General features: G+C 46.0%; 2 protein-coding genes and 1 pseudogene across 2 annotated transcripts; 2 read left to right on the top strand and 1 right to left on the bottom strand.

The window, feature by feature from the left end:
* Positions 1 to 15220: 15220 nt before the first annotated feature.
* LOC142572936 (rifampicin phosphotransferase-like) lies at positions 15221 to 124759 on the top strand. Its single transcript, XM_075682395.1, has 40 exons — positions 15221 to 15382; positions 23149 to 23333; positions 24032 to 24282; positions 27812 to 27877; positions 29566 to 29676; positions 30573 to 30685; positions 32068 to 32120; positions 33300 to 33352; positions 33724 to 33839; positions 35016 to 35163; positions 35430 to 35485; positions 39903 to 40033; positions 43000 to 43106; positions 43731 to 43769; positions 44260 to 44375; positions 44454 to 44524; positions 44599 to 44663; positions 46294 to 46441; positions 46981 to 47098; positions 47968 to 48068; positions 50183 to 50254; positions 50337 to 50443; positions 56357 to 56429; positions 57332 to 57436; positions 59418 to 59576; positions 64987 to 65121; positions 68869 to 68953; positions 75102 to 75187; positions 79259 to 79321; positions 79942 to 80034; positions 82193 to 82252; positions 85719 to 85810; positions 95967 to 96030; positions 98240 to 98403; positions 99424 to 99502; positions 101793 to 101838; positions 106337 to 106413; positions 113272 to 113374; positions 117124 to 117198; positions 123698 to 124759. The coding sequence occupies exons 1-40, from the start codon at positions 15289 to 15291 to the stop codon at positions 123769 to 123771; spliced, it is 3954 nt and encodes a 1317-aa protein (XP_075538510.1). The 5' UTR covers positions 15221 to 15288; the 3' UTR covers positions 123772 to 124759.
* On the bottom strand, positions 119792 to 123139 carry LOC142571063 (uncharacterized; annotated as a pseudogene).
* A 6905-nt stretch (positions 124760 to 131664) lies between the features above and the next one.
* Positions 131665 to 270842, top strand: LOC142572935 (rifampicin phosphotransferase-like). Its single transcript, XM_075682393.1, has 40 exons — positions 131665 to 131803; positions 142573 to 142757; positions 144162 to 144412; positions 150167 to 150232; positions 151150 to 151260; positions 154516 to 154628; positions 156702 to 156754; positions 157818 to 157870; positions 159609 to 159724; positions 163923 to 164070; positions 164290 to 164345; positions 164610 to 164740; positions 169990 to 170096; positions 170819 to 170857; positions 172077 to 172192; positions 172272 to 172342; positions 172427 to 172491; positions 175109 to 175256; positions 176634 to 176751; positions 177376 to 177476; positions 178032 to 178103; positions 179431 to 179537; positions 182123 to 182195; positions 199548 to 199652; positions 210601 to 210759; positions 224703 to 224837; positions 225413 to 225497; positions 232054 to 232139; positions 236055 to 236117; positions 237029 to 237121; positions 240656 to 240715; positions 241269 to 241357; positions 243375 to 243438; positions 245681 to 245844; positions 253947 to 254025; positions 260726 to 260771; positions 261898 to 261974; positions 262333 to 262435; positions 263622 to 263696; positions 270554 to 270842. Exons 1-40 carry the CDS (start codon positions 131713 to 131715, stop codon positions 270637 to 270639), a joined length of 3960 nt encoding a protein of 1319 aa, XP_075538508.1. The 5' UTR covers positions 131665 to 131712; the 3' UTR covers positions 270640 to 270842.
* The last annotated feature ends 17516 nt before the right edge of the window (positions 270843 to 288358 follow it).

Raw genomic sequence — 288358 nt, 5'->3', positions numbered from 1 at the left:
CATTGGCAAAATCAGTTGTGTTACCGATGCGGCGGTATGTTCGTTATTAGCTGGCGTTACTTCTGCAGTAGGCGCGTAAGGTTCCTGAGTAAAATGTGCGCGAGTACTGGAGCTTTCTTGCGAATTACTTTCTGCCTGTTGTCGTCTGGGTTTCCGTAGCATTGATGCATAAGACTGGGCGCTTGACTGTGGTCCTCTTGACTGGTCTCTTGATTGCACTGTTGGTCGTTCTCTTGAGGAGGAATAGCTTGTTGGTTCTCTTGGCTGTGGTGGTGCCGGTGCCCGCTGAGGTGGGTGATCTTGCACTGGATGAACAATCTCAAGGTTCGGGGCGGGTTCATTGCGTCGCGGTTGTATTCCATGGATAAGTTCATGTCGACGCATTTGTGCCGCTGCCTTTTTCTGAGGGCAGCCTGAGAAGGAGGCGGCATGGTTCCCCGCACAGTTCGCACATTTAGGTTGAAGAAGTGACTTGCACTCCTTGTGGTTATGATCTTTTGAGCGGATTTTGCATCGACGTGTGCTACGGCAGGTTTTCGCCGTGTACCGAAATCTCTAGCAATTATAGCAGCGAAGTGCTGGTCCTAGGTATTCCTCGATAGGGTGACTGGTGAAACTTCCTGGAATAGGGCGATCGTCTCTGAAAGTCAGAATTACCGTGTGAAGTGGATGTGACCTTGCCGCTCCATCTTCATGGCGGGAATACCTTACCTGTGTGCTTTCCGATATAACTCCGGCGTCTTTCAAGAAGTCTAGGAGTTCGTCTGTATACTGCAGAGGCACATGTACTTTCCCAACGTTTCGCGTGTATGACTCCGGCTTGGCTTCCAGGCCGCCTACACTTGAGAGCATCAAAAGGCGTTTTGCGGATGCTAAGGAAGTAACGCTCACACTGAAACTTCCATCTCTGGTCGTCCTGAAAGACTGCCCTTTGGCAGCGGAAACTATTTCGGCAGACACTCGGTTTGGATTTACTTGCCGAAAAGTAGTACCTTCACTTGTTGGGCGAAGGACAACAGGCATGCCTTCGGCGCGCTTTTGCTTATATGTGACCAAAGTAATTGGTGCATCTTCACCCATCTCTTCTTCATCACTTAGCTCATAATTCGATGTTGTATCATCGTACTTGCTGTCTTCTAGGCGAGGTTTCTTGCTCTCGGCTTCACCGTCAGCCATATTTCCTGAAGCGGCAGGGCAATAGCCAGGTCCTCAAAAAAGAAATGACGTGCCTGTAAGGCGCCTGGCTCGCTGAATCTTCACCCGACGTCTTGTTTATCAATCGTCGTCAATGGTAACCTTAAATGTCCAAAAAAACCAGAAAACTCAGATAAGAACAGCGACCGAACAGACACATTTCTTCTTCTTCCCCAGCCGATAGGGTTGATAGGTAAATTATTGTTTCATGAAATTTCTGTAGAAGCTAATTAGCATAAATAATTATTTACGAAGGGCTTTAATGAAAATTCGAATACTATTTAGCCCAAAAAATATTAAGGCTGCTGCCCAAAAAAGAGACCGTGGCCCACCCTTGCTGGTGATTTCTCAAGTGGTGCTTTCACTGTGCAGTCACGGCGGCAGTCGCGGACGGTGGTTCAGGACGAACTGCCGCGGCACCTCACTACACACTGGACGGATGAACGCCCCCGAACTTTTCACCACCGGCGTACCCCGTCCAGCGCTCGTGGGTGCTCGCCAGACCACACAGCTTCACCCGCGCTTCTATGGTTCCTTGTTGGCAGACAGCACCACATAACGACACAGCCTCCCGGCGCAGTGGGTGGATACCCTGCAACATCAATGTGCTACGTGCTGCACACGATCAGGGTACCGACCCGCTGGCCTACCATCACTGCACCGAGCGTTTTAATGACTCGGTCACAGTCCTGGTCGGGGATGAAGGTCTTTGTGGAGTATATATCACTTTAGGTGCTGCGCAGTCATAAAGCCAGAGCGAATGATCCACACGGAAGGCTAAGCATGGTGTGGCTTCTGTTAAGGCATGACAATAAAAGAGGTGCAACGTGAAAGTCTTTTTAAAAGCGATGTATTCGCTGCCCGTTCCACCCACCTTGCGGGCAATGTTTCGTCAAGTATACAACAACTTGGGCAAGTGAGCGTCTGCAAGTGGGCATGAGGCATGAGGCCAAAAAGTAGTACCTTCACTTGTTGGGTGAAGGACAACAGGAATGCCTTCGGCTCGCTTTTGCTTATATGTGACCAAAGTAATTGGTGCATTTTCACCCATCTCTTCTTCATCACTTAGCTCATAATTCGATGTTATATCATCATACTTGCTGTCTTCTAGGCGAGGTTTCTTGCTGTCGGTTTCACCGTCAGCCATTATTCCTGAATTCGCCAAAGTTGATTCCGAGTTGTTGAGAACCAAACGTGCCGGTTTCATGAGGCTTTGTGACGCTTGCAAGGCCCCAGGCTTTTCATTACGGCCTGTAGCATCATTCATATGGCTTGCTACACTTGGACGAGCATACGGCTGGTGACGATGTTCTCGGCTTCCGACCGCCGTAGTGGCAAGGTAATATCCAAGTCGTCAAGAGAGAAACGGCGTGCCTATAAGGCGCCAGACTCGCTGAATCTTCACCCGACGGCTTGTTAATCAATGGTCGTCAATGGTAACCTTAAGTGTCCAAAAAACCAGAAAAATCAGAGCACTACACAAAGGCAGCGACCGAACAGATACACGTCTTCTTCTTCTTCCGTGTTGTCCCTTTCTTCGTCTCGTGTGTTCCTTGCAGTGTCTTTCCAAGTGTCTTCCCAACTGGCCCACAGCCACACTCTTCTAAGCATTCGTAGTATAGGTTGCTGGGTCATTAAAAAATTACTTATTCCTCTACACGCTACAAAATTTATGAAATGGACGGACTCTCGTAAGTACTGTTTCTCAGTGCGAAGTTCTAGGACGTTACGCAGGTAGTGCCGTCGCCACATTATGACGTCATTTCCCTCGAAGAGCGCAAAATTTATCTTCCGTTTGTGAAAGGAAAAGGCGATAATATTAAGCAGCCTTTGCATCGTTTGTACGCTCATTTTATGCATGTTCATGTTGCTGCCGCTGGTTGCATCTTGAGCGAGTTTTGCAGCTGTCGGAATTTCTTTTTGCAGTAAGTACTGAGGCACTTTCATTCGCAGAGCTGCGAGGGAGAAGCTATCATCAAGTTGCAGTCTTGTCCTCCCGGTTTTCGCACGGGCATTTACGGCTAGGAGACGAAGGCGCTTGCGCTTCGGTGTCTTTAGGGTGCCACTGTTTACGTCGAGCTTGATTCGAAAGACGCATTCGCTAACAATAGTAAGCTCACTGACCTACCGACATGCGGCTCTTACAGACAGCTGCAGTTCGCTTTTCCTTATTTGCACGTAAACGTTATGCACCGGTTTCTTGGCCTGTAAGGAGAGCTTTTGGTTTGAGAACACTTGATACGGCTGCAAAGTTGGTGGACCCGCGAGACGCGGCGGACTTCCTCCGTAGGCGACGTCGACGAGCTGCAACCGGGGGATTCCATCTTTGTTCGAAAGTGATCGAAAAGCGCTTCGGGCGCCAGATAACCACAAAACCTGAAAGTGTATGAAACGGAATGGTTACTACTTCACAGCATTTTAAGTGACTAATTGACGAAAAAACCGTATAAAAACTAGAGTCAATGGTAAACTTTCATTATACCCTGAATAGCCTACAGATGCTTTCATTAGGGGCCTACATGCTGGGGCGCAGTAAAACAGGTGTGCTTCGGCTCCATAGTCTTGGCCATGCTGCCGCAGAAAGTTGTCGCCAGGTTTATGTGTGTTGTGCTCAATGCAGCGCATTGGGGGCGGGGGGGGGGGTGATTACTGGATAGAGCGGCCGCTACATCTACAAGCGCGATAAGGAGCGGGGAAAAAAGTTTCAAAGGTGACAAATAATCGATCATTGGACAGCACACTGAAACGTGAGTGTAATAAAAATAATCGTAATTCATCGTAATAATAACGGATTTATGAGGGAAATAGTTGCAGTGGTATCTTTGAGTACTTATTGCATCATGCCTTACAGGGATGCAAAAAAGGCAGCTCGTGTTAGTCATCGGTATAGCTCATTCCGCTTACTCATTTTGTCGTCTTATCTTTTATCGTATGAATCAATCAATCAATCAATCAATCAATCAATCAATCAATCAATCAATCAATCAATCAATCAATCAATCAATCAATCAATCAATCTGTCTCAAATAGCCCACTACTGCGCACTGTTGTAAGGTCCGGAGGAGTGCCCGCCACATTGGGGAAATGGGCAGCATGTCAATCTAATGTAGTCGAACGCTTTACTATAAAAGCGTCCGGACAGACACGCACACTTTAAGTTGCATGGTGAAAAAGAAGAGAAGTTTATCCAAATATTTACAAATACTTTACGAAATAGCAGTGAATTAGCTTACAAGGCCAACTGGATAGACTAGGACCGAATCGCGGAGTCTCTCTCCTAACAGAAATTATGGCAGAACTCAGCTCACAATGTCTGTGGAAAGTAATGCGCATAGCAGTCGAGCTACGTAGCGACAAATAACATTTATGAAGTCACGTTTACTTAACACGTGTAGCGGTAAATATGAGACTTTCGTTGCTTCGGCTATATGCCACGTATACTACTGGATATCTTCTCACTTTGCTATCGCACTGGCTTGGACTGGAGAAGAAGAAGGAGTTTGGTTCGACACAGTCGCATTGCTGTCTCGCTTCCTAGTGTTGTTCTATTTTTTCGACGTTTTGTCAAATAGAATTGCCGAAGACGTCGGACGACTCACCAAGATACATTCCCTACCGGAGGCTGGGGGGGGGGGGGGGGTCCGCATCGCGTCGCTTCGATAGGAGCCTGCAGAAGAGCCCGATCTGGTATAGCGGCGAGAGCTCCGTCATGACTACGTCTGACCTGACACCATGCCAGAGGCCACCGACTGACCCTGAGAGCAACCGTGAATGTAAGCGATATAAGGCAACAGAAACAGACGACGAGTCTACGCTTATTGGTGATAATGACATAGCTGACATCACAGATGTGGACGATGAAGGCTTCAGGCTTGTGCGTTACCGCAAGGCGAGGACCGTCGGAATCCCAGTGATTATTACCCCTGCCACAGAAGAAGCCGACCTGAAAAAAGTGAATCCCATTGTTTTGTCTACGGAAATTGAGAAAATTCTTGGCGCATCGCCAGTTAGGAGCCGATTTACTGCTCAAGGAGCGCTGCTTCTAGATGTATAGACAGAAGAGGATGTGAATTTTCTTCTGAGTTGAAAGTGAATCTCGGGGACTGCAATCTCAGCACGAGTGCCCGATTCGTACCTGCAAAACACGTGCATTTTTATAGGAGTACCGAAGTGGTACACTGACGAGGAACTGTTGGAATACCTAAAGCCACAAGGTGTTTACCATGCAAGGAGAGTCACGCGACGCGTTCAAACTTCCGAATCCAATTGGGAGTCCAGGCGAATGAGCTCCGCGGTTCTTACGTTCGCTCCAAACACAGACCGTCCAGAAAAGGTCAACATGGGCTTCACAAGACACGAGACCATTGACTACGCTGAGGCACCACCTCGGTGCTTCAAGTGTCAGCGCTAAGGACATGTGGCCAAGTACCGCCGTGGGGAGCAGCGGTGTAAGAGATGTGGAGGACCGCATGAATTCAAAACATGCACGTGCAGCGAGAACGTTTTTTTTGTGCAAACTGTAGTAGTGGTCATCCAGATAGTTATAGCAAGCGTCCTACGCGGGCAGCGGCATTAAAGCAAAAGAAAACGTTTATCTTGGGGCCAACAGGAAAGGATGAAAAAAATACGATGAAGAAAAAGAGCGAGAGTCGCAGAGCAGTCAGACGAATTCGAATGGAGCTCGAAGAGTGAAAATGATTTCCCAAGCCTGAAGCCTTCTCCAGGAATCCAGGACACAGTGGTGCCATCACGCAGCGGACCGGCTAAAACAGTCAAATTAATGAACGGAGGCCCCGTAGACGAGAAGACTGCTGAACAACCGGAACAGCGAAGTTACTTGTCTGCACTGCAGCGACCCCAATCGCGTTGCGATGAAAAAACACCACAGGAGGACTGTCAGCAGGTACTACGTGCTCTCTTCAAGGCCTTGCGATCACTCATAGAGAAGATGCCGGCGAGCTCGATGAAGGACATACTCAAAGTAGTCCTGGCTCTCCAGTCAATCATTCTAAGCTCTGCCTCTTCTTAAAGCACCTGGCAATATGGATGCGGTCAGGACACAATGTTCCCCATCTCACCCAAAGGTGCCACTTATGCAGCGGAACTGTGCGGGTCTTGCGTGCCATTTACCTGAACTGTCACTTTCTTACGCAACATACCTGTGCCAATATTGGCCCTGCCCGAGGCTGGTATTTTAAGTTCCAGATCAATTACTGGTTATGTCGCTCATGAAAACCAAAGTATTCCGACATTTCCGAATGGACGCGCCATGCTATATGTCAGACGTGAAATACCACATTACGTTCTACCAGTTCAAGGCCTTTGCAGCAGTGCTTTGGAAGTCACTGCTGTACAAGTGCGGCTGGGAAAACGAAGCCTCAGAGTGGCCTCTGTATATGTGAGCTCTTGCCTGAAGATGTCGATGGGAGAAATTATAAGAAACCTCTGCAGCCGCTGCCCAGTTCCAAGGATCATATGTGGGGACTTTAACGCGCACCATACTCTCTGGGGCGACAAGGTGATTGATGCACGTGGGAAGCAAATTGTTATTTCTTTAGACACCGAGGGACTCTGCGTGGCAAATGACAAACAGCCAACGTTTTTTCGACCACCGGCCTCTTACAGTGTCATTGACTTGACATTACACTCAGCAGACATCCTCGCATCGCCAACGACGAGTAAAGATAGAATGGGCAGCGACTATTTTTCTGTCTTCGTTAACATTGCTGAATATAGAAACAACGGCCGAAGGTCCTGTCCTGTGACGCATTGGGATATGTACAGGGACGGCCTAAGCAAATCATCTGGGAACCTGTTCACGGACATGCTGCGTAGCAAGAGACTATAGCTACCGCTGAGCTGAAGCTACCCGACCACTTTGCCGCTCCGGATCTAAAGCTTAAACATCAATGCGCAGCCCGTAGAAGAGGGGAACGGAGGCTGATGAGGACAAATGGCGACCCGCCAATGAATACCACATATAACAGGATTAACGCAGTGATTCGACGGTACACAAGGAAACTATGAAGATATCAATGGGCAACATTTTGTGCAAGCCTATCGGTCTTCACGCCAGTTCCAAGGATATGGCAGGTCGTTAGTAACCTTGCTGGAAACTTTCTACCAAACGAGCCATTTGAAGCCCTCGCATTGAAGTTAGGCAAGACGCTCGCTTGTCTTGCGAATGCCTTTGCTGAAATATGCTCTTCCGGCAGGTCAGCCGGCACAACCAACCCGCCTCCGCTGCTATCGTCGTCTCTAATGGATGCTCCTTTCACACTCAGAAAGTTGGAACTAGCTATGAGCAGCCTCCGACGTCGCTGTGTGATGGGACCTGACCTTATCAGTAATCAGATGCTGACTAAGCTACCGGTTGAAAAACAACGTGATTTGCTGGCATTTTTTAACCAAGTGTGGGTCAGCGGGGATGTCCCACATTTATGGAAGGTAGCATGAGTGGTACCGGTTCTGAAGCCTGGAAAGAATCCTGCAGCTCTGGACTCATACAGACCGGTATCGCTGACCTCCTGTGCAGCGAAGCTAACGGAGAAGATGGCGTGCACAAAACTCACTTGGTATGTCGAGCAGGGTCGAAAACTACCATCGTGCTTGACTGGGTTTCGGCAGCTTATAAGCGCTCAAGACAATGTGCTGGACCTGCTAAGCCACATAGAACATTACAGTGCGGATGGCCTGTCGACACTTGCTGTTTTCATGGATGTTTCCAAGGCTTACGACTGCGTGTCTCAAAGAGGCATCATCAGCCAGTTACAAGTTATAGGCGTCGCGGGTCATCTCTTGCACTTCATGCATACGTTCCTCAATGATCGTCGCATCAGAGTTCGTCTTGACGACACTTTGAGCGATGAAATACGTATATTTCGCGGCGTGCCACAGGGGAGTGTTTTATCTCTCCTATTATTTAACACTGCCATGACTAGCCTCCCAAGAGTACTAAACCATCGAACACCAGTGAAGATATCTATATATGCCGATACAGACTGCATATGCCGACTGCGTATGGGTCTCCGGCTACCAGCATCGCCCTCTCGCACGAATAGCCCAGGGAGCAGTAAATGCCATTCAGGGCCACTTGGTAACGATTGAATTATCACTATCAGCAGAGAAATCATCACTCGTACTATTTCCTGCAGTGAAAAGAAAATCTACACGCTTGACGTTGAACTTGGACGGATACCAGATTCTACAAGTCACCAAAGTTCGATTTCTTAGACCACCTTAGACCACAGGCTACTCTGACGCCGTGGTGTTGACCACGTTCTGGAGTCATCATCACGCAGGCTACATGTGCTCAAGCGAGTCGGTGGCATACGCAGGGGCAGCCGCCCGTCGTCGATGCTACTGCTACATACAGCGTCGGTTACCAGTCGGATTCTGTATCAGCTACCTATGATGTCACCCTCAGATAGCCTATACGAGAGCTTAGAAGCCATCCACAGAAAAGGTATTCGGCTTTGCCTTGGAGTCCATCAGCTAGCGTCAAACAAGAAAGGGCTCTACGGAGCTGAGTCACGCCCTCTGCGTCTGCAGGATTCCCAGGCTCTGACGATCCAGCTACTACGATGAGTGAGTCTACACCCGGCAAAGCCCTGTTACGACGTATAGGTAACAGGCCGCGCTCACATTTTTATGCAGCACTGAACACGCTTCGCATATTAGGATTGCGCTGCTCGAGACAGAGGGAAAGGATAGAACCACCCTGGACATTCGAGGACATCACATGTAACTTAAGTGTACTACGATTGCAGTGCATTCTATCTGCAGCAGCCAAGTCATTTGTCCTGGAACATTTGAACAGGACTTACCCAAACCACCTACAAGTATACACAGATAGCTCTGTCAAAGCAGACGAAGACCGCTGCGCCGCTGCATTCTATATTACCTCTCTAAGATATACGTGTCTGGCCTACTGGACTGTATAGCCTCGTCGACAGTTGTGGAAGGCGTAGCAATAGCTTCTGCTCTGCGCGAACTAAAGGATTTGCCTCCGCAGAATGTACTTGTCCTTACGGACTCAAAGGCCGCGTTACAATAACTATACCGTGGTCTGTCATCTCTCAAGTTCCCGCGCAAATCGCTAGCCATCGTGAAAAAACTCAACAACAAAGGCTTCACAATAAAATTTCCGTGGATTCCGTCCGACATTGTTATTTCTGGCAACGAAAAAGCTGATGCGCTTGCATACGCAGCGCTCTATCATCCTCCCAAAGTCAAGGCTCCAAAGAGTAATCAAGCGCGAAAATTTCACATACATTCGAGATCACTTTGGGTCGCTTTGGGTTCCACCGCATATGCCCTGCGTAACCAAGAGATTGCACCGACAGGAAGCCTCACTTCTATATCGAATAAGGACAGGATCTGCTAATACATCGGCCTGGTTATTTAAGACGGGGCGAATCAATTCTCCGAACTACAAGACAGGAGACATTGAGAACTTTTTGTGGTCCTGCCAGAAATTCCAAGATGAAAGGGATGCTCTCCTGAAGAATCTGCAAAAAGAAAGGACCTTCCGCATGCACGCCTGCAACACCTTATATTTCCCGAGGGATCAGTTATAGCCCGCAAAGAAACTTCACGTCTCCTTATCGAATTCTTAAGAGAGACTGGGTTGATGGACATACGGTGAAATCCTTCAGCGGTATTGTAAGAGACGCTCGGGCGGAGCAATTGCCGGCCTTGATCGCCAGGCTAAACCTGCCTGTTGCTACAATTCACCACCACCAGTGGAGGCAATGATAAAAATTCACCGATGATTACGATACTTCCTAATGCGAAAGTTGAGCGCTGCTCTTTGTGGGTCATCATTTCGCGATATAATAAAGCAAAGAATTTGAGAGAGACATGTAGGAAAGTCGGCAATCGTCAAAAATGTGATCTGCGGGTCAAGTGCATCGGCTTTTATACATGACTCGTCGAAGGCTCCAGTGTAATCGCTGGTGACGCGGGGCTTCCAGAAAGTACAGAAAGTACAATCAGGGGCGCTATAACGTAAAACTATTCCAAACTTTTCTATGCCAATTCTGCAATCAGCCTATCGTGATTGGTCAAAAGCTTTTCGGGACCACCCCCACTTCCCCTGTCTGTCACGCGACGTCACGAAAACCGCGATAGCTCACCATCTGTCATGACGTGTACACACTGATTATGGATAACTTGACCAAACAAAACAAAAATAGTTATTTCTGATTCGACGCCTTTTTGCCACTAGCCCTCGGCTATTGGTCAAAAGTTTTCGGGCTGCAACCCACTTCACCTGCCTCTCACGCGACGTCACAAAACCGCAAATACTTACTGCGTCAAAGTGACGCGTACGCGTTAAAAATGCATTAATATGCCGTACAAAACTGAATTTTCTTCTGAATAGCCGCAGGCTGCCCCGTTACGAAAGGAATAAAAGATGGCTGCTGCTGATCGCTGCTGCACTGGCTATTAGCCCCTACCGGAGAGCGTGGGTTTATTTGCGTGTAATGAAACTTGTTGCGTGGCCGTGTAACGTATTTGAGAACTTTCAGCACGTTTACGACGTCGTTCTGCCAACTCTTCTTTGCTGAGGATCCGTTTTAGCATAATTCTTAAGCTTCCGTTGCATACAGCCGCGATTGTCGACGAGCCACCGCAAGCTAAGTAAGAGAAAGAGGACCAATCGCAGACGCCGGCACCACCCTCTTCATCCGGTTATCGATATTCAGTGCAGTGGCTCGACCCCATCGAATCCTCTCCACTTGAGCATGCTCCTCGCCTCCTGTGAGCCAATTAGATAAGACAAGCCGCACAGTGCAGGCAATGTTATTCGTCTTTCAAGCAAACAAAAGTGACCTCCCATGCACAAGGGGAGCATTTGATTGGTTTGTTCAGACAACCCTGCGGGTGACCGCCCGATGCTTGCATCGGCGGTTAGGCAAATTTGACGTCAGGAGATTGGAATAAAAGCACATTGGAATAGTTTTACGTTATACGGCCCCAGATTACAAAACGATCGGAAACCATGAAAATCTAAACAAGCACGAACGAGACCTAACCAAGCAAACTAAACAAGCGTCATCGAGAGCTGGCGCGAGCAGGCGATAGTACGAAACGAGCGATCTAGCTGAGACCAGTTACGAGTACGTATCGAGCGGTTGGAGGGGTCCGCATGGTTTTCCGACGTTTCCCTATGATCTCATCACGTGCACCGTGGAAATGCGACGCCTTCATGCCACTGGCGGCACTTCTCCGCACGCCAGTGTTCTGAGGCGCCTGCAGTGGAACAAGATATAAGTCTTGCTATCACTTTCTATGCTTCACCTTTGGGAATTCTAGGCAGGAGTGGCAATGTTTGTACAGAGAAATCATGGAAGCATATTATATCCGAAAGAAAAAAAGTGCCTATATTAGCAATACGTCGACTGTTTTGCGTAGCAAAGAAAAGCAGTGTTTTAGAAATGATGCTATAATCTAAACGCTTCTTGATATGATGCATTGGTGTGCTTGATGGGCAGTGCGCTTGCGCAATCCTGGTTTGCTGTGTACTTAAGTAGGCGAAGTCTTCAGAATAAAATTTATAGCGCTTGCCTTGTGCTTCTGTGTCTATCTTCTGTCTCGTCTTGGAATTGCGCTTACCGGTATTCAGTTGTTAAGTCTTTGGGCGGAATTGCCACGCTTTTTGCTCTTATACGTGAGAGGTTCATATCTTTTAGAGCGCAGCTCTTCGGTGCCCGTGCCTGTGGCGAGCGTCGGCGCTGGCGGCGCCGTAACGGAGCGAACGACCACAGTGAAGGTTGAAAGCCGCGAGGAGGAAAGCCAAGAGGAGGGTGCAGCGGAACTATGAGGAGGAAAGCGGAGTAGCGTATGAAGCATGGTAATGAGAAAGCGTGAGAAGAAAAGCGTCGTGCGGCGATGACCGCTACGAGATGGCGCCAGAGTAGCGCACGTCATCTGGGAGGTCTTTCGGCAGCGGCTGCTGTGAATCGCACCCACGCGTCACCCACGCGCTGGCTCTCGCGAGATTAGCGAAGCAGTCACGCCACACTTAGCTCCATTTGCAACGTGCCGCACGAGACAGATTGACCGTGCCAGCCAATATATCGCAAAATGAAAACTGCACTCAAATTTTGCATTAGGGAGTTCGTAATCGCCAGTGAATTTTTTTATAAGACCACCTTGCTTCGATGAGAAGTCGTTCACGTCGAGGAGCGTAAACTTTATTTTCAAATCAATAGGATTCGAAAAAAATTAAATTATGGGGTTTTACGCGCCAAAACCATTTTCTGGTTATGAGGTACGCCATAGTGGAGGACTCAGGAAATTTCGACCACCTGGGTTTCTTGAACGTGCACCTAAATCTAAGTACATGGGTGTTTCGCATTTCGTCCCCATCGAAATCCGGCCGCCGTGGCCGGGATTCGATCCCGCGACCTCGTGCTCAGCAGCCCAACACCATAGCTACTGAGCAACCACGGCGGGTAATAAGATTCGAGTCCGGCGTCTCTTTAGTGGGTCTGGGCACCCGCCGCGGACGCGGTTCCGAGACCTTGTCTCGAAGCGCCTTCCTCGGCTCACTGGAGGGTCCAGAGTTGTGCTGGCAGGTTCGAGCTGAGCATTGCGGTCTTCCAGCGCGAGAGGAGGCTGGCGGTGGAATAGACGCGAGGGGTCGGCACTGGCCGACTTGTTTGTTAACTCCAGACACTCCCATAAGATGTGATTAAGTGTGGCAATCTTGCCACACGATGTCATCTGTTTGTAGTGTACATGCCTGGATACATGGCGTGCGCATGAGTCTAGGGTTTCTATAAGAATCCGTTTATAATTGTCTGAAGTGTACTGCTTGCATCCTGTCTAGCCTAGCGCGAGGGAATGTGTATACGCGTCTTTGTAACTGGTAGTGTGTCGTGAAGTCGTGGAACCTGGTCATACGATCCCCCCACGCCCTCGGAAATGTTAAATTTTTTTTACCTTACTTTGTGCAATGACAGCAATGGATCAACTGCTCCTTCAAGAAATGTCTTACAAAGATGACACAAGCAGTATATAAATTATCTGGTGGGGCACCCGCCTCCACGCACCATATTTTAGGAAGTGTGGTCGATGCAACTGCTCAGACATGGTTTCATACAACAGAGATAAATTCAATGAGGGCTAATCGTGGAGATTGTCTTACTGTCATGTGAGTGGACAGATTTGGACATCATTTGCCGCAGATATCTGGTTAGACACTGGTGAAATTATCGAGAGGCGCGTCTCCGTTCAAGCACAGATTCTTTCGCAAAGGTTCTCGCAGGATTTTTGCACGTGCATGACTTCCTAATTAGAATAGTGTAGGTTGTCGCCTTCGCGGTGATGCGGATCGGGTGTGTCGACTTACTTGCGCTTCAGAGCAAAAAGGAATACCTTAATGATAGCACTTAGAAGGCTGTCACACATAACGCTGTGGGGCTCAGCTTGAAGTTACACGTAAGATGTGTTGGAAACTCAGCCAACAAGCCAGAGGCTGCACGCAAGTTAATATTTTAAATATACTGCGCTATTCTGCAGGATGTTGACGACGACGACGACGACGACAACAACAACAACAACAACAACAACAACAACAACAACAACAACAACAACAACAACAACAACAACAACAACAACAACAACAACAACGACGACGACGACGACGACGACGACGACAACGACGACGACAACGACGACGACAACGACGACGACGACGACAACGACGACGACAACGACGACGACGACGACGACGACGACGACAACAACAACAACAACAACGACGACGACGACGACGACAAGGAATGTTTGCGTTTTCCAAGTGCTTTACACGTGGCTCAAAGGGAACCCCGATGTTAACGCTATAGCCCAACTTAAGAGGAAGCTTTAGCTCGAGTGCTCCTATCTAAATACATGTAAAACGAGAATTCGTTTTTCTCGGCAACCACTGCACCAAATTTGACGAGGTTTGTTGGATTTAAAAGAGAAACTTAAAATCTAGTGACTGTTGGTTTTGAATTCTTGAGTTAGGTCGTTCATTATTTATTAAAAATTGGCAAAAATCCAAAATTTTCAAAAAACGAAACTATCAAGTTTACAACTCTGTAACTCAACCACTAAAAGAGATAATACAATTCTGTGAATTGCATCTGATAGTACATCTAAAGCGGACAAAATTGATATGTTACACATGAATATAAAAAAATTTAATCATCGAGAAATACAACTTTTGCAAAACCGTTGTAACCAACGTAACAAATTCACATAAGATGTAAAATGACATATTGAATTTGTCCGCTTTGAATGATCTAATGGATGCCGTTTACAGAACCGCGATATCCGTTCTTTATGCAGAGCTATGAATTTGTAAACTTCGTGCTTCTATTTTTTTCAAACGGTCAAATATTTGAAAATCGTTCTAAGAAAATTCAAGCGCAAAATCGAAATTCCGCTTCCAACAGTCACTAGAATTTAACTTTCTCTTTCAAATGCAACAAATTTCATCGAAATTGGTCCAGGGGTTATCTCATAAAAACGTTTTTGCGTTTTGCATGTATTTGAATGGGCCGCGTCAGAGTTTGGCCCGAGCTAAAGCTTCCTCTTAAGTATTCCCATTGCAAACACGTGGGGAGTTCGCCGGTTACCATTGTCCCTCTTGATTTGCACCATCCACAGAAACTTTCTTTCGGATATCTTCTATAAACTTTGTGCAGCCATTTTTTCGGAGTAGTTGTGGCGTAAGGGCTGCGGCAGGCATTCAAGGCGCGTGGACACCTAATGGCGAAAGCGCTGGCAGCGGCGGGGGACGCGCGGAAACGACCCCTTCAATATCACCAGTTTGCACGGAGAGCGGCGGGAGAGGGGCACACACGGGCACCATAGGCTGCACGGGCTGCCTCGTCCTGTCGCCGAGACGGCGCATCCGAGGCAGCGTGGCGCAAAAGCATCTCGTCCTGTGCAGTCCAACGCAATCGCTCCCAGCGCACGCGCATATCCGGCGGGCCTCGGCTAATCGGTTCCGTGAAGATCGCGGCCAACTGTCTTATCGATTGCGCAGGGGGACATATAGGCGCCGATAAGGGATGCCGTGGTCAGACGTGCTCGATGATGGCTGGGACAGCCGCGGCTCTCACCGCGGCTCTGCTAGCGCTATTTGGTGAACTCTACAGGCGAGGAATAAAAATATGGCTCGATCACGGTGAGTTGGCGGTTTCGTAATTTCACTCGACCCTCTGCGAGCCGTTCCGCTGGCTGTTTAAAACTCGACAGAAGCAAGTGTCTTTTTTGCTAATAGGGAGCTTTAGTGTGTCAGTACGAACGTATCAACGTTTGCACAATACCAGCGTACCGGCGAGGTATACGGCAACAGAAGCTTTGCTAGCGACATCCTGTGACGCGGAGTTTTACCAAAGCGCACTCAATGGTAATACTGCAGTTATGTTCGAATTTTATCGATTCCCGTTGCAGTACACAGAGAGAGAGAGAGAGAGAGAGAGAGAGAGAGAGAGAGAGAGAAAGAGAGAGAGAGAAAGGGAGGGAGGGAGGGAGGGAATAAACTTTTTATTCTGAGCAAGCGCAGTGTGGCGCCCTAGGTGGGCGGCCTCCTCATTCCAGATAGCCGCGGGCCATGACCACCTCCAGTGCACGTTCGATCAGGCTGCGCTGTTTCTTCGGGTCCGGGCCAGTTAGCTAGGCCTCCCACTGCTCATCAGTTAGTGTTTTGATGTGTACTGTGCAATGTTTTCGCACACATCCCCGTACCATATGACATAGGGTGTTTGGGACATCACAGTATTTGCAGGTGTATGAGTGCTCAGATGGTGAAATTCGGTGAAATAAGATAACGTGAACGAAAGTATTGGTTTGCAATTTCCTGAGTGTTACCGCCGCCTCAAAGTACCGGGAAAGGGACTAAGCGAAAAGCCACAAAAGCTGGCTTGAAAGTGTTGGACCTTACCATGTTCTACTTAGCTGCTGGTGTAAAGCGTCGGGAGCTGCAGAAACGTTAACGCAGAGTCCATTTATGATTTTCCTTGGACGACAACACTCGTGGGACACAAACATTTTCTTTCTACAAACGGGCTGTAGTTGGACAAAGTGTCGCAATATGTTATTGCCAGCTTTTCTGCTGCCGCCTACGGCCCCGGGTAAGTGAGTAAATCTGTAAATGGTAACAATTTACGGAGAACCTAGGCCTCTCTGACGGTGGTGATTAGACAGGTTCTGACATCTCACGAGTTCTCATCTCCGCTGTCCAGCGTACTTGAGTGAGGGGCGCCCTAGTAATTTCGAGAGCCTAGGACGTGTAGCTTGCGCAGAAATCCCTTAGTCGTCGAGGAGCAGTCAATTTTCGGGGATTATGAAATTTGCTTTCCAGGGGCGCCCTATTATGCTATAGCAAGGAATAAATAATGTAGCCAGTTGCTCCCGAAAGACGAAGCAATGACAGCGAAAGCAAAGTTCAGCGTTGCAAGGCTTGATCTCCTTGGAAGGCGTTCTTTAGAAGTGCATACTACGGAAGTGCATTCTTCCAACTCGCCCGTCTCTATGGAAGTGTGCGTGGGTGTGACGTGATGACGCGACGCAGCATGTCATAACGCCGGCGCGTTGAGGAGCATCGCCAGGGACCGTCGCAGGCATCGCATCCCGATTGCGCACGAGACGAGGCCGACGTGAAACCGTCGGCGCTAGTCAGCGCTGCCCGTTGAAATGACGTTGCCTCGACGTTTGCTGTCCTTTCCAGTCACAAGAGCGCCTACCCACAGCACCTTAGCCTGACGCTAGTGTGCACACGGTGCTCAATTTATTAAATTCCGGAGTTTTACGTGCCAAAATCACGGTCTATGAGGCACACGTAGGGAGGAGAGGACCCCGGTTTAGTTTTCGGAGTTCTTTAACGTGCACGCACCCAACGCGCGACACAGGGGCGTTGTGGCATTTCGCCCCCATCGAAATACGGCCCGAGCGGCCGGTATTTGATCACGCGAGCTCGTGCTTAGCAGTTTGACACCATAACCACTGAGCCACCACGGCGCGCGCACAACGCTGGTGCCAGCAGCGGAAGGCAGATCGCTGTCTTGGCCCAGTCGACTGAGTGCAGCGTTGACGGTGCGTCCGCCCGCTGCATCGCTTTTGCGTACAAATGAACCCCGCGTCCCTGGAAACGGTCTAGCTTTGAATGCACGAGCCGCGCACGCGCTGTAGAAAGCGAGAGAGCACGACGGCGGCGGCGGTGACGCCGACGGCAAGAATGCGCCGCGGACGCCTGCTGTCGCATAAAATGCTGCTGCCCGTGGTTCGCGATGCATGCTAGCAATGGCAGCACACAGACGCACGACTCTGGCAAGTAAATGCGAGCCAGCACAAGGAGGCACTACATGACCACCAGCGCAACCAAATTATGCAAAAGAGCACCTATTCACTTACAACTTGCATGTGAACTTGCCGTGGTAAGCATCATATTCGCTTCCAATCACATTTTGTCACCGACACATACTGAAACGCTGTCCAGCGTTAAACTGCACGCACGCATGTACGAAGATCGCCGGCAAGTCGCTAGTGGCGCTTCAGGATCCTCTAACGAAAACATTACATCCATAGGGGAGCCCCGAGACACAGGAGTGACACATGGTGCAAGTACGCGTTGGGCCGGCACGTACTCATGGGGGGGGGGGGGGACAGGCGCGCCCACCCCCCGAAATTATAGCGGCGTGACCCCCCCCCCCCCCCCCCCGTCCACGCCACCACTCCTCACACACATTACTCAAGCGCCGACAAATCAATCTAGAGACTTGACGGCTATTCGGCGGTCAAAATTTTGCTGTCTTTTTCTCTGATTTCGGATGGCGGTTATCGGCATCTCCTGGAGTATGAAGGCTAGTTCTCTTATCGATTCGGCGCCCGCGCGATTAACTCGAGATGCGTTCAGTTGTCGCTATCTATTCAACGGTCACGCGCATCGCTGTTGCTTCGTTAGTTCAACCTTCGTTGTTTAGACTGATACAGGGGACCAGGATAAGGATTCAGTTCGTAGTCAGCTCGTTTGTATGCGCGTGGAACGAGTTGCGGTCGGCGAAAACGCCAGTTGCGTTTAACTTTTCCTTTTGCTTCATTATTTTCTCGAGTGACGGCTCGCCGCGACGCTGGCAGATCCTTGGAAACCGTGATATTAGATAAGGTGGAAAATAAAATAATGCGAAACATCGTCCATCATCAAACTCTGCAACAACCATTAAACCCATGAGCAATATAAATGTCACCCGTTAACTCGTCTGGTTTTTACCTAATTGTTCATCACCTTTCGTGCAAAATTGGCAACTAGAATAAGCAAGAGCAAATCAAGCGATCTACTAAAGGAGAGAGTTGAGGCATCAGCCAAACAGGAAGCAAAAGCAAGAAATTAACAAATTTAACCGTTGTTTGTGAATATATTTATGGATCAACATCTCTTTATTTAAAAAGGAGGTAGAGAACACGCCGCCGGAAGTGGAGAATTATTCCTTGTGTTTTGAATGACGCTTCTACAGTTATCAGTCTGTGATGTCTACAGTTAACATCTCTGATGTGCTTATGTGGATGTTTTACTTGAGCGCAGTACGTCTGGAACCGCCGCGCCCTGCACTCTACGCGGTTGTACGGGACTGGTATCCACGCATCGTTACGAAACTTCCCAAATAACAATACGAGCCCGTCTTGGCACTAAACTTGATAGAGCAGTAAACGAGGGATCCAGAAGAACAGTGATTATTCCGCAAATATATATTTATCTATAATTCTTCCAGAGGTAATTCAAAAATGCCACTAGAAATCTTCATTTTAGACTTTCGCTTTTGTTTACTCCTTCTTGGCAGTGCTCTTCCTGCGCTTATTGCCTGGGCTAATCTATTTGATGTGGTTCCTTGTTTGCCAAGTAAAGGAGAGGTGTATCTCACAGATACGCCTGTGAGATACACAGGCGTATTTCCTTTCTCTCTTGCGGGTTTACGCGTATTCATGGCGAACGATGGGCATTATTCACATTTGTACTAGTAAAAGTACGCCCTCCTCTCTTCTTTTGCATAGAAAAGTCACCTTGGGATGCCGTCCCCCTCTCCCCTCCTCCCCGGAAAAAAAATCCAGGCTACGTGCCTGGCGTTGGGGCTGCAAGCAGGCAAGCCTTGAGGAAAAGTCTTCAGCAATCTCAATCTCTTGTCGACCTTGGTGCAAAGCGAGCGATTTGAAAGGAACACGCTGTTGCGGTGATACGCCCAGTCCACGCACGGTTCTCCAGATATTAGATTAGCGCTGATGTGGATCCAATGACTCACAGCGTCGTTTCCATCTCTGAGATCGTGGAAGGATTTAGTTCGCCTATATCTTCTTTCAGCTTGCCACCGAATCGCCTGTTGTCGCTGCAGTTCAGCTTACACATATTTCGGGAAAGGCTGAAAGCCGTGCGTAGCCTCTTGCATGGCTTTTTGAATTTCGTGTGCCAGACTTGAATGGTTCCCTTCCTGACATACTTCCTCTATGTTATGAAACGCCGACTAGTCCTCCATGAAACACCGACCAGGAAATTCGTTGAAGAGTCGTAGAGGAGTATTTAAACAGTCTCTTGAACCTCAGATATGTGGCAATATGATCACTTCCATGTGATTTGATGACTTGGAATCATGGTACGTTTCTTTCAAGACGCCGAGAGACCAGGGTCTAATCTAGGCAGCTGCTGAGATTTCGAGCTGAGCATTATTTGGAGTTCTGCAAGGCATTACAAGATAGAGAAACATATTTGTATAAAGGGGGAGGCTACATGAAAGAAAAACGCTTGCCTCGTCTAAATTCCGTTCCACGTGGAGCGATTTTACGGCGAAAAAAGTCGCTTTCCCGCCGGAAAGGCGAAGCATCCATTGCGATAGCAAATTAGTACATAGCTGTACGAAGTAAGGGTAGTGGTTTTATCAGCCTTATAGACTTGTAAACATTCCCTTACTAATTAAATTAATAATGGTAGAATGTGTAAGCGTGACTCAACGAGGACGTAGAAACAGACACACGGAGACAGCGCTGTCATTGTGTGTCTGCTTCTTTCTACATTCTTGTTCAGTCGCGCTTACACATTCTATCATGGTTTCAAACCAACCAGCCCATCAACGTGTTTTAACTGAATTAACCAGCACAGTGTCACGCGCGCACAGGTAAACATGAACACACATCGCTTGATGACAGCGGAAACGGCTTGTGAAAACGCTGGAGTTATTAATCACGGACGCAGCGGCTAGCCAATTGACCTCCGTGCATCTCTAGCTTCAACGCGCACGAAACGTTGAAAGCACAGCGCATACGAAGCTACCAGCACTACGCGCACTCTGCAAACATCGTAGATCGCATTGAAAACGAGGTCCGCGTGGGCGCGCACTTTAGCTACGTCGGAGACCGCTTTCAAGACACACGAGAGCCGGCAACGCGTCCCTACTGCGTCCGCCAAAGGTATCTACTACGTCGTCCGCGATCCACTTGGCCAACGCCGTAGTAGACGCCGCGGTTGCCTCCACTCTGTACGGAGCGGCGGGCGAGGAAGCCATCGAAGCACCGTAGCAGCCGCTGGAGGAGAACGCCCCTCCTTCCTCGCCTCACCCTTTGCCTCGCGCGCCACAGGAGAGGACACGCATCGGGGCTGCGTTCCTCGCTCGAGTACGCCTAATTGAACCACGTTCGCGGCTTACCCTCACACGCTTTCACTCACAAGGAAGCTCACGGCGATGGCGACGTCGAAGGGGACGGCAGAAATGCGCCTGGAATGTCCATATAATTTCTATCGCAATAAAAGGCAGCGGCCGGACGCCCAGCCTATGGCCCAGCGGCGTCCGCCTGTAGGCCGGCGGCCAAAACGTGGCGGTTCGTCGCCGATGAAACCGAGCTTGTTATGGTATGGCGTGTGCCGGCAGTGCGAGAATGGATGAAGACGAGGTTGACTGTTTCCGATACTGTGGTTCGGAGGCCAGGCAGGTGCGTTTAATTAAACACCGGTGCAGATCTCCTACGCCGCCACATTTGGTGCAGGTGCGGGGTATGCTCGCTACGACGCTGCGCTGGATCTCCGTAGTGGAGGCCACATCGTTTCCGTCACGATGTCTTTACACGACGCCGCCCCGTCCCATACACCCATGCTTCATCACATCCAGTGCTATCGCACCCTCGTGACCCAAGGATTTTCACCGGCACAAATGACACGGACGTAGAGGACTGGCTCATCTGGTATGAACGCGTCAGTCATCGTAACAGATGGGACGCGACACTCGTGCTTGTCCACGTCATCTCCTACCTCCAAGGCACGGCTCGCGTGTGGCATGACACACACGAAGAAGACCTGGCCCTGATAAGTCTGCAAACAAAAGATGCGTCACATATTTGGAAAGCCTTCCGGACGTCAGCCACCAGACATCAGACAGTGACTAGCTGCCCGGTGGCTAGCTGCAGGCGGGCAGGGCGGACCAAACAGTGCTCGACCGCATCCATCGCGAAAGTTTGACGCGCCTAGGTGTGGCCACGAAATCCGCGCGTCAAAGCACAGTGTGAGCAACTCGATCGATTTCTCCGCCTTCTGCAGTCTAGGTTCTGATGGAAAAAAGTAAAAATTGTCGAATCAACGTGAAAACATCAATAATAGGCCTTTCTCTATCTCGCCGCTAAATTATAAATGGCTTGCCTGTTAAAACAAAACTGTTTTTGTTTTCACTTTACTGCGCAATAAACCACGGCGCTTGTAGCAACACTGAAATCATGGCGGCGGCCGCCTGTTTTTGTTGCGATGTATTTGCAGCACGACGAAGGCACGCCGCCGGAAGTTTGTCAAGATAGTTCGCCCCATGAGGGCCGGCCCACATGGAGCGAACATAGAGCCACATGGAGCGAGCAATGTTACGCGAACGTCTAGTGCGACGACAGCAGCAGGGCGACGACAATCGCATGACGAATGATTCATCGTGCTCCGGAGAAAAACCGGTACAAGATACTCCGTTACAATATAGGACAATTTCGAAGGCAGCGCAATGTCACAAAGCGTCTGAAAACACTAGCTGCCAGCATAAAAGAATGCGAGAAAGCAGCGCGCTCTCACTTTCATAAATAACCTGACGCACGCGCCAAGGGTGCTTGGCGCAACTGTGGAGCACGTGAAACTTGTGCACGAGTTTATCGACGTGAACGACGACAGTACCCTTCGCATATTCCTTATAGCGGCATAAGTGATCTCGCGTGCTGTTAACGGTGTTCGCGTGAGAATTACACAGGCTTAGTTGTAGATGAAGTTTCAGTTATCGCTCCCCGCTCATTGACTTCTATAGCAGTCTCCGCATGTGAGAAAAGCGAGAATCCCTGTAGCGTATAAAGCTCAGAAACGTTGCTGTAAGAGGCGTGTTTGCAATGTGCTTTCCGACGATACGAGGCTGCGCTAGAGATGTCGATGGGGTTAGTGTGAGGTTAGACTTGAAAGATTCATTCCTGCCGCGGGATGCGTCACACTTTTTTTTTACTGTTTACAAAGAGAAAAAGGTTCTTTGTGGACTTTTGAATGGAGTGTTGGAGAAGATTCCGAAACCTCGCACGCCGGGTACGAACCGACCCCCTCCTTGCGAAGAGGAAATGTCGAGTCTGGCGACAATAGCATATGACTACGTAAAGAAAAATTTTACGACATATACGTGTTGATACCAAACGAGCTATTGCGCTGCAAATCATCTGCGACGAAACTCTGCGCTTTATAAACACGAATATTTAGCTCGAGTCGTCTCACGTAAAAATCTTATTGCTGCACTGCAGCAACTAAGCAGCTGCACCTGCAGCAATTTCAGCAACAATCGTTTGCTGAAAGCAATGTGGTTGTGGCTGTGGCGTAAGATTATGCATGGATAATGGGAAGGAGGACGCACGTATGTGGTTCAATCACATAGAAGTGACAGTGAAAATGCTTTTTTTTTGTTTACGCAGGTTTCATCCATCTATTCCGCTATCAGTTGGCCGTGGTCAAACTTACATACCTGCTGCATAGAAAAGGTCGGCGCTTCCGGTACTTGGAATCCGAACACAAAGATGACGTTGTGAGCAGCGGAGCCATCAGCGCACCACTGGAATGGACACAGGAATGTCCGAGGAAAAAAGAAGAACTGGACAAGGCAAGCAGCGTCTACTAGTTTGTGCAAGTAAATAGGAATGTCTGCTAACAGGCTACGCTGGACAAATTGGCCGGATAAATAACTAGAGCTGGGCAAACTGGTACGTTTGGATCATGCAGCATGTAGCGGGGGACTATAGGGAATTGAAAGCTTTTCACTTTAAGCGCTTGACTAATGCATGTGTCAGTACTCCGTCTGCAGTGCTACATGTCAGTGAATTTGCTTGTCTTATGAAACCTTGGGGCGGCGGGGAAGGGCGGGTGCAGTTTTTATTTCGGATTCAGTATATAACTTCTCTAATTTTTAAGCTCACTACACATTGCCTGCAGAGTGGGTGAGGTGCATGGAGTGTTTACTCACTTTCCTGGCACACATGCCTGAAGACATTCGTTAAGTGGGACGCTGTGGTCAAACATTCTCAACACGTCCAGCATTGTGCATTCGCTACGAAAAAGTTCCGTGCGGTTATACTTTGACGTCAGTGTTAATTTCGCTCAAAGCTCGTGTGAAAGGCAAATATAAAACTGTTCTGTTAAGTCATTGATTTCAGCATTTGCGTTACCCGAGAACGTCGTTATTATTTAGTACGAACGCAAAGGGTTGTATTTGCCGATTTCATTGTCGGATTGGATCGTGAATTGGAACCGGCTTGTCTGCCCAGGTGCCCATTTACCAAGCATTTTTTTTTTCGCTCGCAGGGCCAAGACCAGGTGCTTTTCTACGGTGTCAACACGGTAGGTGATCGGCTGGTGGTGAACGTCTCTCGCTTTCGGAATCACCTGGCCGAGTTCTGGGTCGCCCTGTACACACCCGATGGAGCACAGTACTCGCTGCCAACCTCACTCACGCTCGACCGCAGCGCGGGAAGTTGCTTCTCGGCGGCCGGCGTCCGGCTCCAGTGCTTGGCTCCCAACCGTCGGTGGCGCGTCGCATTTAATGGGCTGCTCAGGTCAGGCTCAACAAGTGGTTTCAGGACAAGTATTCGGTACAGTAAGGACACTCAGAAGTAGGAGGTTTTTTTTTGTCATGGAAACTTTGATGTGCTACAAAGAGTATAATAACCCTGGACAAGCAAGGGATATCTAAGGCCGGAGCCTATGGCTTGGAGGAAGGGGCTTGTTCGTTTAAGGTCAAGTTTCGACAAGTACCAATTTCGAAACTCTTACTCGAAGCCGGAGGCTTCACTTGTTCATCATCATCATCATCATCATCATCATCATCAGCCTGGTTACGCCCACTGCAGGGCAAAGGCCTCTCCCATACTTCTCCAACAACCCCGGTCATGTACTAATTGTGGCCATGCCGTCCCTGCAAACTTCTTAATCTCATCCGCCCACCTAACTTTCTGCCGCCCCCTGCTACGCTTCCCTTCCCTTGGGATCCAGTCCGTAACCCTTAATGACCATCGGTTATCTTCCCTCCTCATTACATGTCCTGCCCATGCCCATTTCTTTTTCTTGATTTCAACTAAGATGTCATTAACTCGCGTTTGTTCCCTCACCCAATCTGCTCTTTTCTTATCCCTTAACTTTACACCTATCATTCTTCTTTCCATAGCTCGTTGTGTCGTCCTCAATTTCAGTTCAATAACAGTTCAACCACTGTTAATGAATTCGACTCTCAGTGATACTGTAAACCTCTGTCTTGCAAAGGCGATGAGTCAGCATACCTGCTACTGGCCTTTCCGGGCAAGCTATACTGATATAAAAGAACTGTCTCTATTTGTATATTTGATACGCAGAAATGGAAGAAGTGATCGCTTACTTGAATTCCGACGGTGTTTGGAGTGGGTTCACTAGTGAATTGTATTTCGCTAAAACCCTAGCTGTACGGCCGTTGTCAGGTATCGTTTTCTCAACGTGCAAAACAATCTATTATCTGCAGTCCTCGCCCTTCTCGAGGTATTGTGCACGATAAAAATATTACAGTGAGTCAATTCTTTCGCAACTACACAGCAACACTGTGGGTGGTATAGGCCTTCACGTGCTGGTGGTTCCCAGCTTTCTGCACAAGACACTTGGGCGCCTTTTCAAACAGTAAATTCGCCATCGATGACCGTAGCCTCTACACCGTTTTTAATATTCACACTGAGACAAATGATAAAGAGAAACACGCCAAACTCCTTGAGGATATAGTTTCGTAAAACGAAAAAAAAGGCGCTCACTGCGCCCCGCGTCTGCTTGGGAGGAACGACGCTCTCTCAATACCGACGCTGAGGGCCATTTTTTTTTACGAGCGCCCAGTGAGCAGCGCTGTTTTTCCATATCACCAAGCGCCATATTGCTATTCCTTAACTGAGCCCTCATTGGCAGGTGGAGTTTTTAATGTGATTAGCATTCTTTGCCGGTTCAGGAATTTTGATCCTGCTTAGGGCAAGCGTATTTTGCCTCCACGTCTGGCTCAACATGCTTGCGAACAGCTGCGCAGACTTCGATGTGGTTTTGAGTTCGATCAGCTTTTTAATGCAATTAGTATTCATTACCTAATCTATCTATCTATCTATCTATCTATCTATCTATCTATCTATCTATCTATCTATCTATCTATCTATCTATCTATCTATCTATCTATCTATCTATCTATCTATCTATCTATCTATCTATCTATCTATCTATCTATCTATCTATCTATCTATCTGTATAATATATGTGACATCATAAGAAGCCAAGAAACATTGACACCAAGTACAACATAAGGGAAATTACTTTTGCTTAATAAATGAAATAAAGAAACAATAAATTAATGGAAATTAAAGTGGCATAAGCACCGCAGGCATCACGTTCTCGTGATGCCTGCTGCAGTAAGGATGTTCCACATCCACCGCCGAAGTCTGTGAGTGGTGGCGCTGGCTAACATTCCCTGTGTTCTACTAGGAAACGTAAATACCCAAGAAAGTGGATGTGAAACGGCGCCATGGTAGCTCAATTGGTAGATAGATTGCACGTGAAATGCGAAGGTTGTCGGATCGCTTCCCACCTGCAGCAAGTTGTTTCTTCATCCACTTTCATTTCCATTAATTTATCGTTTCTTTATTTCATTTATTAAACACAAGTAATTTCCGCTATGCTGTGGTTGGTGTCAGTGTTTGTTGGCTTCTTATGATATGATAATAAAAATCGGGCCCTTCGGTTAACCCCCCTTTTTTCTCGTTTATAATATATGTGACGACCCATTCGTCACATATATCGTCGACATATATGTTGTCGACGTATATATTGTCCCAGTCATTCTTTTTAAAGCGATAGCTTTACTGGCCGCGAACTTGCGATTTCGCCGTGGCCGTGCTCCGAGGAGGCACATGACGTCACACCATGTTCCTCGTCGTTGCGTTCGCCTCCGCTCGCTTCGCCAGCTTCGTCGCATGCCTGATAACATGTCGGAGGATTGAAAAGGAGAGCTCGCGTGCGCCGCAACCACAGTTGAGGCCGCAATATGGACGGCGACAATTCTGATAAGTAGGAGGAGGCCTGGAATTGACATCGGAACGAGATGAAGAGTATCGCCCAGGAAACAGGCAAACAGCGTGCCGAACGACTGGCTAAACGCAGCAACATAGCAGACAGCCAGACTAACCTGGACTTGCAATCAAGATTAACCAAGGCAGACCTGCTATGCCTTAGCTTTCGCTACGTATATCCTTGCATAGCCGAGCTAAGTCACTGCCAATGTTTTTCTTTTTTCTTTATGCGAGGCTATAATAGGTGCGAATAGGCGCACGTTACGGCGCCAGCCTTTTTCCTATCTCCTGCTCGCGATCGCAATGATAAATTATGTATGCGATCTCCAGGAACGATACGCACAAAGATAATCGGTAAGAATGAAAATTTAATGCTGACGTTTTTCGTAATCTTGGGGTTTTACGTGCGAAAACCACGATTTGATTACAAGGCTTGCCATTGTGGGAGATTCTGGATAAATTTTGGGCTTAGAGGTTCCTTTAACGTGCGCCAAATGGCCGGTACACGGGCGTTTTTGCATTTCGCTCCCGCAGAAATGCGGCTGCCAATGTTGGGAGACGAACCCGAGACCTCGTGCGTAGCAGCGTAACTCCATGCCCGCTAAGCAACTGTGGCGGGTCAAACTTTTTACCGCTTTTACAACTTGTTCAGAAATTGTCCGGTACTAAGTATCTGGTACTAGCTACACGAGCTGTTTCGAATGATCAAATCCTCACTAATACGTTTTTGCAGGAACCATCGGAACATTCATTTGCAAATGTTATCGACCTAGGCATGAACATGAATAGGAAATGATAAATTGAATGAAATGGATAGAAGACTATGTGATTTCATAAGTACGAATTTGTGCTTGCAAATAATGAAGCTTCAATTTCAGCCCAACAACGGAATTATGATATAAAATGTGTTAGAATGTGCTTGCATTCTTTATGGGTGTTTTAAATGTATTCTTGAGAATGTTGAATGACTGCATCAACTACATATTGCAATCTAGGTGTAACATTTGCTTTTTCTATGCAGGAAACAACGACAAACGGGAAGTTTGAGTTCACAGGAAACGGAAGTTCATGTGAAGTTTGGATTTATGTAAGTTTTTAGATAACGACTCTAAGGTACCTTATGCTTTAAAAGCAGAAAGTAAAAGGAAAGGTGTTCCACTCATGATGCGTCTACGTTTAACTTCCTTCTTCATAGCTAAATTGTTAAACACAGAATTATACCAAAATAATAAACACGCCTTCAGAAAATATGGTCTGTGAAAGGACTGCAGGAACGAACAGTATCAGTTCTAAATTTACTTTCTGCAACTTCCGAACCTCGAATGGCAGTAATAGTGACGTCATTGTAAGAATGACTGAGAGTGTCGATTGGTCCCTTTGCATATTCCAGGCAAATCACTGTGTTCGAGAGGATTCCGTATTTTGTTGTCTTGCTGACACCTCCATTAGAACAAAGAAAGATAGTTGATCAGAAATGAAATTTCGGCACCCGCAGGCGAATATTTCTAATTTAGAAGGTGGCGCTAAAGCACAAGTTTTGATTACAAGAATGCACGCGAACGACGTGCTTCTAGACAATGTGTACGCAGTTCTTTCGCAGCACAAGGTGATATGCAGGAAAATGTTGTTCCTGTGGTACGTCTGTTCGTCAGCATTGTGGACGCCACCTCAGACACGCTGTTCTTGCATGATGCGACACTAGAGACAAACATTGAATAAACCTAGACGCACCGACTTACATTTTAGCAGCCTTGCAATGTTTGTTTCGTTATAAGAAATGCTTTCTTTAGGCCGCCTCGAATGTTCTATCTATCAAAATATATTTTTTCACCTGAAAAGTGAACTTTTTTATTCTTAGTAAGCTCCGCTTTTGTCTGTGGCCGACCTTCTATTGCCGGACATGAGCAGTTCTGTTTTGTTATAATGATTACATTCCTTGCATTTATCTTGCCATCTTTGCCTACCGTAAGTTTCAGCGCTGAAGCAACGTGTGCATCAAAATAAACATTATATCACCTTTTGTTCTCTGCTGACAATGTTTCAACTACGTAGCGTGTCTTTACTGAATGAAAACCTCAAGTGGAGAGAAAGCGAGCAAGTTGATGGTGGTGTTATAAATATTTGCTTATGCTTTATTTTTCTTCTCAATAATTAATTTTCGACAGATGAAGAACTTGCTGATGAGTACGCGCCGAGCCAATATGGTTAAGCAATTGGCTGAGATTTCAGATGATCGTATTAGCCATCTATTCAGATATCACATACCTGAAGCTTGCACCTCAGGAAAGCTTTATGGTCGCACAATGATGTATTCTGGGGCATATATAGCCACGAGCGAAAGTTTCGAGACCAATGGTGCCAGGACAATTTGTTTTTGTTTCTTCGTAGCCAGAGCATGCCGGTTGAAATCCAGTTGTACAGCATACGTGTGTGTGTTGGATTAAGGAAATGCATCGAATAAATCATAGGTTGCGGAGCTGTGCTAGAAGAAATTCTAATTCATTGCTGACCTCGCAATCTTCAACCTTTTGCTCTTGAATGTACGCGGTGTTGTGGCACAAGGAATGAAGACGAGCTCTAAGAGAACACTGAATAAGCAAGGGAACATAATGCCTTTGTTTTAATTATTGGACCTTCAATTTGGTAGCGCTTTATAAAAGATGATTTTGGAAAACTGGAGCAGTTTCATATGTGACGGAATCACACTTATTGTTTCATAAAAAAAAAGAAGGTGAAGGCAAGTTCTGACATGTGCTTCGACAATTTTCCGTGCAGCTGGTCCACCGTCTCACACACACTGGAAATGCCAGCTGAGTTGGCTCCAACGCTGCTGGCCGAAAGCTTAGCGAAAATGCCGCTCATTGGCATGCTCCGTGACGTTAGCAGGTGAGTAATGCCTTCATGGTCCACCACTTCGTTCTCTTACTCTGGCATCCGCTTTGCAAATTCAGCGATACACGATAACTGGAGGAGCGCAAAGAGGAAGTTTTGCTGTTCGTTCTCGCATCGGGATGCAGGGTACTTTCCAGCGCAGACAAATATTATCGCACAGCGAAGCCTGCAATGTACAAGCTCGTACCATTCAATGCGTCAAAACTGAGTAGAACACCACCAAGGCACGAATTTTCCGCACTTCGAGGTAATTTTGCAAGACTACAGAAGCGGGCCCCGGCTACACTGCCAACGTTGCTTCTCTTCGCTAGAGCCACGCCCTATTACCTTTTCCTTGACCAAGCTGATTTTAGCTATATATAGAAGTCAATGCACCTTTGATGCAAAATTCGTACAACAACCTTATTTAGAACGAAATGCTAAGCGAAGGAGGGGCGTTGAATAGGCTTGCAAACACCGGCTCTGGAAGACCGGACCCTGGTGTTGTTTGTCAGGCTGTTCTGTGTCGCTCGTTATTTGGTGTTTTTTTTCTTCAAAATTAGTGCTGATCATATTTCCCGGATTTCAGTCCCTATATAAGAAAACAAATTCAGCTTACATCGGCCATCGAAAAACATTGGTAGCTGGCTGACAATTTTCATGTTTATTACAAAAGTAGCACTTGGATGCTCTATATGAAAGTGACATATAGAGCTAGCATTGGTGATGTAACTATAATTTATTTAGCTATTCTGCGGAATGGTGTTCGATAGGAAAAAACAGCAAGATTTAATTCAGTCTATTGCCAGAAAACAAAGTGATTATTTCAATAATTGCTCGTGCGTAGAGGCAGCGAGACGTTATCTTAATTGACGCCGATGACTGACAAACATTTTCTCGCTCTGTCATAGGCTAGTGAGTGAAATGGATTCGCACGATCAAGCTGGCATGATGTCTGGTGAGGTGACTGTGGACGGCGAAACCAGAGAGGTGACCCTCTGGGGGTACAAAATCAGGAGTCAAGGTAAACGTATATTGGCTGATAAACTTGGTAGCATCCATTTCGTTATGCGCATGAAAGACTGCGAATCCCGGCTTCCGACTCGACAATTTTGTCTGTTGTCGCTGTTGGGGTTGCAACCTACTCCACCTGTTTACTTACTAAGTGGTCTTCCTGTGATTACTCTTCAAGAGAATGACAATACGAGCACTGACAAATATATGAACACCTAGGCCTCGAAGGTGTAGAAATATACACGCCACTTGAGCACTTTGTTTGGACGTTAACTGCGCGCGGTCAATGCTCGCAAAATTTATTGCGCTTTCTTGTACAAGCTGTTGCGGCTAACCTTAGCGAAAGTTTAAAGTAAGCCATCTAGGAGGATGCGACGAAACAAAGTGTATGTGTGTAGTCGTCGCATAGGGGAAGTCGCACTCTCTTTGTATCCTGTGGGATGAGTCAGGATTATTTAGTAACGTCTCAAGCATTCCGTTAAGACCACATCTTCCATTCAGAAAGAGAGAGAACGTCCGAGAAAACATTTAATCAGCAGATTCTAACTACCTAATTGTTGCGTACTCATTTTTTTCTACGCCTGAAAGGACACACGCGGAAAGGATTGATAATACTGCAGGTGACATGCCCGCTTGCGCCATACCATTGCAGTGTTTTCAAACATGCCGCGTATGAGCAACAGCGCGTTTAATCTCGCGCTGCATGGCTTGCGTATTGTAATCGTGAACCGCCATGCGGGAAGCGCATCACTGGCGGTAATCGGGCAGTCGACGCCTAATTTTCTGCTCTATGATTTCCTTAAGCGGCAAAAATTTTCAAAAGCGTAGTAGATAATAGCAAGGCAGGTTCAATCGTTTGAATAGTTGCGGTCGAAGGAAGTACAATGAGAAAATAAAAAAACTATATTAATAACAATAAATAAAACGAACAATTAGAATACAGACAGGGAAAAGTAAATATGAAAGCCACTCCTCACTGGCATAGCGAGATGCAATAGTAACGCCTATACATATGTTTGGCAAGTTGATGAAATGATTATGCAAAATAAAACAATGCAGCTATACTCATATACATGTATATATATATATATATATATATATATATATATATATATATATATATATATATATATATATATATATATATATATATATATATGAATATATATATATGCTGTGAGATGTGTAACTATAGTTGCCGTTGGCATCATTGCATACCACCTAGCGCATGTGTGTAACTCCACTGACTAATTTATTTACTGCTTAGCACTGCTCTCACATTGTCGGCTTTCATTCGTCGTTATGTCCACCTTCGGTGTGTTTTGTGCGCATGCGCAGAAATCGTATCTTGTCAGTTGCAAACATTGACACAAACTCAATCGTTTGTTCCAGGAAGCCTACCACGCGGAACTTATGAAGAGCACCATCACTTAGGCTACCTTGAGGTAACCGCTTCTTAATTACCTGTCGTACTTATTGCTGATAAAAACATGGCACGTCACTGCTATATCTACATCGGAAAACGCGGAGCTTCATCTTAGCCCACCGTTTATGGCTCATAAAGTCGTAGAAGCATCCGCCATGCAATACCGAGAATTGGCGTAATTTCATACTAAGGACGGCATTTGGTCTATAGCTTGGCGCTGGTATGTAATCCGTTGCACCTTTCTTTTGTCATTATCTAGATAAATATTTCAATTGTTAAAAGAGAGTGATACGCGCGCTTGCAACAACCTACACACGCAGTGTTACGTTGTAGCCAGAGAAGTGAAAATTAGGCCAACATATTAAGACTATAGCTGACTGGTCTGTATACCTTAATGCTGCCCACAACAGGAAAAATTGGCAAGGAAAGTGTCAAACAGATATTAGATGTACCAGTAGTACACTTAACATAACACGCCGCATATATTTGGGTTCAAAGCTTATATTCAATTGAAAAACAAGGGACACAATGCTCAACAATGAGCTCAACCTGTAAGAAATACAGCCGAGCCAAATCTGGTAGTGGATGTAAAGAACAAATATCTTAAAAGGTTATTAGAGTTAGACAAAGAAGATGCTTCTATTGAATCTGCATGCGTCAGCGTCTATGCACCTGCTGTCCTGAACTCCTGTATCTACTGACGCACGAGACTAGGACTGCAGTCGAAAAATTCTACGACATTATAATAATTAGCATATGTTTCGTATGTAGTTCTAGTCTTTATCTTGACAAAAGTTCTTTGTTTCAATTCATAGGCACACATCAGGCAACTATAAATATGCAGAGACAGTTATTTATCCCATTTAATCACATTATACGTATATCCATGTTGCTAGTCCATTTCAGTAGACTATATGTAGGTATTTTGGTAGAAAACGGGACTACATTTTTCCACAAATTTGCTAGGTTACTGAAGTTCTACCTATAATAGTAGATTAGGTCCTTCTCACGCAGAATGGTGCGTTCTACGTTTCATCAATACATGTGGCTGCAGCCATAGTACTAGTCCTATTAGAATGATTGTACTGGAAATGTGTTAATTTCTGTAGTGGCTAGACCATGAGCAGGGAGAGTATCATTTGTATGAGGGGGGGGGGGGCGAAGTAGCACCTAAGTTCACGTTATTGATCTCTTACAGAATGGCGACATGTATCATTTGGTTCGCTCTACGAACTACGGAGGAGAAAACGGGTGAGCTGACACCTAGGCGATAGACGGCAGAGTGGTTACTTCGTGGCTTATGCCGCAGTACATAGAGGTCTGCGCATTTAGCGAAGGATCAAAGAGGACCTTTGATACTCGCAAGTTTTACTTTGACGGAAATTAAACGCCCTTCTGGCTTAAGGATGTTACAATTTACGTAATACTACTGTGCGAATTAGCTTTTTTTTGCTTTTTGTTGTCGATATATAAGCGACCCTAGAATATTGAACTAGAGAAACGAAAAAAGTTGAACGTCATTTATACTTGTTGAATGCTGCCAATAATAAAATATATGTGCGTACTGTGTGCTGCGCATAAATGATTGCGTTAAGGAAGATTGTCACTTTTATTTACCGCAGTGTTTCTTACGGGTCCATATACGCGCCTACGTCCATGATGCGGCCGATTGACTGCAGCCTTGTTATGATGGACGAAGCGTTGCATGCAGAGCGTAGCAAGACACATATAGGAAGCGGTGAGTTTCTACGCTGGCGTGGGAGCCTTAATCCTAGCCCGCATGTACACCCGCGAGAAAAAGTGCACGGACCTGGGATTGTGCGATGAAACTCATTTTCTCCTCTGTGTGTGAATGCAACTTGAAATTAAAGACTGCAGTCCCAACTTGACATTACGAATTTTCTAGTGCACTCGTAAGCTTCCGCTTATGCGTGCTAATTACGAAGGAATTCAGGTTCTTCGGCGACCCTGTGGTCCGTATACTTTTGCTCATGGGTGTACACTTGCCGAGGCGCGCAAGCTCGCGCATCCGCGCGTTTCGTTCGTCGCGCCTCGCCAGGAATGGTGGCTTGTATCGACGAGAGAGGCACGCTCACATAGCTCGCTCACATACATTTTCACGAGCACCGTTTCGTGCTTTGTTATTGACGGCGCTCCAAAAAAATGTCCAAGTAACAATAAACGCAATTGTTTTATTTTTATAGTCGTTCGACTGGCGCAGAACGCCAAGAAAAAGCACATCCTCGAGCGACGTAAATCTGCTTCGCTGAGTGTTGATTGTGCGACGCCGTAGCTTCGTATAGCGAGGCGCGCGAAAGACGCGAGGCAGCCAAAGCGCTGACATTTGTCTGGAACGGATATACGCGATCGTTCCGCGCTTGGACGCGTACGGCCTGTCCCGCAACGTGTGCTACTGCGCCGGCGCGTGCGTAACGCGGTTGCCGTTCCGTAATCTTTTGGTATGCAAATCCGAGCATTTGCGAGCGAAGCTACAGCGCTGGGGCGGCGCGTTTCTGTGCAGCTCAAGAACGCTTCTGAATTGTGAGAAGCACAGGCTGCCGGCCGGTCTGACACGCACGCTTTTGCCGGCGTAAAATGGCACTCCAAAAGTTACTCATATCTGCATGCGTATGAAAAAAATGCATAAAATATGCTCAACACAGCGTCGCCTAATCCGAACGGACATTTTTATATTCTCTTGGCACCTTTAAGGGCATCTCAATCTCCATTTTACTAGGATAACTATTCGAAAAGTGACTTCGCTAAACGTACGTTTGTTTATCGGTACGGCACGTCAACAACTCAATTTCTTTTGGCCTACTATACTATGTGCTCTACTATGCATTTGATCACTTAGTCGTGAATGCAATAGCACGACGAGCACTATGTAGTTGCATGTACTGCTTTCCCACAGGCCAGGTTTTTCTACCAGTCGACGTAAAACGTGCGGCACCTTTGTTGACATTGGCCAGCGACGAAAGCTCTTCTGATGTCCATCTCACTGCGATCGACCTCAAATGTGAGAAGAACAACGGGTCCGGCTTTATACTTTCTGTGAACGGGTAAGTAACAAGCACACTACTCTTGTTTACCCGCTGCCTCCAGCAAGTCTAAACGGGCTATGGTGTTTAATCTAGATAGCATTTACGAATATCGTGATGTTGTTCTCAAGTTTGTCTGTAATTCCACGACGAAGGAGCTAAATATGGCTGCGAAAACCGCAAATCAATCCGGCCGTACGCGACAGTGTAGCAAAATAAGTAGCAAAGAACGGCAAGCATTTGCCACTGAGAAATGACAAACGTTGCCATTCCTCTTCTGCACACAGATCCGAGCGGATGACTGACCACATTCCAGAACATATTAGGCACAAGATAATTGAAGGTGAGCGATCCAAAAGAGTTCTATTTAATGTTGTTGGTGTATTCTCTACAGTTTGGCCGCTCATTATAGCGTGCGTTGGAAACAGTCATGTGCTCGGGCCGAACGAGCAATATCCAAGGAAAAAAGAGCGGAAGGCTTATTGCTTGCTGGCTCTGACGTACATAATATAGTAACGTAAAAAGCCACGACATGCTGGGAAAGACGAACAATTAAAAATACAGAATGGTTCTTGAATGAACATGCGGAAAACAAATAAATTATTATGACATTACATAAAAAATGTGAGCTACTACAGCCTTCTTCGGGGGCCCGGTAAATTGATTATTGCCTATACGGCTGATGATAAATCGCTAAACAGTGTAACGCTGTTTTTCTTAGTAAATATTCTATTTCTTCAGTAAAGTGAGTTAGCGACGTCCATAGCTTGTCATTGTGTCTAGATCGATGTCAACATCAAACCATTATGTGCAGGCTGCGCTTTGCGTACATTCAGTGCGCAAAGCGACAATGGTAAAATGGAGCGTTGTTATGTTAGGCATTTCATCATATGAAATACCAGTAAAAGGTAATCGCACTGTTAATCCCCATTACGACAACTTCAAAAGAGCGGTCACGTTCGTTAGGAAACTCCACAGAATCATAGCATAAGAGCTAAAATTTTTTCGAGTTGTAATATCGTTTCCTTTAATGTACACTCTCTTATACGGGAATATTTTCTACTACGGATATTTTACAAGAAATTGCCCATTAGAGTAGACATTTAGCCTATAAGTCACTAAAATTTGATGACAAAGCTTACTGCTGGTGGCCAATATTATGCATGATCCTTATAAATTCTTCGCCCAAGCTACATGAATATTTCATTCCCGCTGATATTTGGTGGGTGCTCTCCCATTTGCTTCCTAAAGATGGCAGTCGGGGTACTGGTGGTGCTGCAGCACGCGCGGTTAGTCTGGCATGCTTAGCCGGCACAATGTTCCGCCTGAGCCTCTCATGCGTCGTTAACAAGAATGCGCCACCTGACGTTGGCCAGCTCCGTGTCTCGATGAAAGGCAACCAAAAGTTGCGAAACTCTCTTCCTGATTACCGCGGGCATCCTCGGAGAACACAGCGTCTTTGTAGCTGTCGTGTGTAAGGCCTTTATTTTGTAGGTTGTAAAGCGATGCCTTTCTTTCCGCGGAAAACTGCGGGCATAACCACATGAAGTGTTTTACGTCGCCGATCTCACCAGATAAGGCACAAAGTGGGGTCGGGAATCATCCAGTCCTAAATAACTTAGCCTGAGCGTCAGCGAGGTTAGTTCTAACGCGATAAGGGAGTATGGCTTCTCCGCCTCGGACCACAGTCCTTGGAGCACACAGGTTTTATGCGAAGTATCGTGAAGTGGCCGAAAATAACTGTGCATTGATTCCATTGTTAGGAGCAAATTCTTTGTGCCTCCCTATTTAGGGGCATATGACTGCGCTACGCGCAGCAGCGTCAACTCTTTCATTATCTCCAATACCAACGTGCGACGCGACGCTCTGAAAGTTCACCTCTGATCCTTTGGTCCTGAGATTTTTAAGCAGCGCCAGCGATTGCGGAGTAAAATTTTCGCCAGACAGGCTACGATGTAATCGCTGTAGCGCTGGCCTTGAATTCCTGAGTACGACGAGGTCTCGGGCAAAGTAGACGCTTAATTTTCCCAAAGTGGGGCTGAACGCAGCGCTTTCTACCGTCGTAGCCGTGTCTAAGCGACCCAGTCGACCAGACCGTGCACATAACGTTAAGGGAAGCTATGCAGAATGCCGCTGCGCAGTTTTCTGTATGTACGCACGCCGAGCCTTTCTAAAGTGTTTAGAAACGACGGAACCTAGCCTTTAAGACGCAAACACCAGGAGAGAAGTAGACAGACACACGCTGAGACTGGCAACAAGTTTAATGAAATTAACTACAGAAGTTTGCAAGGCAGCTAGAGCGCGCATGCGTCATGCATACCACGTGGGTATCAACAAAACCCAAAATGACATCTAGTAACCACATTTTTCTAAATAAGCTATCTCTTTCTTTGACAGCGACAACGAGGGTACACTAACACATTGATTGTAACCATGTTTTCGGATATGGTACGCTTCAATCAGTTCTCGTTCGTATCGTGTGGTTCCCCTGCCAATAATTTGTGTGTCTTCTAGAACAGGTGAACAGCTGCACACTCGGCAATGAGTAGGCAGGTTTGCCCCTCCTCCTGACGGGACGGCCGTTTCGTGTTCTTTTAAGCGGGCAACAATACAGGGCCCCGTCTGGCCTATATACACGCGACCACACTTCAATGGTATGCGATAGACAACATTTTTTTATGCAGGTTGTGAACTTATGGCTGGTACTGCAGGAACTCCTAGGTTTACGATTTCGAATCCTAGCACATATGCTTGACACCTCGTAGGTCGCCGAGAACACAACCCGAAAGCCGTGCCTTGTGGCGACTTTTTTCACATTGTGGGAAACCTTGTGGATATAGGGCATGACTTAAACTCGCTTACGGTCCTCAGTGGCAGTGCTAAGTGCCCTGCCTTCTGTTTTTTTTTTAACTTTGTCTCGGTGTTTTGAAAACAGTGTCAGGAAAGCCGGCCAGCTGTAAACGTTTAATCTGCTCATGAAAACTTTGCTCCATTGAATGATGGCAGCTTCTATTGAGGGCATTGTTGATGCAGACGGCGGCTATGCCACGCTTCACTAGTTTAGAGTGCGATGACTCCAATGGTAAAAGCTGTTTATGGTTACGAGGCGCATACATCCAGCAGACGTGACCATTGTTAGAGAAGGTTAGTTTTAAGTCTTAAAACCTAATTGCATTGTCTGATGCCAGTTGTTTCGTAAACTTTAGAGCCTTCGTGCACGCTCTAAATGAGCTAAATATATCACTTGAGGCCGATTCTAGCTCCAAAGGGTCTTTGAGGTCCAACAAGATAAAAAAATCCTCAAGATACCTGAAGACCTTACCTACCCTATCGTCATTTAAAGAGCTGCTTAGGGCTTTGTCAAATTTTGAAAGAAAAAATGTGGCATAAGACGTGTGCTACACTGGACCCTATGAAGATACCATTCTTTTGCTTAAACAATTCATCCAGAAATGATTTTGAAATTTTAGGATGAATTTGTTTGCGCAAAAGGTATTTTTTATGCGTCACATAGTGCTAGGATTTCTATTAGCCTTCATTTAAAATGGCGTTCATTTCTCTTTAGACTCGCGGTTATTTCTTTATTATTGATTCTCCTCTGAGATCATGTATAAAGGAGAAAGGTAGCATTGTACGCTTCATTGTGTCCAAGCGCATTCAGGTATCAAGAAAAGCCTTGAGCATGCCACTCACAGGGCGTCTATACAGCGGCGCGACGTCCCTGTAACAGGTTTGGCGAGCGTCTAGCAATCCTGCGAGATACAGGCCGGAACGAGATTTCACGTGCCTGTGAATTTTAGTGCGCGCTTGATCTTACTTTTCTTTAACTTCGTGCTGTATTGAACATGAAGTAGCACGCAAACCCTACCGCTAAGCTAAGCTTTGAAGTCACGTCAGCCCCGCCCCTCAACCCCGTCCCTTTAGGCCAAACCGTCGCCTTGTTTCAAATAAAAGAATTCTTCATTCATTCGTAATTAAAATCTCTCGCTGTCTCTTTATGTCTCGCAAGTCCAATTATGAGTAATTATTTTTCCCGAGTGGCATTGTGCGTTGTACACGGCTAGAAGCCCCGTCTGGAGATATAACAATTGTAGCCTAATTTTGTGCTTTTACAGCTTCGCCAGTAATCCAAGCGTCGCTCAGCCTACGTTATCGATAGGTCGGATGTCAGTGCTTTATGCTAAAAAAAAACAAACATTACAATCGAGCGAAATGAATCCTTTATATCATATCAAGAAAGGCAATCCCGCAGCGGTCTGGAGGACGACGTATTGTGCATTGTCAAGTCGTTCTTGTGAAGATTGTGCGCCTTGAGAGCAGGCTTTTTTTCGCAGTAAATGAGTTCACAAATGGCGCAGTCGCTAAAGTTTGCTGACTCCTTTTTCTGTTTTCTCTAATGTGTCGGTGCAGCAGCTTGGTACCTGTACATATACATTTCCTTTTTAAGCCTATCATATCGACACGCTTTAGTTCATCCAGATTTTATGTTTACTACGAATTTTATTACGTTAAAGTAAGTGTCGAGTGCTCAATTTTTAATCTGCACAATAACAAAGCAGTCTTGCCCAAAAGCCGTCATGTTTAATCGTATGCCTTTACTTTAATCACGCGCCCACACTTTCGGTCCTCCTGGCATGAAAAATAATAAAAAAAGCTAGTGCTTCGGAAAAATTTGTTACTTCAGTCTACAAATACTGCAGGCAGTTGTCTATTTCAAATACTGCTTTTACAGGGCTTCTTTTTTTTCTGGTGTTGTGCAGAGCACGAGCTGCCCAAGGTGTTTCCACTTGTATCTGACATCAGGGACCAGTGCAGCAGAGTTCCTCAATTGACGGGGGGCAAAGGATCATCGCTAGCTGTGCTGGATTCAATCGCCACAGAAGTGCAAACGGTGCGTCGCTGTAAGCATAGGAAAGCGAAAAAAAAGGACACCTACTTTATTCGATTTAGTAAAGCAATGAAGGGGGCTCGTTGTTGAACGTTCATGGTTATGTTGCGCTTAGTTTTACAGTGATGATATTAAGTGAAGGACAGCTAGACGTGGACGTACGTAGCGCATTGTACGTCCACGTTCTGTCCTTCATTTAATATCGTCACTGTAAAACTAAGCGCAATATAACCATGTACTTTATTCGAGACGCATAAAGGAGAAGTGCGGCGCTGTTGTTCGTCAAAGTCTTTTACCGAGCGGAACCGCTTATCTTCCGCCGCCATTGCGCTAGTTCTGTGGCATTTGTTTTCCTGTGTGTCCATTATTTAGTGACGCTGTTTGATCATATTTCTAAAGATGAACCAACTAGCCCTCGCCAAGATGTTACTATCGCCGTTCAGCCTCCGCAATGAGGAATGAATTACGTTTTGTTAATGTGTTGAAAGGACACAGGCGAACGAGCGTGAAATAAAAGCTACATCTAAGGCAGCTATGATTGTTTGGAGTGTTTGAGGCGCCCTGATTTCAAAATAATTATGGTTGACAGCTCTTAGTAGAACAGCTAAGCAGAAACGTGACATTGAGATTAGAATATGTTGTATGACATATGCCTACGATGCTTAAACGATATGATTAGGAAGGGTTGATTTATTAATTCATTTTATGATATGCGATGGGTTGTGCTTTCATTGGCGGGAATTGCAGGATGTATCGGCGTGTGGCCGTTTTCTTTATTGACCATTTAGGCAGGTTTATGAAACGCACTTTATGGCCGCAACGTTTTTCACATCATCTCATGTCATCGTCATCTGACCATTGTAAAATGTATCGGTTGTGGCGCAAACGGTGGCACAGTGGCTGACAGCATTTCAAATTTCGCACAAATAAATTGTTCAGTTTCAGTTAGGAACTTCTAAATGAGTAACATTATAATGAACATACCGGGTGATCTCAATTTTCTCTTCATTAGCATCAAACTACGAAAGGCACTAGGGAGAAGCGCCAGGCTAACATCTCGAGCATTTTACCAAAGCTTGTTTCTCTCTCGCTCACAGAAAACATACTAAAAGAAATGAAAGAATTCGGGGTGAAATAATTGATTACAGTCATCATGTGTAAATACATGTATAGAACACTGTGTGCAATGACCACCGTCACGAATTGAACAGTGTCACGGTAATTATTTCTTAATCAAGCTCGAAAATAGAGAGTGATATGAAGGAATTTACAGCTTAATTTATTGTTCTGCACATGATCGTCACCCATGGCCGATATACCGGCGGAGAGGAAGAAATTGCGAAATAGAAAACAAGCTCCGTCTGTATAAAACAGAAAAATGTGGATGCTTGCCCCGTCAAGAGAAATTCAGTCGTAATGAAGGAAACGGTATTTCTAGGAAAAGCCTGTTTGTCACACGAATATTCTTGACAAATTATTTAACGGACACTGGTTGCTATTGAACACGTAGTACATGAAACAAGATGCTGAGCACGAGGTCGCGGGATCGAATCCCGGCCATGGCCTTTCGATGGGGCGAAATGCGAAAACACCCGCGTGCTTAGATTTAGGTGCACGTTAAAGAATCCCAGGTGGTCGAAATTTTCGGAGTCCTCCAATACGGCGTGCCTCATAATCAGAAAGGGGTTTTGGCACGTAAAACCCCAGAATTTTATATATACGAGAAGAAGGGGGGTTAACCGAGGGGCCCTATTTTTATTAGTCATATCATAACAAGCCAACAAACACTGACACCAAGGACAACATAGGGGAAATTACTTGTGCTTAATAAATGAAACAAAGAAACGATAAATTAATGGAAATTGAAGTGGATGAAAAAAGAACTTGCCGCAGGTGGAAACCGAACCCACCACCTTCGCATTTCGCGTACGATGCTCTACCAATTGAGCTACCGCGGTGTCGTTTTCCCATCCGCTTTCTTGGGTATTTATGTGTCCGAGTAGAACCCTAGGAGTGTTAGCCAGCGCCACCACTCAGAGACCTTGGCGGCGGGCGTGGAACGTCCTTTTTGCCGCAGGCGTCACGAGAACGTGATCTATTTGGGTGAAGGCAACTGGCCAATAAACCCACATATGCTACCAGAAGTCATCAATGTTGCCGGATTCGAGACCCTCGTTATGTAATCAACGATAAGAAAGGGGGTTAACCGAGGGGCCCTATTTTTATTAGTCATCAAACACTGACACCAAGGACGAAAGCACGATATATATATCGTGCTTTCAAGAAAGCTAGATGGGCAAGATGGGCAGCACTGATGAAGCAGCAGGATACCGACCGACGTGACGACGTTCTGTGGCCCATTGAACATCGGTTAACAATGCAATATGCTATTAACGCTCGGACGATATTGCGAGTACTGTGGAAAAGAAAGAACTGCGGCATTGCGTTTTACAGCCATTTCAAGTATCGCCTAATTATCACACAATCACGAGCAAGGTATTGCAACCATGGCAACGAGGCGTCAACATGGCGGACAATTGGCGCAATAGCAGCCACCTCACAGAAGCTGCTTTGACCATAGAAGTGACGTCACTGGGGACGGCGCGCCTAGCCATAGCAGAGGCCATGACTACACCTTCAGCAAGCTGAGCATGCTGGAGAAGCATGGCGGGCCAATGTTGTTAGGCGGCATCAACGTCCTCGGCTATTGGGCGCCGAGCAAACACGTCACGGGAGAATGAAATGCGGCTCTACTACTACTGTGGTTACAGTTAAAAAACTATGCTGGTTTGGATGGGACGAGTTCTGTGTGATTCCACACGAAATTCTTTGATCCTTTGAAGATACTGACAGGAGAACTGTTATAAAAAGTTGCTTGATGCATAACGTCTTTAAGTATCATGCGTTTTGTTACTGCACTGTAACCGCTTGTTCATTCGCCTGTTCAGTTAATGGCCTTTCATATTCAGTTTTCAGTACCTCGTGGATTTATCATCACAACCAAGTCATACGAGCTTTTTTCTGCGAACGAAGAATTCGGTAAACTGGTGCAAGAAATTGAGACTGCAAGAGGCAGGTGAGCTTTTAAGATGGAATTATTCAATGAAAATGAGCGTATTAGCGCAGAAATAAATGTTTTGAACTAAAGTGAGAAACGTCTTTACTTGTGGAAGGTATGTTTGACTATTCTAGTAGGAAGATTGTGGCAGCTTACAAATTACTTTTGTGTGCTATTAAACATGCAGCTTCACTCGCAGGATTTCATGGAGCGTATGCGCTTTCTTGTGAAAAGGAACAAGAACAGCACAGCTTTCTTTGCATGCGGAGGCCTACCTGCATGATTTAACAATATTTCACCTCAGTGACGTCATGCGGGTGTTTCAGATGACACCAATACACAGACGAAAAAAAGCGACTGCATGAGAAGTTCTGAAATTACGCTGCAGCAGTAGACGGATACGTAATAAAAATTTTCGCACTGATGATTGCTTAACAATTTGGACCTTATAAGATGTCTGCGTGGGGACCGAACTTAAGCGATAGGTGGTGCGATTGAGAAAAACTAAAAGAAAGCAAAAGTGTCACGTTCGGTTTCTTATTTACACGATATAAGGAGATGTCGGCGCAAAAATACGGCGCCATTCGTTTGTTTCAGTGCGTGTTGACGTAGTTACCGCACATTTTTCAAAAATTTTTGCAGAGATGACTGGCAAACAGCGCTGAAAGAAGTGTGTTCCAGGTAAGTTTTATGCTTTGAGACATACAGAATTAAGCAAACGTATCTTAGAAGGGCTCAGGATAACGATTTTCTAAGAATAAAAAAACAAAGGGCGGCTTCATATTGGAAAAGTATGCTATCTCTGAATACTAAGAGGACACTGTGAGAACTACAAGGATGACAAAAAAAGTTATGAATCTTGGGTATATCTATGGACATCATTGGCACTTGTAGCGTTGATGACACACACACACGCACAGACACACATACACACACGTGGAACCGAGGAAACGCGCAAGCAAGAAAATAAAGAAGCAAGCATAATACTACAAATAGAAATTTATTACAGGCTCAAGCGCTTTAGGTTAAAGATGACTTCCTAAAATGTATGAAAAGCTGTGGTTTAAAAGATAGAAAAAGACGGACGCCCAGTGCTTAGGGGATAATAATCTACTTTTTACTGTCCTCTTCGGAGATTTCAGCTTCATCGTATTATCTTTATCGCGTGCAGGGTGGTAGGTGCTATTGAAGAAATGAAAATGCCTACAAAAGTTGCGCAAGAAATTTCTTTCCGCGTTTCAACATTTCACGACGGCACCGCATTTGCTGTGCGATCTTCAGCAATAGGTAAGATTTCAAACTATTGAAAACGAAAAAAAATATGTGTGGATACTCACACCTTCATCTGGCACTTCTTGATTGCAGGGGAAGACTCTGAGGACATGTCAGCCGCCGGTCAAATGACCACATTGCTTGGTGTTCGGGGCCAGGAAAACGTAATAAGACTAATTTTTTTTAAGAACCCAGTCGTTTCCCAGTTATCTTATGTTTATGATGATTTTGTTTGAAGGTCATCAGCGCTGTGGTGAAGTGCTGGGCATCGCAGTACAGCTTCACAAATGTGAACTATAAGAGGTGAGTTTGAATTACTAGCATCCAAGGCTGCGAACATTCACCATATCTTTATACGAATATTGTCTTTGTGCATTGTGCATGTATTGTTTTGTAAACCAAGTCCAGCCAGCAACAACATAAACAGTGTTGTGAAAGGAAGTTAAGCTTTGCAATTTTGCAAGATGATGGCCGATTTACGTTCATTTGTGAGTGGTTTCTGTAGCGCTGCAACATGAGAACAGTGCAGATAAACAGGAAATGCGTTCGGAAGTTGTCTTTCCAAACCGGATGCAGTGTAATGGAGGCAAAAGCACGGGGCAAATACACAGTAGCAGGTTAAACATAGTGGTCGAACGGCACATGAACCCTATACAGACATGTCAAGTGGATGGCAATGTATGTATGTATGTATGTATGTATGTATGTATGTATGTATGTATGTATGTATGTATGTATGTATGTATGTATGTATGTATGTATGTATGTATGTATGTATGTATGTATGTATGTATGTATGTATGTATGTATGTATGTATGTATGTATGTATGTATGTATGTATGTATGTATGTATGTACGTATGTATGTATGTATGTATGTATGTATGTACGTACGCATGTATGTATGTATGTATCACTGTGAGTTCTTGTCGGTGTGTCGGCGTTACTTTCTTTAACAATTTATTTGGGAGCCAGCGTTTCCGTTTTTGATTGACATTCTATTGTATACTGTGTGGGCACCCTAGGAATCTGCAACTGCTGCGCTCTTTCTCTCCTGAAATTGTCAAACGCGGAGCAATAGAGCTCACCAGTCCTGGTGAGCTCAACGGGAAAGTTCAGAACACGCAAACTTGCGGGCAGGGTGCATGAAGAGATACATGAAGGACGGAAAACGAAAGAGGGCTTTGGCTTCGAGAAGCACAAAATTACTGCTTCACACACACTGGCCTCACACAGCTCATTTCTTGCTCGGCAGTTAATTTCGGTTATTAAAACCTATGGCAGCAGTTAGACGTGGAATATATGGCATGCTTCTCAGTGTGCTGCATTCTTTCTGAGTGATTATAACACTGCCGTGTTTATTACGTAGGTATTTTATTGTAAATAAAGAAGTGAATGTCATGAATTCCATTCCTGCTTATGTGAATGCGCGCAAAGACATACGTATCATGCTGTCCGCGTTCCTAAGCTCATATTTTGCGCTTTCTGAAACGCTCGGTATACAAGAGTGGCACTACAGTTTGGAAATGGGTTATGGTATAATATGGGCAATATGGGCAGAACGAAACCAACGAGATGAGTCAAATTGCGAGGTCATTTCTCATGTACCATCAGTTGCACTGGTGTCTGTTCTTGCTAAAACTGGTTGAGAAGCATTTGCCTTCCTTGAGCTTTCCTTCACAAGCTTAGCACTGTGCTCGAAAGTAGAAATAATCTGAAAGGTACCAAGTACTGTTTATTGCTCGAACCATGCTAACAAAAGCTATGAAACCATACTGAGCTTTGCTTTATGACGCCGGGCACCCTAATGTTTCAGGAAAAACGTGTGAAAGGTCCTGCATTCTTCAGTTTGTAGTCTTCGACGATCGACCAATGGGTTTCTGAGGGTTGTATTATGTACTACTCTCTGCTACTTTGTCGCGTTATTTTGCAGGCAATATGGACAGCCACTGGACGTACCAATGGCAGTAGTGGTACAGGAACTGGTGGACGCAACTGCGGCGGGCGTCATGTTTACATGTGACCCGCTTACCGGGAGCCCATCGCACATCACTGTGACCGCCAACTACGGCATCGGTGAAGTAAGCGCTGCATCACATTTTATCATGTCGATACTCTCACGGAATAATCCATAAATGATTCTGAGCTACAGTTTGTCGAAGCTGAAATAAATTCATTTTTTCTACTCTCCTTCTTTTTGGCTGCCAGTACACTGGCAGGTATGTATGTGTTTGGAGGGTATGGGCTCGCATGGTATTCTATACATGCGAAGTCAAACTGCAACTGTGTCTTCTTTGCTGGGCTTATTAGGAACGCGTTCCGTTATTCTGTACATGCAAATAGCAAATTTTATGAAGTGTGACCTTTAGTAGTGTGAAAAGTTCGTTTGATATAATGGCGTAATGGCAGTGGAAACAATCATTAGAATATTTTGAGCATTAAATTATGATGCGCATTTACTGAATCAGTATTTACGCTTTCCAAACTTATGCGGCAGCTGAACCATTCGTTTGCCGAAAATTAATAAAAGAAGGCATGCGTGAGATGACAATTTTCACGAGCGTGATAGGTCTCTTTGTCCAAATTCCTGGTTAACACATCTGGGTCTGTTCTTGTGCAGTCTGTTGTATCGGCATCGGCAGACCCGGATACCTTTGTTTTGAAGAAGACGGGGACGCAGACAGTGACCGTCGAGTCAAAACAGATAGGCCACAAGTCAGTCTACACAACCACGTCCGGTAAGACTATATGTCTATGGCATCATGCAATTAGGGTTGCTGTCATAATAAATGCGCATTACAAAAGTGTGCGACACTTCTGTAATGTGAATTTATCGACAAATCAACATGTACATAAATAATTATGTTTGTTTTTTATAGGCACAGTCACCTGAAACAAAAGAAAAGCTAGGGGTTTTAACGGCGTACGATAGAGGCTCATCTTGAGGTTTTATTGGTCGAATGATTTGTTCACGGTCACAACTCTGCACCTACAAGTGACGTCGTAGTAATAAGTGTGGCCATCGGGGATTCTTTAAGGTCAACTTAAATCTAAGTACATAAGGGCTTTTGCATTTCGCCTCCGTCGAAATGTGGCCCCACCTCGGCTCAGAAAGAAACTCACTACTCTGTACTTGTCTACAGCAATAGCCACTGAGCCACCATAGTGGGCCAACAGAATTATAGGTCTGTAGGCCCAAAGCAGCTTCACACTTTTTGGATGCCATAAGTTTACCATAGCGCTTGCCATGAAGTGCCGTCAAACGCCGAATGTGCTCCAATGCTCAGGCAAAGCCTGCATGTTTGTAAAAGCAGCGTTGGATTTTTTTGAAGTTGGACGTTACACACTAACGTTAAAAACTTGAGCCTACTTCACTAGGATTGTTGTAAGCAGCCTATATCCTGCTCTTATGTCGAAAGAGAACACATATTTCTGAGGCGAAGAAGTTGTTTTACCTTACACCTGCCATGACAAGCCCGGTCCTCCGTATAGTGTGGCAAGTGTTAAGATTTGTTGATACTGCTTTTGTGCTCAAGTCGGATGCCACTACGAATGCCAAATCTATTCATAACCATCGTACAGCATGTGACTCGACATTTCATTGCAGAGAACGATGGTGTGGTTACGGTACCACTGAGTTCGGAGAAGGCCGAGATCCCGTCCATGTCTGACGAAGACGTCGAAAAGTTGGCCATTATTAGCTTGCAGGTAATGTCGTGATCTCACTCTGCCGGTTCATGTTATACGTAACTTAAACTTACATTCGGATAATGTCCAGTATGCAGGACATTTCAGAGAGAGCTTGAGCTCGGGGGCTGCTATCAAAAAACATGGAAAAGAAGAATTCGTTTTTCTCGGCAACCACGTCAACTAATTTGATCAAATTTGTCACATTCAAAAGAAAACCTTAAGTTGTAGTGACTGTAACCAGCAAATTTTCTATTTAGGTTGTAAATGTTTAAATACTTATTGTGGAAAATCGCTAATTCTTGCAATGCGAAGCTAGCAGGTTTACAAGTTTGTAAATGAACAATAAAAACGATATAACTATTCTGTGAATTACGTTTAATAGTAAATTTAAAGTGGTCGAACTTGATGTATTATACGTGGCTCTCAATCACTGCACTAATATGTGAGTAGGAATATTGCAAGACCTTGGTAAACGTTATAACAAAATGAGGTAAGCTAAATATTAATATATTAAATTTATTCGTTTTGTTTGTCCAAACAAATGTAGCTTACAGATATGCGATATGGGTTTGTGCACACAATTCTTTTTAGCAGAGAAAGGCGTTATTGCTACTATAAGTGCTCGGATAATTGTCTGCGAATTAACCAGTGTCTAAGGAGAACTAAATTAATATCATGCACTGAGTGGTGGGCAATTGTTCGTGCAAAAGCTAATGTGCGGGTTAATTATGGCCTTCGCCATAAATTACCTGTAGAAGTGGTGATTAAGGTGTAGACTCGTTAATTAAGTTTAATTGCCCAACACTTTAATTAGTGGCTGAGGACCCAAGGTATGATACGCAGATTTGTAGAGCACCTTGAGAAACCACCGATCGAGTGGTTTCCTTTATGATACGTCTCACGTATAGTCCTTTTTTCCGGGTTGCAAAGAAAGGAGTCCTCAGCCAATAATTAAAAAGTTTGGTAATAAATCTTAATTATTTAGTGAGTTATGGGGAAAAGAAACAAATGTCTGAGTTACTAAAGGCTATTGCGAATAGTATGCGTTCGGTTCAATTCGCTTCCGACGCACCTTTCCATTTTAAGTTCTTGGCTCAAGCTGCGTGGGACACCCTGCATAGAGTGTAGAATGTTTGCACACTAGCCTCAGAAGGCAAAGACGCAATGACTTCATATTTGGCGAAACTGAGGAGCACAAGAGTGGCCCGAGCACCAATTATCTTATACGGGGGTAAATTATGTTACATACAATAAATGACGCATTGCACCGTTCAACAGCTTTTGGGACAATAAAATGTAACACGAAGTTTACATTTGCCGTGAATACAAGGCTACGTCATAGGTAATATGCAGGCAAAAGTATGAAGCGCGTGTTTTATTTACAGATATCGAAAATTACTACTACAACTGCTCGAAAAAAAAAACGGATTTGCTGGTAATAGATGTGCCATCCTGCAAGGTCGAACGAACATGCTGGGTTTTAAGCACCCAATTAGTGGGCCAGAGCGTTGGTTTTTCCCAGCTAGGGCTAGATTGATAGGGGACATTCATGATCGATGAGGCTGGAAGAGTAGTTCGTGCGTATAAAACATCCCTAGAATAGTACGTGAACGGGAGCTCTCCTCAACGACGGTGTGATAAAGGTATTGTACATCCGACAGTGCCACAAGTGTGTGTGTGCCACAAGTGCCACACACACACAAACACACACACACACACACGCACACACACACACACGCACACACACACACACACACACACACACACACACACACACACACACACACACACACACACACACACACACACACACACACACACACACACACACACACACACACACACACACACACACACACACACACACACACACACACACACACACACACACACACACGCACGCACACACACACACGCACACACACACGCACACGCACACACACACAAAGTAATTAAGCATGCGTGTCGTTATAATGTGATACTAGTTGAACTCAGAGGGAATGCCTGTGGCAATCAAGAGGTATGGTGTAGTTTCCCGGAAATAATTTCCCATTGCCAATTCTCATAGCACTCGGAGCAGCCTTACACGTTCGCAAGCGCTTCCTTAAGCTTTCGCGTACCTTTTCACACAGATTGAGAAGACATATACAATACCACAGGATATTGAGTGGGCGCTCTACGACGGAAAATTCTTCATGTTGCAGGTAAACATGCAATTAATCGTTTGCTCATTTTTGAAGCGCACTTGCGCACGCATTGCCTTATTACCTACGCTATGGCTTGCAGTCTCGGCCTGTGACAACGTTCTTGAGAGAAACTGATTGCGAAATGATCCACGAATTTGACAATGGTTTGAAGTCGCCAAAAGAAATACTAACCAAAGGAAACGTATCGTGAGTATTAAAGTTTTTTTTTCAGAATTTTGCATGCTATATGAAAAATTTTCGTATGAGTGTTTAGAAAGATATGCTATCTCCACGAAATATGGTAAGAAGTTTCCACCACGTGGCGTTTTGCGGTTTCTAACCACCTGGCTTTCCACAATATGTCATAGCCACAATCTGCTATAGCTTACTCGTAATTTCAGACTATGTTGACAGCGTTTCTGTGCGTGCATCGAGTGTAATAGGTTTGCGCATGCGTGGTATGTTTCTGCATATTGGGTGCTTCCAGGAATAAAATTAGCAGCAGCTGTCTCAATATTGCTTTCTCCTCTTGATTATTCTATCGAATTTAAGCTTCGTGCCACGCATCCTTCTTAAGTACCACCTTATGTACACGCTGGCGGCTCCCACATAATAAGTAAGCGGCGAAGGCTACGACGATGGTCAGTAGACACAATTTGCAATCTTATCTTTCCGGCACAGTGTAATTCGAGATCTTCGCAAATTGCCGTTCAGCATTTATGATCACCGAGGTGTTCGAAATCTAGAATTCGCAAAGCACGACAAGACCACGAGGTTTTTTTGGTTGAGCAGATCGTACGTTATTGTAGATATCGGTGCTGTTGTCCACTTCAAGTTTGCACAAATTGCGAAAATTTGCACATATCTACCGGCCAGCGGGAGAAAGTATAAAAAAGAACTGATGCCCCAACGAAACTTGTCGCTGAGCGGGTTGGTTCATTGCTCAAAAACAAAGGCTACGGCGCTAAGCAGACGAGGATGAAGCGAGACACAACGACCAATAATTGCTGCCGTATATGCCGTTTGTGTCTCACTTCGTCCTCGTCTCCATAGCGTCGTAACCTTTGTTTAGATTGTTTACGGCTTAATACAGTCTTACGTCCACACGTTCACCATTGCGTGCCTAAATTGGAAGTGGCGTGTGGTTGTACCAGCAGAGCTAAGCACACTGAACTATGTAAAAGCTAATTAGTTCGCCCACAAAAGAAGGCGCACAAGCGCCATCTGCTACTATCATCCACCGGCGGAATATATAGCCTGAAGGTTCAATTTCCACAGGCCGTTTAACGTAAAATTGATAAGGTGGTGGTGGTGGTGGTGGTTGTGATGTTGAAGCAGGCGGGGTTAGCCTGGCATACATAGACGGCAACTGTTCCACCTAATCCTCCTTCGAGTTGAGATCAGGGGTGTGTCACCAGGTGTCGATGAGCCCCGTGTCTCGCAGGAAGGTTATCAGCAGTCGTTGCGCTCTCTTCCTGAATGCCGCGGGCCCTCCGGGGAAAACCACGTCTTCAAAGGTCCTGTGCGGGAGACCGCTTTTTTGTAGGTTGTCGACCATCGCTTTTCTTTCTCTGTCAAACTGCGGGCATAGCCAAATGGAATGTTCGATGTCGCCAATGTCACCACAGAAAACACAGAGTGGGGAAGTGCGAAGCCCAGTCTTGAATAACCAAGCTGGGGTGTACGCGGAGTCGGTCCTGATGCGTTATAAAAGCGTCGCTTGCTCGCGTGTAAATCCATGAGTCACACAGGATTCGTGTGGATTCTTGTGCATCTCTCTAAAGTGAAGGCGGATTGCACCCTTAGGGTTTCGAAAAGCTTTTGGAGCTTTCACTTTTGGGACACATATCAGCGCTAGGCGTGCAAGGGCGTCAGCTTCCTCGTTTCCATCAATTCCTACATGTGATGGAATCCACTGAAACCTAATGTTAAATCCTTTGCTCGTTAGGTCGTCGATCAGTGCCAGAGACTGCCTTGTAAATTTCTCTAGAGGTAGGCCCCGATGTAATCTCTGTAATGCTGACTTGGAATCCGTCAGCACCACGACATCTCATGCAGAAAAGGCCCGTAGTTTCCGCAAAGCCGTGGTGATTGCGGCGCTTTCTACTGTTGTAGAGGAAACTACGCGATCCAGTCGGCCAGACCATGACACATCAAGGGATGGTATGCAGAATGCCGCTGCACAGCTATCTGTTTGTGCGCACACCGAACCGTCTGTGTACACTTCTAGATGGCTTTGAAACACAGTTCTTAAGTGGTCCAGCCCAATAAACTTGGCTTCGGCAGTTGAAAAGGCTGCAGGTAACGTCCGGAAAAGACCATGGCGGGTCAAGGCGACTTCGTTTAGGCCATTCCAAACCTAAAAATCGGAAGGTGTTCAGCGCCTCATGGAAATGTGAGCGAGTTCTTGCTCTTAGCCGCCGGAGAAGCGCCGTGCCTGCGCGTGACTCGCCCAGCCTTAATAGCTGCGTCAGGAAGGCCTGAGATGCCAAGAGGCGGAGTGGAAGAGACGCTGCCTCATTAGTGACTTTCTTGTTTGAAGCCGCCGTTGGGACTCCCATCGCCAAGCGAAGTCCCTTTCTGTGCACTGCCTCCAAGCGCTCGAATTGACTCGATGACGGTGATATCAGAGGGAGCTGATAGAGAATGCGGCTTGTTATCAGTGCAGTGTTCAGTTTAAGCATGGATATAGGATTGTTTCCCCAACGTACACCTGCCAATCGACGAAGTGCGTTGATTCTTTGCAGGGCTTACTTGCAGCCTACCTACTTGCAGGGCTTCTGGAAGCCTGGCCATGGCAACGTTAAAAAGCAAGGGGCATAGGACACTTCCTTGTGGGACGCCGAGGGAAATTCGTCGCTTGTCACTCATTATACTTCCGAGCTTAACTTGGACACATCGATCACTGAGAAATTCATGGTCGAATCGAAGAGCATTTCCCGAGACGCCCATGGCTCGGAGTCCGTTGATGATCCCTGTATGAAGCACACAGTCGTATGCCTTGGCAACGTCCATAAAGATGGCGAGTGTGGAAAGGCCGTCTACGCGATGGTGCTCGATATGGCTTAGTAGATCCAAGACACTGTCCTGGGTACTCAACCGTGGACTAAATCCGGTCATACATGATGGCAGTCTATTTCTTTGCTCAAGATACCATGTTAACCTCGTACATATTAGTCTTTCCATCAACTTTGATACGCATGATGTTAGCGATACTGGCCGATATGAGGTGAGGTTTGCAGGATCCTTTCCGGACTTGAGCACTGGCACCACCCATGCTGTCTTCCACGCTTCTGGGATCTCTCCTGTGCTCCAGAAGTGATTAAATATGTCCAGAAGTGCACGTTTTCGTTCATATGGCAGATTTGTCAGCATCTGGTTGCTGATCGAATCGGGACCCACAGCACAGCGTCTTCTTAATTTGCTAAGCGCCAAATCCAACTCACGAAAGGTGAACGGCGTATCCATGGTATGGAATGCTTCAGACAACAGAGGGTTCGATACTTCTGCTGATCTGCCAGATGTGTATACGTCTGCAAAATCTTCTGCAAGGGTTTGCAAATCTTTTCCTCGCTTTAAAGCAAGGGCTTCGAATGGCCTGTGTGGGCGAATCTTTCCGGATAGGCTATTCATTACTCCCCATATCCTTTTCATGGGAGTAAACGTCGATAAACTCTCACAGAAAGCAGCCCATTGAATTCGTCTTAACCTTATTGTGTGACGACGGATAACAGCGTTTATCCTGTTGTATTCAGTTTTCGCAGATGGATTTCCCGTTTTTCACATTAGTTTTCGCTCCGCTCTCCTACGCGCTGCGCAGAGGTTCTTTAGTTTCAAATCAGGAGTAGGGAAATGATCTGGCAGTTTCAACATTGAGGTAGCCACTCTTTTGCTCCGCAGCATATCTTCGAACAGCTCACCAGCGCTTCAACGTCCAGCGCTTCAGTCCAACGCTTCTCTGTATGTGTCCCAGCGGGTCACAGCACAGAATTGTCGCCCAGCAGTGTGAAAGGTGAAGATTGATAAGTACTATACAATAGCGTAGATATTGGTTGCCTGATCCGCGAAGACGTGCGTTCGCTATATTTTACAGGGACAACAGATCAGGTTTGTTTTCACCACAGTCATGCAACACGGCGCTCTTGTGTACGTTGCGTTTATTGCGACAGCAATTAGAGGTACGCCTGAGATTCGTTTGCGCCGCCACCGCTGGCGCCACCGTTGGCATTGTCTTGTTGTCACGGTGTTGACGCGCATGCGCGGATAGCGCACGGAGGGTCAGAAGGTCGCCGGAGACTCGCGGCGTGTTCGGCAGCGAAAGGTAAGAGGACGCACCGCCATGTTGCACTCAGTCGGCTATGCTGAAGCCAGGACAGCATTCTGACTTTCGCTGCTGGCGTATAAGCGCCGTATACGCACACATATATTATTGCTAAGCAGCTGTTCGGAAATCACGTCAGCGTAACGGGCAGTGCACGTCGGGGTAAATCTGTCCGATCGTTTATTTGGAGGCTCACGAACGCCGACGGTTTCCTTTCGGTCTCATCTCGCGCACGATTGAGAATGCGACGCCAGCAATCCCGTTGGCGATGCTTCTCGTCACACAAGTTCTCTAAGGCGTTGTCAACGCCAGTGATAGACTTTCCTGTTGCTTTCAATGTTTCGCCTTCGAGCGAAACTGCCAATCCGTTTATTCTTCGCACGAGATCTCGCAGTGTTCGAAGCTAGGTGAAATAGGGAAAAAAAATTACCGACGATTACGTTACTTCCTAATGCGAAATTTGAGCCCAGCAAATAAGCTGTTTCACCTTTTCGATAGATTGAGGCAAAGAAATCGAGCAACACATGTATGCGCTATTACAGAATTTTTTTTTATTTTTCACACGTATTCCTTTAACAAAGACTCCACTAGGTAAGCTTCTGCTTCGGCGGCACGCACCTCTGGATTCTGACGGCGACGGCGCTGGGCCTCTGCTCTGGCAGCTCGTTTAGCAGCAGCAGCAGCAGCAGCAGCAGATGGAGGACTTCCATCGGTCGTCTCGCTCATGGCTCAGAAAGAACTGGCAGATAATTTCGCAGTGGCGAACGGCAGCGGCAATTTCGGCTCGGGCGGTGCACATATACAGATCCGCCGCCACCGATCTGGCTCTCTGATTGCCACCGCACAGGGCGAACGGCAGCGGCAATTTCGGCTCGGGCGGTGCACATATACAGATCCGCCGCCACCGATCTGGCTCTCTGATTGCCACCGCACAGGGGTTGCATTGGAGGAGGAGCGAAGAAAGGAATTAAGTTCGAGCCGGCGCTTTGACAACCGGAGACTGGCAGCAAGAGGGGGGAGGGGGGCGGCGTGTACACCCAGCGGCAAACGATGGGGGCAGAAGCGCGCGCAGCAAGCGGACAACACGATAAAGGGAGGAGGGAAGAGATAGCAGCGACTGACTGATGCCGCTGACGCCGATAGTGAGTCAACCCCAGCTTCGGAGTTGGTTTCAGGGACAACGCCGCCGATGCCGACACAAACAATATGATACCCTCGCTTCCGCAGCGCTAAGAACCAGGTCTAGCCGTGGGAAGGTGGTCACGTATTCGTCGACGTGCCGGGGCCTACGTGAAATAACCGGCGCGTCGGCAACTGAAGAGCACCCTATCCGCCACACAAGAACAGGGGGGGGGACCCTTTCCTCCTCTTTCTGCATGGCGGCGACGGTGTTCTATGCTGTCACGTTATCTTGACTCTCTAGCGGCGTCAGCGGCATCCAGCGGTATCAGTCGGTCGCTGCTAGCGCTGGGGGGATGAAAGGGGGGCGGAGCTGGTTACGAGGCCGACGACAACGCCGACGACGACGCGAAACCCAGGAACGGACGCCAAAGAGCTGCGCTCTAAAAATGAGACCGTGTACAGACGTAATCTCTAAGCGCTTAAGCTAATATAATTGAAGACATTATTTAGGGGTTCTGCCTTGGGAAACTATGAAGGCAGTCTGCGTATACCTACACAGCCCAGCACTTTGTTCATTATGTATGTCGAACAAATGGACCGCTTTTTTTGTTTAGCTGAAGTAACCATTCTTTCTAATCGGACACCTTCAGTAACAGATGTTTTGACCTCCTTTCCAGTGAAGTTCTTCCAGGAGCAATGCCACCACTGACTACATGTTTCCTCCGTGCTGCTTTCGATGTTTACATCAAGGTACGTCTTAATGCTGATTTCTTCGAATTTTACAGGATGAAGTGCAGGGATTATGATAGAATAAAATAGAATGTGGAGCCTGAAATGGGTCAAATTGATCAATTGGTTAAATATATATAAAAAAGAGAAATGTCAACATTGCGTAACCAATTAAAATTAAAAGGGAAGCCAGTGAATGGCATCGAGTCCAGTCACCTTGAAAGAGATAAAGAGTGCATAATGTTGTTCTGCACATAAAACCACAAACTGGGGACAACGAGTAAGTGATGTGAAATGAGGTACGCCATAGACAGTCAGCAGTATACACAAGAAGGAGTTTGAAAAGATAGGTGTTTTTCCACCATCACATTATAACTTCCGGGTACAACATGAAAGTGAAATATTTTGTTAGTCATGTTAGCACAAGAGGCAAAAAACGAATTGATCCAGTGCGCTCTCATTAAGTGGCTCAAATGAAACTGACGATGAGTGTATCTCTGTTGATTGCCCTGCACTTACCAGCACGCCAGAAAGATGACGCGCAGGTTTATATATTACCTGGAAAACATTAGCGTCGTTTTTGTCTGTCTGTTTACCTGTATTGCAGTTTCACAAACTATAAGTTTTGGCTCTCGCGTATGGAAACTCGAATGTGCTCTAAATGTATTACAGAGACTTTATTTGTCGCATAACGCTTAAATTTAAGTTGGTAACGTGTATTTTAGGCGGACAGGTATATGCAATAGCTCAAGTTTTTCGTCATATATATACCATAGTTGTATTGATGCTCCATTTTTTTTTAACGATATGAGGCTGGTGGTGTAGTTTGCACAATGTTCGAATAATCTCTAATACATCTAATGCTACTGGCTTGCTTAAACCATTTTCTATAAAGAAGGGCTCACTCGTATATCTGTTTTCAGGAGACTGCCATGCGGCTTTCAAACGCATTCGAGCAAGACCGAAGTCAGTATGTTCCCGTATGGATGCGGCTGCATCGCTACAACTATTTCTTGTGGTTGTCCAACGTGAGTATAGTGGTTAATCTGGCTTGTGCTAAGAATAGTCTGAAGACGACGTGTTCAATCCCAAACAAGGATTTCGAGCTTAGGCTACTCAGTTAAAAACTGTTTCCGGAGAAGCTAAGTAGGGCTAGAAATCGAGGCTTTTTAGCAGGCTCTCAGCTCGTGGCACATATTCATGTAAGCTAGTTCCCGCTGCATATTGTTAACCAGAAAAAATACATATGAAACACGAACACCCTCGCGGGATGGTGCGCAAAGTAACGACATTGATGTAAGGACGATTTGGATCTAGAAACAAGATAATGCAGGCTTAGTCAGCGCAGTCTATCACCAAGTGCTAAATTCTTTACTAAAGAAACAATAAAAAAGAAAAGAAACAAGAAAATCTCAAGAAGCACGATAGACACTGGAACACAAGCGCACAAAGAATATCTGCGGGGACCAGCACAGCGCCGGGATGGCACAGAGTATGGCGCAGTGCAGTAACTATAGGACAGCCATCTTTTAAACAGGAGTGAAAGAGTCCACACAAGCCCGCACAAACTTTGTGTGCATATTACAAATTCAAAATGAATAACAAAGGACTTTCTCACTCCTCGTCTTACGCACTGCTACCCCTTCCAAATGGAACACTGGCTAGCTCACCGACAATTCCTTTACGGATTGCGATTGTTCATCATAGGTGTAGCACTTCGAATCAATGAAAGGTGTTTTATACATAAGGCTGAAAGGAACAGATTTTGCCTTGGCTAAAGAAAGGAGGTGTCTCTGTACAGTGCCTACCCAGTGGGAAAAATCCTTCCCGACGATGTATTGCATGCCCTTAAACTTGCGTCCTTGTGACAGAATTGGTTCCATGGTTTCATGAAAGGTGAATTTAACGATGACGAGGCGACGACGGCCATGTGAATGACGGCCGAAGCAATGAGCGCGTTCTATTTCTTTCGGGCCAATGCTTATCTTTAGATGGTCGTGGCAATGACGGATGATTAGTTCCTTGGTCTGTGAAAAACTTTGTCATGGGAAAGCGCCAGCAAGGCCACAACACCCAGGTTAATCTTTCTCCAAGGATTTTCAGAATCGTCCACGCGAGCTTCAAGGATCCGCCCTAGACGAGCCGCCTGGCCGGTGTCTATTCGTAGGGAAGACTATTCATCTTGCAAAGGGCCAAGGTAATGGCAAAGGCTTTCCAGGACGGCTAACCGCTGACTCAGTTCGGTTAATGTTTCGTCCTCCGCTGTTAGTACTTGGGACCTTAGTTCTTTTGCCTCGTTGATTAGCGTCGTTTGATCTGAGGTGAATTTTTGTAATCAGAAAGTAAGATATCCGTATTTGGACGAGGGTTAGTTTCCATATCGCCACATTGCAAAAGTAATGACATAATGACATCGACACATTCGACAGAAATGGCAATGAAGCAATGGAGACCCGGTAGCTGCAGTAAAATGTAGACACTGGATTTCTTAGCGAAAAGCGTATTTTTCACTGACCTCGATGATAAAAGCAGTGGATGAGTCTGTGATGTGGCACAGCCACTGGACCAACAGGGATTGATCAGTTCATGAAGATAGCGATGGTTCGTTCTATGTATCGATGTGGTCTAAGGAGGGCGAGGGCGCTTCCATGAATAAATGAGTTGCAGTTGTCATGAAAAGCAGCCGACGAGTTGTCTGTGACGTGGCGCACGCACACACACACGCACGCAAGCATGCATGCATGCATGCATGCATGCAATTATGCATTATTATGCATTATGCAATTATGCATGCATGCATGCATGCATGCATAATTGACGAGCGGTGATTGCGGTCCTACTCACACTCACGTAGAGGTCAGCTCATGTATCATAAACAAAAAGAACACTTCCTGTTGATAACTCTGGCAAGGAAGCGACTTTGTCCCTGAGTCATCGTCACGCGGGTTCATGAAGTAAGTCAACATTGCATGAGTGAAAGTATGCTGCAACGTGTTATTTAAATTTCAGGGACAACAGAGAGTCGGAGCGGACGCGAGTCTCATGGAGAGATCAGTCATACACAGTATACTGGGACGTGACGCGGCCGAGGAAGTGAATGGAGCCGTGGAACGGGTCAAGAAGATGGTCAGGTGGAAGCTTCCTGCGCAGTTGTACTACACGGGAAAGGTGAGCCGTTTCTCAAACAGTCGCAAATGGAAATGAGTGGGCAAAGAGGACATACAGATTTAAAGTCTATAGTTAATTAGAAGTTTTCATCTATCATTATGAAAACGCTTAGTACCTCTTAGAACCGATTAGATGGCATATTATTATGAAGGAGTCACACCGGATTGTTTCAGTAATGAATGGGTATAAAATTAATTTACTTTCGAAGCCTAAGGCACTCGCGGTCGCGCACCTGTTGCCGTTAGCTCAGGCTGTATTTAGGGCGGTTGGAATATTGAAACTTTTGAACCGATAGTAGAATATGAATATTCCACAAAAAAAAACGACTATCCAATCGAGTACGAAACTTGAGCTGTTGAGCTTGTTGAGCACAACTTTGTCCAGGAATTTTTGACATTGCTCCTTTGGTATTCTTCAAGGCAACCCACCAGCGTAACCGAAGGGGAACGATTTTTAGGAAATTATATTTCAAAATGGGTGGGGGGCGCCGACTTTAGACAATTTTCAGCTGAAATCGCGGAGAGCATACTCTTTTCTAACAGAATATATATGCATTTGCAGTCGCAGCACTGATCTTGCGATAAAGCAGTGTTTTGTACAGGGACAGGCGCTGAAGTCACACGACGGGAGCCAATCGTTTTACAACCTCTCGGCAGAGGGCACATTGGGTTGAATAAGAAGCGGGGAATTTAAACGGTAGAGCTATTGATTATAGCTGGCGTTGGAACGGTGATAAAATAATGTCACTCACACAGTTTGCACGCGCAGGCTTTTGAGAGGTATCAGGGAGGGAGAGAGAGTGATTGTGCATGTGTGCTTCATGTGCGCGCGTGCGTGAGTCCGCGCAATTGAATTTTCCTGCGCGCGAATACGTGTATGGCCTTTGTGAGCATGCGCGCGCGTGCTTCTAAGTGTGCATTTGAGTATGCGTGCGTGTGGGTTAGTGTACGTGTGCGTGGGCGCGCGCTTATATTTATCTGTGCGAACGTGTGTGTTCGTGTTTGAACATGCACGTGCGTGAACATGCGTGCGCATGCGTATCTATACTTGCGTACTGTGTATAGGCGTGTGCGCGCTCGCGCGCGTGTTTGTGTGTTTGTGTGTGTGCGTGCGTGTGTTTGTGCGTGCGTGCGTGTGTGTGTGTGTGTACACGTGTGCGTACGCCCCGGAGAGCACTTCACATTCGAGCGCGTTGCTTCGTATAACTAATGCGTTGGTGCTTGAGTTTATTGAGTTTGGCTTAGCGTTTATCACAGTGTATGTGTCTTGAGCGCTGTGCTCGAGAGACGCCAGACTTTGTTGCATTGCGTGGCGTGAGTACACTTGAGCTGCTTTGTATGCACTGTGCATTCGCTGTGCTCGAGAGATGCCAGACGACCGCCGCCAAGCAAACATAGTAGAGTATCTACACAAAGCTTCACTTTGAAAATAAAATTGATGACAAGTGCTTGTTCTTCCTTCTGTTCTTGCTGTCCTTTCCAATCGAAACTTTCCGGATTGATTACAATAATTCCGTATGCTTTCCGTGCAAATGTTATAAAAAATTTTACAAGAAATTACACTTAATTTGTGTAGATTCCGTAAGGATTATACGGAAACACACGTAATTATTGGAATCACATATGGAACGTTTCAATAGGTTTTCATGTTTTTTTCGCGCTGTACAATTGGCACCAAGGCACAGCGATCGCATAAAGGCACGGCGACAGTGGATCGACACAACGCCGATTTTGGCCTGGCGATCGATTTCCCGTGACTGGTCTCCGTAGAGTCGGCACCCCTATCACGTTGCACCGACGCCGTCAGTCTCCAGACTGTCCGCCCAGAGTCTAGTCTGCGTGCAGTCGGTTGGAGCGGAGTCGTGGACCGACACTGTGACGATTTTGTCGTCACACTGCAACTACAGGATAGCCCTATCCAGGCACTGACACGGCTGCCGTCGAATTGCTGTTACTGATTTCTTCGTGTGACGCTCGCTCTTCATCAGTTTTACCAATGACCGAAAATTACATTACGCATATTCGCTGCAGGAAATCTTATATATCAACTTTCCGCTTTTGAACGCCGATATACCGGAATGACACATTTGTTTACATCGACGTGAGCCGCCATCACTCGTTGTTTTCTTGAAATACAGTGGTAACCGTGCAGCGCTAACACGAAACAATGACGAAATATCGGGCATCATGCAGATCTGCGCATACAATCTGCGTCTAATCAGACTGAGACTAGCCGATATGAGCGCCCGGACCCCTTCAATAAGGACGACTGGGAGAGCGCATGTAGAAGGGGGAGATGTGGGACTGTGAGGTTGCTGATTTGTATAGCTGATTCTCGATTTTCATGCTCGTCACTCTTTGTCAACTTAGCAATGCCATTGTATGTGAAAGAGGTCATCACTTGTTGGCAGTATTGCTTAAGAGGAAAACAGCGCACTTTGGTAATTATGAGATGCGTCGCCGTAACAACACCACGCGGATTTACCCCTCCACGCTGTCCCATATAGTTCATGACGAAAACCCAGGCGGGTGCGATTAGTGTAGCCTTCGATCGAGAACGGTGACGTACCGATGTTGGCAGCATGCCATGTCACCACTTACCGCTCTTTGCTTGCGTCCTTTACCAGAGTTGTTTTATTTCAGATTGCTATGGCAAGGAATAGACTATCGAATCACTTTTATTTGCTTTAATTGCTCATTCGTTAGTATCGGTAGGCAGACGGTACACGTGTGCGAATTTGTCGGCCATGATAGGCATAACATCCGCTGGACGAAACTGACACTGGCTCTACACTCAGTGTGGGCAGATGGCAAGGATTGAAAATTGTGTATTCCGCCTCAGGAAGCATGCTTCTTTAACCTGCACTTAAAGCACAGAACTGGAATGGCTTTACATCCAGCCACATGAGTATGCATTCGGCTTGCCCTGGACTTGCACCTTTGACCTCGTTCTCTGACCTCTGACTTCGTGCTCCGCAGTAGGAAGTCAGTGGTTACATATCTATTGAGCCAGCATGGCGAGTGGAAGCTAGAGATGAGCGCCCCCTCTAGGCTATACCAGTCCTCCTGTCTCTTCATTAAGACCGCCTTCAACGCAAAAATGCAAGGCGAATGCATTAAGGCAGTATGAGTGGCTAGTAGAAACGAGGAAACAAAACCGAAAAACACGAATTCCTATAGTTTACCACTGTCGTTGAACAACGACAAACCATGCTTTAGCGTCAGGAAATTTCAATGAAACCTTTGCTGTAACCGGCCTTTGGGAATTCAATAACGATTGCAAGATCCAACAGATATGGAGCGTTTGTATTGGTTGTTTATGAGAGCGCTTGCCACCACAGTTGCTCGTGCTTAAATAATTATTCAGCCACCTGACACGTTCAACAAAATTGCATCTGCCATTCGCGACGTCTGTTTACTAGAGCGTAGAAGGTACGCGCCTTGTGAAGCGACGTCCACTTGAGAGATTTATTTATTTATTTGTTTATTTATTTAAAATATACCTTACGGGCCTCAAAGTGAGGCATTGAGTAAGGGGGGCAGTACATAGAAAATGCATAGAATACAAGACATCTATAAACCGTATCTGTTTACAAACTACAACCGCAAGTGCAACCGAGATGAAAAAAGAATTATTTAGTTCACGATTCACTAGGGAATAGAAGAAGGCATAATATGATAACAAGGAATAAATCACACAAATTGTTTTCAGTGAAGTCGTGTAATTAACAAGATCAGAGTGTTAAACAGTAATAATGAAAAAAAATGACAGTAAAGTTACGGACGCGACATTCCAACGTAACGGTAAACCTAGCGAGATAACGGTAATAATGCCGCAATAAGCTGTAAAAGATAGTGCAACTACCGAAATCATTGTGCGACAAACGTAAAACTTCACATTTCTTTAGTCATGCATTCAGTCAAGGCATCAAGGAACGAATTGTAATTGGACTGGCATGCAATGCTGTCCGGGAGCAAATTCCATATTCTGGTAGCACAAGGAAGAGCAGAGTAATGGAATGCTTTTGTGGACCCGTAAAGGCATTGCATCAAAACCTGCAAGTTGACACCTTTTAATATGAACTGGATTGCTTTCAACGTAATCAGTAATGAAAGGAGTTCAGATGAGCTTAAGAAATGACAAAACGAGAGGTCCAAAAGAAAAGCTGCCAGAGCCGCAGAATTCTGCATTGCTTAAGCCGAAAGGTTGTCCTATAATTTCCAGCAGAGTTTCACCTATCCTGATATATATATATATATATATATATATATATATATATATATATATATATATATATATATATATATATATATAGATATAGATATTACTACAAGCAGTAATTCCTAGGCGGATTACTGCATAGGTATCATGAAAGTCATACATCTCGAAAAACCGTTCTACATTTTCTATGCTCAGCAGTTATTTATTAATGGACTTGCACAATCACACCTCCAAAAGCCCACAGAGCGATTATCTACATTTTCTTGTACTACAGACAGACATAATTGTCGATAACTCTCGCTTTGATAAAGCCGACATACATATAGAGGAAATAAGGGAAACACGCTATGGCACTTTAATTACGGCCGAAGAAGCTAGGAAAATTGGAGCAAAATTAACATTACCAGGGACGAAAGCGTTCAGTTTAATATAACCTAAAGAAATTGGAGAAAGAAATGAAGCAAAAATATCAGACACTGAAGAAAAAGGTACGTATCAGACACGGACCAACATTTTGGAGCAACCATTTTATAGCTTGCAACGAAGAACTGGACACAAGCATCTTATATTCAATGGCACAAAACTATACGTGCCAGCCTAGCAAACATGCATACACACTTGCTTACTACTTGAAAATCTTACCCTAAAGCAGTAATAATACTACAAACGTCTCAAAAATATTAGGGGACATTTCTTCTAGAAGAAACACTAAATGAAATCCTAAGAGATAAATAAAGAATAAATAAATAACTATACGAACGTCTGAAAAGTTGACCAGGAAATGAACGAGGCTCTGAAACAATGTTGACGAAATGTTGAGAAAATGCTGAAACACGGTAAATGCACTGCAAAATCCATTTTGAAACAGACCAAGCACGTATACAAATTGTCTGTTGAAGAAGCCGTATTGCAGTAAACCACTTTTATTACCATAGCGCATTTGGTTAAAATATTTCCCCGCCTGACTTCCAACACAAGCTAAAAAATAAAAATAAACAAAAATATTGTGCTAAGGTTTTTCTCGCTCAAAGACATCGCGCTGTTTTTTCTTTCTTTCAAAGATCGCAGTTAGTACCCGCAACTCACAGGGCGCAGCACTTTTCTGAAAGTGGTAAACTCCTTCATCATGTAGTTTGCAAGCACCCCTACTGCGTTCCGTGTGACAGCTTTCTTTCGTTTTCCTTTTCAGGCTATGCTTACGCTCACTGACGGTGTGGAGGAGACCTCGAGGAAAACTGCACAGCTCCGCCTCTCAGTGGATGGGACGGCGACCGCCGCGCAGATGTATGACTACATCAAGTGCCACGTGCACAAGCTTCGCGAGGTATGAAACTGCACGACTCACTCGGCTTCTGCTCTACCGAAGTGTCCAAGGCGCTTCAGATATGGTGAAGGTCAGCTGAGTGAACGTGGTACCGGTTATTTGCTTTAGTTCGCAGCAATCGTGTTTTAGAACGACGTGTCTAATTAATCACTTAAAGCCTTCTCTACCCGTACCTAGATTTTCTGAAAGAAGAGGCTATTGCCCCTTTGTAATAGAAAGCTGACATATGTACTCATCATATTTACTACCAACGCATTCTCACTGCTTTTGTTTTACAAAACAACCTATCGTGTGCATTGCTGCGTGTTCACTAACTCCGCTTCATGCACTCCGTACAAACAGGTCTTTTTGCTGCATTGAGCTATGACTCCCCCTTCTGCATGTTGAAACAATGTGTACAACCTGTTGCAAAAACTAAGCATTTCTGACTGAGCGAGTTTGATCGATTAGCGTAGGTGTAAAGGGGGGGGGGGGGAGTAGCGAGATGGGAGATTGAGGAGAGGGAGAGGCGCTATTTTCTGTTGCTCCTTAGGGAGCACGGCTAAGCGCCAATAAGCGCAGGCGTAAGGTGTTCGAACGGCCACACCACTCGAAGGCTCAAATCACTTCCTGTCATAACGCAGCGAAACATTTGAAGCCAAGGCGCGTCTGATGGGTCACATCTCAGAACGGAAACAGAGCAACCTAACTGGACAAGAAAGAGAGACCCACGAAGCACTGACTGGACGGCCGCAGGTCGAGAGCCACTCAGGCTACGAGATTCCTCACGATAACGGCATAAGCATGGCCCTAGGATGCAATACCTAAAGATCTCGTGAGCTGTACAAATGATTCTGCTGGGCCAACTATAGCGGACTTTCACAATCTGTTGCAGTTCTACAGAGCAACAAATGCGAAGAACATATTAATAGCTGCCAACATGCTACAAGACCTGATCGAACATATGTGTACAAGTAGTGACTTATGCATAATAGGTTCCAGAATTAGGTGTTAAATTTTGACAGAATGAGGGTCGGCACACTTCACTTCGTTTAAATCCACGCCCATAGGCCCCTTCGTTGTTCTAATAAAAAAAAAGAGAGAGAAGCGACATGCGAGCTGCGTAATGTTAGGGTTTTACTGTGTATGGCTTCTTTTAGGAATATCTTAGGCCGTATAACGTAAAATTATTCCAACCTGTTTTTAGTCCAATGTCTTGACGTCAAACATACTTAAACGCTGACGCATGCAATGGCTGGTGACCCGCGGCGTTTTCTGATCCACCCAATCAAGCGCTCTCCTTGTTTATGTGTGGTCACTTTTGTTTGTTTTCAAAGCGAATACCATCACCTACCATGGAAGGTTTTTCATATCTGACTGGCTGACCAGAGACGAGGAGCACGCATAAGGGGAGAGGGTTTCGGTGGGTTCAGCCTAGCGCAGTGAAAGTAGCTAACTGGATGAGTAGGGCAGTGCCGGCGTTTGGGATGGGCCCACTTGCCCTTCCTTAGCATGCGGTGGGTGGTGAAAAGTCGGAACGGAAGGTTAAGGATGCCGCTAAAGCGCACCCTCAGCAACGAATAGTTGACAGAGCGATGTCGCAAACGTGCCGAAAGGACTCGATTACGCTATAGGGCGACGTAAATATCTTTATTATACACGCAAATCACGACCGGCTTTATACTAATAACCTAATAAAGCCGGTCGTGACGCAAATAAATCTATTCTTTTCGGCAGCTCCGAGTATCCTCGGCAAGAGCAATGGGTGGCCAGACATTATCTATTCCTTTGGGAACGGGGCAGTCTGCGGCTACTTTTAAAAAAAAAAGCAGTTTTATTTGGCATATTAATGCATCTTTAATGTGTCCACGTAACTTTGACGTGGCGAGCTTCCGTGGTTTTGTGACGTCGCGTCACAGACTGGCGAAGGGGGCGGAGCCTGAAAACTTTTGAACTACAGCGGAACGTTATGGCAAAAAAAGTGTAAAATAGGAAATAACTACTTTTCTTTTGTTCGGTCAAATCATGCGTAATCAATGCGTAAGCGTCCTATCGGATAATGACTTGCCGTGGTTATTTTGACGTCGCGTGACAGACAGGTGAAGTGGGGAATAAGTCATCGTCGCAGCACCCCACGCTGGGTAACTCTACGCATTGGAGATATCGAGCGCCACCTGAAACTTAGGTTATCGTTGCACGTAACAAGTGCCACGAATCTTGAGAGAAAGAGAAAGGAAAGGAAAGGCAGGGAGGTTAACCATGTCACACCTGGTTTGCTACTCTACACTAAGAGAGGGACAAGCGGGCACAAAAGTAAAGGGAGAATGAAAGAAAGAACATGGGAAACACGCGCACACATCGCCGTGCAATCAGAGGCAGCCGCATGGCCCGGTCACCTTCAAAAAAGCGGAGCCGCGCTCCGGTGGCTTTGTTTGCGGATGACCGGTCGGCTTCGTGGTCACAGTACTTTTTTCCTCTGCGGGCGCTGTGCTTTCCACTCCGCTTAAAACGGCACGCGGAGTTCTGTATTTCACCATCAAAAGTAATATGAGGATGTGCACCGTGGTCTAGCGCTGCTAACCGCATTCGTGTGGGCAAAACGGACGGCACCTCGGGCCTCGTAACATTCATTCGCGCCGTGGTCGTCTTGCTGCAACACGTTAATTAACAATAATGCCACCTATAGCGAGCTTGCACCAATGGCTGAAAAAAAAAATCAATTTTAGAAACTTGTGTTAAAACGAGAGGCAAGGCGTAGTTTTACGTGACTGGACAAATATTACTTCTAAGCTTCGCAAAGCGAGTGCACTTGTCAAAACCAAGTGGCCACAGAAAACTGATTACGGAGAGAAATTGCGCTAGGACAAGAGACCATAGGTTGAGGGGGCTCTGAAAAACTCAATGCATCAACGGCGGCTTACCGCACTCCTTAAAGAAGTAGATCAGAATACCAACGTTTAGAAAATACTAACGAGTAAGCCAAATTATGGCGTGCGAAATAGCTTAGGACCACTAAAATAACGGCGTAAGGTTATCAAAATTTAATTCGCAAATTATACTGTGCGTCCCGCCCTCTGCATAGACACGCGGCGTAGAAAGACCAAGGACGAGTTGATGGGGCTAGTTCGTATCACATACTAAGTTAGCAGCGCAGGAAGAACAAGAGTATATACAAGAACGTGAAACTGGGGCCACAAGTGCCAAGTTTCGTTGGCTAGCGTTTCCGACAATATACCAGCCCAGAATGCCGGAATGAGACCACGGCAAGAAGCAACGCAAACAAATGTACTGTATGATAGCGCACCGCTGGACTGTTATGATATCATACTTGAGGTAACACGCCATAACATTGTTTGCGCTTGTGGTGCTTCTGCCTGATGCCCACTGTAGCATTGCGGGCCTGCATGTTGCCGGAACTGTCGGGCAAGAAAACTGAGCTGTTGGTTGAGCGCTCGGGGAGTCAGTCTTGCGTTCTTGTATCATCTGTCCTTCCTGCGGCTGCTGCATTAGAAGAACCAAGCGCGCTTGATAAAAGTTGGAAGAACTTGTTATTCGATCGAAATGGTGTCATTAAATAAATGTTCGTTTCACCAACTGCGGTAACCTTTAACGCCAACTATGCGCACTTACGATATAGTTATATCTTAATAAAGTTAGTTCACTTAATAATATGATTTCACTCTCTCACTCACATAGTTATATCTTTATTCGCATGTAAAATGTCGCAGAATCTGCGGTATTCGAGGTCACCGTTAATGTCTCTTGCAGCCTGGAATTCTTCTGATGAAAGTATCAATGGCGTCCTCCCTCTACAACGCTGTCATACTTCAAATACTTGGTGCTGCAGAACGAGGCGAGTATACGCTCCTACTCCGGTTACGGGCTTTTTCCATTGAACAGTATGTGATGTTGCTACAGGCTAGGCTACCGTAGTTAGTATTAAATTAATTGCTCAATATCGAATGGTCGTTGACAATGTTTGCAGGATCCCTTCGGACATGCCGCGTCACTGCTGACATTAGAATGTTTTAGCGCGTCCGTAAATACATTGCAGATTTCGGAATACCAGGTTGCCGCATAGGCATACGGCAGCAGCAACTCTGGTAGCGGCATCTGATGACGCACGGTCAAAGCGGAGAGCACGCAAGGCTATTACTGCAGTGGCTTACATATGCTACTTCGCGGCTGGTGTAAAGCGTTGGTAGTGAGGCAATCGTTAACTTTTTTTACTTTACCCGCCGTGGTGATATAGTGGCTAAGGCGTTGCGCTTCTAAGAACCAGGGCGCGCCATCGAATCCCGGTCGCAGCGCCCGCATTTCGACGAGAGCACTTATGGGTCACAAAGAAGTTTTGTACCTCATTGTAGTTCTATAAAGCGTCAAAATATCTCGCTATCAGCTCTCCCAACAACCACTAACGGCTCCGGTAGCCCAGTAACCCGCCAACGGTCAGAAGTTAACGGACAAACTAAGATTTCCTATTAGTGAGTTGTATAGGATATCCGTATTCGTATTACCATTTAGAAAATAGTCGTTCACCGGAGCCCTAAAGTTACGATGGATGGATGGATTGGTGTTATGAGTGTCCCATTTGGAACGGGGCAGTGGGTTGCGTCACCAAGCTCTTGCTATTATAGTGACTAATGTCTATACCTGGGTTAAAAAAGAAAGAAATAACACTGTGAGCTCGCTCAACCAAATCTAGTGACCCCATATTGCGCTCTTTGCTTTTGTACATCATCATCATCATCATCAGCCTGGTTACGCCCACTGCAGGGCAAAGGCCTCTCCCATATTTCTCCAACAACCCCGGTCATGTACTAATTGTGGCCATGCCGTCCCTGCAAACTTCTTAATCTCATCCGCCCACCTAACTTTCTGCCGCCCTCTGCTACGCTTCCCCTCCCTTGGGATCCAGTCCGTAACCCTTAATGACCATCGGTTATCTTCCCTCCTCATTACATGTCCTGCCCATGCCCATTTCTTTTTCTTGATTTCAACTAAGATGTCATTAACTTGCGTTTGTTCCCTCACCCAATCTGCTCTTTTCTTATCCCTTAACGTTACACCTATCATTTTTCTTTCCATAGCTCGTTGTGTCGTCCTCAATTTGAGTAGAACCCTTTTCGTAAGCCTCCAGGTTTCTGCCCCGTAGGTGAGTACTGGTAAGACACAGTTATTATATACTTTTCTCTTGAGGGATAACGGCAACCTGCTGTTCATGATTTGGGAATGCCTGCCAAACGCACTCCAGCCCATTCTTATTCTTCTGATTATTTCCGTCTCATGATCCGGATCCGCCGTCACTACCTGCCCTAAGTAGATGTATTCCCTTACGACTTCCAGTGCCTCGCTGCCTATTGTAAATTGCTGTTCTCTCCCGAGACTGTTAAGCATTACTTTAGTTTTCTGCATATTAATTTTTAGACCCACTCTTCTGCTTTGCCTCTCCAGGTCAGTGAGCATGCATTGCAATTGGTCCCCTGAGTTACTAAGCAAGGCAATATCATCAGCGAATCGCAAGTTACTAAGGTATTCTCCATTAACTTTTATCCCCAATTCTTCCCAATCCAGGTCTCTGAATACCTCCTGTAAACACGCTGTGAATAGCATTGGAGATATCGTATCTCCCTGCCTGACGCCTTTCTTTATTGGGATCTTGTTGCTTGCTTTATGGAGGACTACGGTGGCTGTAGAGCCGCTATAGATATCTTCCAGTATTTTTACATATGGCTCATCTACACCCTGATTCCGTAATGCCTCCATGACTGCTGAGGTTTCGACTGAATCAAACGCTTTCTCGTAATCAATGAAAGCTATATATAACGGTTGCTTATATTCTGCACATTTCTCTATCACTTGATTGATAGTGTGAATATGGTCTATTGTTGAGTAGCCTTTACGGAATCCTGCCTGGTCCTTTGGTTGACAGAAGTCTAAGGTGTTCCTGATTCTATTTGCAATTACCTTAGTAAATACTTTGTAGGCAACAGACAGTAAGCTGATCGGTCTATAATTTTTCAAGTCTTTGGCGTCCCCTTTCTTATGGATTAGGATTATGTTAGCGTTCTTCCAAGATTCCGGTACGCTCGAGGTCATGAGGCATTGCGTATACAGGGTGGCCAGTTTCTCTAGAACAATCTGTCCACCATCCTTCAACAAATCTGCTGTTACCTGATCCTCCCCAGCTGCCTTCCCCCTTTGCATATCTCCTAAGGCTTTCTTTACCTCTTCCGGCGTTACCTTCGGGATTTCGAATTCCTCTAGACTATTTTCTCTTCCATTATCGTCGTGCGTGCCACTGGTACTGTATAAATCTCTATAGAACTCCTCAGCCACTTGAACTATCTCATCCATATTAGTAATGATATTGCCGGCTTTGTCTCTTAACGCATACATCTGATTCTTGCCAATTGTACGCCTCCGTTTTTTGTCATTCCCCTACGTTTCTTCCATCAATCTTCCAATCGCCTCTTACTAATCCTTATTGTGGACATATTTACTCTTACACTGCTCTCCCTGAACCCAAGGGCTTCAAGGTGGCCAGTGGTGCCTAACTCGACCGCTGGGCAGACGTCTTCACATTCTAATAAAACATGCTTCATCGTTTCCCTTGCTTTACCGCAGCAAGCACATGCTTCTTCTTCCTTCTTATATCTCGCTTTATAGATGCGTGTTCTAAGGCATCCCGATATCGTTTCGAAAAGTAATGAGCTTCCCTTTGAGTTATCATAAATTGTTTCGTTCCTGATTTCGTTTTTTCCTCTTAAGTAGTTACACCTGGCAGCTTTCTTTTCCATTGCCGCCACCCATGAGATTATTTCGGCCTCTCTGAATTTCCGCTTGACGTTCTTTGTTGCTGTGTTGCCTATCCTACAGGCCACATACATGCTGGTAAGCTTCCTAGTTCATTTCCCCCACTGTGAATCAATGTTTTTCCTGTAGAGATAACTGAACGCTCTCCCAGCCTATTTACGTTCTTCCGTATTCCTCAGTCTTTCTTCATAATCAATTTTACTGTGAGCTTCCCTCCCTTCAAAACTAGTCCAGACCATATCACCCTCCAAAGCTTTATTTGTAGTCTTGCTGTGAGCGCCCAATGCGAGACGACCCACTGACCTTTGGTTCCCATCGAGTCCTGATTGTACCCCTGATTTAAAGCAAACAACCACACTTCCAAAAGTAAGTCCTGGAACCATTACACCTTTCCACATACGCCGGATGCCCATAGCGCTCTGTGATTCATTAATTATGGCTGCATTTCCTTTCGCCATTACTGTTGCTTTTTTTCCTGTGTTTCCATATACCTATTGCCTTCGTTTATCCATATGCCAAGGTATTTATATTCTTTTACTCGAGGTATTTCCTGGCCCTGTATTGTCACTCTCTGTTCACTGTTTTCATTGAATATCATAACACCTGATTTTCTAACAATAAATTTCAAACTTAAATTCTGGCCTTCCGGTCCACAGATATTAGCCAGACGCTGCAAATCACTTTGCTTGTTAGGTAGCAACACAATGTCGTCCGCATAAAATAAACCTGGAAGCTGCTGCTCTACTACTGTACCCGCCTGTTTGTATGAGAGATTAAACCCGATATTAATTCCTGCTAACGACCTCTTCATTCTCACCATGTACATCATAAACACTAGTGGGGATGAAGAGCATGCCTGCCTCAGTCCGTTGTTGACATTGCGTTGCGCCGTGTTGCTTTCTCCGTTAGGTACAAGTGCTCCCACTGTGGAGTTGGATTCGTTGTTCATTCTTGCAGGTATGGTGCGTACACATATCTGCTGTCACTGGCCTTGAGCATTGAAGTGGATGCCGAAAGTGCTTCTTCGTGCATGTATCGTGCCCACCCTTTGCGTACCAAATGGCTCTGAAGGAGTTGTTGCCTTTGTCTGACTGAACAGTGCGGGCGTCGTTTCGGAGAAGCATTCGTCGCCGCGACAACGCGATGCTTTCGAAGTCACAGAGAAATGCATAAAACGCCTAATTTTAGTGAGGCGGCTTTGGTAATGTGGCCAGCGCGTGCGGTCGTGTCACGGGAGAAAAAAAAAGAAACGGAAGCCGAAGGCAAAGCTCTGAAGCAATCGTTTCATTCGCCATGAGTAAAATTGCAATACATACAAATAAAGCAAACGAACAGAATTGGCGAAAGAATACAGTTACCAAGACAACTACGTGGCGATCCAGCTCGCGGGTACATACTTCAGACTTTACCAGAAAGAGCTTAAGTTTCATATACGTTGCGCTACGGTGTTAAAGTCGAGTTCAGATACGCAACAGAGTCGTCATACATGAATCTATTGCGCAATCGTATCAGAACGAGCGAGTTTATGTAAAAGTTATCATGTAATGTTATGAGATAATTGTTTACGAGTCCATTAATTATTAAAACGTTTGCAGTGAAGCCGTTTGTGCGACTAGGGGAGGAGGAGGAGGAAGAAATAAAGGGAAAAGGCAGGGATGTTAACCAGAAATGCATCTGGTTGGCTACCCTACTCTGGGGAACGCGAAAGAGGGAATAGGAAGATGAGATAGAGTGAGAAGGGGGAGGAGGAGGAGGAGGAGGAGGAGGAGGAGGAGATCAGCGCTGAGCTCGCGCACGTACGCGGAGGACCTTGAAGTTCGCAGAAAGGGTATGTGCTTGTGTTCATAGTTTCTTGAAAAAAAAAGTAGATTAGATCCAAAATTGATAATTTCTGCAAATTTTGGAAAAAGACATATAGGGGTGATATAAGGGCAAATCTGTGACGTGTCGGTTAATTAGAGTTGAAATAAAATTACCATGACCTTGTTCCTGGTTTGTTTAGAGGCCTATACTTTGTGTTCCACGTGACTTGATCTCAAACTAAAATAAAGTGCAAGTGCCACGAAGGTAAGCAGAAATGCAGGGTGATGAGTTTCAAGTTTTCTGGAATTCTTAAAGATTGTCTGTTTAAGGTAGGGCGATTATTGTCATTGAGTTCGGTTATTCGAAGAGGCGGACATTAGTAGCTCGAGAAATCGAAACACATATTGAACTAATTAACAAAAGTTCACTAATTAACTTCTTACTTGAGCACCTTACGGCCCGCATTGCAATGCACGAATTGTAGCCGGCGAACTTGCAAGACGTGTCCACTTGAAATAAATTTCCAGGACGACACCAGTTTCGAGACAACATTTCCGAATGTGTGGAACGAAATGCGTGGGCGTTCCAGTTACTTTTCTGCTTCAACGAAAAAAAAGATCATTTCGTTAAAAAAAGTATATTGGAGCAACAGTGCATTTTCACGGCAAGTTTGATCATTACAAGCGGATACGCCTTGCAAACTCACCGGCTACAATTCGCAAACTGCAATATGTACCTTGAACTAATTCATTCAACAGTTGATTAGTGGATATTTTTTAACCAGTTGAATACGTGTTTCTAATGCTCGTGCAACTAATGTCCACCCCTTTGAATAATACAACTCAAAGACTGGAATTACGTTATTTGAAACAGGCACTTTCTTTTTTTAAATTCCTCATAACACAAATATGATCACCCTGTATAACGAGGTTTGCTGTCGCTTGGCGCAAGTCAGACGGTAGTTTGTATTGGGCCTAATTACATAATTACACAATATGAGTTATTCAACTTCTCAAATAATATATTCAGAGCGAAATTGTCACTGAGAAAATTGTAGACCATCCTGAAAGATCAGCTATCCAGCTTTCTGTTGCTCAACACGTGCCACGTAGAGAGAGAGAGAGAGAGACAGAGAGAGAGAGAGAGAGAGAGAGAGAGAGAGAGAGAGAGAGAGAGAGAATCGTTTATTGATATGAAATTCATACAGGTCGGCCTGAGGTACATTCCTAGTGCCCCATAAAACTTTTTCCATGGTCCAAAGGAACACTGTAAAATGCGAAAGAAGTGCCATGCGATTTTTTCTTCAATGTATTTCCGAGATGTTATCTTCCTTAGACTTGCTTTTCTCCCCGTATATAAAGAAAATGTCCGTTCTTTTTTAGGGCTCAGCAATGATCTCTGGAGCGAGCTGTCTAAAATACTGTATGGCACAGAGGTGGAGAGTGCCGATGTGCCTAAAATGATTCAGGTGAGCGTAATCATGTGCTCAAATTTGAGCGCGATAATTTCCAATGCCGACAGCAGTATGTGCGTGATGTGTGGCCGGTTCTCCCCCTCCCCCCCCTCCCCCCCCTTTCTGACGCACCCACAAAAAAAAAAGAATACGTAGAAACGGTATAAAATTTCTTACCTGCCTATAAATCTTCCATCCGATATTTGGGCATCTTAAATGCGAACGAAGGTAAGGTAGTTAATAAATGCGCCTTTAATGTGTTTGATAAGTGTATGTGTGTGAAGTGTGTCGCGTGGTAAAGGTAGGGAGGGTATGGGAGAGTTTAGAAAAGTGTATCTATGTGTGTATGCGGATATATATATATATATATATATATATATATATATATATATATATATATATATATATATATATATGAGAAGAAAGGGGGTTAACCGAGGGGCCCGATTTTTATTAGTCATATCATAAGGAGCCAACAAACACTGACACCAAGGACAACATAGGGGAAATTACTTGTGCTTGATAAACGAAATAAAGAAACGATAAATTAATGGAAATTAAAGTGGATGAAAAAACAACTTGCCGCAGGTGGGAACCGAACCCACAACCTTGACATTTCGCGTGCGATGCATTGATTACATAACGAGGGTCTCGAATCCGGCAACATTGATGCCTTCAGGTAGCATATGTGGGTTTATTGACCAGCTGCCTTCACCCAAAAAGATCACGTTCTCGTGACGCCTGCGGCACAAAGGACGTTCCACGTCCGCCGCCAAGGTCTGTGAGTGGTGGCGCTGGCTAACACTCCCAGGGTTCTACTAGGACACATAAATACCCAAGAAAGTGGATGGGAAAACAGCGCCGCGGTAGCTCAATTGGTAGAGCATCGCACGCGAAATGCGAAGGTCGTGGGTTCGGTTCCCTCCTGCGGCAAGTTGTTTTTTCATTCACTTTAATTTCCATTAATTTATAGTTTCTGTATTTCGTTTATCAAGCACAAGTAGTTTCCCCTATGTTGTCCTCGGTGTCACTGTTTGTTGGCTCCTTATGATATGACTATATATATGTATATATATATACACATGCAGCTGCTCGTAATGCCTTGCACGTTTTGCAACATGGTTTCGCGCATGTGCTCAAGTATCCAAGGACTTTTAACGACTTTAAGTATCGCGAGAAACATTCACTTGGATATCATTAGCTGTATCAGCTGGAAATAATGCTCGTGAGCAGTGACGACCGTTAGGGATGCAGCGGTAAAAATTTTTCAGGCGCTGTCTGGCATCGTATTTTTTTCTAGTGCGTCTACGGTCTAAAAAAATCATATCATGTCTTGTCTGCAGCCAAAGAAAGGGTGCATCAGACGAAAATTCAACCTGCAAACTGCTGTTGTCCTTTAGTTCTTTGCTTCATATATCAATGAAAACGTCATCGTCGAATGTGCAGAGCGATTAAAATACCATTACAGCACTGCCATGTTTTTTTTTTGTATGGGCATGCGCCACTACTGACGTTGTCTGTCCGTCTTATTTTTAGATCTTGATATCAGCACACGTTCACAGGCGGAATAAAAATGTAGAAATTTCATATTTTCAGTAAACAGGGGTCGTTTTTTGGAAGGTACGTGTACCGTAAGCTTTAACTGTGTAAGCTACTTATGTGCATTGAAAATATTTGCTAGGTACCTCCTTTCTCCTAACATTTCAAAATATACCCTTACACAGGGTATTTAGTTGCTTTTCCCGGTATTCTCAGTAGTCTATGTGAGGCACGGTGTTTATATTTCGGTGTTTAGAAATTGCGTTCTCACTGGACGGGCGATAAATGTTTAATATGTACGGGTCTATTGCAGCCTTTGTAAAAAGTTACTCAATCAAGTCTTCCAAGGTGTCATCATCATCATCAGCCTGGTTACGCCCACTGCAGGGCAAAGGCCTCTCCCATACTTCTCCAACTAACCCGGCCGTGTACTAATTGGGGCCATGTTGTCCCTGCAAACTTCTTAATCTCATCCGCCCGCCTAACTTTCTGCCGCCCCCTGCTACACTTCCCTTCCCCTTGAAATCCAGTCCGTAACCATTAATGACCAACGGTTATCTTCCCTCCTCATTACATGTCCTGCCCATGCCCATTTCTTTTTCTTGATTTTAACTAAGATGTCATTAACTCGCGTTTGTTCCTTCACCCAATCTGCTCTTTTCTTATCTCTTAACGTTACGCCCATCATTCTTCTTTCCATAGCTCGTTGCGTCGTCCTCAATTTAAGTAGAACTCTTTTCGTAAGCCTCCAGGTTTTCCAAGGTGTCACACTGCCATTATTCAACATGTTCGCCAGACGACTAATACAACTGCACGAAGTAAGAACTTGAAGTTCCTTGCAAATAGGCAGACGTTTTAGTGCAATCGCGTTGCGTGAGTTTGACGTGCTTGCTTTAAACGTAAAGCTGTAAATAAAAACTGAACGCTCGTTCCCCCATTATTTTTGTTTGTTATACGAGGCTCGCAGTGTGTTTCTCCGGTGTCTTCGGTGAACTAAACAGCACACCTTGTTCATATTTGCGGAAAATCACGGGCACGGTATGTATAATTCGTAGGCAACGTGTCAAATGGGCGGGTAATTGCGCCTTTTTAAACAAAAGATTACGTATGCAAGTCGTCCGGAGCGTTATTAGTTTGTTTCACGAGCGGGGTTTAACTTAAACCATTTCCGTGGCGTAATTAGAGTTTGCAACCAAAATGAAATTTTGCGAACAAAGGAGTAATGCTAGGACAAGCTTGTGTGTGATGTTAAATGCGTGTCGATAAAATACAGCTCTTGTAAAAAAATAACAATGTTAAGCAAGTGTTCCAATGGGTCATGATGCCGTTACAGCTAGGTGTCGCAACATACCAAGAGAGCTCCGCATTTCACAAACTTTATCCTTAGAAGGAATGCGCGCAGCTTAAGTGCAATGCGTTGCGAAGGTTGAACGCTTCTGGCTTATTTAGAAGCGTTACTAATAAATATTTCATGCTCTTTTCTTTTTGTGTGGGCGGGGGGGAGGAGGGGGTTATGTGTGGTACGCATATTGGATACGCCTGGTGTCTTCGGTGAATAGTAAGGACGAGGTAACGTGTGATGTGTAGGCAAAGTTCAATCTGGATGGATAATTGGTGCTGTGGCAATCAATTACGTATGGAAGTGTTCTGGAGCGTTATGAGTGTCTGAATAATTTATCCCGATAGGCTGGCAGAACTACAATTGCCCGCGAGATTAAATTTAGCGAGGTCGGGCGGAACGCTGTGAAATATCTGTGTTCGAAGTTAAATGAGCTGATTCGGATTCAGCTTTTGTAAAAAAAGTCTTAGTCAAGTTTCAAAACATGTCATTCGGCAGCTATAAGCTATGCTTCCCATTGTGCCAACATGCTGTAGGTCACGACATGCTTGTATTTCGTGGAAATGGGAGGGGCGGTCATGGTAAGTGCCATGTTTGACAAATGCCTACGCACCTGGTCCAGTTAGAAGTGTTGGAAACAGTTACTGAACCCTCGTTTCTCTTTTCCCGGCATTCAAGCATCGTAAGTCGTTGGTAGTATGTTTCTGCGAGCTCTTCGGTGAACTAATGAAGACACCTGAGATATATTTGGCCAAAATTAGGAGTGCGTTATGGGAAATGTATAGGCCAAGTTCAAAGTGAGGGAACAAATTGCAACATCGGCAGTAAATTATGCATGCAAGCGATCCGGAGCTTTGTCAATGTGTTTTACGAACAATACAGAATTGATCCCGCTGCTCTGGGAGAAGTGGAAATCAAACCGAGATCAAATCTTGCAAAAATAGTAGGGGATGTTATGGTGAATGTTCTGGCGAAGTAAAATGTGGGAAGGGAAGCTCAGTCGAGGATGGTGCTGAACTTGGTCATGTGGTGAAATCAGGAAATTTGGAGGTATTTGTTGGTGGACCACTGGCTGAGTTTTAAAAGGAGCACATGGAAATCGACGCGACAGGCCTTCGTCCGGCAGTGGACATAAAATAGGCTGCCCACGACGATTATGATTATTATTATTATTATTATTATTATTATTATTATGATCTTTACTGCAGGAACTGGGCCGTGTGCTGAGAGAGTCTCCAGACAGGGAGAAATTTGTCAACATGACTACTGAGGTGAATGCACGCAAGACAAGCGGTTTTGCCTATACCTCCTTAGAAGCGTAACTGATCGGGTTAGTTGGTGTTGCATCATTTCTGTGTCAAGCGCAAACATTTAACGCAGACAAATATGCAAAGCGTAGCCTCGCTTACTCTTGTAGCCTTGTTCCTGTCTCCATTAAATATTAACGCTTCACGTAAGAACTGATAACTATACTTCCTATGAGGACAGGGCAAAAGAAGTTATATTGTTCAAGAGGGTGCAAAGAGCAAATATTAAATACTGTGCTGATACACTTTCATAAAAGAGGCTGACAGTCGTAATAGAACCGATTAGGCAATGGAGAAGGAGAATATCAGCCGTCAACACACAATACAAGATATTTGTCATACAATGGTTAAAGAGAACATTAAAAAACAAGGAAATGATAATAAAAATAATGAAATTGGTACCGTCACATTTTTTAGAGGTCAGTTAGTCGAAATGTGTGGATGAAGGTAGCAATTTATGAATACTGAGCGAATAATACGTGAATACAAGTTTAGCAATAGCTAAACCTTAAGACACTTTGCGAAATCACAGGCATAGGAATTCCAGACGAATTGCACTAATTTCGACTTTTTTCCTTTTGCAGGAGGCGACTGAGTGGCTGTTGAAATCCGAGAACGAGTGTGGTCAGAAATTTCGGGAGTTCATAAAGAAGCATGGTCATCGGTCGGTTAAGGAGGTCTGTCGGCTTTTCACTTTTACCCTTAGTTATATTTACTTACGAGCAATTTTGGTGGCATTTAATAGAGTATTCGTATAGTGTTTCGGGGCCGTTTGCATAAACACGCGCAAAAGAATCACTGCCCCTTACGCGTGCGCTGACGAGGAAGCTCAACTAGAGGGGTCGTCATCGAAAGCAAACTTGTGATACCATTCAGTAGCGAAACATTAACGCGCCATCTAAGGCAATGGTGGCGTCTATTATGCACTTAAAAACAAACAGCTGATTTCTCGCGTATTGACTGAACATGGCCAAGTGGTTACTTTAATTGATATAATGCTAAATAAACACCACTCATGCAATTTATTTACTTATTTATTACAGCGAACCTTTATTTGCCTTGTCACCCCATTTTTCGGGCGCTGAGCTGCTGTTTTGCATGATTTGCCAGTACCGGATACGAGGCAAACCGAGAGCGCACGAGGAGGCCAGGGGCAGCAGGTCATGCACGTAGGCGCGGGGGTTGGCTCCAACACAAACACGCTGTCGTCATTTTATCGCCTTCCTTCTATTGTGATCCTTTCTTTTTTGTCATGCCGTCATCGTCGTTCCGCCGTCTTCCCTCTGTCGACGTCACTACGTTGTCATATCGCCATCACGTTCCGTCGTCATGCCGTCGTCAACATAACTTAGTCGTTGCCATTCCGCCGTGGCCATTATTCCATCGCGATCATGCTGTCGTCGTCACGCCACCGTAATCGTACAGTCATGGTCTTTTTGGAGCCGTCATGTCGTAGTCATTATGTTGTCGTATTCACGCCGTTGTCATTTCGTCGTCGTCATACTATCATCGTCATACCATTGTCGTCGCGCCTTCATAGTTACGCCATCGTCTTCATTCCAGTGCCGTTATTTTATCGTCGTCAGGCCTCCGTCGTCCCGCCGTCGTTTTCATACCGTCGTTGTCATTTCAGCGAAGTCATCGCAATGTCGTCATGCCGTCGACATCACGCTGTCGTCTACATTTCAGAATTGCTACCTCCATTGTCGTCATGCCGTCGTCGTCGTATTATCGTCGTCATTCCGTCGTCGTGCCATTGTCGTCATTGCAGATTCGTCATGCAATTGTCGTCACGCCGTCGTGGTCATTCGATCGTCGGAATTTTGTCGTGGTCATTTTATGTTATCGTTGTGTCGGCGCCATTCAATCACGGCCCCTCCGTTGTCACCATTGTGTGATCATTACTGTGCCGTCATCCCATTGCCTTAACGCCGTCCTCGTTATACCACCGTCGTCATTCAATTATCTCCATTCTTTCGTCATCGTGCGTGGAATAGGTATTGCTCGAGTACCAGAAGCCTATATTCAGAGAGGAATTTCTCGGTGAAAATGTGTCTAGCTTGATCGTGTGGTTTAACCGTGCAGATGGTCGCTACACGAGAACAACGTTCATCACAAACACCAATGAAAGCTTCACCTAAACGATTCCCGCAACGCGTGGTATCCGCATATCTTTACTTATTTCGCAATCGCAACGAAGAGAAAGCAGTAAGGGCGAATTTGCATGGGAGATGACGCCTCGTGGCCTCGCCATATTATCACACTAGCTATGCAAGCCATGCGAAACCTACCGTGCTAAATGCTAAAACCAACGAGAAAAAAGAAAAGAGAGCGCGAGCGTGTGCACGTCACCCACAAAGCTTCAAGTCGATTTTCTCGCATGAGCACATTTACCTGCTATTTTATAATCGTACGCTACGGTATTGCATAAAGCTAATACTGTCCTATAGAAGACATGCTGCCTTCTTATGTTTTGATCGCCATTGTACGCGCCTAAGTCAGCGTGACGAGCAAATTGCACTCGTCGACTCTGCATCGACATTTTTGTTAACCGACTATGAGTAACCATTCGCTGAGAAATGACGCGAAACAATCGGTTCGCAGATCAATAGCCAAAATTCGTTCGTTTCGTACTTCATCAGTACATTTGGTTCCGATATTTTAACGGCTATACGGTAGCCTGGCGCAAAAGGGATGAAGGAGGCACATTAATTGCGGGGCGCCAATCTATCAATGTCTCCACGTGAGCACTGGCTTTGGCAAATTGACTTTAGCAAAGTATGACCGATAATTATACTAACCCGGTTACAACATTGTTTACTTCTTGCTTCTCAGTTCGATTTGTACACCAAGCCCTGGGCACTGGATCCTTCGTCTCTCGTTAAGTCTTTAAAGGTAAGTAAGCGCGCATTGCCTGAGAGCTAACATGACTGCTAATATTTGTGTACACGTGGATTTCTTTAGGTTAGTTTGCCCTCCGGTATGAAAAATTTCCTACACGTGCTTGTGAAACCCCGGTCTCCGGCATAGAGCTTGAAAAAAAAAAAAGAAAGAGCGGAAATGTGGTTCCTGAGCTCACATGAGCAAGTCTCGTCCCTAGTTGGATGGAACACCCACACGACGCAGACGACGTCAATGGACGGTTTGTAGCCAGGGACGTGTCCGCAGAACCTTATGCACGCCTGACGCCCACGTTTGTACAGGACAAAACAAGCAGCTCGAATAGTGGTCGAGATAGCTTCATGGTGCACATTTTGACAGTTGCGCTAACGCGAACTCTTCGAGAAGAAAGGAAGTTCATTAGCAAGAGTTAGTGCTGCAGAGTTGTGAAAGTGCTGAGCAAGATCGCACGTAGCGAGAATAGCTTGCTACTTCTGTGTAGAAAGATCTATCTATCTATCTATCTATCTATCTATCTATCTATCTATCTGTCTATCTGTCTGTCTGTCTGTCTGTCTGTCTGTCTGTCTGTCTGTCTGCCTGTCTGTCTGTCTGTCTGTCTGTCTGTCTGTCTGTCTGTCTGTCTGTCTGTCTGTCTGTCTGTCTGTCTGTCTGTCTGTCTGTCTGTCTGTCTGTCTGTCTGTCTGTCTGTCTGTCTGTCTGTCTGTCTGTCTGTCTGTCTGTCTGTCTGTCTGTCTGTCTGTCTGTCTGTCTGTCTGTCTGTCTGTCTGTCTGTCTGTCTGTCTGTCTGTCTGTCTGTCTGTCTGTCTGTCTGTCTGTCTGTCTGTCTGTCTGTCTGTCTGTCTGTCTGTCTGTCTGTCTGTCTGTCTGTCTGTCTGTCTGTCTGTCTGTCTGTCTGTCTGTCTGTCTGTCTGTCTGTCTGTCTGTCTGTCTGTCTGTCTGTCTGTCTGTCTGTCTGTCTGTCTGTCTGTCTGTCTGTCTATCTATCTATCTATCTATCTATCTATCTATCTATCTATCTATCTATCTATCTATCTATCTATCTATCTATCTATCTATCTATCTATCTATCTATCTATCTATCTATCTATCTATCTATCTATCTATCTATCTATCTATCTATACAGCCGCTAGTATGTAAACGAACTGCATCCTGTAGTGTTTTATGTGAGCATGACATGTTAATGCCACGTTACAATGGTATGTTCTGGCCATAAAATAACATCTTCTGCAAATTCAGTATTTATCAGTATTTATTCGAATGCCTTTGGTTCTCTCTTAAATGGGTATACATTTATTGCATATTTGATTATAGGTGGTAGAGTATTCCAAAGCGATATCGAGGAAAATTCCGCAGTTTGTTTACCATAGTTAGTTCGCACTTTAGGTAGACGGAAATTATTGTTGAGTGCAAATCTAGTGTGAATATGAGCTATCAGGTCACAAGGTGAGAAGCAGATAGATGGTAGTTCCTTAGTGATACAGTTGTAGAATAAAATCCCTAGATTATATTTGGTGAGTTCTGAAATGGTTTGGATGTTGTTTTCATGTAGTAGTGATTTTCTATTTGCAAAGCGTGAACTGCTTGCAATAATTATTATGGATTTGTTCTGGGTTACCTGGAGGAATGCCAAGTGAGTGTTATAAGTGTCATCCCAGCATATTATGCCGTAATTAATATGAGAGTGAATGAATGAGTGGTATAGCGAGATTAATGTATTATGTGTAAAGTAGGGACGATTTTTAATTAGAACGCGAATACCGTATGCTATTTTCTTTTTGATGTCAGAAATATGATCTTTATATTTCAAGTTGCAGTCAAGAGAAATCCCAAGAAAAGATGATCATGGACTGGGAGAGATAGAGCGTGAGCCAAAAGTTAAAGAAGGAAAGGATGCCGAATGTTATTGATGTGAGGAAAGTACAACAAATTTAGCCTTGGTGGCATTAATAGATAATAGGTTAGCATTAGACCAACTTAAAACATCTTTTAGATCAGTAGTTAGCTTGTCAATAAGAAGTTACATGTTTTGATCAGTTAGGTAGGTCATTGATATAAATAAAAAACAGTAGTGGTCCAAAGATGGATCCTTGAGGGACGCCCGTGTTAGTGGTTTGTTCTCTGGAATAGACATTAGACACAGACAGTATGTGAACTCTGTTTCATAAGTAACTTTTTAATAGTAGGAGCGCAGGACCACGAACACCGATAGCCTCAAGCTTAGCGAAAAGGATACAATTGTTTAAGCAGTCGAATGCCTTTGTTAGATCGATGAAAACTGAAGCTGCAAATAGACCATCGTCAATTATTTCTTTAATTGGTCAGTTAGATGTATGAGTGCTAAACCTGTGGAGTATCCATTGCGAAAGCCAAATTGGCATGAAGAGAGAATAATAAATTTAGTGAGATATTTGGTTAAACGCAATTCGATTAACTTCTCCAGAACTTTGCCGAAAAACATAAAATACAAATAGGGCAGTAGTTATGTATTAATGTGCTGTCACCTTTTTTAAGAACTGGAATGACTTTACCGCGCTTAAGCTCGTTAGGAAACACACAAGTTTTGAATATCGAATTCGTAATATAAGACATGATATCGGAAATCAGGTGGGCTATCATTTTAATGGTAGCAGGTGGAACTTCATCTATTGCCGCACTGGTGGCTTTTAGGTGACATATAACGTTATATATTTCTTCTGGCGTTGTGGGGAAAATGAGTGAGGGAGACGATTAAGCTCAGTTACTTGTGATGAGTTACTTAGGATGATGAGAGGAGGCGAAGGCATGACATGCCAAGCTATATTTACCGAGAAAGAAATCTGATGTATTGTTTCCAGAAGTCCAGGTATCACAGGTGATGGCTGGTCGAGTTAATTTTTTTTATTTGAGATAGTTTTTGGTTGTTCTGAGTCAAGGGAACACCAAAGTGTACAGGACAGAATGTGTTCACAGCACCTGAATAAATTCATGACACCTATGCAAGGCGTTCTGTGCTCCGCAGCCGCAACCACTTGCATGTAGAGCGGATAACCCACAATAACTACAACGACTGGGTAGTCCAACACGGAATGTAACAGCAAGAAATATCTTTTGAACAATAAGAAAGTAACACTTCATACATGAATAAAACGCAAACGCAAAGTACGAGCTATATAATCAACCTAAACAAAGTAATAATTCAAAAAACATTTTAAATAGTCAGGGGGCTTATCAAATTCTTATTGCTCGTAAGGAAGTATGGAAGTAAGTATCTGTGACATGAAATGTCTTGGTGCTTTCGTTTCATCTGCGATTTTCCAGAGACCTGATGTAATTATTTTGCAAGATGATTACGGTAATCGTTCATGCGGTTTCTTACTCCGTAAAAGTGTCTGTACATACTGATCTGTCACTGAAGAGAATCAGCTTCGGGAATATATAGATTTCTGTGCGCTGTCTGTTTTCGCTGCCATATTCTAGGCTGCAGCAAGGGCGCCCCAGGTCGAGGGAGAAGCACCGGCTGCTTCACGGGACCTTTCCACTGTAACTCGCAGGCTTTCTACCCTTCGGAGGTAAAAAAAAGTTACTCCGCGCATGTAGAATATATCGTGTTACCACTATATCGTGTTACCACGACATAATGACCGTCGTGTTTAAGGCAAGCTTAAACTCGACGGTCGTTACGCCTCGGATAAGGCAACAATAAATACACGACAGGGTCTCTTCATTTCTTCACAATGGAAACTAAAGAAAGTGTATTATTTAAGCCGCTTGTCGTTTCTCCAAAGGTGCTACATAAAGAAAGAAGAATAAAAAAGAACACGAATGTCCTAGGTTACCTTTGGGCTGCTTATATCTAATGTCGCACGTGTAATATCGCAGCGCACAAATGTTGTTCCTAATGAGATCTATTCTTATGAATATTTTATTTTGGAATAAGACCTGCGCATGTTTATAGATTGAGACGTCTCTTTCTCTACTTTTAAACCCCGATTTAGTATTTGTACGGAATGCATGTTAGTTATCTATGACATTGTTACTTTCTGTCCATAAATAGACAAAAATGATAAACCAAAGAAAGGGTTGCGTCTATAGTGACGCTATCTATGACTGTTTGCCACGCAGAAATACCGGTTGTGACACAGTGGTGCTGGGTTGTGATGCTAAGCCATTAGCTGCGTTTAATGGAAAGTGATGGCTGCGCATTGTCTTACGAGTGTATGAAAAAATTGCACATAATGTGTCAACAATCTGGATTCCATTTCATGAATGCGAAACACGTTTTGACTTGCGGTAGGTAGGTTCCTATCTCGTCTCTCTTAAAAAAAAAATAAAATGACGTGTGACCGCTATGGGATCCTTTGTGCCAAGCGCAGCAGCCGGGTGCTCTAACCATTAGGCTATTACCTTCTTTCTTTTAATGCCTTCTTTTACTGAACGACCAATTACACAATGTTAAAATGCGTCAGAATTTTTGTGGCTGACGCGTAATAAAACTTCCTGAGCAGTGCGAAGTCATCGAACAGGGTGATCCACTCTGGCCAATCGGGTTGATTCCTGAACTCCTCTCTCACACGAACAGCATTCTAAATGGCATTGGGACGCACAGAAAAGGCATTGGTGAACTCGTCCAGGGAACTAAAATTACTTTTTGCTGGAGCAGTGTTCTAACAGGTTATGTCTTCGAGGGTAATGTAAAAAAGAAACTCTCAACAACAGGGCGTCGAGCGTTTCCTAAATCCCGTTGGGTTCATTTTCCCCTGGCATCCAGAATTTGTTAGACGGTACAATAAGGTAGGGAGCATAACACCAAGAATCTGTTTTTAAACTCGCTTTTTTTTTCGACACTATGGACAAATATTCCGAACCATTGGGCATCCACGATTACCTATTTCCAGAGACAGCCGGCTCACTGGCGCACCCGGTGCGCGCACCCCGTGCCAGTTTGTCGTCTTCGGTCTTTGTGACAGCTCGCGTATTGGGGCAGCGTGTGAGGCTGCAGAATCTCCGGGACCGGCCTACTTTGCCCCTTACTTTCCTCGTAACCGCTTACGCTATTTGTGGAAACTGTGCGACATTGTACAAACTTCATGATCGCCTGAAGTAATCAAGTCTTAACCTTTCTTCGCCGTAGCACAAATGCCATAGTCATCTTAAAATACACCGCAGGATAGGACCGCCAGCGGAGCAGATAATTCACCCCTCCTCACTGTCATTCGGCCCCTTTCCACGAAAAAAGGAACCTACAGGGACACGTCAACCGGCGGATACACAGCGCTACCTCACATTCTTCCACCACCGTTGAAGAGCACACCTTTCTTTTAAATTCTACACCCTCGCCGCTAACACAAGCCCGGTCGTCGCCTCGCCAATCCGGCTTACCCCGTCTCCACTTTACAAGAACACTACTATGTGCACTGTGCCGAAGAAAGCATATGTAGTCGTGAAAAAGAGAAGTCCCGTTGTCGAAACTTTGGCTCCCGCTTTTACCTTGTTATCGTTTTCCTGACATCATAAAATCGGCATATGTACGATTGATTGCATAAAACGCAGTCGATGATGACGCAACAATTGACGTTTCTTTCACTTACGCGTGTCCACTACCTATGTAGAAGCCGTGCCGCAAGCCCGCATAGAACGACCGGCGCATGGAAATCACGTCATTGTGGTCGTACGATAGCCTACAATGAGGTTGTCGTCGTGCGGCTGTGGTCACACGCGCGTACGCCGGTGACTCGCACGCACAACTACTCAACACACAAGAACACGTTGGCCCATTTGGCATCGTTTTGCGGAACCCCAAGCAATACTGGATAGCCCGGTACCTGAAAAATGCTTCACAATACGTAGATTCCCACAGTGCGTGGGATCTGCACGATTTTTTCATGAAGCACTTGTGGCCCTTCCAGTGGTGGAACTGCTGCGTCACTTGCGTCAAACCGCTTTGACAGCGGGCCTTTGCGCCATCCTGCCCGAAAACAGCATTTTAGCGAAAAATTGCGCCGAGCCTGCCCCAAAGCATGCATAAGAGCGAATCCCTTTTTCCGTCGATGCTTTGCAGCTAGCAAAGCTGAAATCAAAACCAACAGCCCGCTATCATCATCCCCACCATCATAATCATCATAAGAGGAAGCAGATGTCCGTCCATAGAGTTCCTCGTTACATAGTTGGGGTGCAGTTGCGGTGCTTTACAACGTCGCCGGACACACACTTTCGCAATGCCGGGATGAGTCAATATTTTTAATAGCGGAACATTCGCCGCCCGGGGTCCAGTCATGGGGACAGGTTCTGGAGATCAAGGCCAGAGGGCGCGCCGTGGATATGAGCCAAGTAATGAGTGGGAATATGGTGAGCTTCTAAGTGTAATAACGACAGAAATACGGAAAGAGAAACAAAATATTCGTTGTAAAGGAAAAAAGAAACCGAAAAGCTGGTAGAACAGGGAGATACGAGAAGCGATCGCCGAACGACAGAAAGCTTCTCGAGAGCACAGGCAGGCAAAGAAGGCGCAGTTGCCGCAGGATGAAGTAACCAGTGAATGGGAAATATACCGGGAGAAAAAGACTATGGTTAAAATACTGGCGCAAGCAAAATTAAAAGGTGAAAGTGAACGTTGGTTGTCAGAAATACGTGAGAAAAAGAAGGCCGCACCTGGAGTATTTTGGAACCACATAAAATTATTAGGCAGGAAGTCAACAACAATACAACAAGGTATCCTAGATGAAGATGAAAACAGACTGGAAGGAGAAGCGGCAATAAATTACATCCGAAATTCAACAGCCGAATCTTTCCAAGGCAATGACGAGGTTGTACTTGAAGAAAAAAGAGCATGACTGAGACCCAAGTGGAAAGGGAGCTGGTGTTGACAAATTTCAACTGGAAGAAAGTGGAAGAGAAAATTCCTAAGCGCACAGCAACAGGGCTAGACGGGGTTCCCGTTAGGCTGATAAATGAACTAGGACCAAAAGGTAAGGAAGCTCTCGTAAAAGCAGTGGAATAAACTTTAAAAGATAGACGAATACCAGACAGTTGGCGACAAAGTAGAATGAATTTAATTTATAAAGGTAAGGGGGACAAACATAGAATTCACTCGTACAGACCGTTGACAATTGCATCGGTAATATACAGGCTAGCAATGCAGGCAATCAAATTAAAGCTTCAAGCATGGACAGAGAATAATGTCATTTTGGGAGAACTTCAGAATGGCTTCAGAATAGGTAGGCGTTTGGATGATAACTTGTTTGTTCTTACTCAGTGTATTGAAATATAAAAAGTAGAAAACAGACTGTTGTATGTGGCCTTTTTAGACATTACAGGAGCCTATGGCAACGTAGACCGCAACATTTTGTGGGATATTCTGGAAGGCGAAGGCTTAGGTGACGATTGTCTACAGCTTTTAAGAGAGATTTACCTAGAAAACACCGTTTGCGTTGAATGGAAAGGGATGAGGAGTGAGGAGAAAGTTAATATCAACAAGGGACTGAGGCAGGAGTGTCCTTTATCCCCGCTGCTGTTTATGATGTACATGGTGAGGATGGAGAGGGCGCTAGAAGGAAGTAATATCGGGTTTAATCTCTCATGCAAACAGGCGGGTACAGTAGTAGAGCAGCAGCTCCCAGGTTTATTTTACGCGGACGACATTGTGTTGCTAGCTAACAAGCAAAGTGATTTGCAACATCTGGCTAATATCTGTGAACCGGAAGGCAAGAATTTAGGCTTGACATTTAGTGTTAGAAAATCAGGTGTTATGGTATTCAATGAAAACAGTGAACAGACAGTGGAGATACAGGGCCAGGAAATACCTCGAGTAACAGAATATAAATACCTTAATATACAGATAAACGAAGGCAATAGATACATGGAAACACAGGAAAAAACAATAACAGTGAAGGGGAAGAGAAATTCAGTCAAATTGAAGCACAGAGCGCTATGGGGATACAATAGCTACGAGGTCCTCCGAGGTATTTGGAAAGGTGTAATCGTTCCAGGAGTTACTTTTGTAAATGCGGTTGTTTGCTTTAAATCAGGAGTACAATCAGGACTCGATTGGAACCAATGGTCAGTGGGTCGCCTCGCATTGGGCGCTCACGGGAAGACTACAAATGAAGCTGTGCAGGGTGATATGGGCTTGACTAGTTTTAAATTGAGGGAAGCTCGCAGTAAAATTGAGTATGAAGAACGGCTCAGGAATATGGAAGAAAGTAAATAGGCTGGGAGAGCGTTCAGGTATCTGTACAGGAAAAAACATTGATTCACAGTGGAGGAAAAGAACTAGGAAGCTTACCAGCAAGTATGCGGCCTGTAGGGTGGGCAACACAGCAACAAACAAGGTCATGCGGAAAGTCAGAGAGGCTGAAATAATCTCATGGGTGGCGTCAACGGAAAAGAAACCTGCCATGAGTAACTACTTAAGAGGAAAAAACGAAATCAGGAAAGAAACCATTTATGATAACTCAAAGGGAAGGTCATTACTTTTCGAAGCGAGATCGGGATGCCTTAGAACACGCACCTATAAAGCAAGATATAAGAAGGAAGAAGAAGCATGTGCTGGCTGCGGTAAAGCTAGGAAAACTATGCAGCATGTTTTATTGGAATGTGAAGACGGCTACACAGTGGTTGATTTAGGAACCACTGGTCTCCTTGAAGCCCTTGGGTTCAGCGGGAGCAGTGGTAAAGTAAACATGTCCGCAATAAGCATTAGTAAGAGGCAATTGGAGGATTGGTGGAAGGAGAGTAGGAAAACGACAAAAGGCGGAGACGTACAAAAGCACAGTTCGCAATAGGGGATCAGAAAGTTTGGGTGTGGTAGTTCATAGTGTTCTTTTTTTCTTTTTTTATTGTTCAGCCTAGATAGGACACTAGGCAGTATGATAGCAAGAGCTTGGTGGCGCAACCCACCGCCCCATTCCTATGGGGACACTCATAACATCCATCCATCCATCCATCCATCCATCCATCCGGTAATGCCTTTCAAGGAGCAGGGCTCCGCGGGGGTGGGAGCGGACCAACCAGAGGGTGCGCCTGCGGAGGGAGGAGGAGAGGGGTATAGGAACAGGTGTTTTTCCGGCGCGCCCTTTCGCCCCATGGATTCCCCTCGGCATGATCGGCAGCGGGAGCTCACACGAGAGCGACAGCGCCGAAGTGCGGCAAATCTCGAGCTTGAGAGCGAGTAGTGCAAGCAAAGCGCCAGCGGAGGGAAGCCGCTACCGCTTAGTATTGAGAACGGGAAGCGCAACCCAAGCGCCGGTGGAGGAAAGCCAACCCCTACTTCAAGAGAAGACAACCCAAGCTAAGCGCCAGCAAAGGCAAGCTAACCCTCAACGTCGAGAGTAGGAGGCCGAGCAGAGACGTCGACGCAGAGCGATTCCTCCCACGGAGGGTGCCCATGGACGGTTCAAGAGGGAATTACTCGACCGTGAATGCGGCCACAGCTGCAAGGTATGTGATAAGCGGTGGCTTGGTCACAAGCTCACGCAACTGAAGAGTGTGCGAAATCCGGAACCGAAGCTCGAATCTAGCAAAACATCGACGAGACAAAGGACTTTCATAAAAATTGCGCTATACACGAGTTCAAACTTAAGAAAATGACCAACAACTTCGCTGTTTTGACAGCGTTCACTGCGTGGAAACAACTTTACTTTTTCATAATCTCTGAAAGCCATAGAGAGAGATGTATGAAACTCCGCAGATTTTTCAGCTACCTGATCGATTGAGCCATAGATATGATCCATCGATAATAGCGGTTCCTAAAGCCAACCTGTTCTCATGGTTGACTGAAGTAAAGTGTCCTAATTATATTGGACATTACCTTGGCGAATATTTTACAAAATATTCACCACATACATCTACTTTTACACAATTCTCACTGTATAGTGAGAAACAATGGGCCCGTCGGAGCCGTCCGGCTCGTCATTCGCGCATTTTTCTCCGAAGGAACTGCTGCAATGCAGTGCCTCGGTACCTTCTTGCTGGCGCTTTGTTTTGGTGTTCATCAAACCTGCGTGGTACCCCGGAGCTTGCAGAAGGAGGATATAACATTCTAGAATCAGAGTTACGCTTTTTAGATGTTTGTGGGTGATAGCGGGGCTTTTCAAAAGAGCTGCTGTGATTATAATTGCACGTGGTGCATAGTTAAAAATGGTATTAGCGAATGAGGTCGTATGTGGTACACGACGAGAGGCGCCACTTCGATGGGTGGCGGCATGTTTGTTCAAGCAAAAGCTTTGCGTCGAGCTTGGGTCGGTAGGCCATTTCGGTGAAGCAGTCTGCGAAGGTAACGCAAAACCCTGTTCGGTCTCGCACATGCGCAGTGGCGCTGACAGTATTTTTTTTTCTTGCGGCTGCAGAACCTTTACGGCCCCTATTCTCAAACTGCCTAATGTGCTTGGAATGACATGAGTGTATTGTGTGATGTCATGTTCAGCGGAGGCGCGCGTACCGATCGGTTTTGTCGTGAGACTTTGCGCACAAACAATGACTGTCACACTGTGTTGCATCCTGGATTAAAAGAAAAAAGAGAAAAAAAACATACGTGTTTGTTGATCGTGGAGGCTTCTCTGCCCCGTATTGACAAACCCGGCCGTTGGACCCTTTGTGCCTCGTTGTGCCGAGGAGCGTTGCGTTCTTTTCTGACCGCGCTTGCAGGATAAACCTCGTGGAAACCCGGCTCCACAACATATCGAATATATCAATTAAAATTTGCATGGTATATGATAAGCACACGTGCATTGGTCCGCGCGCCAAAATTGTTTGCTGCTGCGCCAAATCAGCTTTTGGCCTGCGCCAGGACCTGCACCGAAAGGTGAAATGGCTGCTCCACCACTGTTGTTCGAAATTCTTCTAATTTTGAAAAAAAGCTTGTCTTAATCTCATCGGGTGTTGTAGTCAGTGATGCAAACTTTTTGACTGCGCCTCTGAACCGAAAGAATGAAATCACTAGTTTAACTAAGTTTCGCTGCTGAGTCTCTAAATCTCTTTTAAAAACGTTCGGCAGAACTTACCAGCAGGATGTAGAGGGCTCTAACTTTACTAACATACGTACAAAAACAACGAACGATAACAGCGGAAATTTGTTGTTGACCGTCAGATTGCACGGGGCGAATCTTATGCCATCTTCGGCTTGTCGTTTCTGAGCGCTCTGGAGCGCTCTCGTGAGCGGCGTTGCCTTCGGCTGGTTGAAAGAGGGTGCGCGCCCTGCGTTCGGCTGGTTCTTCTCGATCGCTTTCCTCCATCTTGGAGCGCTCTGAGGCGCTCCGAGCCCTGTCGTCGGAGCAGTCGTAAGGATTGTAACGTCATCACAGCGCCGCGTCACTGCTGTTGGCGAAGGCCCACCGTAACCTAGGGAACCTAGGCCACTGCATGCTGGCGTCTCGACGAAGGCTCGTACCGCCGGCGCGCCCGCCAATTTTCTCGGCAGCGCCGGAAGCTTTGGATAGGCGAAACATCGGACGTTTGCAGTAGTCACGTGGTTTCGGATCTGCAATTTCCTCCTCCGAAGGCGAGTCACTTGTTCGGCTTACGCGCTTGTCCTCTACCTCTGAGCTCGGGGAACGCCTGATCTTCGCGACTCTGCTCGGGGTATGGAGGCAACCCAGTCGAAGATACCATTAGTAACGCTCAAAATAACACTGGCATAGGCTGGCTTTCACAGCGCAATGACGCACCTGGTCGACGTTATGCCTGCAAATTTTCTAGTGATCATCTCGTGAAACGACAACTAGGCCGGGATATGGCCATGTTTCTATTCCAACGCGACTCGTTTGAGTGCTTCGTCAGTGGTATGAGCGGCGCTCCACCCACGTTATCGCCGGGATCATCCGGTCGCAAGTGGTGTATTAGAACGAAATAAGTAGAATCGAGCAAAATGAGACGTTACATTACGTGGGTAATAAGTTCGGCGACACTCGCTTGCACCCCCGCCCCCCTCCGCCCTGATCAATCTAAAATCTGCGTGCAGTTTTAATTTGGGAAAAACCATGAGAAACAGATGCGCTGCATTGAGCTTCGCGTGAACAGGTGAAGCCACTCCACTACGCACGTCTTTAATAAATCTGAGCAAAAAAATAATACAAGAATTACAGTTGACGTGTTTCGTTATTCACCAAATGGTTGTTTTGTTATTCGCCTCCTCGTTCTAGATGTCAGAATAAACGCTACTACAGCGTGTTTTGGTAGCTTTATTTACTGCTCCAGTTTCCAACATCCACCAATCGATAGTATTTTGCGAAAGAACCGGACCTGCCGCGGTAAGAACCATTCTAATTGATTTTGCATGAAGTAAGATAAGGTGAACTGTGTGAGCATGTGTTTCTTCCGGCGGAATTAACCGCAACGCATGCCCTACTTGAGAGAATACCACCATTGCTTTATCATGGTCACAGAGCGCACGCGTCGCGCAGTCGATTTTGGCCGCCTGCTTGTAGCTCTTGAATAATAAAGCACTTTGTGGAAAGCCGTTTTCGAAGCAACTTTCTTAAATTACAAGTCGCTGAACCGCCACCCGATTGTTCTGTCATGTCACTAAGAAAATTGCTGATCGCAGTACAAAAATGAGTTATCGCAACATCTGGCGACAAGATCGGTAAATTGACAACACTCATTGTAGTTCTATGACTGCCTTAAAGGTTGCACCATAGAAAGCGGCAACGAATTTTGACATGGCCGTAGGGGGTTCCCTACTTTCGATGCTCCGTACATCCGTGTCATATAACTGCGATGAGGTCGTAGAGAGAGAGAGAGAGAGAGAGAGCACCCGCACGACATTCTTTGACTGATACCGAAGATGTTGGCTGCAACCCCACCTGCCTAACAAGGTATCCCAGGTGGTAGATGGCGTCCCAAACACGTAGCCCAGCGAAAAGAAGCGCGCACACTCGCAGCGCATGCGAGTGCTTGGCCTAGGCTAGCGTTACAGATGGCGCTTAAAAGTGCCTTTACGAAAACGTTCCGAGGTCTAAAGCGCGTGCCGACAACTTTAGCATGGCTCAAGCCACCCCACGCGCCGCGAAAGTTGATGTGGCGCCAGTTACAGTTTCATCAAGCAAATTTTTGTACAGCTGATATTTGACGAATGTAGTGGAAGCCTGTACGGTGGAGCATTCCGTGGCCACGCGCTGTGTCTAAGCCATATCTTCGGTCGACGTTGTGAATTCACTACTTTCGCTTGGAATCACGCTATAGTGCGCACTGAAAGCACAACATGATGGCACGCTCGAAAGCTCGGCCATCCCTCTTAGTGGAAGGTGTGGAAAGACCTGTTCCGGCACGTCACTGCATGCGCAGCTCTAGAATTGCGGTTCGCCTTAACGCTGCCCGCTTGGAAGGATTGACTTTACCCCCCGTGGTTGCTCAGTGGTTACGGTGTTGGGCTGTTGAGCACGAGGTCGCGGAATCAAATCCCAGCCACGGCGGCCGCGTTTTGATGGGGGCGGAATGTGAAAACACCCGTGTGCTTAGATTTAGCTGCACGTTAAAGAACCCCAGGTGGTCAAAATTTCCGGGGTCCCTCATTACGGCGTGCCTCATAATCAGAAAGTGGTTTTGGCACATAAAACCCCGTAATTTAATTTAATTTGGGGATTGATTTTCTTCTATCCTCGAGAATTTGAATGAATGCTTGGTAAGTTGATTAGATAAAAATGAGAGAGTTAAAGCAAGCAAAATAAGTTATAATAAAAGGCTTCAGTTCCATTTCTTGCAGCATTTTAAAGTTCAAATTCTCCATTACAGGATCATGCTGAAGTTGGTGATGCCAAAGGCGCGAGGTGGCGTTGCTGCGCGAGAGGCGGCCAAGGTGGGTATCCCAGTATGGCACGTGGAAAAAAAAATTATAAACATTTATTCACAGGTCCATATGCACCATGACGACCCGCTGTTCTGAATTCATAGTGTTAAGCATCTGTAGGGAGTAATGGTTCATTGTAGCAAGAGGAAAACATATCCATCATTCGGAAAATTATTATGGACTTTTCCCACTTATGATCCTATGTGCGAGTTTCGCATGCCATGCAGCCGTAACAGGCGCAATAGGGCATGTCTACACAGAATTCTCGTAAACTAGGCAAACACAAACTATTTCCCATTGAAATTCAAACGCATAAGATCACCACTGTGCTCTGCATGCAAATTTGCGGGAAGATATCGACACGTGTTCTTGTTTACCTTTCTCCGGTGACCACTTTTTCTTCGGCTAACAAAGGTAAAATGTTGTCGCTCAGCACAGGACGCGTCTGCATGTGTGGCAAATTTTACGAATGGTATTGATGGTTCTATCCGTTGTCTTTTGTCACCTAACCTTGTGTAATCTCATCGTATGCGCGACGCGAATTGTGTAGTACTTTCTTGTGTAATCTCATCGTATGCGCGACGCGAATTGTGTAGTACTTTCTGGAAGGCACGCGGGCACCAGCAATTATTCTGGAACCTTCGATGACTCACATATAAAAACCGAGGTGCTTGCCCCGCAGATCAGATTTCCGCGATCGCCGACGGTATTTGCCGCTATCATTGTGCTTTGAGGGTAACTTGCTTTTGTGCGCATAGGTTCGTCCAACAAAAAGTTAATTCCGTTTTACACCGGTTTACGACTGTCTTCTTCATCGTCACTACAACGTGGCAATATAGTAGACACACTCTGCGCTTGCAGGCTGTATATACACTACAATGAATAGCCCTGTCCTAACTCAAAATTCACCAACTGTCATCCTTTCAATTAGGACCTGTCCTTGGCCCATGAACTATACCGCTGCCTGTGCGTCCAGTGCAACGAAAAACACTTTCTTTTTCTTTAGAGCAGTATCAATGAGACATTTCTTGAGCTTTAGGTGCTGTGGTTTGTGTATGTTGTGTACCTTTGGTATAAATTTGTCACATCATTTCCTTTTTCATCCTATCAATCTGGAGTAGCATGCCAAACATGCCACCAAGAAACTCCTTCCAGTATCCACTAAATATATCTATTGCCGTATCCACCGATACGCTATAAACATTGTTATTAATTACTATATTTGCGATTAAGGGAACACCAGCACCCCCCTTTCTCGCTATACGTGATTCTAAATCTAGTGCAATATGTTCACATACTATATTGTTCTCTTGCAGTAGGCATGACGCTTCTGTTTTGTCCTGTCTATAGCCTACCGCCGTCGCTGTCAATACCGCGACTTATTTGCACCACAACTCGGTGTTGGGCCTTCCCCACCGAAAGCGCTTGCCTTCTGCATTCTCTGACCTTTGTTCTGCGCCTCACTACTTCATCGGTAAGCCTTTTGGAAAGTTGTAACCTGACTCGTACTCTCAAAACACGGGATGGTGCACATATCTGCGAAAAGAAACAAAGAAGAGCAAACAAGCAGGAAGGAGCGTCGCGTGATAGTTCCTAAGCTGACTCATGATGAATAAACAGGAACTTATCCTCCTGAAGCCACTGGTGCATTCCTTGCGAGTTTTTCCACGCAGACAATTCGGCTGGGAGTGGAATTTTCTTCTGCAGCTCCATCTTGAGTGACGGGGCATAGCGTTCCGCAATAGCAGCATATCAGGTACGAGAACGTCCCCGTTACGCGCATCATGTGAAGCACGTGGCTTCAGCTCCTACGGACGGCAACGTGTCTTTTCCTCCAGTTGCGTTGTCACTTTTCCTTTCGTTATTATGAATGTCAAGCTTCTCGCAAAATTATTGCTTATCCATTATTACTTTAAATGTAAGTTAAACAGCGGGAAAGCTCATTTATGCCTTTCTCGCATTCATGAAAATTGAGCTTCCTAACGTCAAAACAAACTTGTGCGTCACAACTGACGCAACAATCAGCAACAACAAAGAAAGTATTGAAACTGAAACTATATCTGGAAGAAGCCCTTCAGTCAAGGAGGCTTCTTTTTTCATAGTGTAGAGCTGATATTGTGTGTGGCGACAACTGAAGATAACTTTTTTTTGTTGTTTCTGTTGTCGTCTCTTCGTCTATAACTGACACTCACGTGACACGGGTGCTTTTTTTTCACAGTCCGCTTCAGTGCGCGTCTTCCACCAGCTGCGTCTTGTGTGCCACCAGCTGGCGCGGCGCATGGTTCACGAAGGCCGGCTCCCTTCGGCGGACCTGCTGTTCTTCCTGACTTTCGAGGAGATTGGCATCCTCCTCCGGACGAGGAATCCAGAGCTCGTTCTAAAGTAAGCGTGCGAGTTACGGGAAATGTTCAGCCTTTCGGTAGCGTGAGTGAGCTCAGAGCTCTCATCGTCTTTTCCTCTCTTTAATGAACCCAACCATCGGCGAAGCGATACCCGCACAGATAATTCTTGGAGTGAGCGGCTAACGTTGTCGCCTTCAGCGCCGATCCCGTATGGTTTCCGTCCGTGCAAAGCGCGGAGGGAAACCATACTGAATCTGAATCTAAATACTGAATAATCCTGAATCTGAATAAATACTGAATACTGATAAATACCGAATCTGAATACTGAATCTCTGCGCCTCGACGCACGAGGCTGCCGCAAAACACCAAAACGTTGATTGATAGACGACAAAACCAGATCTTCACTGCCTGCGATGTGCCTATGCTGAAAAGCGCACAGATCTACCCAAATATACCTATTTATGAGGCCAGTAATTGTAGGTACTAGCATATGCATATCCTTAGAATTTGTCATTTAACTAGCACTTTAATGTAGGCTGCTCGTTTGGAGCAATATATCCTCTCTACTGAATCCAAACTTCTACAGTAAATGTGGAGTTGTTTAGCTTTGTTGTAAGCGCGCGTAAGTTATTGGCTGGTTTTGGGAAATTGGGGATATCATTCAATATGTAACGGCGCATCTCCGGACATGGACATAGACTAATAAGTAGACAAGGACAAGCTCTTGTCCTAGTCTGCTCGTTGGTTTTGGTCCTTGTACAAAATCGCGTTATTACATTTAGCATCGTGCAGAAGCAACTCGCCCAACCTTTGGCGAGATACTGCTAGCTAAACGAATATGCATATCTGTGCAGTTCCCCTTGCTTTACCGTGGTATGATATATTTATCAAGTGCAGTGACTGTTTCAGATGTAGCTTATAATGCATTATTCATGGATTTGACATTTGTGTCATCGTAAAGTATGGTTAATTTGAGAATATCCAGTTGACCTGAACATTACTAGACTTGGACTATGCACTCTTTTGCCATATTGTTTCACCTTTTGTTCCCTTTTCACAGATCTCAGCGGCGTCAGAAAATTCACGCACAGCTTGACAAAGACAGATATCCATCCCTATTTGTGGGAATCCCAAAACCGGCAAGTCCTTTCTTTTACTTTGAAGATGCAAAGTTGACGCTAGGATGACCAAAATAATATAAAGAAATGATTCGGCACAGCGCGCTGCTTCTGTGCCTATAGTCATGGATACAGAAGGGGAGATAGGAAGTGGAGAGACGGGCCTACTGAATGGTTATTAATAGTGGTATTATTTCGATGTGAACATCATACCACACCAAAATCTAGAAATGGAGCAGTAAAGACGAGCGTAGGTTCTTTCTGACACCTTCCTGGAATGGTGAGCACAAAAAACCGTTCACTACTTTCGTCCGCCATGGCCCATTTTATTTTGACAGTGCACATATTGCGGCATCACAGCTGTTACACAATGAAATATATGACAATTTCAGTGTAATACACGCTTGTTAAGAGACCGAAAAAATCATCATAACCTGTCTCACGATATCTGCCGATGATAATGAGTTTACCATCGAATCAATATAGCCGCACGACGTACTGGCACCGTCAAAACGAGTTACGTACGAGGCGCGTACTGCGGCGCGACTCCTCTTTCGCGCTTCTCTAAGAACGCTTGGCGCCATCTAGCGGAGACGCCGCGAAGACTGCGTATGTGCTCCGAAATGAATTGCGTGCCGGTGCGTGCGGACGCCAAGAAACGCGCAATGCGGCAACCAGGCTCCTCTCCCGCGCTTCTTTCTCAACACGCTGCGCCATCTAGCGGTGTTGCCGAGAAGTGTGCGCGTCGCGTTCGAGACGAGAAACGTGGGGAATGCAGAGAACTGTTTCCTCGCTTTCCGAACACTTAGAGGCGCATACTCAGTGACCCAATTTGGCGAGAGCTTCATTGAAGAACGGCCGATACCCAGTGTATTTATTCATGGCACCGCACGCTAAAGCGTATGTAAGGATATAATGGATAATATCTTAAAACATGTCATACGTTCCACGCGAGAAGAACATGTCTGAGTTCAGCTCTGGTAAAGCCGAATGACAAAAGCTCGTTTTTTGTAGATAATAAAAAAAAATATATTACTTTCATGTATTGTCTTTCGCACGAGAATCGTACGCGTGTAAATATACAAAGTTGGATTTAGAACTTTACGTACAATTTAAGTACAACTCCTGTCGTGTATGGCCCCTTGCATCGCAATTACTGTTTTTTGTTCACTACTGAATAGCTATTCTGCGCATCTCCGTCATCTAGTTTTTTGTCCGTCTAACTCCAAGAGGTATTGCATTGTATTAGTTTCTACACTAGCTTGTTTGTAAATTTATATTGATCTTGCTTAGAAACAAGCAGGCCAAAAATCCGCAAAATTTCAACTTCCTTGGTTCTTTGTCACTCCACCAGTTTGTGCGTAGTACAGTACTATGAGGAGCGTTCTGTGGAGTACACTGCAGTTTTTTGCGTTGTGATCGATTTGTTGCAAATAGGTATAAATTAAAATAAAGAAATGGACACATTTTGGTCTTTTGCACGTTTTGCATTAGTTCACAGTTCTTTCGCAGCATTTAGCGCACGGAATATGCTATTTCCTAATAAGCTAGCAATAAGGGCCCTCTCTCCAGTGAGGCCGAATGGGAAGAAGCCCTCAAAAGCCCGGATCTCAAATGCCAACTCAAGGCCGTCCAGAGGGCCCAAGAACTGGCGGAGCGTCACCACGTTCCCATCCCGACTTGGGCGTCGCCTACGGTTTCGGCCGGAGGAGTTCCCCGCCTGGGATCTTCAACGACTTGAAACTCCTCAGGACTTCACTAAAGTTCTTGACTGACTGACTTACTGCATCGAGAGGCGCAAGGCTATAAAATTTCAGGATCCACTTTACTGTTTTTAATGTAAACACACTTGCTGATCAAGACCGACAAAGTAAAATTTTCTGAGACGCTTCGGTCCGTTCACGACTGCATTATTTTCATGCGGGAACTTATTTCCTACTGAAATGTACAATTTAAAGTGACAAATGTATAACAAATGACTACTTCACTCCTAGGGTTGCTTCATTTGTAGGCTTCGCATTCACGGCAGCAGAATCCATGCCCGATTTTCCTGCTACCTTGTGAGCGATCGAAACGTTGCGGTAATACAATCTCTTTTGCAAAGGGCGTGTTTCTGACTGTTGACGAAGGTGATAACACCGTAGGGACCTGCAATTATTCATCGTCCTCTATTGAAAAGCAGGCAGGTTTAGTTTGACATTGTGAAGTACTTCTTCTATAAACAAGACAAGTATGCATTTCTTCAGCATCTTGAAGCACTGTAGGTTTCTATTATATCGTCCAATAAATTGTTTCCTATTTTTTTTTTCAGATTGAAAGAATCAAAAGGCACATTGAAGGGGACTTCGAAGTCAAAGGTAAGTGCTTATTTTTAAAGCAGCAAGCATTGCATGAACTAACTCCGATGTGTAAACGAGCATTACTTATGCGAATGACAGATTCGTCTCGTATGGCAATGTTTAGCACAAATTAAGACAAAAGTGCGGAGGTTGTTCAACGTACACAATACAGTCCCCGAGCGAAAACAAAATAATTTAATATCCTAACTTCTATATAGCATTGACATCTCGACAGCTAGGCGCGCTACTGGACGAACTGATTTGTTATTCTGCAGCCTCATACGGCAAACCCGCAGGCCAAATTGTTAGTTGAAAAAGTACGAGCAAAAACAAATACGGGAATCAAGGGGTTAAATTTTTTATGCAACTACCAGTATTCGCATCGTTGACGCACTTTCCTATATCTTTGTCTCCGTGTGCCTCCAACCGTTTACACCGACTCAGTAGCTCACGTTGTCTATGCTAGCTTGGGCCACTCGGTATGTGCGCGCGGTCGACCCGCTATCGTGATCATTGCGTTGCCGTCATTCGGGTTTCGCCGTGCGACTCTCGTCAGGCGATGAACGTCATTCGGTCGTCGACATTCCATTGTCGTCATGCCACCGTCGTCACGCTGTCGTCGTGCCATCGACATTATTTCAGAAACGTCATCCCATTGTCGTCAAGGCGTCGTCGTCCTACTGCCTAGCACGTTCAAGGCTATGTAACGTATATAGGTGGCCTATATGTCACAGTCACGTATACTACCGCTACTTATGTGCTGGTTAACGGAACTCGTGTCTTTGGTGGTGCAAATAACCTTATCCGAGGTCTGTATGAGGCGCGCCATGCAGAAATATTTAAATCATGGAGCTGTCTTTTCTGATACGGTGGGAACGCTTGATTGCTTCGTCACTGGTGAAGTTTGTAGAAATACGTTGGCGCTGGTGGCTGGTAGACCGAGGTTTAAAAACAGGACAAGGAGGAGGAGGAATAAACTTTTATTTGGAAACAGTATTCCGGGGTAAGCCCCGGTTCTACTCTCGGTGGGAGGTCTCCTTATTCAAGGAACCCTCTGGCCTTCGCTGCTTCCTTGGCCCTGGAGACGAGACGTCGTTGTTGTTTCAGGTCCTCGGAGACGAGCTTGGCCTCCCACGTTTCTATGAGGTCTTCGCTTTGTCTGGCGTTGCAACAGTCTCTCGGGGAAGGCAATGCGACTTTGTCTAGATGCCATGGACATTCGAGGATCAGGTGCGCTAAGCTGTCCGGTACGCCGCACATTGGGCAGTGGTATCCTTGTAGAGTTGGGTACAGTCTATGCATGATGATTCCGTCGATATAAGTATTACTTTGCAGTCATCTGAGTGTAGTGCTTCCTTCTTTGTTGAGCTTTGGGTGAGGTGGTGGGTACACCTTGCGTTCCAGCCTGTGATGTTGAAGGATCCCTGAGTATGAGATGGGTACGGTCTCTTCCTCCGCTGGCACAGACCGGACGTCTCGAGAGTAGGAAGGGTTGGCCCGGAAGGTGTGGCCTCGGGCCGCGGCGTGTACCGCTTCGTTCCCCTCCAGCCCCTCGTGACCAGGAACCCATGTCACGCAGGTATAGGGGATCGGAGCACTGCGGTGCTTCAATAGCTTCAGTGCTTCTGTCGACACGCGACCCTTAGCGTGGTAGTTGCTAGGGCGATCGCCGTCTCTTCTGCAGTCTCGAGGTTTTGTGCACGGACTGTGGCAGACGCTAGCTCTCTGCCCTGAGAATCTACGACGCTCAGGGTGTAAGCGTTTCTTTGCGGGTATTTGGCTGCGTCGGTGTATCTGGCGTCCGGATCATGCCTGTGTCTTCGCCGTAGAGCATCTACTCGGGCTTGTCTTCTTTCCTTGTGGTACGTGGGGTGCATGTTGCGTGGAATTGGGGGCTATGCACAGGGATTCGCGGAGGTTCGAAGGAATTCTTTCTTTTCGGTCAGTGGTGGCTTTAAAGGTTTCACCGTAGCTCAGCCGTTGCAGCACTGATCTTCCGGTGGGCGTGAGATTCAGTCGTTCTAATTGACTGGCTTTGTGAGCTTCAGCTAGCTCTTGCCAGGTGTTGTGTACGCCCATCTTGAGAAGTCTCGTAGTCGAAGCCGTAGATGGTAGGCCCAGGGCGATTTTGATGGCCTTCCATATTTGAATGTTAATTTTTTCTACCTCTACATTCTTCAGCGCGAGGTAGGGCGTGCCATACGTTATTCGACTGGTGAGGAGTGCTTGCATCACGCGTAGCGTGTCTTGTTGTTTAAGTCCGCTTCTATGGCTTGCAAACCCCGACGAGATGCGTGCGCTGTGATAGCGTTCGCTGTAGTCTCGGGAGGGTGGCCGCCCCGGACCCGTCTTTGTGTATGTGTAGCCCTAGAACTCGTAGGGTTTCCGCTTTTGGAATGGGCGTTCCATTGAGGGTGACGTTAGGATCGGGTTGATCGTAGCCGGGTGGTCTGCCTCTCGTTCTTGACTTGAGGACGAGGTGTTCGGACTTCTCAGGAGCACAACGTAGGCCACATTTGTGCAAGTAGCTCTCGACGGTATCTACTGCTTCCTGTAGGCGTGGTTCTTGTGTTCCAGTGCTTGACGCCCTTGTCCATAACGTGATATCATCTGCATAGAAAGCGTGTCTTACGTCTGGTATCGCGTCAAGGAGGCTGGGTAGTTTGATTATTGCGACCTTGAAGAGCAATGGCGATATGACGAAACCCAGCGGGGTGCCTTTGCTCGGTAGTCGGAAGCTGTCGCTGCGCAGGTTGTATATTCTAACTGTGGCCGTGCGGCCCGTGAGGAAATTGCCGACATAGTCGTATGTCCGAGAACCACAGCCCAGGTCTTCGAGGTTGCAGAGGATAGCTTCGTGGCTGACGTTGTCAAAAGCTCCCTTTACGTCGACGGCTAAAATCGATGATTTGCTTCTGGTACTCAGGTGGTCGATGAGGTCTTCCTTGAGTAGAAGGAAGACACCTTGCGTTGACAGGTTCTGCCTGAAACCGAACATAGTGTTTGGAATATATCCGTTGTCTTCGAGGAATATTTTTTGTCTTCAAAGATATTCCACAGGCCTTGAACTGAGCCTTGTCCCTGTAAGGCTGGTTCATGAACATGCCAATGTGATTCTGGTGTTGCGCTACTTTAAAAATGCACTCGTGCCTCATTCACAATGACACATTACCTCGTAGGCAAGAATGTTTCACAAGGTGAGTCGTCTATTTATACTATCAGGTCATCATGAAATCGTTATTAGAAGTAATGTTTTTTGTCTTCGCAGTTGCGTGTAGTAGAGTGTAAATGCAGTAGGTTGTTTTGTAAGCATTACGCTTATAGTTACAAGTGTCATACGGCGATGTATGCAATACGACCTAATAGTAACCCGGGCAGCGTTGTTTACCTCAATATTTGGGAACGCTAACTCTCTCAGTCATATGTGGCACTTGTTAAATTATGAGGTCTTACCTACCAAAACCACAATCTGATTACGAGGCAAGCCGTAGTGGGGGACTCCGGAATAATTTGCACCACCTGAGCTTCTTTAACATGCCCCTATATCTAACTGCACGGGTGTTTTCGCATTTCGCCCCATCGAAATATGGCCGGGATTCGATCCCGTGAACTTGTGCTTAGCAGTCCAACACTACAGCCACTGCATGTGACATTGGTCAGCCTCTCTAATAAAACAACAGAAGGTTAATGGTAGTTCATGTTTTCCGTTGTTCGCGTCTTCGGGGGTTCACGTCTAAGCCCGAGCACAGACTTTGACATTTGTCAGCCTGCAACTTGACCGATGTAATTTGGCAGCAACTTCTCAGCAGGTTTATGCTGACGAGAATGGGCGCTGCCATAGCTTCTTGTAGTGATGTGTCGATATAGCTGTCGACACCGAAATGTAGTTCTCAAGTGTAGGAAAAAATTGCCTACAGACTTTCTCGTATGCGGTTATTTTTTCCACTACTAATCCTGGGCAATATTGAATACACTTCTCCTGAGTAAATGCCATCATCTATTGGCGATTACCATGGTGACCGTCTTGAGGTAAAGCAGAACACTACTGAGAGAGAAGGCCACCAGAGTGTCAGCCAGTCCAAAAACTATCTTAACAGATGTTCATGTCAACTTTGTCACTGACAAATACCTTAATGGAACTATATTCGCATTTCTTTATTGGAAAGACAGAAACACGCCTATTTTATAGAGAATGTAGTCGAATACTATTAGTAGAATAATCTGTGAGTACACTCCTTGACGCTTCGCTTGTAAGTATAGAAATAAACCGAAGATAAATGCACATTTCAAAGCAAATGAAATGCATACTAACTCATTGTAAAAAAAAAGCACCACAGCCAAATCGGCTGTCCGTGTGCAATTATAAAGCATCAACTCAACTCTCAAAGCAGCGTTTCAAATAGCGTATCCCCCAGCGTTGTCCATGAGACCTATAGTATTTTATTTGTGCTCTCCCGAAACAAGTGGTAAATATTTGCTTAATTTTTGTTTTCTGCGCCATATTTTTTCTCCGCAGGAAGCCCGATGTCTCAGGGCGTCGTTGAAGGCAAAGCCCGTGTGGTGCCATCTTTTGAGGAAGCCCACCTTATACAGGTAATACGAAGCCATCACCTTATGCAAGCAGCGCTGCCAAAATGCGGCTGATAGTACGATAGTCATTTTGGCGGATGCGTGCACTGTAATTTTCGTGAAGACATTGTAGTGGTAGAGAAAAAATAACATCACATAAAGTGGTGTTCTCGTAAGAAATATGCCATCGCAAAAGATATCAGCCGTGCCAGAAAGTGAATGTACTCAAAACGTGGCAACAAGCATTGACATGTAACGCGGTCTTGACTACTGTCAAAAGTAGTAAGGTATGTTGTTGGACTAGTCGGTTTATAGATACCGCAAAATTTTCAACTGCGGGAGGAAGACTTGGTGTAAACAGAAACATAGACGTACACACAAAGAGCAGACTTCCAACTGGCTTTATTTCGTTAAGGCAATCAATTTATAACCGTTCACAACGGGCACTTTTATGTAAAAAACTCTGGTATTTGCATTGGTTCCTCGGTTGCTCCTGTGCTGTGTAACATGTTTTACGGCCTTTTTCAATAGACGCCTAGACCGAGAACTTTCTAAGCTTCCAGTGTTACATGTGTTTCTGATTGTCGAGGAGCTTTTAGTGATTTTAGGTAATTGTTTCAATAGTGATCTTGACAGTGTTGTCTCTGATGTTCTTAACTCTTTCTCCTCTGAGGGGCAAGGTTTAAGTTTAATCCATGAAATGACTAAGAACAATCACACCCACTTTTTATACCTTAAATTGCAGTTCACAGATGCCCACGTTCGTGGGTCGTGTAATCTACGGTCTAGCAAAAGTCTATTATCTTACAAAAATGCGTGTTCGAAACTTGTGAAATGAGGCATTATCATGTCTAGTTACCTCTCTGTTCTACAGAAATCTTGTGCACATACAGTGTCGTCTAGTTTCAAACGTCATGTTGAGGAACTGCTGTCTGCTGGCTACTCACATCACTTAATTCGCAGTGCAACCGAAAGCCTGCTTCAAAAACTAGTATCTCCAAAAAGTAAAGGGCAACCATTAGTACCAAAAACCACGTTTTGTCATGCTATATTTGCATTGTCTATACCATAACATTAAGAAGGTTGCAGAAAGACATGGGATTCACGTCGTCTTTTCAGCACCTTGGAAACGTAAGAAAGTGTGCCCAGTAGTGACTAAAGTAAAAAAAGGAGTATAGTTCATGCAAGAAGAACCATAAGAGCAAGTTCGCTAAATGCATCTACAATGTTATCTACGAGACACCTCTGTCGTGCGGCCGGTCCTACATAGGTCAACCTGGCCGTTGTTTCAATGAGCGTGCACAGCAACACAAGCGGTCCACGCGCATCGGCATGGGCAGTAATATCCCCTTGCACTGCAAGAGATGCGACAGCAAAAGCTGTTTGCCTTATCTGGAACAGACGAAATTCCCTTCGAAGGCACACAAAAAGAAAAAATCAGTGCCTTTCCATTCTCTGAAGAAGTATGACCAGCGAAGCAGTGAATGTGGGCCCCTTAAATGAAGAACTGTACCCCGCCGCGGGTCGGCCCGGCATTGCACTATCTTCGGGATCGGCCCACGTATGGGGAGTGCTTAACGCTTGCTTCACCTCCGCCGCGGGTCGGGCCGGTATAGCACTATCTTCTGGACTTGCAGCCCAGCAAGCCCTGCCCCAGCATGGATAGGCGATCTCCGAAACGTCGGCCGCGCATCCTCCAGTGGAATGTCCGCTCGATGCGCTGCCGTCACGCTGAACTCGCCGAGCACCTCTCACTACACGAATACGATGTGCTCGCGCTACAAGAAACTTACGCGCGTCCCGGCGAGTTTAACCTCCCCGGATTTGTGGCCTATCACAGTGCCACCGAATGCCAGTCGCAGACCTGCAACAAGACTCATTGCTGCGACCCGCTGCATTCGCCTGGACGGTCCCGCGCATCTCTGTATGTTCGCGCATGTCTCGCGCAAGCCGACGTAAATGTCACCGACATCGTGACCAGTGGAATCGAGTGCGTGGCCGTGACTGTGCGTGTTGGGGGTGCCGACACCTGTGTCGCCAGTGTTTATGTTCGGCCCGTGCGTCGGTGGGACACCTCGTTCGTGGTTGCGCTTGTCGCTCGCATCGGAGGTGACTGTGTGGTGTTGGGTGACTTCAACAGTCACCACACAACATGGGGGTGCCCGCACACCGAGCCGCGAGGTAGGGACTTGCTGAACTCCATCCTCTCTGCGGGCCTCCTACTTCTCAACACCGGCAGTCCCACATTCGTGCGCCGGGGTGCGCGGAAGAGCGCCATCGACTTGTCGCTTGTGAGCGAGGGTTGCCACTACGAGTGGCGACGCAGCCCCGACACTCAGGGCTCCGATCATTACCCGATCTCCCTCGAGCCGCACGCTACAGCCCATGGACCGCGGCGCTCCTATCGTGTTACCGACTGGACACAGTTTCGGAAACTCTGTGCCACGCCCCCTACTGCGAACACGGATTTCCTGACTCACGTGACACGTTGTGTCGACGCCGCCACGAAATGCTGTTCTGTGCCTGCGGGAACGCCGGTGCCCGACATCAAGCTGCTTAACCTTCGAGCTGTCCGGCGCCGCGCTGAATATCGAGCCATCAAGAGTGACAGGAGAGAGGATTGGACTCTCTACAATCGCCTTGATGCGGCGTGCCGCCGTCATGCCAGGCAGCGGCACAATCAGAGCTGGAGCAGTTTGTGTGTGTCGCTCGACGATACGCGCAACAGATCGCGCCCGTGGCGCATTCTCGGCGCTCTCCTTCGACCAAAGGTCCCTCGCTGTCCTGCACTTTCCATCGCGGTCGCACAGGGCTTGAGCGCAGAGCAGCTCGCGGACGCGTTCGCCGCCGCCTTTGCACCGCCGCCGCCGTTGCTTCCGCCCGATGGCCCAGTTTTCGAGCTTCCCGAGCTTCCTGAGCACAACAAAGCCGCTCTCCTCGCGCCGCTTCGCTACTTCCCGACGAACGGAATTCTGCAGCAGGTGAAGGCGCTGTGCACGGAGGACTTCACCTTGAGCGAGCTCCGCATCGTGCTCAACGCTCGTAGGCGACGTTCTGCGCCGGGCGCGGATGGAATCACCTACCAGACGTTGCGAAACATCGACGACGAGCAGCTCCCATCGCTGTTGGAGGTGTACAACCGCGTCTGGCGCACCGGCGTCGTCCCTCCCGAGTGGAAAGAAGCAACCGTGGTACCTCTCCTCAAGAGTGGCAAACCGCGAAGCAGCGTGAGCTCCTACCGCCCGGTTTCACTCACGTCTGTCGCCGGTAAGACATTCGAAGCTATGGCACTTCGTCGTCTGGAGTGGATTGCGGCGGCACTCGACGCATTCGCTCCCGAGCAGAGCGGCTTCCGCCGGCTGCGCGCAACGGCTGACGCCCTGGCCGAGGTTGTCGCTACTCTGGAGCAGGCGGCGAGCCGTTGCGAGGCCGGCTACCTCGTCCTGCTTGATGTACAGGGCGCCTTCGATGGGCTGCCGCATTCTACGATCGTCAGTGCGCTGCACGAGCTCGGCGTCACCGACCAGCTACTCGACTACGTGCGAGCCTTCTTGTCTGATCGCACGCTTCGGGTGCGGGTTGGAGGTGCGCTCACCCGGCCGCGCAATGTGTTTTCTGGTGTTCCGCAGGGCAGTGTTTTGAGCCCCTTTTTGTTTAATCTTGCCCTCGCGCGACTTCCGGACTACATCCCAAAAGCGATGTCGCACGAGGTACGGGTTGCAATCTACGCTGACGACATCGCCCTCTTTGCGACTGGCCCTACTCAAGTCGGCTATCAGGTGCGTGCATCTGTCCAGACTGCAATTGACGCGGTGGACCAGTACATGGGAAGCATCGGGCTCCAGCTGTCGGTGACCAAAACAGAGGCACTACTGGTACACCCGCGAGCAACGCGAGCACGTTCCGAAGCGCCACCGCTGACTCTGCGCCGTTGCCCGCTCCCGTGGCGCAAGAGCGTCCGTTACCTCGGCCTGCAGATCGACTGCCGAGTCAACTTCAATGCGGCCGTCTGCCACATCTGCAAGCAATCAAGGAAAGTCGCCAGCGCCGCGCGCTCTCTTCTCGCGCATGGACACGGATGCACGCCGCAACTCGCACTGCGCGTTTACAACTCTGTGGCCACATCGAGGGCACTCTACGCCCTCCCCACCACCAACGCTCGAGCGGCGAATTGGAATGCCATTGACATGGCGCACCGTACTGCGGTGCGAGAATTATACGGCCTCCCCCGCTCCTCCCAAGTAGGGGCGACACTCGCGGAAGTGGGCAACTGGCCGCCATCGCTTCGTGCACCAAAGCAGGCGCTCCACCACATTGAGCGCCTGCAGCGCTCACCACAGGGCCAGCGGCTCGTCTGCAGACTCCACTCCCTGCCGAACTCGGGAATGGGCAAGTGCGCCACCGAGTTCTCAAAGCTCATCGGGTCGTCGCCACAGTTCGTCTCCCTGCCGTACTACTCCAGTCTGCTCGACGTGAACATCGCGGTGCCTGGCGTCGCATCAAAGCGCCGAACTGCGGTGTGCGCCATGAGGCAGGTGACCGCCTCCCTACTGCACGAGCGACTGGCAGGACGACTTCTCGTCTACACCGATGGCTCGGTGACGCCGGACGGGTCTGGTGCTGCGGCTTGCACGGCACCGGACATCTCGGAAACGCGCCAGTGCCGACTGCGCTTTGCCGCGTCATCGACAGTGGCCGAACTCGCCGCCATCGATCTCGCTGCCGACCTTCTTTTGGAACATCCGAACATTGTGTCAGTGGCCATTCTCACTGACTCTCGTGCGGCGCTTTGCATGCTGGCCAGGGACTACGGCGGAGTGCCCCTTGTTGTTCGAGTTGGCTGCAAGCTGCGACACATCGTGAATCAAGGCTGCGACCTGGCGCTTCAATGGATACCCGCGCACATCGGATTGCCAGGCAACGAGGAGGCTGACTCCCTCGCCAAGGCGGCGCACGGTGAGCGCTTTCCCCTCACCCACTTGGTGACGAGCTTCGACGCTGCCAAGACAGCGGTTCTGCGCAGCCTCACTGCGCAACCACCCGATCGGCGCGTCGCGGCGGGAACGCCCCCGCGCCTGCTCCCGCGTGCGGGCCTCTCTCGGGCTGACTGCGCCTTCCTTCTCCGCCTGCGCATCGGCTGCTACAAAACAGCGGCGCGCACACACAGGCTCACGGGAACCGGCAGCCCCGTGTGTGGTAACTGCGACGACGTGGAGACACTAGAACACCTTCTGCTTCACTGCCCGGTCTTCGAGACCGAGAGGGAGGCTCTGTACGCCTCCTACCGCCGATATGGCTTGCCATGCACCACCCTGCAGTGCCTACTCTTCCCCAATGCTCACAGTTCCATCACCAAGCGTGCATTTTCGGCATTGATGGAATTCTGTGAAGCAACACACCTCAGAGCGCGGCTGTAGGCCCCGCAAACGCTTTGCTACATTGTCGCATTTTCTTTTTCGCTATTCCGGTCTCTCTCTCCTTTTTACTTCCGGTCACTATCTCCATCTTTTTCTCCCCACACCCCTTTCCCCGTGCAGTGCTGTTGAGGTGTCCTCCTGTGAGAGACAGTTACGGCACTGCACTTATCTCTTCCATTTCTCTTTAAAAATCACTTCACACACACTGGCCCACGTATGGTGATTGCTTAACGCCTGCTTGGCCTCCGCCATGGGTCGGCCCGGTATTGCACTATCTTCGGGACTGGCCCACGTATGGGGAGTGCTTAACGCCTGCTTCACCTCCACCGCGGCTCGGCCCGGCATTGTACTATCTTCGGGATCGGTCCACGTATGAAAGAGTTTTCGGCGAACAGGCGACGGATGGACGAATGGGCTAGCAACATAAGGCTTCGCTGTAAAACAGAAAGAGAAGTCATCGAGGCATTTCACATCGTAAAAGCGGTGACAGCTGTTCAGCTCACCTTCTTTATCACTATCAAGGAAATAAATATAACTCTTAGATGGGCACATCAGGACTATTCCGCGGTCTTAATGCACACGTAGGCTTGCTATTTTTGTCGCTGCCTCGTGCACAATTTCTTTTTGATTGTTCCTTGTTTTTATATTGTACACAACCTCAGAAATTCCCTGCATTCACGAAATAAACCACGTTGGAAGTCTGCGCTTTGTGTGTGCGTCTAGTTCACGTGCTGTCTTCCTCGGGAAACTTAAAATTATATTAAAGGTAGCTTTTACTGTCACATTTAGCACTTAATAAAGAGAGATGTATTTATTATGAGAGAAAAGCTGGGAGGTCGGCCAGCACCTAATAAAGGCAAGCAAAATGGTAAGGTACCTATTCGCACGCCAATTTTTGCACAGCAGAAGTGTGCACTTTCACCATGCTCCAAGACATTAGAACGCAAGTTATCAATATCGGAATGCCTACGTCTTTCTTATTTGCTATGCCAGAATGGCCGTTAACGTTTTTTTTTCTACATATCAAGAAATCCACGCTCTCCTCGTTCAAGAGAGGGCCGAGACTGTGGCCCTTCTATTGTTCAGCGCTAAGCAGAAGTGACAGGTTACTTATACATTACCCGCCGTGGTTGCTCAGTGGCTATGGTGTTGGGCTGCTGCGCACGAGGTCGCGGGATCGAATCCCGGCCACGGCGGCCGCATTTCGATGGGGGCGAAATGCGAAAACACCCGTGTGCTTAGATTTAGGTGCACGTTAAAGAACCACAGGTGGTCAAAATTTCCGGAGTCCTCCACTACGGCGTGCCTCATAATCAGAAAGTGGTTTTGGCACGTAAAACCCCAAATATTATTATTATTACCTATACATCGTTAACAACGTGAAAGGCACTGCACGTGTTTGCACTATGGAGCGAAAAAAAGGTTTAGTCCTTACTGCAGCGACCCTTTTTTTTTCAATGCACAGAAGGGCGAGATACTGGTAACGACTGCCACTGACACCGGCTGGACGCCGTACTTCCCCCTATTGGCCGGAGTCGTGACCGAAGTTGGCGGCCCACTGTCTCACGGTGAGTTCTGGATCCGCGGGGGGAGCGCATGTCAGAGCTACGTACCTTATAGCTATTCGGCAAATTGTAGTGAGTACGAACTAGCGGCTTGAAAGTAACCGCAGTGCCATCGCGTGGCACTGCTTTTCGGAAATCTTGCTACTGCGGGCCGTACAGTAGCAGTAACATCGCCATCAAGTAAGAGGCTGAAGCACAGCACAGGACGGGCCATGGCCATCTAGCTAGGGCGCAGAGCCGGCACGTCCTCGCACTGGCGCCCTGTGCAGGGTCCTCGCTCATTGAAGGACGAAATTGTACAGCGCTGGTTACGCAGCCGGTAAAGATATCAAGGTATGATGTTCCCAAGCACTGGAACAGGGACAGTTGTGAGCGAAGACAGCGTCTACACTCCTACGGTGGTGGTTGCCTTAGGACTCAGTGGTATTTGATGCGTGCAAATGGTGGCGGCCATATGCAGAACGGCTAGAAGCCGCTCCTCACACACATCATGGGCCGTGCTGTGGCCATTTGTCTGCTGCCGTGCATCACTGAAAAAGCTTGGGGACCTGCACTAGCCCTAATGAAGTCTACAAATTCAACTCGGGAGTATCCTCACCGTGCCATATCATCGCCTTTTACAACCTGAATTGCCTTCAACAATGTACCTACTCTTGTATGGAGCGTGCGACCCAGTTTGATGGGGGGCCGCTTTCCCATGCTGTGGACAGTGCGAAAGCAGATAATTCTCGCCTTGCGCGGCAAAGTGCTCGGTGAGGCTTCCCTTGTATTGAGGGATGCGTCCTGGTAGTCAGATACCGAGTATATGTCAGGGAAGGCCATACAGATTACCTAAAAAATAGCCTTATCAAGTCCTGAGTATCGTAAGAAAATGTCAGAATCTACTGCCACCGTAACAAACACTTTTGTATAACGCTGTCTTCTCTCCTCATCTACGTTACTGACGTTTAGTTTAGGCTACTCATACTAAAAAAGTTATTGCACAACTTAGTGATATTGAAAACGAACGCCTTGCATTGCATGCAGATCTACCTATAAGCAGGTACGTCCGAATTACTAAATTTTAAGGTTTTTAAATTTTCACCGAATAAGCGTATCGCCTTTTAAAAAAAATTCAGTCTGAATTAATTCAGCATGGCGACCACATACGCATTTTAGAAAATTAAAGCCGTTATCCCTCCACCTGCCTAACGAGACATACCTACCATCAACTCATACCAGTGCCACGTGCCAACTATGAGCTACCACTACTGCTGCATTGTCTCCCCTGCATATTAAATCAGTTGAAACAAACACCTCAAAGTTCGTTTGTATGATCGAATAATTCAAATGTTAACATGGTACCTTTTATGTTTTTTTTTTGCATTTCGTGATGTCAAACTTATGTGAAAACCATAGTTGGATAAGACCATTGTTTTGAATTGTTCTGTACCACCTGCTTTCGTCGTCTCTTTTCAAAACAGGGTGCGGCGGGGCTTTTCAATCTGCTAAAATACACCTTTTTTCTCGATGTCCTCATCACTTAAGCACATTTCCGTTCCGTACTGATGTACCTGATGTTGTGAAGTGAACCAAATCTCCAAATGTCAGATAGGTTAAGAGCGTGGGTGCACCTGGAAGACCTCGTTCTCGCAAGAGCCGCTCGGCGTCATGCTCCAGAGTGTGATTGAGCGAAATCAACCTAACCGGGGGGTGTCGTGATACAGGCGACCACCGGAGGCCGCGAGAGCCTTGACAGAGGAAGAGCCAGCGCAAAACATTATGTCCACCGAGCCTACACGTCAAGTTGCAGCAGCAATGATATCTCCACCGATAGATAGTTTGAAGTAGAGCACACAGGCACGTGCAGACTGGCCGTGACCGACAAGCCGGGATTCGGACGTGGCATTTCCCCACAGTGTTTAGATTACGATTCCTTCTGGATACCAGCGTAGCAGAAGCGAATCAATTGTTCGTCGGGACGTAGTACAGCTGCTGTTTCTGCGAGCTGTGTTAAACCGATATGACAAAGCGTCTTCAGGAGCGAAGATTCCGACACGACAGCCACATTTGTTGCTCGCGAAAAAAAAGGGTATTTTGGTTGCTAGTGCATCTTTTTTACACTTCACGAACGTGTTGTGTGTGCCCTGTGCCCAGTACTTCCCTTTTCAGGTCCCTTTGTCTCTTAAGCCTCCTACAATTCAGCAAATCACGCGAGAGAATGAGAGACAGAGAGAAATAAAGACATTTTATTGGGAGCTTGAGATCTTAGCCTGGCCGAAAAACCTATATTTCTACTCCAGATGATCTCGATGAAGAATAAAATATATATGAAAACAAAGCTACGCGATAAAAATAAAAATAAGCGCAAGAACAATCATTCATCAAAGAAAATAAATCGTGCAAGTTCGTCTGGTTTACTCTCTTTCCTCCTTTTTTTCTATATTGAAACGAAAATGGTTGAAAGAAAGTGTAAGTACCAGGTGTGGTTGTTAATCATTATCTCCCGATATTTTTCGCGCAACTACTTCAACATGTTATTGCCTTCTGAACTATGGAGTAATGCACCCAATTTTCCTCTAACCTCCGTTTTACGCAGTGAACGGCTTCGTGATTTTTAACAACAACGCGCGAGCATCGAGTGCAGGGCAAGTCAGCGTCTTACAACAGTGACAAGCGGTGACATTGGCGTTCGTGGCAGTGAACGCGGAAAACACCATCTAAATACTGGCATCGTCTGCTGCGCGATGAGGCCCCATCGTTCACGTGAATACATGGCAATACGTCGAGCCACTTGACTGATTTATGTTTTTCTTGTTCCTTTTATTTTTTTTTGCTCCATTCTCAAGCCAAGTAATGCAATAAGTTAGTCGTATCCAATTGCAACGCTTGAGTCGAAGCTTTAGTAACACTGTAATCGAGAGTTCGACGGAAGACCGCCTGGTCGGGATAAAACATGGGAAAAGAAAGACGTGCGCCGACCGAATAAAACTTTGAAACGCTAGGCGGTTCGGTGATTTTGTGAATTCCGAAGACGTGTGGCGGATTACGTGAACAAGGCTTCCGTACGGAAGCCAGAACATCTTACCTCTCAAAATTTTACTTCGTCTGTCAGAAGGTAACTACATGCAAGAAACAAATGCGATGGATACAATTGTATGTCTTTTCAGCGCTGTATATGTTGATTCTGCTGTCAGAGTTGAATGCGCCGGAGAGCATCTGTGATGCACAATAAATTAGCCCGACGCTCAACGTTGCTGGTACCAAGAACCTTCATCTGCGGCAGTGATGCTTAACACAAGCGTGGGGCCACTTTTCTCAGTTTCCAAAAGTTCAGTAACAATAGTTCCTCTTGGTGTTCCTTTCTGTTCATCTGTGAATGTGGCATTTAGCATACATTTCTTTCAGTCGTTCCGTGACATTTGGTCACACAGATCCCTGTTGAATTTCAAGTCCGCGCGAATAAGTGGCAGGGCGTGCACAGCCTTACAAACTACACTCGCACAGAAGATTGATTGATTCGTGCGCTTGCGCGTATTAGCCTCGATCGCACCGCTTACATACTATCGAGGTGGGCGCTATTGCTGAAAATTAAAGATGATATTAAAAAGCTGGCAGGCTGTAAACACAGTGCTTCGCCGAAAGGCACAATTCCCTGAATACGCGGTGAGTGCGGTGTAAACGCCGTGCAGCTCTTCGTTATCGTGTACCTGTATTCAATTCACGTAACACTCGCCGTCAGAAGAAAAACCAAACATGTTTGTTTCTCGCAGGTGCCGTCGTGGCTCGAGAGTACGGCCTTCCATGCATCGTTGGTGTCGAAGGCATCACCACGATGCTTGCTACAGGTGTGTGCTGTCACTTGGTTGAAAGGGTGATATTATGCTTCCAGCAAATTTTAACACAATTTCTCAAAGTCTTGTCAGAATGTCAGACCTCTCAGAATGCAACCTTGGAACGCTGTTTCTTCTGCATTTGTGTGTACGCGCACGCACGCACGCACGCACGCACGCACGCACGCACGCACGCACGCACGCACACACACACACACGCACACACACACACGCACACGCACACACGCACACGCACACAGACATTATATATATATATATATATATATATATATATATATATATATATATATATATATATATATATATATATATATATATATATATATATATATATATATATATATATATATATATGCGAGAGAGGCGCAACTGACCCCCCGTCAGTTGCGCCTCTCTCATCGAAGAGGCAGGAAGTCTGTCGAGTGACGGCAAGAACACTTTGGGAAGTGCAATGTGGTAAAGGCAGTTTAAATCGCGGATCCGGGACCTGAAAGAGGTGCGACATAATCCTAGCGCATTTTTCTCGCACTTATCGATAAATCGACACAGAGGTTTCTCAGACAAACACACCCAAAAATGTACGAGAAAATGAATACAGAATAAATGCAACTTCATGCAGTGAAATCGATTGGCACAGGCGTTCAAAAGTATGTGAGAGTAGGAAATTGTACGACGTATCTGTCAGCGTCAAAGAAAGGCAAACATACAAAATTAAGCAAACAGAACAGCAGAAACCATGCATCAGAACAGTTGCATCAAAATATTGATTTTTTGAAATAGCGGAAATTATTCTGAAAAGCATACAACCACAGTCTTAATACAAAATGGGGGTCCTCTTCTGCAAGGAAGGTTTCACAACATTTATTGTCGAATATAACTCATGGGGTTCTTACTTCGCAGGAAAAGAAACAGACTACAACAGATGCTAGAAATTGTGGGAGGGGTGAGACAAAAGCCTTGAGATCGATTTGAATAAAATGAATTTATTTGAAGTGCAACGATGGCATTGAAAGCTCAGCTGGTAGACTGACGTTGTTACATTTCGCTCCCACATGAACGTGGTTGTTGCTGCCGGGAATACAGCCAACGACCTCGGGCTCGGAAGCGGAACTTCATAGCCACTGAGACAACGCGAATTCTTGTCGTGTGGTCACACGGTGCACGTGTCTAGACAATGTGGATAGCTGAATTGATCTTCGTGCCACACGTTGATTTAGCCGTAGCACTTACGAGCGCCATGAGCTCGCAGGTATTCGTGTGCCCTTGTCGCGTGTAAGCACCTGCGAAAAATGATCGGTGCTCGAGCTAATTATTGCGGCTAAGCGTCCCGAAAGCTCTGCAGGATGCTTCGAGGCACGCCCTACTGGAGGGGTAAGGAGTAATATTGGCCACCTTACGCCCTGTAACTAGCAGGCATTTGCCCTTCAGTGGGCGTAGCAAGGCTGATGTTGAGGATGAACGAATGTACTTGCATACTGTCTCTATCGGAATCCAGCAATTGCCGCTGGGAGGCGAACAGGCTCCGTATTAGAGCGGGCCATTCGCCCACTGCAGCAGCACTAGCTCGAGATTGTTCGTGCAGGCTTACGTCTGAAAACAGCGCCATCTCTTGCTCCCTGTTTCTAAGCTTGTCTCTGGCACATTTTTTTTGTCAGATGAAGGCGTATTGTATACTGACGCCAGCTGAATGAGGTACCTTATGCGTCTCGTGTTCGACCGACTACAGGCCTTTTAGCAATGCGTTTCGTCAAATTTCACACACATGCCTTTGTGCTAGTGTTTCTTAACTCTCTCATTTTTACCGTCTGTCCTGACCGTTCTTTTTGAGTGAAGCTGCCATGGCGCCCATTCTGGTGGGTGTCGTGTGCAGTTACACACACTGTCATTGTCTGTATAATTTGGTATGTGGATACCGAAAACAATTACCGACACTTACGAATGAAGTAATAGCGCATAGTACAACGTAAGGATATAATTCAAGTTATGGAGAGAGGATAAGCACGTAATAGCAGCAAATTCAAAACACATTGTATAGCAGGCCGCACATTCCGGATTATGGACATCGCAGAATAGTAATAACAAGTGTTGTAGAAAATGTAAATACGACGCTTTCAGAATAGATGATTATCGAAATATACTGGACAACCTTAGCAGGTGCCTCATCGAGAACGCATTGGTGGTGCCAATGTAAACTAGTAGATCTGACAGGCAATTTTTGCCCTGGCATGATTTTGAAAAAATTAAATTATCAGATGTAGGCGTTTTTCGAAGTGTTATGTTCACATTTTAATGATTGTTCCATCATTCACACGTATAACATATCTACACTGACACTAAGAAGGGTGTATGATTGGGTTTGTAGGTAAAACATGCTTTAAAGTTTGAGTAGCAGCGCAAGGACAGCACAGGGGACAGAAGATTGAACAGAGCGCTGACTTCTGTTCCCGCTTTCCCGCTTCTGTAATTTCACGCATGACACGATCGTGTCACGCGTGAAATTATCGAAGCGGGATTGGATTGGATTGGAACCAACTTTATTTGTGCCTGCAGTTGGGCGCTCGCGCGCCCCGACCGGGGCCTACGTCATCTACGAAGTCGCCGTTACTCGGCGCGGGTGTCCGCTCGCCATTACCGGCTCGCTGGGTCCCTGCCTTTCGAGCGCCCCGAGGACCTGCTGGACGGCCCAGAGCTGTTCGTGTTGCTCGTAGCTCTTCGTGGCTGCCTTGAGCCGCGGTGGGATCGTTCTTGATTTTTCTTCTTCTAGATTTTTAACGCAGTCCCACAAGATATGCGTGTAATCTGCCGTCTCCCTCCGGCAGACTCTGCACTTATCGGTCGGATATGTCTCGGGGTACATGCGATGCATCATTCCGGGGCTCGATAGAGATCCGGTCTGGAGATGTCTCAGTAGTACCACCTCCGTTCGACTCAGCCTCGGTTGCGGGGGTGGGAGAGTCTTGCAAGCCAGGCGGTAGTCCTTCGTGATTTCGTTGTAGTCCGTCATGCGGTCCTTGGATCCGAACCACGTCGGTCGGTCTGTGGCCCGGCCGCGGTTGGTTGGCGCTCGCGCCGCTGCGTGCGCCGTCTCATTGTGGTTCTCATTGCGTTCCGACGCGTCACCCGCGTGTACCGGCAACCGCTTGATCCTTACTTTTCTGTCTTGTAGTTGGGCCGCTCGCAGTACGTCCTCGGCTTCCCTGCAGATTTGGCCTTTGGCGAAGCTTCGCGCCGCCTGTCTTGAGTTACTCAGCACCGTGTGGCAGTCTGCGTCGGCGATGGACAGGGCGCTGGCTTCTTCCTCCACTCGTTCCGCTCTGGCGCTTCTCACACTCGCTGCCGTCCTCGTGGCGCCGATTGACGCCTCTATGACGACCGCTGCGAAGGCGTTCTGTTGGTATTCGGCCGCGTCGACGTACCGCGCGTGCTCGTCGTTGGCGTGCTGGTCGATGAGAGCCTTGGCCCTCGCCGCTATTCTTCCCTTGTTGAACTCGGGGTTCATGTTCTTCGGTATGGCGTCGATTCTGGTCTGGCGTCAGACCTCTTCGGGGACGGGGAGCTTCATCTCCACGTCGTTCGAGCGTCCTATTCCCAGGTCGTCCAGTATCTTCCTCCCTGCTTTAGTCATGGACAGCCGCTCCAGTTGAGAGGTCCGTCGCGCTTCGGCTATTTCTTCGAGCGTATCGTGTATTCCGAGTTGTAAAAAGCGGGTCGTGCTCGTGGACTCGAACAGGCCAAGCGCCGTCTTTACGCTCTTCTGATGATAACTTTGATTTTGTTACGCTCGAGTTGCTGCCATCTGTGGTAGGCTGCAACGTACGCGACGTGGCTGATGACGAAGGATTGGACGAGCCTAATTAGGCTCTCCTCTCTCATGCCAGCCTTCCGGGAAGTGACTCGTTTGAGGAGTCGAATCACGTTGGCTGCTTTTGTAGTGAGACGGGGGATGGTTTCGCCGTTTCTTCTGTGCTTTTCGATGACCATGCCTAGGATCCTAATTTTGCCGACTTCGGGGATCACGTTGCCGGATTTGGTTACGATTCTGATTTTTTCGTATTCGCATTGTCTGGTATTGCCTCTACTGTTTTTGGTAGGTGGGAGTATGAGTAGCTCCGATTTGCTCGGCGAACATCTCAGGCTGGCCTTCCAGCTGGTCTTCTACTGCGTCGACGGCGGCTTGCAGCACGCCCTCGATGTGGGCGTTGCTGCCACCGGTCACCCACAGCGTGATATCGTCCGAGTAGGTGGTGTGCCTGACATCGTCGATGTCCGCGAGCTTTTCGGCCACTCCGATCATTACCAGGTTGAACAGCATCGGCGAAATGACCGATCCCTTCGGTGTGCCCGCGTTCCCGAGCTTCTTGTCTTGCGTCCGTAGGTCGCCTGCTCGTAGCTCGGTGGTCCTGTCCGTGAGAAAGTCCTTGATGTAGTTGTAGGATCTTTCGCCCATGTTGAGCTTGAAGACTTGGCACAGAATCGCCGAGTGTTTCACCTTTTCGAAGGCCCTCTGCAGGTCGCGGATTGTTTTGTTGTCGCAGGCGCTGCCGCCATCGTGGATGATTTGGTATTTGAGCTGCAGCATCGCGTCCTGCGTGCTCAGGTGGTGTCTGAAGCCGATCACCGTGGTCGGGTACAGCCCTTCTCGTTCCAGGTAGTCTTGCCACCTGTTGAGCAGGACGTGTTCCAGCACCTTGCCCACGCAGGACGTGAGCGAGATGGGCCGGAGGTTCTCCGTGTCCGGCGGCTACCCCGGCTTGGGGATCAGGATGGCCTTGGCTGTCTTCCACAGCTTTGGTAGCGTGCTCACTCTCCAGCACTTGAAGTATTTTGCGAGGTTCTCAATCGAGCCGTCGTCTAGGTTCTTGAGCGCCTTGTTCGTGACGAGGTCCGGGCCGGCTGCCGACCGGCTGTTGAGGTCGTGCAGGGCCACGCGCACTTCCACGACGTCGATGTCACGATCGAGCTTCGCGCTAGGTAGGCCGCAGTACGGCGCGTGTTGTTCTATGGGTTTAGTCGGCAGGTATTTGTCGTTAATGCGCCTGATGACTTCGTCGGTGCCGTGTACCGAGACCGCCCGATGTATGAGCCTGGTGAGTCTGTCCATTTGGTGCGACTTGGTCTTGGTTTCATCGAGCAGGTGCCGCAGCACGTTCCACGTCTTCCCGCTGTGCATCTGCCCGTCTGCCGCGTTGCAGATCTCGTTCCACTGTTGCGTGCAGAGCACGCCGCAGTGATCCTCGATCATTCGGTTCAGCTCCGCCACCTTTTTTCTGAGTTTGTGGTTAAGCTGTTGTTTCTTCTAGCGATTGAGTACCGACTGTTTGGCTTCGATGAGATGCGCAAGCCGGCTGTCTACATTGTCGATCTCCGTGCCCGTTTCAATTTCTTTGGTCGCATCGCGTACGCTCTTGGTGATTTCGGCCGTCTACGAGTCGATGCCTTCGATCTCTTCGTCACCGTTTCTCTCCTGGCTTCTGGAGTCTCGAAAGGCATCCGAGTCTATCCATCTGTGTGTTTTGATGCTGGTGTCGCTGTGTTCCGGTATGCCAATTTCCACGATGGTGTGGTCGCTGCCGAGGTCGGTCCCCGTGTTTTTCCAGGTGATCGCGCCCCGAATATCGTTCTTGAAGAATGTGAGGTCCGGAGTGGTGTCCCGGGACACGGAGTTACTGATTCTCATCGGATGTGTCGTGTCCGTGATGAGGGTGAAGTCGAGTTCCATGGCGTCTTGGTACAGGTCGCGGCCTTTTGCTGTGTACTTGTTGTAGCCCCAGGCAGGGTTCATCGCGATGAAGTCTCTGCACGCGATCAGAGTGTTGCGGCCCGCTGCGGTGCTGGCTCTGTGCAGTAATGTCTTGAATCTCTGTTTTCTCTGCGATGGGTTGCTGTAGACGTTGAGTAGAAATGTGCTTCCCTTTCTCTTCTTGCCCGGGATCATTTAGGAAGATTTCGAAGCGGGAAAAATTCCATGTTTAAAAGATGGGTGCGTCAGCGCCCTTTCTGTCCCACTAACTGACAAGGAGGTCAGATACCCCAGGCTATCAAAGCCACGTTCAATTTTGCATGGCTTTGTCGAGGCGTTCTGGGCATGATCGATGTGCTAATGTGTGGCTATGAAACTGGCTACGTTTTCTGAAAAGAAAATAAAGTGTTGGGAGTTAGCGCCCTGTGCTCTCCTCTGTCCCCTCTGCTGTCCTTGCGCTGCTATTCAAACTGCAATGACAACTGGGAACCAACCACGACGGCTCATTAATACCATCTCTACGCCTCGCGTATATATCCAGTTCGACAGCTGAATTTTTGATGAAACAAACCTGACATGATGCTAGCAGGAGGTAGCAGTGTACATGGAAGTTCCCGGTGTAGTACTTTAAACGTACATGCTAACGAAAATAAAAATAAAACCATTTGACAAGTAAATAAGCTTAACGCGCACTTACACTAGAATTGAACCTATACGCACGCGAGCTTGCATTGATTTTTTGTTTCCCTTTAGGTGACTACCTCCAGCTAGATGGCAACAAAGGTTTGCTGAGAAGAATAACGGTTCCGGCCGCCGAAGACGACTGACAAGATTCTTCATCAAGAAAAATATAAACGCACTAATTAATCATGCTCAAATGGTTAAACAGTGTTATTTTGTAGCGGTAGTTATAATTATGCCTAAGCGCGAGCTGAAGATGAGTGCCACTAGGAAAGGCGTTCAGGCATGAAGGCTGGGTGTCAGTGTGACTGAGAACGTGGAAAGGAAAAAATGCCTTTTGCAGAGGCTACATCTCCGTGGACCAGGATGCTTCGCCTTTGGACCATTAGAAACACTTGGGATTCAGCGACGGTGCTGACGTGAACACCAATAACGGCAGTGGTTTTTCCAGTGAACCTTGCGAATCATAATTGGCACAAATTCTTCAAATAATAACAGGTGCATGATAATGACTGACAATGGTTCTAATAAAAAGAAGTGCCGGCTCTGGAAGCCCAACGATAACCTACAGAGATTAGATCTTGCGTGGTAGAGAGACAGAGAGAAGGATACATGAAAGGGAACTGAGCCCCGTCGGCAACCCTGCACTGGGGGAGAAAGAGCGGAGGGAAATATTAAGAGAAGAAGAAAAAGTGCGCGGTGGATATCGTAGGCGTAGTAAGAGTTCTCCGCTCTTTATCAGAGACGGTCACCTAATCCGGTAGCCTTCGAAAATTGCAGCAACAGTTTTGTGGCATTTTGTAGCTGCGAGATGCGGGACCATGGTCCTAAGATCTTGTTAAAACGTGATGTGGAATAGTACCTAAGGATTTCAATCTCTGAGCTAGAAAAAACGAGCCTGAAGACATCAGAGCACCATGCACACACCAAGTGCGCGTTTTAGTTTTGAACAGAACTCCGCGGAGACAGTTCCTGACCACGGACAACGAGTGATTAGGTCAGAGGACATTTAAATCAGATGGGTTCTTTATGATCCGCTGATCTGAGTGATGCCAGAAAGACTTTGCTGTGATGCTAAACCAATTTCGCAAAAGCAAGCTGGAATACATGAGACATTAAAGGGCTGCCCTTGTAGCGCTCGAGTACTTCTTGATTACGTGACACTCGGCGATTCAGAGTGGTAATGACCTCGCCTTTGCCTAGCGCTCGCAGTAGCTCAAGTTGCACCTGAGCTGATAATTTACTTTACAGCATGCTTAAGAAGAAATGACATATCAACAAACTCATATTGGTATTAGTCGTCTTGACCCTCATGTCATTTTAAAGCCAGTATTTTTAACCTCTGTTATTAGTAAAGTGCGAATAACACCTCTTGCCTTGCTCCCGATGGATTGTTTTCTTATGTAATGAACCCAAACAATATTATGTTAAGGCCTTCACTGAACAGCAACTGAGATATTTTGCCTCTTTACTTGACAGCTTTCATAAGCATTTCGACATGTTAGTGTAAAAAAAAAACGTAGCAATTCTAAGATGTTACATTCATTTTAGCAGATATTCAGTTAAGCTTCTTCAATGTCTTACAAATGAAATACAACACTTCTTGGTACCTAAATTGAATCGAGCGCCATTCCGTAGGCTGTGAAGGCCATACATGGCGGCTTTTCTTCTGGAGATGCCGGGGCACCGGGACAGAGAAGTACGAATGTAATTTCTTATTTCTATTTATTTTTTATTAGTGCTAATCTTGTCAGAAATTACAGCCGGGAAAGCCCATCGAACTTGCTCTTATGATTCTTTGGGGAATTCACACGCATTCAACAATGTCAAATAAATACGAATGAATTTATTTGAAACGGCGAAGAAAAAAAATGTCCTTTGTCCAACAGCAGTCGCCAAAGCGAAATTGTTTTATCTTAGACATAAGTAATTGCAGTGGTTGCATTCGATGTTATTTTAACCGCGTATATATTGTACGAGGTCAACAGCAAACTGTTAGGTCGGTAAATTTTTGAATAATTTTAATCTCCCGTCATAGGACATAAGAATTAACTTTATTGGAGTTATCCATGTACGAGCGTTTCGATAAAAACTACCGTAGATTTCTTCATGGAAGCTTCTTAGAAATGCGCCATTCTTTCGTTTGCTCAGGGCCATTGTCTTTTGTAAGAATCATTAGCATTCCACAACAGCTTTTGTCGTAGTTTGGCAGTACACACGTTGCGCAATTAGTGTAGCAGCTAATAAAAATTGTTCACGTGGTTACGCGGTGTCCCCATACTAACACACGTTAATAAATTTGCAGACACACTTGTCTACCCTTCACTGCATGCGTTCTGTTCTTTTCGAACGCCTGTAGTGCCCTTTTAACACTTTTCACATTTCATCAGTTTGTTAGAGCTTTCTCAATCTTTGCAATGATCATAACCACCACCCTCATCATCAGCCTATTTTATGACCACTGCAGGATGAAGGCCTCTCCCTGCAGTCTCCAATTACCCCTGTCCTGCGCCAGCACATTCCAACTAACGCCCGCGAATTTCCTAATTTCATCGTCCCACCTAGTATTCTGCCGGCCCCGACTGCGTTTCGTTTCTCCTGGCACCTATTCTGCAACCCTAATAATCCACCGGTTATCTAACCTGCGCATTGTATGACTTGCCCACCTTCATTTTCTCTCTTAATGTGAATTAGAATATCGGCTATACCCGTTTGCTATCGGATCCAAGCCGCTGTGTCTCTCTGTCTCGTAACGTTATGCTTAGCATTCTCACATATATAATCATATAATATGAAGCCTAAAACTCGCAGTATCGCCCGAAAGGCAAATAATCGATTGCGATAGCAAATTAGTACACTGCAATACAATAAAAAAAAGTTAGTATTATCGGCTGTATAAACTAGCAAAATTCGCTTACTAACTGAATTAGCATGGTGTCACGGTTTCATAAGCAAACATGAACACATATACTCTGTAACCGCGGAAACTCGCTGTCAAATTGCTGGAGTGAGGAAGTGTGGCAGTAGAAGTGGGCGAATTGGCTTTCGTGCTGCCTCTCGCCTCAAACCGAACTAAGTGGTGAGAACATATCGCGCACGAAGTTATCGGATGTCGGTGCGCTCAGGCGCCTAGACTGTGTCCCCCATCGCAGATCGCTGTCAAGATAAAATCCGCGCGGCAGCGCCATACGCAGCTGCCGCTGAAGTAGAACGCTTTGCGCCGCAACTTCCCAACGCAGAAAAAATAACCCGGAAAAATCTTGAGAGCTGGAAAGCTTTGTGTATGCATGATGTTCTCTAACGCGAATCGCAATTTGACCTTCTAGCTTGCGTAATTGTGCAAGTAATCACACACTTAGGCAAATAATTTTGACTACCTGACGAATGAATTATTAAAAAATTCACTGGCGTGCGCAAGGTTACTGCTAATAAAACACCTCTGGTTTAATCGTCGTGTCTTCTAGCTCTTTTTTAAACAACTTGAGACACCTTAGCTAGAACCCACGGTATAATGGGATCGTGCAGTTAATATCCTACTGTTCGGTCACACCATCTGCCACAGCGGTAGCGTTTGCTGTCCCGCAACTTTGAATTACTCCGCGATTTCAATTCAACCACAAATTTACATGCATGCTTGGATAATTGGCAGCAACACGGAAGGCTGCTCATTCGTTCAATGCTTTAGGCCCCTCAGAACTGAACGTCCTCTGTCATGTGGAATCAGCGTTGCAGGCGGTAACATGACATCTTGAAAAAAAAAGAAAATAACCATATGACATCCTCGAATTAGACATCGCACAGCTTCTCGACCGTGCCCAGCGAAGTGGCCACGTTGTCACGTTTAAATAGGTGCCTCGTCACGGTTGCGTGGCTGGTAATGGACTCGCTGACAGTGAGGCGAGGTTGGCCTTCTCGTATTTCGAGGAAGTTGGGATTTCCTAATCACGATATGAGACTGACTCACTGATTAGGTAAGTCACGGAGGACCCTAATAAAAATTGTACACAGTCCTCGTTCTTTGTTTTATATTGCGACCACGCACGGCGTCATGCATAGGTGACGGCGCATAATTCAGTAGCGGGCTGTATCTCGCAGAGATGTTTTTAATCCATAAAACGACAGAGGTGGCAAATTGCTGCAAACGTCAGCAGACACACGCATCTATTGAATCGAGGTGAGAAATTCTACATTTCACCGAAGGTTACGTGGAGTCAGGCACATTCGCCACCGTAGGACTAACCTGGGCGTTCCTTTCACCAGCCGCTACGAACATCTCTCTCCGGGCAGTCAAATAGTCTTGACTGGGAGCCTTGTTGGACGCCTGAAACGCTGAACAAATATTATCTAATTGATCAGCATAGATGCTGGAGAGATAGACTCTAGGCAGTTTCCAAACCAGGTGCGCGCTATCCTCGGCGCATGTCTCGTATTACAACTGCTGAAGTGGCTACGCAACACGGGAGCCGCTCTTGGAGGAAAACCGAACCTACTGACTGGCTGGATGAGCTGCTGTATTAAGGCCGTTGTTGGGTTGCGCATAAGCATGGGCTCCTTCCCTTATCCTCCTCATCCTTCATCACGATATTTTTTCTCCCCTTACATATTCCCCAGTGCAGAGAGCAGACTGGAGCACAGCAGCTGAGTTCACCTCTTTTCTGTAAATAATAGTTCTCTCACGCAAACTCACTCTATCTAGCGCAGTGATAAATTATGACATTATCAATTCAGCGGCCATCCTTTCTTACTAGGAAGCTTTAGCTCGGAAGTGCATATTTTGTTACGTGTAAGCCGAGAAACCATATGTTTCAGAAACCACGGCCTCAATTTGATGAGGTCCCAATAAAATGTGTAATAGCAAAATAACAGAAGAAGAAGAACGTGGTTAGAATTTAGTGATAGCAGGAAGCAGATTTTGTATTAAAATCATGAATGCTTTTTAAAAAAATTCTATATTAGTAACTTACCAAGAAATTAGTCCTTTAGTCAGAATTTCACGAATTTTGCAACTCAGTAACTAAGCGGTAATAAGGAATATCAAACTTCTGTAGAGTACATGGACTATTACGTCTAAAACCACGAAGTTCATGCGTTACAGACAGCTCTGAAATATAACACGAAGTTCTGAGTAGTACCATTGCAATACTTTCGTACTCGTAAACATTATCACCGTTTCACTTAAGTTGTAAATCCTTATATCAAATTTCTTAGATTCTCTAACAGGTGAAGTTACATAAATGCGACATATCATAAGAAGCCAACAAACACTGACACCAAGGACAACATAGGGGGAATTACTTGTGCTTAATAAATGAAATTGAGAAATGATAAATTAATGGAAACAAAAGTGGATGAAACGACAACTTGCCGCACGTGGGGAACGAAGGTTGTGGGATCGTTCCTCACCTGCGACAAGTTTTTTCATCCACTCTACCTATCAACTCTACCTGCGAGGTACGGGTATATGACTCGACCAATGTGAGGAAATTACAGGTCTTTGAAGCGCTGTCTTGTTGCGCTGCGGGAAGGGTTTGAGGATTTGTTCCAGTATGATGGCGATGGGTTCGCTTTAAAAAAACTGGAGATAAGCTTGTGCCATTGTCTTACCGTAGTAAAGAGGCTTCAGGATAATTTTGTCAGCGGAAGTGTCTCCTGACCGGCACAGGCGGGATATTGTGATCAAGAATCTCTCCATTCGCCGTAACCGATAAAGAGGTTCGCGACCTCGTTTCTTGAAAGCACTGCGGCGAAGTACTTGAGCGACTGCGAAGTGTGATAACATAGATAAGCAGTAAAGTCTCTCTCGGCTGCGATGATGCTCCACTGGCCATATTAGCACTGATGACTTTTTTCGTCACAATTGCACCCTGGCTCTCTCACGCTACCATAAGTATACTCGGTAACATGTAGAGTCGCCCCCGGGAAGCCTAAACGTGGCCTCCGAAATGCGTGGCACTCCGCTGTGCGCAAAGGGTTATGAAACGTCGTGCGGCAACCGGGCTCGTCTCTCCCGCGCTTCATTCTGGAGATGCCGCGCCGTCTGGCGGCGATGCTGAGACGTCCGCGCGTGGCCTTCGAGACGAGAAGCGCCGCGCGCCGATGCCTGGGAATGCTGGGAACGGTGCCCTCGCTTGCCGCCCACTTAGTGGCACGTACTCAGTGGCCCAAGTCGGCGAGAGGCTCATTGAGCAGCGGCACAGACCAAGTGAATGCATGACGCAGTTCCTTAACTATTTCATTACAGCTAGCATTGAGCTCATTCTCGGTGGTTATACGTTTTAACAATTTATTTGAAGAAGTAGTAGTCGCAACAATGCTGGCCTACATAAAATTATGTCCTGATCATTGGTGTTTTGAATGGATGTATAGCAGATAATTATTGCTCAGGCAATTTTTGACAATTCTTGTAAGAAAGTTAAAGAAGCACCTCAAGGAACACGAATGAAAGTATTAATTAGCTACTTTTAGTTTAAGTACTGAGAGTTAAAAATACTGAAATATACAAAATAAGCTCCTCGTTCCTTATTTACTACTTTGGTGGCATCAATGCTAACCATAGTGATGCCCATAAAAAGTGGGAAAGCAGCAGCTTCAAGGAGGTGACAACGACTAAAGTCCTATTGTACATGGAGCATTTGTTGTTAGTCGTTGCAGCGGGCATCTGGTTTGGTCTTGACTGCAATATTTAGGCTCACGAAGCAATGGTTGCTAGGTGACGGAACATGCCGAGACCTCCTCATATTTAATTATTGAGTTCGATCAACTTTCCTGTGCAAGCAAGGTGGTCTAGTCTATGTTGATCTGGCGCTGCAGCCTCTATATGCTGTGTTCAGTTTGCGTCTTTTTATTAAAGAAGTGCTATAAGCAGTGCAGGCCAGTCCCGACCATACCCCCAAGAGGGAGAGAGAGAAATACCTTTTCCGGCACATTGGCGAGGGGGAGGGGGGTGTAACTTCGCCTAGATGGCGGCCAGAAGCCCTTGGGCTCTGCCGGCATCCTCGGCCTGCTGGACGGCCAAAAGTTAGTCTTGGGGGGCCGAGCTGGGCAGCACGGTGTCCCATTGCGTCCCATCCTTAATTTTTTGGCCCTGTCGGGGCACCGGAGCGCAGGCCCAGATAATGTGATCCTGTTCTACCCTTTCTTGAAAAAAATTACATTTGGCCGAATGATCGCGATTATAAGTCACCAGATTTGGATGCGTATTGGTTTGAAGGAGGTGCCATGGCACTGCATGCTGCTTATTAAGCGATGGGTTTGCGGGGGGGGGGGGGTGTGGAAACGCATCATCCCCAATCTGTAATGGTTAGTTATCTCCCTCTAGCCAACCATCCGGTCTGCTGCGGCCCCAGCCACGGCGTCGCGGTGGCTCGTCTTCTCTAATCTAACTCTCCCGACTTCCTAATCTGCCAAAAATGGTCAAGTATGGTAAATATATATAGTGCGGTTGTCATTTCAGACGGCGCACTATAATGTCAGCAGAATAATTCCCGAGGAAATGTTTACCAAGGCGCAGAAAAACTGGCACTCGAATTGATCGATTTATATCGGGCTTGTGTGAAGCCACCCTGTAAAGCAGCATTTGTCTATAGTCGCCCCTGCCTTCCGTTGGAGGAACGTGGCATTTCATTGTATTGTACTGAATTTGAACACGTGGTAACACTATTCATTGTTTGTCATCATCAAAAAAATTGCTGAGTGAATTGACCTGAAGGATTTGTGAATTATCGCCATCATATTTCTGTAAAATTCGAACTTCAGGAAAGCACGAAATGGCAGCGTTGCGTTGCAATATTTCCAATTGTACCTAGAATGACCTTGAAGGTTTCAATCAATCAATCAATCAATCAATCAATCAATCAATCAATCAATCAATCAATCAATCAATCAATCAATCAATCTTTGTGCTCGCCCACGCACAAACAGCGTCTCGACATTGTTCGACCTTTTTGTGGAGCGGCGACTTCCTCTCCCACAAGCAGCAGCTTGACCCTATCTGTCATCGCTGACGTCCCACCCTCTGCCAATAGGTCCTATCTGGCCGATTGTGATGGCCACGCAGACTCGACCCAGGATTCAATCAGACGCAAGCCATGGCGGCAGCGGCAGCTGCTTTCACGGCCGCTGTGTGGGCTCTACTTTGGCACCTCTACGAGCGCGCATTAGGAATATGGATGGACCACGGTGGGTGCCTTATTTCGTTCTTCATCGGTGCAATTTCTTTAGCGGATAATCACGCATGCAGAGACAGTTGTCTCGAAACGTCGGTGGTTTACTTGTGTTAAGCGCCCAAAGCTTTACGTGTAGCATAAGGCACGTTTCTACGACTGGGTGTGGGAGGTCTTAAATGAGTGCGGTTGCTTGAGATGAGTAAAGTCGAGAGAATACGCGTAAGAGTCTGTGCGTTTTATATCACTGAGATTTGAAGCTCTGGATACGCGTGTGTCAGGGACACTCTAGAGCCGCTGACATATCAGAGCAGCGATAACCAGCCGGGTGCACGACCCCTGTCGGCGACATGAGGTAGTCAAACAGGCGCAGGTAACGCCGCTTATGACGTTTACTTGAGCGAACGTTAAACAATGTAGATGGAACTTGCTTTCGATCGCAGAACCCTAACTAATTATTTATTAGTTCCGGGGTCCTACGTGCCAACACGACGATTTCATTATGAGGCACGTCGTAGTGGGCGACTCTGGACTGTGTTGACAACCTGGGGTTATTTGTTGTGAACCCAATGCATCCACAGCACACGGGAGTTTTGGATTTCGCCCTCATAGAAATTTGGCCGCCACGCCCAGGGTTTGATCCTGGGACGTTTACAACACCATTGTGCGAAAAGCTAATTATGGATCGTACAACTCTATAGCAACGCTGACTTCTTGTAGACGAGGCAGAAAAAAAAATGATTTCTCGAGTTTTCACAGTCCTCGATTGCATATCGATAAATAACTAGGAAGAAGAAATGTTTAGATGTTCTCATGAGGGAGCAGTTTATAAATGGCGGAGTGTTTAGCACTGAACAAAGATTCAGGCGCAGCAGCCAACCAATGCACCTTCTATGTGTACACGTAAACAGAAAAACAAACGTAACTGACCATTGAATCCTGCTGTATGCGACGGGCGAGGAACAAATGGGCCTAACGCAATTAGCTAGGCCGCAGTTATAGTTACCGAAACAGTGCCGATAGCATTATTTCCCATTATTGACCTGAGGCCCATGTATATAAACTATGTTGCTATGCCTATTCATCCAAACATTACAGTCCATACACACAAGTCTGTCGGCATTCCTCGCTCTGCTGTTTAGTTGTCTTGTGCTTTCCTATGAACAGACGGGTCGGCGCAATTGATACTAACCTACCTTTCGTTCCGCGCGCTTTATCTTTCCTCGTGCCGTCAACAAGTACACACTTGAGAGGGCGGACAAAAAAAAAGAATGAAAAAAGAAAAGACGTGGTTTTCCCCGAAAGACGAAGAATTGACAGCGATAGCAAGGTTTAGCGTGACGCTTAGGTGTCCGCTACTTTGGGATTCAGTAGCAGATGTTTGCTTCGCAGTCCATAAATTTCTTATGGAGTACAACCGAATGCCCTGTTAAACTTGTTTCTTTTCCTTCTTTTGTGTGCTTTTGAAATACGAATTATTGATTCTCCCCAACATCGTTGCTTTTCTTTTAACACGTCATTTAACTTTTACGACAGCACTTACGCAATAGCATCCACTAATTTACTGGCCGATCCCAACACAGTGGGTATGAGCCGCGCGTTCGAATGTGAGCAATGACGACTGCTCCAGCGGCGGTCAAGCATAAACTCGGGAGCAACATGTCGGCGCGAAGCAGCACGCAAGGCAGCTAGTGCTGGGTGGACGGAATTAGCAATGCCCTGGCAGCGACGAAACGTCTGTGGCACGCGGAAAATTTTTAAACTGGTCCTGAACCACTTTTCATCGAAGTCGAGGAATGCATTCCAAGTTAAAATCGACTGTTTCAGAAATACTGTGCCGCAAGAACCGCAATAAGTTGCAGAAGCACTGAAGTCTCCTTAGGTGCATTGAATGCGAAATCAGTATGACTCGTCAGCACAATACTTTTCACTTGGTCATGTGCTGGAATTGGGCAAAGTCAATATTGTGGGGTGGGCTACTCAAATATTCGGGGTGGGCTAATTTAATTTAACGTGTGCCAACTCAATTTTCGAGTTGGGCAACGCCACCTTTTCTTTTTTTGGGTGTGAGCCACGGCGTCCGTCCGACGCCGTGGCTGTTCACCGTGGGATTTCGCAGTGCCAGAACGTAACGTCATCACTTGGTCACGTGGGTATGGTACCGGTACCACCGGATGTTAATTCAGGACGCCATATTTTCCGTTTCATGGGGAATATTATGCTTTCGAATAAAAATGTACTTCAATGCATTCAGCAAAAGCGGAGTTATTGGCAATCAAAAGTCCCCTACGCGGTTCTTGGGCTCCTTCTCAATCACACTGCGAAGGCCACCGTGGAGAAGGGCGGGCCCGGAACACTCCGCCTACTGAATGTCGTGCAGTTAAAATTTGATTTTGGATGCTGACGTAGACGCCACTACATCTAATTTCGGGGCCTACAACGCGCCAAACGTAAGCCCTCTGTACAAAACTGAAGGTAGCGACGTACTTTTGTCGTGCCGCCAAAGCTGCGGCGAGGAGCATGAGAGGAGGCAGGGGAGAAGGTCTGCGTACCCCCATTGCTTGAGCGCCGTCGCGTGGTAGTTTTCACGCCCTTTTCTCTATTTTTCTTTTTCTTTACGTGTAAGGGTTGGGGCGGGCAGGAATTAGGTGGTAGCTGGCCCATGCCATCGTCCAACTCATCAACACTGAGGATCTTGTTGAAGGGAGAGACTTGTTCTGATCGAGAACGAGGAATATGGGTTTTATGTACAGTATCTAGATGAGAACGTTACAGTTCATCAGTCTAGCATGACTGAAAGAGGAATGCACACTGAAGAGCCGACAACAGTTGCTTATAAACACTCGGTCCTCCCTAGATCGCTAGGTGAGGGAAAACGGCCGTTCATTCTTCGACCAATTCGGAGCGTCCAAAGTCATCGTAGACGACCCGCCTTTGAGAGGGAGGGTTTACGCACTCACTTCCGCACAGGCTGCACTGACCACACCAAGGTGAGAGAGTTTTCGCAGACACGGGTCTTGCTCTGAGCAGGCGCCTCTTGATCCCAGAGTTGACCCCGCAGACAGTGGCCGCCGCGTCTGTCTATTGACTGATGACTTCTAAACACCTTCTGCCCGGAGTTCCTCCACTCTAAACAAACCGTGACGGTGACGGCGAATTCACTAGCAATACTTCGTCCACCGACTGCGTCTAGACATCTCGGCGCCGTTCGGTTGGGGACGCGGCGCATTGTCGTCCTTAAAAGGCTAGTCGCTGCAGCAGACATACTTGCGCCGTTCCGAGGGTGGCTTCCCCGAAGATCACCAGTCTCCGCAGGTCGAACGTAACAAGGTGTCTCGGCGAACTTGTCTCCATGGAAGTTGGCCATCCAGTTGCCACGGCGGGGCAATCACATGAGATTTCACATATTTTGGCTAAGTTTCGTAGCTACCCGCGTTGGAGTGCGTAGTTTGTTGTGCTGTCATATATATCGTGCTAAAAACGTAACACGCGCTATCGTGGTACTACTGTGAGGGTTTAGCTTTCTCAGTTCCTGCTTTTCTTAGGTGGTGCAAATATATTTTGAGAGGACAAACTATTCATCACCAAGCGTAAATGATGTTAGCTATTGTGAGTAGGCTCTCTGCCCTTCGTCATTCATTCATTCAATCATTCACAAAACTTTATTGAAGTCCTGAAGCCCGGTGTTTTCAGACCGAGGCGGGCCATGTCCACGTCGTCTCGGCAAAATAAAGTGGTGAGCAAGTTTGTTGGCTGATATTGACTTGGAAACTGCGCAAAAAAAAAAAGAAGGAGAAGGGACTCATTGATGGAAACCATTTCTACGTCTAACTTTCGTCCTTGCATAAGCTTTCTTTGCAAACGATGTACAGGTTCCACTGTGACGTTTGCGCTTGAGAGCCAGCGGCGCCAATTTGTCTAAAAGTGTAGGACTAGTTCCAGTGCATACAGAGACGCCAGTGTCATGACGAAACGACAATAGATGAGATGCTCCGCGTTGATCGCTCACGCTCCTACATGACGCTCGTATTATTCAAGCGATAGAAGTGTGTTAAATGGGGCTGCTTGGTTCATCTTTAGAATAAAAACTAAGATGAACTGCACAACGCAGGTTGTCTATGAAATCCCGCTTGATTGTGAACGTTGTTATATCGGGCAAATGGTGAGGTGGATCAATGATCGCCTGCGCGAGCATGTCGCTTCACTAAAAGGAAACCCGTACAGTCATCTGGCTGCCCATTGCAACACGTGTGGCTGCATCCCGATGTTTAAGAATTGCGAAATAATTGGCACCTATAGTGTAAAGCGTGCGTGGGAAATCTTTGAAGCATTTTGCACATTCAAAAGTGGCGACGCCTGCGTCAGTTCTGCGTCCCTCACGCTCTCAACAAAAGAACTGGATTATATTCTTGGCTGACCGCTTATCCTTGTTATCCTTGTTTTATGCTCCTTATGTCACATTTTAAAATTACGGGGTTTTACGTGCCAAAACCACTTTCTGATTATGAGGCACGCCGTAGTGGAGGACTCCGGAAATTTCGACCACCTGGAGTTCTTTAACGTGCACCTAAATCTAAGTAAACGGGTGTTTTCGCGATTCGCCCCCATCGAAATGCGGCCGCCGTGGCCGGGATTCGATCCCGCGACCTTGTGCTCAGTAGCCTAACACCATAGCTATGTCACATTCAAGGATGTCTTCATATGCTGCTTCTGCAAATAAAGCATTTGGTTGCTAGTAAGCGCTCTGTCCTGTGCTTTTTCTCGCTAGTCATGTGTTGCGCTGTTCCTGTTTTTATTCAGGCGAATATGTCACGTGCTTCACGTTCGGTCAACGTGCTACCAAAATGATTAAGTTATCTACACAAGCTCGACCAACTGTAGTCGTTTGGTACGTACAAGCAAGTACGCACTTCGTGCTGATAACACACATACAAGCTGTTGAATCAGCAGGTACATACTGCTGCACACACGCAAGCGCGTTGCCTTTCACGTGCACCGGCGAAACCTTGACTTCATAACAATCCTTTCACGCCGGGCAGGTGTGTTAGAAAACCAAATAAAGAATTTGGTTATTGCAACAGATACAGCTGTCGAAGCGGCTCGATCTGTGCAAGTCGCGACAGTGTTTTTGCGTGCAGGTACACTGGTCGTGGAAGACATGACACCCAAATAAAGCTCTGGCAGGGATATGAAGCTTATGTACATTACGTATACATTTGGCGAGACAAAGAGCTTTGATTTTTGTTCTTGTGCTCGACAATAAAAGGAACTTGTCCTCAAAACTAGCCTCAAAAGGCTTCTAACTGGAAGCAGGGCGCCAACGCGAAGCGGCAGAACAAGTGCGCAGTTACTGTGCCGAATAAACACTAAAGTCATCCGCTTCTGCTAGTTTCATAGCGTTCCACCATCGCTCCTAGCGCAGCAAACAAGAAGCTAGCCTTAATTGCAGTAAAAAGCCATGCACAAACACGTAACACTTTTAATGGCTCACCTCTCGTAACTGTATGGGCGAAGCCGGCACACCCATGAGCGAACGGCCAAGCTGCGGGGACGAGCGACGAGGGAAAGCGCGAGCGGCGAGGACAGCAGGAGAAGGAGAGGCCAGACGAGGAGGAATGCCGCTACCTTTAGTTCTATTCAGGTGGCTTACCCGATCGCGGTTGCCTTCAGCGAACCGCACTGCACTCAGTCAGCAGACTTAACCCACGGCCTCTGCGGTGTAAGCGCTACGTTGCAGACCGCAGCTTCTTGCAACTGTAGCCACTGTAGTGCGCATGCACAGCGTTTGTTTTGTGCACGGCAGGGTCTGAGTGTGCGCTTGCGCTCATACGCCCCAGTGTGGCCGTGCTACATAGTGGGGACCGTCTCTGACCTCCTCCATTTTGATCAGCGGATAGCACACTTTACAAGTCTGAGCACACACCGCACACAGCACTCAAGATGTCCGTTTTTAAGCCCTCGTTTTCTCTAGGTCACTAGACGAGGGAATTCAGTGACCTTATCATGGTCAATAGGAATCGTAGAACTGTTCGCAATACTCAGCCCACTTTATCGCACCAGCGCACCGGGCTTTGCCTGTGATGTTACTGCCGCCGTCCCGCATATGGCGCAATAACGAGTCAACGGTATGCAACAGTCAACACCCTTCTCACGGCCACGCGTTGGTGCCCATCAGCAACTAGCTGATTCTCCGTGACGGTCAGCTCGGGCTCCGTGCAGTGATCGCGGTTTCAAACGAACATCGCTAAATGTCAGCCGCTTGAAAAACGCGTAGGCCTTCGGCAGACGAGTTACACAATTACGTCGATTTGCTTAAACAGAGCTTTTTGATCGGTTTGCAAAGCTGAGGCACCTTTTCGCTGGTATGCTCGGAACGTATGCAGATCCATGACCCCCGCTTCTGCTCGTAACAGAGTGCTTCATGTCCCATGCTGAGGTAAGCATTCGCGGCCTAATGGCTATAGTACCCGGATTCCGTCATAGAGCTCGTTTTTTCGAATCCGTCCGTTGGGGTATATATTTTCATACTGAAAAAGTTTGCACGGAGACACGAGGACAAGCCGAGAAAAGACAAGGACGAGCGCTAACTCAAAATTGAAGTTCATTCTAAACTCATGCACGAATAAATAGGAAAACTGAAGCAGAACAAAACACGACTATCATATTGAACATCACGTGTTACTTCGCGTGCCTGTCTGAGTTGGTCAAGTACTGATACTCCCTATCAGAGAAGCCGACAGAAGCCTGACTGATGAACTTATCTCCGCTGATACACATATGGAAGTCTTCCATGAGCTCTCGAACGAGTTGATCCCTGTGCCTGAATAGGATTGTTGTTCTATCCAAGAGCGGTTTTCATTGGATCTTTGTCTAATCTTACTTGCCACTTGCGGCAACATTTAGGGAGGCTGTCAAGGGAATCTTCTCCAAGTAATCTTTGGTGTTCTCCGAATTTTTTACTAACGCATCGTCCGGTTTGGCTGATGTACAATGATGTACATTAATGTACAATGTACGTAATGAAACACTAGGAGAACACCGAAGATTGCTTGGAGGAGATTCCTTTGATAAACTCCCCAAACATTGCCCCACGTGGGGCAAGAACGATAAGAAAAAGATCCAATGCAAACTGTTCTTCGACAAAACAACAACCCTATTCAGGCACAGGCATCATCTCATGCGAAAGCTCATGGAAGCCTTCCAAATGCGTATCAGCGGAGATAAGTGTGTTAGTCACACTTCCATTCGTTTCTCTGGTGAGGAGTCCCGGTCCTTGGCCAACTCAATCAGATACACGGGGTAACACGTGATGTTGAAAATGATAGCCTTGCTTTGTTCTGTGTCCGTTTTCTTATTGATTCGTGTATGCGTTTGGAATGAACTCAATTGAGAGTTAGCGGTCATCTTTGTCTTGCCTTTTTTTGGCTTGTCCTCGTGTCCACGCGCAAGCTTTTTCAGTATGTATTTGTGACCAGTTTATCGTCACCACCATCGATAAACTGGTCACAGGCGCGTCGATACGGACGACGAATACAGCCGAAGCAGAAGAAGTGGCCGTGGCCCTCGCACTCGCAAATCGGGAGTGAGGACCGTGCTTACAGACTCCCAGACCGCCTACTCAAGCTACCGCAAGGGGAATATCTCTCCAGCGGCACTTGCGATCTTCACCAAATGCAAATCACCGGGACGGGCCGTTGAGCTCGTGTGGGTCCCGGCTCACTCGCAAGTGGAAGGCAACGCACTCGCCGACCACTATGCCCGAGAACTGTCAATTCAGGCCGGGGACGAGCCAGAGCTATCGTACCCGTGACAAGTTACAAAGAAATCACCCAAATGTACAGAAGCGGCATATGTAGGCTTCCCCGTCCGCATCCGCAATTCAGCCGAATGAAGCAAACGATGGTGCGACGCACGCAAGCGGGGTCGCTAGCACATCCCGTGCTCTTGCACATGATGTTCCCAACAGAGCACGACACTTCATGCCCGTTTTGCAGACGACCAAAAGGCACTCTAGCACACATCCTTGCAGAGTGCACTAAGCTAAAGAACCCCCCACCATCCCCCCCCCTCCCCAGCCCCCCCCCCCTCCCCCCCCCCCGAGCGATGGGAGACCTTGTTGTCCAGCCCCGACCTACTGACCCAGCTCGCGCTGGTGGCTAGGGGCCAGGAACTGCTGGACGCACATGGGACGTGAGAAGAAGGTTGCACCCCATCTGGTGCCAGCGCGCACCAACCTTTATTAAGGGCTCAGTGTAAAAGTTGATTTGCTCTTTCTCTCTCAGCCCTCTCTCTCTCAGCCTTTCTCTCTCTCTTAAGTGGTTATATTTGCGGTCAGATATATATATATATATATATATATATATATATATATATATATATATATATATATATATATATATATATATATATATATATATATATATATATATATATATATGTTACTGTATTTTGGAATGGGCCAAGTGTAGTGTATTCAGATACATACATACTGGGTGTTCTTTTTAGCTGCCCGAATTTTTAAAATTACAAAACTAATCTCGGTAACGTTATGTTTATGTTTACCATTCGAGTGTACGGATAGGCAGTCTCTAGATACAGAGGGATTTCCGCAATTACAAGCGTAATTAGCGAAGTTACGGTAATTACCGTTCTAATTATCAACAATAGGTGGCTACAGCAAATGAGCACTTTGGGGCCCATTCTCAACACTACCTATCCCAACGATCAAATTTTGAATAGTGGATCTCAGGTTGGAGCTACGCCGCAGACAGCAAGGAGATCACGCAAGCTGCTCGTTGGCTGGACCGGCGGTGACCTCGGAGGCGGGATTAAAGGCAGGGGGGCGGCGACGTCAACGACACAAACGCTCTTTTTCCAGCCAGTTTCGGTTACAAAGAGCCTGCCATGGGGAACTAATTGTTCGCTTAGCTCCCACATAAAATCCACTATTCAAAATTTGATCGTTGGGATACGTAGTATTGAGAGCGGGCCCCAAAGTACTTATTTACTGTAGCCACTTAGCGTTGATAATTAGAAAGATAATTAAGTAGCTTCTATAATTACGCACGTAAGTGCTGCAATTGCTCTGCATCTAGAGTCCCCGAATCTGTACAATCGAATGGCAAACATACAATTACCGGGCTTTATATTTTTCTAATTTTAAAAAATTTGGTGCAGCTAAAGAAGTGGAATGGAAGTGGAAGTGAACAATGTAAGCGCCCGTCCAGGGCCAAAAAGTAAAATTGGTGATAAATGAATCAATTTCCTTGGTGTATTTATTGTGGGTAGAATACATTTAGTGTGCTAGTGTGGGAAGAACACATTTAAAAACACGGATGCAGCCTATTCATGTACAGAGACTATTTTCCAGGTGGGTTCTGGTTAACCTCGCTTCCATTCCCTGATGACCATCTCAGTCGCTCTAGACGTGTTCGCAGACTAAGTTGTTCGTAATGGAAACAAGTTCCAGTAAAGGCGTTAATGAAAGCTTCCTGGCCAGATGATTTTATGAATCAATTGTGTAGCCACTAAGTCAAAGCGCAGAATGAAAAGGCGTTCCTGAGCCTTTGCAGATTCCTTGGCAATTACGTGTCGCCAAAGTAGTCCTTAATGGTAGAGAAGGCCTCTTCTTTTATTACTTTGGTCGATGGTCAAGCTTGATAATTTTATCAGCAAGAACGTTCGCTGCGCGACGTCATCTATTGCATCATGGACACCGTTGTTGGTAGCGTATTCGTTAAACAGAGTTCTTACACATGCACAACTTGTGCTCGCGCACTTTCAGCTGTGACGGTGAATTCAATGCCAAAACCACGATTCGATTATGATGAACACCGTAGTGGGGACTCCACATTAATTTTGACCACGAGGTCATCTTTAACGTACCACCAGTGTCCGGGACGCGGGCGTTTTTGCATTTCGCCCCGATAAAAATTCGGCCATCGTCACCGGGATTTGATCGCGCGACCTCGTGTTTAGCAGCGCAACACTGTAGCCGCTAAGCCACCACGCCGGGTCACAGTGACGGTAAAATATGGACGTGGCCTGAACACACTGGAAGATGATTATGTGCTATTTCTTTTCATGACACCTGCTAACGTGTTTGTATAGTTCATATGGGTATATGTACAACGGCACGGTCTGTATATAATTAAAGAAGATACAAAGCTTTCTTCTTGTGATCTTTCACAGAAACTTGCCCGTGTGAGGCACGGTACCTCAGATACTTAACGTACTTAACGTATAGTTTTACCGTCATACCTTGTTTAGACCTACTTTCATGTAGCTTTACTGTCTTCTTTGTTCAACTGAGAAGTGTTAGGCGAGCGGCTCGTTCCTCCACTAAACCAGACGTCTTTCTTTTTGGTTTTTGAAATAAATCTTCTTGAGATGGGGGTTCTAAACACGTTTAGGTTCGGGGAAAAAAGCTTGTATTTTAAACATAGGACGGCAAAAAGATGAACTAGGGACTATGGCTCGAGATACACGTTTTTGAGATTTCCTATTAACTAATGTAAATACTTTTTTTTATAGAGAGATAGTGTGTGTGTAATTATTTTGAGTTTTTTTTCTTCTTTTTTTGCCAGGCGCTTTGGCTGCTGCGAAGTAAACTTCACTTCGAAAAACGGCCAGAGCCTGCGTATTTCGTTTTTCCAATATTGGTGCGGTTGTCTCACTGTTCACCTGATATTACGTCGTCATACAGAGCGCGGATGACGGCCATTTTTAGCACTATTTTAGGCACTGACTTTGTGCACAGTCACCAGCCGATTCGTATTCATGCAGGGCTGGCCTATCTACTCCGCTACCTGGTGGCTGTGGTGCGCCTCACGTACCTTCTGCGGAGAAAGGGTCGACGGTTCGTTTACTTGGAATCCGGAAAGCACGATGACGTCGTAAACTGCGGAGCCGCTTGTGCACCATTAGAGTGGTCGAAGGAATGTCCGCAACAAAGGCAACACTTGGAGAAGGCAAGTGTGACTTAGCGTCCCTTTAATAGAATTATTGCAGAAACAGACGCACAATATAAGCCAAGAAAGGAGTAACAAGAGCAGACGATGCGCTTGTCTTGTGTCGCCTTTCTGTGTATACACGGTAATCGTCACTTCCAAGGAACAATTTTCACCAACTAGCTGAACTGCAAGCTATTTTTCGCTTTCTCTATTTAGTACAAATTTATCACATTCACCGCAGGTGAAAGATGCCCTTGCCCCTCTCTTGACATGAAACTTATACATGGGCAGAATAATTTTATAGTTGTTTATATAGTTCGCGTACATATGCTCAATATTTGTGACCGTTTTGTGTGGCGGGGAAAGATATGGAAATAACGGGGTTCCATATTGTCATTATGAAAATAATGCTAACTATAAATATCACCCAGCGCGGTTGTACGTTACTAGAAGTGACTGTATCAATGCCTTAAATCTTCAGAAGCCACTTAACTGTTATTGCATAATCGTAAGTACGCACAGCTACACGGTATTTTAAGTGCTGCCAAGATAATATACGCAAATTTCTCAAAGCTGAGTTCTTGGATGCTGAGGGAAATACGTAGCAGAGACGGAAATTTTATAGCTCTTGATTATTAAGCTTTGAGTAAAAAAAGAAAAATATGCCACAAAATTCTGCATTAAAATATTGCAGCTATTATTAGCAATAAACCAGCCTAAGAAGGGCTTCTCAAGAGGCGTAGTTCAACACACAAATGAAAGTTTAGGCACCAGTCACGCAATATACTGTAAATGAAGATTGTTATCGACAGAGCACGAATGTTGCTCCCCACCCCCCCACCCCCACCTTTTTTTTTGGCATAACAATAGCTTCAGGATTAGGAAGTTAGAAATTGGGCAGCCTCAGTAGCATGAAAGACAGCCAACGTGGTAGACCTTTTTTCGTGGAGTGTTTCTTGTTCAGCTCCACAGCTTTAAAGAAAGAATAATAAGACTAATAAACATAAAAAAATTCAGAAACGCTATACATATATACACACACATATATATATATATATATATATATATATATATATATATAAATATATATATATATATATATATATCGCACAACAACCTTTGGCAAACTTGGGTTGTGTGAAGCGTTTTCCATGGGAAATCTGCCCATATTTGTCGCGTGCTGTACACATGGAAATTATCGCTAAACAAGAACAGCGTTCCTAGCAACCGCTAAACTTCACTTAAACTTCACTAAGCTTCACTTAAACTAATTTCCACAATGCAAGAGATCCCCGCGTTGTTTATTCTATCCATTTTTTCTGAAAGCGTTATTTGCACGTGTACGTGCTTCCGAAACGCCAGCCCCAAGTAGGGTGCGGAATAGGAAGGGCCAAGTGCCCAAATTGACGCCCTTTCGTGCAGGGCCACGACGAGGTGCTCTTCTTCGGCGCCAACACGGACGGCGACCGCCTGGCACTGAGCGTGTCTCGCCTCCGCAATCACGTGGCCCAGCTCTGGCTCGCCCTGCACACCCGAGACGGAAGGCGCTACTCGCTGCCGGCGGAGGTGACGCTCGACCGCAGCGCCGGAAGCTGCTTCTCGGCCGCCGGTCTGAGGCTGCAGTGCTTGGCGCCCAACCGCCGGTGGCGCGTCGCGTTCAACGGCCTGCTCAGGTTGGTCTTTACTTCACTCAGTGCGTTGGCACAATGGGCTTTGTAACGAGATAATTCATCAGAAAAAAAAAGAAATAGGGTTAGTCGCAGGTCGGTGCGAAGATCTCAACAAGGAGCCGTTTGCGAAGCAGCGCAACTTAGTGATTGCGATATAAAGAGCAATGAAGTATAATGGTGAAATAAAAATGAAGTTCTTGGGTGCCTTGAGTGACAAGAGCACTATGTCATCACGTGGGGTGCGTTAAAGTGGGGCGCTCCGCATTGTTTTCGACACCCCGCATGCCTCATACATAACTCTATAAATACAGTGGCCGCACGGAGGAGTGTGGTGGACGCAACTTACTCACGCTCCTGAGGTCCTTGAATGTGTGCCCACTGCACGTTACACTATCTTGTTGGCCTTCCACGTTCATTGGCTTGCGGCCACCGCTGCCGGGATGGAACCCGCCACCTCGAGATCAGCAGGGAAACGTCATAGCCACTGGCGCTGCCGTCGCAGGTTCGAGAAGATCGGCCGTTACGTGAAAAAGCTGAGATCTGCCCGAGAACGCTCTGGTGTGCTACCCGCCAATTGCTTAAACGGACAATAAAGATTACTATGTAGCCAAGTTAAAGTGGTAAAGCAAATCTATAGATTATCTAAAGCGTCAACATAATCACGAATAGATGTTTAGTAACCGAGAAATGGAGGTAAATGCATGACACGATTTCAGAACCCCCAGCGACATCCGGTACTAGCCCGATGACGAAGGTACTCCTCATCATAATTTATGTCACTAGCACTCAACTTCTCGTATCAAAAATACTCACGAGCGGCCATCAAAGCTTTCGAATCGGGTAACCTAGCCCAAGAGGCTGCCTCCATTCCGGAAAAGAGAACAAACCCTGGCACTCACTTCATCTCTTGGTTTCCCGCCCATATGGGTGCGGACGTTCATCAGAACATACCTAACCTCAACGAGCTTGCCCATGACCGTGCGTGAGATCTAACGCGCCGCGGCGGCATGGAAGCCTTATGGGGACAGGATGAAATCCAGCAGAACGATCTGCTCCTTACTTTTCCCGAGATAACATCTCACTATCGGCTTAGCAGAAAGGCCTATCCTCTTCCTCACCCGAAGTTATACAGATCTCAGTCAGTTTGACTTAGAATGCTCCAGACGGGCTCATTCCCCTCGCTGGGCTTTCTCAGCCGTATCTACACAGACGTCGATTCGAGCTGTCCGGACTGTAATGAGATCTATTGTTCCTTAGCGCACATGCTCTGGCAATGCCCCGCGTTACCTAACGGTCCTCTATCCAGCGAAGCCGACTGGGAAGAGGCACTCCTGAGCACATCGCTCCAGACGCAACTAGAGGCAATCCAGAGGGCCCGAGAAAGGGCGGAACATCACGGTATTCCTGCGCCGACTTGGACGCGGCCAGCGGCTTCCGCGGGTCCCCGATAGGGGCCTCCGCTGAAGCTCCTCAGGATCAAATAAAGTTCATTGTCTGTCGGTCTGTCATTAGGTTATAAGACGGAAGAAAATGCCACTAGTCCACTTCTGTTCGATTCTAAGAAAAAATGACATTTTGACGTTACCCATTAGTAGTATGGGTGGTCGAAAGGTTTCGTTTTCGCTCGACTCTGCGCCGCGCGCGCTTCGGAGTTTCAGCTGTTTCGTTATCGCGTCATGCTGCGCCGGTTCTGCTGGCTCGTGAAACTTGCATTTGGAACAAGCAGCGAGAATGCCACGTCCATGTGATGTCGTGGGATGCGCGAACGTTCCGCGGAACTTGGCCAAGGACAGTTGCAGCGGCGAATCCAACGTTACTTATTGCTGTGTGCCAACGAGCGAACATCTCCGTCGGAAATGGTTAAGTGCCCTACCTCTGCCACAGCATGTTGGCAAAGAGCCGAAAAATCACATAGCGTGCTCGCTGAACTTTCGTCCAGAGGATTACGAGTTTAACGCCGACATACTGAAGTCGTGTGGAGCGTCTTTCAAAGCTACGCTTTCCCTTAGCGCTGTCCCGTCGGTCTTCCCTGCATTCTCCGAAGCGCAAGAACTGCAGGTTTCTTCGGTGAGTGCGGCATTTGTTTTCCACGAAGGAACAGCTACAAATGTCCGATTCTGTACAGCCATTACATACAGTTGCCGTCATGGCAGTACGCAACGACGCCGGAAGCGCGAGCCCTCAGCAGCAGGTCACGTTCATCAGTGCTTAAATCGCTGAAGTCGAGCCCAGCATCGCGAGCCAATGTGTCGTTGTCAGGGTCGTCCATTGCAACAAGCGTCAACGTTGGCGTCATAAAATAAAGAACGAGGTTATCGTCGCGCGCTTTCCCATCCTCTAGCCACCATAGTTCTGCTCTCGCGCTTCTGTCGGCTCTGTCTTCGCTCTGTTTCTTGCCGCGCGTGTGCGTTTTGCGCAGAAAAGCCGTAGCGCCGTCTGCGGGCGCCGTTTTACTCACCGATGGCACAACGTCACTATGAGACCATGACGTCACCACTCCTCGATCGGAGCGCGGGCGATTTGAACTGCGCTAGAGGTACGCGGACGCTTCGGAACGAATTTTCTCTTAAAATAAGTCTCTTCTTCTCGTGAAACAAGCGTTTCAAGGTTTCTGGGATGGTATTTCAACAGTCCACGTTGACTTAATATTAACCTTTAGTGTCCCTTTAAGCAAACCCGGGTAGAAAGTTTCTGATGATATTAGGACAGCATTCACTTTCTAAATGAGCACCGAAAGTTAAGTGTGAGGCGAGTAGCGAAAACAAAAGTACCTACAAAGGTGCTTTCTGTTACCCGAGGGCCGTTTATTGGCTAACGTTTTTATAAAAACTAAAGTGCGTATGTGCCAAAATGACATCTACAGAGCAGTGCTCTCTGAGCATGAACTCTGGATACAAAGGAGGTGAACCCCTGTCATAATCAACTACCAGCAGAATGGATCGGTATCAGTGCACAAAAGAAGGGACGCAAAATAAAGGCGACACGATGTCTCATTCACATGTATTTAACTTCAACTTCATCGATATATCGGGTCAATTTTCTGGTACGTAGGCGATGACAATGCACCTGCATCGATTGAATTTGTTGCATTTGAATCAATGATGACGCAGAGCAGAGCTGCTGCGTCTGGCTCAAGAAGAAAAGTTCATTTCATCTTGACTCAGAAGACCTATACTAGTGCTTTTTTTCGGTGCTTGACAGTCGTGCGATAAACATATGCCCATTCCCCCCCCACCCCGTCCCCCCGTCCTAAACGGCACTAAATAGGGGCATAAAACAAATTTAAGCATACAGGCGGGCCCATATACACGATCTAAAGTAAGTTTCTCCTTTTGGGGCTTGTCTTGTCCCCAAACGATATTCGACATGCACCTTGTGTGTGGTTTTTTATTTTAAAGTTGCGCTTCCCAATACATTCATGACAGGAATGACCTGCGCCGATCAGCGTGACGTAGCATTCATGACATAGAAGTAGAGACTGTAGGGGTTAAATCCGAGTCGTCTGCGTCCCCAAAATATGTACGCCGTCATTGAAGGCGAGCGCGGCCACATTTATTAGAGAAGCTTAAGGAGCGGAACCTTGTCCGCATACTAGTTGGCGTCTTGTCTTGCCTCGTTTCTAAACACAGGCGCATATCCACTATGGGGCATGGGCCAAGAAGCAGGTGGTTTCCAGTATGTTTAGAGCTATAACAAAACTAAAGTTGAACAGTAGAGCGCGGGAGCAAAGAAATAGTTGGTGTCACTAGAGCGAGACTTTCTTCGTCTTCGTCGTCCTCCAGGGCTATGGCCGATAGTATTTCGCTGCTAGAAAGAAAATTCTCGCAAGGCAGACAACTATTATTATGTGGGGACAAGCCCTAAAGGCTGTGACAAGGTTTTGGACTTCGGCATGCAAAAAAAGGAAGATATCTGGTGACGTCATTAGCAAAATTTGCAATCGTTATTTTCAATCAATCAATCAATAAATCAATCAATCAATTATTTTTAGATGTTGAAATTATTTGACGTTTAGACTGCATTGTTGCGAAATTGCGAAATAATTAGGTTAATAAGGATGGTGTTCCGCGCTGCAGCACGACTTTATTCTAGAATTCTTCTCTTCCTTTCTCACCCAACGCGTGAAATCGTGTAGGCATGTCACTAGCCATTGTCCAACACCATGACGCGCTTACGAGTTCATTGTCTAGAATATTTTATGTTTAGGAAACCTTTTCTGTTATGTGTAATAATGTAAATTTTCTCCATTGTCAAATAAGGCCAAAGCACGAAGGTTATCTTCTGTTTGAAAAGCTGGGCCATCTTTTGTGCCTTCTTTGTCATCTACTATCCGAATAAATGTCAACACCAACAATTCTGAAACTTGTCCAAATCGTTGTTACGTTTCCGGGTTTATCTGCTTTTTAACTATGGCATTACCAGAGTAATGAGACGTCGCACTTGTACGTTGTCACGCGGATAACATTTTCTTATCAGTCATTGTCTCTTCGCATTTTAATTTATGCTAGGGGTACTCATTTGAATATACTCTTGGCGATATTATTTCCCCAGCTGCATTGCAATAATAACTATGATGCACAACCGCTACTTTTTGTAATGCAATTTGATCTTGAGGGTATTAATAATAAAGAAAGAAATACATAATGATAGATAAAGAAAACAAGGCTGAGGGGTTTTAGGGGCCAAGACTCCGATCTCATGATGAGGAAAGCAGTAGCGGGGGACTCCAGAATAATTTCGGCCACCTGGAGCGCTTTACTGTGCACGAACTGATTGCACGGTACACGGACGTCTCCGCATTCCGCCGCGGCCGGGATTTGAACCCGCGACCTCGTGCTCAGCAGCACTGCGCCAAAGTCACTATGCAATCGCGGCGAGTAATAAGTAAATACCAACGGGATTTAGTGCATTATGACTAGGTATATGGGGGCACAGAGGGTACGCCGAATATTTATTAATGACGATCGCAGTGCGATGTCAAAAGCTATCGAACTCAGGATACTAACGAGCACGCATTACATTATATTTTAGGGACAATCAAGTTCTGACCACGAATGCCGTTCATGAGAATATCGGATTTCATGATGTTTTTTTTTAATGCAAGGGTAAATGCCTCAGGGCATACAGGGGTATGGAATGGGGGTGAATAAGGATGAATAAATGAATGAAAGAAGATTACGTTGCTCAACTGCTGTGTATGAAAGATTAAGAGAGGAAGTAAACCCTCTCTGTGGTAACTACAGCAGGCAGCGTGGCGAAATTGATAGTTGGAAAATGTGCATAATCGGGCACAATATTAGACACAAGAGTCCACGTTTGCTCTGGTGTGTTGGTGACTCGAGCAGAAACAGTGCAACATAAGCGTGGTACAGGCCCGTGTTGTGGCTACAAAGAAATTTTTAGTAGAGCGTTCGCATTAGAAGTGTCAGAGTGGAAGAAAGTGTATGTGTTCGGATTGTGTGAAATCAGTCTTACGGTAAATATATATATATATATATATATATATATATATATATATATATATATATATATATATATGACCAAAAGATAAGCATAACAAGCAGTGATAAAGCTGCGCTGTGTGAAAATCAGACAGCATTAAAATATATTATCGTAGGTCCATGCTCGCAACGCTTTAAAAAGAATAACCCTTTTCGTTATCTTCAGAAATGATTTCATTACACATGGATGATGAAGCGTATTATCCGAGCCGGCTGTGCAGGTGATTAAAATGCAATGTTCTTTCTCCCGCTGCAGGACGCACTCTGAAGCCACAAGTGCGACATCCGCGGAAGCAGAGGTTCACGTGAAATTTGGATTCATGTAGGTATTGAACTGCATATTACGGGCTTCGTGTGCTTGAATACTTCAACAATGAAAAATGCTGCATCGGCTCACGAAAAAATTGTTTGTTTTCTTATACCGGGTGTTTTCTTTAGAACACGCAGAATTTTCTAAAATCGCCTGTGGCGGATAGCACAATTCTAGTCGTTGAGCTGGATTACACGAAGAGGCGGACATTACTTGCCCGGGAAATGCAAATGCATAATTGACTAATTGACCAAAACTCAATAAAAACATTTCCATTCAGTTGGTTTACCGCTGTTATTTCAGAAGACATATTGGAACTTGTGAGTTCGCAACCCATATGCAGCTGAAGCAAATTTTCAGGACGACGCCAGTTTCGAGATACTCAATCCAAAAGTGTGCGGTGAGATGCATGGGCGTCTCAGTAATTCTTATGCTTTAACGCGTAAAGCGGTGGTTTGTCAAAAACAAAGTGAAACATTAATTCACTTTTGCCGCAAGTTTCACGGCGCATGTCTCGAACGCAGTACGATTCTTAGAAACCGGTCCAGGTGAATATGTTTCGCTAACTCACCGGCTGCAATTCGCAAGCTGCAATATGTGCCGTCAAGTTAGTAATTACCGAGGTAATAAATACGTTTTTATTAATTAGTCGATTGTACAATTTCATTTTCCGTAATAGTAATGTTTGCCACGTCGAGTATGGAGTGCAGTTGAGCTATCTGCTCAACTTAACGTTATTCTTAACACTGCGCAGGTTCATCCGCGAGCGTATGTTGCCTTCGACTCATTTGTCGACTGCTGCGCAATTTTAATATCTTGCAGAACATACAACATGTGATCGGAACATTTATGCATCAAGAGTAGTACCCTATAGATTCGTTTACAACCGCCTAATTTTTTCTTGATCATTTTTAAAAATTTTCCTTCAGCTGGTCCTCCGTGTCACACACATTGGAGCAGCCAGCCGAGCTGGCACCAGCGTTGTTGGCAGAGAGTTGCGCTGAAGGATCGACGCTTCGGATGCTGCGTGATGTCAAGAGGTAAGCATGGCCTACGAAGTATGTATGTTTGCTATGGGTTTCCGTTTAGTATAGGTTGACACCTCCAAAAAGGAAGTCCTAACAAGCCACGGGGGGAACCATTCTCGACACCACCAATGACAGTTCTCTTGATTGGCTGGGAAGACGTGCTGAAACACCCACATTTGTAAATTAGTTCCTTGCCCGTATTTATCAAACAAGACTGCTTCCGATTACATAACAGCACATTGCAAGCGAAGAGAAGGGCGCTTTGTAGCACGCGCACTTGGGAAATTTTTCAGATTATAAGGTTTACCTATCTTTACTTGAACCTACTTTTTCGTAGAAGATAATGGTTTCTGGAAAAACTACCACTGTAAAGGGAATGTTGACGTGTTTAGGCGTCGTTGAGTCCAATTTCGATTAGTTGTAGCAACTTACGTGCAGACTAATTTATAGACATAAGAAATGTGTTAGCTGAATTTTTGTCCCAAGTTCGAGCGCAAAGGAAGAAACAATTTCGTCCGTGCCCACAGCCAACCACGTAGTTACAGTCAAACGATCCGAACCACGACAGGTGTACGTTTGTGATGTGTTAGAAGGAACTTGATGATCTTGATTCCATGGCTAACTACATATCTCAAGTTGCTCGCCATAGAATGATATCCTGCGTTGGTTTCGTAACCGTGGGATGTTTAATTTTGAATGCTTATGATTGGCTGTAGTAAAGACTATAAAGACAACCTGATGGTTCTGCAGATAAACTAATTATGATAAAAGCGAAATTTTAATGCATTTAAAATTTTAAAAAATTGGCTTATCGTTTCCTTTTCATTGGATGGGTTCCTGTGCGCATTACACTGTTATGTTTAAAGTTTAATGTGGTTATTAATGTGGAACCAGTGGATGCCGATACAAGTAACGATTCAGAATTCCAGCAAACGTCATTGGCACTATTCGCATACTTGTTTACTTGAATTGAATTCTGGTGTTTTACGTGCATAAACCATGATTTGATTATGCATGGTTTTTTCGTAGGCGCCGCCATATTGTGAACGCAGTGGCGCCGCCTATGAGCAGCGGCATACTGGCTTGGGTGAAAGCGGTGTTTTGCATGGCAGGTATACGCTCGGCGGTTGGTTCTGGCGTTGGTTTTCGCGGTCGTGCGGGCTGTTTAGTATGACGTGCGTCTTGTACGTGGTAAACGGTTCTGTGAGACGTGCTGAAGTAGTTTAAGGCGTCATGGCCGGAGTTTCTGCTGGCGTTGAGGTGGACGGAACACCCCGCGCCATGTGTGAGCGCATATTTGAGCATACAATCAGCCTAGGAGATCAACTGTGTATTTCTGAATGTTCTATTCACTAATGTAGACCTTATTACAGCATTATCCTCTACTTATAAGCTGCGGTTTAGGAGCCATGAAACATACGCGACGATCGTAACAGCGTGGGTACCATTCTGCTACGATAGGAGCTGTGATGTTACAAGCTTTCAAACTGTTGCATGACTACTTCGTTCGATGGTTGAGGTTTGCGCCCGTGAATAAAATAGTTTTCGCAAGTAATAGCAGCATACCTTACAGTCTGAATTAAGCTTGTCCAGCAAAGGGACTGTTTACGAATCGCGCGAGCGTCCTAAGCAGTGGTAGGTGCTGAATTACAGATATCTTTGTTCTATATACCATATGGTCCAAGCGTATACGGCATCAGCGGTCACACACACACACACCAATACATATATATATATATATATATATATATATATATATATATATATATATAAACGTTGCGCAGCGGGACTATGCGAGGTCGTATTGCGGTGTTAGCCCGTTTTCTCGTGCTTTTCTGAGAAACAGGATGACAACAGAATTACGGAAATTTTGTCCTCAAAAATAGCCATCGCATTCCTTTTATGCAATCCCTCTCATGTATTATAGCTGTATACAGGACAAAGAGGCAATGCCGAAGCGCACAGCTTATATTTGTATCGTGCTGGTTCACCAACCGCAGTGATCGCTGTGTTGAGCAGCGCCATCGGCCTCATGCAGGAAGGCTAGCGTAGACATATAGTAATTTCAAGCCTACTAGACTTAAAATGCGCGACAACGATGCCGGTGGATCACAAATATTTGGCAGCGCCTGCCGCTTAGATGATTCGTGGTTGCCATAGGTTGGCCGTGCACGAGCATGCACTCTTATGCTTTGTTTTACTCCTTACGTCAAGCGATCAGAGAGTGAGCCGATTTATCATTTTTTAATACAGGGACACCGTTTTTTTTGTTGAGTTAATCCGACATACGCAAAATAGTTCACAAGACGTGCACACACCGTGACTGATAAAGCGCGTCACATTTTTGGGCCCCCAAGACATTTTTCCGCCTACTGTAGTGACCGATGCACCGAAAGGCTTCCCTAACGACCTTATATGAACGAACACGGAGTAAATTTCACAAAATACAATTTAAAACATCTCGAAATCATTCCGCAGCACGCGGCAGCAATACTTTCAAGCAGCGCCTCGCCGGATTGCCCACTCCAGAGAGGAGGAAAGGCTCTCCGCCTGCCCTATCCTCCTCGCCCGACGAAAAGGTCTGTAAGGCGCGCTGTAGGGTGATATTGGATTAATTTTGACAACCAGGGGTTCCTTAACGTGCCCCAATGCACGGTACACGGGTGTTTTCACATTTCACGCCGTCTAAGTGCGGCCGCCGCTTCCGGTATTCGATCCAACGGCATTATGCTTAGAGCTCAACACCATAGCCGCTGAGCCACCGTGGGGGGTACTTATTCACTTAAGAATGCAGAAACGCTACGCAGAGCTCTGTTTCATTGTGACGTCTTCGCGATGAAGCTAGGGCGTTGTCTAAGGCAATGCTTGAGGAAAGCTCCACTTCATGGTAGTCCTCGAACATCATAACGCTCCGTTATTTTCTCAGTAAGGAGAACTTTTCAAAGAAAGTTAAAAGAAGGTACCGCTTTCCCGTTAAAAATGCTACATTTGATATAACTCAAGCTTGCTCGGAATATGCTGAGAGTTATTTTTCAGATTGGAAAAAAAAAAAGAATCCACAGAGGGTGATTACAGTCGCGTAATAGGTTTACAGAGTCTGAGCCTGTGCGCTTGCTGCTTGAGCTGAGCATTTCAAGATGGCGCTTACTGGGGTACTCTTCCTTGCATGCGTAATGTGTTTGCGCAAAGCGGAAGGGACATTAAAAATTCGACTTAAATAAAAAAAGTTATATATGCTTCAATCGTTTTCTTTTCGCCCTTTCACAGGATGGCGAACGAAATGGATTCGTACGATCAAGCTGGTATGATGTCGGGCGAGATCATAGTGGACGGCGAGCGGAGAGAGTTGTGCCTTTGGGGATACAAAATCAGGAAGCAAGGTGGGTGCGTCCCGCTGAAAATTACGCGCGAGTTACAACGTCGCACTTGCAAAAAACATTTATAACATTAGAATGTTATATAGCAAGTTCTTTGATTCGCATTGTTAGAGAGCCGTGTATGACTTCATGCAACATTCTACCGTAATTTCGGCCCTGGCACTTTTGGCATGCACTCTTGGCAACTTGACAGCAACAAAAGAATATTCACGCGCAGATCAAAGCAAGAAAAGGATTTTTTTCCCAAATATACATAATGACGCAGAAACATTGCAGAACGATGAATTAGTTGCGGTTGCTTGAAATTCTTCTGCAAAAAAAGATTTTATATGGCCCGCAATCTTTTATTGCCCTGCGTCTTATGAAAACAAGATTGGCCAAATCTTATTTCTGAAATGAAATGAAAATGAAAAAAAAATGCCATCGCCTTATGATGTTGTCCTTGATGCGAGACCTACCACACACATGTAACTACATTCGAAAGACCTTACATTTTAAGACACGCATCTTCCCACAAAAGCAGAAGAACGTCGTTCGATTGAACGGGTACGGCTTCAAATCTGTATAGTACTGATCCCCTCATTGAATTTCATATACCAACCGAGCTCAAAAGGTGTCTCAAAAGACTTATTCACCGCCTGAGAACTGCGTGCCGCGTACACAAAAAAGAAAACGTTTCTATAGCGCGTAGGTGACGTTCAAAACCCTGAATGTGAACGTGGCAGCGCAGATGAAGATGTACCAACGACGAAATAAGATTACGGACCTTGGGATCTGAGAAAGATCCCACGGCTTAATACAAGCACATCCGCAGCCTGAGACTAATATAACCGCACCCACACGACCGAGCCTGGTATTCGCATTTCCAGCTTCTGCAAGTATATGCGATCAACATTCTGATAAACAGTTTTGCTAACTACTGATACAAGCTACTCGGAAGCTCATCGTTTGCCGATATCCCATGGTCCTCAAATTTTTTGGTCGACTGTACATTCACTTCAATAGTGCCACAGTTCTGATAAGGCAAGGAACCGACCAGCCTCTAAAGCCATGAGACTCGATCGCAGGCTAATGAGCCTAGAGAAGCTGCTGGCACCGTGGCTACCAAGTACACCCGAAAAACTTGCGCTGACTGCTCTTCAAGCATTTTTGAAGATCGCTGAGATTGCGGAGGAATACGAGTGCAAGAAATACGCGTGAGTTCCTCCGGTGAAAACAGCACTCACTTCATGTTGGCGTATTGTACGTATCTCTAATCCATGCACTTCTGTATCATGTGAAATTTTGTTTAAGTGTACTGCATTTGTTGTGTTTCCGAGACTTGGTATGAGCAAACTTAAAGACTGTCGACTTATGGTGTCCTTTTAGAAACATTAATTTATTCTGCTGATATTAGCTATTAGTATTTTATATAGAATAATATGCGGAAATACGTTATGTCAACGTCATTCACGGGAGAAGAAGCAGCCGGCCCCACATGTTGGTGCCAACGTCTCCCCATGTGCATGCCATTAAAAGAAGGACGACGACTTCTTCTGTTTGCCGAAGTAGTAACAAAAATAACACAAGATATATTTCAAATGTGCCGCTTTAGAAACGATGTGTGCAAATGTAGCACGGTCACCGTTGAAAAGATAAAGGCCATGGCGACGGAAGGACAACGTTGTTCCAAGAGCGGGGCGGCGTAAAAGTGTGCGGAACTGTAGAGAAATAACGAAGGGCAATAACAGCGGCCTTCTTGTGTTGGTACTAGGGCTAGACGGGGAAAGCCTACAGTTATGCCTAAAGAAGGAGCACATTAGCAAGAATCAACCTGGAGAAATATTACCACCAAAGCGCCACGACTGCGGTACAGGCTACGTTACTGCTTACTGTAAAATTCGCTTAATTGAATGTTTTTGCATTACTGACATGAAACCCCGTCTTTCAATATATTTCCTTCAGTATCTTTATTTTTTCGAATTGTGTCTGTCCCTGGGACAACTCTAATAACGTTCAATTTCTCAGCCTTCCCATAATTACGATGGTGCTGCCTGAAGACTTCAAAAGTAAAATTGAAACTGCGGCTTTTTCTAGGTGGCCTCCTTGATGGGGCTTGTGAGGAGAACCACCATTTCGGCTTCATTGAGGTAATGACTATTTGCAGATTCTAGTTTTTGTACCAATCGTTGTTTTCCTACCCAATGTGAGATTTCGCACGTAAAGCTTCACTGACACCTAGGCGATTGCTTCTATATTGCAAAAATCGTCAAATATGACGGTAATACTGAGAGATCTGCAAGTCGTCCGTGAAGGTTATTGAATTGTTGGTTGCATCAAGAAGATTTTAAAATAAAACCTACATATTCTTTTAAAAGTGTCTTTCTTTTTACTCTACCGCGTTTCAACCACACATAAGAGGAGGTCGTTCAGTGCAGAGTACGTGTACTAAGAAAAAAGGCACCCAAGGAAGGGGCAATTGTTTTTCAGTAACAAAAATTCATGTTTGTGTCCTCAACAACGGGCGAAATATGGAGTAAGAAAAATTGACGTAGGTCATGCACGTCTAACTTTATGTCTGGCATAGACATGAAAATGCCACGAAAAAGCACCTGCAAGCGGATCGTGCATTATATTACCGATGTTTCAGAGACCGCACGCTTCCCATGCCTTTCTACCCTCTCGGCGAGGAAATACGTACTTCGATGTCAGAAATTTCACAAAACCTCCCATAATACAGTGGGCATCAGGCCGGCACAGGTGAACAGCGAACACAAAAGTGCCCACTTTCTACTGCGCAAAAGACGACTTCTAGGCTCAAAAATACCAAACTCTGTATCCCCGTTTGCAAAAAAAAAAGATGTATGAATCGTGTCTTTGCACACACATTACGAAGACCCCACAAGAGACGGCGCAGACAATTGCGACGAACGTGACTCTATGACAACGTCATAAAATCTGTTCAAACGTGTTCGCGTAGCCTAGCGGATCAATCTTCTTTCTTTAGGGGAGCCACTGGTGCTTTTTACTGCTTCTCTTTTATTTCTATGGCACATACCTGCCCTCTTATTCAACAACTTCTCACCTAATCTTAATCGTGCGCTTATTATTCGTTGTCATTAGAGAATGTCCGTAGAGAATGTTGACCAATAGGCTAGATGATCGTATGCCACCTTGTGGCTTCTTTTTTGAAGCCTTCTTGGTTTCTTTCAGAATGGAGACATGTACCATTTGGTTCGCACAAACAACTACGGAGGAAAAAATGGGTGAGCGAATGTTTACAACTACGGGGACGGCTGCTGCAGCATATCACCGTTTTTTTTATTCTCGAGGTTCAAATACAATGGAGTTACGATACAAATGGCAAATACGGCTATTCTGTGTCCGCGCCATGACCAGAACGACTTCGTATTTAGTCCTTTTCACATCTTGGATGTCTGCGAGAACTCAAGACAGAAGTGTGAAGTTGCTGTTGTAAAAACCCAGTTTGTCGAGAATTTACACGTACACAGATATAGATGGCGGTCATACTAGCCCAAACTGTGAATACTGTTAGGTGCGAGAAACACTTGATCATATATTCCGGGTGGGCCCCGCGTACGCGCAAGAACGACAGAACTGGTCTCTTCCAATGCAAAGATCCATAAGAGGCCGCCATCAGACGAGTTTCTTTTAGGCCCTTGGCCTAATACAAACAGTGTAGCCCTGATAACAAGTGCCACTATATGCTTTTCTCCAAGCCACTGGGCTGGACCCATGGCTTTAGACATGCTACAACTGTCTGAATTTGTATACACGCATCTCTTCCTTATACCATCATAATAATTCATCAGCCCCGTCCTTCCCCGTCCCTTTTCCTTAGTGCAGGTTAGCAGGCCAGAGCAAGTTATAGCTCACGCCGCCCTCTCTGCCTTTCTGTAAATAAATTTCTCTCTCTCTCTCTCTACACGTACACTGTGTACAATGCACACGTTCGCCTGTGTACGAAGGTCCGCAGGCGAACCACAGGCTCGTGTAAAAAAAAAAGAAAAAAACGCTGCGTGCAAAATTGACTTGCTAATCCGCACTTCCGCATTGTATCCCTAATCCGTACATACTTTCTCAGTGGAGTACCTCCCTTCAGCATCCTACTCCTAACATATACCCTACTTGCTAAGAAAAACAGAAATGCCGGCTTCTCCAATTGCAAATAGAACAACTCTGATAGATAGCTTCATACTGCACACGGTAAATCTGCATTGATGTCGCGCAATTACTTTCTTCCATCGTTTCACCTCGATATACTGCGCATCATGTTAACATATTTTGCCATATTGTGAACGTCGACACCCTGTGACGACCTCTCCTGCACAGACTTGACGCTCTTGGTGGCTCTGGCGTAGTGGTAATCGCAGTAACGTTGCAGACACGGTAAGCCTATCGACTTGCCCGGCAGTTTCCCTGCTTAGTGTCTTTTTCTTTGCCATGAATGTGCGGAACAATGAGTTGATCAATCAGCTTCCCTCAAAACAGCGACTGGGATGCATAGCTGCAAGCACAACTGCATGCCGCTGCACATGCAGTGCAGCGGCATTTCTTTGCAATCGGCACACAAGCCGATGTGCCTTTTTCAGCACACGAGCCTTGTGTGCCACCGCTCTTCAGAAGGTCTTCGCACGAGAAGCACACGGGGTGATACGGGGTGCTAGGGTATGTCGAAAGCTTCTGTCTTTTTTTCGTCTCTCCACAAGAATGTTGTCTGGATGTGACGGTAGAAAATTTGAACGTGTGTAACGTTCCGCTGTTTTCGCGGCCCCTCGTGTGTAATGCGCTGCTTTGTAAAGAAACACTTATGATTCTCTGTCGATTGGTGTCTTGACGCGGATCACCAGTGCCGCGATGGTTGCTTTAGGGCAGTCATTTGGACAGTGACTACAACCCAGGGCGGTGCCGCGAAGGCATCAATAATGTTTCTGTAATCGACACGACTGCATGAAAAAAAAAACATTCACTTTTTTTTTCCAGCATTTACTACGGATCAATCTACGACCCTGCAAGTGAGATACTATCTATCGACTACGCTGCCGTAGAAACTAAGCAAGAATTGAATGCTGACCGTGGCAAGCTGCATTTACAAAGCGGTAAGTAGAAATAATGAGTTTCAAGTGCGGAACTCATTCCAAAAGCGTGCGAGAGGGAGTTTGCTAGTCGATGAGGGCGTACTCTGATGTTCTGACCAAGAAGTTAAATACGGCGCTTCAGGAGTGCGTTACGTTCATAAAGAACATGAATACTCTTGACTTTATACTATTAAAGTGATACGTGACCACAAAAGACAAGGGGGACGCATTCTAAATTGGGGATCACGACTACCAATGCAATTTCAGCAGTCACTGCGGCAATAGAAGTCTTGTAGAACGCTCCACCCAACAAGGAATGACTGAAAATGATTGAGAATATTCATGCCCCAGTTTCATATTGACAGGAACAGGACTACTGAAGAGACCCATATAGCTCTAAACGGCTTAATTGTAGACTTGAAGAACATTAGATGTGAAAAAAGAGAGATATAGAGATAAACGGAGGGGGAAAAGTAAGCAGATTAACATGAGGAGGTTCCGGTTTGCTACCCTGTACTGCGTGAAGGGTAAGCTGGAATGAAAGATGCAAAAAATAGGAAGATAATCAACACATTAAATAGGAGTCCGGGAACGTGCGTGAAACTATACTTTGTCTAATAGGCCACTAGAACGCAAGAACTCCAAGAGTGCCTTGACCCACTTGTGGTCAGACGACCGTAAAGGCCGATGTTCCAGGACTGCCTGCTTCGAAAGCGGCTGGTGGTCAAGACGGGCCAGCGCGGTCGCGAGTGACTGCTTTTGTGCGCTGTGTGGGAGACAACGGCAAAGAAAGTGTTCAATAGTTTCCTCACTGCCGCAGTGGTCACACACGATCTTCTCTCTGATGCGGAAAGCAAACTATTTTGTAAAAGCCGCGCCAAGACATAGTCGGCGCAGTGCTGCTGTCGCGGGCCAGAATAGTCAAGGTGGACGACGAAGTCGACAACAGGGGTCCAGTCGATGCAGACGTGTGTGCTGGTAGCTATGTGTGTACCACAGCGATTGTGTGGCATCATTTGCGAGCACTCAAAGTTTCGTTGCTGCATCTGTTCGTGATAGCGGGTTTGGGTTACAGCACACTGTCTTCATGAGTAGATTGAGCTGCTTCATCGGTATGTTCTTTGCCCATTACGCTACAGTGGCTCGGCAGCCAGTGAAATGTGACGCCTTGTCCTCACTCGACGAGGTGATGAAGGAGCTATCGTACTTCTAGAATTGTTCGTAGGGTCCACGGCGTAAGCCGGAATGCAAGCAATGTAGGGATGCTTTGGAGCCTCAGAAAACACCCAATTTTTTAGACGGTTCTTCACGAAGTATTCGAAGTGCGCTAGGAAAAGCAGCAAGTTCCACGGCTCTCGATGTCATCTAGTGACATGTCTTTAACTTTAGGAGCAGTGGTTTTTCTCCGGAAGTCGCCACCGAAAGAAAGAGCGTTTATTATGCAGTAAGGAGGTGTCGCCTACAATAGCGTGTCCCGCAGACTCAATAATAGCCTATACGTTTGTATAGGCCCAGCGTCCAAGCCAATGTCGCCAATTAACTTCAAGTATAGTATTAATATGCTTTGCGTAGAATGAGATCAGGCGCCAGGAAAGAATCCCAAATATTGCAAAGATAAGGAAAATAAAGACTTAGGCTCGGCTTAAAATGCTTACAGCACCTGACAACACTAAATGGTAAATTATGAAAAGATAGGAAAGTTAGTTTAGAAAAAGAAGAACAGACACGTGTCATCAGGAGGAATATTAGTATATAATTATTTTTCAAGAGACGTCTTGCATACTATATAGAATGAAGGCCGCACTGCGTTTAAAAACGAGCACCTAGAGGTAGCTTACCTGCAATAAGCCTCTTCGAAAGTATTCAGGCTACTAGGACTTTATAGTCATCACTGATGAGCGCTTCGCACAATCAAAAGGGGCGCTATAACGAAAAACTATTTGAAACTTTTCTATTCTAATTCTGCAATGAGCCTTCCGCGATTGGTCAAAAACTTTTTTTGGACCACCCCCACTTCACCTGTCTGCCATGAGACATCACGAAAACCGCGATATCTCCCCATCTGATACGACGTGAACACTAATTATGCATAATTTGACCGAACAAAAGAATAATAGTTATTTCTGATTCGACGCCTTTTTCGCCATTAGCCCTCGGCTATTGGTCAAATGTTTTCGGGCTGCACCTACTTCATCTGCCTCTAACGCGACGTCACAAAACCGCAATAACTTACCGCGTCAAAGTGGCGTGTGTGCGTTAAAGATGCGTTAATATGCCGAACAAAACAGAATTTCTATTCTGAATAGCCGCTGATTGCCCCGTTCCAAAAGGAATAAAAGATGGCTGCCGCTGATCGGTCAAGCACTGGCCACTCGCACCTGCCGGAGAGCATGGATACATTTGCGTACAATAAAACTTTTTGCGCGGCCGTGTAACATTTTCGAGCACTTTCGGCACATTTATGACGTTGTTCTGCCAACTCTTTTTTTCTGAGGATCAGTTTTAGCTTCACTCTTAAGCTTGCGTTGCATGCCGCCGCGATTTTCGGCAAGCCAATCTCGTGACGCCAAATTTGACTAACCGCCGACGCAAGGATCGGGCGGTCACCCGCAGGGTTGTCTGAACGGACCAATCAAACACTCTCCTCGTTCATAAGAGGGCACTTTTGTTCGCTTGAAAAACGAATAACTTTGCCTACTCTGAGCGGCTTGTCTTATCTCATTGGCTGACACGAGGCGAGAGCATGCTCAAGTGGAGAGGGATTTGATGGGGCCGAGCCAGTGCACTGAAAACCGATAACCGGATGAAGAGGCTGGCGCCGGTGTCTGCGATTGGTCCGCTTTTCTTTATTTAACTTGCGGTGGCTGGTCGAAAATCGCGGTGGCATGCAACGGAAGCTTAAGGATGGCGCTAAAATGAATCCTCAGCAAAGAAGAGTTGGCAGCACGAGGTCGTAAACGTGCCGAAAGTGCTCAAAAACGTTACGCAGCCGCGCAAAAAGTTTTATTATACGTAAATAATCCAATTCCTTCCGGCAGGTGCGAGTAGCCAATGCCTGAGCGATCGGCGACAGCCGCCTTTCTTTTTCGGAATGGGGCGGCCTGCGGCTATAAAGAAGAAAGCTCAATTTTGTTCGGCATATTAATGCATCTTTAACGGGTACACATAACTTTGGCGCTGTAAGCTTTTGCGGTTTTGTGGCGTCGCGTGGCTGGCTGGTGAAGTCGGTCCAGCGCGAAAACTTTGCCCATTAGCGGAGGGCTAATGGCGAAAAGAGGTTGAATCAGAAATAACTGTTTTTCTTTTGTTCGATCAAATCATGCATAATCAGCGTGTACAGGTTATATCCGATGTGGAACTATCATGGTTTTCGTGACGTCGCGTAACAGACATGTTAAGTAGGGGTGGTCCAGAATAGTTATTGACCAATCGTTGAGGGCTGATTGCTGAATTGGAATAGAAAATTTGGAAGTATTACGTTATAGCGCCCCAGCTATACTGAACATTGCCTTTCGTGGAGTATACTGGGGAAATATTTTTGATATTCAAGAGGAGTTTGCAGGGATGTATACTGGCGGTCTCGTATGTCTCTGTGCTGAACAGGAGCGTTCTAATTGATGATTTCTCGCGCCGGCTGCCCCTGGTCCCTTGTATAGTGATATACAACCAAAAAAGATAAATTCTTGCCTGATGCGGTAAGTAAACTTAAGAAGCTGTAAAATATGCAAGAGCACGAAGATTAGAAATCTTTATCGAATAGCTTTCGAAGTAGCAATGTCCACAGTTTTCTGGCTTACGCAATTTTCAGATGCAACTATTTTCTTTGTGTTTAACGCGTTACCATTAAGAGTGTCAAAATGTAAGAAAAAATGTATCTGTGGAAAGTGTGGGAAGCCGATAACGTGGTAGAGAGGGCATGAAAAAGATTCGAAGGTATATATGTGTATATATATATATATATATATATATATATATATATATATATATATATATATATATATATATATATATATATATATATATATATATATATAAAGCATTTCTCTCGGATTTAACGCGAAACTGCCATGAAGTTTTTTCTTCTAACTTCACCTATATGGGTTGCATGTTCCGCAGTCAACTGTTCTGATATGTCCCCTCACAATTCACATACGTCAACTGACTGAGACTCATTTACTGTTGCATAAACGGCCTTCTTGAGCATGCAATTTTTACGCAGGTTCGTATACACTACTTGCTTCCGTAAGAAACGTTGCACCTGACTCGGTCTTCCAGACCGCAGACAGTGCTTGTAGCGTCATCGTCACTGCGGTTGACTTCAAATGTGAGCAATATCCGGCATGTGGCTTCAGCGTTTCCGTTAAAAGGTAAGCAACACGCGTAATCTTGGTGTGCTTGTTTAATGTAGTAGTTTAGAGTTCGAGGAAAGATCGTATGGAGAAGGCCCACGTGGTCGAAGGTACACATACTCCACATAAAACAAGAACAAATCAAATTTACCTTGTTTTAGTTTGATGTAGCGAGCGTTTCTCTAACTCTGACAAGCCACATCAATCTGAATTCGAACTTTACCATCTTTCCTCTAGGCCTGAACGAAGAACTTGCGGCATTCCAGGTTACTTGAAGCACAAGATTATTGAAGGTAAGCGGTCGGTAAGAATAAAATTTTCCTGTGTAGAACTAATTTTTGGCGTTAATAATTGGGCTTCCGAGGTTGTACATTTTTGGTGCAAAACTCGCTTCCCTCGCCGATAATGGCGCCCGAATCGAAACACAATTTTAGGGTTTCGAGTTCCAGAGGAACTGGAACAGCTGATATTGTGGCCGTCCGTGTTTTTACCCGCGCCATCATTTTCACAGACGCAACAATCCATTTTCTTTCACGTTCTTTTCCTGTGGTGTGCAGAACGCCAGTGGCCTGGGGAGCCTCCACTTGTATCAGATATTGACAACCAATGCAGCAAGACGCCAGACTTGACGGGAGGCAAGGGGTCGTCGCTAGCGGTGCTGGACTCCATTGCCAGAGAAGTGAAGTCGGTGGGCACAGTGCTACTATTGAAATCTTTCAACATGCGTTTACTAGAACCGCGACATTTGTGAGGTTTTATACAGGCACCTCGCGTAAACAGACTTGCTGGTATAAGATTGTGCCTGCTGCCAAATGGCAGGGGTAATTTGAGATGAGCGTAACGGGAGACAATGAAGAGTACTTAGTTCTACAGTGGACGTAAATATGACGACTATGATCGTATTACAGCCGCTGTTAGAAGCAAATGTGGAAGTACAGCCTGTGGGTGGTGGCACGGTACGAGTTAAAATATTGGGCTAAGTGATTCGCTAACAAAGCACATATACTGGCCCATTGTGTTCTCGCACAACTTTCACAGTCCTGATTTCTCAATGTGAATCGTTGTACTGTAGTAATTGACTTATTCTCCTCGTCAAACTTTTCCCGCCTGGAAACACAGTTGACGGGGCAATATTGTTCATAGTGGGAGACAGAGAATCATATTGAACATTTACTGCCTACAATGGTAACTTTAAGACAGAAAAAAGAAAGATAGCGGAGTGACTTGACACAACTTCCAGGCTAAGAAAAACGCGTATAACGTAATCTCTGAGCTGTATCATTCTGGTTTTCCTGGAGGTTTCGCCGATGTATGTGCTTGTAAATTTTATGGCAACGTTTCGACAACATTATGAAAACGTTCGCCATGCAGAATGTTAGACTGGGAACTGCCCTCTTATTAGGCAACTTGCAACTTGTTGTCGTAGTAAAAAAAAGCCTGTTTTTCGTAGATTGCAATTTGAATATTCAACGTTTGTGCAATGTAAGGGCCTACTTTTTGGCACAAGCGAATGAAAAATTGCAGAATGCCTGCTTGCTTCGCGGACGCGCTGTCAGCTTGCTGCAAAGCAATGAAAAGAAAGCCACGTCGACGCCCCGTCACGCTGCTTGCAATCGTAGCTCGACAGCAAAATGAAGGCAGCCTTAAGCTTTTCCTTAACGACTAGAACGCTATGCGCACGACCACTATACAGTTCTTAAGCATGTGCGCGTAAGAATGAGCCAAAAGTCACTTTATATAGAGAGTCATCATACGCACGCCCTGTATCAGGGGGGCATATTGCATATCTTTACGCACTCTTCTATGTTTAATGACGTTAGAATCAAAATATTGGTCCATCAAGAAACCTCCAGACAAGGATCCACAGAAGCCAGATTTCCCACAATCGTAGGCGCCCATGAGAGTAATGACATTAATTATATAAAGTTCGTCGTAAGCTTAAAGAAAAATGCAGGGCATGCGAACTCTACACACATTTCACTTTCATATAGTTACACGCACTCAAAAGTGGCATTCTTCTTTAGCGAACAGTGCGAAAGAGAAATCTGATATTAAGGCAGAACCCTTTGTAGGCATGCATCTGACGTAGAATCTGCGCCGATAGAGGAGGCAGGGATGTCTGACAGAACATATCAAAGCACTGGAGGCCACTAGGAAAGAAAGGGGGGGGGGGAGGAATCAGCCACGTGACGCACGCGCCAGATTTTTCAAATTGTGGCCTGGCGGGAGAGAAGGATGCGGGCGATCGTAGCCCAATTGCTGAGCATAGGGCTGCTGCGCTGGAAGGCACCAGATTAGATGCCACCATTGGTCACGCATTTATTTACAGCATTGTACTTCACGATATTGCAAAGGAGATAACGGGTTTAGACACGTCATTTCGACAAATGACAGTGTGCAAGGTCCTTCGCGACGCACGCGCACACCGGTCGATGAATAAAGGGAAAGCTCCCGACTCTTGCCGTCAAACTCTCGCCTTTGCTTCGTGTTGACAAATTCGACTTCGCCCTGCCATCTGCTAGCCGCCTGGTTAGCTATGATGGTAGAGCGGCTGCCGCGGAAAGGCGGTGGTCCCGGGTTCTAGTCCCGGACCAGGACGAATTTTTCTTCAACTCTGAGGCTTTTCTTTCACGGAAACCATATGGGCTTCCTTTGTAGCAATTGCTACGAAGGAATGCATGTCTGTTTTTCCCTTTGTTCATTACTTCTCTTCACATTGCGGGTTTCCGCAGAACTACTACGTCAAACACCCGTCGATGCATTACAACGCGAGTATGTTATTGCATTGCAATGCTATGTTATGGGTATAGCGTGTTACATGCAAATGCGAGAGCAAGAACAGGTTTGCATACACTTTGATTTCCTGGCGTTTAATAATGCGACCAAGCCCGTGATACCTTGGCTGAGAATTTAGTGTTTCGGTCTTTTTGTGACACAATATATACGCAACGATGAAAAAAATCGTTTTGGGGCCCTATAACGTTAAAATATTTCAATATGTTTTTATTCCAATCTCCTGACCTCAAATTTGCGTAACCGCCGACGCAAGCATCGGGCAGTTTATCCGCAGGGTTGTCTGAACAGACGCATCATACGCTCTCCTCGTTCATAGGAGGCCTCTTTTGTTTGTGTGAAAAACGGATAACATTGCCTGCACTGAGCGGCTTGTATTATCTAAGTGGCTGATGAGAATCGAGGAACACGCTCAAGTTGAGAGTGATTCGATGGGCCGAGCCACTGCACTGAAAATCGATAACCGGTTGAAGAGGGTGGTTCCGGCGTCTGCGATTGGTCCGCTCTCTCTTACTTAGCTTGAGTTGGCTGGTCAAAAATCGCGGCGGCATGCAATGGAAGGCTAGGAATGCCGCTAAAATGGATCCTCAGGAAAGAAGAGTTGGCAGAGGGAGGTCGTAAACGGGCCGAAAGTGCTCGAAAACGATAAAAGCCCACGCAATAAGATTTATTGCACGCAAATAAACCCATGCTCTCTGGCAAGTGAGAGTAGCCAGTGCCTGAACGATCGGCGGCAGCCATCTTTTATTCCTTTCGGAACAAGGCAACCTGATGCTATTCAGAAGAAAATTCAGTTTTGTTCGGCATATTAATGCATCTTTAACGCGTACACGTCACTTTGACGCAGTGAGTTTTTGCGGTTTTGTGACGTCTCGTGACAGGCAGGTGAAGTGGGTGCAGCCCGAAAACTTTTTACCAATAGCCGAGCGCTAATTGCGAGAAGGCGTCGAATCAGAAATAACTATTTTCGCTTGTTCGGTCAAATCATGCATAATCAGCGTGTACACGTCATTTCAGATGGGGAGCTGTCGCGGTTTTCGTTACGTCGCGGGATAGACAGGTGAAGTGGGGGTGGTCCAAAAAAGTTTTTGACCAATCGCGGAGGGCCTTTTGCAGAAATGGAATAGAAAAGTTTGGAATCGTTTTGCGTTATAGCACCCCTGCTTAAACAAAACATAACGTCATGTCTAATCAAGGCGTTCGCTGTACTCCTACGCGTCATTGCAATAAAACTAAAGAAATTATCATTCGCATACCCTTACTGGCACGTGTTACGCGTAACGAAAGTGGTAGCATTACGACACGCTTTCTAGCTGTATTTGGAATCATAATTTGGGGGAAAATTGCGGCATACATTCTAGAGATATCACACCCCATAAACGAGCTCCTTAGAGCGGCAATCTTCATTGATTCATTCAAATAAGTTTATTCAGTGCTTTGCGGTTTGGTGGGATGGGCCTGGACCCCGCCCAGGTTTCGGCCAAGGGTTGTTCGCCCTTGGCGACTTCTTCGGCTCGCTGGACGGCCCAGAGTTGGTGCTGCAGGTCGGAGCTCAGCAACGCAGACTCCCAGCACGCGCGGAGGCTGTCGCTGTTTGAGGCTGCATCACTGTTACCCTGTATTACAGCCGTACATTCCCATAGGAATGTACGGCTGTAATAGTTGCTACATCCAGGGTGACTCTAGAGTTGCAATGTCTGCACTTTTCCGTTGGGTATAAATCACCTAATACACCCAGCGGCAATGTTGTTGCTGAGAAATCATACTGAAACACTGATCCGAGTGCAGCGTAAAAGAAACGTTCAATAATAATCTCAGCAATACGCTACGTGCACAACCACAGTAAACCGCGCACGTCTGTCCTCGAATCATCAACGGGCCAAGCAATTTGGAACGGCAAACGACCTTTTATTTCATCTAGACCTCCAAGTGCAGAACGACACATTTTGATCAATAAAGTCGAGGGGAAATATGGCAAAAACAAAAAGAATCTTGAGAGTTCATTACATGCTTTTTCAGCAAGATATAAATTGCATAATTTTGGTGGTTTCTACATATGGGGGGGGGGGTCGTGGTATTAAAACTGCTTATAGCAGGAAACGGTTCAAGAGAACACGATGGACAATAATGTACCAAGTAAGCCAACAATAGGATTTGAACATGTATGTATGATCCAGAAGAATGGAAACTGAGGGGAACAATTTTCATTGGTCACATCATGACAAGCCAACAAACAATGACACCAAGCACACCACAAGAGAAATTATTTGCAGTTCGTAATCCAATTCAGGAAATGACAAGTTGACGGAAACGATAGTTAAAGAAAAACAACTGGCCATGGGTGGGACGCGAATCGACGTTTTCGCACTACGCATCCGCGGCTCCGTTTTTCCATCCACTTTCTTGGGTATTTATGCTTATGTCTTCTAGAACACAGGGAGGGTGACCTGAGTTGTGGGATCGTTTCCCACCTGCGGCAAGTTGTTTGTTCATCCACTTTCATTTCTGTTAGTTTATCGTTTCTTTATTTCATTTATTAAGCCCAAGTAATTTCCCTTATGTGCTTTTTGGTATCAGTGTTTGTTGGCTTCGTGTGATATGACTAACAAAAATCGGGCCCTATATATATATATATATATATATATATATATATATATATATATATATATATATATATATATATATATATATATATATATATATATATATATATATATATATATAGAATGCCCGAGGAATTTTGTGTGAATCTTTATTTCTGTTCTCATTTTGTGCGCATGCTCCTGTGCCGTTTCATGCTTCTGTGTCTGTACCGTTATTTCCTGTTCCTTGCATTTTTTTCGTTCGTTATTCAGGGCCTTCTTTTTATAGTGTTTCATTATTCGGTTACCTCGTTTCCATTAATGATATTTTCATGCTTCACGTTGTGAGATTGCCGGCCCGTTCGACAGCGAATTTTTCCATTGTTCACAGCTAATAATAAGAACGATAATGAACAGTGTTACGGCGATGTCGAGGCGCAAACTGTTTATAACACGATAACATATTTTCTGTTCCGTTGCCTCTGTGGTTTCGTTTCAAAAGCCTTCTGCCGCATATTCGCATGCAAGGAGCGTCGTCCCAACTGTGCTCCTATCTGGTTAGTTTGCAGTTCCTCGCGGATTTATCGTCACAACCGAGTCCTACAAGGTCTTTTCTTCGAGTGAACACTTTCAGCAGTTGATGCGGGCAATGGAGACCGCAATGACCAGGTGAGCTCCTGTTCTGCCTCCCTTAATTTACTGAGGGAAGCGTTTGAAAAAAAGGTAAAGAAAATTAAGAACGACGAACACTTTTGGAACAGAACAAATGTTTGAAGATCTTAATGTTGCCATAACGACACAAAGGCGGCGTCGTCACTCAAATGAACTGTGAGCTTGGCTTCTCCGACATATACCTCACGAATTGTGAGTGTTTTCACTTTCACGAGTCATTTTACAAAGAAAGCACAGCTTCCATTAGTTAATGAGCGCAAGTAATCTGAATGTCACAAAAAGTGACTGACCGGCTAGTTTGATTCATGATCACACAAAGGAGGGCTGGAATACGCTGTGCCGTCTTCTAGCGCTGGTTTTTTGGGGGCTTTGAAAGTATTGCGCCAAAAACAAATATTGATTCGACAACGCTATAGTGCACATTTCACTTAATTAATTACTCGCGCATTCAGTAACAGTGACTCCACCCGTACTTCTGAAAATTACGATGATTCACTAGTCACCGTCTCAGCGTCCCTGCCAGGGGATGTATTGCCAAACATTTCTTTTCACGGGTATTTTTGCGTACATGATCCTTATATTCTTGTTCACACATTGACAACGAAACGTAACTGGTTTATTAGAATGAACGTGAGAGATGGTTAAAAATATTTCAGTATTCTACGCGAGTGTAGCTGAAGGTTTGGTAGCTGCTCCTGAACTTTTTATATCATTTACAGGGATGACTGGCAGACAGCGCTGAAAGGAATCTGCTCCAGGTATGTACAGCGTATCGACAAGGGTATATTGGGAATAGGTAGCACATAGGTACCCATATGAAATCTTTTCCAAAAGACAAGTACAAGCCACATCGCAATGATAATACAGGAATCAACTAGAGTGGCAACAAAATTAAAGAATAATGGCGTATAACCTCTCTTGGTACTGCCCTTGGACAACCCACTTGCACATTGGGATAAACAACCAATTTTGTATTTATAACATATCTTAACCCATAACGTAAACGTAGCGTACAGCGAATTCCGGAATTTTACGCTCATGGTTTTTGCCGGACGCCATGACAGAAATTGCGCCAGGTAGTCCAGACTATTATCAAATTTCTTAATATTTTTGTAGACATAGCGCGGTACCATGTGCATGAATGAACAAGAAAGAAGAATAATAAATTGATAGAAAAGCCTGCACGTTTTGTATGATGACCAAAGCTGGCAGCTTGGCGACGCGCAGAACTCATATTCTCATACTCGGAACTGTTTGCTAATTTAAGGGGACGAACAAGAGCCATGCGCCAATGATATCATTCGACAAATGTTTAACGTGCTTTAAATAGAGGTTTTATTCGTAATATCTGTAGTGACCGCCTTATTGATTTACGGGTAACATCTTCTGGGTTGCGTTTCGAATAATTGGGAACATTTTTCGAAACCAAAAAGGTGCTCATTCCCTAAGAGTATCAGTTTTCTGACATAGCAATCAGGTGCGAGGTTCTGCGCTTTCGTTGCTTGCTTTCGATTGTCCATTCCCGCACGGAGGATCTGCCATACGCCTGCTGTTGGAAGGGTTCATTTTGCATTGGTCGCAGAGCATCGTCGAACGCTCATTTTCCACAATTCTAGCGTATTTATTGGCTGGTTTAGTTGTTGAGCGTAGTTTCGTTAAGTTTGGTTGTCGCTCTTGTTTTTCGCCTTATATTTACTGTTAATATATAATTAGCTACCGAACACCTTGCTCCACGATTTTATCGTCTATTGTTTTTGTCGTGTTATTCATTCTTACGAGTTTCAGAACAGGCCTAAGTGTCCGAAGCAGTGGTATGCTTTCAAGCAAGGCATGGTAATAGTACAGGCGCCTGATATCAGTAGCGGAATGTTCTAGGCTTTGTTGATACAAACGCCAAGTCCCTTTCATTGATGCAATCATGTCTTAAGCTTTACTGCGGCGACATTTGCGTTTAAGTTTTACGTTCATTGCTTGCAGCATGGTGGGTGCTCTCGAGATACTAAATATGCCAGCGGATATTCAAGAAGCAATTTCTCAGCACTTGTCGAAGTTTGATAAAGACACATTGTTTGCTGTGAGATCGTCCGCTTTAGGTAAGCCATTGAATGTGCTATAAAATGAAGACATTTTCACGGTGTGAAACCAATGACATGTCGGTTTGCACGTGTGTAGGTGAAGACTCTGAAGACATGTCAGCCGCTGGCCAAATGACAACACTGCTTGGGGTTCGGGGTCAAGACAACGTAAGCAAATTCACGTGCTTTGCACCCCCGTCATTCTAGTTAGCGGTTGCCTAAGGTACGCCGAATACTTTTTCTTTATTTAAGGTCATCAGCGCTGTGGTGAAATGCTGGGCATCACAGTTCAGCTTCACGAACGTGAACTATAAAAGGTAAGTTTGCACTCAGCGGCCGTGGAAACGACAATACGCATGATTTTCCGTTGCCCGTTATTTCGGTAACATCAAACAGTTTATTCCCGATTAGTTCCCCCTAGCAGATCAGGAACCTTGGTGCAATAACTAGCCATAACCTCGCACGTGAATCCGACGCCTAGCCCCTACTTCTCACATTCAAGCAGCTGCGAAGTGCCATACTTGTTGCGTAGAACAGTGCACGAATACCTCTGCCCCGACAGGCAGACAGTGGCGGCTAAGCAACGCACCTGAAACATGAAAGCCAATTGAGTTAAGGTAGTTTTGGGGAATTCGCACCTGCGACGCAATACGAATCCGTCTAATAGATGATTTGATAGAAGCGTCCATATAATAGCTATAGATAATGCTACGGATGCTTACTTAAAGATTACAGAGAACGTTGGGCAGAAATTCCGATTCGTAACGATTCGCGATGACGCTAATTATGTACGTAATGAGAATCATAAATAATTCGAGCCTTTTTACAACGCTTCGTTTTTTTCGCCGGAGTTTTTATTATATCGAGAGTGGAACTCAAAGCATAACCGAAAGGAATGTGCTGCGAGTGCAGTAATAGTGAAAGGAAGTTCGTCAGATATCAACAAAAATAAGTGGAATACAATATTAGGCGAGTCACACTTGTGATACTGAAATAAGAAACTGAGATGTCGTTGCTTCTTAAGGCGGGCTGCATTTGAAACTGCCCTATCCGAAACCGACTCACTTTGCAAATGTGCTGAGACCTTTGTTCTTGAAAGTCACGTTATTATAAGTGAACGGAATAGTATTGAAGAAAACAACAAAACATATCGAGGTACAGTTTACTAAGCTTGCTATATTCGATTTGATTGACTTGTAACTTTTTTTACTCAAAAAATGGAAAAAAAAGAGAAGAAAAGTCACGAATGAAAAGACAGATATTCTGTTTTTAAGGGTCTCTGGAGGAGGAGATAACTTTATTGTCTCCTGAGGAACCCCTCCCCACCCACTCTTGCTTTAGTGGGCGGCAGGGATCGCGGGCCGCACCCACGTTGGTACGGGAAGCCCGTGAGCCTCCGCCCTTTCGTGAGCCCTCTGGACGGCCCGGAGCTGGGTCTGGTGGTCGTCGCTTCGCAGGGCGTCCACCCAGTCTTCTTCTTTGCTGAACACGGTGCCGCTTCACGCGGAGCATTGCCAGAGCATGTGCGCTAGCGAGCAGTACGATTCGCCACAATCCGGACATTGCGGCTCTACTTCTGGTGAATAACGGCTCAGCCTGCCTCTCGAGGGGAACGACCCTGTCTGAAGCATTCTGAATATCGATGACTGTGGTCTAGTGAGTTTAGCGTGGGGGAGCGGGAAGGTTCTCCTCGACAGATGATAGTGCGTTGTTATTTCGTTGAATGTGAGCAGCGGGTCTCGGCGCTCCCCTCCCTCCCCGCCACTTCGCTTCATGAAAAGTCAATATTTGATTCGGATATTTAAGAAGACTCCGAATAACATATTCGAAAGTTCAGAAGTAAACGACGTGCGTTCTTCAATCGAAACTAGACATCAGGCCACGGGAACAGCATCAAATTTGCTATACCTGAGAAACATTGAAGATTAGGAGGTGAGAGGTAAAGGGGGCCTGTGTCTGCTTAGAAGCTTTACCTATGAGATGAATTCTGGTGCGAAAATTTGTAGTAGTATTTCTATATTGTTGTAAATTGGTGGTAGTATTACTAAATTGTAAATTGTAGTATTTCTGTGCGATACCATGGAAAAGCGCACAGATTTTGCCACGAACATGCTCATAAAGATTAGCTGATTTTTCCTCTGCAATACTTCATACCGGATCCTAATGGTAAACGAAGGCTGTAGTACCGCTTTATGTACCTATTAAAGTTGAATTTAACTATGCACAGTCATATACGTGCATGCTGAAGTTAAAAAGACTAGAAGCAAAATTGTCTCGATACCCATTTATGGCTGTGGCTCGTATGCGCTAGAGTTGTGATGTTAGTTGAATAAAAGGAGGCTTACTGACAAATATACTAACTTTTTTGAAGAAACCAAGCAAGCAGGGACTAAACTGGTGTTTATAATACTATACGCGATCCTCTTGTGGCATCGCTTTACGCCACTTTACGCCGACAAACTGGGGCATGTATTTAGAATAACGAGTTCTAAGTATTGAAAAACCGGGCATCAGTGCCACTCCTAACTTCTGAAATAAGGAAACCAGTTCTGTAAGCCGACGTTCCCTACATAATCCCTTTTGCGTTAAAGTCTATCAAGGCAATGATGATTTCGCAATACCAAAATAAGCCGCCCGCGAACAACAACAACCAGCCCTCCTGGAACGCTGTGGTGCTGTCGTTGAACTGATGCACACTCGCATGTTCACGGAGAAGAGTATGAAGAAGGCAACATTAACAGATCCGAAGGAATAAGAAGGGATTCAGGATAGAAATCATATTTTTGTGTGCGGGTGCTGGGAGCGCTATAGTATGCGTGATTTTCTCGATGTTCTTTCTATATCTAGCTGCCAGTAGAATAGGGATGATCTTTGAGTGTGTTGAAAAATCAGGGTGATGAAACTGCAAATAGCTCTGCACCTGAATTTACGCAGACAGTATGGGCAGGCTTTGGACGTGCCGATGGCAGTAGTGGTGCAGGAGCTCGTAAATGCTGACACTGCCGGGGTGATGTTCACCTGCGACCCACTCACGGGAAATCCAGGCTACATCACGGTGACTGCAAATTACGGCATTGGGGAGGTGAGTGGCACAGCGTGCGAGCTTTCGTATGCGCGAGTTACAGATATGCAACGGGGATACATTGTTGAAAGTCACATTACTCGGCCTCTAATGCTTTCACTTGTGACTTGAGATTTGCAGCGCGTTGTATGATTAAGAACTTCAAAGTGCGGTGCATAAGTAAGAGTCACGCTGACTCAGTTACTGCGCACGGCAGTCGCTTCTTTCTTCCATATGTTATTAGGCATGCTTTTTACCTTGTAGCCAGTGCAATACGAAATTCCGCATAGTAATTAATTTTAGTTATGAAAGATACTTGATGAAGTGTATCCAGAAATGCAAGGAAGGATAGGAAATTTTTAAGTGTGCGTAGAAGCCTTTAGTGTGCTTTTGATATTTTTTTAATTTGTAAGCATAGTTTGGCGAGTACCCCAGCCTGTCACGCGGAAAGTGTAATGTCTTGTATTAAAAGAAATGCGTCATTTCAGAAGTTTAGACCTTTAATCGTTATAATAATTTAAATGTATATGTTTCGAAGCTTTATGGGCGATGAGGAACAATCGAAACGCAATAAAAAGATAACATTGAACAGAGTGAATTCCCGTAGGGATACATAGGGCTACATAAGAATGAAAGGGTACGCCTATAGTAGAGGCGGGCCAGCTTGAACTATGGGGGTTGGCCATGTGAAATTTTTCGGTGGGGCAAATTAAATTTGGGGGTGGGCCAAGATGAAATCTGGGTGCTGGCAAACCTAAATTTGTGGGTGGCCCAACTAAAGCTTTGAGGTGGGCTAAATGGAAATTTCGTCTTGGGCGAACCTAAATTTCGGGATGGGCCAACCTAAATCTGGGAGTGGCCCAACCTAATCTTGGGGCTGGTTCAAAAGAAATTTGGGGGTGGGCCAACCTGTATATTTAGGGAGGGCGAAGTTGAAGCTTAGGGGTAGTCCAACTGATTTTTGGGGGTTGGCCAGCTTGAAATTTAGGATACGACCAACTTTAAATTGGGTGTGCGCCATCTTGAAATCTCTATGCGAGCCAAGTTAACTTTGGGGTTGAGCCAGCTGAAAAAGGGAGGTGCAATGGTTGCAAAAAATTTGGTGCAATGGTTGCAAAGAAAAATGAATTCTCCGTTTACATGTATTTAGATAGGAGCACCCAAGCTAAAGCTTCCTCTTAAGCACTCCCCATACGTGGCCCGATACTGAAGATAGTGCAATGCCGGGCCGACCCGCGGTGGAGGTGCAGTTCGCCATTAAGGGGCCCACATACACAGCTTCGCTGGTCATCCTTCTTCACAGAGTGGAAGGGCACTGAGTTTTCTTATCGTTCAGCTTTTACTCATACAAGAATTGCATTTTCCTACCTTCTTTCTCTTGAACTACGAAATGCACAGTCAGTGGTCTCAGCCTCTGCGGAGCCGGATACTTTCGTTCTGAAGAAGCGAGGATCGCAGCGCCCTACCGTCGAGTCGAGTCAAATTGGGCACAAGTCCGTCTACACAACGACGTCAGGTGAGTGTCTTGACCTGTCTTCCCATTTATCGCGAAGAGAACTCGTATATATAATTTTTGTGAGAATAGAGAAGGCGTACCTTTTAATTTAGACGAATATCCTTAAACAATAACAGCAAGAGTTTCTTAGTTGCGCTAAACTATTGCGAAACACGCGTGATCAATGCTGATGCTGCAACTTGTAATAAATTACCCACTCAGTATGCTAATTTCCAAAACTCCCTAACCGGAGGAAAATTTCGCGCGGCACAGCGAAGCTTCTATAATGTTCGAGAGGTGATCAAAGGCACAGAGTTTACCATACAGCTTTGCCAGGCGCCGTTTGTCTTCGAAAGCTGTGGAAAAGGGTGTCAGCACTAACGATTACAAATATCGTGGAAGTTCGTATCCGTCACATCGTTTGCCAACTACAGAATGGTACATACTCTTTTAAAGTGCCATTATTGGTTGCTTTGGGCAATGCCACTAGACCACGCGACCCTCTGACCTGAGGCGGTGCTTCGTTCTCTAAGAAGAATCGGCTGTTGGGAAAGAAGCTATGGTGTCCACATTAACCGGCCATAATAGATAGTTTGATTATTGTTAGAAACATTGTGCGACATACGATTCTTTTTTTGCTTTCAGGAAGCGATGGTGTGGCTACGGTTTCCCTGAGTGCGGAAAAAGCCAAGCGTGCCTGCATCTCTGAAGAACACGTTCAGATTTTGGCTGCTATTGGCGCAGAGGTAAAGACAAGCTTTGTAAGCTTAGACGCTGTAAATAGTCGCTCGATGGCTCCCTCGGGACTCAGCAACCACGTAGCACGAAACGCTTTGCCCAGTCATTCTGTGTAGTTCTCCCACCCTGTGCAGGTTTTCTCGCTACCCTTCAAACATCAATCTGTAGACCAAATTGCATAGTTTACTTTTCTCCAGGCAGTAAAAGGTGCGCAGGGTAGTAAAAGTCTGCGCAGGGTAGAGATGCCGAATTTTGGAAGGTCCACGCACGAATTTTGAAACAAGAAGTGCGACAAAATAAGGTATAATGACGGAAAAAACACAGACACAACGGTGAGTATTGGTTACTACAAGAATACCCCCTCGTCGAGTAAATCATCCTTAAAATTTTCATGCAGCGTCCACCTTTAATACATAACAGTGAGGTAGCTAGCACTGAGGTTAGGTGTCTTTCCCCTCATCTTTGTAGGTTCCCTACGCCGGAATCACTCTCAGATTCTATCTTATCATTTTGCTTGTTAGTATGTTTTAAATTATATTGCTTTTGTGCTTTTTTGCGTATAGATTGAAAAGACATACACAACACCACAAGATATTGAGTGGGCACTCAAGGATGGAATGTTCTTTATGCTGCAGGTAAGAAATGAAAAAACAAAAGCTGCTAACTCTTTCTGCTAGGTGCCTGTATTCAACTTAGCAGAAAAATTCAGCTTGATTGGATTTCGGTATTGAGAACAAAGCATCCGCCTGAATAACTTCAGCCAGCACTGAATGACAGGATAAAAGCGTGATTTTTTAGTTCAGAGCAGGAACATAAGACGAAAATGAAATCTGGCCCATGAATCTTTTTATTTTCAAAAGACATGCAGAGAAGACAAGGGTGACGATATGGGCTTGTTGGTCGGTGATCAGTGAAAGGTATCTGTATAGCGGAACAAAACCTGTGCCTTTGTTTTGTTGCATGCACACACCCCAGCGACATTGGTGCCAATGTCGCAAATTAAATGTACACCTATGGTTGACATATGGAGAGTGCTGTCTGTAGAAATTTCACACGAATCCGTAAGTGGCTTGAGGTGAACGCCTCTTCCACTTTTGAACGCGACAGCGTTAAGGGCCGTCTAAGCACGTGGTCGCGGGATCCAATCCCGGTCACGGTGGCCACATTTCGATGAGGCATAAATGCGAAAACACCCGTGCACTTTGACTTAGGTGCACGTTAAAGAACCCCATGTGGTCGAAATTTCCGGAGTCCCCCACTACGGCGTGTCTCGAATTCAGATCGTGGTTTTGGCTCGCAAAACCCCATAATTTAGCATTAAGGGCCCTGTGTCGAAGACAGTCCGGCGTTGGACGTCGCTTCGGCAAAAAAAAATTTCGGACCAAATTCCCAACCACGCATACCCAACCACTTTTCTACCGCCAAATTTGCTCATACATTGTCTTTCATGCTTCACTAAAGTATTCCTCGGAATTTCGAGAACGGTAGCCCAGAAACAAATGTAATGAGAAAGAAACCACCGACAGCGCACATCTTTTACGTCATCTTTTTCCAGACTGAAATACTAAAAGAGCGAAAGAATAGCAGGAGACTGACCCGCGCAAGAAGCCGTGTTTGCACCAAAAAGTTTGCGTTCGTGCATAGCGTTCGCCACCAGTGTTTGCCAGTAAACGTTGCGTTACCTAAACTGCAGTTGCCGGTAAGCACGAAAAACAGCCAGTGGTTTTTGAATGCTATCACGTTCCACTCTTAAAGGCGAAGCTTAAGCGTTCTCCAAATTTTTCTCGTGTGTTTTCCTCCTGCTGCTGAAAAAATCATCCCGAAATATTTCTTCCGTTCTTTTCGCCGAGTATAATCAATGGTGATGCATATTGCACAATTAGATAGAAAATGAACCCTCTGGGCGGTTATTTAAGTGTGCCATCAATAAAGGGCTAATTTTAGTCATGGTGCTCTTTTCAGTGCCGGCCCGTCACAACATTCCTCAGGGAAAGCGACTGCGAGATGCTCCACGAATTCAACGAAGGATTGAAATCAGCGAAAGAAAGTTTCACCAAGGGAAATGTATCGTGAGTATGCGCAGATTTTAACTTTTCTCAAGCCACATATTAATTTGTTCTTCCGGGAAAATTTGACCATTTAATGGCGATATTTTGGCACAAATTAAGAGCATTTACTAGTCCACATTTATGTATCTATTTGGTTGCCAATGAAAATAAAGCAAACAATTAACTTTATATTACAAAACTCCTCTCCTGTCAACGAAAGTCACTTGAATTTTCTACAGTTCTGTTGGAAAAAAATACTAATGTAAAAAATATATGTCCGTGTTGAATAATCACATATAGATAATATGTCGCTGAGTGTGAAGACAAAAACATTAAGGTTTGTGATTCATGCACAATGCTTTATAACACAGAGGTAATATCAACTCGAGCACAGCATGGTCCATTTTTTTCTTGTCGAGGCCTGGCCTGAGCCCAGAAGGGCCACGCGCTGACCCACTCATGCCTAGTCTTGCAGTTTCAAATCCGGCTCGTGCCCCGCCCAGACCAAGAAAGACTCGTGACCGGATAGATCTGACCGGCTCGGTTTGTGGCGTTATATTTTGAGCCTGAAGAAATCCTGCAAATCCTGCTCCGTTTCTCAGCTATTGCGAACGTTCCAGCCGCACAGGCATATTCTTTGCTGAGGCAGATTTGCGGTATCATCTTTTCTATGGGGGTGTATGGTGACAAAAGAACAAGTGAAAAATAAACAAAATTCATCCTCCAATAAGTATGCTCGTTTAATATTGTGTCATATGAAGACCGGGTTACATTTGCCAAATAGCGGAAGGGCAATGTACTGCGGAGCCACACATGACTACTCCTTGCAGAGGGCTAGCAATTTCTTTTCAGTGTAAATAAGGGCCCTATAACGTAAAACTAGGGCGCTATAACGTAAAACTATTCCAAGCTTTTCTATTCCAATTATGCAATCAAGCCCCCGCCATTGGTCAAAAACTTTTTTGGACTACCTCCACCTCACCTCTCTGTCACGCTACGTCAGCAAAACCGCAATAGCTCCCCATCTGATATGACGTGTACACACTGATTATACATAATTTGACCGAACAAAACAGAAATAATTATTTCTGATTCGACGCCTTCTTGCCATTAGCCCTCTGCTATTGGTCCAAAGTTTTCGGGCTGCACCCCCTTCACCTGCCTCTAACGCGACGTCACAAAACCGCAAAAACTTACCACGTCAGAGTGACGCGTACGCGTTAAAGATGGATTAATATGCCGAACAAAACTGAATTTTCTTCTGAATAGCCGCAGGCTGTTCCGTTCCGAAAGGAATAAAAGATAGCTGCCGCCGATCGCTCTGGCACTGGCTACTCGCCCCTGCCGGAGAGCATTGGTTTATTTGCGTGCAATAAAACTTTTTGCGTGGCCGTGTAACGTTTTCGAGAACTTTCGGCACGTTTACGACCTCGTTCTGCCAACTCTTCTTTGCTGAGGATCCGTTTTAGCGTCATTCTTGAGCTTCCCTTGCATGCCGCCGCGACTGTCGCCGAGCCACCGCAAGCTCAGTAAGAGAAAGCGGGCCAGTCGCAGACGCCGGCACCACCCTCTTCATCCGGTTATAGATATTCAGTGCAGTGGCTCGGCCCCATCGATTCCCTGTCCACTTGAGCGTGCTCCTCGCATCTTGTGAGCCAAATAGATAAGACAAGCCACTCAGTGTAGGCAATGCTATTTGTTTTTCAAGCAAACAAAAGTGACCTCCTATGAACGAGGAGAGCCTTTGATTGGTCTGTTCAGACAACCCTGCGGGTAACCGCCCGATGCTTGCGTCGGCGGTTACGTAAATATGACGTCAGGAAGTTGAAAAAAGAACATATTGGAATACTTTTACGTTATAGGGCCCTAAATTTGCAACCGCCATATCTAGAATTCGAGCTAATAAAAATTGGCGCGAATGTAAATTTAGGCACTCTGGTCTAATGGCTTTCAGAAATGCCTAATTCACTGCCTCTAGAAGCTCCCCTAGCTCTAGTGTATGTAAACGGGTCACACAGACGGATCAAACTTCTGTGAAGGTTGGCTTCTGCATGGAACAAATAATTGTTATTGCTTTATGGGACCTCGTTTCGATGTCATAAATACCTTATTGAGCTAATCAAGCATCTGTCGTTCATAATATGAGTGAATCCTGCCTCTGTGTAGTTTTGTTTTAACATGTGGGGTGCTTTTTAATATGCATGTAAAGCGTAGACAGCAGTTTCTGCTGTCTTCATCACCAAATTAAGATGTGATGCTTTGCTCGCGTTAATTCCCACAAAACCCGCGTAGTGCCCGAAAGAACAAATGCTAGACGCTGAATACGAGGTCCACGTGATCTATTGTGATAAATTGTGTTTGAAAATAACAATGCAATGTAATAAACGTTTCTGCTTTTTGTTGCATATTTCTCATAGCCTTGGAAGATTGTCTACGACTACGACTGATTACTGTACGCTCTCGCTCGGACTGTTAAACATAACTTTTCAGTTAAAATACATGGTATGCATTTAGAAGACCACGTAAACAAATGCCACGTTTAATGCCACGTTTCTCTATCTCATGAACCCCATTTCTTGAATATTTGGTTTCTTATTTATTTTCAGTGAAGTGCTGCCAGGAGCCGCGTCTCCACTCTCTATGTCATTCATTCGATGTGCCTTCGACGTCAACTGCAGGGTACGCTTTGGTGCTCGTTCTTCATTACTGTGGTTGCAGAACTCGTGTTATAGTTCTAATGGAAATACGTAATTTAAATACCGGCGTTCAGGCGTTGCTTGTCATACTGAAACAGGGTTGGCAAGTCTTGCTCCCGTAGGACAACAAATGCGTGAAAGCATTGCTGGAGAATATGAGTCGGACAATGCTGCTCGAGTATATTTGAATTTTTTTGTTCCCATTTACTGCTTATGGGGCGAAGTGGGGGAGGGGTGGGACTCGCCCCAAATGCACTCAACAAAAACAAAAGTGCCTTGCTCGTTGCCATCTGGACGAGACAAAGCAAAGCACACGAGGGAGCAGGCCTCTATCTTATCCGAGCAAAGCCCCGGTTCGGCTAATTGGCGATCCAGAGTTATTAGTGTTTTAGCGCAGAATCTACAATAAAGAGCGCATATACACGGAACTGGCGCTAATTTCCAAATAACCTTTAATGTCAGGCGTTCCTAATATCTATAGCAAAACAGACAAAAAAAAAAGAAGAGAGCTAATTACTTGATCGCACCAACACGTGCGCGCTACTAAGCGTTTGCTACCAGCTGCCCCCAAGAAAACTTATTTCTTTGGCAGATGACAAAAAAGACAATGAGTTGAAGCGTTCATGATCATCAGTATTCATTATTGCAGCTTCTACAATGTCGCGCGTGCACCAACCATTGTGTCTAGACAATACTGTAGTGTTTTCAAGATACGGACAACATCACAACCACGGCAGCGTAACACGTAGCGTCCCTGTCCTTTCTTTGCTACGTTATGCTGGGCTCCGTTAACCACTCGTTTAGGCAGCATTACGTCTGCCCTACGTACGTTCTGCCACACGATAGCGGTATTCGATAAACGACACCTTCGGCACATCCACCGATTTCTTCTGGTGCTTTACTTTGCAATGGTTCTTTGGCTTTTTTACCGGTGATGTCATCCTGCACATCTTGGTCAACCTGTCCAGGGCTGACATGACGAGTATAACGGCTGCATTTTCCGCACTTTTGTAAAGGCCATGTGACGCCGTGTGCACATAGGGGATGATCGCCACCTTCTTTCGATCAGACTCCTCGTTTCCCTGCACCTGATCAGTCACACGTACCTGCTTCGTCTTGCGCTGAAGAATCTCAGCTACTGTAATGGTCAAGTGTTCAGGATAGCCTGCTAAAGCTAGGCGCTGTATTTGTATTCCGAATCTTTTGTTGTGCCCGATGCACGCACTTCTTAAGTGCATTATGCCGGCATATCTGTGTGAGGCCCCTTCTCAACAGCTCTCCACATTTTGTGTGAGCCCATGAACACGGCCAAAAGGGCTTCCTGCTCTGGGGCTCGTACATGCAGCAGACATGGCCTGGGGAAAAACTAGCTTCAAGACAATAAACTTGAGCATATCATAGCATATTTTGCCGAATAATTTCGCTCTGCTTGAACGGGGCACTTGTGCAGTTGGTGTGGTGTGGAGGAGAGCGCCGAATTAAGTGATGTAGCTTCCCGGAGAGTTGCTATAAAATTTGCAAATTTCAACTCTTCTTTCGGCTGTAAACTGATTTACTGCGACAGTAGCCGGCTCTCAAAGCGGCTTTCAAATAGTCTTAAAAATGCTTGCCTCTTTTCGAAGCGGAAGACGCCGTATTCGCCAGTTGCAGGATTGCTTGCTGTGGCCTTCGAAATGGATGCACGGACGACGCCACTCTAGAGTTTGCGTGGTCCAGCAAACCCCGCAGAAATTGCCATGCACGAAACGGGCGTGGTAGTTGCTTATTTCGTTAATGAAGTTTTTTGACTAACGCGATTTTGTCATTACCTGATGCCTTGGTGAGTGCGCATGAAACCGTGCGAACTGTGTACAGTTACATAGATAATTTGATATTCTAGGGATGAGTCCGTACGGTCCAGGCCAGAAACGGTATAGGCTTAGGGTGCACACATTACGGCTACATACAGTGCAGTTGCCGGGAAGCGTGAGAAGCAGTCAGAGGTCTTTGAATCCTATCGGCGTTTCACTCTTAAAGGCGAAACTTAAGCGTCCTCAAAATGTTTTGTTTCCATACGGTAAAGTTTGTCATTTAGCAATCAGTGACTTTTTTAGTGACATGAATGAACAGTTGGCGATATTTTAACGTGTTATACGTTAAAAAGATTGCTTGGAGAATGGCCTTCAAGGACGTGGTTTGATATTCAAAAGGCACATGCAAATGCCCGAAACTCGCTGTACGACGTATAAGCTCCGTGATCATGATGAACCAACGGCTGCCTTCACATTCGTAGCCTTCACATTGTGATAGCCGCTTCACAGCGCAGTGCTCACCACAGGCTTGACATTGGGGTCACAAAATTGTAGTTTATTTATTATTTACAAAGCCTATTGAATGCACATATAATTGAATATTACAAAACCTATGGGAGCCCGCAACGTTGAAAGGCTGTGGGTCCAGCAGTGTCACACAATCCATTCGTTCGGGAGACCCTTGGCGAACGCGTCAGAGAAGTAATTTACCAAAACCAAGTGGAATAAATTTTCTGTTCATATTTAGAACACAATAGATGAATAAGCCATGTCGAATGCGTAAAAGCGTAAATATTGGAATGGCTTAGCTCGTTGACGCGCGACTGAACAAATTGCTTCCGTTTCTCACGCCTTTCAGACCAATCAGTACTGCAGGGCGGCTTTCAGCTAGATCAAGGGCGAAAATATGGTACTTATCCTGTAGAAAGCTCGCGTGATTGTCACAGAATCTCGTTCTGCTATCACGAATGTCGACAAGCACACAAAATTTATGAATAACATGCGGACTAAATGCATTTTCCTGCTAGGAAAACTAGGTTGCTTGTGTTTTTTTGAATGGTGCTATATCTTTAAGCTTCCAATCTGAGGACAATGAAAAATTTAAGCTGTAAAAATTCACTATGTAAATATGAGAGGTGGACGATCGAATATCGACTTTTTCAAATACGAATTGAATACGAGCAGTAAGTATCCAATAGCGAATAGACAAACGCACACGCACATATTTACAGCAGGGATATTTGTTTCAGTATAATTAGGAACGCGCTTGCTCTGAATAGACAGTCAACGATCGCGCACAATTAAGATCGTTTTAAACAAAAGACCGTAGGAGTCATGAAAAGAACTACACGAATAGCCACTTGAAACCATTAAGCCAGGTGGCAAACAAGCTTTCTAAGAAGGACAGGCATTTAAAACTGACCAGCTTTTCAAAAACGCACAATAAATAATTGCTGAAAAAAATATCAGAAGTTAAGGAAAAGGAAAATAAAACGCTAAGGAGGTATTTCTGTCCCCTAGAAAGAATACAGAGCCTTTTACAAGAATAAACACCCCTTGATGTAACGTAAGAGGTAAAACTCCTTCATGACTAGGCTGCAATAATGACTAATTGGTAGGCTATAAGCACAATATAACCGATTGTCAAGTATTGGACGAAATGAAGGGCAACAGAGGGGCCCGGTCTCGTAAGAACGCACGTCAGAACCATATTAAAACTACAGATAATAAAAAAAAAACAGGAAGTATAGGATACATTGTTTGTAGTTCGTAATTGAAGTGGAAAAATTAGAAGCTAAGGGGAAACGGAGGAAAACTCAACTTGGGGGCGCTGTCGGTGAGAGCCGAATCCTCAACGTCCGCCTTAAGCGCGCGTTGCACGAGAAATTGTGCAGCGGCAACGATGGCAGTTCCCACGCCTATGCAGTCTTGGCTATTTATGTATGTATATGAGATCTAACCCAAGCAGTGTTAACTAGCGCAAAATTTCCGACGCAAATAAAAAAAATTAAATTATGCGGTTTTACGTGCCAGAACAACGATCTCATTATGAGGCGTGCTGGATTGCCCGAAGAGCCCGGAAATTTTGACCACCTAGGGTTCTTTAACGCTCACCTAAATACGCGGGTGCTTTTGCCCCCATCGAAATGTGGCCGTCGTGGCCGGGATTCGATCCCGTGACCTCGTGCTTAGCAGTCCAACGCGGTAGCCGCTAAGCAACCACGGCGGATCAAGCAAAACCGAGTACAAAGCTTGTATTGCCGATCTGGTTTCTGCATTGCGTCCTAAACCTTGCCGCTGTTTTACTTCTGATAATTACAATACGCGATACTTCTTCCAGCGGGTGGAGAACATTAACCCGATTTGCACTGTCGGTTCTTGCGAAATATTTGGTTACTTTTGATGTTAGAAAATTCCGAATAGATTTTCGAATAGGAACAATATAATACACAACTATTCATATTCGAAACTTGTTTATTTCCCTATTCTCATATATAGCGATATCGGTTTACTAAGGTATTTACCAATAATAAAAAATATATGTAAATATGTAAATACACTGCTAAAGCTAGAGCCCTCTATACTCTCTTGGAAAGTTCACCGTTTTCCTTCAGCTGCACGAACATTAGACCAACAGACACGCTACGCAAATTATCTTGTTCACGCGAGCTTTCATTAGTGTTTCAAAATACCTACATTCTTAAATCCACTTCACAGTTATAGCTTGAGCATTAGTGACTTTTTTGCCTCACTTCTTTGACACGTTTCCTAAAATCTTGGGAACACTAGACTGTAATGGTTCATAAATTACGATTGAAAAATAGATCTGTCGATGACAAAGGCGCATTTTCCAGCGTTTCTTATCCGCAAGGGAGGCAAACGTTACAGAATACGTGCCACCTAAGTCCGCTCTGAGTATGCGTTCTCCGCCCAGTCGTGAACGTGAAGTTTTGTATAACCTGCAATGAACATTTTCCAACAAATCAACCTGTCATTAACATATTATATAAAGAACATGTCATCGTCTATTGGTCTGTAGTCACTAAAGCGGCATCTACCTTACCTCCTTCCCTCACGCACTGGTGAACGTGAGGAACCATTCCCTGGCGTACGCCAAGAGATTGGGCAGCACGACCCCGTGATACTACTGTACGAGGGCAACAGGGTTCCCGCGTAGGCGCACTTCAACAGCATCATGATGAGAGTATGCCTCTATCGGAAACAAATAGACTTTTGCAAATAGTGCGGCAGGCTTGGGCACAGGCCCGATGTGTGCCACAGAACGGACGACAAGCTGTGCCCAGTGTGCGGTAGCAAAAACCCGGCCAAACACCACGAATGCACACCTAAATGCAAGCTCTGCGGAGAAGCTCGCCCCACGACGGACCGGACTTGCCGGGCTAAATACAAGACGCCGTACATGGTAAAACAAAGAAGATGGACAGCGAGAAGCAACGAGGAAGAACTCTTGCGAGTAGCCGGCTCACAAGACCCCGAGGGCGGGGAAAACTACCACACACAACCATCTCCCGCACCCAGATCCAAGTCCAGCTCCAGTGCCAGATCCAGATCCATGTCCAGGCCTGGAGCGCACGGACGACCGACCTCGAGGTCCAGGTCCAGGAACAGGGACAGGACCGGCAGTGGGTCCATATCCGCCTCGCGGGTGACGAAGCCCGGAACGAAGGGGAAGAAGCAAGAACAGACGGCACCAGCAAAGGTGAGCTGGTCAGACGTAGTGGCCAATCGCGAATCGGGATGGTCCGGCAATGCCAGTAACTATAGGGGCAAGTACGAACACATAGAGGAACGCGTGAAGGAATATCGAACGGAAAGACAGGAGCTAGAAAAGGCAAAAAACAAAACAGCGAATCAGCCAAAAAAATTAACGAAATACAGAAAACACTTAATGAAATAGTTACCAAAATGCAGACACAATCGTCGCCCCCGTCAGCCGCCTTCGCCTCCGTCTCCACCCCATCCACCGAAGCCATGGAGGAGGAAGTGGATATGTTAGCAGATGTAAGACACCCACTGGGCGTCAAGCGTAAAATCCCGGAGACCAAGACCAACGAACAGGTCGCTTCGGTACAGGAGGTCAAGAGACCCCGACCTAGCACAAAAAAAAAAACTGACGTCCTTGAGGATATGCTCAACAAGCTCTGGGACAAAATGGAGAAAATGTTCGAGATGCTGGCGGCGCGCATTAGTGACAGCGAGGCAGAGAGGAAGGCGCAGGCCCTAAAGTACGACAGGCGGCTCGCAGAGCTGGAGAATAAGATATCGTAAAGATGGCGGGCAGAAAATAAGGAAAGACTCGTCATCTGGCAGTGGAACTGCCGCAGCTTCTCAAACAAAAAAGCAACAATGACGCAACACATTAAATTGACCGCAAAAAGAAAAAAAGCCCGAAGTAATCGTTCTCCAGGAAACATTCGACCACGCCAAAATTGCCGGGTATGACACCCACAAACAACGCACAAAAGGGACGGAGAGGGACATAGTCGTGACCACATTAGTCAAAAAAGGACTGGTTGCCATCCCGCGAATTATGAGAAAAATTACGGACATTAGCCACATTCTCATAGAAGTCGTGCCCCGCAGCAAGAAGGAGAGCAGCACTTTCGTCCTGAACGTTTACAGCAGCCATTCCAAAAAGCGCCTAACACAAAATTTCGAAGATTTAATTAACGAAACGTTGACCATCGCCGGTGACAACAGGCTACACACATGCAGTGGTGATATGGACACTCGTCCAAGAAGGGAAAAGATCTGGGCGACCTCATAGAAAAGGCCGGCCTAACCCTTCTCAACGAGCCGGCCTCACACACCAGAGTGGGTGCGGGCCCCCATAGGGACACCACACCAGACCTAACGCTATGCAGGAGAGCCGGGAAAATCACCTGGGAGAACGCCTTCGAGGACCTGGGGAGCGATCCCAGGATACCCAGTATAGCCGTAGGAGAGGCCCGCGTCACGAAGGGAATAAAACATAAGTTCCTGCTAGTAGACTGGGACAAATTCCGCAATATCAGAGACGAAAAAGAACAGGGACCCATAAGAAACAGAAGAATGGAACGGAGAGCTGCTACGAGACGTAGAAAAGGCCACGACCGAGATGGAGTGGGACGACTGGGAGGCTTGACTCGAACATGAAGACGAAGACAACGGTGATGGTCACTCTCCGCGGATGGAAAGCAGGCTTGCGCACCTCGTACAAGCTGAAGTATCCTTTCAGAAACGGCTTTAAGGGCAAAACACAATAGAAATCTAAGGCGCAAAATCGCGCAACTAAACAAGACCATCGAAGCACACTGCGCCCAGGTATGCAATGAGGATTGGGACGAGGTATGCGACGCCATGGACGGAAACATCAACACGGGCAAGACGTGGAAGATCCTCAAGCACCTGCTCGACCCGTCGGGAACAAAAACAGCGGCGAAAGCGGAAATGACCAAGCTCAGACACAAGTACAAAGGAAACATCCGTGAAATGGGTGATGAAATCGTCAAGCTGTACCTTGAGAGACCTCCAGACGTTGAACACCGGAACTACTCGGGCTCTCCCAACGAAGACCTCGACAGAGATTTCTCCCAGCAAGAAATCAAGGCCGTCCTGCAGACCATCAAGACCAAGTCGGCTTCGGGCCCCGACAAAGTGACCAACAAGATGCTCCGGAACCTGGACGACCAGGCAACGAGACGCGTGACAGACTACATCAACGAGTGCTGGCGAAACAGTGGGATACCCGACGAATGGAAGAGGTCCGACGTGATCCTCATCACCAAGCCGGGTAAATCCTTAGAAATACAGAACATGCGGCCGATCTCTCTCACTTCCCGCGTTGGTAAAGTGATGGAGCACGCTTGCCGGAGCAGAGTTAACGGCTACCCGGAGTCAAACGACCTGTACCACAGCAACACGATTGGCTTCAGAAGAGGGATTCCTACCAAAGACGCCATGATACAACTCAAGGAGCCAGTCATAGACACCACGGGGCGGGGCTTGAGGGCAATACTTGGACTTGATCTAAAGAAGGCCTTCGACAGGGTCAAGCACACGGCCATCCTCGACAGATTCGCGCAACTGGGCCTGGGCGAACGAACGTATAATTTTATCCGAAATTTCCTTACGGGAAGAACACGCTGCTGGAGCGTTTTTCTCGAAATACCATCAGGCGTCACTTATAAACTGCCCCGAAATTGATGAGCCTGACACAACTTCCAAATCTGAAATATCCAGCCCTTTCAGCATGGCCGAACTAATAGCGGCGATTGAAACTTCGAAGCAACGAACAACACCTGGTCCCGATGGTATTGCTTATGAGGTTTTCAAGAACATGGAAGGAGCAGCTCTCAACGCACTTCTTCAGGCTATTAATAAAGTATGGGAGAATGGAAACGTTCCACCTGATTGGAAGCATTAAATTGTCGTCGCGATTTCGAAACCAGGAAAGTCTCAGAATAGCCAGCAGTCTTTACGCCCAATTTCACTAACCTCAACTGTCTGCAAGCTCGCTGAAAAGATGCTGGCCAGACGTGTTTCCTGGTGGCTTGAACGCCACGATAGATATCATCCTGCTCAAATTGTATTCCGTTCTTACTTGGGAACTGAAGACGGACTTTCTATCTTATCAGACGATGTTTTACAGGTTTCACCACACAGTCACGCTGTGCGCACGGTAGTAGCAACAGACATAACGAAAGCTTATGACAATATAGACCATGAAATCATTATAGCCAACCTCATCGACCTGGGACTTCCACCGTGGGTGATAAGGTTCATCTACTGATTCCTTCAGAATCGCACATTTGCGATTAGAGTAGATGGAAGGCAAAAAAGATACTTCACATCGAACAGAGGAGTCCCAGAAGGTTCGGTTTTGGCTCCTCTTCTCTTCAGCGTTGCTCTAATACCTCTAGCCTGGCAACTACATTGGATTCCAGACGTGAGGTTCTTAATCTATGCGGATGACGTCACTTTGTGGTCCGTGCATGAAGATATATCTAGACAAACCTAACAGCTTCAAGAAGCCCTTGATGTTCTGAACAAGTACGCTCGGAAAGCAGGGTTGGATATTTCCGCCCAAAAATTAAGCTTTGTTGTGGTGGCCAACAAGAAAGGACGCACAAGAATCAGGCAGCACCCCTTTACATTTAGACTCCGCGCAGTGACAATCCCTGAGGCTTCTGAGGTCCGCATACTGGGTCTCGATAATCACCACTCCGGCAGTGGTGGACACTGGCTCCGTAAAACCAGACAGAGTTCGACAAAAACACTTCACGTTATTCGTCGCATTGCAGCAAAAGCAGCTGGAACTCGTACTGACGTAGCTCCACGGTTGGTCCGTGCAGTCTTGCAGCCACGAATTTTATATCAGGCAGAATTTCAGCGGCTGACTTTGGCATAGCTGGCACAGTTGGAGACGATTAATCGCGATGCTATGCGCACAATCACAGCACTGCCCCGCATCACTCCGATACCAACCTTACAGGAACATGCCCAGCTCAACATAATTGCAGAGCTACTTTTGCAACGTGAAAAAGCAGGTGAAATAAAAAAGGAACTTATTGCGACTGTCGCTGCGTTGCATGCTCATTTTCAACGCGGCTCTCGGATTGACAATCAGCCCTATGCAATGCCTCCCTGGGAATTCACCAGCATCACAACTAATAAGCCAACGAAGTTACTACGCAGCTATAGAACAGGTATTATTGACGAACACAATATCGTCGATGCATCATGCGGTAACACCTGCAAAGTCTATACAGATGCTGCCATTCTCCTAGACTGCGGAAGGACATCATTCCTGAGTACTACGCATAATTTCATCAGCGGCCACCAGCGCTATTTATCTAGGGAAGCCAGCGCTCCAGTAATGGAACTTCAAGCCATCCACGACGCTGCGCAAGATGCGACATCTAAGCTGCCTACCATCAAGCAACTAGATATTTTCACTGATTCTTTAGCGCTATTCAGGAACTCAAAAAAGTTGATAAGGCGATGGAATTCTGCGAGACAATACACACTATGAATAGTAAAACAGCTACTTGCGTCAAGGTACACTAGATTCAAGGCCATTCAGCGAACCGTCACAACATTGCTGCTGACCAGCAGGCACACTGCCCTCCTAATCCTGATCGTCCGCCTATTCCCCTCCCACCTCAACCCCTTAACTCGCTCCGAGCCCCTGAAAACTTTCTCCGGCAGGACACATGCGCTCTTATCCCACCGTGTGTCTGCTCCTTCCCCCTTCACATTACTAGGGCGGAAGAAGTTGTGCATAGGAGGCTTCGGGCCGGGGTGGCCCTTACACCGGCTGTTATCTCAAGGTGGAACTGGTCGCATTTACCACTGGGTGCTACGTGTCCATACTGCTCCGTTCCTGTGATGGAAGCAGATGCATACCACCTAATATGGACATGTACTGGTTTAAAATCGGAATGCTCGCGTCTCCTACTGCAAGCCGGCCACCGCTACAGTGTGACAACAAGCTATGACCATTGGATGCATGACAACAGATTCCACAAAACACTGCTTCAATTCATACACAACACAGGTCTCACAGCACACATATAATACACATATACGCACCAAGAATTATGCCTTAAGGGCAAGTCTTTATCGCAATAATAAAAAAAAAGAACAGCCAGAATCAGACTGGACGAGGAGGAGAGTATCCAGGCGGACATGGGCAGCGCTGGCACACCCCAAGGGTCCGTCGTGTCGCCGATGCTCTTCAACCTCGTCATGATCGGACTATCGGAAAAACTGGAACGAATAGAAGGCATTAATCACACCGTTTATGCAGACGTCATTACAATTTGGGGGTCCACGAAAGACGCAAGTGAGGGCGATAGAGAGAACAGACTTCAAGGGGCGGTGGAGGCAATCGAAAATCATCTGGAGGGCACCGGGCTAGAATGCTCGCCGGAGAAATCGGAACTGCTGCTCTACCGCCTCAGGAGGCTCGGCACACCGCCCAGACACGTAGTTGAACTACACAAGAGGGAAACCAGATTAACCACGAGGAAAGGCATGGAGATACCCATGGTCCAAAACATTAGTGTCCTGGTTCTCTGGATCGAAGCCAGGGGAACAAAGACGGAAACTATAACACGCCTGGAAAAGAAAGTCACGGCGACCATTCGGCTAACATAGAGAGTCCCCAACAACAGGAGGGGCATTAAAGAAAGAAACGTCATACGGCTCGTTCAGGCCTTCGCGATCAGCCACGTCGCGTACGTGGCGGCGTTCGTCCACTGGAACAAGGCCGAGAAAGATAAGATCGACGCGCTCATTAGAAAAGCGTACAGAACAGCCCTGGGTCTCCCCCAAACGAAAAATTACTTCAACTCGGGGTACATAACACGCTGGAGGAAATCGCGGAAGCACAGAGGATAGCGCAACTCGAAAGACTATCCGGAACCAAGGCGGGCAGAGAAATCATGGAAAAGATGGGCATAAACTACCACGAAATGAACAGCCCCAAGATGTAGATTCACCCAGACGTCCGAGCCGCAATTAACGTGGAAAATATCCCGAAGAACATGCACCCCGTGCACAATGTCGAGAGAAGAAAATGCCGCACGAAAACGATTCTCCAAAAAATTGGAGGACGCTTAAGCTTCGCCTTCAAGAGTGGAACGGGACAGCGTTCCCGTAGACCCGCCAAGGGGTGTAAGACAATGGGCTAGGCGCAGCAACTACGCGCCCCGCATCGGACGCGGTGAGCGTCGAGCAACGCAGCGTTCGGCGCGACAACGAAATGTGCGCCTGAGCAAGCGACGCACGCCTGAGCCTTAGAAACAGCTCGTTTCTAAGGCAACACCTCATTCACTAGAGGCGCTTTTGTACCGGTTTGAAGCATCGAACTCGTGGCTCAGTGGTAACGTCTCCGTCTCACACTCCGGAGACCCTGGTTCGATTCCCACCCATACCATCTTGCAAGTTGTTTTTTATTCATGAAGTGCCTGCTGGGATTTATCGCTCACGGCCAACGCCGCCGACGCCGACACCGACGACACCGGCTTTTCTGCGACACGAGCTCCTTAACGCTGTCGCGTTAAAACCAAGGCGCGTGGGAGGGGGTGCTCTCCGTAGACACCGCGCGGTACCACCGAAACCGGGACGACAACGGTGGTGTCGGCGCTGACAAAGGTAACTCCCTATTCGCTATGGCGCTCGTATGCCGGAATGGAAAGACCGTGACTGCGGGCTCCGTAAGGATCAGATCGTCGGAGGCAGCGGCAGAAACGGCAGTCGCATTGGCTGCAATCAACGTTCGGCAACAATACAGAACAATAATCAGCAACTCCAAGACGGCTATTAGGAATTTCACAAAGGGCAGGGTCTCCACCGAGGCGGCCAAAATCCTGAACCGCAAAGCAGAAGACATTAAGAACGGCACAGTTGCATCCAAATACCTCAAATGGATCCCGGCACACATGGGACAAGTTACCATGAATGCCCCTTCCAACCTGAACGAGAAGGCCCACCGAGTCGCGCGACAACTAACCCACCGCGGCACGGACAGTGACGGCGCAACACCGCGCAACCCCCGGGGAAGGGGGAAGGACTACGGCGGAGGCGATGGTGAAGACGGAGGAGGCGTGGACGACAAAGAAACGATAAAAGAAGACAGGGACAGACTGACTGGTCACGTACCATGGCATACTGACACATGCGCACAACCCCACAAACAACTCGACAGGTCTCAATAAACAGATTGGAGAAGATTTCAAACAAGAACGTTCCGAAACCCAGTACGCTTAAAAAGAATAAATTCCACACAATATCCAGACGTGAGCTGCAAGCTCTGCAAACACGAGCACGCTGACATGGCACACATCTTATGGAAGTGCACAAAGATTAGATCGATATATGTAGAGGACAACATAGAACCGGACCTTCTCGAGGAGCGATGGCTAAGCGCTCCGACTAGCTCAGAACTACACGACCAATTCTGGGCTATCCAGCGGGCCCGGGCAGCGGTGGAAAGGCTATGCCTCACCGCACCTAATGCCCGGGTGGCCTGAGCCCGGGCTGGCAACCTCGCAGGTCTTTTTCCCAATAAAAGTTTTTTTCCGTCCGTCCGTCCCGCCAGGAAGAATCCGGGTGGGAGGGAGGTTAGGTAGATGCTGCTAACTTAACCTCCGCTCCCCTTGCAAGGAACCCTCCGTCTCGGGCTTTCTCGTAAAGCATACCCAAAGCGGACATGTACTGCAGAAGTCAAAAGGGAAATTATATGCAGGGTAGTGCAGCTGCCGTTGTTGGCGTGGGGCGTCAATGCGGACAGAGCAGCGGCAGTAGAGCGATCCCAGGTGGAAGGTACTGCCTCCCTCTCCACACGAAAAATAGCTGATACGCCACTGACGTCATGGCCATGTCTCTGGGGCGTTAGAACTGGTACACTGACGGAGCACTGTAAGTGGAATCAGAAAGCAAGGGTACAGCACGAAAGACACTGGTGTTGTGCGGAGTTGCAGTGCGCGTGACAGCTGGTGGACCAGCCTCACAATGTTGTTGCCGTAGGACCTACCTCAGAACAGGCGCATCGGTATTCCTATCACCAGTTGCAAAGGAACAGCTCGCGGCTGTATCAACGCCAGGACTTATACTCGCCATGCCATGCAGCTCGAGTCAATTGCATGCCGACGTCGTGGTACGTGTGGGTTTGGATGCAAGGTGATCTCTGTTGAAAACTAGTAGGCGCATCTGCAGAGGATTTGACGGGGCCTGCAGTGGACTGGGAGGCTCTTAGTAGTCATGGAACGGACGAGGCGGGGAAAGCGCTGTGGTCGTGTAGTCTCTCCGTCGTGGTACCGGTGCGGTGGAAGATTGTATCAGTATGCAGCTCTTACGAGGTGCCAGCTGTGAAGAGCCTGACGCGGGTTCTGCGACTCCTTAAGAAGCATTCACCGTTAAAGGAGACTGGTGCGCCCCATAGTCGATGTAGAAGTGACCAGGATAATGCATAGGTGTAGGTGGGGCTCGGTTATAAACTGTGGTGTCCCGGTCCTTGTTGGCGCTTTGATTTGAGCATCCGCAGTCACTAATTATATGGAATCTGAATAAAAAATGAGGCCGCGTTCATCGGAGGAGCTGGCACGGCCACGCACGCGGGCGCGCTGAACACGGCTACAGATTCGTCGAATACCTTGACTTGTCGCGACTGTCCAACCGGGCGCGAAACTTGTTCCCCTCCGCATATCCGAGCAAAACTTGTCTTCGTCGTCATCACGTTAACGGGGGCGCTACAAACGCATGAAAAGTTTTCTGACACGCACGTCAGATTTGCAATAATATTTTGTGACTTTTTCACACGTGATAAGGTTCATCTGTGTTTTCATATGATCATACTCGAATATTGGATATGTAGCAGAAACTTTTTGCTAGGGTTGTCACAGGGACAGAAGTTCAATCCGCTGTGGTGCTGGTGAGTCAGTTCTAGGCTCACTTGCTGCGCTACGGTACGCACGTCGAGGCCTGTGGTAGCCGAATAGGTTGCAATCGCGCTGGCTGTGCTCGATGATCGCAGAGAGGCAATATATAGCGATTCCAAGGCAGCCATTAAGGCCTGCCAAACTGAGATGGTCTCCCCTCAGGCCCTCCGCATTTTACAAAGCGCCAAAAGTATTTCTCCGCATTCTATCACTTGGTTTCCCGCTCACTTGGAGTCCACTGAGGGCTCTCCTTCTAACCCTAACGAGGGCGCGCATGAGGCCGCGCGAGGACTCACTGACCGCGCCGCCTCCGCAGTCCTCCTGTCCCGCGAGGAACCCTTGATCACGTTCAATGAGGTTACCGCACACTACAATATGTCAGGATGGGTATTCCCCCTCCCGCACCCCGCCTTATGCTGGGCGCGGGAAGTGACCCTTCGGCTTTTACAAGCCCGTGCGTATACTAACCTTGCGGTTCTTCATGCAATATATCTTGAAAGGTATCCCAGGGCGGGCTGCCCTGGCTGTGGACTAACTGCGGCATTGGATCATGTGTTGTGGGAGTGTGAAGCCATTGATTCCTCCTTCACCGAGGATAGGTGGGCTGCGCTCTTGGGCAGCCCCGAACTCAATGACCAAACCCTGGCCGTCCAGAGTGCCCGCAATCGGGCCGTCAAGCTCGGCTTCGTGGTCCCTGCGTGGGAATAGCCGGTTGGCGTGGGGTCTCCCCTTCGTCTGCGTTGGACCCAATAAAATTATTTCCCTCACTCACTCACGCACTGTTAGTTTCTCTGCACCATATTACGAGTATGAAGATGATGACGCGGAGATTACCTAGATGACAAAACCACAGCATAATGGACGAACACACGAGTACAATAATCCCCGTTTGGATTGTATGATAAAAAAAATTACCGACGATTACGTTACTTCCTAATGCGAAATTTGAGCGCAGCAAATAAGCTGTTTCACCTTTTCGATAGATTGAGGCAAAGAAATCGAGCAACACATGTATGCGCTATCACAGAATTTTTTTTTTATTTTTCACACGTATTCCTTTAACAAAGACTCCACTAGGTAAGCTTCTGCTTCGGCGGCACGCACCTCTGGATTCTGACGGCGACGGCGCTGGGCCTCTGCTCTGGCAGCTCGTTTAGCAGCAGCAGCAGCAGCAGCAGCAGACGGAGGACTTCCATCGGTCGTCTCGCTCATGGCTCAGAAAGAACTGGCAGATAATTTCGCAGTGGCGAACGGCAGCGGCAATTTCGGCTCGGGCGGTGCACATATACAGATCCGCCGCCACCGATCTGGCTCTCTGATTGCCACCGCACAAGGCGAACGGCAGCGGCAATTTCGGCTCGGGCGGTGCACATATACAGATCCGCCGCCACCGATCTGGCTCTCTGATTGCCACCGCACAGGGGTTGCATTGGAGGAGGAGCGAAGAAAGGAATTAAGTTCGAGCCGGCGCTTTGACAACCGGAGACTCGCAGGAAGAGGGGGGAGGGGGGCGGCGTGTACACCCAGCGGCAAACGATGGGGGCAGAAGCGCGCGCAGCAAGCGGACAACACGATAAAGGGAGGAGGGAAGAGATAGCAGCGACTGACTGATGCCGCTGACGCCGATAGTGAGTCAACCCCAGCTGCGGAGTTGGTTTCAGGGACAACGCCGCCGATGCCGACACAAACAATATGATACCCTCGCTTCCGCAGCGCTAAGAACCAGGTCTAGCCGTGGGAAGGTGGTCACGTATTCGTCGACGTGCCGGGGCCTACGTGAAATAACCGGCGCGTCGGCAACTGAAGAGCACCCTATCCGCCACACAAGAACAGGGGGGGGGGACCCTTTCCTCCTCTTTCTGCATGGCGGCGACGGTGTTCTATGCAGTCACGTTATCTTGACTCTCTAGCGGCGTCAGCGGCATCCAGCGGTATCAGTCGGTCGCTGCTAGCGCTGGGGGGATAAAAGGGGGGGCGGAGCTGGTTACGAGGCCGACGACAACGCCGACGACGACGCGAAACCCAGGAACGGACGCCAAAGAGCTGCGCTCTAAAAAGGGGCCAATGCGACAAGCACCACCATTCGGGAGTTCGGAAACGGCTTTATGTTGAACACGTTACTATAGCTAAAGGGACCGGTCAATGACAAAATATTCTTCTGAAGGAAAGCTTTTGTGAATGAAGCCCCTGGATAGGAAATGCATCCGTTATTGTATAATTCACGGTTTGCACTTCAACGTACTGGCGATAGTTTACTGCTAGCAGCGGCGACAAAGGCGCCTTTGCACTTATTGCAACCACGGCCGCTAAGTTTCTGCCGGGCCACTGTGTCTCTTATCAAGGTGCTGCTTTCGCGGCTGCGCGCGGCGCCTTTCTGGTCCTCTACATGGACACCTGATAAGAGCGTTGTGAGATTGGCTTGGGGCGTGTTTCCTCGAAGCAAGGCGGTCATAAGCGTGTCCCATGGTGCGCCTCAAGATACAAGCATCAGCTTTGCTGCGAGATTCACGGATCTCCGGACTGTAGCTGCGGCTACTGCTTCCCTAAAAGTCAGTTGAGATGCGTTTTCCTCTCGTTATTTAGCGAAACAACAAACCAGCTCATTCTTGTGCTGTGTATTTGTATCTGTGGCTTCGAGCTCCAACACATTCATTACTTAAGCGCACTTGGCTCAAGCCATCCAGGAGCCGTATGCTCTATTTGCATTACGACAGATATAACACCTCGCCTAGCGCAAAACATTATAGTACTAGAAATGTTTCCGTGGTGACGCTTTGCGAGTAATCTAAGATGGTACTTTAAGAAGTACACGGAACAGCGCGTCCAATGTGTGCACTGCTTCACCTGCAAATATAGCCGTTAAGAGTATGCTCGGCTTCCCTGGTTATGGTGGCGGTGCTTGCGGAGCAGAATACACGCTCTATACCAGCCCACAGACCACGCACACGAATTCGGTCATAACGCTCATAATGCTAAAGAAGTCACTGATAAAGCGCACCGCGTGACAGTTACGTGGTTTTTGTTCGAGCGATTGGAAGCTGTCTGGCACGTTTAATGCACTCTTTTGAAGCGATAATTTGTTATCGGTATTTCTTGCAGGACACTGCCATGGCATTGGTGTGCGCCAGCAGCCCTGATCAATCCCAATACATAACACCATGGGGACCAATTTATCGCTACAACTACTTCATTTGGTTGTCTGATGTAAGTATACTGGTTCCAAAATCATGATCAACACATCAACGGCGTAGAACTAATGCTCCAATCACGGAGTTACAGTGGATTCCGGCTAACCCTAACCTGGTTATGATGAATTTTTGGATATGATGGAACAGTGAGTGAGTGTTCACTTTGGTTACCTATAAACTCAATGCAAATATAGTTACTGGAATATGAAGAATGCAGTTGATTCAGCTGAATTCCCGCTACCCGGCTCGCCGCGAGGTCCGGATAGGAAAACCTGGAAAAGCCGAGTCTGTTAGTTGATGAGAAGCAAATGGCACTTCTTTAGAGCTAACTGCCCCAGTGTCAACGATGACGTAAAAGCCTGCCGGGCTGACACCGAAGAAGCAACACATCACGAGTAGCCCCAGGTGCCTCTGCGGATTGATCATTATAGTGGGAACGCTGCTGCAAAGCTGCGACAACCAGCTGTGAAAACGTTATGCGGAAACTAAATGAAATTACAGCATTTCTGACTGTGCGTATATTCGCACAGTCGCGGCAAGCAACACCTTAGACAAGAGTGCAAAAGGCTATGCCTTATGTTACACCATTCCAATAAATATCTATTAGAATTTTGTTTGAGTTTAATATTTTAATGGTACTTCATTTATTGTTTTGCGTCAGCCCTATTGGGGCACACAAGAAATAGTAGAATTTTTCTTGTGCAGATTGGTTCTGCTAGTAAGAATTTCTGAAAAGACGAACAGATCTTTACGGGCTCCCTGGTACGCATCTTGACGACAGTCTACTGCATACCACAAGAAACTGAGCAATAAATGCTACAAACGGATGCTCTAAAGTTACCCTATCAACTGATTGCATGATAAAACCATGAACCGCCCGGTGTGAGTACTTTCTCGTGCAATAATAACAAAGAATACTGCAGTTCGTAACAATGGTTTCAAGTCTAACACGCTCGCAGGAGTAAAAAGAAGAGACTGATCTACTGAAGCATATTTGGGAGTCCTCATAGACTGCCACCAGCCTCCTTAATTCTTGCCGTCCGTTATTAATGTATTATGACCACTTAATTGGCTATAAATAAACTACTACAGCCGTCCCCTGGACGTATCCCATCAGACAACTAAGGCCCGCCTTCCTGCCTCTGTTCCCACAGTCGATCCATACCATTGCTGCAAAGTATGGGTCCATTGGATGCCATTTTTGCAAAGTACTTGCCCTTTCAGCGGCTGTTATATCTCGCCGTTTAAAGCAAAAGAATGAAACAAAAAAAACGTCATATTCAATAACCTTGAGGAAGGGCTTCTTGTAGATGCTTTTGAAGAGAAGCTATAAGCACTATTATGGAACATTAACAGCTTGCGCATAACATTTGTGTCATATTTTGTGTCAAAAGTTGTGGATGACAGATTTCAAAGTGAACCCTTCAGTTTGTTCTGCACTCAAATGCTTTCACGAATGAACGAGCGCTCAAGAAGAAGCTTTATGTTAGGTCATGTATATACGTATAACATGGGAGTCCATATAGCCGAATTTGATGACGCGTAGAGTTTAATTATAACACTTCGTTTTGAGCACAAGAGTTGAAATATGTGTCACCACTCCATCGTGAAAATGGAATAACGGGCACTGCACTCGATATGCGGCTGCAGGACCGCTAACTTGATCTTAGCTATCCTCGCACAATGTTTCGTAAATACCGCTCGACACATTTTGTAACTTACGCACGCGGTACCCACTTTTGGAGCAGCCGAGAGACTAACAAATTTATCTTGTAAAAGGGGTCCCAATGAGTGTGCTTCACGATATATGACGGAATTTCAGCGTCTCGTCAAAGCTTTGTCCACCTGTCAAAACGTAACTCCCATTTTTCACAAGGTAAACGTCACCACTTTTTGTCAGTATTAGTACTAATGGGTTATGCGTTGCCTTATGCAAGTATGAGTGAGGTATTGCGGCGTACGTACCGTACGTAGGTACCGCTTATACGGTAGGCATTAGAAGAATACTTACGATTACATGCAATCGGCATTATTTGTAACAATATGCATGCCAAATTGAAATGTTTTTTCCTTTGTAATCATAGACTATAGGGGACTACATGTTATTTCTTTGCTCAACAAATACGTCGCCTTTACTAAGACTCTGGGAAGCGCTAAGCTGCACTGTGAATGGATTCTCGTCTTGGAATTTTCGCCTGAGAGAAATGGCAATGTAAAACGCACCTTTAACAGCGAGAATAGTACTGTAGCGAACCGAAAATAACACTTCCGGCAGAGGGGCGTGTCAAATGCACGACGTATGGCATATAAATCACCTAAGAAATTTTGCTGTTGTGGAAATATAAGACAATTAGGACACTTAATGTCAATCGAGGAGATCGGCAGTTTTCGTCTATGAGCAATACCGTCGAGTCAACTGTACATGCTGTGAAGCACAATAAGCCCGACGATTACGTCACTTAGACTGAGGAAGGCAGAAACCAATGATGAGACCAAATGCAACTTCATTTTGTGCGGAAAGACGATGTTAACGCGAGATAATTAGGCACTGTCATGACAACTAGCATTATAATGCATATACGATATCGAAAGGCAGTAGCCCAATAATAATGGTTCGTCGAGGTCTACACGAACAGGTAGTTCGTGGTGATATAAGAAAACACGATGTTGCTTTTACTTTCAACAGGATTGAAGGATTTCATTAATGAAAGACAATGCGAAGCTGCACTAACCACATTTATGGACATCGTGTTGGTCATCACTTCAGAACATGGAAATGATACTGCCACAACTTCAACCCACTTTGAGTAGGCATCAGTGATTGTTAAGAAGTAGCTGAAACGGTCCACTGAAATGAATGTGGAGGCGTGACCAAGGATTCTTCGGAAACGGCTAAGCCGTTAATGGCCCTGGTTGTGGCATACGCTCATGTTCTTGGCATACTATGCAACACTTGACCTTCCCAACAATACCGTGGTGAATGTTGGGTCACCATACATGCCTTCGGGCTATAGATTTTTTTTCTCTTTAACTGGATGACTTTTATGTAAACGATTGAGCACTTCCGCTTGAAGCGCAGCTGCGATTACGACCCTTGTTCTCCGGAGAACAGCTTTGTCCTGAAGACTAACCTCAAGCTCATGTGCCTTGAACGGTTTTCATTTAGCTTCCTGTGGAAGGTCATCGCCTTGCAAAAGCACGTCATGAACTTTAGACAAGAGAAGGACTTTCGTAGAGGCTTTGCTTACTGTTTCGTATGACAAAACTCGAAGGAAATGTTCTTACAACATGAATATATCTCAGGGACGTCCTACAATGAAGTTGTCGCATTTCAGTGTCAAACGGCTCAGTGCATCAGTAGACCCCATCTTTATTCTTGTACTGTATATGAGCCAATGGAGGAGCTGTAGTTGCAAGGAACTTTGCTTCTAGAAACGAATGTTTATGCTCTTTTTCAAGTCCACGGTATGTTGTGCGCCAAAAGGTGATGATGCCGCTTGAGAACTGAAGACAGGTTTGGCAAGCAAATAACATAACTCAGTGCGCAATTCTAAGAGAACTGCGATCTAGAATAGCCTTGTCTTGGCCAAGAAATCCGAATAACGGCTTGTGATTTATGACAGCGAGGAAATGCCTTCCCAAGGGGTATTAGTAGAATCTTGTAACTCCGGAGGTTAACGCTAAATCTTCCTTGTCGAATCGGCAGCGATTCTCGGCGCGTTGCACACTTCTACATGCAAACACGATGAGATGTTCGAGCTCATGAGCATCACGATGCGGAAGAGTTTTTATTGGGGTTATAGTGAACCAATATAGGAGCTGTAGTTACAGTTGCTTTGTTTCTATAATTGAATTTTCACGCTCGTTTTTTCAAGTCCACGGTACATTATTCGCCAGAAGGTGATGCAGCGGATTGAGAACTGAAGATAGGTTTGGCAAAAACGCCCTCCAGTGTTTCACCAAGACTAGCTTGTTGACGTTGTTGGTAGAGGCAAGCAAAGAGCGGCCTTAATCTTGTGTGGAGCAGGGTGCAGCCAAGTAACATCACTGACGTGGCCTAAGTACTCGACAGATACCATGAGATATCATTCGCTATATTTGACCTTGAGGCCGGTATTCTACAAATACTTTCGAGAGATTGTTCACATGGTTCTTGTCGTCGGTCCCTGTAAGCAGGATGTCCCCAGAGCATACTGCAACGTGGCGCAGACGTAGGAGAAGGATTTCCATCCTCAACGGAAGTCTCTCATATTCGAAGAAACCTTTTGGCGTGTGGATAGTTGCAAGTGGATAGTCATAGTTGCCGGGTCGACAATCAGTTGCTGATAAGCGTCCTTGAGATCTAACTGATGTTGAATTCCAACGGCAGATCCAGATCAAGTTTTTCTGCTCTGTATGGAGCAATCCTATTCCAATGGCAGAATGGGAACGTGAGCTGTGTGTTCCAATGGCAGATTGGGACCAGCCGCTGATCCCGGATTGCTCCGTGGAGCAAAAATATTTGCTCCACCAAATCGGCAGATTTGACCGGAAGTCCTCGCGACGTATTTCCTTCACCCACCTCTGCTTCCTGTCAACGGTCGCCTGTTTCCGGTCGCGAGCAGCTATGCACGACATGGGAAACGTGGACGCTGCTTCGCGCGGTCTGCTGATGCACTGAGCCGTTTGACACTGAAATGCGACAACTTCATTGTAGGACGTGCCTTAGATATATTCATGTTGTAAGAACATTGCCTTCGAGTTTTGTCATACGAAACAGTAAGCAAAGCCTCTACGAAAGTCCTTCTCTTGTCTAAAGTTCACGACGTACTTTTGCAAGGCGATGTACTTCCACAGGAACCTAAATGAAAGCCGTTCAAGGCACATGAGCTTGAGTTTAGTCTTCAGGACAAAGCTGTTCTCCGGAGAACAAGGGTCGTAATCGCAGCTACGCTTCAAGCGGAAGTGCTCAATCGTTTACATGAAAGTCATCCAGTTAAAGAGAAAAAAAATCTATACACCGAAGGCATGTATGGTGACCCAACATTCACCACGGTATTGTTGGGAAGGTCAAGTGTTGCATAATATGACACTGACAGTGAAATGAGGTGGTGGGTTGCGCTTCCAAGCGCTTGTTCCTCTCTCTATTCTAGCGCCCTCTCACTTGATTTTCCGGTACTAAGTGCCCCCGCGGGAGCGCACGCATATTCCCTTCGCAGATATGGTGTGAGCAGATGAGAGCGATCTCAGTCGGAGCGACGCGCTCCGTTCGTGATCCGGCCGAGCGCTCGCGATCTACCATTGGAATTCAACATGAGTAAATTTGAATCCACCTGGTATTTTCGTCCACAACTCTTCAGCGCTGGGAATTGGGTACTTGTCCACACTTGCAAGAGTATTCACAGCCACCTTGGAAACTTCACCTATGTAAATCCGATGATCTTTCTTGAGGACGGGATCAATAGCAATGCTCATTCAGACAAGCATACAGGTTGTATGGTCGTCCCGTTGCAACCGTTGTATTTCTTCAGACACTTCATCCATCAGCGCAAACGGAACTGTTCTAGGCTTGAAAAGACGGGGCTTTGATCCATATTTGACAGGACGTTTAAATGTGACGCCTTGGAAAGTTCCTGACCCATCAGAAAACAACGCATGGTGCTTCTCTATAAGTGCTGCTCATCACTTACGGAACAGACTTTAGTGATGCTGAAGAGTGGCATATCGAATGACATCTTCAACGCTTCCATCCAGTTACGTCCGAGAAGCCACTGTGCTTTACCATGGGAGACCAGCAATATAAGCTTGTACTGATGATTATTGTACTTTGCTAATACCATAAACTTTCCAGGGAAAGGTTTGATTTCACTGGTGTAACTCCCTAGTTGAACGTTTAAATGTGTGCAATGCAATTTCGGAAACTCACTGTGTAATTTCTTCTCTCCATTTATGAATGCGCTCGCTCCTGTGTCAATCGCAATCGTAAATGATCATCCTTGTATTTCAAGTTGAATAATGAATGGATTGACCTAAGAGGCTTGGTGTGACGTGCAAGAAATTGTCTACATATCGTATATTTCAGGCCTACTGCATGAAGTTCGAACCTCGTTTCCTGGCTCACCTGCTGCCTGAAATGCAGCTTGTTTCCGACATTCCTCTTCCGCGGATGTTTTTGCTTGGGAACTGCAGATCTGTGATTGGAATTCGCACTTTTTTCCTTGCATATTTTGGCTATATGACCGTTTTTATGGTAAAGAAGGCAAACATCATGAATGTGAGGACACTTATTCGTGTAATGCGTCTCAGTGCGGCGGTAGTAACTAACATTCTTCGTATGCGGAGCCTCGATAGCAGTAATTTCTGCAGAAGACGCTCCTCAAGTAGCACGAAGTTCCAACATATCACGCGTAGCAGATTCCATACATAGTACCAAGGTCTCTGTGGATTCTAACATGATGTTAGGTACCTCAAGGAGCCTGATTTGCATTTGAGGATCTACAAACAATGCTATCTCTAAGCAAATGGTTGAGCAACATTCCGAAATCTCAGTGTTCTAAGAGCTTCTTGATTTCGGCTACACGGTCGCCAACCGACGTGGCCTCATCGCGGATGCGACAGTTGAACTTGAAGCGACTGACCACGCCTGAAGGTTTTGCCTAAAATTGGTTTTCGAGGGTTTGTAGGCAAATCGTCACAGTAGTTTCCGTGGGCTTTCCCCGTGCAAGACTCCATAGGATGGAGTACGCAGCAACTCAGAAGGATGACGCGACTCTTGTCTGTTAGCACGTCGTTGGTATCGAAGGACTGCTTCATTCGTTTCAAATACCCTTGCTGTGACTGGAAGTGGTGCTCGAAGGACTTAAGACAACTCTACGCTGACGTCTTGCCTCTGCCAGTTGATGCTCGTCGCCAAATTGTTATGATCGCCCACGAAAAAAAGAGGCCGCACCATCTTCGTTCAAAACTCGTTCTGCGGCTGCCGTTAATCTAGTTGGCGCACTTCCTTTATTCAGAGCGTGAGCACAACTAGGTTTAGTGTCACTAGTTTTTAGAAGAATATTGTGAGTAATCAGAGCTGTGAGCTGCAATTGGTGCTAAGAAACAGCTCTCGGCATTCAGACTTTCAATGTAAAATTCGGAAGTATTAAAAACACTGCAAAGATTCGTATACCTCCAGTGTTTATACGGTGGTGAACAACAGATCTTTGGCCTAATTTCCTGTCGCCGAAATCAAAAATGTCACTGTACGATTCAAGCAGGAGTCGTATGTCCGTGGCCTGTGCATAGGTGAGGTCAGGTATAATCATTTTCGCGAAGTCATCCGTTAAGAAACCAGAGCTGTCAGCTGCAATTGGCGCTGATAAGTCACTCTCGGGCATTCAGACTCTAAATGTCATATTTGCATACACTAGAAACGCTGGCCAAGAACATGCCGGCTGGAAGCCCTTGAGAGCACAGGCTGAAATTCAGAAGCGAAAGAACGACGTTGTTATTAGTAATCGTCACCAGCGTATGCGGAAGAGCAACATTTCGCTTCAAAAGCATGTCGACGATGGAGCGAAGGACATATTCACTGTCGGGAATCTGTGGCTGTGCGGTCAAAGCGACGTACGTGACAGCCTCAGGTGATAGACGCACATCTTGAAGCGAACACAAGTGCGGTGGAGCGGTGCTCGGAGCATCGGCGACTTGAGGCAGTTCCAACTGAAGGACGCCGATTGCGCAGTCGATGAGAGCGGAATGATGGGATAAAAAGTCCAATCCAAGGGTTTTTGTCGTGAGGGAGTTGTCGATAACAGTAAGGAGAACAGAAGTCGGGCGGCCGGCTATACTTAGGCGCGCAGTACACATTCCAAGTACAGCCAGCAAGCCGCCGTCAGCCACACGAAGCACTCGGGCAGGTGCTGGGGTGAGGACCTCCTTTAAACGTCTACGTAGGCTAGCACTTATCACAGACACGTGGGCTTCACTATCGACGAGTGCTTGGACAGGTAAGCCGCCTATTTTAACGTCAATTACACTTCTCTTTGTGGGCACAGACAGAGGATCTGCTGCAGTAGTGGGCAATGTAGCACCACCTCCGAGGGCTGCATTTCTTATTTTTCCGAAAGGGTGCGGCCAAAAGCCACAGAGGACGAAAGGCCACGCGGCTGCGGCGAACAGGAAGATGGGCGACGTGTTTGTGGTGAGCGAGAGACTGGTGTCCGCGCGGCAATGGTGAGCGACTGTATCACCTTAAAAAAATGTCCCAAAAGCCAGGAACTCATACTTCAACGTGTTATCACTGGCTTTACTCAACAATAAAATATAACAAAAACATAGACGTGTTGCCCCCTATGGGGGTGGCATTGTCAGTATGCAAATGGCAAGAAATGAGAAAATACAACCTATTTATGTACGATACAGCCGTAAACATCCGGCAGGAAGCCACGGGAGATTTTTTTGCGACGGATAAATCATGATTCCACAAATGTTCTTGGGCCCCATCGGTGTTCCCATGCTAACGTGGTTACATTATCAAAATCGAACATGTATCCTTTTGTTAAACAATGATCAACCAGTTCCGTCATTGCACGTGTGGCATAGATGGCTTGCGTAACGTCCCTTAAGTGTTCCTTGAGTCGAGTGCGACGTCGCCACCCCGTCTCGCCAATGTAGCGGCACCACAGTCCGAGCAGTCAACCTTGTAGACGACACCGCTTTGTTCGTCCGGAGGTGTGCGGTTATTTAGCTTCGGGAACGCGTTTGCCAATGTATGCGAGGGTTTGAACACAGTTCGAACACCCAAAGGCCGTAAAGCCCTGCTCACTGCACCTGCTGCACCGCGAACATACGGAATGCACACAAAGGAAGCCTGCCTTTCGGCCTTGCTCTTGCGGGTCTCTGCATGCGGCGCCGCGTATCATTGACAAAGCGCTGAGGGTAATTCCGTTTGTGCAAATCAGCCGCAACATTAGTTAATTCTTGCTCCCTCAAAGTTTGCGTTGACGACAGTGCATCGCAACGAGACAGGAGCGTACGTACCACGGTATGCTTGCGTTCTGTAGAGTGGTGAGAGTCAAAACTCAGCATACTCCGGCTATCGCAAGATTTGCGATATACGGCTGCCTCCCTTCACTGATCCTCCTTTGCTGTGACGTACCAGCACATCTAGAAAGGCTGGGTTGCCACTATTCTCCGTCTCGCATGTAAATTGAATGGCATGATGGACGTAATTAAGCGCCTCATGCACGGCATGCAGGTTTTTCTTTTCGACAATGACGAAAGTGTCATCTACAAAGCGACAGTACATTTTGACAGGCAAGCGCAAGGACGTCATCACAGCCGTTTCCACGTACTGCATTAGCAGGTCAGCCACGATTACAGAAACAGGACTGCCCATTGGGACGCCTTCTATATGGTAATATATGGCTCCGGCATGTACCCCGTGCTCCTAGCAGAGTGGACGGCGCTGTTAAGACTCGGCGGTGGGCAAAACATTGCGGGCATTTCCATTAAAACGGCTCAGGTTGGTCGGCGTGCGAGTTGTTGAGGGCCACGAGTTGCGACAGTATCTGGCGACATAACCAATGCGCCGACAGGTGAAACATATCGGCTGGTCATCTACGGTTTTCCATTCAGTCTGGTTGCGATAACGCGGAGAGAAGCGTCGGGGTCGAGCGAAAATAGTAGAAGGGCGTTCGTTGGCTCTGGGGTTGGTGACAGCACAGACAGAATGTAGGCCAAAGTTTTCAAGTTCTTGTCGAACGACGGCTTGCACGAGAGAAACTGAAAAAGGGTAGCATCAAGGCTACCCGAGCAGAAAGCGTCGAGTTGACGTCGAACGACTCGCACCACTTCCTCTGATGGCGACGCATGCTGCTGTGCGGGCTGATCTTCACACGCCGACGTTGCGGCAGTATTGGGAAGTCTGGTGAACGGGTGCTGAACCTGTCGCCTTTTGGCGAACTCGAATTGTCGGCACTTTTTGATGATAACATCAACTGTAGAGCAGCTATTGCACTTTAGCAGATGAAGGGCGTCGTCAGCACTTTCCTTGAGCACATGTCCTACCTTCTCAGCTTCTGTGATGTCGTGATCGGCTTTGCGACAAATCACCAGAACGTACTGGATATACGAAACGTAGGACTCTGTGGGGGATTGGACACGAGAGGCCAGTTCCGGCTTTGCGGCAATGTTACGGCCGGCTGGTTTGCCAAACAAGTCTGTTAACTTCTCTTTGCATTGGTCCCAGCTGGTCAGCTCCTTTTCATGATTTTCGAACCGCTCCTTTGCCGTGCCACTTAAGTATAAGAACAGAATAGCTAGCATAAGCGTGGGGTCCCATCTGTTTATTCCACTCACACGTTCATACATAGACACCCACTCTTCAACGTCGGCGCCATCAGTCCCGCCGAAAGCTCCGGGAACCTTGGGTTGCACAAACACAACAGAAGGGGACAGCGACGTAGCGGGCGATGGTGACGTTGGAGGCAGCAACGACGTTGATCCGGAGTGCTCACCGTCATTCATGGTGCGGACGGTGATGCAGCGTCCACTGCGGAGCTCCGTTTCCAGCCATGGTACACCGCACCTCCACCAATATGCTACGGGGATGTTGGGAGTATAAGACTGTATATACAATGTGTATAAAAGCAGAGTCAATGGGGTGAAAAATGTCTGACTAGTAACAACACGCAGTAGCCAGCATCTCACGATCTTCTTCTTCCTCTCTCTCTTCTTTCATGCTTCCGTAACAATATAGATAACACATTTTTGATGTTGCATTCATCTTTGGTGACATCTTTTCTGGTGTTGGCATTTTTGTGAATTCCGACTGCTGTCAGCTTTTGAGTTTTAACTGCGCACTCAAAGAATGCAATGCTTAGAAAGCTTGGAAAACAGAAGCTAGAATAGTGAGTTTCCAGTGCGTAACGTTGAGTGCAACGAAGTCAGCCTTCGTAATCCCAGGCAATTTCCACGAGAATGTGTAAACTATATTCCAGGGCTTACGGAGGACAGGACCGGATGGAAACCTAATAGAGAAGTCCTTCATGTACAGCATATTGGGACGTGACGCAGGCAACGAAGTGGAAGCTGGCATAAAACGGATGAGGACGGTTACCCGCTGGAAACTTCCTGTGCAGTTTTACTACATCGCAAAGGTAAGTCAACGTCATAACATTTCCAGGTAGAAAAAAATTGTGCAGATCCCATGTGTTGTGGGAATCGATGTTACGCGAAGCATATTGCAGGCAGTTCGTTGGCTCTTCAATACATTATTCGGAACCCATCAGAGAGTTTCCAGATGGGGAACGCGCTTGTGTAATGTATTAATGGGAGCGTCCGCGTTACGACAGAATCAAAGCGACTACGTCGTGTCATGACGATGAGATAAACGTGAACAAGATGAATGCAAGAGCCAACGTTTGCATTGCACATTCCTCTTGCATTCACCTTGTTCACGTTTTGCTCGTCGTCTTGAATGTCCATCTCCCTGATTTCCCGTGTTGTCCCTGGATTTCTACCGACGGAAGATGATGGAACAAGTCTACGTCGTGTCATGTATCACCATGAATGTCACCGCATGTGATGCTTACATACCACGCATATCATGTAATTCATGTCAGCCATTTCATTCACGTCATGTTATGAATCGTACGCTACATATATCACTCATGGCATGTCATGAACGTATGTCATACTTCTCATGTATTGTCATGAATGCCATGCACATAATGTCATACATGTCATGTCGACTGAATTGCCAATATAAGGGCATTATTTAGAGTTTCATCATTTCTAGGTGAGTTCATTTCGTGATCTGATATAAATTTGTCAGAGAATAACCTTATGCTTTGAGGTTTCCAGGCCGGACATTAATGTATATTAGGAATAAAATACGGGTAAGAACACTGCCGTGAGAATCGCCGGAGGCAACAATGGTTATTTGCGAGCATGCGGTGTTGGCTCTACCGAACTGTGTTTGGTTAGTCATGTAATTGTTAATTACATAATTATAAGTCACGTTGTTCTTTGCACGTAATTGGTAATGCGACATTCGCCTATCGTATTACTACATGTCATAAATGAATGTCATTCTTGTCGTGTTATGTCATTCATGTCATGACATGATGTTATTTATGGCATTGAATGTCACTATATCATTACGTACATGCTTTGACATAAATCTCGTGCATATCTTGATATATATGTCTGTTTAGAACCGACCATGACGGCATCATGATGCGGTAATTGGCGACATCAGGATGCACATGCTCTGTAATTTGTCATGCAAATCTCTATAATATCCTGCCATGTCGTACGATGTGATTATTGTCATTTCTGCAAGTTTGTCATACATTTTCTGACATACAACAATTTAAAGGGACGACCATGAACCCCGTCACGGTGGCGTAAGAGGACAGACAGACAGACAGACAGACAGACAGACAGACAGACAGACAGACAGACAGACAGACAGACAGACAGACAGACAGACAGACAGACAGACAGACAGACAGACAGACAGACAGACAGACAGACAGACAGACAGACAGACTTGTTAAGACAAATGTTAGACGATGGCGTAAGGTCTAAACAATGGTTGAAGAGTAATGTTCTTAAGAACTTTTTAATACGCATCTGACTGGGCATCGTCACTTTACGCCTTCTGGTGCGGGCGTAAACGGACCATTGTATACGTCGAAAAAACATTTTGCAATAGGAGTACTGCACTGCGGCAAGTTTCGCACAGAGAAGAAAGTGTGAAATGTCTGACATTCAGGCTCTAATTAGTATTGGGTAAGAATATGATTAACAGCTTATAATAGTGTCGCTTGTCGGGTACTTTGTAAAACATTTTGGTTAGTGGTGCCCAATGGCAGATGTGTGCTCATGTTATCCTTGAGGGGGATGCACATGCTATATTACGTGGGTAACACTTGCTAAACTATGGTATGCTGAAGCCGGCGCCTCTCGTTGCGAAGCGACTCCGGTTTAAGTCATAGCTTGGAGATGATGCATATAAGAAAGGCTGCTTCGCCGGCGTCGGAATGACTCAGAGTGCGGCGAGCGCTTCCTGTGGTTTAGCTTGTACTATCAACCAGCTTCTGTTAGGCTCTCCCCAGTATGACGCACACTGGCACTCACTCTCCTACAAATTCATACTTGAGCGATAGGCTCAAGCATGAATGTCCAGGTAGCGTCATAACTACTGAAGTGCAGTCCTTTTGTAATTTTCCTCAATAGAGAACACTGACAATCATGAAGAAGTCACAGCCTTGCGCAGCAGGCGCCGCACAGTCACAGTGTACGCTGGAGTAGCCCCTTCATAGAGCTCCATTTCCGGCACGTGGAAGCCATTTCCTCGGCAAATGTGAAGCAACTCCCTTGTAGGTCAAACTGCAAGCATAACCAGAGGAAAAATTCTCCTTACCGATATGCACACATAAACACAATCACGGAACTGCAACCTTCTGTGGCTTTTTTTCTATTGCCTTTTCCTTTTCCTCCTCTTTGCGTGTTCCTGAGATTTTCTTATAGGCTTTTAAACCAAAGCTTTCTTAGCACCACTTGGCGTTCGTTCCTTGTAACAGCCACAGAGCTGGGTAAAGGTACTTTGTAACTGTATTATCATGCCGATAAAAATAATGAACCGATAAGTATTTAATATACAGATACAAAGATACAAAATACTAGGAAACTGATTGTATTCGATACGAAAGTTGCCATTTCTATTTCTAGATACTTCAATATATTAGCTCATTCTTCTTGATAGCTCCACTATAGGGGCCATTGCAAGTTTACAGCTGGATGGATGAAAGAAAAACTATTATTTAAATTCATTGGCTGAGAGTTTAATTAGTTGCGTGAGCCGACGGCAGTTAGCCGGCCGGGAGTCCTTCCTCGTTGGCCGCTCCCTGTGCCAGCCTACAGCCGTTTACTTGCGAATCGCTCTATTTCTCACCAGTACCAGCTCGTTCTTTTCAAATTTCCTTTACATTGTGACCGAGCTACTCCGCAACCATCTATGTCGCCAACCGACTTGCATCAGATCTACGCAGGCACGCTGCGCACTCGGCGATTTTGCCACGCCGCCGTTACACGCACTACGAGTCACTGTATATGGTGCACTGATAACGCGGGTGAGACTCCTTTTTAGGTACGTCTTCGTGTGAATATGATTGTAATTGTCCCGCACTAAGCTTCAATGGATAACCTACATATTATGCACGGAATTGGTCGCGCGTTTTCAACAGAGGTAAGAGCATTTATGAACAATACATCGTGCTATGTACTTTTTCGTTTCTATGCGCCAGCAAACCATAGCAAACGTAGCGTATGCTATTAAGGTACCTAAAGTTGGAAAAAACACTATCAAGCTGGAAGAACAAACTTGGTGAAATACCACCGCACTAGTTCAGATGAGGTGCTAATATATTAAGAGATGATAGAGAAAATGAATATAATATTATATATTATTATTTACTCGCTGTGGCAACGACATACCAAGCGTGTACCAATGTTGAACGTGCGCGCAATTTTTCGAAGGCGGAGGTGGAGGAATACGGGCTGCTGATGGTGACCTTGTAGTACTCTCATCATGAAATTCTCATCGTATGCCTTAGTCGAATAAACGGTAGATCATGTAAAAGTCGATCGATTTCTACCTAATAGGCCACGCCGACTGTCATTAGCGGTGCTCAACTTTGCTGTAGAAACTTCTGGAAGATGTGCGCGCGAACGACGCGGGAGATCTTCGCGATCGCCCACATTTGCCAACTTGTTTTTACAGCGAAGGTGTTTATGGTTGGTTCTGGCGGGTCTCGTCTCCACAGACCCCGCAGGGGCGTCTGCATCAGCAGACGTTTGGTGTGTGGCGACACCACGTGCCTGAGCACACGAGGGCCGGACCCTCCCACGTGTATCCGTGCGCGGCTTAGCCGTGTCTGGGGAAAGGGGGATCCTGGGCGTTGAGCCGATGCTGCGTGTTAGGAACGTAAGGCCCCCCGGCGGAGGCAACACGCCTCTTTGGTCTCTGCTTCACATAGATGGCACCTCCAGACTGACCCACCTGGAGGAAATCGGCAGTCGCCTTTTCTTGTCCCCCCCCCCCCCCCTTCAATATTTTCGTTTGTCTCTCACTGTTTCTTCTTTCCTGTCTACTTATCGCTTCTACTCAATTCTGTATTCTGGGCCGGCAAGGGTTAACCTGGTGTAATTGTCCAACCTTGGGTATTTAATATTAGGTTATAGTGGCGATGCATGGCTGGCGTCTTCAGGTATTCTTCCAATCTTGTAGCGTCCCCTTGTTGGGCTCGGTGGTAGGTGGCCACCATCGCCGCCGAAATTTCCAACGCTATATGGCAAGCAGCTTTCCACCATTACCTGATCGCTCCCTTAAGAGGGGGCGCTCCGATGAAACCTTCACATTTTTCATGCAAACAAAGCAATCTTTTCCCATGTAACACGTTGTACACAGCCAGCACGATACCAAAACAGTCAGAATGATCTCACCATTTGTTGTAGCTAAATGCCTCACGGAAGCAATTGGCCCAGGCTATAAAATAACGAAGATGGGAAGTGGCGATCTTCTTCTCGAACTTCGCGACAAAGCGCAATATGACAAACTCTCGAAACTTGTAGCATTTGGGGAAATTCCAGTCTCAGTGGGCCACACAGGTCCATGAACACAGTGCGCAGGGTCGTCTCAGAAGATGACCTTCTCGAACTGAGTGAAAGCGAACTACTAGAAGGATGGCAAGGCCAGAACGTAGTAAAGGTGCAAAAAATAACATAAAGGCGAGATGACAAACGAATACCGACCAAACACATAATCATTACTTTCGGAACCAGCAACCTTCCTGAAACAATGTAAACCGGCTATCGCAAGCTTCGTTTTAGACCATACATCCAAAATCCACGTCGATGCTTCAAGTGTCAGCGTTTTGGGCATGGGTCGCGGAACTGCAGAGGGCGTGATACTTGTGCTAAGTGTAGTTCAACAGAACACGTTTCCGACATTTACACTTCACCAATGCGCTGTGCCAACTGTGAAGGAGATCACGCATTCTACTCGCGATCATGCCCCTCGTGGAAAAAAGAGAAGCAAATCATAGAACTGAAAGTCAAGCTAAACCTCTCGTTTCCAGAGGCACGTAAACGTTTCGCTCGCCAAAATCAGTCTAGCCCTTCCTACACCAATGTGGCGCGCCGGGGGGCAGCGCTACATCATTCGGCGGCCGCCCAGGTCGCACGGAGCGTGACGGCGGTCACGACGTCAGCCTCCCCGGTTGGAACAGCCAGTGCTGTTCCGGCCCCCAAGAAGTAGGCCAGCAGACCCTCGGGTCTGTTGGACCCTGCGCCACTGCCCGTGCAGATCGGCCCAACACTCTCGCGAAAGTGCCCGCTGCGCGGGTAGTATCCAGCGCGTCAAAGAAGTGATGGATACGAGCAAAACTCCGGCGTCTCAGACGCGCAAGAAACGGCGCAGCTCCCTCGAACGCGCTGGAAAGAAAGAGAAATCTCGTATCATGAGGCCTGGAAGGGCCTCGTGAGCTAATCTAATCTATATTTCTTAGACACACAGCACAAAACACATACAGTATGGATGCACAAATAATACAATGGAATCTCAGGGGTTTATTCCACAACCTAGACGACATTAAGGAACTCTTAAATACGTGCAATCAAAAGGTGCTGTGTGTCCAAGAGACGCATCTTGATCCTTCACGCACGTACTTTCTCCGGCAGTATGTCATTTACCGAAAAGACCGCAACGACACCCTTGCCTCCTTTGGAAGTGTGGCAATAACTATAGATAAGGGTGATGCTTGCCGGCAATTACAGCTTAAAACGCCCCTGGAGGAAGTTGCAGTCAGAGCAGTGCTTTTTAGTAAGCTGCTGACAATTTCGTCTTTGTACATTCCTCCAAACTGTCAACTTTCCAAAACTGAATTTGAAAGATTTATTGTGCAACTACCGGAACCGTACATTGTCGTTGGAGACTTAAATGCTCCTCATACCTTGTGGGGCGATTCGCGATGTGATGCCAGAGGGCGTCTGATTGAAAACTTCCTCTTAAGTACAGGTGCGTGCTTGCTAAATAAGAAGGCGCCAACTTTTTAGCGCGTTGCAAACAAGACATTTTCATCTATAGATTTAGTCATTGTTTCAAATACAGTCGTGCCGTACTAGTAGTGGAAAGTACATAAGAATCCACACGGGAGTGATCATTTCCCGATTGTTTTAAAATTAAGGAAACGGGACGAATGTGCTCCACATGCACCTCAGTACAAAGTTGACTCAGCGAACTTGCAGCGATACGGAGAGCTAACATATATGACATGGGATGATAGTCGTGCGCTTAGTATTGACGATGCAGTGTCATATTTAACCACATTTATTGTCGACGCAGCGTCAATATGTATCCCGCAAACAAATCCATCGCCCATTAAACGACGTGTCCCCTGGTGGAACGATGAATGTAAGGAAGCACGAAAGAAACAGAATAAGGCTTGGAATCAGCTCCGTGACTCTCCGACTACCAAAAACCTTATCAGCTTTAAAAAAAATAAAATAAGAAGCCAGAAGGACTCGCCGCCGTGCCGAAACGGACAATTGGCAAAAATACATTTCCGGCATTAATTCTTATACAGATGAGAGAAAAGCTTGCAACAGGGTAAACAAAATAAAAGGCGGCGAAACTCATCCTCTGCCATTAGTAAACACGCAGGCATATACTCTTGACGACCAGGCGGATTGTCTAGGAGCACATTTTGAGCACGTTTCTAGTAAATATCATCACACAGATACGTTCCTAAAATACCACCGACAAGCAGAGCAGCTGACTCTGGGTCGGAAATGCACATCTAATGAAGTATACAATCGTACATTTGGAATGGCTGAGTTCCAGACCTCACTGAACTGTTGCAACAAGTCCGCTCCAGGAAGCCACAGAATTATGTATGACAGGATCACACACTTACACCCTGAAACCCCAAAAACACTACTGTCACTCTTCAATTCCATGTTCTCTGCCGGCTACATTCCTTCCGTCTTGAAAGAAGCAATCGTGATCCCTATTCTCAAAGAGGGCAAGGACCCTTCCTCACCAAATAGTTATAGGCCTATAGCTCTGACAAGTTGTCTGTGCAAACTATTTCGGAAAATGATTAACCGTCGCCTCATCCATTTTCTTGAAAGCAACAAGATGCTCGATCTCTTTCAGCGTGGTTTCAGGGAGGGTAGATCCACAACAGATCACCTTGTTCACATCGAGATCCGTGATGCTTTTGTCCCCAAACAGTTTTTCCGGACAGTAATTTTCAATATGAAAAAGGCATGTGACACAACCTGGCGCTTTGGGATTCTCCGTGACCTGTCTGAAATGGGAGTTCGAGGCAACTTGCTGAACATGATTCAGAGTTACCTCTCCAATCGCACGTGCCGTGTTAGAGTTGCTAACGTTCTGTCTTGTCCATTTACACAAACGGATGGTGTTCCACAATGTTGTGGGCTGAGCTGCACTCTTTTTATTGTCAAAATGAACTCGATCCAGACTGTCATACCACGTACTATGTCTTATTCCGTATATGTGGATGCCATCCAGATATGTTTCAAATCATGTAATCTAAGTATCTCTGAGCGACAAGTACAGTTTTGAATAAATAAATTGGCTAAGTGGGCTGAAGCTAAAGCCTCAAAAAAGTACGTGCGTCCTGTTCTCTATCAAGAGAGCGATACTGGCGGACCCCGCAATATATCTAAATGGAGAACGGCTATCTGTGAGCAATGAACACAAATTTCTACGGATCCTTTTAGACAGTAAGCTAACCTTTGTACCACACCTGAAGTATCTTAAGGCAAAGTGCCTCAAGACTATGAACCTGCTGAAGCTCTTGTCATGCACATCTTGGGGAAGTGAGAGGAGATGCCTTTTAAAGCTGTACCAAAGTCTAATATTAACACTGCTTGACTACGGAGCAATAGTCCATAATTCTGCGGCACCTAGTGATCTGAAAATGCTTGATCCTATTCACCACTTAGGCACTCGCCTTGCGACAGGCGCCTTTAGGAGTAGCCTTGTGCATAGCCTCTGCGTCGAATCAAACGAACGGTTATTGCACTACCAAATGACATATCTAACTTTCTCATACGCCCTGAAAGTTAAATGAAATGTTAAACATCGTTGTCATCCTACTACATGCGACTTGTCCACTGCTAGGCTGCTTCGTAACCGTCCAGCAACTAGGCCTCCTCTGTCCCTTCGGTTGGAAGCACTCTCAGAAAAAAAACAGGGTTCCCTCTTTTACACACTGTCCTAATGGCTCCTACACGGCTTCCGCCGCCTTGGGAGTGGCAGACTATCGTCTGTGACATCTCTTTTTTAGAAATATCGAAACGAGCCCCGGAGGCATACATATATGCGAATTTTCTGTAACTTAAGGAAAAGTACTCCTGTGATGAATTTTATACAGGTGCTTCGAAGTCTCCTGCTGGTGTTGCTTACGCAGCTCTGGGAACCTCATTTTTAACATCTGGAGCGCTAAACCCACAATTATTCAAACGACTAGCGCAAAATAGCAGGGACAAAGACAGAGAAGACGACAGGATGAGCGCTCGTCCTGTCGTCTTCTCTGTCTTTCTCCCTGCTATTTTGCGCTAGTCTTTTGAATAATGATGACACACCAACTAGCCCAGCTTTCTGCCTTGATCACTAAACCCACACACCAGTATCTTTAGAGCGGAAGCATACGCTGTACTTAAGGCTATTCAACACATACGGCTCATAAATATCGCTAAGGCTATTGTCTTCCCAGACTCATTAAGTGCAGTGAGAGCCCTAATTAGCCTACGAAAACACAAGAACTCCGTTTTGAATGAACTACATACCTTGTTGTGTTCTGCAAGTATGTGCAAGCAAGTGACGGCCTTATGCTGGGCACATGGCCACAGTGGTATAGAGGGAAATGTGGCTGCTGACGAAATGGCTACGTCAGTTAGTGTTAGAGACAAAGATGGAAATACCCCCATCCCTGCCACAGACATAAAGCCTTTTCGGCGCCGTAAATTGAGGAATCATTGGCAAGGCGAGTGGCATACACAAGCAAAGAATAAGCTTCACATTGTAAAACCAAAATTGGGGAACTGGATAAGTGGGAAAACAGCACGGCACAAGGAAGTACTTCTTTGCCGATTAAGGATAGGCCACACATACGGTACTCACCCTTATCTCTTGACTGGGGGCGATCCTCCAACTTATATTAAGTGCGGCAATAGTCTCACAGTCCTCCATGTTCTTATTCAGTGCCCTGCCATAGAAACAAAGAGGAAATAGAATTTGCCTTCTGTATATCGCGAGAATATGCACCTTCACCCTGCATTTTTTCTTAGCGATGAACCGCTTTTTTTTCTGCAAACAGTCGTATATTTTTTAGTTTTAGCCGAAACCATCATCATCCTCATTATCATTATCATCATCAACCTGGTTACGCCCACTGCAGGGCAAAGGCCTCTCCCACAGTTCTCCAGCTCTCCAGCTACCCCGCTCGTGTACTAATTGTGGCCGTGTTGTTCCTGCAAACTTCTTAATCACATCCGCCCACCTAACTTTCTGCCGTCCCCTGCTACTCTTCCCTTCCCTTGGAATCCAGTCTGTAACCCTTAATGATCATCGGTTATCTTCCCTCCTAATTACGTGTACTGCCCATGCCCATTTCTTTTTCTTGATTCTTGATTAGCCGAAACCGACACCCTGAAAATCATTTGGCCAGGCGACTTTCAGAACATAACAGCCCTGCATTCAAGGGCTCTCTTGAAAGTCTGGTGTCAGTGTTATATTTTATTGCATCATCTTTTAACGAAAGCCCATTGCCGTAGCCCCGCATCACTGCCTGGTCACCGTCATTACTTTAGCACCTATATTTTCTGCGCCACTTACAGCGGCAGGTTTTAGGCGCTTTTACAGCCATGTCAAATCTAGCATGAGCCATTCATTGTGCACGCCATCTATTATACATCGTCACCATTACCACTTGTCATGGCACTCTTTGGCCAAACCTTGCCCTTGCGCTATAAAACATCACACATCATCATCATCATCCTCTTCATAGACATAGACCAACAATTCTTCATACATGGGCCATCCCAAAGATAGTGCAATGCCGGGCCGACCCTCGGCAGAGGTGAAGCAGGTGTCAAGCACTAGTCCTAGTCCTACGTCGGCCTATCGCGAAGATGGTGCAATGCCGGGCCGACCCACCGCGGAGGAGTAGTAGACGTGAAGCACTCCCCTTGCGTGGGCTGATCGCGAAGATAGTGCAATACCACGCCGACCTACCGCGGAGGAGAAGCAGGCGTGAAGCACTCCCTCTACGCGGGCCGATCCCGAAGATAGTGCAATACCAGGCCGACCCGGTGTTGGGGGTATGGAGGGTGTTCAACGCGTGCTTCTCCTCCGCCGTGGGTCGGCGCTCGCACTGCCATCTTTTTTGTTCACTTTACGGACGTTAGCCGGCCGCGATAGCCTCCTACGAGACCAAACAGCGTCGTTTTGTTCACTTTACGAACGTTAGCCAGCCAACATACTCCCTCCACTCCTACGGGACCACGCACATGGCTCATTCATTCAGGCGCATCAGGTAAACAGTTCCGCGGTAAAACAGGTCAATGAAAGCATGTCTACACGAGGACACACATTCTACAGGTGCCCGTCACTCTCTGTGGTTCCGTTGGCAGTTGCCGATTGAGAAGGCAAACGCCTAACTCACCCACCAGCCCAGGGACCGCCGACAGCGCTAGGGGTTACGCTGCAGCGTGCCATTGCGCACGTATTACCGCGATAGCTTTAAGAAACCCTTGTCCAAGAAAATGCGGCATCAGTAACCAGCGTCAGATGTCAGAGCGACAAAAAAGATTATTGAACCACACATACCCAGGCCGTTCATGGACGCAAGGAATGCACTGAACTAATTCAATTTCTCAAGCTAAAATATGAGTCACAAACAACCTACAGACTCAATAGCTCTTTCATTGTAATCTGAAAATACGAGAAAACATAACTCTGTTGCGCGAAAACCGATTTTCTATCGTTTCTACAATGCACAGACCGGAGACGGCGTCCGCCATTTGCGCACACCGGAGCGTAGATATCTGAGTCCACGGAGCAGCGCGCCTGCTTCCTTGAAAGACCTCTAGATGGCGCTCGCCTCAGCCACATCGCGGTCCCTGCAAGAGGGCGCGTTCCGATCACAAAGTCAGCCTTCGTGCATAGCGTCCGCCACGAGCGTTTCCCGATATACATTACGGTTGCATACGCTGCAGTTGCCGGGAAGCGTGAGAAGCCATTAGGGATCTTTGAATGATGTCGCGTTCCACTCTTAAAGGCCAAGTTTAAGTGTCCTCTCAACTTTTTTTTGGAACACAAGTTATGTCTGTACAATTTTCACGCCAACTGATGAAAGTTGTTTTCTTGGTGCTGTCGATGGAAAGCGTAATCGGGCAAGCAAGACGATGCACCTCGTGAGACTCTCGGCGTGTACGTTCTTGCAGGCGAAAAAATAAATAGAACGCAATGCTGTGGCACAATTTCAATGAGTTGTTTCAGGGCGGCGCCTTCAATTCACTGCGTGCCTGCGCATTCAACGGCGTATAAATAGTTTCCTTAAAACCGCAGAAAGAGGTTAAGAAAGCATCGCTTCAGAAAGGAGGCATGGTTCGTACTATCAAGGTATATGTTGCGTCCATGGACTTCGCCATGGGGATAATTTCACGTGTGTGTTGGTGGTGTTGAGGCCACCCTCTTGTCTATAACGCCAATCGGCGTTGGTGACGAGGCGGATGGGCGAGTGGGAGTAGCTTTACTGGGCAGTTCTTCTACTTCTCGATGACGTGGAGGCCTTTGCCCAGCGTGTCTTGCAAGCGCATAGCTGTGCTTGCCGCTGGCGTCCATCAATGGCGACACGACTTCATCCTTGCTTCCTTTATCCACTGTGTCATGTTTTGCCTTTCGATGATGTCTCATGCTTTTCTCTTTGGGGCTGTTTTAGCCGGCGCGGGTGTCGCGGTCTACCTCCCCTTGTGCACGGGACCTCCGACAGTGTCTTCAGCATTTGCCTTGTTTATGAGGTGCCCAGGGAAGTCTTCACTGCGTACTTATTCACAAACTGTAATCCATCGTGGCCAGACCAACGACACTGGGGAGACCAGGGCACCAGACACACCCGGCGTTTATGGCCGGTGCTATGGCAAAATAGTCATAGAGGAGCTTCACCTACACTCTAAAAGAAATTACACCTTTTGGGTCATATCTTGCCACACAACAATAATTGTCATCTGTGTTGTCCGCATTTTCTTTCTTTAACGATTCGAGCCAGGTACTTCCCAGTAGCGAACGGCATGCGCGTTATCAGCATGACATAGCATTCCCGACAGGAAAGTAGCGGGCGCGGCGTTTTCAAGAAAGCAATTGCTTTCTTGCCTAGCTTGCGTTTAAACGCAAGCAAGGCAGAGGACTATTATTGTTGTGTGGCAAATATACTCCCCAAAGGGTGTAGCTTTGTCTAAGAGTGTAGAACAATGACGAAGGCTAGCTCAGCGGGGATCTTTACTTGATAAGGGGTGTCGTCCACCTTTACTCCACTTTCGAATTTCAAAGAGACTGTCCACCTTGTTGAGCCTCTGCAAGTAATGTATCGCACCCTCCAACGTTCCTTTGCTATATCGGTCACCTTACCATACGCCGAAAAAGAGACCTGCACATCTTTGTCAGGCACACCACGTACCAGCCAGTGCATCTTCAACCTTGTGTCCCGGTTGTAGCAGTCGAAGATCATGCATCGGTGGCCCTTCATCTTCTCAACAGCAGCATCTATAAATGCTTCCGCGTGGCATGAGCATTTTTCGGCCTCCTGTAGCACACGTGACTTATCTGGTATGTCCCTGAGGGGAGCACGCCTTGGGTGCTCCCGTCACCTTGGGGAGCACGCCACGATGAATCGGCGTGACTGGAGAATCTACAACGTGGTAGGGCCTAGACATGTCCCCATGCGTGAAGACAGTGCTAATTATGGTGCATCCTCTAGGCCAGCTAGGTAACACGACCTGATATTCATCCAACAGAAAAGAAGAAACACGTTACCGAGGACCATCTGGCCGGTGAAAGCGCTCGCAATGAGCCAGACGTGCATGTGTCCGCTCACCTCAGTGGTTTAAGTTGAAATTAGGCCCCTATCGCGCACATAGTTCTCTATTGTCAATGATGTTTGGCGCTTTCGTCACGTGTTAGTTCCTTGCATTCTTTTCTACAGACATCTGATGCTATAAGACTGCACCGCCTTCTGCTGCGGCCCACATTTCTCGATCCTTTCTTCACCGCAGCTAACGCTAAGCTGCACAACAGTTCCACCGTCATGATCGGCCGCAGACATAACAAGTTTTCAAATTTCTTCGCCGAAGTATAATGACATCGTTGTGTTCGCTTACACAACATAACGTAGTTTTAAGTACGTACGACTGTGTAGCAATTATGCTCAGGTGGCGCTACAATCCGTGCCTATGACGCTAACGCCCGTTGAGTACTTTATGCAGAACACAACAATTGGCATCTCTGAAACTCATGTCGAATAACCGGAGCAGAAACTATGCCGTCTGCGTCATACTATAGCTATCACTGTCGTCTTGCTTCTGGCATCTTACACTTTCTCGAGTTAAACACATAACTGCTCGCCCTACGTTCTTGTAACCGGTAATGCTATGCGGAGCCCGAAACAATGCTGGGTGGCCAGCTATCTGCAAAATCTGCAAACCCGCCGTGGTAGCTTAGTGGCTATGGTGCTGGGCTGCTACGCATGAGGTCCCGAGATCGAATCCCGACCACGGCGGCCGCATTTCGATGGGGGGCGAAATGCGAAAACACCAGTGTACTTACATTTAGTTGAAGAACCCCAGGTGGTGGAAATTTCTGGAGTCCCCCAACTATGGCGTGCCTCATAATGAGAGTGGTTTTGACATGTAAAACCTCATAATTAAAATTATGACAGTGCGTGGGATCTGCATAGTTATTATACGGTTTCACTTATACTCCTACTGTCTCTGTTTCTCACAGACGATGCTCACCATTAGCCAAGGTCTGGAAAGAAATACAAAGAAAACCGCGGAGCTCCGCCTGTCAGTTGATGAAACGTCCACTGCCGAGCAGATCTATGACTACATAGGACGCAGCTTTCATCACATACGTGAGGTAAGAACCCCTCCCCCCCCCCCCCCCGCGCCTTCTCCCCCGGAGCTGAGCACCAGCTTACATTCGAGCTGCATTCGCAGCAGCATTTGCGTAGCACCCGCACTCTGATTAACTAACCCTTTTTGGATGCAGAATATGCGGCTATATTCGAGAGCATTCAGATACATTACGGCTACCTTCCGTCGAACGGCATATCGCTAACGATGATAGTCCGAACTAGAACGGTCACCGCGAAAAATTAAACAATATGCGTGATATAATATAGCATGATGCGAGTGTTTTAGAGATTTGAGAAATGTTTAATGTAGATACCTGGTACCTACATTTATCTAACAGAAAGGGCAATAGATATAGAATTCCGCGCTCTACGAGGCGCCTGATTCGCCATGGAACTATGATGGCAAAACGAAGCGCCTTCGATCGTAATGTTTCTTTGGCCGAACGGAATACTTCTTGTTTAAAAAAAAGCAATCGAGAAGTTTGTAAAACCAATCAGTTACCGTAAAGCAGAGTTTTCTAGTATATAATTATAGCCGAAATCTCCATGTGATGGTAACCAATGGTGTTTCTTGCAGCCTGCTATTCTTCTGATGAAGGCAGCCATATCGTCCTCCTTCTACAACTCCATCATTATTAGTATTCTCAGCAGTGCCAGAGGAGGTACGTGCAACTGTATGCATGCTGTTGTTTGCTCTGTGTTTTCACGCTCAACAATAGATTTCAATAGTTTGCGCACTTGATGAACAAAAAATGTGTTTGTGGCAAAGAAACGCCCTTTCCCACTATATTTTTTTCTCGATACACTACCCGGAGGAAAAAAAAAATAAAGATTTTCCTTCGTGCACAAACTACATCGAAGACATCGGCCCATGCACCAAACGCTGCAAGTCAAGTGGGTGGCCCGGACGAAGCCAGGTCACTCCGAGATGCCGCAGACACGCTTGCTATAACACCAGGCACGACCAATGCCTGTTTGTCACGTTTACAACATTGACGGAGATGGCACAGAATGGGCAAGAACGCCCAATTGCGGCATAGTATTGCTGTGATCACAGGGCAGTGCAACCAGCTTAAGCGCAGGCCTAAAGCATCTCCGAAGTGCCCTTTTCTCTAGGGGATTAAGCGCGTCAGTGAGTAGGAGTTGTCCTCATTTATTTGAAAACTGCGGTACAGGGTGACATGTAGTCGGCGGAAGAATGTCAGAATTTACCTCTAACTGGCCAACTGCAGCGGCACATGGGATCCATTAGATGCGGATCGTAATCGGCGTTTCTCTCCAGCTAGTGGAGGGCATTTGATGGCCACGTATATGGAGCTTCACGAAAAGTACAGCGAATTGCTAGCGTGGAGTCGATGCTGATGACAATCTACCGATACTGCGGGACTTTGACAAAACGCTTCAGCAAGTTCAATCCCTCTCGTATGGCGGTGAGTTCAATAATGTACGTTCGATGTTCAGGGTTGGCTGCATACGGTCAGTCTTTCTTACTTCTGGACGCTGTGGCCACACGAGCGCGCTGCGCAGAATTCGAGCATTGATACTTGCAACGAAATAATATACAAGAACGTCTTGTGTCTCCTCGGTGCCACTTAGATGGGTGTATGATGCAGTTGCCTGGCCAGAGAAAAGGTGGCGGACACCGCAAAGAAGATTGTTGTTCATGAGATGCACTTGATAAGACGGAGCAGAAAGAGTCGTCTGTATAGTGGGAGTAAAAACTTTGTATCCCATATATCGAGCTAACGCAGCTGCGAAGGAGAATGATGAAAGCTTGCGTGCGCAAGAAGAACGGTCTTGATCCACTTAATAATCGTGTCGCAGTGGGTTCCTGCCTGTAAAGTCGGCACCGCAGTCATGCGTGGATGGCCAACGATGGCATGTAGTCTCTCGATTAATGGGCACATCATCATCATCATCATCATCATCATCATCATCATCATCATCATCATCATCATCATCATCATCATCATCATCATCATTCTGGTTACACCCACTGCAGGGCAAAGGCCTCTCCCATACTTCTCCAACTACCCCGGTAACGTACTAATTGTGGCCATGTTGTCCCTGCAGACTTCTTAATCTCATCCGCCCACCTAACTTTCTGCCGCCCCCTGCTACGCTTCCCTTCGCTTAGAATCCAGTCCGTAGCCCTTAGTGACGATCGGTTATCTTCGCTTCTCATTACATGTCCTGCCCATGCCAATTTCTTTTTCTTGACTTCAACTAAGATGTCATTAGGTCGCGTTTGTTCCCTCACCCAATGCGCTACTTTCTTATCCCTTAACGCTACAGCCATCATTTTTCTTTCCATAGCTCGTTGCATCGTCCTCAATTTAAGTAGAGCCCTTTTCGTAAGCCTCCAGGTTTCTGCCCAGTACGTGAGTACTGGTAAGACACAGCTATTATACACTTTTCTCTTGAATGATAATGGCAACCTGCTGTTCATGATCTGAACCATGTATGGACGACTAAATTGGCAATAGAGGCCACTGAGTCCTTTCTTGAGTATGAAACATCCAGGTTCAATCGCAGGCAACCTACCATACTGCCGATTGTCGAAGTTTCTCTTCATTCCAAATTTATATTACGTTTGCTGTTCGGCTGTCTTGGCCGTCTCTAGAAGAGTAACACTACCGGTGATTTCTAACTGACGATCTGCAGGGAGCCAAGAAATTGATTCATTTGCAGATAAGTACGGACTGCGGCCCAACCACTCCGTGTAGGTGTTCCAGTGTACAGTCTCTGCAAATTCCTAGGCGCATTTCCACCAACCAGGGAAGGTAGGGTATAAATAGAAGTATTTCTTGAGGTCGCAAATTAACCTTTCTGCGAGTGCGTTGCCCTCTGGGTGGTACGGCGACCAAGTTGTTATAGTGGCGTCTTCCTGTTCTGTGCATTTTCTGAGCTTCTCGCTACGTGAAACAGGTCCGGTATCGGAGACCAATACTTTAGTTCTTGAAGACAACTTGATCCATTAGGGCAATGGCATCCTGTTTCCCTCATTTAGCTGCTACCGTTCTTGTATATTCGTCAATAGCGCCAATGAAAGCCTGCGTCTTCAGCATCCTTTCTCCATTCATTCTTTATTTAAATGAAGTCGAGACGGACGACTTCAAAGGGTACGCTCGAATGCGTGGGAATGACGATTTCGCTTCCTTTAGGTTTGTATTTGGCTTTGACCGTTAGACAAAGGTGGCGAATGCGGTCACATTTATGTGCATATTTTTAATATTTTCTCAAGCAAAACGCAGGTTTATCTTCCTGAAGGTCTTTGAGAATCCGTCATGCCCATTCGACTGAGCAGTGTCGCAGTAAAATGGCAAGATTCTTGGCCGGCATGGTCTCTGGCACGGAAAACATCTCGCCCTGTGGTCCAATTTCCTCTGTGCCTTATGAGATGTCGAAGGTGTACAATTTTTCCGTATTTGCTGATGGTGAAATATGCAGCCAGGATAGCGCATCAGCTTCTGGTAGCTTGTCTTTTGGTCTGTGGTCACTCCAAGTGGGACTTGCAGTCACACTTAGATTCGTTGATCGACCTCACAAATATACCCGAGGGTTGCGAGAGATTGAGAACATAGTTAAGTGCTTTGTTGCCCATAAACAGCATGGAGTGTCGACCTTAACGTGTGAGCGGAAATACCTAACAGCCGTTACACTTCAAGCGCTTCCTTTTCCTTGCAGCGTAGTTTTCTTGCGCTTTCGTAAATGCGTACTAGTAATAACTCCGAGCCCTGAGTTGGCGCCCAAGTGGCTGTGAGCCATCCCCTTCGTAGAGTACGGCCTCAGCTCCATAAGTGATGCGTCTGGGCAAAGCTCGAAAAACGTTTTGAAGACCGGAAGTATCAAGACTGGATCTGAAGATACGATGTTGACAAGTTCTTAATGTGTTTGTTCGCAATGTTCACTCCAAACAAACGGTGCACCTTTTAGTGCTATAAATTTCAAGCCCTTTGTCATGCTGACCTAGTCAGGAAGCGGCACAACTAATGTGTGAGGAAGGCTTGCGTCAGCGAGTAGGAGAATCCTTCACTTTTCATACAAGTATTCTTGAAGGCTCCCGACTTTGTGCCTAAACTCCGTTCCCCCATTATGGCCTGTTCATTTTAAACGATGTCAGGAATCTTAATTTCCATTGGCTCGACGTGTACCTAAGGTAGTCTGAGACTTTCAGGTCGGTCCTTTTCACACAATTGCCGACAAAAATGGCTCCAGGTTTCTTGTCATCATCTGAATCCCAATGATTTTGTTGGAAGGCGCATTCATAAAATCTAACCATGCAGTTGCAGCCGTTGACCTACCATCAAAATTGTCCGCCTTTACAGCATCACTTTTTGAAATGGCTCCGTGTAATGCTGCCTGACTAAGATATTCAAGAGCTTGGGCTCTTGCCCAACCTGCTTCGCCGGCATATGCAGTCAGTTAATCGTAATAGACATCGAATTCTCTCCTCACGGCGACTCATTCGGCGGTGTATGACAGTATATAAATCTTGCCATGGTGCATCAAAGTGCGACATTCTGGCGTACCTCTATCTGTCAAGGTGCGCTCGCGTGGACTGGCCTTGCTGGTGACGCCGATGAGCGAGTCGTTCGATGTAGAAGACCCGCCCGAGTCAGCCTCCATCTTTGTACTTGAACGGTAGCTCTCCGGCGTTTCCCTCTTCCCTTTCGGTGAATCTTGTCAACGCGCACAAGTGTTAGTCCCCTGCGAGTGAGTCAAAATGCAAAAATCTCAACGGACACAGATGAAGCCGTTCCTCCATTTGGTTTGGTTTTCCTTTTGATGGTGGCGCAGACCTATCGCAGGGATTGGGCATTATTTGGGTAGTATTAGGAAATTCTTGTTACTACTAAAATTGGTTAAGCTGTCAGGAAAGAACGAATACAGCGTATGAAGTGCTTCAGAAGATCTCCCTGGAACAACTGATAATTCCTCCATGGCTGAACAAACATCCCTGGGGTAGTCTATTGAAGTTCTTGGTTCTCTCTCCTCCAGTACTATAGCGCCACTTCTTCCTCGTCTCTACGCCACCCCACAAGGTTTATAACCTATGTAGCACGTCGGTTTGCACTCTTCATCCACGGCGAATCAGAACCACGTGGCTGGACAAGTAGCTGCCAATACCATGAAGCTGGACAGAACCAAGTTAATGCTGTTTGCCATCGCTTAAAGGTGCTCAGATTATTTTCTTCATTCCGCCTAATTACGTACTTAGTCTTAATTATACATTCAACTTCTCAGATGTTGGAACTAGATGAAAAATGAGGATGACTAAATTGTAGAAGAGCGTGAAAAATTCCCGATACAGCTGTCTGTCGCTCAATACGTGCTTCGTAAAAGTGACATTTCGAGCGTGCAAGAAGCCTGCGAATAAACCCAAAATTGCCGCGGCTGGTCGGCCGCTGGAGGCACTTTGCGTGTGTTTGCAGACTTCTTTCAAGCTCGGAAAAGCACTTCTATGTAGCACGTATTGAGCAACAGAAATTAATATTGGGAGTTTTTCATCTTGCTCTACAATTTTCTCACTGACACTTTTCATGTAATTGTATTATTTTAGAAATTGAATAATTAATTAAGGCTGATCACCCAATCAGGCGAAATGAAAAAAAATGAATAATCTATGTTTCTCAAAGCGGCGGCAAGTAACATTACCGTGGTTCTGTCAAGCTACGCGGCATTTTCATATTTTAAATTTTGGTTAATGTTGCTTCGGACACCCTGTTTAAGGAAGTGCACTTAGCGGGGCAAGTTGGCCTTTATGCGCTTTATTCGCTTTAGATCCTCTTTGAAGAATAATGATAGGGGGAAAGAGTGTGGCAAGGGCTCCTGTGCGCGTGGCCTGCGCTTCTGTGGTTATAACGTCAGGCATGTCGGTGGCGGGGGAGCGGCTGCGGCAGCGGTTGCGGCAGATGCGTGGGATGTGCGGTGACGGCCGCGGCGCTTGTGTTGGCGTAGTGTGGTGCCGTATGAAAAAAAAAAGAATGCATGATTTCATAATGTACGCAGCTCGTCTATGCAGCCCATGTCTGCAGCCTAAATCGCTTCGCTGGTAATCGGTGCCCGTATGGATGTTGCGGCCCCACGAAATTTTTCCGTTCACTGAGCCATTTGATGCTTTCGCATCAATAAAACTTTTTTCAGGTAGAGTGACTTACCTGTGCTGCTCACAAAGTTTGAGGGAAGCAGCGTTGTGTGGCGCTAGGAACAAGCCACTGCTTTTCTGTCTTCTTTTTTTCCATATTTTTATTGTGAGGGCTTACTTGCAACAGTGGAATAATCTGCTACACAAGAGACGCAACCGTCTGCAACCCACAGGGTGACCATTTTAAATTTTACGGAATCTTTAGTGATCGCCTGTGGGAGATCGCGTAATGCTTGTCGTTGAGCTAGATTATTGGAAGAGGCGGAATGTACTAACATGACAAATCGAAACAAATATGGAACTAATTAGAGAAAATTCACTAATTATCTTCTGTTTTCATTGATTTACGTCCCATAGATTGTATGTAACTTCATGAACTGTAGCCGTCGAGCTTGCAGGGCGTATCTACTTGAAATGAATTTCCCGGACGACACCACTTTCGAGATAATATAAAGTGTAGGACGAAATACATGGGCGTTCCCGATACTTTTCTGCTTCAATATATAAACGAGCATTTTCTTAAAAAAAGTAAGTGGAATAACAGTGCGTTTTACGGCGAGTTTGATGGCTCATATCTCGGAACTGACGTCATTCTGGAAATTTATTGTAAGTGGGCTACGCCTTGAAAGCTCATCGGCTACAATTAGCAAATCGCAATATGTGCCTTAAGGTAATTAACTCAGACATTAATTAATGAATGTTCGCTATTATATTTAATAAGTGTTTCGAATTCTCATGCAAGTTTTGTCCACCTCTCTGAATAATGCAGCTCAAGTACAAGCATTATACTAGTTGCAGCAGGCTATTTTTAAAAATTCCATAAAACTTAGAAGTTGTCACTCCATATATATTATAACAAATTCTAAAAGCAAAACATTTCACATTGCAGCAGCAAAGTCATTGATCAATAATGTAAGTTAGGTCAATCATTGTTTAGTGGAGCACAAATATAGCTGACGTTTCACCAGGTAGCTCTATAATGCAGATGGTTTAGTTTTGGTCTCACGTCTGTTTTTTTTTTCAAATAAATGTGACGGCGAAGACACGCTGTTTCTTTTCTTTCCTTGTAGGGCTCGACAACGAGGTCTTCAGCGAGTTGTCCAAGATCTTACGAGGCACAGAGGCGGAGTGCGCCGACGTGCCGCGAATGATTCAGGTGAGCTTATATAAGCATGCGGTGAAATGTCTGCGCGAAATATCGCGACCGCAGCCGAAGTTGCGTAAAGCATTGGCTCGTCGACCCGGCCCTGCGAAAGTTGGATGTCCAGTGAAGCTGCTGAAAATCACCTCTACACCTGCTGAGGCGGGGTATGCAATGCTTTTTTGCTATGGGGTAATGACGGTAATGGTTATTTAGAGCATTCGGAGTAATGGTAATTTTGACAGTCCACCGCCGATGATTGTATGGTAGTTTTTTTTATCCCTTTGCCTCTTCTCGTATTCAGCTGCTCCTCAGGAGTGCGGACTACCCGTTGTCTACCCATAATGGTGCTGCGACAACAATGAAATCAGTCGCTATAGGCTGGTCCTTCTATATACGAAGGGCTAGTGACGTCACTCCTCACGTCGCAAGCTGCCGCGTTGACGCCAGCTTGCGCAGTAGCAATATTTACCCGAAAACATATGCGGGGAGCGCATTGTTATCGAGAGCGCCTCATCATTAATTATGTGGTTCGGATTCTTAATTTGAGCTTGTTTTTTACTGAAACGAGCGCTATTCTATGTTCGTGATCCCGAGGAATTTATGCATTTTTCGCTTCACTTTTCCGAGTGCTTGAAGCCTGCTCCGCTCCTCCACGGGTCGGCCCGCTATTGCACTGCCTCCGGGAACGGCCCGCATTTTTTGCCCGCGGATATGGACACGAAAAGTGTCGACTAACGAGAGGCTAACATCTTCTCTGTATGAAATAAAACTGTAACGTTTAACATGTCCGTGGCTCTTTCATTAGGGGTGATCACTGCTATGAAGTCGTCGCTCGCCTCAACAGGCACCTACATTATCCGGTATTTCGTAAACGCTCTCTCTGTTTCTGTAGCGACGTATTCAGAACTGATGATCTTGAGCGCTCGTCGCAAACAGTTTTCTACGTTCTCGATTGCACGCAAGCACAAGCGCTTAAGTGAGATTGAAGTTTGCGCGATTCGTGACCCGCTACGGTCATATGTTACGCAACAGTTGCTATGAGCGTGCGCCTCCTCTTCGCCATGGAGGATAATAATAATAATAATAATAATATTTGGGGTTTTACGTGCCAAAACCACTTTCTGATTACGAGGCACGCCGTAGGGGAGGACTCCGGAAATTTTGACCACCTGGGGTTCTTCAACGTGCACCTAAATCTAAGCACACGGGTGTTTTCGCATTTCGCCCCCATCGAAATGCGGCCGCCGTGGCCGGGATTCAATCCCGCGACCTCGTGCTCAGCAGCCCAACACCATAGCCACTGAGCAACCACGGCGGGTCCGAGGATAAGCCGAGAGACCAACATTTTAGCCTGACGTCATCGCATACCATGGTACAGCAATGAATCAAATTAGTCATGAAGCGAACATCTGTGCCGCATCAGGTATGCGGATGCTGGCGCCACCTGTTAGGTGGAAATAAAGACACTTTCCCTGATCGGCGCCGTCTCTCCGGGCTTAGCTGCGTCAAAACAAACACGACATCTGAATAGTAGAGCTGAAACATCGCCATTGATTTATCCTCATCGTGAGATAAAACTGTGACTGTGACTTATTTCGGCATTTTTGTGTTGCTGCCACAAACGAGGGCCAGTTGCAAGGGTATAATAATGCCGAAGCGCGATGTTGGGACGCAAACATGGCAATTTGCGCGGCAGTCAGCGGCATCAGGCCCGCATGCATGTATAAGTTACACCGTTATTGCATGGCGAATCACGCATATTTATCACTCCTTCATATCGAATGCGTGGTAACAGACGTTTAAATAACGGACGAACTAGACCCGTGCGTCCAAATTCGACGATGAACCAGCGTGCTCACCGCTACCACTGAGATACGAGTGCTGTTAGTCCTTATCAGCAGATGTTCGCGCAATAAAGAGTTACGTTGTAAACTCACAATTTCGGCAGCTCTTTTTTACCTTGCACGACAAAGTTTTGACACAAAACACTTTTTTTTTCTTCTTGACAATACGGGTTCTATAGTTGCCGTATTTGCGGGCATGGCTTACCTATTGGATTTCTATTCCGTACTTCATCTTCATGCCAACTGCCATTACAAAGTATATGGCTGAGTGGATTTAACGATAAGGGCGGCAGTACAATATTAGTAATTCTTGCCGACGTTACTTTGTAGATTTAGTGCGAAAAAAGGAAGCTAAGTAATAGTTAGTCTCAAAGAGCGTTTTAGGATAACCTTTTATATCGTCTGCCTTCTGGTGTATGGTATGGTATGGAGAACTTTATTGGGTCCTGAAGGTCAACCATACGTTGACGCGGGCCGCTCCCACGTTGGGACTGTCAGGCCGAGCCCTTCAGCCACATCGCGGGCCTTCTGGACTGCCCGTAATTGGTCAGAGAGTGATTCACTGTGTAGCATTTGCCGCCACCATTCTTGTTCCTTGTCACGGTCTGTGAAGACCGCGGGGCACTGCCAAAGCATGTGGTCAAGAGTAATGATGCCATTGCACTTATTACAGTTGGTTTGAATTTCCCTCTCTGGATAGATCCAGTTAATAAAATATGGACTTGGGTATGTTCTTGTCTGTAGCAAACGTAATGTGACCGCTTGGGCTCTGCAAAGCTTACCGTGTGGCAATGGGTATTCCCTTCTGCTTAAATAATAATGCTTCGTGATTTCGTTATATGTTAATAATCGATCCCTGTGTTCCCCGGGTGAAGTGTAAGTTGCTCGGTCTTGAAGAGCACGGCTAGAAAGTCCTCGTGCTGCTTCATTTGCCACCTCATTGAGGTTTCTCCGAGCTCCGTCCACCACCCCCAAATGTGCAGGAAACCAGCGGATTTCGATCCTCTCACTCTTGACCTTCTCTAATAATTTTGTTGCTATCCGTGTCACATATCCGTTGGTAAAGTTGCGTATGGCTGTTCTAGAGTCGCTGTAAATATGTGTCCACCGATTAGCCCGGATGGCTAAGGCGATTGCTACTTGTTCTGCTACTGTGGGGTCCTTGGTATAGACGGTGATGGCATCCTGTATGTTACCTTGAGTGTCTACGACAACGGAGGTATACGCATCCTTATTTTTAACCCAGGCAGCGTCAACGAACACCGCCTGCTGCTTATGTTGATCTATGTCTTGAAGGAGTGCCTTCGCCCTTGCCTTCCGTCTCTCGAGGTTATGTGTCGGGTGCATGTTCCTAGGGAACGGGGTCGTCTTTATTGTTTCTCGTAGTCCCGCTTGCAATTGTGTTAATAATTCTCCTTCGTTGGTGTGGTTGTTAATTTCTACGCCAATTTCTTCAAGTAGCGCCCTCCCAGGGCGTGTCCCCATTAGTCTCTCCTGGTGGGCCACCTGTTGAGCCTCAGCTATCTCCTCTAGTGTGTTATGCAGCCCTAGGCGCAATAAGCTATCATTGGCCGTGCTGATGGGAAGTCCTAGTGCAGTCTTTATAAGTCGTCTGATTAAAGCGTTTAGCTTGTTCTTATCGGCCTGTGTCCATTGTAGCATGCCAGCCACGTACGAGAAGTGGCAAAAGGCGAATGCATGTACCAATCTGATGGCACTGTCTTCTCCTAGCCCCTTATGCTTGTTGGTAACTCTACGCAGAAGCCTAATGACTTCTTCTGACTTGTTAGAGATGTATTCTATCATCCTGCAATTAGATCCGTTCGCTTGCAGGAGAAGTCCTAACACTCTAATAGTCTCCACCTGCCTGATTGGTTCTCCATTCTTGGCGTATATGTCAATGCGGGGTTCTTCCTCTGGGATATATCCGTTCGGCCTGCGCCCACGCTTACTGCTCCGTAATACCAATAGTTCTGATTTTTTAGCAGAGCAGTTCAGTCCCATACCCTCAAGTGTTGTTTCTACCACATAAATGCTTTCCTGTAGTTTGATTCTGGTGTGCCTTCTCGTTTATTTACCGCAGGAGCTGGGTCGAGTGCTGAGGGAGTCTACAGAGAAAGATCAATTCGTCAGCATGACCACAGAGGTGAATGCATCCCAGGAGTATGCTCTAACGTTATTTTAACGTGGAGAAACAGATGAGTACTGCCATGCTTCATGTTTTCGAGGGCACTAGGGACAAGCGACAGGTTCAACTACCACGTTACGTCGGTCATTCAGAGCTACTTCAGATTGTTAATGATGTAAGAAACGTTCATTAATTAAATCACAATAACATAAAATAAGGCGGCGCACCATTCCAAGTTCACACATTATGTATAAAGTGCGCCATAGTAGAGGACTGCAGCTTAATATGCTCTCTTGAACGTGCAGCTAAATCTACATGCCACGAGAGGGTTGCAGCATTCCGCAGCTAGTAGAATTTGGCGTCGGTTCTGCAACTCGGCCGCATGCTCATATGATCGAAGATGTATGGGAAGTGTCCCATGCGCGTGTATTGGAGAGGGCTGCATTCCCCAAAAACACAGATGCTTTTCTTATTCGGTCCTTTCAACTTCTATAACGGTGGTATATTAAGTTTGTCGCAGACGTGAGACACAACGCCAGTAAAATTTACATCTAAACTTAACTTTTTGGTATTGCCTGCAACACTCATTTGCGCGTCATTCGAAGCCCTCTTCTTGATGTTAACTGACAAACAGTTCTGGACTGCAAACCAGCGAATAACTGAACTCTAGGTTAGAACGCCTGCATGTACTAAGGTGCTAAGGTGTATAAGGTGCTCTCCGCGCAACAAAATATTCTGTCAACACTCAGCATCTCATTCTACGTCTTGCGTTTCTGTCTCCTACGTTTAGTACTTTTCACTGCCAAATGTAGTGCAGGCATCTGGAACTTCGAGATAAACGTAAAAGGATCGCGCATTGCGCAGGCTGTATGTGGCAAGTGTTCAGAGTTGATGGTCGTAAACCGATTTTGCCTTTACTCATGAAACAGGAGGCCTGTAAATGGCTGTCAACGACCGAAAGTGACTGCGGGAAGAAGTACCGGGAGTTCATCAAGAAGCATGGCCATCGTGCCGTTAAGGAGGTATCGGATCCGTCGTATTTAAATTGTTTTTTTTAATACGCGCTGAGTTTTTAGACGGTTTTGAATAGAAGCAAATCATTTCTACCAGTTTCAGTCAAGGCGTACATATTTGAAACTACCATTTGTTTTTGCCGGTGCAATCCGCCAGTACAACGAAGAAGAAATGAGTTCGCAGATCCAGCGTAACGTTGGAGTCTAAGTGACGCGAACCTTCTTTGAGTTAGCGAAGTAGGAGCTGTGGCAGACGATATGGACTCCATTTAATTGCCTGCGTGTAGCTGTTAGCTACCTTCGTTACGATGAGAAAGGTGATGTATGAAGCATGTCGAGGAAAGAATGTACGTGAGAGTTTTATGTGCCGGAAAGCACCATACATAAGAAGAACGAGACATATCTACATACATTTAGTCATTTACACTCCTGACGCCACAGTGGCACACCCTATCTGGGGGACCGGACAATAATAGGAACGCACCCGGTCGAACATACCCAGTGCCGAAATTCTCTGCTTGTTGATTCAAGTTGTCTATCAAGCCACGCAGCTTCCGGCAGCAATCTATATATTCGGGCACATGCCTAGTGGCCCAAGCTGTCTACTCGGAATGACATACAGCACATCAGAGGCTTAAGGAGCCTGTTTACATCCACAAATACTACTGAAAAAAAAAACGGCGAATGTCATACATCATACGAGAGACAAAGAAAACTCCACCTAAAGAAAAATCAGAGTCAATAAGCTGCGAGTGAATTGAACCAGCTGCTTACGAAACGTGACTTCAATTCCGTTTACTGAATGATGGCATTGCGAGTTGTGATGGAAAGTTCGACATGCTGCGTTCAGTCGGCAACGATGAACGAATAGTTTTTTCTTGATCGTAATGGGGAGGGGGGGGGGCCGTAGCCCCTAGTGACTAGCACATGTGGTTTAAGAAATGAATGGAAGCCTGTTTGTTAGAAAACGTAAAATTATCGTGTGATAAATTAAAATTAACGGTGTAATTACAGCGAGTTTCTATAAAAGGAACAAACGATTATCCTACCATCGTGACCTTCTGTCAAGCGAGTGTACAGCATCATTGAACCAAATGATGTAACTCGGGCACAGGCAGTGTCAGTCTATCATTTGTAATGACTGAAGAAATATACTTTTAAAATGTGTTGTAATGCATGTTTTAGAGTCGCCTGCAACTTTGGGCAAACTGCGCTTTACATAATGAAAGTATCTGACAGTGCAGTTGCATAAGAGTTTCTTTCAAAAATTTGATGGGAATTAATGATTATCAGCAGTAGATGTGTTGGTGTTGATTACACTAGACCAGTCAGACCTGGCAAGCAACCTCATCAATCTCCATGTCGTTTAAGGCAAGGGAACCGCCAATTATTAACCATGTTTTTCGAGGATTGCATTAAAAGGGTGCGTTTACGAACTGTTTTTAGAGATCGATTATATAGATTGCATAACATTACAAGTGTAATATTATACATGAATATATTTATTAAGGTCATATAACTATTGATCATTTGAATCGCTTGTGTGTAATGGGTGTGCTCAATGTCTGCAAACATTAGAGCTCGATTTTCTGACTAGTCTGTTGAGCAGCCCATCTCTTCAAATCTTCATCTCGTGTAAAGATTAACAAAAGGCGAATGTAAAGCTGTCGAAGACTATTTTCCGCCCTATTTTATTTAATTTAGGGAACCTATTTGCAAGTTGAGCACTACGTAAATTTGAAGAGATTATTTATTCTCCCCTATTTCCAACAGATTGGGCTATACGTTTGTGAATGGCTGTTGTGACCAACGAACCGTTTTTAAGCCTAAAGAGCGCATGTGGGTTCGGCTCGCCGTTATGTGCATTAGCGGGTATTCGGTTCACCACAGAAACCTGCAGCAGCACGCTTCATGTTCAGAAGAGAGCTCAGGCGCCTTGGTAGAGCCCGTATTACAGTATGGTCGCATGCAATGCATGCAGGAAAAAAATGCACTACCTCATCATAACTTCCACAAGGAAAAATTCCGGCATCTTTGAAATGTACTCTACTTAATCTGACAGCGCAAACACCTAAGACGGACCACAAAAGCAACATACGACACACACTGGCGCTAACTAACAGCTTTATTTCGCCGTCGTCGATGCATATATAAACCCTAGGCCACACAACCGCGCAGGCGCACAGATTACATTACCGAGATCTGCCAAATTATCACATGCCCAAACGTAGGAAGTCAAATTCAGATGGGTGCGAGGACAAAGATGTGGCACTGATGCAATTATAGCCTCGTCTTTTTATGTGGTCGACCTCTAAGGTAATCCGCGCATGCTCCTTCTCGCTTTTGCCATGAATCAGCGTCCCATCAAGTCGCGCCTCACAATTGTTGCAAGAGTTTATATACGAAATAAGGTGCGCTCCTCTATATACAATTTTGTTTGCTTTTTGCGCCTGTTCCTTGGGTCGCTCGTTGACGCAAGGCCTTGTCTCGCCAACGTACGTCTTAACACATGAGAGTGGAATGGCATAAAATGGAATACGCGTGCACGCTTAGCCTGCCTTGCATAGTAAATGAATAGGGTTTTTCGAGTGCGTTGAAACTTGCGGTACATTTGTGTAAAAGCTGAGCTATTAGTGGTACCTGTTCTTCTTCTGAGATGTTTACCCACTATTGCACCAGCGGCTGCTAGGAGACAATTGAGCACCTCCTTTGTAACTGTCCCCCTTACAAAGTGCTAAGAAAAGTGCTCGCGACCGCGCTCGAAAAACTTGATAATCGCCCCTTTAAAGAGGAAAAAGCTCTAGGACACTGGTACAGACGGGCTTCGGCACTCAAGGCCTTAAGGGCTTTGCTGAAATTTTTAAGGACATGCGAATTGTGCGACCGCCTTTGAATGTTGTAGCGCGTAGTATCGCGTTACTGTGTGAATTGTCTGGTTTCCATTTTTTTCTCTACCTCTTCTTCTCCTTTTATTCCCTTTACTCCTTTCCCCAGCACATTGTAGCCAGCCAGTACTTACACTGGCTAAGCTCCCTGTCTTTTGTCCCCTTTGTCTCCTCCTCCTCCTTACCCACTGTTGCATCCTTGCGGGGTAAGTTGCTTTGCAGAGCCAAAATACGATCAGTATAGGAGGCGTCAATGCTGAGCAATTCAGGCAGCATAAGTGAGCAATTTACAGGAGTGATTGAAGCATGCTTCATTTCGAAATAAACAAGCTAGCAAAATGAAACGACTCCTGAAAATCAACACAAGCGAAAGAAACTTCACCTGCTGAAGTGGTTTCTGCAACCGATTTTACAGTCGCAGTGACGGGCAAACTATTGCTTTTAATTGCCATATGGGGATTCATCGATTGCGATGATGACATTGGGGAAAAATGCAAGTCGTCACAGCATAGGCCATGTTGAGAGTTTAGCTGCTACCATGTGCTGGTTTTTTCTAGAATATTTTCGAAACGGGAAAACCAGGATACACATATTGTAGTTGTACGTAGTATATTTGTTTAACGTAGCTATATAAATGTTTCTCCTTTCTTTTGCTTAGTTCGACGTTTATACCAAACCATGGGTGATGGATCCGTCGTCTCTTGTGAAATCATTGAAGGTAAGAAACGAAGGGTTTCGCAGAAGACGAAAAACAAAAACAAAAAGCAGTGGTGATTCGTTCGCGGAAGGTATAGTCTGGAATGGAAAGAAATATGGAGACTTATAGCTCATTATGGTAGCAACACAGACGCAAACACCAGCGTGCTCTTGTGACCAGCGAACGTTAGGCGATATGCTTAACCACAGCTCACCTTTAACGGCAGTGATTGAGTAGTCCCATTAACAATGCTGGCAGCCTGTTATAGCACCATGACAGCAGGACAAGTCTTGAATTCGAGGCCGTTTGGAAGACCTCCACCGCATGTAAAATGTGCTTAGTGGAAGCATTTTTTTGTATATGAGTTTTATCTATCATATGAATTCTTACAGGTAATTACTAAATGTGTATTTCTTTTTATTTCTTTAATATTTAATACTTTTCCGTAGTTTGTTAGGTTTATTCTCCCATAGTCATCTGTAAATACATCTCAGCAGGTTACTTGATGACTTTCCGTGTAGTTAGAATCATTTTTGTGCAAAACATCAGGATGATTATCTGCTTCTTGGTCTAGGCTGCCGCTGCCGCACCGCAAGTCGATCAGAAAGCATCTGCTCCGTGGGACGTCTCTAAGTTTCCCCACAGGTTGTCTACCATCCAGAGGTAAATGACAAATTTGCGCGTTCATGCTGATGCAGTGCTTTACTATTACAAATGCGCAACGGGGCTTATGTTTACACAACAACAAGACATGGGGAGCATGTCGTTGGTGCAGTTACAATCAGTAGACTGTGCTACATCTTGCACTGCTGGAGCACTGGTACATTGAAACTCCTGCTATTTCGAATGGCAAGACTTCACTCCCACGCTTTCTGATGATATTCTACCAGCTTAGGGCCATACCTTTTCACCCGTTACGAATAAACTCCTAAGTGAAGAGGAGGTTGTTGGCTACTGACAGATATAGCCTTGCTGGACGGTGCAGCACTTTCGGTCGTTCCCAGCGCCTTCTTTCAGGAAAGTTCGTCCCCGTTCAGAAGCGCAGCGTGGGAGTAATTAAGGCGCCGCGCAAAGCGGAGCGGAAATGTGGCAAAAGCCAGCAGCCTGTGAGCCATTCCCTCTACGGTTCAGTGTCAGGCTGCCCAGGACCTCGCTCAACGCTCTGAAATGAGACTGCTAGACGTTATTAATCGCAGGATAAGTCCAGATAACCGAAAATCTTCAGGTGGAGTCAGGCCCCTCCCTCTTGAATGTCCAGTATCCTCTGGGAAACGCCATGTCATTCACACCAACGTGTAGAGTCTTAGACGGTGGAGCGCCTCAATAGAAATTTGCCCTCTGTACGCAGCTTAGAGCACTGCAACAAATAGTGTTCAACATGAACACGAGTCTTACAAGTCACATATACAGGCGATACGGCGAGTGCGATCCTGCATAACCACACCGAAGCACGGTCTGACACCGTGTGGAGGCGATGCAGCTGGGAGTTCTCTGGTTTGCTCAGTCCTCTTGTTACACAGGACTGCTGAGATAGAGACCATAAAAAATGAAAATGACTGGTGGTGGCCTGTTATAGATCACGTTGAGTGTCTCTGAGAGCCTTCTTTGCCGACTTGAGTTATAAAACATTGCGAGCAAGTCTATCATCCACCAGATTTGTCGCTAGGCGTACATGGAACGCATGACATTCAACTTTCTAAGTAGAATCAAAGCTGCGAAGTTATGGGACGAAGTGTAACAAGTTACGTGTGGACTTAGCGAAATCGAAGCCTTGCTTCAACAACTGCAAACCAAGCTTGCTGCTCGACACCATTACAACTTGTTTCCCGCCATAAAACTTTAGTTTTTTTTTGGCTTGCTTCAATGTACACGTTCGCAACTGTCGACGAAATGAGGCTATCAAGGTAAGGTCTTGCAAGTAAAGCGAAAGCGTAGATATTATTCCTAGCTTTGTTGCAGACATCCGTACGTTATTTGTGTTTGTAAATATTTTTTACGGGGGAGACACGGCAAAAAAGTTTGTGCAGCTTTTATTGTTCAGAAAGGCACTTGGTTTCAGTTCGCATGAGAGTCGCTTGAGCTATAGTGCTCGTGTTTTTTGCAATCAACAGTTGAACGGGTTAAATAAGATGGGTGACATATACTCGCCCTTTCAATATTACACAGACTCAGTTTGATTACGACTGGTGCAGTCGGCTACCATATATACTACACTCTACCACTTATAAATATGAGATATCAAGAAAAATTTGAAAGGAATTCGCTTTGACCCCGGTTACCGACAGTCAGAAAAACTTTTTCAAGAACCATGGCAGACGTTAAGTTGAGACAACAGGCAATTACTTCCCTTCCGCTCATTGCTTTGCATACTATTGATAGGTGTCACGTGAGGTTACAGGGAGAAAATAATGCAGCCTGTATTAAAAAAAAAACGAAACGTTGTACGTTGCGGGCAACAACAAACGAAAACTGAACTCGGCGCACTTGGCCCTACCAGCACGTTCTTCATTTCTCCTTGTCAGAAACGCCGTCCGTTCAACGCTTTCGTAGATGAAAGACTCTCTCCACTCACCAAATTATGAAGCTTGAAAGTTGTTCAGGTGACAACAATGCGATTAAAACTTGTTTGTAGGCGGACTAATCGTGAGAAAATCAGTGATTTCCTAACTCACTCTTGCAGTGCCATATTGAAGCTGGTGGCGCCCAGGGCCCGTGCTGCAGTTGAGGCACGAGAGACGACAAAGGTGAGTGTCGTGGGTTAGTAATGCGAAAAAGATTATTTCATGAGTATTACGCGCAGAATTGACGATGAAATCAACTGTGGATGGTTACAGCTTCGACTGCGTTCGATTGCTGAGATTGGGCTTTGTGGCACGTAAAAAGCGCCTTCAAAATTACCCGTCACATGAAGGCACCATACTACCGCGTATTCAGGTGACAAAATACACACACAAAATTCACCAGCTGCGTATTTTGAAGTGACTGTGCGAATTGGTTGATTAGGTGCTATTCGTTTCGCTAGATTTGATAAAAAAAAGCAAATGATTGCATCTCCAATTTGCAGGCCGAACGTTGAATAAATTCTAAATATAGGCACGAGGATGGTAACTGCCCTTTGACGATGACTACCCCAATGATCCCTACGTCATGGTCAGGACGGCTCTCCGATGATATTATGATTGTATGGATTTTCTATAATGTTCAGGACGCGTTGGTGGAATTCCGAATATTTCCCTCTAAAAACCGAAAAAAGCGACAAATTGATTTAGCTTCTTTGTTTTTGCTTACAATGCGAACATAATGGAGGATCTGAGAATCGAGCCTTACTTCTCTGAGCTTCAAATAGAGCGTATTAGCATCCAGGTCGCAATAACGGAACTTGCCTTGAGATGCCAATCCACATTGGGACGCAGATCCACGGTTTGCACACAAGATGAGGTGCTGTGAGAATGCTTCACAACTCAGCGCACCTGTGATATCAAATGAATTCTTTTTCATCATAATTTTTCTATTTGAATGGAAAGCTTCCGCGATCTTGCAGAATAGAAAAAACAACATATTTGAGTTTTTCTCGGCAATCCCGTGCTTAATGCAGTTTTCAGTGCGTTCAAGTAACCACCCTTGATGTGTGTCCTCAGATTCGTCTTTTATGAAGTAACTGGTAGGCAGATGCGGACCGTAGGGTCTTTGTTCTGGAACATTGGGCCTTGAAGGTTTCCTTAGAAGGTGACTCCAAATGCTTCCACTGTGTCAGTTGGCTGTTACTGTGAGCACTGGCAAGGCTACGTCTCCGACAGTGAGAGGGTGGGTGAGAGAGTTTTCTGCGGCAATTTTATAAATGCATAAGAGCTAATTGAACCAGCGGGTTAATGTATGATACGATAGACATTTACTATAGAATTTACAATGACTAATCTAAGGTGAATTGGTTTTGACGAGACTTCCTTCTTTCTCTTAAGAAACAAAACGCCCACTACGGAAGCTTGAAATTGTGGTATGACGCGATATTTACATGACTGATTCGGAACAACCACCGAACGTGAAGCTTTGATACTGTGACGGCATTTGGCTGCAGATGTCAGCGTATACTAAAGATTCGCGTACTAAGGAGAAACAACTGTACGACTTTTTGCTATAGAAGAGCTGCAAAACATTTCAACCTGTCGTCGTAACAGCGTATTGCAAGTTGACAACCGTGGATCTGTAAATGTAAGATGGTGCCATTTTGAAAGGCCATTATGAACCTTCCGCTTCAACAAATACCCATTTTTGTTATCCTGAATATCCTTATTGATTGCGTGAGCACAAACAGGTGTGGCAGGGTTACATTACAAACCCGATGCGTTGGCAGTCATAGCTTCAAACCTACTATGGAAAGAGAGGGCAATGATAACGAAGCCGACGCACAATATATTTGATATCGCTACTCAAGCAGTCTCCTACATTCAATGTGGCTGATTGATCTCACACAGATCGGTGAGGCAATTCCTCCGCAATGATCCCTGTATGAAAGTCACCGCGGCTGCTGTGAGACAAGCATTAAAAATTTGATGCAGACTGCTGAAATATTAGTGCAGGTTTTACCTTTAGCTTCCGAATGAAACGTCTAGCGTTTCTGAAAAAAAAAGTGAGCAAACAGTAATACGGCTCCATAAACTATGACTTAATATTTGCATATACTTCACCACTGTAGCTGTATAAGTATCCATGTTGTCACACAATTCTGGCTACATTTACGCTAAAGAAAATGAACCCAATCGAATCAACAAAAGATACCTGTTTTTAAGGCATATAAATTACTTAGAGTTACTTATACTGAAATTACTCATAAGAGTCTAAGGCGAGTTGAAGTAGCGATAACTGATATATGACATGGACGGGTTGCGTGCAACAGCTGTTAGCAGGCACAGGCACCTATAAATTGTTGTTTTCTAGAGCTCTGTGACCCCGTCTATTGGTTAATTTATTTGTCCTTGCACCTCACAGTCGGCGGCAGTACGCGTGATCCACCAGCTACGGCTGCTGTGCCACCAGCTGTCGCGGAGAATGGTGTGCGAGGGCAGACTACCTTCACCCGAACTACTCTTCTTCCTGACCTACGAAGAGATCGGCATCCTTCTCCGGACGAGGTCCCCGGAACTGGTCCTCAAGTGAGAAAGGAAGCTAGCTCCGGTTTCGACTATCTATTGAATGAAGCTTTCAGTGAATGCATGCTGGCCGATTAGCAAAAGAGCCGAATGAAAAAAAGAACTGGACTGAAACCAACAGTAGGCGATTGGCAAAAATCAATCGATAGCTTCCCAGTTGATCTGCTGACACGCGAAGGCCACGTGGGAAACATGGGGCGCTATAACGTAAAACTATTCCAAACTTTTTTTTATTCTTTTTTTGCAATCAGCCCTCCGAGATTGGTCAAAGACCTTTTTTGGACCACCCCCACTTCACCTGTCTGTCACGCGACGTAAGGAAAACTGCGATAGCTCCCTATATGATATGACGTGTACCCACTGATTATGCATGATTTGACAGAAAAAAATGTTATTTCTCATTTGATGCCTTTTTACCATTAGCCCTCGGCTATTGGACAATACTTTTCGGGCGGCAGCCACTTCACCTGTCTCTAACGAGACATCACAAAACCGCGAGAACTCACCGCGTCAAAGTGACGTGTACGCGTTAAAAATACGTTAATACGCCGAACAAAACAGAATTTTTCTCTGAATAGCTGCAGGCCGCCCTGTTCCGAAAGGAATAAAAGATGGCTACCGCCGATCGCGCAGGCACTGGCTACTCGCCCCTGCCAGAAACCATGGGTTTATTTGCGTATAATAAAACTGTTTGCCTGGGCGTGTAACGTTTTCGAGCACTTTCGGTACGTTTACGACCTCGTTCTGCCAACTCTTCTTTGCTGAGTATTCGTTTTAGCATCATTCTTAAGCTTCCGTAGCATTCCGCCGCGATTTTCGACCAGCCACCGTAAGATAAGTAAGGGCAAGCGGACCAAACACAGACGCAAGTACCATGATCTTCATGCGGTTATCGATTTTCTGTGCCGTGGTTCGGCCCTTCGAATCTCTCTCCACTTGAGTGTGCTCCTCGCCTCTTGTCAGCCAATTAGATAAGGCAAGCCACTCAGTGTAGGCACTGTTATTCGTTTTTCAAGCAAATAAAAGTGACCTCCTACGAAAGAGAAGAGCGTTTCATTGGTCTGTTCAGACAATCCTGCGGGTGACCGCCGGATGCCTGCGGCTGCGGTTACGCAAATTTGACGTCAGGAGAATGGAATAAAAATTTATTTGAATAGTTTTACGTTACAGAGCCCATGAGTTGAGGGCGCTGTAGGGACACACGCAAGGGGGAAACACACAAAGCGCCAACTGCCAAAATATTTAGTTAAAGAGAAGACGGGTAATGGTGGAATTCTTGCGGAGGCGTAACGCAAGAGATATCACGTGACATTGAAGGTATATATTTGCTGCTACACCTGTGGCTTCAAACAAGTGCATCTAGGTTGCATGAAACTTGACCGTGATGTCGCTGTCACACGTGGTGCCTTTTTCGTTGATGTCGCGTGCCAAAAAGACCTCACGAGAAGTTGTGTTACCGCTCCGAGCCACTACGGCAACGTCCGCTATGTATGGCTCACTCGCGCAGGCATTGTTATGGGCGCTAAGATGCGCCGCATCCCATTTAAGTTTTTGGAATGCTCCCTCAGTGCATCATTTAAGTATCGACCCGTTTGGTATATATACGATTTCCTGCAGCTGGGAGGAATGTCGTGGACTACCCCAACAGCACAGCGCGCAAATCGCTTAGCGTGTTTCTTTGTGCCTACTTGCCTATCAGTACTCCTGGTACGACGACGTATCTGGGCCTGATTATTTTGGGCAGAAAACGTGGCCCGATCCCGTAAAATAGCTGCCATCTTCCCAAGATTGTGGCTAATTTTTTACACGTACGGCACAACCTGGAGGTATAGTGGCGTCTGTTCTGGTAACATCAGACTCAGGACTCGACAAGCTTTTCTTTACCTTATGGTAAACGGATTCGGCCACACCGCAGACGACCGAGGGAAGCCAGTTTTTAAATGCCTAGTGATGGGAAAAACTTGCCTGCATTGAATGAACACGTGATTTATGCATCGTCGCCCCTGGAATTAAGATGCAATATAACGTTTTACAGCCGTTGAGTGCGTCGAGTCGTACTGCATCAGTTCTTTCCTCATGCGCGGAAGTAAAACAAACATGACGAGGTGAAAACGTTCTGTGGGTATCGAAATACTGTGATGTGTTGGCAATAGACGCTTCAAAAGTGAAAGAATATGCCTGTCCAGCTAGCTTAAAATCAGCTCAAACTAATTTGACGGCCAGAGCAAAGGTCACTGGCAGTCGCGTCCTAAAATAATTAAAAAATATCAGCACACTTAAACAATTAAAGAAAGAGTGATGGGCTGCTAGGACGTTGTATTGAAAGGTAGTATCAGCACAAGAAAGGTATATGGATCGGTTTGCGTATTGCGCCGCTTTTATGTGACATATTTTGATCTACTATTGACTACTTACTGCAATGTTCTAACAGCACGTCTCTTATTTTTAAAGTGTTTAGGTATGTTTATGATTTTTAATTCCTTTAGGGCGCGACTGCCGAGGGGCCTTTCCGCTGGTCGTTAATTTAGCTTTAGCTAACTTTAAGCTATGTGGACAGGCATACTCTATCACCTTTGAAGTGTCTGTTGCCAACACATTACAGTATTTCGATACCCGCCGAACGTTTTAACCTCGTCATTGTTTGCTTTACTTCCGCGTGTTGGGAAAGAACTTATGCAGTACGACTCTACACACTGAAAGGTTGTAATACGTAGTATTGCCTCTTTATGCCATGGGTCGACGCGGCATAAATCACGTGTTCATTCAATGCAGACAAGTTTTGACATTACAAGGCATTTAAAAATTGGTTTCCCTCAGCCGGTCATCCGCGGTGTTGCCGAATCTGCTAACCATAACGTAAAGAAAAGCTTCTCGAGTGTCCAGTCTGACGTTAGCAGAACAGACGCCACTAGAACTCAGGTTGTGCCATACGTGTAGAAAATAAGCCACAACCTTCAGAAGGTGATAGCTAGATACACGGTCGCGTCGCGTTTTCAGCCCCCAATAAACTGGCCCAGCTACGTCGTCGTAACACGAATACCGATAGGTAAGTGTGCTCAAAAAAGCGTGGTAAGCGATTTGTTCGCTGTGCTGGTGGGGTAGTCCGCGAGCTTCCTCCCAGCTGCAGAAAATCGTATGTATGCCAAACAGGTAGATGCTTGAATGATCGACTGAAGGAGCATTACAACAACTTGAACAAATTGGATGGTGCGAATTTTAGCGCGCATTACAACGCCTGCGCGAGTTAGCCATACATAGCGCGCGTTGCCGTATTGGCTCGGAGCGGTAATAAAAGTGCTCGTGAACTCTTGGAGGCACGTTGCATCAAGATGAAAGGGGTGACATCTGTGAGCGATACCTCAGTCACGTTGCATGTTGCTGAGATGCACTTGTTCGAAGCACAGATGAAACAGAAAAGATAATCCTTCAATGTCGCGTTATATCTCTCGTGTTGCGCGTGTGCAGGATTTGCTCCCTGCCCTGTCTTTAATTTGATTAATTGAGTTGGTAGTTGGCCATTTGTGTTTCTCTATATGTGTCCTTTTGGCGTGTGTCACTTTAACGCCCTAAAATTATGTCTCCAAGTCGTAACAACTTGCCCAGGAAGTTTTGTTAGGAATGCTATGAGGCGTGCAGGTTGGGCTGTGTGGTTGCATTGCCTGAGAAATAGGCCAACGTTACAAACCACGTGAGAACCCTTGAGAGGATGGATACTGTGCACGGGCGACCGGATGGGCTCGCCGCTCGAGACTTTCGATCACACTGTCCCCGGGTGTAGGTAGGCTGTGACCTTGGTCCAATTATCTTATTTTCTGTAAGGGGACGATTTTCAAATTTGTCGAGTCTGATGCTGAGCGCGTTTACTTGTGCGCCAACGAGAGGGCAATCACACAGTAGCCCTAACAGTTCTGAAGTATACCTTAAAAGCATCGGGACTGCATGAAAAAACTATAGTTGTGGCCAGTTCCATTACTCGTCTTTGTGCGGCAGATTCCCTTCGTATATTCTCTTAATTTTTCAAACGCTTTCCACCCTTCCTTTTTGCCTCAAAGGAGAGCAGTCAACCGTACATCTAATCTGGCTAGCCTTTCGGCCTTTCATCTATCATTTTCCTCTATCACTGTCTCCGGTATTCGCCCCACCTTAATAAGGCGCTGTATTCGGTGTTTGTTGAACCACACCCTCAACCCTCACCTCAACCCTGAAACCCTGAACCCTCAAATCTTCAAACCTCAAGCCTTAAACCGTCAAAGTTTGAAGATAGCACCGTTGTCAAAAAAAAAAAAAGGTGCGCATCGCACATGTGGCGCCAGAGATTCAGATGGGAACATGTTACAAACGAGGCAGCATATAGGCAACGCCGCGGGAGTAGCAATTACTCATGCTGTGGTCAGCCAGTTCGGCTGATTTCTCAGACAAATCAATATATTGCTCTTTGCATTTGCTGTTATCTATACGGACAGCCTTTCGAGTCGCGCAAAGGAGAAAAGCGAGAAGGAGGAAAGGCAACAGAAATATTTCAGGAGCTGAACAGTGCACGGATTGATTAGGAAGTAAATGACATCACCATTTGGAGTGGACAGAAGCTTGCACATTGAGCACTGGTGGCGCCATCAAGCGGTGCGGCGTCACTCAGCGCAAATGTCGGTGAAGGCGACAAATCGGTATGCAGTTCATGCAAAGCCTCGATGCCGGTGCTGAGATCTAACGCATCTATTTTCTTTTTTTTTTGCAGGAAGCTTTCATATGACTGGTGCGATCACTCCTGATGGTTTCCGGTCATATATTCTTTAGTGTCAATTGTATATCATTGGCGCATAGGGGTGTTAGCCAGTGAGATAACTCACTACAGTGATTTCGCGGGCTATGTTGTGATTTGTACCTCCTCGTTCTTAGTTTTGTATTCTGTCACTTTAGATATCGTGGTGGAAGTCACGAACTAGTGATATGTTAAGAAAGAATTTATTTGAAGGAAGACCGAGAGTTAGGCTTGAGCTAGCGCGCTCTAGACTGCTACACTCCACAGGGAGAGGGGGAATAGGGAGTGAGAGGCTGGATGAGAGATGATGATGATACCAAAGAGGGATGCACAACGATGAAGGGAAGTTCAACATTCTCACTGCTGTCAATAATGGGCAAAAAAAAAGTCATGGAGATGTGTGAACCGCCTTCCAGAGCCACGAATACAATTGAAGCTTCACAAAAATGCACAGCGAGCAGCCTGCATCTCCTGCATGAACAGCACAGGTGCCAAGAAATATATTTAAATTATGTAAAGAGCGGCCACAAGTTTCTCAAGTACGACGAGGACATGCACGACGCTTTCAGCAATCGTAGTACTGAGATCACAAAGGATCACGCGCGTTGATTCTAGTAGGTGCTTCAGCATTTTTCAACGCTTGTCATTCTTTTCGGTACTTGCTTGCCTGTAGGGTCGTCAGCTTTACTAGCCTTGTCATCCACTCCTTGACGTAGAGGAACACTACAGCAAGGCGTCGTAGCCGTGGGTCTGCAGGGCAGCAAAGGCCACTCCACGTCTGTGCCACCAAGGGGCGACGAACGTTCGCCTTGTGCTCTCAGCGACCCTGAATTTCCATTAGGCGTGGTTACCGTCCTCGGTGCCGGCACAGGCGAAGGTTGTCGTGGCCCCTGCGCCCTGCAATGAGGGTCTTCTGAAGTCTCTGGTGCCTCCTCTTACGCGAGCGTTGCCTTCCTCGGAGAGCCGATTGAGTAGCCTGTTGAAGTAGCCGATTGAAAAGACAAGTCTTCCCATTGAGGAAGATTTGTCTCTTGCCATTTTAGTGATTTACCATTTAGTAATTTACAATAGGTAGCGAGGCACTGGAAGTGGTAAGAGAATACATCTACTTAGGGCAGGTAGTGACCGCGGATCCAGATCATGAGAGGGAAATAATCAGGAGAATAAGAATGGGCTGGGGTGCCTTTGGCACGCATTCCCAGATCATGAACAGGAGGTAGCCATTATCCCTCAAGAGAAAAGTGTATAACAGCTGTGTCTTACCAGTCCTCACGTACGGTGCAGAAACCTGTAGGCTTACGAAAAGGGTTCTACTTACATTGAAGACGACGCAACGAGCTATGTAGAGAACAATGATGGGTGTAGCGTTAAGAGATAAGAAAAGAGCAGACTGGGTGAGGGAACAAACGCGAGTTAATGACATCTTAGTTGAAATCAAGAAAAAGAAATTGGCATGGGCAGGACATGTAATGAGGAGGGAAGATAACCGATGGTCATTAAGGGTTACGGACTGGATTACAAGGGAAGGGAAGCGTAGCAGGGGGCGGCAGAAAGTTAGGTGGGCGGATGAGATTAAGAAGTTTGCAGGGACGACATGGCCACAATTAGTACATGACCGGGGTATTTAGAGAAGTATGGGAAAGGCCTTTGCCCTACAGTGGGCGTAACCAGGCTGATGATGATGCTGATGATGATTTAGTGAGAATGCGAACTTCCTGTTGCATCTTCGGGCAATCCTTAGATCTTGCTTCGTGAGAGCCAGGACATTGGGACGTGTCAGTGAAGGTGCCTCGAAGTCGGCAGTATTATGCGGCCCACCGCAACACTGGCGGGTCACTTGGTTCCTGCGCAGAGGGCTTAGTTGGCCTATCTTGAGACACTTTTGAGGTAGCAGGGGTATCAGGACAAAGGTCGGACGAGGTGTGTCGCGTATTCGAACTTTGACAGAGGCTGGTCAAGTCGACGAAGCAAATAATAGTTTAATGCATCACGAGTTCCCCAAGCGCTGAATCTCAGGAATGCGTACCGATGAAATCAGCAGATTCCTGAAGTTCACCTCAGAGGTTACAGCAGTCGTTGATTCCTTCCCGTATTTAACAAAGGAATGGAGGAAAATTCCGCGTGAAGCCGGAATAGTCTTTAAGGTGTCAATTATAGTTGAAATGTTTGCATCTACCATGACGATGCTTTTTCGAGAGTTTGTAGCGGCGTGACTATCGCCTACAATGTAGGCAAAGAAGAGGAAGGGCTACTGTGCCTTTAGAGCGAGGACAGAACATGCTATCGCGCTAAACCTGAGCGGTCACGGTGCCATCCACTCCCGAGATCCCACTGCACCTTGGTTGGCCGGCGTAAATAAACCGTGGCTACGGCTGCTACCTATCCCGCCGCCATCCCACAAATTCATCTGCATTTCGTTGGTTTGCTCAGAGGCCGCACTTTCAAAATATTCTGTGAAATGCTGACTACTTAGAGAGTTCAGGTTGTGTAACGCCATAAGCGGCACGTAAGATATCATGAAAGATTGCTGCTCACTCTCGTTAGCTGAAATCTGCTCAACTGAAGATCTGGCGCATCTCCTTCTTCATACGACAGCCCATGGCTACGGTGTACTCGTTGTCAGGGTCCGTAACTTCGGGCGTTGAGCTGTCCCGAAAATGGAGATGGTTGAGCTGCCAGAGGCAGGTTGTCCAAACTTGCACTGAAGTAGACGGCTGATCGTGTTCAGGTGGAAATGCGTTCGTCTTCTTGTTCATTCTTGATGAAAGTGCACACATGAAACTAGCAAAACCATAACAACCTGCATAACAGCCAGAGGCCCAGAACATCGGTTAACCCTGGGCGCTTCTTTATATTCCTCCCAATTGCGAGCCAAAGGTTATTCGTCGGAGCCCCCGCAGCAAGGACTCCAGCGCCAAATTAATTTTCTCGTGAACATTACAGAAGAGGGCAAACGCCCATATTTATGCTGTTTCGCATATGCTGCAAAAAAATAAAGCATTGCCGTTAGCTTCCAGTTTACCAGTCTGCATAATAAACTTTCATGACAGCTTTCTTTTGCTGCACGACAAAAAATTCAATGGTTTATTCAATAGTGATTGTAAACAAACAAAAGTCGATGAGAGCGAACACTCTTTTCGCTTGTCAATGTGTGCGTACGTGCATAGTGCAGTACAAAAAGAAACATAGCATATGCGTGTCATAATACATGCCAGTGTTTGTTACCGGACTTTAAAAAATGCCTCTATTGTTAGACATTATCCTATCGTTGTCCCAAACTGGCAGTTTGACTTTGCAAGGTGCGCTATGTGATCACGTCGTCTCACTTCAGAATTCATTTTTTTAGGGCACATCGGCGTCAGAAAGTTTACGTGGAAGCCGACAAGGACCGATACCCATCCATCTTCGTTGGCGTTCCGAAGCCGGTAAGGTTGCATTTTACCTGACAAGATGAAAAGTGAAAGATGCAGTTCCTAGCTAAGGTAACTTTCTGTATTTCTGTTTTGTGACTTAAAAATTAGACTTAAAAGCTACGGACGCTTCATATTCACGTGCTGTCATGTGATTGATGGTGGATACATCATCATCATCACCACCACCACCATCATCATCATCATCATCATCATCATCATCATCATCATCATCATCATCAGCCTGGTTACGCCCACTGCAGGGCAAAGGCCTCTCCCATACTTCTCCAACAACCCCGGTCATGTACTAATTGTGGCCATGCCGTCCCTGCAAACTTCTTAATCTCATCCGCCCACCTAACTTTCTGCTGCCCCCTGCTACGCTTCCCTTCCCTTGGGATCCAGTCCGTAACCCTTAATGACCATTGGATACTAATGCACTAAAATGGTGGATACTAATGCACTAAAATTCTTGACTGATTACATAATAAAAAAGAGCAGTAAGACAGAAAGAAAAATCGGGATTAAAAAATGCCACACACACACACACACACACACACACACACACACTCTCTCTCTCTCTCTCGCACTCACACGCACAGGCACACACGCACACGCACACGCGCGCACACACAGACGCATGCAGGCACAAAACAATAAATAAAAATTCATTGGCATTCATTGTCAGAGAGGGGAGTATTTGTCTCTCTATGTAAGACTGTCCGGTTAGACTTGTGCTCAGGTGATATAACTCGCCAAACATTTTCGGATTCGAATGTAAGAGAGAAGGTAAATCTGTGGAGAAACATTTATTTTTAGGTGCAGCTAAAACGCAGCATCGGTCAAGGGGGTAACGTCTAAGGTGGCCGAACAGGTGGCAATAGCCATGACAATGAGGGACCGCGAACTTCCTTACGTGTACACAGATTCGCGATCGGCGGCCAGAGCATTCGCCTCGGGCTCAATATCGCGGGAAGCGGCGGCCGTCCTCGGTAGCGATGGAGCCGCGGGTCATCACATCCTCGAATGGTTTCCAGCCCACATGGGGGCCGACGTGCATCCCGACTTTCCCAACGCCAACGAGCTGCTGCACGGACGCGCGCGAGGACTCACGCACCGCGGCGATGATGGCGAGCGACGTGGCGGGGAGGGAGGTGAGCACCGAGACCCGCTGCTCACCTTCAACGAAATAACAACGCACTATCAGCTGCCGAGGAGGACCTTACCGCTCCCCCACGCTAAACTCGCTAGACCACAGTCATCTATATTCAGAATGCTTCAAACAAGGTCGTTCCCCTCGAGAGGCAGACTGAGCCTTTATTCACCGGACGTAGAGCCGCAATGTACGGATTGCGGCGAATCGTACTGCTCGCTAGCGCCCATGCTCTGGCAATGCTCCGCGTTAAGCGGCACCGTGTTCAGTGAAGAAGAAGACTGGGTGGACGCCCTGCGAAGCGACGACCACTAGACCAAGCTCCGGGTCGTCCAGAGGGCTCACGAAAGGGAGGAGGCTCACGGGCTTCCCGTCCCAACGTGGGTGCGGCCCGCGACCCCTGCCGACCACTAAACCAAGAGTTGGTGGGGAGGGGTTCCTCGGGACACAATAAAGTTATTTCCTCCTCCTAGCTGCAGCTAAGGCAGAACGATACGTTTTTAAGCAAAGCATGTACCTTTCCAAAAAGGAGCGTTATTGACGCGTTCAGCGGTATTGTACAGAGGTTTCTTTTTATTCCTAAGCTTACGTAGGGTATTATTAAACCAAGCATTAGATTTGTCAGTTTTTATTGATATCAACGGGATATATTTGTTGCTTAAAGCAGAGTTTTATTTTTTAAACATATCGCGTTATCTTCCCCCGAGAGATTATGAAAAGAAGGAAGTAGCGTGCGGTTGAAAAATGCATCAAGTTCATCGTTTACTTTAGAGTAGTTTGCTTTATAATAGCGTATTATTTCCTTTGAGATCTCTGAAAATGGTAGTGGAACGCTGATTGTTACCTGCAGTTGATCGTGATAACTAAAGTGGTTTAGATGAATTACGGATTCAATCGTTTCGGCAGTATTGGTGAGTGTAAGGTCTAGAATGTTAGTACCATGGGTTAGTTTGTTAACGACCTGGAACAGGTTAAGATGCAAAGTTAAGTTGAAGAAATCCACTGATGTTTGACAAGATGATGATAGATTACGGCAATTTATGAGGGGACAGTTAAAATCAACGAATAAATAAACAGAATTCGCTGGACAGAGCTGGAGGGCCGTGCTTATGCTGTTGCGTAGTTCTGTAACGAAAGAAGTTCTGTAGTAAGGCGGATGGTAACAGGCCAGTAGTAACCAGTAGTATGGTCCTATTTATTATTAATTCAACCCACACCATTTCAATAAATGAGTTCGAGTTGATAATAAGTGAAGATAATGATTTTCCAACACAGAGAAGAACGCTAGTTCGATCTTCGCGGTTAATATAAGATTGGTTATCAGGAAGAATTTCATCGTCTTTAATGTCATGATTAAGCCAAGTTTCAGTAAGAACAAGAATATTAGATTCGTTCTCGTCAAGCAGAGAACAGACTAATTCGCGCTTGGGCATGATGCTTCGTATGTTTGCGTAAGATAGTGTCAACAAAGTCCCAGTGAAAGGTAGCTTTGACTGTGGAAGAGGGCAAGTTCTTATGTCTAGCTATCTTTGCGACATAATAACGGTGTCATTGATTTTGTCGTACATGTAAGTCTGGTCATTTATAAGCAGCTGATCTACTGACAGTTTTAAAGGCACTTTTAAGGTTTCGTGAAGTCAAGCCACGTCTTTCTAGCTTGTCGCGCAGCTGGCGAGAAATCTTCACCGATTGAATATTCTTAAGCCTTTTAATTTGTATGCAGATGACAAGACGCGTTTCTTGTCTTTAAAAAAGTTGGTGTAGTTTTTATAGGCCTGTTCTTTCCTTCTTGGTAATTCGCAAGCCTATGTACGCGCTCAAATGGCGAGCTGATAGTTGCAATTTGAAGTTTTTCAGAGCAGAATTTTATTACTTTTTTTTCAGGGATAGCTCTGTCCTTCTTAGGGTCATCTTCAATCCCGAAAAACAGCAAATTATTTTGTCTGAGCCTATTTTCTGCGTCCTCACATCTTGAAGTTGTTGTTTGCATCTGATCTGAGACATCACGTAAAATCTTACTTCCTTTTTCCTTCACGCTCGAGTCTACACCGCGTTCTGAGGCAGTGGCTAACTCAGGCGCCGGCCCCCTGGCTGTTAGAATGAAGAGTTCATTATCAGTGGCAGCTTGTTTGTCCTTTAAGCTTTTTAATTCCACCAAGAGCGCCCCTTGTTCGGCCTCTAGTTTCTGTATCGCCTCAAGAGCCGAGGCAAATGCCGATGTGGCTGTTTCGCTGTCAAATTCTTATTGTTGTTTTAGTTATTCCAACGCGTGACTCATAGGAAGCTTTCTGCAATTTAATCACAAAAGTAATTCCACGATGCAAACTTATGCAAAAGTAATTACATGATGTTAAAAAATTTCACACTGCTGTCTGCGCCGGTTCTCGTGTAATGACGCCTGTTCTCGTGTGATGGACAATGATGCACAGAATGCATCATTGTCCATCACTCCAAAAATATATTGTTTAGAAATTTGGTTAAGTGGTTTCATAAGGGTTAGGGGCCATTTGAAACAAAGCATCGAAACAACCGTGCTTGTTACAGTGGCGCATTATTTTTCAATGACAAAGACCCGCACAACAAAAAAATCGGAATACCGTGACATCGCCTATTTGACCAGCACCGATAGATAACTAATTGCACGGGAACGCGGCGAAAACATTCACAATTGTCAACGGAAAGTGGCAGCGTGTTCATTATTCTAGGAAAACCGAGTGCGACAACATTAGTTGGCACTTCAGAGTACTGCAGGTTGCACACGACTTCCGGTGCCGGTGCCGCGATCTAAATGATGCCTTGCCTTCCATGCTGTAATATTTCTAGAAATATCAGGCATAACTTGGATTGCAGAATTTCACCTTGCAGAATTTCAAAGTGCATTTAATTTCTTATCACGTCATAGTTCAATTGCTAATGGCATGCTCCCACTGCACATGAGATCGCGGGCTTGATTCCCAACACATTTCATCATCATCATCATCATCATCCTCACCACCACCACCACCATCATCATCATCATCATCATCATCATCATCATCATCATCATCATCATCATCTTCATGATCATTAACATCATCCTAGTTACGCCCACTGCAGGGCAAAGACCTCTCCCATACTGCTCCAACTTCTCCGATCATGTACTAATTATGGCCATGTTGTCCCTGCAAACTTCTTAATCTCATCTGCCCACCTAACTTTCTGCCGCAGCCTGCTACGCTTCCCGTCCCTTGGAATCCAGTCGTAACCCTTAATGACCTTCGGTTATCTTCCCTCCTCATTACATGTCCTGCTCATACCCATTTCTTTTTCTTGATTTCAACTAAGATGCCATTAACTCGCGTTTGTTCCCTCAGCCAATCTGCTCTTTTCTTATCTCTTAACGTTACACCCATCATTGTTCTCTACATAGCTCGTTGCGTCGTCTTCAATGTAAGTAGAACCCTTTTCGTAAGCCTACAGGTTTCTGGACCGTAGGTGAGGACTGGTAAGACACAGCTGTTATACACTTTTCTCTTGAGGGTTAATGGCTATCTGCTGTTCATGATCTGGGAATGCGTGCCAAACGCACCCCAGTCTCATGATTTCAGTCTCATGATCCGGATCAGCGGTCACTACTTGCCCAAAGTAGATGTATTCCCTTGCCACTTCCAGTGCCTCGCTACCTATCGTAAACTGCTGTCCTCTTCTCGAGACTGTGAAACATTACTTTAGTTTTCTGCACATTAATTTTAAACCCAACCTTCTGATTTGTCTCTCCAGGTCAGTGAGCATGCATTGCAATTTGTCCGCTAAGTTACTAAGCAAGGCAGTATCATCGGTGAATCGCAAGTTACTAAGGTACTCTCCATTAATTCTTATCCCTAATTCTTCCCAATCCGCGTCTCTGAACACCTCCTGTAAACACGCTGTGAATAGCATTGGAGAGATCGTATCTCCCTGACTGACGCCTGTCTTTATTGGGATTTTGTTGCTTTCTTTATGGAGGACTACTGTGGAGCAGCTATACATATCTTTCAGTATTTTTACATACGATTCGTCTACACCCTGATTACGTAATGCCTCTATGACTGCTGAGGTTTCGACTGAAACAAACGCTTTCTCGGAATGAATGAAAGCTATATATAAGGGTTGGTTATATTCCGCACATTTCTCTATCGCCTGATTGATAGTGTGAATATGGTCTATTGTTCAGTAGCCTTTGCGAAATCCTGCTTGGTCCTTTCGTTGAGAGAAGTGCGAGGTGTTCCTGATTCTGTTTGCGATTACCTTAGCAAATACTTTGTAGGCAACGGACCCCCCCCATAAGCTGATCGGTCTATAATTTTTCAAGTTTTTGGCGTCCCCTTTCTTATGGATTAGGATCATGTTAGCGTTCTTCCACGATTCCGGTACGCTCGAGGTCATGAGGCGTTGCTTATACAGGGTGGCCAGTTTTTCTAGAACAATCTGCCCACCATCCTTCACGAAATCTGCTGTTAACTGATCCTCCCCAGCTGTCTTCACCCTTTGCGTAGCTCCCAAGGCGTTCTTTACTTCTTCCGGCGTTACTTTTGGGATTTGAAGTTCCTCTAGACTATTCTCTCTCTCATTATCGTAGTGGGTGCCACTGGTACTGTGTAAATCTCTGTAGAACTCCTCAGCCACTATTTCATTCATATTAGTAATGATATCGCCTGCTTTGTCTCTTAACACATGCATCTGATTCTTACCTAATCCTAGTTTCTTCTGCTTCGCTGCTTTTAGGCTTCCTCCGTTCCTGAGAGCATGTTCAATTCTCTTCATATTATACTTCCTTATGTCAGCTGTCTTAAGCTTGTTGAATAACTTGAAAAGTTCTGCCAGTTGAGGCTGCAGGGTTAGAGGCTGTAATACACATTTCATTGTGTTGAAAGGAAGAATAACAAAAATAACTGTCCTGTAGTTTGATTTACAGGCGCCTTTGAGATCCCCAGGTTGTCAATTAAACAACTGAGCAGTGTCTAGCATCGTACAAACCACCACCTTTTAAAATTATTTCGTACTGAGTCACGCTCTTGTCAAGACTTCTTAAATCAGTGGTATTGATATAGCAGTTAGATATTAAATTCTGTGCTCTAATTCTCTTTCATCACAGTCGATTATTGTCTGCCCTCATGATAGCAGGCTCTAAAAGAAAACCATCGCTTTTTTTGTCGTGCATCAATCTCACCATTCCACTAATGTGGTCTTTCTTTTTCTTTTTAGAGATTAAAATGCTTTTTGGCGGTAACTTATAACAATGTCTAAAGAGAACATTGTTTTTTATTCTCGCGCTACTACTTTCCTGCTGATTGAAACGTTACTAAGTCACAATTCGTTGCGCATGCATTGCGTTCTTCCAAAAGAGAAAAAAGTGCACAATTATTCATGATTCTTCAAAGCGCTCTAATTTAGAACGACCGAATGTTGAGGTAGTTGCTGGGGATTTGTCCCAGACGAAAGTCAGGCGTGCAGACACAGACAATAACATTCCGTCATCTTGTGTCCCTGGTCACACACTTATTCACTCATTTCCCTCGAATCGCCTATGGTTTTCTTTTGTAGATTGAGCGGATGAAAAGGCACGTTGAAGGTGACTTTGAAATTAAAGGTAAGTTCATTTTTTTTTCTGAGAGCAACCCCGAAGTGCGTTAGGAGAATGCAATGCTGAGCGAGTTCAGCTGAGATCTGTCGGTGCCTTCAGTTTTATTGGCTCACCATCTCATTTGGCGCCGGTCACACAGGGTAAATTTTGTGCTTGACGCAATCTCAAATTTAGGCGCGCTCATTTCTTGAATGAACCTGAACTTATGGATTTTTTACTGTGAAATACAGCCAATATTGAGAGCAATAGACAGGGTACTAAGAATGCAAAGCGTTACTTGTCAAATCAAAGTTCGTGAGCATTGCTTATACATTTTTTACTTCTACATCCTGAATATAGGTCGGCAGGAATAATGAAGATTGTAACACCATTCGGGGGCGTTGTGGGGGTCCCATTGTTAAGAATTTATTTTCTAAGCGCGGTTAATAGGCCATGTGCCTTTCTACATGTTCTTAAAGGCTTTTAATGATGATGCTCCGGACAAGTGGCGTGTTTATTTTTGGGCATGACACTTCTTTACATCTTCGCAAAACAAAAATGTCCAGTGTTCTTCTAGTTGAAACATAAATGGTGCGTTTTTCCTAAAATTTATTCCTGAATTTAGCAGGCTGTGCTACATAGTATGCCATGTATATATTTTTTAGAAAGAAGCCTTTCACCAGGCTGTGCTGATACAAAATAGTGACATTCGTTTACAGTGGCAATACGCAGTGGAGACGAAAGCAATATGCCTGTACAATCCGCCGTGGTTTCTCACTGACTATGGTGTCGGGCTGGTGAACACAACGTCGCGGGATCGAATCCCGGCGACAGCGGCCGCATTTTGATGGTGGTGAAAACACCCGTGCTCTTAGATCTAGGTGCACGTTAAAGAATCCCAGTTGGTCGAAATTTCCGGAGTCCTCCACTACGACGTGCCTCTTCATGAGAAAGTGGTTTTGGCACCTAAAACCCCATAATTTTTAATATGCCTGTCCTCTACAGCACCGTAATATACAGGATCTACTGTCTTTCGAGTAACAGCTTCAAACTGTGTAGATAAGTGTTGTCAATGTTCTAGTGATCAGGAGATGGTTTAGCATGCTTAGAAAACGTACTGCTTCTTCACTTGTGCACGTTATCTATATTTCAGGGAGCCCCATGTCTCAGGGCGTTGTTGAAGGCAAAGTTCGGGTGGCACAGACGTTCGACGAAGCCCACCTTATACAGGTAACAGCACATGGTCTAGTCCTAAAGTTAACATTGCCGTGACGTCAGTGATAACGAATGTACTCAGTGCACTGAAGAGACGAAACAGAGGACCGACCTCTTTGAAGTGCCGTTTTAATTTGGACATCCTTTTCCTTTCCATAGCTCTTTGCGAGAGTGCTACACGCCTCTTTGCCATAGCAGGTATACTTGATTTATTGTAGCACGAGATGCGAATAACCAGCGATATAAGTGATGTGAATAACCATCGATGTGAAAGCTCTATTTCCGCCTCACTTCTTGCTGCCCAGGCCTAGAATGACTACTAAAAGAGTAGAAATCGTGCTATTTATGTGACCATACCTTTTTCATCGCACAGAAAGGTGAAATACTGGTAACGACTGCCACCGACACCGGCTGGACCCCGTATTTCCCCTTGTTGGCCGGCGTCGTGACGGAAATTGGAGGCCCACTGTCTCACGGTGAGTACCAATCCTGCCAACAGTGGTCCGAAGTTGATAACAGCGCGAAAGTATACGTGTAGGGTGTCCGTGATAAAGTTAGGTTAACTGTTACGAGTAAAAAGGGAAAAACGAGAAACACGGTGCAAAGTGCGGTTATAAGAACTGCAGTGTTCGGTCCTCACACTTGCGATGAACGAGCACCGTGTGGGCGCTATATTTTTTTTCACACCCTGTATATTTCTTAATTTTTCTTCTTCTAACAGCTTGGTTAACGCTAGTTGGACATGAATTTATAGAGCCGCATTGCGTTTGCACCAATCACAGGTGCCTTTCCAGCTTCTGTGAATGATTCAAGTTTCCAACGAGAGATACCAAACAAACTTGAGACTGGGCGATGTTGTGCCATTAGAATTTCATGCGCCAATGCTGTTGATTATTCTTCAGCTGATTTGGTCACAGTAAACTCCCTACCGAATAAAAGTAAGTGTATTCGAACTCCTCCGCCAGCAATGCGAGCTCTAAGGTAATAAGTGATGACGTTTTTTCTCATGGTGCACTTCTAATACGATAGAAATCGTAAGGACACTCAAGGCAAGTTCTTCCCATTGCCGTCGTGTCTAGCGCGGCCTGGGCGGCAAATGCCGGAGGTAGCGTGATGTTCTGAGTTTCGCAGGCACGGCTCTGTGAAGGAGTGAATGGAACAGCAACGTGGAACTTTCATCGCGCCCCGCGTGGAGGCTTAGCCGCTATGGTGTTTCCCTGCTAAGAACGAGTTGGGGGATAAAATTCTATACGCTGCGGTCGCATTTCAATGGGGGCGAAACAGAAAAACTCCAGGTGGTCGAAATTATTCGGAAATGCGCACTATGACGTGATTCAAATGAGATCGGGATTTTGTCACGGTAAACTGCAGGATTCAATTTTTCTCACATTCATCATGTCTGCGTTGCGAACGCTTGTACTCGTGGCCATCGAATTGCGTGTATCACGCGCATTTATAATCCAACGTCCGGGTTCACCGCTTGATTAGGCAGACAGCGAATGCTTAGTCACTTTACGCTAACCGTGATATTACCAGCTTTACCCCATGTGCAATTCTAGTACCGTGCTATCACTGTCATTGATTAGCCCATGAGGAGAATAAGTATTTTTTGCCGGATACTTGTCAACATTCACCAATGAATGTATCTCATACGTTTCGCAGGTGCCGTCGTTGCCCGTGAGTACGGCCTTCCATGCGTCGTCGGTATCGAAGGCATCACGACGATGCTGACTTCTGGTACGTATTGCCACTTGGTCTGAAGGACATTTTTACGTTCATAGCGTGCACGTATTACTGTTTTGAAATTTTAAGCACGCTGCAGCAGCATCAAGTATCAGTCAAAATTTACCAGTTTTAACGCGCACGTTCCTTTGGCCTCTCCTATGATTTTTACATACATATATATAGAAAAGTATTAGTCATAGCTCTCGTAGTATAGCCTTCTGAGCCGTTTCCTTTTTTTTCTCTTTTCTTTTTTTTCTTTGAAAGAAGTCCTATTAGGGTTATTATAATTACACGAAGGTATTTCGCCCTCGCCAGCAGCAGTATTTGAGATAGCTATTCCGGCGGCTAGCTTCCTACGCTATGCGTGCCGCCCTCGCACCTGTTTAAGCTTTTTCCTAGACGCTAGAGCTATACAATGTCCGCGCAACCTTGAGCGATCGGAAAGCGCGTTTTCCACTCTTGGCCGGCGGAGAGGGGAGGCTTCGTTCCGGCCACGAAGCTCTCCACATCTCAGTACGGTGCCTGGTGGTGGTCTCGTGCTGACGATGCCCTCTCGGTGAGCGCATATTTTCCCCCTCATCTTTTAAGAGATTCAATACATACAAGCATTTGTCTCGCAAACCAGATTTATTTCAAGGGAATTTTCCACGTCTCAATAATTTCTCTCGTCGTATTCGAGTGCTGATTGCGGTGTTATAGTTTGTTAACGAAGCTTCCCCTCAAGTCTAAATATTTTAAGGCAGTTTTCCTTGTCTCTAAAGCCGCTCGAGTTCACGCTGCTCCTCTGGCGGCCATTTTTCCAAGAAATTATGCCTTCCAACCATCGACTGTCGCGGACAACATCAGTCCCTTTCCACATAAGTATGAGGCTCGGAGCAGGAGCTATGGCGCTTGAAAGTAAGCGTTGGCATGACGAACCAACCGACTGAGCTACCTTTCCGGGCAACATTGAAGGATCACGAGTTCAAATCACATGTTATGTTTCTTTTTCCCCCTTTTTTTTCCTTCTTTTTAATGTCTTTCTGCACACCACTGTACGGAAACCCTCCTAAAGAAAGTTATATATCCTCAATTATGTGTGGCCGCACATGTGCAGGTCATAAATACCAGGTTCTCTAGCCGAGTGCCATCCATGCGGTATAACCGAGCTCAGATTGGTCCACCTTGACTGATCAAATAGGGCACCACTGTAGGTTAAATGAGGCGTACAACTGCTGCGAGACCCGCCGTGGTTGCTCAGTGGTTATGGTGTTAGACTGCTGAGCACGAGGTCGCGGGATCGGACCCCGGCCACGGCGGCCGCATTTCGATGGGGGCGAAATGCGAAAACACCCGTGTACTTAGAATTAGGTGCACGTTAAAGAACCCCAGGTGGTCGAAATTTTCGGAGTCCTCCACTACGGCGTGCATAATCAGAAAGTGGTTTTGTCACGCAAAACCCCATAATTCAATTTTTAATTTAACTCCTGCGGGGACGGTAGAGTATCCGTCTCCAGTGCAAGAGGACCGCGATTCAAATCCCGGTGTCGCGCAATTCTCCACCGGAAAATACAAAAAAAAAACCGTGTGTTGAGAAAATTGCACAAACAGGCCTGGAGTGCGGCCTGATCCCGGTGACCAGAACCGGTAACACACTCTCTCACCAGAGCAGGATTGGCCACCCTGGTGCAGTACTTGGCCACAACCTCCTATATGAATACAACAATCAAACCCCCGCCCTCAGTCCCCAGCAGCCGTGAAGCAACTGACCACGGCGGCGGTCTGATCTGTGACGCTGCAGAGGGTGCTAAGAATACGTGGCTCCGGACAGGCCGCCATTGGAATCTGAACCTGGCAACGTTTAACGTTAGAACGTTATCTAGTGAGGCGAGTCTAGCAGTGTTATTGGAGGAATTAGAGGGTAGTAAATTGGATATAATAGGGCTCAGTGAAGTTAGGAGGGCAAAAGAAGCATATACAGTGCTAAAAAGCGGGCATGTACTGTGTTACCGGGGCTTAGCGGAGAGACGAGAACTAGGAGTCGGATTCCTGATTAATAAGGAAATAGCTGGTAACATAAGGAATTCTATAGCATTAACGAGAGGGTGGCAGGTCTTGTTGTGAAACTTAATAAGAGGTACAAATTGAAGGTGGTACAAGTCTATGCCCCTACATGCAGTCATGATGACCAGGAAGTCGAAAGCTTTTATGAAGACGTGGAATCGGCGATGGGTAAAGTCAAAACAACATACGCTATACTGATGGGCGACTTCAATGCCAGGGTAGGGAAGAAGCAGGCTGGAGACAAGTCAGTGGGGGAATATGGCATAGGCTCTAGGAATAGCAGAGGAGAATTATTAGTAGAGTTTGGAGAACAGAATAATATGCGGGTAATGAACACCTTTTTCCGCAAGCGGGTTAGTCGAAAGTGGACGTGGAGGAGCCCGAATGGTGAGACTAGAAATGAAATCGACTTCATACTCTGCGCGAACCCTGGCATCATACAAGATGTAGACGTGCTCGGCAAGGTACGCTGCAGTGACCATAGGATGGTAAGAACTCGAATTAGCCTAGACTTGAGGAGGGAACGGAAGAAACTGGTACACAAGAAGCCAATCAATGAGTTAGCGGTAAGAGGGAAACTAGAAGAATTCCGGATCAAGCTACAGAACAGGTATTCGGCTTTAACTCAGGAAGAGGACCTTAGTGTTGAAGCAATGAACGACTATCTCATGGGCATCATTAAGGAGTTCGCAGTAGAAATCGGTGGTAACGCCGTTAGACAGGAAACCAGTAAGCTATCGCAGGAGAGGAAAGATCTGATCAAGAAACGCCAATGTATGAAATCCTCTAACCCTACAGCTAGAATAGAACTGGCAGAACTTTCTAAGTTAATCAACAAGCGTAAGACAGCGGACATCAGGAACTTTAATATGGATAGAATTGAACAGGCTCTCAGGAACGGAGGAAGCCTAAAAACAGTGAAGAAAAAACTAGGAATAGGCAAGAATCAGATGTGTGCGTTAAGAGACAAAGCCTGCAATATCGTTACTAATATGGATGAGATAGTTCAAGTGGCTGAGGAGTTCTATAGAGATATATACAGTACCAGTGGCACCCACGACGATAGTGGAAGAGAGAATAGCCTAGAGGAATTCTAAATCCCACAGGTAACGCCAGAAGAAGTAAAGAAAGCCTTGCTATGCTATGCAAAGGGGGAAGGCAGCTGGGGAGGATCAGGTAACAGCAGATTTGTTGAAGGATGGTGGTCAGATTGTTCTAGAGAAACTGGCCACCCTGTATACGCAACGCCTCATAACCTCGAGCGTACCGGAATCTTGGAAGAACGCTAACATAATCCTAATCCATTAGAAAGGGGACGCCAAAGACTTGAAAAATTATAGACCGATCAGCTTACTGTCCGTTGCCTACAAAGTATTTACTAAGGTAATCGCAAATAGAATCAGGAACACCTTAGACTTCTGTCAACCAAAGGACCAGGCAGGATTCCGTAAAGGCTACTCAACAATAGACCATATTCACACTATCAATCAAGTGATAGAAAAATGTGCAGAATATAACCAACCCTTATATATAGCTTTCATTGACTACGAGAAAGCGTTTGATTCAGTCGAAACCTCAGCAGTCATGGAGGCATTACGGAATCAGGGTGTAGATGAGCCATATATAAATATACTGGAAGATATCTATAGCGGCTCCACAGCCACCGTAGTCCTCCACAAAGAAAGTAACAAAATCCCTATAAAGAAAGGCGTCAGACAGGGAGATACGATATCTCCAATGCTATTCACAGCATGTTTACAGGAGGTATTCAGAGGCCTGGAGTGGGAAGAATTGGGGATAAAAGTTGATGGAGAATACCTTAGCAACTTGCGATTCGCTGATGATATTGCCTTGCTTAGTAACTCAGGAGACCAATTGCAATGCATGCTCACTGACCTGGAGAGGCAAAGCAGAAGGGTGGGTCTGAAAATTAATCTGCAGAAAACTAAAGTATTGTTTAACAGTCTCGGAAGAGAACAGCAGTTTACAATAGGTAGCGAAGCACTGGAAGTGGTAAGGGAATACGTCTACTTAGGACAGGTAGTGACCACGGATCCGGATCATGAGACTGAAATAACCAGAAGAATAAGAATGGGCTGGGGTGCGTTTGGCAGGCATTCTCAAATCATGAACAGCAGGTTGCCACTATCCCTCAAAAGGAAAGTGTATAACAGCTGTGTGTTACCAGTACTCACATATGGGGCAGAAACCGGGAGGCTTACGAAAAGGGTTCTGCTGAAATTGAGGACGACGCAACGAGCTATGGAAAGAAGAATGATGGGTGTAACGTTAAGGGATAAGAAAAGAGCAGATTGGGTGAGGCAACAAACGCGGGTAAACGACAGCTTAGTTGAAATCAAGAAAAAGAAATGGGCATGGGCCGGACATGTAATGAGGAGTGAAGATAATGGATGGTCACTAAGGGTTACGGACTGGATTCCTAGGGAAGGGATGCGTAGCAGGGGGCGGCAGAAAGTTAGGTGGGCGGATGACATTAAGACGTTTGCAGGGTCAACATGGCCACAATTAGTACATGACCGGGGTAGTTGGAGAAGTATGGGAGAGGCCTTTGCCCTGCAGTGGGCGTAACTAGGCTGCTGCTGCTGCTGATGATGATTTTTCGGCGTCTTGCTGCTGCAGTCTTACCGGTTATACACCTTGGCCTACAGAGTGTGGGAATATGGCACTACGTACCTGAATATCCTTAACATCAACAACAACAGCAACAACAACAACAACAACAAAAATAAAGGAAAGAAAAACATGTCCCAAAATGGGTGTGTGCCACTAGGTAGAGGTGCTCCTACAAACAAGCAGTGCAAGACGCAAGAAGTGGAAAAGCCTACAACAAAATATTGAATAAGTCGGCAACACAAGCAGCCGAGAGCAAAGAAAGAATTTAGGTGAGCGAGGAGCTTAGACCTACGTAGTGTAAATCAAGAAGCGACGATATTAAGGCGAAAATGCACATAATCTTTGCACGTAATAAACCCCGAGGTATGCGTGAGATCGACCGATGTTTAACTTTGTCTGCGAACCATCCCGAACTTGCCCGATCATGGCTGCTGGGTGCTTCTTGCTTGCCGAATAGCTCGAAATATATATATATATATATATATATATATATATATATATATATATATATATATATATATATATATATATATATATATATATATATATATTTGTACAAAGTTTGGCGTGCATGCTTCATGGTGTGATCAAACATCCGTCACCCCCAGCACAGCGGCCAGATTCTATAACCATTAGGCCCACAATAGTACCTACAATTTTATCTTTCCACGCTCGCTAGTTTTCGATGGTGATTTATCGCTGTGTGCGTCACATTGCATAGCACGGTTGCGCGAGAATCCATGCGCGCGTACCAGTTTCTATTACGCCGAAGGCACTGGAACGACAGAAATCGATTGATAGCACACGATTCACTGCTTCACGAAAACTTTTGCTTCACAAAAATGTCAAAATGTGCGTTGAATTCCCACGATTTTCTTTTTTGTGGCAGAAGTGAGACCGAAGGCTACAACTTCAGAATAGAAACTAATTAGGGCTCTGTGCAATGCTCAGAAACTTTAACCAACTCTCACTATCCTATTGCAGACGTTTCGTGAACTAAAATAGCGTTCGACTTAGAATTGCGCTCAAGAGGCTGCTTGAAAAAGTGCGGGGGAAAACTGTGCGAGAGGCTATGTACTTTGTGTGGTCGTTTTTTAAAAAAAACCCACATATCAATGCAAACTGTTAATCCGCATGCTCCGAAAACAACTGGAGCTGCGGACGCAAGAACTTTTAAGTACAGTATGAGCAGATTCTGGAGTCTTTACGCTATCTATGCACATACGTCTGTAAAGTTATATGTAAAGGATATTACGAATACAAGCCTAGTGCCTTGGGCGGGGTGATACTTCTGTATTTCATGCGATTTTACTCTTAGAAAAACTGTTTGCAGTTGTCGCAGGTAATTTCGCTGCGTAACTTTAAGGAGGCTCTCTATTGCAGTCAGCCATACCCTTGTGTTACGTATTTTAACATCCGTAATTGAATTAGCTGCATCTCTGCATCACTTCTTTTAGTACTGTCACCGTATGCTTAAAGTGTGCATGATTCTTGCAAGTTTTAACCGTGATGCATATCCTTGTCCTAAGTGCTGTGCGTATTGCCACATTTATTTTATTTATTTATTTATTTATTTATTACCACATTTGTGATGCCGTGTTCGCTCCTGTTTGCTATTTGTTCACGGTGGCCGGAGCTCCATCGTGTGGCTATAATGCAGCTTTTCTTCCGGTCACCATTTTTTCACAATTTTCTAACCTTGTGTACTTTTTTGTGCGGTGACAAAAAACAATTGAAGTGAACTAAACTGAAAGTAACTGTATGAAAATCGCCCTATACTGGAGCCCAGTGGCGATCCATGAGTAATGCGTGCATTAACGACAGCTTGCGGTAAGGAACTGCAAGAATAGTTTGGAGCTTTCCCTACATGACATTCATACTGCTAGCTATAAGTACGACTTATGCAAGTTTAGAAGATAGTGCTGACTATAACCACTCTTAAAAGTATTACGAAGTGTTACGGAGAGCTACGGTGAGGGTTAAACTTAAGTCATGCGGTGCCGCTTTTAGACGAGAGCAAACAGTCATCATGTAGAACAGAAATAATTTTTAAGTCCGCAGTATGTGGAAATTTTTGCTAACCTAAAGCAAGACCAGCAAGAGGGAAGGCTAGAGAAGCTTAACATACACTAGTACTTCTATTATATGTGTGTATGCACGGTGAGTTACCGCTCGCTGTTCTTCCCTCGTAGGGGACTACGTCCAGCTGGATGGAAACACGGGCGTCATCAGAAAAATTCCTCCTCCGGAAGCCGAAGATGACTCACCAGGAGTGTGACTCAAGGAAACGTTTAATGTCTTTCACTACACAGGATACTCACTTTAGATTGGGCGCAGTAGCGTAGCAGGTATAATTCAACATGGTTCACTCGGCACGCCTGCGAGTGTATTCCGAAAATTGCGTCAGATGCCTCGAAGCCGTAGTTAACGAACTGTTGTTTGAGGAGATGTGGCAATAAAGGTTGAGTTTTATTGGAACAAGGACGGGAGATCATTGCGCAATAACCTCAAGAAACACGTGTGATTTAGCGATTTGCCCAATATCCACGAAAAATATCTTATTTGTTCTTTAAGTATATCCAACGACTCTCCTAAGGAACGAACTTCTCAAATATCAAGGAAGTCACCCATTGCGGTCTGGTGGTTTCCATAGAAATTCAAGTCTAAAATTTTGTTTGCCAGCAATGGGTGACTTCTTTTCCGCATACCACACCACACATTGGGCTCTCTCCTGAGGCGTTGTCATTTTTGGTATTTATTCAGCACAAAACAAGAGGAATTATCTAGAAAAAAAATAAGAAAATGACTTTTTGAATTGCTTTATATGATGTCACATACCGCAGGTTTTATATGTATCACAGCTTTTTTTTTTCATTTCATTTGGAAATCAGCGAGGTATCATGTGGACACTTTATGCAGTTTTTACTGCCTGATACGCATTTAGGTTGTTCGCCAAGCTGAATATATATTTGAATGTAGATGAATCATCTAACCTGAACCTACATCATGCACTATAGTGAACTTCTGCGTGGTTAGGTCAAGTTAGTGAGTCTCGACATAGCTGTGCATGCCTAAACAGACGTGGCTTGCCTGAACTATATTTAAGGCATAGCACAAGAACCATTCATGAAAAAACATTCATTTCCATAACAGAAGTTCTGCCACGAGTGCCAACACTGAAGAACGGTGCTTGGAAGAAAATAAAGTATAAATGAAAGGTCTGGCGACCTCAAACCTTTACAGGTAGATGACCGGCATTCCTAATTGGCATGGAATTGCACGGTTCAAATAATAAATAGGCTGCTTTTTATATGCTCAAGCGTGTGCCTGGGAGGCTGCTAAGACAGGTAAAGATTTTGCGTAACACGTCCTTAATTTTTATGCGTAATAGCGGAGCCGCTTACCTGGCATAACAGTGCAGATGCCCAAGAGCACAGCTTAGTAGCACCGGATGTCCGCACACTCAGTTACTAGTATAATATCCGAAGTTATACACAAAGTACCAATTATATAAACGGCTCCAAAGGGTATGTAAATGGTAGATGCTGAAGAACACAACAGCTCGACTCGTGGCAGAAACTGCTGATAGAAAGAACGGCTGTCCCAAGAAACCCGTCATGGCTGACAAGTGACCTGTCGCTCCCCAGCCAATGAAATCGCTCTGCCCATAGTTGGGCAGAGCCATACGGAGAGGCCCGTTAAAGAAAGGGCAAACGCTAACGAGCAAAAAAGATCATCAGGTGGGGCCAAATCAGAGATCCGGGAGATGCTCTCTGGTCTCATTGACAGTATTAAGCAGAGAAATGAAAACTTCTCGTTTTTCCAAAGCGACATGGCTTTAATGGAGGAGCGCACTAATGAGCGGATTAGCAAAATCGAATCATGCTTAGAAAACACGGCGGCACCTGTGCTGGGGCTTAAAGCTCCTGCACCCCCAGCAACAATATCGACTAGTCACAGCACGAGGCCGATTGGCCCTCCGAAGGTTGGCACAGCAACTCAACAGCAATACGATGGCCACACAAACTAACTCATTGAGGATGTGGCAATGACGTAGCAGGGGTTTCTCTTCCAAAAGGGCTCCCTTGTAACAATATATTCGCTCACACGCACAGAAGCCGCATGTTATACAAGAAACACTAACCTGTAACGTGACGCTGTCCGGCCACAGGCTCATAACGACGTACGAGAAAGGACGGGGGTTGGCGTACTGATTGGCAACAAGCTGACCCACGTCACTCCCGACATCAAGATGACCGGAACTGAAGCCGATTTCATAATAATAGAAGTTATCCCCAGCCCAGCAAACCGCGAAAGTATATTCATTCTAAATGTCTACAGCAGCCTCAATAACCTAAGACAATGCTTCAAAGCCCTAATCACCGAGGCCACGCAACTAGCGCGCGACTCCCATTTGATCATAGCGGGTGACTTCAACGCCGCGTACCATACCTGGGGCTGCCCATATAACAGTCACAAGGAGGAGGACGTGTGGCGCCAGGCTATGAACCTAAACTTGATCCTAGCCAAGGACCCGGCATTCTCCACCAGATGCGGGATGTCGTCGAGCCGTGACACACAGGATTTCATCTTTGTGAGTAGCGCCGCAGCGCTCAAGCTGACGAACCTGGAAGCACACTTTGGTAGCGACCATTACAGTTTGGCCACGCACCTCTAGGTCGCGCTGAAGAGAGAGCGCATGTTCCAGTACACAGACTGCGACAAGTTTCGCAAGACTAGGGAAGAAACGATGGAGAGGGAGAACAAACTTAGCCTCGAACAATGGGGGGCACAGGTTGGATACGACATCAAAACTACCACCAAAGTGGTTTGTTGTAAAAGATGGACAGTCGTCTGGATCACCTGTTGAAGGCTAAGTAGTTCCTTTTCTCCATGTGGAAGGGACAACGCATCAACCGCAGGCTCAGAAAAAAAAAGATCTCGGAAATCATCCCAACTATAGAGGAACACTGCAGAGCGGGACCCTCTCTAAACAGCAATGAGATGGGTTGTGTAACTTCATCAACTGCCAGATGCGCAGTGGGGGACTTGGAATCTCCTAAAGCATCTTCTCGATGAGGCTAACACTAAATCCAACCAACGCAATACACTGGCACCCACCCTACAAGCAGACAAGCGCGAATCTTCCGGCGAGGTAATTTTATACAAATTCGTAAAGTACCTACCTATTGGTCGCATCGGGCTCTGCACCGCCTTCACCGGAGTACGAAGGCTCCCGGAACCCTGAGCTCGACGTAGAATTTGGGATTGAGCTCCAGCGGGCTCTCCGCGGCCTCAATGAGAGATCGACTCCGGGTGGTCAGAACAAGGTCACAAATAAAGTCCTATGGAACCTCTATGCTAAGTCTATGTAATACTTGACTGACATCATTAACCAAGCATGAAGTAGAGGTAGCGTAGCTGAAATTTGGACGTGGGCCAGCACCATCCTAACCGCAAGCCAGGTAAGCCACCTAGCTTCGGCAATCTCCGCGCAATTTCGCTCGCATCGAGCGTGGGGAAGATTGCTCAGCATGCAATCCTCAACAGACTTTCTTGCTACCTGGAGGACCATGACGTTTAGCCACTAAACATGATGAACTTCAGGGCCAGACTCTTGACGCAGGACGCGATGAAGCTCACGAAGCAACACATTATTGGCCATAATACGCAGGACACGAGAGCGATACTAGGTCCAGACCTGGAAAGGGCCTTTGACAACATTCTTCACTCATTCGTTTTAGGCTCGATCTCGAGCCTTAACCTGGGGAGGCACTTTCATTCCTACAAGCGATCGTTTCTGTCAGACAGGGAAGCCACACTTAAGGTTTGGGACTTGACTTCAGACATGATAAGGCTGCGGTCTGCGGGGACGCCACAAGGGGCAGTCATATGCCCTACGATCTTTAACCTCACCATAATTGGTTTATTCAAGGGGCTCTAGGATACGGCGGTAACAGTCACACCATATATGCAAACTACGTCACCATCTGGTATACGGGAGGTAGCGACGGACAGGTAGAGACGGCCCTGTAAGAGACGACTGATGCTACTGAGAGGTACCTCGAGCCCAGGGTCCTTCGGTACTCTCCGCACAAGTCGGAACTGCAACCACATCGTCCCAAGCGCAGAGGCCCTAAACTAAAGGGAAGCCACTTCTCGAATGCGATATGAAACTGCGCACAAACGATGGAGGCTATATACCGAGGGTGAACGCCAACCGGATTCTCAACATGATGATGGAATCAAGTGGCTCTAACAATCAAACAGTGATGTGACTCGCTCAAAAGACGGACAATGCCCTCAGAATAATGAGAAGTGTGGCCAACCGGCAGCAGGGCCTCGAAGAAGATAACCTTGTGAGATTGGTACATGCTTTCGTATTGTGCCATTTAACTTACGCCGCAGCCATGCACAACTGGCAAAGATGAGAGCAGGATAAGCTCAATGCATTAATCAGGAAAGCAATAAAGAGAGCTCTTTACCTCCCCATATGCAAACACACGGAACGATAACTTCAACCCGGCATGCATAACACGCTAGAGGAAATAGCGGAAGTGCAAGAGAGGGCCCAGTTTGCAGGGCAATCTACCACAAAAGCTGGAAGACAAATCCTACAAGACCTGGGTGTTCCCTCCACAATAATCAAGACACAGTTCTTCAGAATCCCTCGAGAGCAGCAGGACCGCATCACTGTAACCCCGATCCCACAAAACGTCCATCGGGAACACAACGTGGGAAGACGTCGGGCGCATGCGAAAACCCTCCTGAAAAAGACTTGTGAACGGGTTTCGGAGAACAGTTTCGTAGGCAAAACGCGCTACGCTGACGGACGGGCCTTCGCTGCAGTTATCGAAGACCATGAAAGTCAAGTCACGAACTCAATCTCGATTCGGACGACGTCCTCTGATATGGCAGAGCAGGCTGCAATAGCCATGGTCTTATTGGACAAGAGAACAAGAACCGACAGTGACTCGAGATCAGCCGTTTGGACATTTCCCAAATGAACCATGTCCAAGCTGGCCCTAGGGATACTAGCCAGCAAGGAGATCAAGCCACACAGTTATCTCGTTTCCAGGCCACATGGTACCGATAGAGGGTGCCCTTGCCAACCTCAGTGAATCCGCACATAATGCTGTGCTAGAGAGCATCGAGCGCGTAGCTACAGCGCCACGTGATGTTGGAGATACATAACATCGAGACTCTCGGTCCTCCTACAACGGGCTTACTAAGCACTTTTACTTGGCTCAAAGAATCTACTGCCTCCCACAGTGTAAACTCAATAGACTTTAAGCTTTAACACCAAGGCTTCTACAGACGGAAGCATAACCAAATCCCCTATTTTTTCACAGTATTTACCACGAAATTCAGACAACAAATGCATGTCCACTATGCAATGACATGCTCTGGCGGTGTCCCGCGTTACATGGCGGGACACCGCCACTTCTTCACGCTAGGATGCAGTTATACGCAGCCTTAACCTCGAAGAAGCGTTATGGGCTGGCCTCTCTGTCTAGAACATAGAGGCTCGTCCCGACTTGTCGGAAGACCTTGCGCGCGGTGACTGCTCGCTATTGATTTCAAGAAATTTGATTGGCCACTTCTCAAAGATGGTGCCATGTAAACAATACTGATTGATTCCCCTTTCACAGCAATCATTCATAACACAAATCTGAAACGTGTATTATAATAAACAATAACAGCTTTGTTGCACAATGACAAATAGAGGTCCACAAATGTGCACAGCTTTCATAATTGAAGCTACGCTCGGAGGGCAAAGCAACCATAACGACAGCAAGCACGCGAGGCGTGGGCTGCTGCGCAGCGTAAGTCAAAACATTACGCCCGAGGATGCCAGGCGTCATAGGTATATCCGACGCGATGGTGAATGCGTATGTGACGAAACTGCATCGTAAGAGCTTCAGCGGCATCGCGCTCTTTAAGCACAGCGAGGTTGAAGACGAGCTGAAAGGGCTCTACAACATTATGCTTTCACTCATACATTCTCATTATACACAGAGAAATTCATTTTCGCTGGCAGCTCCGACTGGCCAGTGCCAGGGTGATCAGTGGGTAGCCATCTTCTATTCATTTAGGAACGGGGTAGTCTCCCACTATTGTGAAAACAAAGGTTTCGTTTCATTCAGCATAGTAATGCAACTTTAGGGAGTACACGTCAGTTTGACGTGGTGAGCTTCGCGGTTTGTGAAGTCGCGTGACAAACAGGCGAAATGGGAGGAGCGTGGATAATTTTGACCGACAGTGGAGGGCTAATGGCGTAAAATCGAAAATGTTTCTTTTCCTTTGCTTCGGCGTTATATTGAATAAGAAGTGTGTACACGTCATAGTAGATAGGAACTTCCCGCCGTCGCACCAGTGACTAACTGCGGATCAGCCGAAAATTTTTTTACAGAGGGCCAGTGGCAGAAATACGACAGAAACATATTCCAATGGCGTCGAGTTACTACGCCCTTAATCAATTCTCGGTGTCTTAAACTTCTATAGCTAACTTGTAGAGTTAGATATATCTGTATCATCATCATCAGCGGCACCATTATCATCATCCTGGTTACGCCCACTGCAGGCAAAGGCCTCTCCCCTACTTCTCCGAGTACTCCGGCCACGTACTAATTGTGGCCATGTTGTCCCTGCAAACTTAATCTTTTCCGCCCACCTAACTTTCTGCCGCATTTGCCATGCTTCCCTTCCTTTGGAATCCAGCAGAAGCTTGATGTGGGTGAGTTGGTTTTGCATACTTGAAGAAAAGAGCGCTAGGAAGACGCGGACTAAAAGAGGAACATGTACGACGGACAATGTCCGTCGTACATGTTCCTCTTTTAGTCCGCGTCTTCGTAGCGCTCTTTTCTTCGAATCCAGTCCGTAACCCTTAAAGACCATCGGTTATCTTCCCTCCTCATTACATGTCCTGCCCATGCCTATTTCTTTTTCTTCATTTCAAGTAAGATGTCATTAACTCGCGTTTGTACCCTCACCCAATCTGCTCTTTTCTTCTCTCTTAACGTTACACCTATCATTCTTCTTTCCATAGCTCGTTGCGTTGCCCTCAATTTAAGTAGAACCCTTTTCGTAAGCCTCCAGGTTTCTGCCCCGTACGTGAATACTAGTAAGACACAGCTGTTATACACTTTTCTCTTGAGAGATAATGGCAAACTGCTGTTCCTGATCTGAGAATGCCTGCCAAACGCACCCCAGCCTATCCTTATTCTTCTGATTGTTTCAGTCTCATGATCCGGATCCGCCGTCACTACCTGCCCTAAGTAGATGTATTCCCTTACCACTTTTAGTGACTCGCTACCCATCGTAAACTACTATTCTCTTCCGAGACTTTTAAACATTACTTTACTTTTCTGCAGATTAAGTTTTAGACCCACCCTTCTGCTTTGCCTCTCTAGGTCAGTGAGCATGCATCGCAGTTGGTCCCCTGAGTTACTAAGCAAGCCAGTATCATCAGCGAATCGCAAGTTACTAAGTTATTCTCCATTAACTCTAATCTCCAATTCTTCCCCATCCAGGTCTCTGAATACCTCCTGTAAACACGCTGTGAATAGTATCGGAGATCTCGTATCTCCCTGCCTGACGCCTTTCTTTATTGGGATTTTGTTCCTTTCTCTGTGGAGGACTACGGTGGCTGTGGAGCTGCTATAGATAGCTTTCAGTATTTTTACATACGTCTCGTCTACAGCCTGATCCCATAATGCCTCCATGACTGCTGAAGTTTCAACAAAATCAAACGCTTTCTCGTAATCAATGAAAGCTATATATAAGGGTTGGTTATATTCCGCACATTTCTCTATTACCTCACTGATAGTGTGAATATTGTCCATTTTTTTAGTAGCCTTTACGGAATCCTGCCAGGTCCTTTGGTTCACAGAAGTATAACGTGTTCCTGATTCAATTGCCATTACCTTAGTAAATATTTTGTAGGCAACATACATTAAACTGATCGGTGTATAATTTTTTATGTCTGTGGCGTCCCCTTTCTTATGGATTAGGATTAGGTTACCATTCTTCCAAAATTCCGGTACGCTCGAAGTCATGAGGCATTGCGTATACAGGGTGGCCAGTTTTTCTAGAACAATCTGCCCACCATCCTTCAACAAATCTGCGGTTACCTGATCCTGCCCAACTGACTCCTCCTTTGCATAGCTCCCAAGGCTTTCTTTGCTTCGTCCGGCGTTAATTGTGGGATTCGAAATTCCTCTAGACTATTCTCTCTTCCATTATTGTCGTGGGTGCCACTGGTACTGTATAAGTCTCTGTAGAACTCCTCAGCCACTTGAACTATCTCATCCATATTAGCAATGATATTGCCGGCTTTGTCTCTTAATGCATACATTCCTAGTTTGTTCTTCACTGCTTTTAGGCTCGCTCCGTTCCTTAGAACATGTTCAATTCTATCCATATTATACTTCGTTATGTCCGCTGTCTTACGCTTCTTGATTAACTTGGAAAGATCTGCCAGTTCTATTCTAGGTGTAGGGTTAGAAGCTTTCAAACATTGGCAATTGTTGATCAGATCCTTCGTCTCCTGTGATAGCTTACTGGCATCCTGTCTAACGGAGTTACCACCGATTTCTAGTGCACACTCCTTAATGATGAAAATAAGATTGTCCTTCATATCTTCAACGCTAAGTTCCTCTTCCTGAGTTAAAGCCGAATACCTGTTCCTTAGCTTGATGCGGAATTCCCCTATTTTCCCTCTTAGCGCTAACACATTGATTTGCTTCTTATGTACAAGTTTCTTCCGTTCCCTCCTCAAGTCTAGGCTAATTCGAGTTCTTACCATCCTATGGTCACTGCAGCGCACCTTGCCGAGCCCGTCCATATTCTGTATGATGCCAGGGTTAGCGCAGAGTATCAGGTCTATTTCAGTCGACCGATATATCTGTAAGGCAAGCAATTTTGTGGATGTTTTCTCTGCTGTTAAAGCGAAGCTTTCGCTGCGAACCCTCCCGGACGTTGCTGACCGTGGCTGTCGGCTGGCTGGGTGCTGCCGCTGTCTGCCGACTTCCTCGCACCACAAGACAGGTCAACATTATTTAGTACTTTGTAGGTTTCCAGGCTCCTCACCTTGTTTTTAACCGAATTACTTCATGTAAGTCATACAAATGCAGCCTAAATATTCTGATTCAAACAAATATATGTCATCAAGAGCACAATTCCTTTAATAAAGGAAACCTTTCTAGTAGTTCTATGCCTACTTGTGTAACCACAAGTAGGCGCAAGATGGCAAAATATTGCCATCGGGAATTCTGAAAAATTTCCGTGATAAGTGAATAAAGCCCGTCATGGGGCATATTTTCACTACAGTTGGACAGACAACACTTTTGTGTTAGACACACGACAGCTGGACAAGTTTCCTTCGTTTGTGTAGGGAATTTTGCGGCCGGCTAACCGTGCTGCGCCCATTTTTTTTTATTTCCAAATACTGTTGGCCGTCTTGGCCGTAACACGGTGGGTACAGCTGGTTTGCACATAGCGTAAAAAAAATGAAAACACTTTACAAACGTAAATTGGACATGAAGCAATGAATGTTGGAAATACAATGCGAAACAAATAATGAAATACAAAAACAATAGTTTGGCTAAGAAATACATGTTTCTAACATTGTGACAGTGATATTAGAAGCAGCATGAAAGAAAGACTCTTGTATGTATTTCTAGAATAGTGTGACAATGTTTACACGGCACCACTAAGATTAATATTCATTAGAGATTTTTAACGTGTTCCTCAAAGATTTCAATGCTACTCGACTGCAAAACAGACGCTGGCAAACTGTTCCATTCCTTAATCGTTAGCGGAAAAAATGAGTCAGCGTACATGTCCAGATATGCTTTTGGGATGGAGAACATCCAATGATTGCTTGATCTGACGTTTCTAGCCTGCCTGGGAGCAAGATAGGACGTGGTTTCAATATTGAAGTGGCCTTTCGACAACAAAAAAAGAAATTTAAGCCTGGTTAACTTCCGCCGTTGAGCCAGTGGAGGCAAATCAAGCAACCGAAGCATTTCGGAAACAGAGTCAGTACGATAATACCGGGAAAGAATGAACCTTGCAGATTTTCCCTGTATCTTCTTAATGCGGTTTATAATTGCGGATTGAAACGGATCCCAAATGACACTGGCATACTCTAACGTTGGTCTAATGTAAGTTAAATATGCAAGTAGTTTGACGGGTGTCGTTGCTAGTTTTAATTTTCGGCGAAGGAACGATAACTTTTTTTCTGCAGCTCCACAAATTCTGGCTATGTGTGATTTCCAACTTAAGTCTTTCGAAATTGTTAAACCTAGGTATTTTATCGTTTCAGCTTCGGTAAGAATTGTTGAGTTCATCTCATAATTACACTCAATAACATGCTTTGTTTTGTTTGTAACTCTGAGCATGACTGATTTAGATTCGTTAATTTTCATTTTATTTTTTGCGGCCCGACTTCTACAGCTTTAAGGGCTTGACTAAGTTACGCCTGATCGCTTTGGTTATTGATTTCACGATATAATAAACAATCGTCTGCAAATAACCGGATGGTTATGTCGTTACTTATGTTATGAGCAATATCATTTATGTAAACTAGAAAAAGAAGTCGTCCTAAAACGGACCCCTGTGGAACGCCTGAGGTTATTTTTAATTGGTTAGATTTGTTACCATTTATTTGAACGTATTGTGTCCGATCTGTAAGATATGAGCGGATCCACATAACAACATCATAATTTATATTCATTTCCATCAGTTTTTTAATTAATTCATTATGTACAACCAGATCGAAAGCCTTCGAGTAATCTAAAAATATAGCGTCGACCTGCTGTTCAGGAATGTTCTTATATCATGTTTCAACTCACTCAAGCTGAATTCCAATTAGAGGAAATATGTTTCAATGGAAAATCAAGAGCGGGTCTCAATGTCAGATCGCGCCCTTGAGCAGTGTAATGATCTGCGTCGAAATCGGTGGATTCGACCTTAAGTCTTTGTGACCTTGTTCCTTCAGCAGCCGTTAGCTGAGAACGTTCCTGCAGCAGACAATACTGGACACTGCACGAGCGATTCATCGGTATGCTGGAGGAAATAATAATAATTCTCGTTGCACCTATTGGGGGGATACTTTTTCTCATTGGGAAAGGCATAACTAGCAACACAAACTCTCAAGTTAAGGCTTTAACGAACACGGCTTAAACAACGGTGAAGGGTCTTGTGCTTGAAAGCGCGCGTTCTGCAATATTTTCTAATCGCCGAACCAAAGACGCCCAAGTAGGCCACAATGATGAGACTTTAGCTAAAAGAAAAAAGAGAGAAGTTGCTTTTTAATTAGGTTAGAGTACCAATGGAACAAGGTGCCTTTATGTTCCGCGGGGAATTTAGTATGCCACTTCAGTGTGGTGATAGCGTTTGCACACATTTGAAATCGCTCTCGTCCCGAAATGCAGCTGAGGAGCACCGCTCTACACGCACAAAGCCGGCACTTGTGCGTGCGGCTGTGCATCTATACTTGCTTTTGATGAAGCGCTGGCGTTCCTGCCTCATATCTGGAACGGACGAACCCCGCCGGCGATCTATGGCAGACTTTGTGGACCGTACGTATCTATCTACTGTTGGAAGTCGGTATTAGACTCTATACAGTGCGCCACAATACAGCGGTGTTCAGGGCCCAAGCGTATTGGAATTTTCATCATGACCATACCATTATTTGACATGAAGACATGGGTTTACATAGAATATAAATTATTACGGAATGGGGCAAATGACATTTTACAATGGGGAGATACACAAAGCTACATATGCTGTACAATCTTGGTACCTACACAGAGTTTGATCAGGTCGCGCTTTTGAGAGACTAAAATGCCTTTCCGATAAGTTACAATGAATAAAAAGTCCTTAAAAACATGCACCAAAATGCAGGGTCAATATTGAGAAATTATGAACAGAAGCTGGGACTGGCGGCGTGTCAGGACCGCTTTATTTTAAACAACATATATACTAAAGCTAGTCAAAATGAACAAATACGTGAAAGAAATGTTGGGGCATTTGTCACGCTTCCCACGACGGATATTATATAGTGTGAAACAATTTACGTGGCGTAGGATAAATGAAATAACATTTGTTGCAACAAACGAGAAAGCTAGATACTTTCGCAAACATACAAGAAACTTCCAGCAGAACTCACCTGGTTATGACTTACAACGGTAATGCGAATAGTATTTGAGCAACGTAGCGACTTATCCTATTCCTGGAGTAAAAGAGATTGAGAGGCCAAAGAAAGAGGAAAGGTGGGGAGGTTACCCAGAGGGGAACCTTCGGGTTGCTACCCTACGTTAGGGAGAGAGGGGATAGGAAGGAAAACTGATAAGAAAGTAGAGAGAGAGAGAAAGAAAAGAAGCACGGATACACAGTCACAGCCGGCCACTATCCCCACATACGATCGCCTCAGGCACAGTAGCACTTGTCGCACTGCTTGAATCAGTGCCGGTTTCAGCCACTCGTCCAAGTCTGTTGCCTTCAAAAACTGCAAAACTCCCCTCTTCGCACTCCACTGCGATGGCTTGTGATGTCGGCATGCTAAATTGATTTCCTCTGTTAAAGCTATTTGATCAAAGCGCGCTATCGCGATTGCGAGTATGGTATGATATGGTATGGTATGGTATGATGAACTTTATTTGAAACTGTAAACTTTATTTGAAACTGTATACAGTCTAATACCGAATTTCAATAGTAGATAGATACGTACAGTCCACAAAGTCTGCCATAGATCGCCGGCGGGGTTCGTCCGTTCCACATATGAGTCAGGAACGCCAGCGCTTCATTAAAAGCAAGTATAGATGCACAGCCGCACACCGCACACACAAGTGCCGGCTTTGTGCGTGTAGAGCGGTGCTTCTTAGCTGCATTTCGGGACGACAGCGATTTCAAATGTGTGCAAATGCTATCACCACACTGAAGTGGCATACTAAATTCCCCGCGGAACATGAAGGCACTTTGTTCCATTAGTACTCTAACATAATTAAAAATCAACTTCTCCCTTTTTCCTTTTAGCTAAAGTCTCATCATTGTGGCCTACTTGGGCGTCTCTGGTGATCGTCTTTGTAAATTGTAGCCAGGACAGTGAGAGAATGCATTGAAAAGTCGTTCTCTAACCACAGTCATCAGACGAGCCGTTGTCGGTCCATCTGATTCGGAAAGTAAAAGATTTCTCAAAAGCCAGTCTTATCCCTGTCCGATAAAGCAGGGTAGCCTCGCGTGTGCATAGTCTAGCTGGGATAAGAAGGCGGAGAGAAGAGTCCAGCTGGTGCCGCCGATTGTCTTGAAAACATGGTGTGTTCTACATGGAGAGCGTGATATCCCGTCTGAGTTTGCGTAACTTTCCAGCGGCATATGCCTTTGATAAAGTTATCGACTACTCTTTGCCGCCTTGAAGAGCCGACCGAACATCGTTATCGGCGTGTTCGTTATTTAAGACGCCGTAGTGACTTAGAAGCCCCTGCAATATCACATCATGTCCTTTCTCAGCTGAGGTGTTGGTGAGTTCTCTAATCTCGAGTACCAGTTCGTGTCATCTAGACCGCACGGCTGACAGCAAATACTGCAGTGCTGCCTTCGAGTTGGCTGAATATTACGCACTTTTGAAGTTGTTGTTGGCTGATGAGATGAAGTGCACTGTGAACAGATGCGAATTCCACAGCGGTCAATGTCATTGGGTGACGCGTCTTGAAACTGGTAATGGTGGCTCTCCACGGAGAAACACGGCCACAGAGGAGCACTGGAGAGTTCCTTATCTATAAGTATACATATGTATGTGGTCGGCGCACCTCTCATGCAAAACGAGTAGAGATAGTCGTTGAAGTACAGGTGATGGCAGCGTCACTTTTTTCTTATTCCTGCTGTCACGAGGTGCAACGCACGCCGAACCGAATACCATGGAGGAATCGATGGCTTAGCTGCGGGGCTCAAGACTGATGGAAGGCAGGTGTAACTATCTGAAATTGTAACAAAAAAAGGATGCCTGCGGCCCTTCTGAGGGTAGTGTTGCAAGATGATGGCAATGGGCTCGGCCAAAGTGCCTAATGTGCACTGTCAGCACTTCCACCGCAATGTGTGTTTACACTGGTGGGTCTCGGGTGATTGCAGCAGTCGCCACTATTGATGCGTATTTTCACAAACCAAGACAAACTCTGGGAGCCTGAGGTTGAATATCTTGTAGATAATGATTTGTCCTGTAAATGTTGGTCAGTACGGGCTGAAAGGAAGATCGATGCGGAAGTCGCACGAAGCACGATGTCGTTGGGGGCAGGAGAGCTTGGACCAGCTGCTTGGCCAGTGATCCTTACACAAAAGTATTCTGCAAGATTAACCTCCAGTTGCCTCAAGAAGAGCACCCGCGCTTTGAATGGGAAGTGTTGTTCAGGGGGATGGGGTCACGCAGACCATGTATAGTTCTTCAGGTGCGGCAAAGTGGCTTTCTAGGGTATAGTCACTTGCATTTTCTTTGTATTCACCTGACTGTCCTAAAGTCATGGATGGATTTTGTACACTGGTATCGGCACTCTGAACGGCGACCGATTGAGCGAAGTCACTCCAACTCTATATACTAATCTGTCTGTTTAGAAGAAACCGTAAGTGTGAGCCTGGTGTTTCTAGGAAATGTGTCTCTCCATGTATATTTGGTTGCTTGCGCTAATCAGGGACGCTCCGGAATGGCCAGTGGGTGCGGACACATGCTATAACCGCTGAGTAAAAGCGATGCTGCCGCTTCGGTAGCATCGCTAGTATCTTTGTCCTCTAGCATTTGTCGTTGTGTTTCCCCATGACATATGGTGTGCACTAAAATCTTCGATGAGGACCTAGACAGTAGTACAAACTGTCAAGATTATAAATAGACACCACACCAATACGACAGGGACGAAGAATAAGAAAGACACATACGCGGCACTGTGTACATGTCTTTATTTTTCGTGGTCCCCGTTGTTTTGCGCTGCTGCGTGTCTGCGATGAATCCAAACCATAGAGCTTCATGCCATAATTACTAGAGGGAACCCTGGCGCTAATGTCTAGGGGAGCTGCAATGAGAGCGATTATACCAGCATGGGAATTATGGGAAGTGCATGAATTTGCCTAAACTTCGGCCTTCTGGTTTCCAACGGCTGCGCGAGTTTGTAGAATTCGTCATTTTCAACCAAACGCTGTGTAGTAATTAATTTAGCAAGTAAATACAAGTAAGCGATAACTGTGCCTTTAATTGGTCCTAGGCAAATGCGATGTTCTTCTCCGTTAGCCAACACTGATTGTCGCTCTTTGGTGCTGGCGACATTGAAACTTTCTCGGCGCGAGCGCCATGATAAGGGGCATTGTCCATTACTATGATACTGGGCGGTTTGATGTTAGACAAAAGCTGTTCAGTGAACTACTTCTCGAAGCACGGGCCATCCATTTCCTTGTGGTAGTCAGCAGTTCCTATAGCTGCTCGGAAGTTGAGGCACGCAGCATTTAAGAGGCCATCTTTGCTACCGGTGTGCAACAGGATCAGCCTGCCACCTTCGCCACTAGGTGCACGAAGCCCTGTTGTCAAACCTTGCCTAATAGCACCTTCCCGTGTGGTGACCTTCACGCCCTCCCATACTTTCTACATTGTGTGGCCAGCATTTACCCGAGTTTCGTCAAGGTGATATATCGGTCTGCACTAAAAATATTATTTGAAGCGTGTCATCAGCTACAAACAGCACATTTTCGCAAGATAGGAGAAGCAATCAGACAATCGGCACAGCTCAGCTAATATGATCAAACAATGCGCAGGGGCCGGTTGTTCACTGTTACCCAACAAGCAAGGCATATCGTTTAATGCACCATAAAAACGCTGGCCAGGTGACTGTCCTGAGCAGCATTGCTACCGTCTAAATGCAATGATTCACAACGTTAGGCTGCAAAAAACAGGGGCGTTTGCAACTTCTACTTTTCAGTGTGTTCCGCTGAAATGATGCACGGGTGAACGGGCAAGCAAGAACGCTTGTGTTTGTTTCGATCGCGAGCACTGAAAGGTTGGACGCTACCGTGTCCTCACTGAAGAGTACTGGGTTGGACGTGCCACCCGCCCTCTACAATTCCTCGTAATTGCAGCCAAACTCGCGCCGCGTCTGTTGCGTGTCTAGAGAAATGCTTTCATGGCATAGATTGCTGTGTGATTAAAGAAAATATGCACTTTGGCGCGAAAGCCAAAGCATCGATTGCGATAGCAAATTAATGGATAGCTGTAAGAAGTAAGGGTAGTAATTTTAGCGAACGTATCAACATGTAAGCATTCGCTTCCTAAATTAGCAATGATAGGATAAGCAAGTGCAACCTACTCTCGTACGTACCGTTCATCAGAGTGATATTCTCGCATGGTACGCTGGTACACATGATGATGTCGCTTCTCTCGAATAGAGCCCAAGGTTGCGAACGGAAAAGGAGATATTATTAAGCAGCCTTTGCGTCATTCGCACGATTACTTTAGGCATGTTCATGTCATTCCCACTGACCACACGTCTAGCGAGTTTTTCAGCTGTCGGAATTTAATGTCGCAGAAAGTAGGGATGCATTTTGCTTCGTATAACCGCGAGGCAGAAGCTGTCATGAAGTTACGTTTAATACACAAAGCCACAAGAACTTCTAAGTCCAAAAGTGTGAAGATCAGACAAATCCATGCACTTCCCACTTTGCGCATGGTGGCTGAACGATCGCAGCACCAGAGTCGCCTCTAGTAATTATTGTACGAAACTCTATGATCCGAATCAACTAGCCCAAAAACATGCACTGTCAAGATGTTTGTTTATCTTTTGGAATCAAAATTGCTTGAAGGCGATATATATTATAAACGCCTACAAGTGTAACTATGAGTTTATGAGTTAACTGTTAGTTAGTTAATTTATGAGTTAGTTACTTAGTTAACTATGAGTTAGCTGTTAGGCAAACAGACGTATTGATTCTCATCGTGAGGCGCAATCGGCTGGCGAACATAGCCGAGTTCACGACGAATAAAAATGATAACTTTGTTGCGTGCACCAGTTGTTGTGAACATAACAGCTTCGTATCCAGATAACCTGACGGCGTTTGATACGTTAAGCTCACATATGGCAACGATTAGGAACATATTAATATATATAAACTGACAAAAGCCAGAAAGGCGTTACTAAAGTCCTCTTGCGTTTCACTGGATGACTGACTTGCCTTCACTTCTCCTCGAAAGGACGGGTGGTAGTTGACCATACCTCTATTTGAGAAAGTGAGGCATTGGACTTAAGGCATCCGGTACCTTTATTACATTTGGAGCAGGCATGGTTACAATATTCGACAAACTCACTCGAATGGTATGTACGAGTGAACGGAGCATTGAGCTTACTTGACGATCTGGTTCGGGCGTGTCATCAGCGACAGGAGTGCGCCCTCCAGCGAGCTTCACAACGTGAGGTTTTTTGGGAAGTTGCTGACTCGGAAGCGCAGGCTATTCTGCTGAAAGATTCCTTTCAGCTGACTTTCCTTTGCTGTTCAGCTCTTTTGTGGCCTGAATGGAGATGCGGGTGACACAATTGAAGAGCCAATCCCGCTTCGGCCCACCGCCTTTTTTGAAGACGTTCGGTGACGATGACGCCGGATTCTTTCAGCAGCCTACTTGCGCGACGAATTGTCCCGAACCATGTCAACGGGGTCTATCGCAACTCGTTACTGTGTGCCCGGTGCACTGAACCTCGTGAGTTGTCATGCTGCCTCGTCTAAAGACGGCCCTCACAGTTCCTGGAGTAAAGCTAATTTAAGACGTTTAGTGGTAATTAGGAGACTTACGTTGCTTCGGCAATATGCCACATGCCCTGATGTAGTTCCACTTTGCTATGACACTTGGTTTTCGAGGTCGCCCATGAGCACGGGGACATGAAGATGACACTGACGCCTTTTCATCTTCTTGTGCTTTCCCGTACAGTTGTGGAAATATAGGAGGTAAATATGAAATTGCATAAGCATCA

This window comes from Dermacentor variabilis, chromosome 2 (genome assembly GCF_050947875.1).
Source record: "Dermacentor variabilis isolate Ectoservices chromosome 2, ASM5094787v1, whole genome shotgun sequence".
NCBI lineage: Eukaryota > Metazoa > Arthropoda > Arachnida > Ixodida > Ixodidae > Dermacentor > Dermacentor variabilis.
The sequence above is the reverse complement of the archived record's forward strand: the minus strand, read 5'-3'. Positions and strand labels throughout refer to the sequence as shown.

Excerpts from the sequence above, each read along its gene's own strand:
- LOC142572936 (XM_075682395.1), top strand. The coding sequence starts at position 15,289 with ATGATGGCTGGGACAGCCGCGGCTCTCACCGCGGCTCTGCTAGCGCTA. Across the intron at positions 27,878-29,565 it reads CATGTGAAGTTTGGATTTAT|CTGGTCCACCGTCTCACACA; the intron begins GTAAGTTTTTAG and ends TTTTCCGTGCAG. Across the intron at positions 79,322-79,941 it reads TTGTCAACATGACTACTGAG|GAGGCGACTGAGTGGCTGTT; the intron begins GTGAATGCACGC and ends TTCCTTTTGCAG.
- LOC142572935 (XM_075682393.1), top strand. The coding sequence starts at position 131,713 with ATGGCGGCAGCGGCAGCTGCTTTCACGGCCGCTGTGTGGGCTCTACTT. Across the intron at positions 151,261-154,515 it reads ATGCTGCGTGATGTCAAGAG|GATGGCGAACGAAATGGATT; the intron begins GTAAGCATGGCC and ends GCCCTTTCACAG. Across the intron at positions 172,343-172,426 it reads GGGTTCGGGGTCAAGACAAC|GTCATCAGCGCTGTGGTGAA; the intron begins GTAAGCAAATTC and ends TCTTTATTTAAG.